This window comes from Mustelus asterias, chromosome 18 (genome assembly GCF_964213995.1).
Source record: "Mustelus asterias chromosome 18, sMusAst1.hap1.1, whole genome shotgun sequence".
NCBI classification, from domain to species: Eukaryota; Metazoa; Chordata; class Chondrichthyes; order Carcharhiniformes; family Triakidae; genus Mustelus; species Mustelus asterias.
Genome location: NC_135818.1, coordinates 58230158 through 58473224, shown reverse-complemented (window position 1 = coordinate 58473224; position 243067 = coordinate 58230158). Strand labels below are relative to the sequence as shown.

At 41.1% G+C, this 243067-nt stretch overlaps 1 protein-coding gene across 2 annotated transcripts; it reads right to left on the bottom strand.

Annotated features, from left to right (window-relative positions):
• Positions 1-4651: 4651 nt before the first annotated feature.
• cdc42bpb (CDC42 binding protein kinase beta (DMPK-like)) lies at positions 4652-185774 on the bottom strand. 2 transcript variants are annotated; one of them, XM_078234073.1, is made up of 37 exons: positions 184992-185774; positions 104440-104531; positions 81258-81341; positions 78168-78263; positions 77805-77953; positions 70758-70851; positions 69428-69628; positions 68405-68653; positions 66262-66341; positions 63950-64116; positions 62312-62431; positions 56086-56219; positions 54556-54798; positions 49679-49789; positions 48774-49018; positions 47080-47185; positions 45303-45427; positions 45057-45162; positions 44108-44256; positions 40473-40570; positions 40261-40340; positions 33034-33132; positions 30125-30199; positions 29411-29516; positions 28999-29135; positions 28212-28351; positions 21418-21499; positions 20576-20792; positions 20411-20473; positions 19588-20184; positions 12759-12856; positions 12563-12647; positions 10920-11040; positions 10688-10805; positions 9361-9469; positions 5984-6045; positions 4652-5846 (listed from the first exon to the last, which is right to left on the bottom strand). In XM_078234073.1, exons 1-37 carry the CDS (start codon positions 185164-185166, stop codon positions 5715-5717), a joined length of 5145 nt encoding a protein of 1714 aa, XP_078090199.1. In that variant the 5' UTR covers positions 185167-185774; the 3' UTR covers positions 4652-5714. The 2 variants fall into 2 exon arrangements, with proteins under 2 accessions (XP_078090199.1, XP_078090200.1); XM_078234074.1 differs by having other exon boundaries at positions 4652-5843.
• Between the last annotated feature and the right edge of the window lie 57293 nt (positions 185775-243067).

The window sequence follows — 243067 nt, the reverse complement described above, 5'->3', positions numbered from 1 at the left end:
AACTATTTTAAACATGTCTGGTTGGCAGCTAAAAATAAGAGTTATTTATGCAATAATTTTGATGGGTTGCTCTGAATTGGTGACACAGAAACTCATAACATAAGGCACAAAAAACAGTGGACTTTTTTAACTTTAGATTTTTATCCTTTAAGCTAACAACGGGTGTAGTCTCTCAAATAATGAATGCATACATTTCTTCCTGTGGGAGCATGTGTCTTTTGCTGTTTGGATCAGGCCTGTGAAATACTTAATCCAGTTTTATATTACATGTCTCGGCAGAACGCAGTCTCACACTTTGTTAAAACCATACTACATATAAATTTATCTTCAATATCGAGGACATTTGTGGCTTTTGTTTTGCAAGTCACTGGCATGGTGCTAATTTAGAACTTCTTCTAAAAGCAAGTTTCAAGTTTATTTATTAGTGTCACAAGTAGGCTTACATTAACACTGCAACAAAGTTACTGTGAAAATCCCCTAGTTGCCACACTCCGGCGCCTGTTCGGGTACACGGAGGCCAATGCACCTAAACCAATGTGTCTTACGGACTGCAGGAGGAAACTAGAGCACCCAGAGGAAACCCACACAAACATGGGGAGAACGTAAAGACTTCGCACAGATAGTGACCCAAGCTGGGAATTGAACCAGGGTCCCTGGCGCTGTGAGGCAGCAGTGCTAACCACTGTGCCACCATGCGATTTCGTGAGACCTCGTGAGATTTTCTGCTCCTGTCGTCAATCCCACCTGATGAAAATGTGAGTGGAAAATCCCCCTCATTAAATGCACGGTTATATTGCAATATTTAACCTTAATCATACACTGGGGTAGGTTTTCACTTTTACTACTTGAGTGTTCAACGGTGCTTGAGCAAAACTCAAAAAGGAAAATCAAAGGGAGATATTTACATGTCCTTCATGAACCCACCAGGTGTTCCTTCCAAAAATGTGATTAGGTGAATTAGATAAATCTTATTTGATTTAATTGTCACATGCATTAATATAGTGAAAAGTATTGTTTATTGCACGCTATACAAAGCATACCGTACACAGAGGAGGAAACAAAAGAGTGCAGAATGTCGTGTTAGTCATAGCTAGGGTGCAGAGAAAGATCAACTTAATGCGAGGTAGGTCCATTCAAAAGTCTGATGGCAGCAGGGAAGCTGTTTTTGAGTCGGTTGGTACGTGATCTCAGACTTTTGTATCTTTTTCCCAAGGTAAGAAGGTGGAAGAGAGAATGTCCGGGGTCCTTAATTATGCATGGGGTCCTTGATTGTGATGGGTGTATGATCCTTCCTGCTAGTTTTTCCTACCTGCATTCTGCCCACGGGATGCTGAATGTCCAGGTGGTTAAAAAAAAACCTTACTGTCAGCTAAGCAAAGACATTTGGAGAAGACAGAGGAGTACCGTTCTGTAGTGATGCTTGTAGTGGCGCTATGGATGCTTATCTCTGCTTCCCAGCAGCAGGATGTGCCATCAGCTGCTTCTTCCATGGCCACTTGGCATTCTGCAAAGCTATGTGTGCACAGAACTATTATTCCCCACATGTCAGAAGCTATCAATTTGGTGGTATTGGGCATCACATAACCTGATGTGATACCAGGATCTGAAATTTGGGGAATGTCTCCACAGGCAGCATCTGCTTTGGGTACTCAAAACAAAAAGGTCCAGGCAGCTGGATTGCACGCAAGGTAATTGTTTGGAATGTTTATCCATTGCAAAGTGCTTGGTAGTACTCTGGAATGATTTTGGAAGCTTTTTGGTGAGTTTTTGAATTTACCAGAGAATGTTGCCTCTTCTCACAGGAATGGCAGAGGTGTAGGTGGCCCACATTCACAAAGAGGCTGACCAAGTACAGGTGCAGTGGTGGGAGTACCCAGTCTGAAGCATGACAGGGAATTCCAGATAGTCAGTGGTGAAGGCAAGCTCTGTACCATATCCTTAAGTTGGAGCTGGGGCCCCTCTATGCTCCCTGACAATAGCAGGAGGCTGTCTGCAGGCCAGCTAATGCACCCAACATCTGAGTGTTTGTTTTCAGTTCAGACACCATAGTGCTTTCTCAGCGAGAGGTCTTTATTGAACTGATTGTAAAATGGCAGCTTATAGAGTGCCTCAAGGGCGAGGTCATATGCTTACAGAAAGCCAGATAGGACATGTAGTAATATTGTATTTCAAAACCCAAATGTCCCCTTTACATAAACGAAAGATCCAAACATCACCCTTTCCGAACGAACAAAACCCATTGCAGGCATGACTCTGAGTCACCCACTATACACCCATTGTTCTAATGCATTGACAACTGCTTGTTCTACTGGTCTGTCTCTGCCCTTGCATCGCATACATAGTTGTTAAATCGTGCAGGTCTCTCAATAGAATGCATGTGTTGTCATTAGGGAATAGCCATTCCCTGGTTCATTCTCCATGCCTTGACCAGAGTTGACCTGCTGGTTCGAATTTGAAACAGAAGTTTAGCAGTTAATGGTTAACTGCTCTCTGATGCATTCTCCATGGCAACACCTTAGCCAATCAGAGTCCACTTGCCAACCAGTGTTCGTGTCTCATGCCAGTATAAACTATTGTTCACTTTACTGTTGGCTTATCTTGTGATAGTATATCTCTTTTTTCAGCAAAACCAGAGTAAATGTCATATTCTTGTTAGTTCATTGGAGGCTTGCTGAAATGGATTTTACCATTCTAATGAAGTTTAACAGTAAGAAATGTGAATAGTTGCATCTGATGCAGATGACAACATCTAAAATATATCAACGGTTTTCTTTAAAGAATGGTAAAGATTGTGCTATTTCTAAAAGTGAACACACTTTTAGAAACCCCTCTCAAATTTAGCAAACTTTCAAAATGTCAGCTAAAATGTCACTAATTTAAGATTCCACCTCTGTCGAGACATATAAATGCAGATTGCCTAAACCACATTGTCCAGTGACAGCATCTGCTTTCTAATCATACTTATTCAGTTCTCAGGCTTTTCTGTGCTACCAACTTTTTAAACTATTTTTAATCTTACCCAAGTTCTCTTATCACTTTCCCCCGCAGCCCTTTACTGTGATATTAGTGGCAGCTCCTTCTTTTGTGAAGTACCTCAGCCATGCCCTCTGTTTTCCACAAGAAAATTCATTTTTCATCCCTACTCGGATCCACCCTTCCTATTCTCCAAGTTCATAAAATACTTGTTTGCTTTTGTTACTGCCCCTCATCTTCTCACTCTTTTGCCCTTATTTCTTGTCAGCTCGATTCTTTATTATGTGACATTAAACCCTGTTTTCAGTTTTATTTTGCATAGATTCAAGAGCACCGAAGGAGTCCATTTGCCGTTTTATGCCTGGGCTGAATCTTTTAAAGAATTTTCCAATTTAATCCTCAGACCCAGTTTATTCCTCGTAAATAGTTCATTCCTCCTCATCTGGAAGTGTAACAATTTGGGAGAGGAGGGCGGTTGGGGGACCTCATCAGGAATCATTACAAATTGGAGGATCTCATCTGGGGACCAGTCGTAACACTATCCATATTAAATTGCAAGTCAAGTTTCAACCCAGTCCCTGTCCTCCTGAGGACTGTGACTACCCTGCTCACAATTTGTTATAGTCATGCTTTGCAGCCTCTGCAAACTTCAAAATCATCATGCCTAAACCCAAGTTCTAGTTATTTATATATAAGGAAGCAACAGCCCAAACATTGATTGCAGGGGACCTGCATACAGTATACAGCATACAGTATACGGCTTTTAGTCAGAAAAACACCCATTTACCACTACTCTGCCTCCTATCTCTTAACCAAATACCATGTTATCACTCTCCAATTAATACCATGTGATTCTATTTTCGGATTGTGTGTTTTATTCAAATGCCCATTTGGAGATAATGGACTTTTATCTCCATGTTTGTAGTCATGCAGGGAATTTTAGCTGTGTGTGCCCTTTCTCATCTCCTTGTACGATTATGGTTCAGCTTGTACCCTACCCATCTCCCTCCTTAAATACCTCGCATTGCTTATTTACTATTTTACCTGAAAACTAATCTTTCTTTCTAGTGCTTCATTCTGGTTCTATGGACATTGGCTCTCACCCTGTTTAGGTGCAACCGACCTAACCATATACAGGCTTCTATTGCCCAGAACTGGCACTAACATCTGACCAATCTGAAGATTTCCTTACAGTGCCACTTCTTATGCCATGTATCAACCTACTTATCGAAGCTGCTAAAGTGGCCAAGAATTTCAGACGAATGCGACAACGTTCCTTTGACATTTTGGGATCTTTGTTCATGTAAACACAGACTATTAAACAGTTTGGTACCTCCCTCTTATGCTTTATTGACAAGTCAATTCTCAATATTTTGTCAAAGCACAATTCCATAATTACAAAGAGTGGTTAGCTGATTTTAAAACTACCCACTTTCACAAATTAACATAAAAAAAAGTTTCACCAGTTGTGTTAGGCTCCACAGCGAGCCCTTTTAAGTAAATGAAAGAAGTTTGATTAGTTGCTTAATGTGGCACGTCACAATTACCATCCACTCGGTCAGGGATCTGGGTGACTAAAACATGCAATGCTCTTTGCAGTGATCTTGAATAGGGAAATCATACTGCATCAGTATGAATAGTAAATTGTCACAAATACAGCACGGAAGGCACACAGGTGTGATGACAAAATTGATATACTGGCTGTGATGTATAAGCCTTTAATGCAATATGGACACAATTGAATGAGTAATAATGTTATCATACACTGAACATGAGTTATATATACATTGACACACGCGCACACATTAACTGCATCCACCAGGAGCACATCATCTGGGTCCATATCAAAATTTACAAGACTGCTGTGGATATTTTGTTTGTAAAGAACATAACTAGAACAACATGTTTCCAAGGAATGTTTTTTCATGCAAAGACTGATTTTGAAAAAGATCAAATTAATGCAGCTTCCTTTCATCCCAGAGTCCATTGCCTTATATCTATGCTACCTCTTGATCAGCAATTAGGACACTCACACTTTGTTGAGTCTTTTACAATAATTGTATATTTGAAGCTGGTCCAAGTCTGGCATTTCCCAGCATTAATATTTCTGCATTGGGTCCATAGACATTGATAAACATGGATATTGTCTCTCACTACAATACAGCACAAAGAAAGGACATCTACTTCAAAGGTTAAAAACAGTAATACAAAAAGCAACTAAAATTCTTATTCACAGTATTATTTACTAGTGTCATGTATACCCTGAAGAAAACATTTTTTTCTTTTTTTATATATAAACTAAGATGCACAAACAGGAACAGTACATGGACAATTTTTTTTTTCACCATTTTACCAACTATGTTAGAAATTCGGAAGGAAAGTTTGGTGTGAAGAGGGTGTGGGCCTCACAATCCCAAATTTATTTGGCTGTTAAAGGCTGCAACTTAACATCAACACTGCACAAAACCATAATCACCAAAGAATATGAGTGACACTTAGTCAGTCACTGAATTGGCTGACAGTCAAAATTAAGCTGGAATTGTTCATAAAAGGAGCCTGAATACATAATTTAATGTGCAATCAGCAAGAATTAACAGAAAAAAAAATTGTTCTCCATTCTTGGCACTTTCTTGGAGCAATTCATCAAAAATCCATTTTTTGAGAGGAAAAGAATCTCAGAAAATGGAGAATCCTATTGTTGTGTGGCTTTATGTGCTGTAAAGTGTCACTGGAGGGATCAGTCATGCATCACATGTGGAATGGTCCAAACCATCCAGTGTAAGTTGGTTCCTGTGAGGAGAGTTTGGGCTCGGTGGGCTGCTTGGGTTTGAGCTGTTTGAAGGTGTTGAATGCCTGGTTGAATCAGAGTCCTGCTGATTGACAAAGAAGGGTAAGCATATTAGTTTATGTTTGCTGCTAACTTACATTAAGGAAAGATGATCAAATACTGATTATTTCTACTTTCCATTTCATATTTACTATATCCAAATAATTAGATGTAACGGCTTACCTCTCTCTCAAGATCTTGGTCAGGATCAGAGATATTACGTGCTGTCGTAACAGCCTCCCCACCTGAGAAATAGTACATCATATGTCAGTACTTTGGCATATTAAAAAGAACTGTATTTCTAGGTACCATATTTAAGAATCACACATGATTAGTTCTCTGTAGTCATCAGGAAGTAATGAAATAATTAAAAGCAAAGATTAAAAATATCCAAATGATAATAAAATAAATGGCAGCCAATAGTTCTGAGCATTATAAACTTTGCCTAGTCAATCTCAGGCTTTGATGAGTGACGTCTCAGATTGGTAGCAATACTCTATGATGTAAAGTGTCTGGACTTCAAAAAGCCTCGGCAAAAAGATAAGTCAGTGGATTTCAAGGACATGGGCAGGCAATAGTGATTGATGAAAAGGTGACAAAAAGGCAATTGTGAGGAGAGTGAGGTTAATTGAGGCTAACGTATGGAGTTAAGATGCACCAAGGGTCTATGCTTGGAACCTTCCTGGAGTTAATCTAAATAAACGACCAAGGTTTCTGTTTCAAAACAAAGTGATTAAAACTGCAAATTGTATCAAGCTAGGGAGAATTATGGATCCAGAAGAAGCAGCCTCAATCATATAAAGGAAGCTTCACAATCTACAAAACTTGGCTGATCAGCGGCAAATAAAGTTCAATAATTTCACATCAGAACTAAAACGAGGTGGTACAGGTACACAGAATGAAATAGAATTTGTCAAGGATTAAGTTGAAAGAAACATCGGGGTATCACTTTGCATTAATGAAACTAAGTGGCAATCAACAAAATAACACACTGTTGGACTGTTACTTACAAAACAGTTGAGATAAAGCTCCAGAAGCTACATTAAAGCTGTACAAACTCTGGTGTGCATCATTTATAGTTCTGTCATTATCCAGATGCTTTAGGCAGTGAAGAGCAATGGAGGGTGATCTCATGTGCTTACAGGGATGAGCTGGAGGAACTTATAAGCTAAGGCTCTTTCAATATTGGAAAAAAAACCTCAGAGGAACCATTACAGCTACTTAATTGATTAAAATTGGTAAAAGAGTAGGACAATAAGTTATAGGTTCAAGGTAATCAACAGCTGGAAACAGGGTGCCAGGTCGGTGTCTAATGTCCTGAAAACGAAATGCCATTATGAAAAAAATATTCAGGACGGAAATCCCTTTTTAAAATCTGAATGCATCTTGTTCTTCCTCTCAAATTGAGGAAGGCATACAATGTTGCACTGAGAATGTTTTATCAGAAAAAAATAAAAAACATTGGTTAATGCTGCTCCAGTGCTAGACAGACTTGGCTGCCAATGATGGAGCGAAGGGAAAGGGGGATGCACATCAGGCTAGGGTCAGAGTCAGGGTTTGGGTTAGGGCATAGGGTTGAAAATAGTTAGAGAGTTAAGTAGAGGAAAGATCAAAATGGGATTTAAACATGAGGATGAAAGCAGCTATTATTTTCTTATATGTTAATATTTATTAATACTATTATTTTGAATTAATTATTGGGCAGTATTAAGCCATTGTTTTCAGTTCCTGCTCCAACCTCTGTTCCTTAGATATTAACTCTATTCCCTCTCTCTGGCAACAGTCTGAGACTATGCCAGCCTGTTTGCAGCCTTTGGGTCACATCTGATCCTGACTTGAGCTTCTGACCTCATACTCATACTATCACCAAAACTACCTGTTTCCAACTTTGTAACATTGCCTGGCTTTGTCCCGTCTCAGCTAATCGGCTGCTGAAATCCTTGTTCATACCATTGCTATCTCGATTTGCAACTATTGCAATGTACTCCTGGCTGGTTTTCCCACATTTTACCTTCTATAAACCTGAGTTTATCCAAAACTCTACTGCCTGTACCTTAACTTGCAGCAAGTTCTGTTCCCCCACCGCCTGTGCTAACTGTTCCATACTGGCTCGCGGTCAAGCAACGTCTCACCCGTGTTTTCAAACTCACTCACGGCCTTGTGCCTCCTGATCACCGTGATCTCTTCCAGCCCCACAACGTTCTGAGATATCTGTACTCTAATTTATGTCTAATATCTGTACTCCTCTAACAAGAGGCATCATTGGGGATGCCTCTTGTGCATCCCCAATGATAACTGCCATGCCTTCTATTGCCTAGGCTCCAAGCTCTGGAATTCCCCTCGCTACCTCGCTTTCCATGAATCTATGAACAAGTTGCTTAAACTCTACCTCCTTGACCAAGCTTTTGCTCATCAGACCTACAGTCTCCTTATGTGGCTTAATGCCAAACTTTGCTTTCCAATGCTCCTGGGAAGTGCATTGGGACTTCTTGTTATATTAAAGGCGCTAATAAATAAGTTATTACTGTATATAAATATTAATGCTAATGGCTTATGTATAGAGCTAAGAAGAGCTATCCAGGCACCCACTTTAGCAGATACATTTGCTTAGCATTTATGTGGAATGGTTGCATTCTCTATGATGAGCCTGCACTCTCTGGAGTTTTGATGAATTAGAGGTGAACGCATATAAGATTCTGAGAGGGATCAAAAGGATATATTTTGAGAGCCCTTTCCCCTGGCTGGAAAGTCTAACACTGGGGATACAGTCCCAGGATAAGGGGTCAACTATTTCAGCTTGGTTCGCTGACCTACAGTGGTTTCCTGTGTTGCTTCCCTAGACTTTAAAGTTCTCATCCTCGTTTTCAAACTTCTCAGTGGCCTTGTCCCTGCCCCCATCGCTTTAACCTTCCACAGCTCCACAATCCTCAAGAGATTTCTGGACTCCAATTCTGGTTCCTTGCGCATCCTGTATTTTAATTCCTCCTCCATTGGCAACCGTGCTTCAAATGCTAAAGACCCACGGTCTAGAATTCCCTACCTAACCCTCTTCGCTTCTCTACCTCTTTTTTCCTTATCTACGATGCTCTTTAAAACTTTGTGGTTGCCCTAATGTCCTGATATACGGTTTAACTTTTTTGATAATCCTCTTGTTTCATTGCATTAAAGCTACTATAAAAATGCAAGTTGCCATTGTTCTTGAAGATAGAGATGCCAAATGCATTTTCCCTGTGTTCCGATGAATAATCTATTCCAAGCACAATACCCTTCCCCACATACAAATGTGCATTCAGGAGATATAGAGCTGGGGAGGAGTTATTTTTAAAAAGAGAACTATACAACTTAAAATAACTTACCATGCAGTTGTAACCAGTAATTTGTTATCTTACTGTTATTGTGAAAATAGATTTCCATATATGGCTGTTTCTATTAGCAAACTTGTACAATCATCTAGAACACCATTTAAAGACTTTTGTTTCTTTATCATGCGGCTAGCAGTACCCATGGACATACAAGCATGCTTAAAGGACCACAAAATTACACAAAGCAAATGTCATTACCTGATGCTGTACGTGTAATGTACTGTTTGCTTCGCTGTTGTCTTGAAAGATTGGACTGGGAAGCACGTTTTTCTCTTAACTGCTCTTCCTGTGACACTGGTGACACGCTCTGCAGCAACAAGAGAAATGTTACATTTGTTTTCCTTTTTCAAGAAATGCTCAGTAATTCTTTAAACGTTTGAGTTGAAGATGATTTTCTTTTGAGGGTATAATCAGTTGCACTTTGGGATAGCTATTCCTACCCTGGCTGAGAAAGAGGAAGAGGGACAGGAAGAGAAAGAGAGCAGAGGGAAGCCTTGCAGTGAGGAATGATCATTCTGGAGATAGACTTCAGCAGGGAGTGGGCTCATGTGATAGATGTGCTCAAAGTTGGTTGGAGGAGATATCTGGGCATGGTGTCGAGAGGCTGAGGGGGAAGGAAACTCATTCTGCTAAGTCAACAAAAGGAAACAGACTAGTTAATTATTTCAGGAAAGAAACATCAAAGAAGCTTTTGTGCAATACTACAATGCCCACAACCATTTAAAACATACCATTTTATATTTCAGAAATTGAAGTCTGATTATAAAAAAAACCCTATCCCATAAAAACAATTATACCGAATTCCAACTTTCATAGTGGCTATTTTAGAATGATAAGGATTTGAAAATTGCAATAGTGTTAGCTTGCTGTCTGTTCAATGTTCGAAAAACTACAAAGATTTTGTGGATACCCTAGAATGTTACGGAACTGTGAAATAACTTAAAAAGAATTGAACTATCAGAACGTTTATTGGGCCTTTCAAGTATAATTGGTGCCTTTTAAATGACCTCACAACAGATGTTTTCCCAAGCATTTTTCTGTAGTTACGTGCACGACTTGATAAATTACATAGTGCCAGTGAGGTTCTTGATTTAACAAGTTATGCTTCCATTGCAGTGCAAAGCTTACAGTGAAGAGATGTTCTCTAAATAAAACGAATGATGCACATAAGAAATTAATGCTGAAAGAAAACTAGGAAGTACAAACACGAGTGAGCTCAGTTACATACAGGCTTAAGAGTTTCGAATGTGTGATATTGTTTACATAAATAAAGCTGGAGATCTTTCTGAACACTTCATCTTCAATTGCTCTTGGAAATTTGTTTATGAGACTTAAGGTTCATTCCAATTCCCCAGAATATTTCACCTATGTTGTAAAAGTATGGATTAAGCAAATAACCCACTTAGTTAGCCAATTTACAAAATAATTTTGGCACCTTGCCTTGCATTATTTCTTATGTTAAGTTTGTATTCTAACAAAATTGGACAGAAATATTGTAGTTTCATTTTTTGTTTCCCATATTTACCAGTGGAAGATCCATAAGCACTTGCATGCCATCTCCTGGTCCCATGTGAGCCACATGGTTAAAGTTTGTTGGATTTGATATCAATTTTGACCGCATCTCAGGATCTCTCAGCATTTCCCTGGTATGAAAACAAAGATCATACATGCAAATCAGAAATTCTGAAATTGCTCATGAAAATAGCTCAATATCTCTTAAACAACATGCATCGTTAGTACGTTGCTCAAGGTCCTACCGTCTTTGTTGTAACCTTTCCTCTTCGGGTATCTTAAAAGCAAACCGCTTTTTGCTGCGGGTTCTGAGCATCTGCTTTCTGCTGTTGTCTGAAGTGTCTGGCACACTCAAATCATCCCCCTCTGCAAATAATGTTTGAAATGAATGCACATCAGAAAGCCAAATCGCATCAGACAATAAAGGCATAAGATTTCTATACCTCATGAGGAATTATAGCCAAGATGTTAAAGGACATGGCTGAATTAATCCTCACAGTCTCAGTTTATGATAGTGTGGTGGCATAGCAATATTACAAGCGATACAAAGATTTTCTCTCCATTGATAAAGAGTTCTGACCGACCTTTCATGAGCCCAAGAGAACAATAACTCTCAAGTGTAAGAAAACTGTAAGGCCTTTTCATATGAATGAACAAGTATCTGGGACATAATTAACTGGAGAAAGTGAATTACGTTGCCATCGAGATACTCTTAGTTATTCAACAGCAAATGGGTCCCATAAATCTTTTCTTCTGTTGTCTTCAGTCAATAGTAACTGGTGCTTGAATAGGGTAACAGGATACCACTGGTAGCTATCCAGAATTTTGGCCATGTGACGTTTCAGGTGCAAATCCAGGCAATCTCTACCTTGTCTTCACACAATATTCTCATGTGTTTTTTCCATCAGGGATCATAGTATAGGAGTGGGAGCCTTGGCTGATCTTTCTCTTGCCTAATTCAGGAACACGAACTGTAATGTCCCCACAACTGTCCCAGTGAGATAATTTAGATCAGCACAGACTGTAGACTAAACCTGAACTTTTGTGCCCTTTATAACTCAGTACTGTGCTGTGTCGCAAATTTACCTTAGCTTCTTTAAGATTGTGTTCACCTTTTAAAAAATAATTCCTGAAAAACGCAGCACAACATATTGCACACAGCATTAAGTGTTGCTTCCAATGTGTGATTTCTGGCTTCCAGAATTGCAAAAATAAATTCTCTGACAATCAGAATGTTTGTAATTCTCAACAAAGCATAACTGGAATAAAGTGACGTAAATGCTGGATACTATTTAGCAAAATAGCTATAATTCGACATAATTGTGGTATGTCAATGAAATGATTTAAAAGGCTGGAAGGGAATAGCCTCGAGTGCGCATCTTATTAAAGCCGGATAAACATTTAGACATTTTGTCAAGCAAAATATTTATTTGGGCGCCAAAAAAAGTGTCCTCTAAATATGACTAAGAAAAATAAGAGTTAAGCCAATGTTTCTGAGGGTGATCTCTGCATTTAGTGCATCATTTAAAATGAAAAGACAAACAATGCAATTAAACTTCCTACACTTTCACCTAAAGGTGCATGTCCAAACTTTCACCTAAAGGTGCATGTCCAAACACAAATCCCCGACAAAAACTATCCCTTGTTCAACATCACTCCTTTACTCTCAGTTGCATCTGACTGAAGACAAGTGAAATTTCAAGCTGATCTGAACAGGTAAGGTGTAGAAGTGTGTGGGACTAACTGCGCTATAACATCTAAAAATGAGAGACAAGATGGCGAATATTCGCCTTTCCAAGCAGAGTCTCAAAGCAAAGGTCCATTTCTCTAATACACAAAAGATACGACATGTACTCAAATACATTCATATCAAACTAATGAAACAAACCTGAGTAGTTACTCTTGAAATATATTAACCGTGGAGGTTCTGAGTTGAGTTGGTTTAGTGTACCATCAGCATTTAGCGGTCGAATCTGGTTTAAAACATAAATTTCAATTTGAATATTATAGTATGTGAAACATATATATAAAAAATTAAAAAGAGACCTTTGCATCAAACTGAACTCTGTGATCATCTACAGTACCTTCCTAAGAGGAATTGTTTGGACCCACTCCATTGTGTTCACATCAAAGATGTCCACACCATACTCACTGTATACTGTTAGATAAGAAGAGGTGTAACCTAGCATAGATGTAAAAAGCAATTAGTTAAATTCAGTAAAAGTTGCAGGTCTGCAGTTTTCACAAATTTGTTTCATTATTTCCAGTGCAATTCACGCAAAACCAGTGCAAAAGACCGAGAAATTGTAATTGGATTCACAAATTCCATCCAATGCGAATCCAGCTTCCACAATCTCTTACACTGCTTTAAACAAAAATTCATGTTGAAAGCCAGCTTTACTTTCAAACTGGTCAAGCCCCAAATTCAATGAATCCATTGTTGATTTCCTTTGTTGGTTTCCTCCCCTTTTGAGATCTTCAAAGGGATTCTTAAAATTAAGCTGCTTTTTTTTAATAAGCAAGACACCAGTAAACATTTTAAGTTTTTATAAAAGCTTGCTGAGAAACTGACTGCTGTTTACCAATGCAACTGGTGAATAGCTCTGCATAATTTTTTTGAAGTCATTTTCAGTGATTTAAAATAGAGTTACTCGCAGGTGGTAACCAAGCACTTTAATAAGAATAATTATTTTTTGTAACAAACCCATTTTCAGCTGTATGAATAAAACTGCATCAGGCCCCCAACTCTTGAACTTATCAAGGAATATTTTTAAATGCAAAATTTTAAGTAGTTCTAAAACACTGGGCTCAATTGGAATAGTTTATGGAAGATTTGACATTTGGCAATATGGAAATGAGTTTGAGGACGACACTTGAGCAAACGAAGCACGCTTCCCATAGATTTGAGACAACCGGTGTCTGAATTGCCGATTCAGCCTCAAGTGAAAATTCTTAGTCCTGATGTCCAAAATTAAGGGCAACAAAAATTTCTGTTGAAAATGAATTCCCTTCTTTGCTATGCCAATGTGCTCCTCGCCCTTCCTCACAGGGATAAGGGTCTACAGACACGGTGTCACCTCCAGTACATAGCAGTCACTTGGGCCTCTTTGAAGCAATCCCCATAGTGACAACTGCACACATACAGCAAATTGCAAGGATCTTCACGGATTGGCATTGGAAAAACAGGCCAAGAGAGATTAACGTGGATGAGCAAAATCTTGGTCACAGCCTTTTGTTTTATATTTTAAAAAATCTTTATTAATTATTTTTTAAAGTTCAAAGTTCATTTATTAGTGTCACAAGTAGGCTTACATGATCACTGCAACATAGTTACTGTGAAAATCTAGTCGCCACACTCCAGCGCCTGTTCGGGTACACTGAGGGAGAATGGCCAATGCACCTAACCAGCACTTCTTTTGGAGTGTGGGGAGAAACCGGAGAAACCCCATGCAGACACGAGCAGAATGTGCAGACTCCACACAGACAGGGACCCAGACAGCCGGGAATCGAACCCGGGTCCCTGGTGCTGAGAGGCAGCAGTGCTAACCACTATGCCACCGTGGAGCCAAAGACTCTGTTGCCAATGTTAGGTGAAGTGATGCTCAAGAGACCAGAGTCAAAGCAGTTGACTGCTTAAAAGGCATAAAGGCCTGCTGGAGATCTTGAGATAGAATGTTACGAGAGATCACCATATGACCAATACAAGAGTCAATGCTAAGAAAACTTCAATTTCTTGGAAAAGGTTTAATTAAAAAAGCATATCTTTATGATGTATTAAAACTCTAAATATTGAAGATATAGAGTCTCTGTGATATCAAAAGCTCTTGTTTAACCAACTTTAAGCTTATTAGAAAATAGAATATGTTTATTGAAATGGTGCCGAGCATTTGGAATGTACCCGATGAAGATCAAGGAGATGGGGAGAATACAATGAGTTGGACTCTTGCCTGCACTTGTCACTACACTCCAGCTGGTTTGGAGTGACATTGGTCAAGGCTTGGAAACAGGTAATCCAACCAGTTACTGCTGTGCAGGGCTGGAAGACCAAGGCAAAGTGAAAGGAGATTTATACTAACAAAATTCCAGGTTTCTTCATGTGGTGCAAGCAAGCAGCTGTGAATATACTTCCTGTGTACATTCCCCAGGTGGATAAAAACAGCTTTAAATAACCGTATTCATATGTACAGAGGGTGGGATTTTCCAGTCTCGCCTGCTGCCGGGATTGTCCAGTCCTGCCAAAAGTCAATGACTGGGCCACTGAAACTCCCACAACAGATAGGAAAATCCTGGCCATGGTTTTGCTTGCTTAGTCCTACAGAAGATTGTAGCAGATAGAATTTGAGCCATCTCTTTACTAGAGCAATCCAATGCTAATTCTATTGCCTCCAGTGTGCCAGCTTAGCCTTCAGTCAACTGAAGGAAAGAGTATTTAGGACCAAGATCTCAAACCTGAGACTAAGGTCATGTTTCACTGGGCAGCAGTGATCCCTTCACTCCTATATCCTTCAGCGATTCGGACAAAGGCATGAACCTCAAAACATTGGGGAAGTACCCCCAGTGGTGCCTTTGCAAGAGCCTACAAATCTAGTACCAAGAAAGATGGCCTAACTGCAGCATCCTTTCCCAAGCATCGAGGCACTAATCACTCAGACTCAGCTCCGCTGAGTAGAACATGCCATTCATATGCCTGACACTAGATTCCTGAAGTAACTATTCTACTCAGAACTCGGTCATGACAGGAGAGTTCCAAAAGGACAACAGAAATGCTTTGGGGATGTCCTCAAAGCATCCCTGAAGGGATCAATTATACTCATGGGAGATTCTAGCTGGTGGCCATCAAAAATGGGGAAGCCATGTTCAGAAAAGCACTGAGCGTATTTAAAGACTTTGTGGGAATTTGCAAAGGTGACGTTGAGGAATTGGAGGGAGTGCTCAAACATCCAAACAAACTATTCAACCCTTCAAAGCACCACCTGCCCTGCTTGTGGAAGTAGGTATTGGACTTACCAGCCGTTTCAGAACCTTCAAATTGGACTGGAAGAAAACATACTCGATCCTAAGGAACTACCCGAGAAGGAGACTCTGAAACAGATGGCAGGTTCTGAACTCCGCAAAAGTGCAGTTAAATCGGGATAATCTAGAAGTTGCTGCCAGCGATTTCATACTTCCCTAATAGGGTGCATGCTGTTGAAGTCCTGCCAGTTTAAAATCAATGATAGACAAAAAAAACTGCTCTTATATGCTTAGTTACGCTGTAAAATAAAACCCCTGAAAAAAGTAACATCTTGTTGAATGAGGCGTAGCTGGGCTTTTAATGGCATAACAAGTTCATAATTACTGCTTAATCTTCTCACTGCCATGACAATTTAATTTTATATTTGCGAATTGCCAACACTTCTCCTACATATTTTTAAAGTATTTTTTAAAAAAAATGATTTTTAACTATATTTCTGCTTCGGCCTTAATCTCATGTGCACGGCCCAGACATTATTTTGCTCTCTGCAAAATTGAATTAACAGTGAAGGATTATCAGTGCACTCCTACTTTGCTGGGTGTTAGAATACTTCAAGATGATTTGATTGCTTATCCTGCTTAAAGATATCACTATTGCTGGATGCCTGGAGATCCCCTTGACTTGATTCAAACTAATGACGGAAAGATAAAATCCACGTGACAGAGATTGCTAGATCTTTATGGGCAGCTTTCTTCTAAGTCAGTAGCAAGTGCTGATTCTTTTCCACTAACTGCAAAATACACTTTGATTTAATTGGGAAGGTGCTTTTAATTTAATTAGACCACATGTTTCTTTCCCATGTGAGTGTGCCCTATAAGGGATACTTGTTTTGTAGATTTTAGTTTAGTAACAACCCAGTGTCACTCTTATTGGCCCATCAAAATAGGTCCTATTTAGTACTGAGGATAGCAGAAGATGGTTTCTGGTTAGCACATTTCACCATCTGCTGCCTCACAGTGCCAGGGATCCGGGTTCGATTCCTGATTTGGGTCACTGTCTGTGCAGAGTCTGCACGTTCTCCCCATGTCTGCGTGGGTTTCCTCCGGGTGCTCCGGTTTTCTCCCACAGTCCAAAAGGCGTGCTTGTTAGATGCACTGGCTGTGCTAAATTCTCCCTCGGTGTATTTGAACAGGAGTGTGGCGACTAGGGGATTATCACATGGTTAGATGTTTGTCAGTATAGGCACATTCAGTTTAGGTTCCAGCAGGGTCATTCAGCTCCTGACCACATTAAAGGCCTGGTTCAAACATGGACAGAAGAACTGAACTCTAGGGGTGAGACAGGTGTGACTGCCCTTGACATCAAGGCAGCATTTGACCGAGCGTGGCATCAAGGAGCTCTAGCAAAACTGGATTCAATGGAGGGGGGGGGGGGGGGGGTCAATCACCTCAGCGCAAGGTCATCTATGCATAAGTTCTTCAGGTAGTGCCCCAGGCCTAACCATTTTCAGCTGTTTCAGCAATGACCTTCCTTCATTATAAGGTCAGAAGTGGGGACGTTTGCTGATGACTGCAATGTTCAGCACCATTCATGGCTCCTCAGATATTGAAGCAGCCCATGACCAAAGGCAGCAAGACCTGGACAATTTTCAGGCTTGGGCTGACAAGTGGCAAGTAACATTTGCACCACACAAGTGGCGGGTAATGACCATCTCCAACAGGAGAAAATCCAACCATCGCTTCTCGATGTTCAATGACATTATCACTGCTGAATCCTTCCCTGGGGGTTACCACTGACCAGAAACTAAACAGGGCTAAACATATAAATACTGTCGCTACAAGAACAGGTCAAAGGCTGGGAATTCTGCGGTGAGTAACTCACCTCTTGACTCCTCAAAACCTGTCCACCATCTACAAGAAACAAGTCAGGAGTGTGATGGAATAGTCTCCCCTTGTCTGGATGAGTGCAGCTCCAACAACACAAGAATCTTGACACCACCCCGGACAAAACAGCCTGCTTAATTGACACTCCATTCACAAACATTCACTCCCTCCACCACTGACACAAAGTTGCAGCCGTGTACACCACCTACTAGAATTCACCAAAGCTCCTTAGACAGTACCTTCTAAATCCATGACCTCTACCAGCTAAGGTCAAGAGCAGCAGACACACCACCTGCAAGTTCCCCTCCAAGCCTCACACCATCTTGACTTGAAAATATATCACTGTTCCTTCACTATCACTGGATCAAAATACTGGAACTCTCTCCATAAGAGCACCTTGGGTGCACCTACATCACATGGACTTTAGCGGTTCAAGAAGGCCACTCACCACATTTGCTAGGGCAATTAGGGATGGGCAATAAATGCTGGTCTATCCAGTGATGCCCAAATCCCACGAATGAAAAAACTAAAATATTCATAAGCAATGTCTAGTACTGTTGAACCTGAGAGAATGTCTAAGGTAGATATCCAACATCTATTGGAGAGTTTCACTGTAATAGTTCAAAGGATTTCAAAGGTAACATCCCTTTTTGAAATTCTGTTACTGTAATTCTTATGCTAACAGTGAAAGCTGAAGATCTCATGGGGAAATTATTCCGCAAGGAGAAGAAACCAGCCTCAGTGCAAGAAGTCTATTGATAATTCCAGAGCAGTTCAACATATGTATTAAAAAGAACTTTAGCTAAGTACTGAAGGGCACATATTTTTGTTCTTTAAAAATCAGAAGAAGAAAATCTCTTCAAAATTTAATGGATAAATAATCTGCTTGCTGCATTCTAAATCACGCAGACCAGGAAAGTTTAAGTTTAACCTCTAGTCTGAATTAACTTCTCAACCAGTGTGGTTACAATTCACCTTATTGGTCTGGACCTTTAGCAGCAGAGAAGGTAGCCATCGAAGACAATCACCCCAATTTCCACTATGTTCACTATCAATGAACTCTGCTCACAAATGTATACTTGGGTTTTTGGGGAGAACATGCTAAGGCTGATCCACTAATCCACCATCCTGACTTGAAACGATAATCACTGTTCCTTCATTGCTGTTGGGTCAAAATCTTAAAACTTCTGCCCTCACAGCACTGTGGGTGTACCCATACCACATGGACAGCAATGTCTCAAGAAGCTGGCTCACCATCACGTTCTCGAGGGCAATGAGGGATGGGCAATAAATGCTGGCCTTGCTAGCAGTGCTTGCTCTCCACGAATAAAAAAAAGTACCAAAGGAAAGGGAGAAATAAAATTGTCAGAATGTCAACGGAAAAATACTTTCTAAAGTCAATCATATTTCCTGGTGCCCTTTGATGTTTAAAGTTATTGGGATGGTGAAACTTGCTGTTTGAGGGGTGCACTAGGTATCTGCATTGCAGTGCAACATTGCTCCAAAAGTCTGGGATAAATGTTTACTCTTTAAAAAAAAACAGCCATCAAAGCTCCAATCCAGAACTTGGAGTAAAGCATATTTTTTACATTTTATATCTGGAGAGACTAAGTTAAATGTTCATTTCTGAATTGGAGCTTTGATGGCTGCTTAATTGACAACTTACTTACTAAAGCCTTCTGTTTCAAACAGTTACTCAGCTAACTGAAAAACCTGAATCAGTTATTTATTATGATATCCTGGATATTAAATAACCATTGTTTTAGCACAAAAGATTTTGTCTGGCATTTGAAATTACTTTACACCTACCCTTTTAACCAGAAGACACTAAAAAACGGCAAAGTTTTTGAAATGTAAATTCCACAATGTTAGTTGAATTGAAAATTCAAATGTAAAACCCAAGAATGCTTAGGTATTTAGGAACAATTTTGGAGATGACGCAGAAGTAATGCATTTAAGGGCTTCTTAGAATTGGCATCTTAATAATAAAGGGAGAAACGTTTTGAATAAACAGAAAAACACAAAAAAGCTCAATGCTACGACAAATGATGCACAGAACAAAAAATATGTACATACCGCAGGCAACAGGAACTGCAGGCCACATCAGCTCTTGCATTCGTGACCTCCTCCCTTGCAAGTCCACATATACACCAACATGGCTAAAGCAGAGCAAGTACTCTTTATTGCTAAGTGGCACAGCACAAAGAGCATCAAAAGGCTGCTGTGAGAGAAATGCAAGCGATGAGTCCATTAGGTTAACGAGGTTTATGGAAGGTCCATCTCCCTGGACATTAAGCAGTGAAAATCCAGAAGGATAGCCAACACAAAGTCTTTCCTCAAAGACCGCCATCCATTGCACATTGCCCAGGGCCTGAATTTCATTGAATTTCTTGTAGTAAGGTTTAGTTCGGCTAATTTCATAGCACAAGACTTGCCGTTTCACTGCCACAAAAAGAGCGCTCACAATACCCTGCCGCAAAGATCCAGAAACCATGGTCTGGCAGCCTTTTGTTTCAGCGAGTTTAATATCAAAGGTGGTCTCAGGTCCATCAAAAGCAGCCCATGGATAAAAATGAACATGTCGGTTTCGACCACAAATAAGGACAATGAGATTTTCTTTGGGAATAAGCTCAATCTGGTAGACTTTTTTACAGTCAGCTGCTCGAACAATCACTGCAACCAAGAGAAGATTTATTATATACACTGAAAATTTCCTGTATTCAATATTTATAATAGATGTAATTAAGGTACATTTTTGACCACGTTAAGTCTTCAAACCTTTCCACATTCAGTAAAGTGAGCCAAGTTTACAAAAATCAATTCCTACTCGGACATTTTTGAAAATTATATTTAGTTGCAATTTGAATGGAAAAAGATAGATCGATATTTGGTAGCTTACTATCTCGTGTTAACTCTACAGCAAATAGTCCTTCCTCTGTGCCCAGAGCTATACGCTCACGATCTAGGAAAATCACAAAAAGTGAGGTTTGATTTTGCAAAAGTAATCTGTGAAAACTGGTATTAAAATTTACACTCCCTTGAGGAAAACATCAGCTGGCCTTACCTATAACAGCAGCAGATAAACTTGTTTTAATATAAGGCAGTGTACTATCATAAGCTTCTTGTGGAATATATACAACTCTGTTTCTAAGTTTATTTTTTTGTAGAATATTCTGCAATCCTTCTAGGATTCCAACCCATTTCCTTTTCTCACTTTCACTTTCTGTCAGGATGAGGAGTGAGCAGGTCTTTGACGGCGAGGAGAGGAGCAAAGTTGTCACCTGCAGAATAACATTTGATATAATTAGATTCGTCTCAACTATACAAATGCAATAATCATCCTTTCTTGGTGCAAAGTAAATCAGTCTGATTTTGCATTCATCCACACATCGTAGCCTCTAATAGCTTCTACCTTATTTCTGCAGCGTAATGATACATTGGAATGCGGTGCCACTCAGCTTTTTCAAAGATTCTCATGAACATGAAGAAGGTCAGTGTTAGAGAACAGAGTCATCTTGAATCAGAATTCTAGCATTAAAGCAGGACAAAAATCCCATCGACCAACAAAACAATATACTTCATGACCTTTCTGACAGAGCCTGCCAGTTTAGGGACAATCTGTTGAAATATACACTGACTTATCAAATTCATTTCACATAGGAATCTTAAGAGATGCCAGGCAAAGGAGACTTTCCTCCCTATCATCTGGGAGTGGATTTGAACCCAGATTCCATTGCTCCTTTTTCAAAGCATAAAATCAGTACACACATTAAACGCTACCAAGCATTACTGAAACTTTTCATATTTTATATATTCCAATGAGGTCAAATTTCAATATAGACACTGCCAGAGAAGATACTCAAGACCTACATAATTAAAGTTCATTATTGTGAGATTAATTCTAACCTTGAAAATGCAAGGAATATCCTTCCGCGTGGCATGAATTACATCAGATGCAAATACTGAACTCACAGAAAAGGCTTCATCTCTGCAGATAAAAGTTTAACAGCAATAGTCACAACATAGTTTAGACTTGACTGAAACATCATATCAAATGAAGCTTGGAGGACAAAAACACATACATTTTACCAAAGGGATATACTCTTCTTACCAGCTTCCCAAAACTCTGCAAAGCTGAATCCTACACAACCCTTCCCAAGCACAGTTAGCTATTTATTGTCCCTTGACAACAGAGTAGACGGTAGAAATAAAATGGTGGATGGAGCATGGTTTAGAAACAAACAGATCTTATCATTAGAAGCCACATGATCCCATTAAAAAAAAATCTAAACTATTTAAAAAGGTAATTCCAAATTTAAAAAATTGCTTCTGATTCAGCTAAATGAAAGACTATGGTTTTCTCTTATCATCCACTATAACTTTAGATGGTGATTTCTGGAAATCCCAAAGAACTGGCATTTTTTGGGGAAGGAATTCATTTGATGAAATGATTCACATACTGAATTTGACAAAACTATTCAAGATAAAATAAATTGGGAGTAATTTATAATCAAGATTATTCTATTAATTTGAATGGTGCACACGGACTCGATCCACAGCATGCATTTGGGAACATAAATTATGATCAAAATCAAAACAATTCCTACATACCACATAAAATTTCAGACAGGATAATTAAGACAGAATTAATATGCTGAAATTACTTAATTAGAGTGAGCCGTGTGGGAAAGGGGCCAGCTGCTGGGAACCCGCACTTAGGAAAACCATAGCAGGTTTCAAAGATAGTTGAATGGTTGATCATTTTCAGGCAAGGAGAACATTGCAGGGATAGGGAGAGGAGAGGAAGGGGAGGTGATCAGATGTCAAGTCTCTAGTTTTCTGTCTAAGCAACAGCATTCCAGGGTAGAGCTCAGACACAGAGGCTGAGGACTAGAGTGAAGTTCAATGTTAACTAGCAGGGATCTGGTAGTTAACTGAAGTGAGAGGAACTCACTAACAGAAATAGGTAAAGTATTTTGCTACTTTCCGAGTTATGGGAAGTATTATAGAATAGAATTAAATTTGCTATAAATTTTGTTTGCATACTATATGCAAAATAGATCAGTTTGTTTACAATTGGTCTCATCTCATTCGAGGAACAGTTTCCTTTTACAAGACAGGAAAAACACATAGGCCGTGCAAAATTTCAGTATCCAGTTTACACAATGCGGATTTCATAGTCAGGACATGATGGTCGCATTATTGCATGTCTGAATATTGAACAGATTTAGGAACTAGATATAGTTTTAAATAAGGTACATTTGCACTTGTGGGTGTTAGGAACAAGATATAGCTTTTAAATTTGAACTTATATTGTTATATTTGTGTTTTAAGAAAAGTGAAATCTAGGTTTGGTTTCATTTTAGAGGGTTTTTTTTTTAGATGGAGCTGGAAAGTCTCCAGGCTCTGTTTGTATTCATAAATTTTTAATGAGGTTGCATGACTCTCGAAGTGAAGAGATGGGTTACTAAGGGGCTAGTAGTTTAAGGAAGTTAAAACAAACACAAGGAGAAAAACTGTGCTGTTGCTGAGCAACAGAGGATCAGAGCAAGGATCCACACAGAGACAGGGAGAGACACGAAAAGCAGTTTTGGTTTCAGTTGGATATACCATAAAGTGAAGACTCTCTTTAATGGAAAATCATATACAAGACTGCTGAAAAAATTAGTTTAAGTAACTCATATGTGTTGCTCTAAAGTTAAAGTAAGAGTGCATTTAGAGCAAGTTTTTTGGATCTCAAGGAAGGTACTAATTGTGGAAGGACTTCCAGTGAGTGTTCAGAAGTCTTGTGGCAGAGTAAAGGGCAGAAGGGTAAAGTACAAGGGAGGTCTCCAGAGGTGTCTCAAAATAGGAAGGGCTTGGTGACAGGTGTGAGAGGGGAGGGGAGTGGACAGTTAGAAGAAGGGTCACCTGTGGTTGTCCCACTCCAAAACAGGTACATTGTTTTAGATAGTGTGGAGGAGTGTGCCTCTCCAGGGGTAAGACACAGTGACCAGGTCACTGGCACACAGTCAGGCTCTGTGGCCCGGAAAGGGAAGAGAGGGGTTAGGAGAGCGATAGTGGTGGGGGATGCGTCAGTTAGAGGGACAGACAGGCGATTCTGTGGGGGCGAACGGGACTCCAGGATGGTAGTCTGCCTACCTGGTGCTGGGGTCACGGATGTCTCCGAGCGGATAGGAGGCATTTTAAAAGGGGAAGATAAAGAAACGGATGTCATTATACACATTGGTGGAAATGACGTAGATAGGAAGAGTAGGGGGGTCCTAAGAGAGCAATTCAGGGAGTTGGGAAATAGGTTAAAAAGTAGGGTCACTAGGGTGGCCATCTCTGGGCTGCTCCCAATGCCTCGTGCCAGTGAGGATAAGAATAGGGAGTTGGTTCAAATGAATGCCTGGCTAAAGGACTGGTCCAGGAGGGAGGGCTTTATTTTCATAGACCAATGGGAGGTTTTCAGGAGAGGATGGCACCTGTACAAGAGGGAGGGGTCACAACTAAGTTGGAAGGGCACAAATATCCTGGCTGGGAGCTTTGCTAATGCAGTTCGGGGGGGTTTAAACTAGTATGGCAGGGGGGTGGGGATCAAACTATTAGGTCTATAAGTGTGGTGGCTGGGGACGAGCTTGGGGCTGGGACAAGGCTGGCAAAGAAGAAGAGCACTCTGGGGGAGGACGACCTCACTGAGCCTGGGGGTCTGGAGTGCTTATACTTCAATGCAAGGAGCGTAGCAGGTAAAACAGACGAACTTGGGGCCTTAATGCGCACGAGGAATTTGGATGTGGTTGCGGTGACAGAGACTTGGTTGAAAGAGGGACAGGACTGGCAGCTGAATATTCCAGGGTACAAGTGTTTTAGGCGAGACAGAGGAGGGGCCAAAAGAGGTGGGGGGGTAGCGGTATTGGTTGGAGAGCATATTACAGCGGTGCAGAGGGAGGACAATTCGGAGGAGTCGTGTAGCGAGTCACTCTGGGTGGAGCTTAGAAACAGGAAAGGCGCAGTCACTATGTTGGGGGTGTACTACAGGCCCCTCAACAGCCCAAGGGAAGTGGAAGAATGGATATGTCAGGAGATACTGGATAGGTGCAGGAAATATAGGGTTGTTGTAGTGGGAGACTTCAATTTCCCTGGTATAGACTGGAAATCGCTGAGGGCAGGGACTCTGGATGGTGAGGCATTTGTAAAATGTGTACAGGAGGGTTCGTTGGAACAATATGTGGACAGCCCAACTAGAGAGGGGGCTATACTGGACCTGGTGCTGGGGAATGAGCCCGGTCAGGTCTTCAAAGTTTTGGTTGGGGAACATGTGGCAAATAGTGACCACAATTCTGTTAGCTTTAGGATAGTGATGGAAAAGGATGAGTGGTGTCCCAAGGGTAAGGTGTTGGATTGGGGGAAGGCTAACTTTATTGGGATCAGGCAGAAATTGGCAGCTCTTGATTGGGAGAGGCTGTTTGAGGGTAAATCCACATCTGGTATGTGGCAGTCTTTTAAGGAACGGTTGTTAGGGCTACAGGACAAGCATGTGCCTGTAAAAAAGAAGGATAGGAAGGGTAGGATTAGAGAACCGTGGATAACCAGGGAAATTGAGGGACTGGTCAAAAGGAAAAGAGAGGCGTATGTTAGGTCCAAGCAGCTAAAAACGGAGGGAGCTCTGGAGGAGTATAATGAAAGTAGGAAAATACTCAAACGGGGAATTAGAAGAGCAAAAAGGGGTCACGAAATGTTCTTGGCAGACAGGATTAAGGAGAATCCCAAGGCATTTTATTCATACGTTAGGAACAAAAGGGTTGTTAGGGAAAAAATTGGACCTCTCCGGGACAAAAGTGGGGACTTATGCTTGGAGCCTAAAGAGGTAGGGGAGATCCTAAATGAATACTTTGCGTCGGTATTCACTAAGGAGAGGGATGTGTTGACTGGGCGTGTCTCGGAGGGGAGTGTTGAACCGTTGGAGAAAATCTCCATTACAAAGGAGGAAGTGTTAGGTTTGTTAGAGAATATAAAGACTGACAAATCCCCAGGGCCTGATGGAATCTATCCAAGGCTGCTCAGGGAGACGAGAGGTGAAATCGTTAGGCCTCTGACGCAAATCTTTGTCTCGTCACTGGACGCAGGTGAGGTCCCAGAGGATTGGAGGATAGCCAATGTGGTCCCGTTATTTAAGAAGGGTAGGAAGGATAACCCGGGTAATTATAGGCCGGTGAGCTTGACGTCCGTGGTGGGGAAGTTGTTGGAGAAGATTCTTAAAGATAGGATGTATGCGCATTTAGAAAGGAATAAACTCATTAACGATAGTCAACATGGTTTTGTGAGAGGGAGGTCATGCCTCACGAACCTGGTGGTGTTTTTTGAAGAAGTGACCAAAATGGTTGACGAAGGAAGGGCCGTGGATGTTGTCTATATGGACTTTAGTAAAGCATTTGACAAAGTCCCTCATGGTAGGCTAGTGAAAAAGGTTGGATCCCATGGGATAAAGGGGGAGGTGGCTAGATGGGTGGAGAACTGGCTTGGTCATAGAAGACAGAGGGTGGTAGTGGAAGGGTCTTTTTCCGGCTGGAGGCCTGTGACTAGTGGTGTACCGCAGGGCTCTGTATTGGGACCTCTGCTGTTTGTGATTTATATAAATGATCTGGAAGAAGGAGTAACTGGGGTGATCAGTAAGTTTGCGGACGACACAAAACTGGCAGGACTTGCAGATAGTGAGGAACATTGTCAGAGGCTACAGAAGGATATAGATAGGCTGGAAATTTGGGCAAGGAAATGGCAGATGGAGTTCAATCCTGATAAATGCGAAGTGATGCATTTTGGTGGGAATAATGTAGGGAGGAGCTACACGATAAATGGAAGAACCATAAAGGGTGTAGAGACGCAGAGGGACCTGGGTGTGCAAGTCCACAGATCTTTGAAGGTGACGTCACAGGTGGAGAAGGTGGTGAAGAAGGCATATGGCATGCTTGCCTTTATAGGACGGGGCATAGAGTATAAAAGTTGGGGTCTGATGTTGCAGATGTATAGAACGTTGGTTCGGCCGCATTTGGAATACTGCGTCCAGTTCTGGTCGCCACACTACCAGAAGGACGTGGAGGCTTTGGAGAGAGTACAGAGGAGGTTTACCAGGATGTTGCCTGGTATGGAGGGGCTTGGTTATGAGGAGAGATTGGGGAAACTGGGGTTATTCTCCTTGGAAAGACGGAGGATGAGGGGAGACTTAATAGAGGTGTATAAAATTATGAAAGGCATAGATAAGGTGAACGGTGGGAAGCTTTTCCCCGGGTCGGTGGTGACGTTCACGAGGGGTCATAGGTTCAAGGTGAAGGGGGGGAGGTTTAACAGAGATATCAGAAGGACATATTTCACACAGAGGGTCGTGGGGGCCTGGAATGTGTTGCCGGGCAAGGTGGTGGAGGCGGACACACTGGGAACGTTTAAGACTTATCTAGACAGCTATATGAACGGAGTGGGAATGGAGGGATACAAAAGAGTGGTCTAGTTTGGACCAGGGAGCGGCGCGGGCTAATTGTTCCTGGTTTCTCGTTTCAAGGCTTCATTCTATGATCATCTTGCTGGTGCCAGTACAGAGTGAGACTGCGGATAGTTGGGAACCTGTCTCGGGGGCAGGGAATTCATATGGTGTTCGTGGAAGTGGAAATGACTAGGGTTGGGAAGCATTTTCCGATCGGGGCCATTGTGATCTCCTGGACTCGTTTCGAGCGCCTCAGGGGGTCGGAGAGGAATTTCCCAGATTTTTTTTCCCCATATTGGCCCTGGGGTTTTTCACTCTGGGTTTTCGCCTCTCCCTGGAGATCACATGGTCTGGAATGGGGGGGTGGGGGTAAGTTAATAGGTTGTAATGAACAAAGCATCGTAGCTGTGAGGGACAGCTCGGTGGATAGGATATTGGTATGTAGATAGGCTGGAAAATTGGGCGGGGATCCTGGATTCAGGATTCAATCCTGGACCGGGGAGCGGCGCGGCTTGGAGGGCCGAAGGGCCTGTTCCTGTGCTGTATTGTTCTTTGTTCTTTGGAAAATAAAGCTTTTTGCAACTGAATCTGCTCCACCCTTGGTGTGAAACTAGTGGCACTTCTTCACTGGAGTGTTGGGTCTGTTTGAATCAATTTTTTTTCTTGGTGTCTGTGTTGAAATGTTTCCAACCTTTTTGTTGCCTTGTGTAATATAGTTAATGTTTCTTTAGTAAATGTCTTATCTTTTTGTTAAAAAGTCAACACTAGACTCCTGTGAATCTGCTCAGTAAGTACCGTCCACAGTGTCAAAAAAAACCCAAAGAAAGATCTGTTAAGCCAGGTTCCCTTCTGGGATCTGACTTGTCCAACATCAGCTGGAATCATAGCAAACAGTAAGGACAGAGGAGGTAAGGGATTGGACTTCTGCCTGCAACATTGCAAAGTGATGTACAACCCAAGAGAATATTGGAGTAGATCTGACCTTTTAATGCTTAAATTTATACAGCAATGGAAAACTACAATTGCGGAGTCATTTCTAGATTCATCCCAATTAAGAGAGTCAAGAAAAACCTTTATGGTCAGGTTACAGAACTGTCAAGCAACTACCTAAAAATTAATGGATGGATAACATTGGAATTCAGTTTTTCCATGACTTCTTTGGATGAGGAGGGGGGAAATCAAAATACTAATGATCTACTTTTTATCCATTAATGTCTTACTATTCCTAAATCTGAAAACCTACCTCAAATCCAGCACCAGGCTCGCAACAACTCCAGGCTGCATAGATTTGCCTTCAGCCACGTCATATAGAAAAAGTTTACAATCACAAACCACTGCATATGCTCTTTGCCAACCTTTCTTCACCCCAGTGGGCTTAGGAACCTAAAGCATACCATTAAAGGGAATAAATAAATAGAATTAAAAATTGTTAAATCATCACAAAACGCCTACAAGAACTTTTGCACAAGTCCATTTCTCAATTATATTTTGAACTTTTATATGGTCAATTGTCTTTTCTAATTAATTTCATTTTGCAGCTTTTCATTATCTTCCTATTCTGTTATTCAGAAAACTAAATTTTATAGATATATTAGTTATACATTTGTAGAAACAGTATACAATATTAATAATTAAATCCCCCAAATGTGCTTTAACGGCAGGCGAAACCCAAGCAGTTACAGTGAGCACTGGAAAGCTATCTGAATGCTGGTTACTTAATCACATCTAGTATTCATAGATCATGGAGGACAGTGATGTGGTGATTGGACAATGTTAAATCAGATTTGCATTTTAACTGCAAACTACTAGGAGTAAGCAGCACTATGCTACTGATTAAATTAAGATGGAGCACCTTTTCATAGTGACAACTATGTTTATCAGGGCAATAATCAACTATCAACTCTAGGTTTAAGTGCAGAGTTAATCCTACCAATTTGCTAATATTGAATTATACACTGAATTTGCATGCGTATCAAGCTTTGTAACCTTTGCCATAGGTTCCAGATCTTATCCAAAAATGATTTCCATACCTTTACATAGCCTTTGTAAGCTGTTCCTATTCCCCTCTGAACATCTATCCCAAGTGGTCTCTTTGCTTGCTCAGATGGAAGAGGGCATACTTGAGGGGCACTGTCTTTGCATAAAACGTGGCATATGAATGAGCACACTATGGAATAGGAAATGATATTTAGAGGGAGACATATAATAGAAAAGCACATTAGGTTTTATTGCAATATTAATAAAATTGGAAACTTGAACAGATACTTAGATATTGTCAAATGGCGGCACAATTTGTTATTCAATTACGTTACCAACATTTTGTTGAAACAAAAACATAGGTGCAAACTTAGTTTTAAAAAGTTAATTTACATATTATCACCATCCAATATTAAATTTCAAGATCAAAATTATTAGAACAGGCAATGCTAGTGAATCACTCACCATCGCAGGCATATCCCTGTCGTACTAAGCCCACCATCAGAGATGTACAATGGCTACACTGTGTAGGGCTCGAGAAATTTCTGATACTGACCTGATGGGCTTTAGGCTGAGGATTTAAAGAGAAAAGTATAAAAGTGGACTTAATAAACTGACAGAGCTGTTTCTTCGATTAAAAAACTGTTTATATCTTTACTGGCTCAAGGACCAATTCCACCTCCCGGAAACACCTGTCAAATACATGGTCAGAGACGCAGCTCTGGGATCGGGTTCATTAGCCACTCAAGGAGCCACAGAACCCATGACCAACCAGTGAAATGGAGTTTCTTAGGTGGACAATCATTCTCGTTAGCGAGTGATTGCCAAAGATGATATCGTTACTGATTAAGTGAACTCATTCAATTTTTGGGTTGGTTTGGTAGAGAGGAATATGGGTCAAATGCAGGTAATTGGGACTAGTTTAATGGTTAAAAACTGGGCGGCATGGACAAGTTGGGCCGAAGGACCTATTTCCATGCTGTAAACCTCTGACTCTATAAACTGAATTCCAAAGCCATTATGTAGTTTTACTTTATTAACAAATATTTTACAAAAATTCTGAAATAAATTAAACTTGGCTCAAGTTTTATCCACTTGACCAAATGGAGGTGAGATTTGAGTTTCTAGATTAACCAACATCTTTTCCTAATAACTCCAGAAGTATGTAAAAAGAAATACCTTAGGCAAAGGAGTAGGCTGTACAAATATAGGAGATGTAGCAGCAGGAGCAGTTTGCTGGGGTGTTATTGGCTCCTGGAATTTACAAAAAAGCAAACATTACATTGCAGTAAACTCAAGCTCATGATTTCAACACCAGTGATAGAGTAAGAATCAACTTTTCTGTTTGCTTTTTAAAAAATGTTAGTCAAAGTTACTGAAGAATTTGGACATTGAGGTTATCACATATAACTTTATGCTAGAATTATATTAGAGTCAGTTCAAGCAGCTTGGAAAACCGTATCTTTGAGTGTTCAATATACAGCATATGCCGATAGTGATACATAGTACCAGGTGGTGGGATGCTTAATTCTCAAGGCACAAGAGGACCAATAACCTTATAATAGTCCAATCAAGGAGTCTGTTTCAAGTTACAAATACTCAAGAACTATCCATAATGTACTACATAATGTCTGATGTTTTAATAAAGGGCAAATTCAATGTTTAATCTGTTGTAATCTTAACTGTAGCATTTCTTTGCTACATGACCTTACTTAAGCTTTCTGGTGATAAATCAGTATACCCGATGCCAAAAAATGGCACAACTGGCAATACCTTACAAGGCCATTGTAATTACTGTGAAGTTACTGCACACATACTAAGAGCTCATTCTCCTTGTTGGTTTTCAGAGATCCTCCAGTATAGAGCAACACACAAACAGTAACATTTCATAAAGCTACATCTCCCAAATTTTATACATGAAAATATCCAATATGTACATAATTCCAAAAATCTGTATCAATATATTAAAAGTCTTGCATATGTTTACAATCAGTCATTTTCCCCACCATAAATGCTGAAGTCAATAAGTTAGTGTCTATCTAAACTTGTCATGCTGCAATTACACCTGCCTGCCAGTGGGGGTACTGCAGCACCACAATTACAGCAAGGCAAGTTTATAATCATAATTAGATCTCATGGCTTCAAGAATGGCAAGGTCGAGTGGGTTCTGGTGGCCCAGAGACTGGTGGAAATAACATGTTCACAGACCACGCCACATCAGCTCACTTCCTTCCCCCTTTCCCTGAATAATGCCCTCCAAAATTTAGTGGGCAGAGAAATTGCAGGTGTTAGCATTGTGCTACGCAGACCCAAAGGCTTCAGTTCGGTTTCCTATCCATGCTTAGTTAGCTAGGTAGCAGTTGGGGTACCATAACATGGCTCAATACCACCGGGCTAGGAATGTGCAAGTAATAACAGGTCCAGTTTCCTACTTGATCACCTTTGATGCAAGGTGTACCTATGCAGATGTTAGGTGGGAAGAGGATGTAAGTGGAGTACAATTCTCTCCATAGTGAAACTATCATTGACCTAGGTTCATAAATGAAATTTGGCTGAAGCTATAGACAGGAAGACTCAGAATATTGAAAAAAGCATTTAATTGGGTTGGAAAAGGCATAGGAAATTACTTTCTTGGGAGAATATTATGCTTCATAAACTGACTTAACAGTATATGCTAAATTAAATTCTTTGGCATAAAGGTTTCTATCATATCGCTGAAGAGAGAGACATATTGCCAAAGGTTTCAGTCTTGCACACATCAGGATAAAGCAAATCTGTATTCATTGAGCTTTTGAACTTATCAACTTGCACAGCTGAGTTCAGTTTTAATGACACCATATATGCCTAAATAGTTGGAGTAGTCATGTGATCCCTCTAGACTCAGGTAACATTTTCACTGGTTTCCATGAGAAATGCTTTTTTGATGGAAAGAGGCCTAACCTACTCAGTGCATTTTTCTGAGATGTAGGTATGTTTGTGATTTTTAAATGTGCAGCTGCATACAAGGATTTCCAAACACACCTTACTACACGCCATCCTGCGCTCAAATTCATTTTTGATGTGGAGCAGTCTAATGTGCTCGCTTTCCTCGACGTGCTAATTTAGTAATCTGTTCACAGGTTCTCCAGCACCATCTATTGTAAGCCCACTTTCTTGGGATTCCTACAGGTCCATACATTACGAAATTGGTCCCATCAGCAACCTTGTAACTAGGGCCGAAGCAGTTTGTTCAACCTTGCTAGCTTGAGGCAGAAGCAGAGTACATCAAAGCCATCCTGCTGTACAATGGCTATCCTGATCAGATCATTGTTCGCTGTGTGTTATGCTAACTTGCAAATGGGCCAAAGGCCACATTTTTGTACCTGAAAAGTGCCCAATCTGCCCGGAAAGGCAAAGTATCTCAGCAGTAGCAAACCATTTCACACCACTACTATGGAGTGGCAATGAAAATAGTGTTTTCCAATAATAGGACGCTATCATCCATCCAACAAGACAGTCTGCGTACCACAATTGAGCAATGTCGTATACGAATGTCAATGTAGGTGCAAGATATGAAGGCTATACACCCCATGATAGAATCAAATAACATGCTCCTCCACTGGTTGTAATAGGCACCATACTCAAGCAGCTCATGCTTGCAAAATCTCAATACAAAATGTCTTCTGTTAGATGTGATTCTGTGATTGGGCAGCACTTACTGAACAATCCTGAGTGCACCAATCACTACACCAACCACCAATTTAAGATAATCAGACAAGCTCGTAATATGGCTCATTTTCACATTCTAGAAGAGAGACATACCCTCATACGCAGGGACCCATTCTCTGTAAATAGAAGAAACATATTCAAGCTTTGCAGCATTTCTGAATCAACAGGAAGCTTGGGAAGCCTATTGTTCCCCATTGTTTTCTCAATGGCAATGCCTCAGACAATCAGACTTGACTTGCCAATCAATTTTCTCTTGCAGCACAAATTGTTGTGTGTTTACCATAATGAGTGTAAGTCGAAAAGCTTTGGGAACATGTCTCTTCTCATGTATACACAAGTTTCGTACTAACAAGCAACTGACGGTTTCTATCAGTACTTACGTCCCTCCGGTCCAAATTACTAGAAACTGATGGTGATGGAGAATGGGAAGATGCTTCTGGTTTTAGGCCTCCTATGTCAGACTCACTAATAGAACCACTCTGTAGAAAATAAGAAACAATATTAAACAAAACTTTGCACAAGAATCACTTGAAATATCCATTTGATATTGTAGTAGGTTGCAGCCTTGTTACAAATTGTCGTTTTGATGTGTGCAGCTATGGTTTTAATATTGACTATAGTAAAAGCTTATGGTGTTTTCCTTGTGGAATTTATAACAATTACCAAGAATAATGATGGCTGCAGATCTAGTTATCAGTTTAGGCAGTGGTGAGGAAAGGAGCAGTTGTTTTATGCAGAAACTGTGGTGTGAAAGTATTATTTCCTGGGATGGCGAGACTGATGTACGAGGAGAGATTGATTCGGTTAGGATTTTATTTGCTAGAGTTTAGAAGAATGACAGGGGGGGGGATCTCATAGAAACCTATAAAATTCGAACAGGACTATACAGGGTAGATGCAGGAAGAATGATCCCAATGGTAGGAGAGTTCAGAACCGGGGTCACAATCTAAGAGTACAGGGTAAACCATTTAGGACCGAGATGAGGAGAAATTTCTTTAGGCAGAAAGTGGTGAGCCTGTCCCTGTGGAATTCTCTTTCAGATAAAAGGTACAATATTAAAGGCAAAGTCAACAACAAACAGTTTAAATCACTAGGTTTATATTAAATGAAAATATACAAAACATTTACTTTCTGTAGGGCTTCTCCATGTTGGGGAAAGTGATGGCACTGAAGAGAGGGAAGGGTGCTGGACCTCTGACAATACATGGAAGCTTCATCCTGCTCATGTTTCATGTGGAATCTTGCTCATGTGGAATCTTGCTCATGTGGAATTCTCTACCACAGAAAGCAGCTGAAGCCAAAACATTGTATGTTTTCAAGGAGTTAATTGTGGCTCTTGGGGTTAAAGGGATCAAAGGATATGGGGAGGCGGGGGGAGGAAGCGGGAATAGGTTACTGAGTTGGATGATCAGCTATGATCATGAGTGGCAGAGCAGGCTCAAAGGGCCGAATGACCTACTCCTGCTCCTATTTTCTAAGTTTCTATGAAACATTTAGGAGGCCAATTCAATTGGAACTACTTCTGTGTTTTACAGTATTACTCAAAATGTCAGATTTATTGAATAAAATGCATGAATAAAACACTGCAGGATCTTAGAACTTTGAAAAATTCCTCATAAAAAAGGCCGAATCAGAATTTATATTTCAGTTGTAAAAATTGTATTTCCCAAAAAAGGGAAAACTTTCATACCGCAGTGGCATAATAACTGACAGCAGTGAAGGGCAAAAATATAGCTAACATAAAAGTCTCATCTAGCATCATGATGTTGTGCTTTATTCCAAATAATGATTTTTAATCCACCAACTGGAAATATGAATTGAACGTTAAAACATATTTTAAAACACAGACTAAAGTGACTGGAATTCACAGCCAAAATGTCTACTTCATTTCCATTACATTCCACATTGCAACCCTTTTGAGATGGACATGGCATGCTTGCAAAAGCTAATCAAAGACAATGACCTTAGAGAAATGTGAACGAACCATATTTTCTAATCTGGAAATATGCCTGCAACAAAGTCAAAGGCATAATATCCAGATACTCAACTAGACGGAGACAAATCATCAAACTCAATATCTTAGCAATAGACCCTAGCTAAGAGGGGGAGCAGCGCTCCGAAAGCTAGTGGCTTTTGCTACCAAATAAACCTGTTGGACTTTAACCTGGTGTTGTGAGACTTCTTACTCAGTCAAAGAAAACAGAGGATAGCAGTGGAAGGGTGCGTTTCTGAATGGAGGGCTGAGACAAGTGGCGTTCCTCAGGTATCAGTGCTGGGACCTTTGCTGTTTGTAATATATATATAAAAATGATTTGGAGGAAAATGTAACCCCCTACCCTTCCGGGGACCATATCCCTCTATTCCCATCCTATTCATGTATTTGTCAAGATGCCCCTTAAAAGTCACTACCGTATCCACTTCCACTACCTTCCCCGGCAACGAGTTCCAGGCACCCACCACCCTCTGTGTAAAAAATTTGCCTCGTACATCTCCTTTAAACCTTGCCCCTCGCACCTTAAACCTGTGCCCCCTAGTAATTGACTCTTCCACCCTGGGAAAAAACTTCTGACTATCCACTCTGTCTATGCCTCTCATTATCTTGTAGACTTCGATCAGGTCGCCTCTCAACCTCTGTCATTCCAGTGAGAACAAACCAAGTTTCTCCACCCTCTCCTCATAGCTGAGAAGTTTGGAGGGCCGTAGAGCCTGTACCTGTGCTGTAATTTTCTTTGTAAAACAAAAGTTAAACTTCTTTTATGTGCTAAACTCAAGAAAACCTCTCCTACTGGTTCTTTTACAATCACATATGCAACCAGTTAAGTACATACTGAATTGGCTAGTATATCCTTTAAAAACATTTGCTGTGTTCAAATAAAGAAAGGGAAAAGGGGGAGCCTTTTGACTCTTTCTGAATGGGTTTTAACACTAGCAAGAATAGAAAGTGTATTTTATCAGCAGCAATATGTTCAGCTTATGCACTATAAACATTGGATTGAAGATGCAGACATTGGCCTCTTTCCCCTTCCATTGATTCACCTGCTCCGTACATCATCCCTGGTTAATGGGGTAGGTACACTGAAATTGATTGTAACAGGAAAATAATAATCAAAGGCAATTCTTCAATTTTCCCAGCCTCGCTATGTGGGAATATACCTGCCAGCATTTCCCAACTCATGCAGGTTGATACTTTAGTACAGTATTACAGGAATGCTGCACTCTTAAAGGTGCCTTTCTCAGATGAAACATTAAACTGCGATCCCTTCTTTTCTCCCAGGTAGACATAAAACATCCCATGGCACTACTTTGAAGATTGCAGCCGAGATATCTCAATGTCTTGGTGTCAATCACTAAAAGCAGATTACCTAGTCATCATCACGTTGCTGTTTGTGGGAGCTTACTGCATGCATTTTGGCTGCCATGTTTCTTACATAACAACAGTGATACATTCAAAAGGACTTCATTGGCTGGAAAACACTCTGGGTTGTCTCAAGTTCACAAAGGCACTGTTTCAGTGCTGCTCCCCTCTGTAACAACGTGAGCTGGCATTTAGACCGAAAGGACGAGAACGCTGTGGTAATTTATGTTCCTTTTTGTCATTCTACCTTTGCTATGATGCCAAAAATAAAGAAAGGTTTACAATTATATAGCACTTTCAGAATGTCCCAAAGCATTTCTGGCAATGATGTACTTTTGATGTGCAGTATTCACTGGTGCAATTTGTATGTCTCAATGAGTCTAATTGAGCACAAGATCTGGGCTGAAATTCCAGTGCAGCAGTGTGCGAGTTTTGCACTAAGAGGAGCAAAAGCTTGGATGAGAAATTAAACTGAGGTCTTGGTCATTTACATTCAAATGTAGCAAAGTCACTTACTCAACTTCTATCTACATTTTGAGTAATTCCTTTCTTTCAAATCAAAATATAGTTCGAATCTGTAATAGTATGCAACAAAGAGTTGCAATCCAGTTTTGATTCTTCTAATGAAACAAATTTTGTTGCTTGTAAGTTATACAAGCAACGAAGTGGGATAAATTACCTCAAGTGTCTTCAGTATGCAGTTTCCTCTTAGCAGGGACTAATATAATGCACTCAAGAGCAACTGTGCAACTATTGAAGTATGTAATAAAATTGATATCTCATCAAGCCACTTGCCTCCAATCTGAACAATATAACCAACAATATCATTCTTCTCTTGTTCTCTCTGAACATATCACTTTCACTGGCATAGTACAGACATAATAGCTGCTCCTTGATTTCTGACATTTGCAAACACTTGCTGGAAAAAATCAGGGCACTGCAGTTTGACTTGCCCAAAATTTTATTTCCTCGCCACGCAGGAGCAATTAATTCCCTCATGACAACCTGCCTGAGACAGAGGACTGCAGGGAATCACATGCAAATTGAAAGTCATGATAAACTAGATCCTACCAAATGATAAAACTTTGCTTTAACACTTGGTTCACTCTTTGTTACAAAATAAACTACTATGGCATTAGAGGCAAAACAGTTTAACAATCACATTTGCTGTATATGCAGCAATTGGATCTTGAATTATCTGATGCTTTGTTTCAATTGCTATACCAAATTTATGTTACTGCATTAAAAAAAAATCTACAATTAAGCCCACTCATGTAGGCATATCAGGGTTGGTATAGCATTGTGTTATCTAGAATTGGCGGACTGTTATAGCATCATAGAGGTATGCAGCTCAGAAAAAGGCCCTTCGGCCTATTGTGTCTGTGCCAGTCAAAGACAAACCACTCAAACAACATGAACTATAATGCAGTGAGAACACTTCAGCTGCACATCAGTGCAAGGCTAACTCACTCATACCAACATGTAGCTGTTCAGTCTCCTATAAAAAGTTGAACAAAGTGTAAATACAGAACTGTATACAGAATTGCACATGCCCTATGGCACTCAGCAGCTTGAGGCAACTTCAGCAACCATTAGCTACAGCCTTTGAAATTCCGCCAGTGTAGAAGAAGCAGCTTATTCTTAAATTATTTTCTTCTTCCTACTTACTTTATTTTTCCTGGAGACTCACGCTAAGCATGACATTCTCAATGGAGGCAGCCTTCTGGTATAATACCCAAACTAGATCTAATTTCTAAATACGAACACCATGTATCAAAAGGTTATTTGTTGGAATTATGACAGCTAAAACTTTTCCTTTATTGACCTGATGTTCATACAAGCAGACATTGGTATGGCTCTGTGCATTGTAAGAGAGAAAGTGCGATCAAGAGCAGGAAACCAGTGTTTCCTGATGTTTCTCCTCCTTAGCTTAGCAAATGGAGACCGCTATGGCACATTCATTTTCAATATGTTTTTGAGTCAGGTCAGTGCGGAGTAGAGATGGTGCATGGTTCTTTGAATAAATTGGTGACAATATTTCGTTATTCATTTAACCATTTGGCCAATCTCATACGGTAAACTTTACTGGCACACAAATAAAAGACAAGGTAATACTTAACAAAATGAACAATAACTACTATCTAATGTTCAAATTCACTAATTACAATTATATTTATTACTTAGTTTGTCAAAAATCCACAGGAAACACATACTTATTCTTAGCTGTTGCTCAGCAATTTGCAATTATAAAGTTAATGAACTGACAGTGAAAATGCTCACTAAGTTTTGTTGAACTCTAAAACCAATTTAATGTTAAAAGGAAGTAACAATGAAGGGGAAAAAAAGAAACAGATTCAAGGCAGGATGATTTTGAAGCAACATTTTTTTTACACCCTAGTATAGAATTGTGTCATTGCACACATTCACATTTTAAGTATTCATCTTTTAAAAGCTTTACATTATACAGTTCAGAACTGATACCAAAGACAGGACACAGCCACAGATATACAAGTAACCTCCCACCCCAAGCAATCTAATTGCATGACTGAGTTCTTCTGCTCTCTGTTGTTTGGCTATGGGACTTTGGCTTTTGCTTTTTGTAAATGTTGTATTTAAGTCTAGTTCATTAGAGGGCAAGCTTTAATATTGCGCACAAAGCACTTTCGTCGAAGAAATATGTTAAAATGAGGATGCGGCACATTTATCTTAAGGGATCTTCTAACAGAAGGAGTGGTACTGCTTCAATCATAATTTATTCTTAAACCTTCACCTATAACTGACTGAAGGAAGGATGCTGTCAGGTATGGTAAAAGATTTCCTTACATGTCTGTTCTTTATAAAGCAGGGCTTGATGGAAGATATCAAAGATTGAAAAGAGTAGGCAGCAAAACAAGAAGAATCATTGAAAGAGTACATTAAAACAATATTTTAGACAGGAGTCAACTGCACATCACTTAAGTTTCTGCAAATCCCAATACTCTAGGATGCAGATTAATTATCTGTACACTAAACGTCAAAATAGTTCTGGAGTTCAAATAAGTACCTGTGAAGCCCTTGCTGGAATCAGAAAATAGGAATTGATGGCTAAGTATTAACAAAGTTTGACCTTTACTGGATAAAACAGCCAAATAACACTGAATCTTTGCTTCAAATATATTATAATTTAATTGTTTAGATGAATTGAAACCATTAAGCACAATGACTGAACATCATTTCAAGTAATTTGTCCAATTTTATTTGAACTCCGTCTACAATTAATTGGCATTGCAATGAGACACAAACCTTTTCAAAAATGCCAACCTACATACTTAGTAGGCTGTTGAATTGCGTTATAATTTAGGCAAAGGATAATTCTATATTTTTTCAAGTACAATCACAATGGTAACTGCAGCTTGAAGTCATTGGGAAAAATGACTGTTTGAGTACTTTTTTTGAGTACTAATTTTCAAAGATTAGCAATAGTAATAGTAAGTACAGAAAGTTTCACGGAAAGCTACAGCAGAAATAATTAGGATGGAATAAGGAAGCAGAGTGAGTTCAGAGGGTCAGATTATGCAAGTGCCAACAAGTTAGGGTGACAAAGCACGCACAGAAACTTACTTCTTCCCAAAATGCTAGGAGAGATGATGTAGACGAAGAAGAAACAGAGCCCTTTGTGCAACAGATATGAGAAAAATACACTTAGTGAATTCCCTTTTGCAAATTCAAAAGTATTAATCAGGACACCATCTCTCACAAAGAGATTGCTGTATTTGGGCATAACCAATTTTGATCAAAAGAAGACCTTTATTTCATTTTTTAAAATGACAAATGTTTTAAAGGTTCTTGAAAGATGTCTGGAATTACCATATGCAATGTGACAAAGTGTACAAGTAGTTTAATTTGTTTTTAAAGTTCTAAAGATTATTAAGGACCACAGCTTGAAGAATGGAGTGTGGACTGAATCAACTGATTACAAAAATCAGCAAGTACACTTTTTTCTGGGCAACTAACCAGCATTTCCTGACTGAATCGTGCTGCTTTTCAACATATTTGACTTTTCTCTAACAACTGTGGCAATTTGCTGCAAAAGATTGCAAAATATATTCCGTGTAGATGTGGCAAGACTCTCTACTCCATGCAAATCCATTTTTCTGTCCTATTCTATACAAGATATCCAAAAATATCTACCCTGCTCAATTAAAACATATTAACCACCACAGATAAAATACTCCTAGGAGTTTGAATTTATCACTGTATAATGAGCACTTACTTTAAATCCCAAGTCATGTGGAATTGGAGAGGTGTTAAAGTAGTCAAAAATGGAATCCTGAAAATCTGGAAGTTTGAGACCTTGAAAAAGAGCAAGAACACAAAAAATTGCTTCCTTTAAAAATAAAGCTAACCATACAGATGTTTGAAAAAGCAGGGCTTTTGTATTTACAGCTCATAGTAAAGCTGTTGCATGCGGCAGATATCACTAACCTTTTTCTGTTCTGTTCCTGCTTTCCTCTAATTCTTTCTTTAAATTCTGTATCTCTTCTACAAATTGCTGATTCTTGGCATCTGCCTCCTTCAGTTTACTAAAATAAAAGGTTCATGATAGAGACAGAATGCAGAACACCAAGATGAATTCAAATCGACATAAAAGTTTCCAAGAAATTTGCCAAAGATTTTAACATTCAATATTTAACAGTATTTGCCAGTTACAAAAATCAAATGGAGATCTTGCATTTATATAGTGCCTTATTACAATCCAATGCGCTGCATAAGCAAAGAATTGTTGCCCTTTGTAAGGGCAAATGCAGCAACCAATTTCAAAGCAGCAGGAATCCACAAACTCAATAGAATTACAATCACCAGGGAAGTGGTATTGAGCAAATTGTTGGGGCTGTGGCTGAAGAATCCCCAGTTCTGGGTGGACTTCACCCAAAGGTCTTGAAAGAAGCGACTAATGCGATAGTTGGTGCATTGGTTTTAATTTTCCAAAGTTCCTTGGATTCGGGGAAGGTTCCGTTAAATTAGAAAGTAGCAAATGTAACCTCTTTATTCAAAAAGGGAGGGAGACAGAAAGCAAGAAACTACAGGCCAGCTAGCCTAACATCCGTCATAGGAAAAAGATTAGAAGCTATTATTAAAGATGTTTTGGCAGGCCACTTGGAAAAATTCATGGCAATCAGGCAGAGTCAACATGGCTTTGCATAAAGGAAATTAGGTTCTTTAAAAGAATTGCACGTGCTGCAGTTAAAGGGGAACCGGTGGATATACAGTACTCACATTTCCAGGACACATTTGATAAGGTACCACATCAAAGGTTATCACAATAATAAAAGCTCAAGGTGTAGGGGGTAACAATCTGGCATGGATTGAAGATTGGCTAGCTAACAGGAAACAGTTGGCATTAATGGGTCTTTTTCTGGTTTGCAGGGTGTGGCGAGTGGTGTGCCACAGAGGCCTCAACGTTTTACAATTTATATAAATTACTTAGATGAGAGCACTGAAGCTATTGTTGCTAAATTTGCTGATGACAAAGATAGGTAGGAAAATAAATTGTGAAGAGGATGCAAGGAATCTTACAAAGGGACATAGATATGTTAAGTGAGTGGGCAAAGATCTGGCATACGGAGCACAATGTGGGCAAACGCAAAATTCTCCATTTTGGCAGGAGGAATAACAAGAAGCTTATTATCTAAATGGTGAGAGATTACAGCTCTGAGATGTAGAGGGATCTGGGTGTCCGAGTGCCTGAATCACAAAAGGCTAGTACACAGATCCAGCAAGTAATTAGGAAAGCCAATCGAATGTTATCATTTATTCTGAGGGGAATTGACTACAAAAGTAGGTAAGTTATGCTTCAGTTGTACAGGATATTGGTGAGGCCACACAGAGTATTGTGTACAGTGTTGGTCTCCTTATTTAAGGAAGGATGTAAACACGTGAGAACATTTCAGAGAAGGTTTACCAAGCAGGTTGTCTTATGAAGAAATGTTGGAGAGGTTAGACTTGTATCCATTGGAATTAAGAGTAAGAGATGACTTGATGAAAATTTTTTAAAGCCTGAGGGGTATTAACAGGATGGATGTGGAGAGGATGTTTCCTCTTGTCAGAGGATCTAGAACAGGGGTCACTGTTTAAAAATAAGGGGTCACTCATCCAAGACAGAGATAAGGAGAATTTGTTTCTCTGAGGGTCGTGTGCTTGGAACACACTTCTTCAAAAGGCCATGGCCATGAAGCAGAGTCTTGCAATATTTTTAAGACAGAGTTATGTAGATTTCTGACTAACAAGGAGGTGAAAGGTTATCGGGATAGGCAAGTGTGTAGGGGTTAGGTTACAATCAGATCAGCCATTATCTACTTGAATGGTGGAACAAGCTCAAGTGGTGAGTGGCTTACTCCTGCTCCTAATTTGCATGTTCGTATGGCATAAACAGCCAGTTAATTTGACATTGGTTGTGCTGATTCACTTGAAGGGCAGCACCACTGCCAATGCAACATTCCCTCGCAGTGCCATGAAGTTCCAGTCTCTTCAAATCTAAATAATTTGATTTACGCCTCTTGGCTGTTTACTTTCCAATTGGTCAAATTTAGTTAACTTTAGTTCGCTTTAATTAACTTGGTTAAATTTCGGAAACAGTTATGCTTTTGGTACTTTTATAAAATGTTTAGAATGAATTTTTAAAAAAGTAGGCCAGACAGTCCCTCAAGTTTGAACCAGCATTTAATTAGATCTTGGCCAATGCACCTATCGCTCTGGGAAACCCATGGCGAGGGTGCACCATTGGCAGGACTGGAAGATCACAAGGTTTGCCGGTACCAGTCATGGAGAGGTGACTATTTGGCCCACTGCACTTGTTCCATTCGAATTCTAAATTGGAACTGAGAATCCCAAAGTATTCCCACTAATTTTCCTCTCCTCTGTAACTTCCTCCATTTTAAATGCTTTATCGCTCTTTTAAAACTGCAACTGTCTCTGCCACAATGTTTTCAACATCTCCATGTAAAGAAATTCATTTTAACCTCTCTCCTCAATCTCAGGTGACAATCTCCAATCAAAAATCCCTAATTACTGACTCCTCAAGTCAGAGTAAACCACCGCTCCCCATTCACCCCATCAAACCCTTCATAATCTTAAATATGTCTATTAAATTTCCTCTCAACTCCCTGCTCCAATGGAAATGATCTCAGTATGTCAAACTTATTTTCATAACAGCAATTTCTCATCTCTGGCATCATCGCGACAAGTCTGCTATATGCTCTGTAACTAATTTCCTTTCTAAAATGGGCAGACAGCACTCTTAACTGTGACCTAGCCATTACTTTGTATGCATCTCAGAACGGTTCACAGGGTAGATGCTGATAGCTTGTTTCCCTTGGCTGGAAAGTCTAGAAGTAGGAGATATTGGATAAAAGCTTGGCTATTTAGAATTGATTAGTGAAAAAATCTCTTCAAAGAGTTGCGAATTATTGGAATTCTCAACCCCAGAGGGCTATAAGTGCTTTGTCCTTGAGCATACTCAAGATCAAGATTTTTGTATCATCAGAGCACTGAGGCACATACAAATAGGGTGGGAAAGTGTGGTTGAGATCATCAGTCATGATCTAACCGAATGATGGCGCTGGCAAAAAGGGCTGTACGGTCTATTCCTGTTTCTATTTTAAAATAAAGTTCCATATATCCCATCAAAATAGCAGAAACATAATCATTTCAAGCCAAAAGCTGAAAATTTAGCTAAGTTGACTCTTCAAAAAGTGCAATGAAAAATTAGAGTGAAAAAATTTTAAAGCGTGTAAAAATTCAAATTGAAAGCCAAATAAATAGTTACAGGGAAAGCCTGCAAGATTTTGGAGCTGCGTTTATTAATTCTTTTGATTTATGGAGACTAGAAGAATGAATGGTTAAAGATAATGGGCAGGGTTTTCCAGCCATGTTTGTCCCGAAACTGGAAAATCCCGCCCAAGGTCAACAGATTCCGTTGAGTGGGATGGGAAAATTCTGCCCGGTATCTGTAGAGGCCTAGTCAATTCAGTGAGCAAAGCCATGGGAAATGAACAGCAGTGCTACTGAACAGATGCACCAATGTCCAGAATCAGTAACTAGTTTAATAATGGAAGTCATACCTCTCAAATGCCATGTTAGTAGCTTTCACTCTACTTAGCTCTTCCTGTACCAATTGCTTAGCACGTATTTCTGCTTCAAGGGCTGACTGTAGTTCTAACCTAGCTGACATATCCAACTTTGCGCTGCGTCTCACTTTCCACAGTGGATCCTGGAAAAGAATAACAAGACATAAGAAATTAACATATCAGTTTGTCTGGAAAATATTAATAATTTGGTAGATTTACCAGTCCAGCAAGGATGAGGAAGGTGAATTAACTTGTCTTTGAAACATCCTATATTAATAATGATCTCTACTGATAGCAATTAATGATGCTAATTTGGCTTCTCGTATTATAAAGTCCAGTAAATTCCAGGTGGCATCATCACCAATCACTTCTTAAATTCAATGAGAATGGTATATATATATACACACACACACATATATTATAAATATATGTATGTTATAAATGAATTCTACAAGGGGCATTGACAGTGAGGCTCTCCAACAGTTAAATGGCAATAGGCTTTTGTATTTTGCTGAATTGGGGTTACTATTCTAATAATGCACAAACAAGATCAAAGCACATTTTCCTCAAGTTGGAGATGGCTGGAAACTAGAATAATATGCCACCTTTCCAGAAATATTTTATGTTGCCATGTATTTGTATCATTATATAGGATTAGAGATTTAACAGTTAACTTTAATAGCATATCGCAATATATCGATATTTCAAAAAATTTTGATCAAGCATATCTACACATTAATTACAGGTAAAATGTTACCAGAAAAGCACATTTGTTATTTCATTTCGTGAGATTATTCACCTATAAATGGTGCTGCTTACAAGACTGTAAATGAATATTTCCAATATGAATTACGCTCATTAATATGCTCTAAACTAATATTCTTCCTTCAGCAAAAACAAAGTAAAAGATGATTAGGATTCAAGTAAACTATTACAATCATACCAGTGTTCTTGAACCTAGACTAGAATTGCGCAGTGATTCAAGTTCTTCTGTCATCTTGGATGCCAGAGCCTGTAAGTATCCTCTTGCGTCCTTCTCATCACTCACCCTAACAAAAAAAAAGTCTCCTTGTTACATAATGATTAATAATAACTACAGAAAGAATACACGATAACCTACAGAAACTGGAAGAAAGACAGTCTCGTAGCAATGAAACAGTTCTATTTTTAAACAGATACCAATACATACCACTGTATAATCTCTGCAATTTGAGCTTCCCAGTGAGCCACTGATTCTTTTCTGGCTGCGAGGTCTTGCAATTCATCTTCAAGTCGCCTGTTCTGTGTTGTAAGCTTGTCCACAAACGTACACATCTGAAAAACAAAACTTGTAATTTTTAAACTGTGAATGCACAAATATTTTCCAAGTGAATAGCTTATGAATGCTTTATGCGCACATATAGGATTTTTATAGTAAACATGCATTGAAGCAAGCATTATCTAATTCCAGCAAACACTCAATTATCATAGGAGCCTAAAAACTAAATGAGATTAAATGCTTAATGATCTGCTAGTCAATATGAGCTTGTTACAAGTCAGGCTATATTTTTTGAAAATATATAAATGCCTCAACCTGTCATTTTCTAAATTCCATGCATGGACATCTCCCAGCAGATATTAATGAACAACAATCGGGGGGGGGGGGGGGGGGGGGGGGAAGGAAAAAGGAGTTATCCACCTGAAATGTTGGGTAGAATTTAGTTCCTGGGATGGGCATCCCCCCACACTGGCTGGGGAACCACTGGAAGTCCTGTGCCACTTCTATCTGGGAGGCCAATGCTGTTTACTTGCAATTAACTGGCCGGTGTCAGGCATCACATCGAGTTAAGTCTCCAGTAGGGCGTTAATCCTAACCCCAAGAGCTGTTGGCCAAGTAGAAGCTGGCATCTCTCCATTGCCTGCAGTGCCATTGGGTGCAATGGCTGCTGCGGTTAATGTTCTGAGGTCTTCATCAGGGATAACTGCTGGATCTCTGGAGACAGACGAGTTGCAGGGAGGGTGTCACTGGCAAGGGCGTGGGATGGGGGTGTGGGGTGGGGGGGTCAGATGCAAGAGCAGGAAAATGACTTTCAGCAGCCCCTCACCTCACAGACATGCCCACCTGATCCCCCCTCCCTCACCATGCCCCCCCAGCAGGTTCCATTAAATTTTGCCCAATAACTATTTCTCTCTGCAAAGATTCTGCCAGACTTGCTGAGCATTTCCACCATTTTCTGTACTTAGTTTAGGCCCAGTTACTGCGCTGGCTGAAATGAACAATCCCATTCTTTATCATTAATTATACTAACAAAAAAGTAGTCACTAAAAGTAGAACTTAAAAAAGTAGTATTTTGTTTTAAATCCTTTGTAAACATGTTCAGCTAAATAGTTTACACAACAGTGTTAGCACCATATGAAAGGAGAAGACTGCAACTGTATGATTTAATAGAATTGTCAGTTATTACAGGTAACTTGTATATCCAGTACACACTGTATATAGTATGAACAGAACAATATTTGTTTTATCTGGGATTTTGAAATTCTACAATTGCGTAGGAAAAGTTAATTGATCTTAATTGGATTAGATCATATCTTCTGAATAATTCCTCAACATCAGCCCTATCTTTGCACTGCTATAACATTTTTCGAAGTTGTAGCTACAAATCCAGATGTCATCAACTGACCCTGCCAGGCAATAAAAATGGGTCAGCAGCAATGGGTAGTGCAGAGTAACCGATCAACTTACTGACACTTTTTGATGTACTTATTTCATAACAACAAATGGCTAGGTGCCTATCCAGAATGAATTCCTATCCAAACCCGGTCTTAGAAATGTATCTGATCGTACTTCACATCAAAAATGAATGCATGGATAATTACATACATTTTTGACATGAACACTTACCTGAATAAAACTTAAAACAGCACAATTCATGGATACAAGAGTGATAATATTGCTGAAATACACATCGAATGAAGTGACTTACTCGATCGTTCTCAACTGAAAATTTCTTGTTCTCTTCGATAAGCATGTTTCGCTCACATTCATACTTCTTTTTTAGCTCACCCAGAGTCTCTTCCATTTCATTGTGCCTATGCGCAAGATAGATAGATATATTCAGCATTTTTGTTAAATAGTCCTATTAATTGGCAATTCATTTGTCCAATTATACATCATGTGGGTCTTTTTTGCTGCAGCATTAGTCTCCATCTTATATAGATAATGATCCACAAGAGGCAGTTACAGCCAAAATCGAAACCTAGAGCTAAATGTGTAAGGTTCTTACTTGTTTGAACTATATACAAAGGTTCAGATAGAAGACAGATGAATCAGTCACAGCTTCACTACTTATTTTATAGTACAATTTTTGCATATATTGAGCATTATGGTAAAATGTGTACAGCTTATGGTTCAAAATATGTAATGATGTAATTGCAGCAATGCAGTTTTTTGTAATGTTAAAAGCAATTGCTCTTAATACTTGGCAGAAATATTAAGCAATTGAATTCTTCAAAAAAATCATGTTCATGGATGGATTAAGAATGAAATATATCTGAAGGCTGTAAACTTAACCCAAAACATTTGCAGACTCAATAGCTAATATCTCTTATTACACCACATTTGTTTTTGTTCAGTAGATTTTTGAATATTGCCAAACTAAGAATGGTTTACTGGAAGTTAGAGTCAATTGGGTTTGAACTTTGATATCAAAAGATCAATTTTGCTGCTATTTGGTGAAAAATAGCAAATTAACAGAAAACTTCTTCACAATTACAGCTTCAAATTTTAAAATAACATTGTTGACTGAATTAATTGAAGGACTCAATAAATGTTCCATGCTTTTGCATCAAAATATGGGACAAGAAGCAATATTTCCAAGTTTTCTTAATATACCTGAACATTGCAAGCCAAGATTTCATACAAGTACACAATGCACTGTATTTACACAGTACACAGTATTTAGTCTGACCTCCTTTAGAACTATAGAATGTACTTAGTATGCAACAAGAATACAAAAATATTGAAAATAAAGAACAAATAAGAGCAATATGCATGCATTAAACATATGTCCCAGTATTTTGCTGTTGTTTGGAGGTCAGCATATTCATTTGGATATGGAAACTAAATAAGTGAGGGCAAATATCATAGAATAGAAACCCTACAGTGCAGAAGGAGACTATGCTAGTTAAAAGCAGAGTTGTATAAATGTATGGAAGCAACCATCAAAAGAAGTCAAATGACGCCATGATCAACCAGAACACACACTACTCTCAACTACTTATTAAAATAAGGCCATGCCTACAGATCAGTTATTTCCTCCTCATTCCTGGTCTCTCCAATTGTGCTAAGGTCCTACCACTCCCCAGAAAGATTCTCCCTTCTTTGCCGTGGAAAAGCATCTAATCTGTGTTCTTGCCCATAATGAAATAAGAGATTGGAAGTACATCAATGTGGATTTAAATGGCCCATCATTTCATGGTACAGTACTTTACTGTTCTACCAAGAGCAGCCTTATCAAGGCAGTTTTCTAAGTGAGCTCTTCCCCTATTCTCCAGAAAACCGTTTCTCAAGCGTCACACATTATTTCCGCAATTGTTGTACTTGTATTTAAAACAACTAATAAGACAAGTAGAGTTCTTAGTAATTAACTAAGTTAAGTGCCTTTCTTTGGCTATTTACCTGTCTCTCTTGGCTTTCTCCAATTTGTCCTTTAGTATCATGACGTCCTTTTGGAGAGCTAAATGTTGGGCATCTGAATCATGGAGCTCCTTTTTAAGGTTCTTAATTTCTGTGCTGTGAGCAGCTTCACACCTCATCAGTTCCTCCTCGTAGAAAACCAGTTTCTTCTCCAGTTCTGCTTTCATCTTGGAGAGTTCTTGTTGATGCTGCAAACTGGACCCAGCAGCCCGACCTCCTTGCTTTAGCTAAGCGTGGGGGGGGAGAAAACAGTTGAAACTACTTTTCACATACAAAAATCCTTTCGTCTGGTGCCTCATCTCTAACACACCTCCTCTGGCCAAATTTGGTTGGAATATCCTACTCTGGGACAATGTCCCAGTATTTTGCTGTTGTTTGGAGGTCAGCATATTCATTTGGATATGGAAACTAAATAAGTGAGGGCAAATATCATAGAATCATAGAATAGAAACCCTACAGTGCAGAAGGAGGCCATTCGGCCCATCGAGTCTGCACCGACCACAATCCCACCCAGGCCCTACCCCCACATATTTACCCACTAATCCCTCTAACCTACGCATCTCAGGACTATAAGGGGCAATTTTTAACCTGGCCAATCAACCGAACCCGCACATCTTTGGACTGTGGGAGGAAACCGGAGCACCCGGAGGAAACCCACGCAGACACGAGGAGAATGTGCAAACTCCACACAGACAGTGACCCGAGCCGAGAATCGAACCCAGGACCCTGGAGCTGTGAAGCAGCAGTGCTGCCGTGCCGCCCTAATATAGTCTTTAATTAATTTAGGAGTGTGGTTTTGTTTTATATTTACCCTCTAATTCACCTATATTTTACCTTTAAATAAAAACATGATTTAGTTTTGAAAAGTAGTTTCAATATATTCTGACCTTCAATGATTCCACTTCACTTTCCAGTTGTTTGGAATATGTTTCGCTGTGTTCTCGAAGCTTCCTCTCCTTTGATGCTTCAGCGATCGAGTCTTCCAACTGGGCTTCCAGCTAGGAAGAAAAGGAAATACTCATTGCAAACCTGTCCATACACTCCATTTCATATTTCCCACCACAAAATTGATGCACAATCCTTTTGGCAGGCATTATAATCGATTACTTACTACGATGTTTCAGAAACAGAATCAAAATCATTTTTTAAACCAAATGAGAAAATGCTGGAAAATCTCAGCAGGTCTGGCAGCATCTGTACGGAGAGAAAAGAGCTGATGTTTCGAGTCCAGGTGATCCTTTGTGGCACAGCTTTGAAAAAGGGTCATCTGGACTCGAAACATCAGCTCTTTTCTCTCCTTACAGATGCTGCCAGACCTGCTGAGATTTTCCAGCATTTTCTCTTTTGGTTTCAGATTCCAGTATCCGCAGTAATTTGCTTTTATCCATTTTTAAAAACAGCCTTGGATTAAACAAATAATTAAGAATTGTTTATTCCACAAACTCTCTTTTACAGCTTTGGGAGATTATGAAATGATCTTGGAGGTAAAAAAAATCTGAAGTGGTACAAATAGGTTTGAGTGCTCAAACAATTTTAAAAGGTTGAAAACAATGTAGCGAAGAGCTTTATGCTGCATTTTACAATAGAATTTAAACACTGCAGTTCTATCCTCGGTAAAATTACTCAGATTCGAAATGCTTTTGCCATTTACCAAGTGACAAGATTGCATTGTCTTAATGAAGTTAAATACAGCTCACTACAATTCAGATTACGAGTTAAAATTAAGGCAATAAAATGTCACCTTCAATAAGTGGTGAGACTCAAATTGCTAAGTATTTAAAACAAGAGTAATATTTTAACAAACTTGGATTAAAATCAAAGCAGAGCACAAGAACACAAGATGTAGGAGTAGTACATAGCCTGCTTTGCCATTCAATATGATCATGGCTGAACTTGGGTTTCGACTTTATTTTCCTTTCCGCTCCCCCTAATTCACCGAGGGGCCAAAAATCTGTCTTTCACAGCCTTAAATGTTTTCAATGATGGAGCATCAACAACCCTCTGGATAGAGAGTTTGAGTGAAGTAGTTTCTCCTCATCCCAGTCTGAAACAATTGGCCGCTTATCCTAAAACTGTGTTCCCCCCCCCACCGCCCCCCCGGCCTTGTTTAAGACACACTAACCAGTGGAAACAGTCTCTGAGCGTCTCCCCATCAAATCCCCTCAGAATTTTGTAGCTTTCAACGAGTTCTCCTCTCAATCTTCTGAATATTAGAGAATATAAGCCCAACTTACTTAGCCTTTCATCATAGAACAACATCTTCATCCCAGGCACCAATCTAGTGAACTTCTATGATATCGCCTCCAATGCAAGTATATATCCTTTTCTAACCGAAACTGCACACAGTATGCCAGATATGGTCTCACCAAAATCCTTTACAACTGTAGAAAGACCTCTTTATTCTTGTGCTCCAATTCGCTTGCACTAAAAGCCAACATGCCACGTGCCTTCCTAATTGCTAGCTGTGCCTGAATGTTAACTTTCTGCTTTCCTTGTTACAAGCACAACTAAGTCTCTTTGAACATCAACATTTACAAGTTTCATACCTTTTAAAAAATATTCTGCTTTTCTATTTTTACGAACAAAGTGAATAACTTAACACTCCCTACATTGAAATCCATCTGCTATTTCGTTGCCCTATCACTTAACCTATCCATATCTCTTTGCAACTTCTCACGTCATAGAATCATAGAAATCATAGAAACCCTACAGTACAGAAAGAGGCCATTCGGCCCATCGAGTCTGCACCGATCACAATCCCACCCAGGTCCTACCCCCATATATTTTACCCACTAATCCCTCTAACCTACGCATCTCAGGACACTAAGGGGCAATTTTAGCATGGCCAATCAACCTAACCCGCACATCTTTGGACTGTGGGAGGAAACCGGAGCACCCGGAGGAAACCCACGCAGACACAAGGAGAATGTGCAAACTCCACACAGACAGTGACCCAAGCTGGGAATCGAACCCAGGTCCCTGGAGCTGTGAAGCAGCAGTGCTAACCACTGTGCTACCGTGCCGCCCGATTGCTTATCTTCCCACCTACCTTGGTATCATCAGCAACTTTCATACATTGCTCTCTAATCTCTTCACCCAAGTCACTAATATAGAATGCAGATAGCTAAGGCCCCAGCTCGAATTATTGCAGCAGTCCAGTACTCACTGCTTGGCAACCTGAAAAAGTAGCAGTGTCCTAGGGTAAACTATCTTTAGCTGCTTATCAAGGACCTTCCCTCTATCATAAGGTGAGAAGTTGGGACTATCGCTGATGACTGCACAACGTTAATCACTATTTATAACTCCTCAAATCCTTAAGCAGTCCATGTCCAAATCTAGCAAGACCTGGAAGATATCTAGGGTTGGCCTGACAAATGGCAAGTAACATTCGCGCAACACAAGTGCCAGGCAATGAGTGCAGCTCCATCAACACTGAAAAGGCTCAACACCATCCAAGACAAAGCAGCCACTTGATTAGTACCCCTTTCACAAACATTCACTCCCTCCACGACCAACTAACAGCGGCAGCAGTGTGTACCATCTGCAAACACACTGCAGGAACTCATCAAAGCTCCTTCCAAACTCGTGGCCACTAGCATCTAGAAAGCAAGGGCAGAGATACCCAAGAGCAACACCACTTGGAGGTTATTCTCCAAGTCACTCACCATCCTGACTTGAAAATATATCGCCATTCCTTCAATGTCACTGGGTCAAAACCTCCCTAACAGCACTGTAGGTGTACCTGCACCCCAGGGATTGCAGCAGTTCAAGGCAGTTCACCACCACCTTCTCAAGGTCAACTAGGGGTGGGCAATAAATGCTGACCTAGCCAGCGATGTCCACATCCAGTAAAAGAAAAGAAAAGAACCAATTTTGTGATCGATGAAGTTCAAATGAATAATTAAGACTAGATACTTTGCAAGGTAAAGTATACTCCGAAAGGTAACATTATTTTGTGTTCTGGGACTACTGAGGGCAATGGTATTGCTGTCTTTCTGCTCGTCCGTCCACTCTCAAACTCAGAACAGCAGATCCATCAACATAAATATGAAAAACATTATACCATAAAAATGACAACAATTTCCACTAGGACGTGCACCATTGAATTATGCTTTGAGATTAAATTGCAAAAGCTCAAACAACTTGATGCCTGGTTATTTATTTATTAAGACTATCTAGTAGAGCATTCGGTAATTTTTCAAGTGATTAAGCTGTGGCCCACTACAGTATGATTTAATATTTGAATATTTAAATGTTAGTACTTAAAAGCAGCATGGTGCAGAGACTAATAAAGAAGTAATAGCTAGACAAATTAGATTTAGCCAGAATACTGTTTACTTGCAAAACTCTCATAATTGGAGAGAACTAAACAAACAATAATGATCTTGTGTAAATCAAACTCATCGTTACATTAGCTTCCTCTCAATGATGCTGCCATATACATTGCCTTCCCGTAACAGTTCTTTTGTACTGGAGTATATTGATCACATGAGAGCTTGGTCAGAATTTAATTGATCTTTTGTAAATTTACGGGCCAGGATTTTACAGCCCCTCCCCGCCGGTGGGCCATTGATGTTTGTTTGAAGTAAATGGCAATTTAAATGGCCCATTGTATCTGCCAGGGGGAGACATGCCAGACAGAGCCATGAAAGCCTGGTCATGGTCTTGCTTTCCATTGGTCATTACTGTTTGAATTCTAATTCTCGGAAGGGATAATGGTGTGGAAGATATCCGGAAACACTGAGGGACACACATCAACTGTTGTCCTTAACATTATAAAATGAAGCTAGAAGAATTGGGAAAAATGCATTTATAATTTCTTCAGAAATATATCCAACTATTCAACTGAATTGAAGTTAAGAGGCCATCATTTGTGTTTGTCGATGAATGCAGGTGTGCAATGAAAATAGCTATGGTATCTGGAATCAAGATTGCAGTGATTTAAATTTTGAAAATCTTTTTTCCACAGTAACAATTTTTTTTAGATAAGCTTGCTTACTATCGCCTTCAATTGTAATGTTTGTCTGATAAGGAGCACTTAAGTGAACAGTTCAATGTTTTTCTCTGTTTCAGTGCTCTGATGTGGCACATGAAGATAGAAAAGAGAAAAAAAGATCTAAAGCTCAATAGTATAACACAGATACAATGTGACTAAGTGAAGCAATAGTCAAATGGAAAAGAACAGTCTGAGGAACTGCAGCAAGAAAGATAGTATATTTGAATGAGAAACTGAGGGTCTGATCTCTTTCTACTTCCATCCAGTCAAACATCTCCAACACCCTCACATAATTAGTTCTGCTGTGTTCAGTTCTTTGATATGGCACCAAAACAAAGTCGATTTCTTCCAGGATGAAGAAGCATGCACTAAATGCTTTGCACGCTTGCCAAAAGCCAATGTTAAGAATTCAAATTGTCAAACAGTTGAGGAAAGCTATGTTTGACAAGTTGAAAAACAAATCAATTTACAAATGACAATTGGCAACAGGCTCATTATTCTATCCCTTTCATTGTTCCTCCATCTACTGTGCTCCTTTTGCTTTTTTTTAATACTTTTGGTGCTTTTTCCTAGCCCATGAACTGTTTTGTCCTTTTAGGACTTATTTATTTGAATGAGAGATCAAGAAATAGTTTCTGACAAGTGTCAAATTAATACATAGGATCACTACTTGTAATGCAGAGATCAGTATTTTCTTAACATTTAAGTACTCAGGTCTAACGTAAAGTGGAACTATGAATATATTCTTTTAGTTTGTTGGTGACTTACCTCCTTTCTGGTCCTCTCTGCTTTCCTGATTTCTTGACGCATTGTGTCAATCTTCTGCATAGCCACTTCCAACTCTTCCTCTTTGTCACGAAGATGTCGGGATAACTTTTGTTTCTGTGAGCGCAACTCTGCCATCCGTTCGTTGAGTTCAGAGAACTCCTGCATTGCAATTTTCCTCTGCTGATGTGCATCCTTTAATTCCTTGGTTTGGGATTTTTGTCTTTCAAGGGTTTCAACAAGTTGCTATCAAATTTATGGGTCAGAAAGACATCACATTAATACTAAAAATAAATTTGCAGAATTTAAGAATTTGCTACAACTTAAGTGGTATTAAACTACAGATTCCAATTTCAAACTGGCACCTGTCAAACTGAATGAAGCTCAGTGACAAAACAGCACTATGCATGCTCCAGTCCCATATGTGGTTAATTTTTAATATTAGAAAAATGTAGGCAAAAAAATATTCTCTCATGTTAGTCTTCTCGAGATCAAGATTTCTCAAACTTTGAGCTGTGGAACCTCTAGTGACCTTCCAAGAGCATCAGGGAACCCCAAGCATTCTCACTGTCAATACTCCTCTTTTGCCACAAAATATGTGGGAGCGCAGAAATCAAATGTAAACAAGTATTTTCTAGCTAGATCTATGCATATATTAGGAATTAGGAAGAGGCACACAGACACACGCCTCCTACACACAAACACGCCACCCACTTCTCCAGTTTTCTTGTAATTTGTTTTCTTTACATTCTTTCCACTAGTTGGTGACCTATAGACTACACTGAGCAATGTAGTTGCACCTTTTTTGTTCCTTAGCTCAAGCCAAATAGATTCTGTCCTTGATCCTTCTGGGATATCCTTTCTCAAGCACTGCAATGCTCTCCTCAATCAATATCGTCATCCCTCCCATTTTTCGTCTTTTCCTGAACACCTTGTATCCAGGAATATTTAACACTCAATCCTGCCCTTCTTTGAGCCTGATGATAGGTTAGCTGGCCTACAGATCTACGCTTTCTCAATGCAGATGTGTGTTGGATTGCTACTGCTTTGTGTTAATGTCACCATTCGCCTGGATGTTCCTGCTTAACTCCCATGTTAAGCCTGTGAGGTTAAGGCGAGGAGCAGGAAATCTTGGGAGGAGGATTCGAGGTCTCATTGTTTCCGATAACAAAATTTTGCATAATGTCACATTTTCTGGGAACTAAACATCGACGTTAAGCACTGGCTTCCAGACATTAAAATTAACATTATAATTTGCATATCTGAAATGTTACACATTAACAAGTTCTGACTAACTTGCTGCATATTTCAAGCAATTTATATATTTTATGACACTAAGGATTTGCATAGTTTATGATGCCATAGGAATACATTTAACATTGCAGTAATGTTGTTCCATTGCCCGATTTCTTGAGCTAGTGATACGCCAATAATGAATTTTAAAAACACTTCAGATTACAATAATGCTCCTTTTTAATCACAGCCAACCAAGGCTTGTTTGCAATAATCAAAATACGAATTTTACTTGTGTACCTTGTGATTTTCTTCCTTTTCTTGTTTAAGTGCTTTAATCTGTTTTTCAAGTGCTTTAACTTTGTTTGTAGTTTCCTCAAAGTCCTGGCGGAGCGACACTGCATTTTCAAGTTGATGTTCCAACCGGTCAGATTCTAAAAACAATGCATAAAAGCCAAAAGTCTATAACTGAAATGTACTTTTGAACTGGCAGTTAAAAGAGTATTCAAAGCCTTTTTGATCACTTCTGTCTGTAGTGTCATCACAATAGCTGAATATTACAAATTCATACATCTTGTTTTCCAGAGTTCAGTGCAGAAATAAGCAATGGCATTTCTCTGGGCAGATATGTTAACAATGACACTACTTTGATTTGATTTATTATCACATGTATTAGTTTACAGTGAAAAGTATTGTTTCTTGCACGCTATACAGACAAAGCATACCGTTCATAGAGAAGGAAAGGAGAGGGTGCAAAATGTAGAGTTACAGTCATAGCTAGGGTGCAGAGATGGTACGTGATCTCAGAGTTTTGTATCTTTTTCCCGATGGAAGAAGGTGGAAGAGAGAATGTCCGGGGTGTGCGGGGTCCTTGATTATGCTGGCTGCTTTTCCGAGGCAGCGGGAAGGGTAGAAGGGAAGACAGAGTCAATAGATGGGAGACTGGTTTGCGTGATGGACTGGGCTCCATTCATAACCTTTTGTAGTTAAATCTACTTTGTAATCATATCATGCACACCTCATGAAAATTAATTTTATTGTTCTATCAAAGTTTATCAGCATTGTATTCAAAATATTGATCAAGTTAGAAAAAGTGCATCAGATTCAAGTACAGAGTCCTATGAATCTTTAATGAAGTCTGCCTCAGTACCATTCTATTTTTAAGCAATCACAAACTAATTAAGATACCTGTGAGGAGCAAAAGATGTGAACGTTACTGTTCTTGGCAATTTTACAAATGGGACTCCAAACCAGCTTTGACATATGGCCACATTTGAGTTTAAAGAATTAATCAATTTGCAGTTGACCTGTCACATCATTTCAAAAGATATTAATTCCTTAGCATGTGCAGAAGCATATATGGTGAGACGATAAGGTTAACTTTGATCAAAAACTCTCCAGATTTACACAAATATTTGGCACGCTTTGTCGATGCACCTCATGTTCTAAAGATATCTATCTGTCCAATGAAAACTGTGCTTGGTGTTAGAAAAAGGTAATAGCAAAAAGTATTTCAGTACCGGGATTTCTAGGAAGGTGGAATTTTTAGACACTTTAAATAAAAGTGGGCGGCACAGTGGTTAGCACTGCTGCCTCACAGCGCCAGGGATCCGGGTTCAATTCCTCGGGTCACTGTCTGTGTGGAGTTTGCACGTTCTCCCTGTGTCTGCCTGGGTTTCCTCTGGGTGCTCCGATTTCCTCTCACAATCCAAAGATGTGCCGGTTAGGTTGATTGGCCATGCTAAATTAACCCTAGTGTCAGGGGGATTAGTGGGGTAAATATGAGGGGTTATGAGAATAGGGCCTGGGTGGGATTGTGGTCGGCGCAGACTCGATGGGCTGAATGGCCGCCTCCTGCATTATAGGGATGCTATGATTCGTATTAATAACAATCTCTAAAGGGTCAAATATCATAGAAACCATGGAATTCTTACAGTGCAAAAGGAGGTCATTCAGCCCATGTAAATCTGCACCAACTCACCGAAAAAGCATCTTACCCAGTCCCACCCCGCTGCCCTATCCCAGTGACCCAGCGCATTTACCATGGTTAATCCACCCAACTAACCTACACGTCTTTGGACACTAATAAGTAAGTTAGCATGGCCAATCCATCAAACCCACACATCTTTGGACTGAGAGAGAAAACTGGAGTACCCGGAGGAAACCCACGCAGGCACTGGGAGAATGCACAAACTCCACACATACAGTCACCCAAGGTTGGAATCAAACCTGGGTCCCTGGCGTTGTGAGGCATCAGTGTGTGCGCCTCTCAGATTCTTCCAGGAAGCATAAATCTTCTTAACTGGATATTATAGGCACAAGGGATTCAGATATATTAGATGACACTAACTCAAAAAGAGTAGAAGGCCCAGTTTTCTAATGCTCCTTTAATGCACCAGCTCTTGGAAGTACTGGTCTCTGGAATTTTTATTGACAAGGTGTGCCATAGCTACTAAACAAAGAATCCATGAACTTGATTTGAAATGCATGTTGTACTCAATACAAAAACTTAATTTATACTTCTAGTTCAAGTAGTTTACTCAGAATAAGAGCAAGGGACAGTATGGGAATCAGTAAACTGTGTTTTCTTTAACTAAATTTTGATACAACAGCCATGTTTAACATAGGGGTGGAGTATAGATGATCAAAAATGATGGTGAGAGCCATAGCCTGCATGGAGCTTTTCTATGAAAGATATGGTGTTACTATGTCAGACAGACAAAAAGGACTACCCAAGCAGGGTGCTGGTGAGGACAGAACCCATGTTTGAGGAAACAAGGATTGTGAAGAGTTAAAGACCATGGAATAACCAGAAGATACTTTTGCAACAGAAATTGATTATGCTCAAAGGGTTGAGTGAAGGAGACTTTCTTCAAAAAGACAGAAAGATTCACCCTAACAAAGCAGGGAGATCCTGTAAGAGTCAGGAAGAGCTTTGGACTTTCTACTCAAGACTACAGGCAGGCAGCTGTTTCAATGAGCATTCATGAGATGCAAATGAATGCAAATTGCATTCATGCCACCGGCCAACAGGAAGGCCAACCCGCCATTGGGAGAATTGCAACATGGTTTTACGCCGGCGGGTTTCTGATAGATTCTCCACTCCTGCCTGCCAGGAGAATTTCACCGTATGAGTCTATGGAGAGAGTGCAGTGTGATGCATAAATGTACTGTGGGGCTTTCGGTTGCTGGCTAAGGTTGCTGTTTAAGTCTGTGTTGACTTCATTGTGTTTGTTACATTAAATGTTGTAATGAGATCCTTTGAGTCTGAAGTTGGGACATTCAAATTTCTTTTTAAAAGCAATTTGCGGGGATTCTAATAAGCTTCATAAATTTAGATGTGGTAGCAAATTCTGCTTTCAGGATCCCTGGAACTTTACCTTCACTGAGCATTTGAAGAGAAATGCCGAAAATTATTGGCTGAGGTCACAACAGGAAGATTATCTTGTTGCCGATCATTTAAGTAAAGCATATGAGCCTCTGGCTCATACATAAAATGTATTTTGTCCTTAGGTCTGTCACTCGTGTGATTAATAGAATAAACTTTAAGTACTCCTTTCCAAAACAAAATACACAGTTTGCTTCCCCTACACCAGTTGTTTCCTTCATGTGTGAACCTGCAACTCCAGTGGGAAAGAGAGATGTACAAGCCTGCTAACCAGGTGCATCCTGAACAATGAGGATCAACCTCATTTCCAGAACATTAGCAAATCTGAAATGTAATTTCAGCCATCTTCCATTTATCACATTTATGCCTTAAAATGGGGTTGAATAGTCCTGAACAAATCTTGAATCTAACTCATTCTTTGATGGGCAAAATTTGTCCGCACAATTGGATATCAAGCCACCTTTTTAGAAAAACATTCCCCAATCTGAAAATTAGTTTCTTGGATTTCAATTGAAGCTCATTTCCTGCACCTGGATGCACAAAGGAATACATGGCAAAGGAAATGGAAAGGCTTTCTCCGTACCTTGGATTTGAGAAAAAAAAAATTGGCAAATAATCCAAAGAAGAAATGAGGAATGTTTCTTTGGTGATGATCTGAAATTCACCGCCTGACAGTATCATGAAATAAGAAATAACAGGAGGTGGTTATTCAGCTCATGGAGCCTGCTCTGCCATTCTGTAAGATCATGACTGATCTGATTGGGGCCCTCAATCCACTTTCCTGCCTCTCCCCCAGAACCTTCGACTTCTTTGTTGATAAATCTGTCTAATTCAGCCTTGAACATATTCAATAACCCAGCCTCTAGCTATTTAGAGGAGAATTCCAAAGGCCAATGATCCTGAGAGATGAAATTCTTCATCGTACTTGAATGGGAGATCCCTCTTTTTTAAAACTGCGTGCCCTAGTTCTCAATTCCCCAAGATGAAACAGCCTCTCAGGATCTGCAGGGTAGATCCTGAGAGGCTGTTTCATCTTGTTGGGGAATCAAGAACTGTCAAGCCCACACAGGATTTTATAGGGTTCAATAAGATTACTCCTCTTTCTTCTAAACGCCAATGAGTACAGGGCCAATCTGCTCAACTTTTCCTCATAAGACAACCCTTTCATCCCAGTAATCAACTCTGTGGATCTTCTCTGAACTGCTATATATACACCCCAAAAAGGAAGGAGACCAAAACTGTACATAGTACCCTACGTGGTCTCACCAATGATCTGTACATTTGTAGCAATATTCCTCTACTTTTATCCTCTATCCCCCTTGCAATATAGGTCAACATTTCATTTGCCATCTGAAATACCTACACGCTGACATTGTGTGATTCAAGTACAAGGACACCCAGATCCCAGTGTACTACAGAATTCTGTAGTTTCTCTCCATTTAAATAATATCCGGCTTTTCTATTCTTTCTACCAAAGTGGACAACCTCACATTTTCCCACATTATACTCCACATCTGCCAAATTTTTGTCCACTTGCTTAACCTATCTATATCGTTTTGCAGACACTTGGTATCCTCCTCGAGTTCTTTCCTATGTATCTTTGTATCGTCAGCAAATTTGGCTGTGACATAGTCAGTTCCATCATCAAAGTCATTAATATGGACCATAAATAGTTGAGGCCCCAGCACTGATCCCTGTGACACTCCACTAGTTAGTCAAGCTGAAAATGATCCACTTACCCCAACACTGTTCTTTGTTAGCCAATCCTCTACCTGTGCCAGTATATCACCCCCAAAACCATGAGTTATCATCTTGTGCGGTAACCTTTCGTTCGGCACTTTATCAAATACCTTTTATCAAATCCGAATTCACCATGTTTGCCGGTTCCCTGCTATTCTGCCACGCTTGTTACACCCTCAAAGACCTTGAATAAATTTGTCAAACACAATTTCCTTTCACAAAACCATGCTGAATCTGCCTGTTTGCATTATCTTCCACATGCTCTGCTACCACCTGAATAATGGATTTCAGCAATTTCCAAAGACAGATGTTAAACTATCTGACTTATATGGGTTTCTTTCTCCCTCCTCCTTAAAGCGCATTTTACATTTGTCTTTCCATTAAAAGGGTGGAAAAAGCAGATTCAATAGCATCAAAAGGAAATTGGAGATATTTGAAAGGGAGCAATGTGCAAGGCTATAAAGGTAAAATGTAAAGTCTTCATAGTCCCAGATGACCATGGACTGAGGGGGAGAGCTGACTGGTGGTGATTTGACCGGAGGATCGCCACACCTCAGGCAAGGGGAAAGACTATGGAGATAATGTAGAGGAGTGGGGCTATTGGATAGTTCCTACAAAGAGCCGGCACAGACATGATAAACTGAATAGGCTGCAAAATTCCAAGTCTGGCTTCCCTGGCTGCAGCTGATGTGAACCAACCTTGGCTTTTACAAATGAAACATAAAGGCTATAGAGAGGATGGCACTTGAAAACCTGGAAATTCATCACCTGAGAAACTAGTTGAGTCATGACCTGAGGCTTACAGATTGAATGATGTGCATGTTAAGTAAAACAGATTCTCCTTCCTTGTGGTTATTAATTTCAATTAGATATTAACAAAAGAGGAATCAAGGCAAATGGCCACTGTCCAAAATGTTGGATACCAAGGTTGAAAAAAAGTCAGAAAAAATGTGGTGGGGTCATCGGAATCAGGTGGTCATTTGGTGAATTCTCAAAGAATACGGCCAACCAGAGATGGCAGCTTTAGGTGTAAGGCTATATAATACTAACTTGCTTAGAAGTTCACAGTGCCTAGTTGAAGACTTTGGAGAGGATCACAATAATGATGAATGGTTATGGAAGTGGCCAAGAGCAAAGTGGAGGAGAAATGTATTATGGACAAGAGGAACAGTTATGCTGAAAACATGGTGATGATCAATGGTTAGAAAAAGACATTCAAGATAATGAATAATTTGAGAGTTGATACTAGCCTCCATCAATTCAGATTTTATTGATTTAATGGCAATAGCCTGATAGGTTAAGCACAATCACCTTTATTAGAGACAGAAGTACAACAAATAAGTCTACAAAGAAAGTTGTGGCATGAGTACAAGAAGCCAAAATATGACAAAAAAGTACCTGCTAACTTTTTTCTGAGTTTCTCCATTTCCTCATTTAATTTCTTGATTTCCTTATCTCTGCTGCCAGTTCCCATTCCACGTGTTGAACTATGAAGTGACTGTACTGCCTGTGCAGATTCTAAAACAAGAGTTCAAATATATAAAACTAAATTAGAAATTATACAGGACTGAAGTCAAATCAGTACAACAACAGCAAGATCTTATATTGATGTAGGGCTTTTAACAGCATGACACATCCCATGATGCTTCACATGAGCATAACAAAAATAAAGTATGACACCAAGTCACAATAGGTCAGATGGCCAAAATGTATCTCAAAGTTGTGGGGCTGGAAGAGGTTATAGAGACTGGGAAGGCAAGGCCATACATAGATTTCAAAACATGTATGGGAATTTTAAAATCAAGACATTGCTTGACCAATGTGTGTCAGGGAGCAGGACTTGCTGCAAGTTGAGAAACTGACAGCAAAGTTTAGACGGCCTTAATGTCAAATCCACGACTTCTACCACCTAGAAGGACAAGGGCAGCAGACGCATGGGAACACTACCACCTGGAAGTTCCCCTCCAAATTGCTCACCATCCTGACTTGGAAACATATCATCGTTCCTTCACCGTCGCTGGGTCAAAATCCTAGGCCTCCCTTCCTAACAGCAACGTGGGCGTATCGGCACTGGATGAACTACAGCAGTTCAAGAAGGCAGCTTCTTGAGAGCAATGAAGGATGAGCAATAAAAAAATGCTGGCTTAGCCAATGTTGCACAATCTCATGAAAAGAATAAAAAATAGTTTATGGAGGGCAAAATGTGGGAGAGCAGCCAAAAGTTCATTGGTGTGGTCGAGTCTAGAGGTAACAAAGGCATGAATAAGAAAGAAGCAGATGAGCGGAGACAGGGGCAAAAGTAGAGTAATGTTCCGGAGGTATAATTAGTGGTCTCAGTGATGGCACAAATATGAGATCAGAAGCTCAGATGTGACCCCAAATTTGCAAACAGACTGGTTTAATCTCAGACCACTGCCAGGGAGGGGGATGCAGTCAGTAGTTAGGGAACGGAATTTGGAACAGGGACCAAAAACAATGGCATCAGTTTTCCCAATTATTTAACTTGAGGAAATTTCTACTCATCCAGTACGCGGTGTCAGAAAACCAATCTTATAATTTAGCAACAATGCAAGAGTTGAGAGAGGTGCTGGTGATGCAGCGCTGGGTGCTGTCAGCGGACATGGGAAAATATTGTGCCTTCAGATGATGTTGCCGAGGGGTAGCATATAGATGAGTAATAGGGAGGGGCCAAGGATAGATCCTTGGGGGTCAGCAAAGGTGCCAGTGCAGTAACAATCTAATAATCTTGATCTTTTAAGACAACTTGTGACTGTTGAAATCTGAATAATAAAAAAAGATAGAAATAAACATATCAAGTAGTACCTGTAAAAAGAAAAGGTAGGTTGATCTTACAAGTGGGCATATCTCTTTAGAACTGATACCTAGCCTTTTGGTTGTGTGTTTTTGGACACATTGGTTTCCAAATCTGATGATGCTTGCAAATCATAAGCACCAACTTGTCTTTTCCCTTTACAGATGCTGACTGATCTGCTGTGTGTTTTCATGCTTATCCTGTTATTTAAATCTTAAACTTACCTTGCAGTTTCCTAGTTAGTTCTAGTTTTTCTTGTTCAAGCCTGTGGATTCGCCTCTCATAAGCCTCTATTTGCAAACTGTTTTCCAAATCTATTCGTACATCTGCATCCCCATCAATTGAACCCGATTGCATAACATGTTTCAAAGAAGTTCTGTCTGATAAAGGACTGAAACAACAAATCACATTACTCATTGTTGCATTCGAAATATCAGATAACTTGATTAAGCATTGACAATTCAATGAACGTAGTCACGCAACCCAGCAAAGGAATAAAGCTCACATTCAATAAACGCTTTTCAAAACCTCAGGTGTTCCAAAATGCTTCATCTTTGAGATATAATCAATGTTGTAACGTAGTGAAATATGGCAAATAATGAATGCGCATAAAGATCCCACAAACAGCACTAAAATAAATGACCAGATTACCTGTCTTACTGATTTGAGTTATGGGATACATGCTATCCAAGGCACTGGGAGAACTTCCTACTCTTTGAATAGTGTTGTGGGATCTTTTGCACCTAGTTGAGGGGGGAGCCAGGGCAATGGTTTAATATTGCATCGGAAAATCAGCATCTCCCACAGTGCAGCAATCCCTCAGTATCACACTGAAGTGTCAGTCTAGGGCGGCATGGATAAGTTGGGCCGAAGGGCCTGTTTCCAGGCTGTAAACCTCTATGACTCTGTGCTCAAACTGCTGGAATACTAGTTTAACGAATGATCTTTTTATTGGAGCAAGAATGCTTTCACTGTGTCATGGGTGACTCTTAGTAGAACGTGTCAAGATCACTCGAAATTAGACAATGAATGTTTGATCAAATCACCATACTGATCAAGCGCTGAATGAAAAAATGTTCAGATCTGATGACTTGGCCAACCTAACACATTCAAAACCACGTCACTCATTTTATTGTGCAGTTTACTACTAGCTGTGAAAAATAATATAATGCACCAGATGCCATTGCACCTTACATTTATTGGACAATAAATGTATTTTCAACAGGTTGAATAACATAGCTGATTCATTTAACTACATGGTTCATTCCAATTTAAAGTTATATTTTAAATAAATGATGGCACTCAATTTGTGTTAAATTACACAAGGACACACCCAACTCAACATATTAAACAAGTGAGCAGCTGAGACAGGCAGACGAGAAAGATTCAGGTTTGATTCCTGGCTTGCTCTCAGTAAGTTGATCAAAGAACACGCTTCTTTGGGCGGCACGGTAGCACAGTGGTTAGCACTGCTGCTTCACAGCTCCAGGGTCCCGGGTTCAATTCCCGGCTCGGGTCACTGTCTGTGTGGAGTTTGCACATTCTCCTCGTGTTTGCGTGGGTTTCCTCCGGGTGCTCCGGTTTCCTCCCACAGTCCAAAGATGTGCGGGTTAGGTTGATTGGCCAGGTTAAAAATTGCCCCTTAGAGTCCTGAGATGCGTAGGTTAGGGATTAGCGGGTAAAATATGTGGGGGTAGGGCCTGGGTGGGATTGTGGTCTGTGCAGACTCGATGGGCCGAATGGCCTCCTTCTGCACTGTAGGGATTCTATGATTAACAAAGAAAAGAACAAAGAACAGTACAGCACAAGAAACAGGCCCTTCGGCCCCCCAAGCCTGTGCCGCGCATTGGTCCAACTAGACCATTCGTTTGTATCCCTCCATTCCCAGAATGCTCATGTGACTATCCAGGTAAGTCTTAAACGATGCCAGCGTGTCTGCTTCCACCACCCTACTTGGCAGCGCATTCCAGGCCCCCACCACTCTGTGTAAAAAAACGTCCCTCTGATATCTGAGTCAAAGGCAAGTTTTTTGGCTCGAGACCTTTGGGTTAGGGGGAAGGAAAATCAGCCAGGTTCCTGCACTGGATCGCACTCCATGCTCAAAGTGCTTTGTGGACATCAAGGAAGGATTGGTCATGCTTACCAATAATCCCCTACCTTGGCCACATGGTCTCACACGTCAAATATGACCTGGGTGAGATATAGGATTGTGTGGAATCCTGAGCCATCAAAAGGTCAATTGCTCAAAAGAAAATTAGTTTTTGTGAACTATCAACTTATATCATTTGATGCGAACTTAAAGCTCTTTAAGGGAACAATTTACACTCGATTAATTAGGACATGCTTATAATAAGGTGCGGTTTGTTTTAATTGTTGAGCATTTTCATAATATTCTGGATGGGAAACAAAGTAAAGACTTCTTAAGCTGTTTTTCAGAAGCTGATATAGTTATGATCCACTTGTTAATAATAGTGGATTGTTTACTACAGTACATGTACTCACACAAAACATTGCAGCATTTTAATAAAGTGTCTACCTGCTGGTGGTAAATGTGAAGCCTACAAATGGCAGATGCAGTCCAGAAAAAGCAGTGTGAGTAGCTGGAGGCACCAATTCCTAGGACAATCAAAACATTAAGTATAAATGGAGGGCTTTAATTCAATAAACTGTGACAATTTAATGATTTAAAATCAACTCTGAACACTAGCCATAAAATAGCAAAGTTAATTAAAATGTAGAAATAAAATAATTGTGCTGTCCACCTCAAAATCATTAGAGCTGTAGAAGTATTTCTGCAAAATAGGACTGCTAGTTCTGGTCAGTTCAAGCACAGATTTGTCCTGATGCTCAGTGGGAGCACACACTGAACCAGCTCGTAATAAACAAAAGTTGGCTAAACCCCTCCATGTCTACTCCTTGTTCTTTGCTAAAATACTTTAGCTGAAGGAAACCCAACTTTAAAGTTTGGAAGATATTGGGAAAGCAGCAAGGTTCATGGAATTCCAATTCCAGAATTCAGTCGGTGGACTTGTTATGGATATGGGTGAGAAAGCTGTCTGATGGATCTTGACTCATCCATCTGAAAAGAACCCATAGATCCAATCTCCCCCTCCTATCACAACACAACTGTTTCTTAAAATGCTTTTTTCTAAAACAATTTTTGCCTCACTGTGTTACTGAGAATTCTATCCTAAGATTGTACTATTCTGTAGTTTTAAATTAGCCTTTGAGGTGTTTCATTCAGTGTCCCCTTGCCCAATTCAAAACTAATGCCAAATAGATTTTTATGCCGAACTGGCAAATTACATTTCAATTATTAACAAATTCTCTCCCAAGGTAAATCAGATTTGACAGTCCCGTTAGTTACACTGCTTCTCTGGTTAAAGAACAAAAACGGGGTGGTACAGTGGTTAGCATTGCTACCCTCACACCTCCAGGAACCAGGGTTCAATTCCAGCCTTGGACCACTGTCTGTGTGGAGTTTGCACATTCTCCCGGAGTCTGCGCGGGTTTCCTCCGGGTGCTCCGGTTTCCTCCCTCAGTCCAAAGACATGGTTAGGTTGATTGGCCATACTCAATTGCCCCTTAGCGTCAGGGAGATTAGCAGGGTAAATGTGCGTGGGGTTACGGGGAAATGGCCTGGATGAGATTGTTTTCGGTGCAGGCTTGATAGGCCAAATGCCTCTTTCTGCATTGTAGGGATTATATTATTCTATGAAGCCCAGTTTTATTGCAAGGTTCAAAGGAAAAGTAGAGTTTTTGATTGGTCAAAATATGGAAGTACTGCTGATTAATCTTCCTTAGAAATTTTAAGGTCATTTTTGATGGGGTGGTTTGGGAGGGTGGGTTGAGAAAGAGTGAACTTCAAATGAGTTACACAATGCTAATGGTTGTGACAAGTGTTGCGTAAAGTAACCAGAAACAATCAAAATTTAATTTAAAAATGATCCATTTCTAATTATTTTGTTCCCAAGTAGCCCTCTATTCTGAATTCCACACAATGTAAATAATGTTGTGTGCTTTACAAACTGGCTTTGCTTCAGGATTGCATTTCTGACCAATTAAAGCAGCATAAATTATTTCAGGAAAACACAAGGATCGTATCTACATACATTAGCGACACCAAGATATTTAAATGTACAATAATCATCCTAAAACTTGAGTTTTTAATAATTCAAATTATATTAGTTGCATCACACATTTTAAGTAACTGGAAACTGTATTAAGTGTTCTGCAGATGGACGTCAATATTTTGAGAAAAATCAATGGAATAACCAGATGTCTAGGAACAAAAACAGTCTAAACTTCCAGATGGTCACAGATTTTAATCCAAAAGCTGCCTGACAACTAAATGAGCTTCCAGTGCTTCCGATTAATTTAGACGGGTCTTGGTCACATCATTAAATAAACCATCTAGCAGTGGTTATGCCAAAGGCCTGTGACTCACCAGACCTTTCTTCCTGCTGCTGGAATTTTGGGAGTAAAACAACATTTGGAAAGGAAGAGGAAGTGAGGGAAAAGTGTTATCATAAGGGTGGTAGTTCTGTCAAATGACACACAAGTATGGCTAAAAATCAAAAAATATGTCTCGTCCATAATCAGATGGTACCACTGGATGTTACACTTTAAGCTGTTCCGTCTTAGGACATTTAGTAATCCACTAAAACTGAAGTACTAACTGGATTTTTGAGAACATCATCATCTACATCAAAGTTTGAAGTGTCTGTTGGACTGCTGACTTCAGGAATGTAAGGTGCTTCAATATTTCTAATATTGTCCCAATCAATCCCTTTGAAAAATGAATGTTTTCTGAAATCTTCCATTCCATTTTTTCCAATGCGATGTTCTCTACTACAGATTAATCGTTGTATCAAGTCCCTGGCTTCATCAGATACATCAGTGATATGAGATGGAAACTGGAATCGTTCCTGTCAAAGATGCAAACTAGATGTTACTGACAATATCATCCAAATAAATACAGGTTAATGGTATCATTTTCATATACAAGACAGAGTTCTAGTTATACAGACGTATTCCCTGAAAAAGAAATGAGCTTAGAAACAAAGTTTTATTCTGCTTTCCTTGAGTATATATTGTTTTCATTACATTTTTGTTATCAGAAAGCTAGATATGTGATTATCAGAACTGGGCACAAGATACAATGAACAACCCTAATGGCATGTTCAAAAAAAAAAATCAATTTTTTACCGCGGCACGGTAGCACAGTGGTTAGCACTGCTGCTTCACAGCTCCAGGGTCCCGGGTTCGATGCTCGGGTCACTGTCTGTGTGGAGTTTGCACATTCTCCTCGTGTCTGCGTGGGTTTCCTCCGGGTGCTCCGGTTTCCTCCCACACTCCAAAGATGTGCGGGTTAGGTTGATTGGCCAGGTTAAAAATTGCCCCTTAGAGTCCTGGGATGTGTAGGTTAGAGGGATTAGCGGGTAAATATGTGGGGGTAGGGCCTGGGTGGGATTGTGGTCGGTGCAGACTCGATGGGCCGAATGGCCTCCTTCTGCACTGTAGGGTTTCTATGATTTCTATGATGTGGTAAGCATATGACCAGCTTGTCATAATGTACTGCATTACAAAGTGATACAAAGTCATCCTCTTTCTATAAAGTGAATGGCTGTGTTTCACTGCAAATAGTTTAATCATTACATAAATTATCTAAAAAACATCAATCTAAAAGAAGTGCGGCTTACTTGGTGATTCATAATTTTCCCATATGTTTCCACAAGTGACTCTGCATAAAATGGTGTTTCTCCAACAAGCATTTCATACATGCACACACCGAGAGACCACCAATCGCATTCTGGTCCATACTTTCCCATTCCATCCTCCATTGCTTGCAAGATTTCTGGAGATATGTAGTCTGGAGTACCCACCGCCACAGAGGATTGCACCTAAAGAGCAAAGACAAAAAAGTACATCTGAAACCTGCATATCCGTGCATGTTTTACTTTAACCAAGAAGATGCAGCAACAAAAGGTTATTGATTTAAACCATTCACATCCAGATATTTAATGAAAGGGTCAACTAGTATATCCCATCTTCACAAATATTATAAAGTGAAATGCATTGACTTTCACTTGTCATTGCAAAGCTATTTTTAATTCATTCTTGGAATGTGAACATTGTTGGCAAGGCCAGCGTTTGTTATCCATCCATAATTGCCCAGGAGAAGGTGATGAGCCACCTTTTTTGAACCTCTGTGGTGCAAGTGCATTCACTGATGTTAGAAAAGGAGCTCTAAGTTTTTGATCCAATGATAGAGTTCCACATCAGGACAGTGAGTGACTTGGTGGGGGACTTGCAGCTGGTGTTTTCCCCAAGTGGCTGCTGCCCATGTCCTTCTGAGTGGTTGAACTCACAGGTTTGGAAGATGCTGTGAAAGTGGCTTGGTTGTTTGCTGCAGCGCATGTGGATGATACGCATGGTTGCAACAGTGCACGGTGGTTGTTTAAGGTGGAGGATGTTTGCACAATTATTATAAAGCATCATTGTGTAACTAAACAAAAAAATTACTGTTCCAGAATCTCTCTCATTCCCTCACCTCATTCTATGCTTATCAAAATCTCAATCAGCTTAGCTTTCTCTAGAGTTACTGGTTTTCATCAGATTAGAAGAGAAATTCTGAACTAAGATTTTACAGAAGCTTTTTAATGATGTTGTTTGGCAGGCATCAGTCATAGGAAATCATGTTTATAACAAGACAGAACAAATTGTTAAGTTTTGAGTTTCAAAATGATTACAACCGGACACTGAAAGAAGTAAACAGATTTAGTTAAGATTACCAAAAAAGAGTGACATTAAAAAAAAATTGGGAAGTTACCAAAACGTTGCAGATGTTTTGTTTGAGAACAAAAAGTTGTTTGTACTCTTCACCAATATAGTAGGCATTGTAATATATTGCATGTCCTGTCATACAAATAACTATTTCCTGAATGTTACTAGGGTACACAGTAAACACTGTTCCAATGTAGCTGTTCTTCAAATACATATCTAGAACATACTTCCAGAAACAGTACTCACAGTGCCATCATTCATTAACTTCAAGCAGGAACCAAAGTCAGCAAGGCGTATATGTCCATTCATGTCCAGCAAAACATTATCAGGTTTTATATCCCTGCAAAATAAAAGTGACCATTACCAATTTTTGAGGGGACAGAAAAGGGAAACTCACGCACAAATAACGATTTTGATTATCAAAGCAAATTACGGCAGACGCTGGAATCCGAAACAAAAACAGAAAATGCTGGTACATCTCAGCAGGTCTGACAGCATTTGTTAACGTTGAGCCTGGATGACCCAATTGGCTCTATTCTCTCTCCACAGATGCTGTCAGACCTGCTGAGATTTTCCAGCATTTTTTTTGTTTTTGTACTTGTATTGATTATTTATCTGAAATCTCCTAGTTTCTTCAGCAAACCATTCCCTATTCGTATGTATAAAAATATATCATTGATATTTATATAATAATCAAGAGAAAGTTAGATATAGATAGAAATAAAAACAGCGTTGTAAAAATGCAACAGGCCTGGCAGCATAGAACCATCGAATCCTACAGAGCAAGAGGCGGCCATTCAGCCCATCAAGTTTGCACCGACCAGGCCCTATCCCCATAACCCCATGCATTTACCCTAGCTGGTCCCCCTGACACTAATTTAGCATGGCCAATCCACCTAACCCGCACCATCTTTAGACTGGGAGGAAACCAGAGCACCCGGAGGAAACCCACGCAGACACGGGGAGAATGTGCAAACTCCACACAGACAGTGACTCAAGCTGGGAATCGAACTAGTGTCCTTGGCGCTAACCCGCTGTGCCATCGTGGAGAGAGAAAACACTTCCAAGTCCAAAGACCCTTTCCATCGATATTAATGCAAGGTTGCTTTGAACAGTATCACCTTACATGTGTTTTCATTGTTTTGTAGTTGCTATGTTTAAATATATTTTTGATTACTGCATGCAATTTTGTAAAAATGCAAGCCTTTAGAGTAATTAGCCATTATTCATAGTATGCTAGCTGGTAAACTTTCTTTAAATCAGTAAGGAAGGGCAGAATACATGTCACAATGAAAGTATATTTTTTTTATTGCTCTGTTCAAGCTTCTCTAGAATTTTTTTTTGTTAAAGGGGCTTCAATCGTCCCAGTTTTTTTACCTCTACCCCTATCCCACTTTCCCTACCACTTGTGTCTCAGTACATTTCCTTAGACAGTGTTTTTCCAGTACCATGACAAAGGGTAGCCTTGCTTCAGGTTCGACAGCAGGTTATATATTCAACTTTTTAAAATTAATTCTTGGGATGTGAGCATAACTGGTAAAGCCAGCATCTGCTGCTCAGCCCTAACTGCCCTCGAGAAGGCAATAAGCCACTTTCCTGAACTGTTGCAGTTTATGTAGTTGGTTACCCCAACCACACCCAGAGCAATCAAAGCAACTCAAGTAGTTCAATTAAATTCAACCCCATAGTTGCACGACAGAAAGGTATTGATGTAGTCCTATCCCTTACATGATTCTGAGCCTCAATGGAGTACTTAAATGATGAAATTTATACATAATTCCTACATTTTTGGCACTAAAGTACTGGTTTGTAATTTTAAGTCAACACTATCCTTCTTTCAATCTCCTGCTCACACTCGTTTTACCTGCTGAATTTGTTTGTCTATGTTTGTTACATGTCTACATTCTGCGGTAGTTCATGTAGGCCTGCCTCCTTGCCCTGCCCCATGTTTACAGAGTGGTGCCTGCCCCTCAACCAAAAATAATCAATTCTCTCTCTCTCTAATGGAGAGAAATGCCCACAGTCCTTTGTGGACTATGGCTATTTAACTTGCATCAAAAAATTCATACAAAGACTAAATAAAGTCACAGTGTGATTCAGCTTTTGGGCCGCAAACTTGTTTCTTAAAAAAGAATTCATTACTATGTAGTATGGGTACATCCATTGTGCTGTTAGGTAGGAAATTGAACTGAGGGCAACTCAAACTGTTGTTGGGTACAGAGCAGAGGTGGGAATTCTGCTTAATTTTTACACCCTCTCCAAACCCAAGATTCTAAACTAGTTGGCTGATCCTTCAACTAATCTCAACTCAAAATAACAAAATTGGTGACCTGAAGTCAACTATGCCAACTGAGATTAGTAGAGATCAGGTATCGAGTTTAGGATCTTCAGGGCCTGTATCAATGCCATACAAACCATTATATTCAATCAGTGAAGTGAGTAGAAAACTTGGTCCTGATTCAGGTTAATTCACAACATTTTTTTTGAATATCTAATTAGACTGTTTCATCAGGCGGGCGGCACGGTGGCATAGTGGTTAGCACTGCCGCTTCACAGTGCCAGGGACCTGGGTTCGATTCCAGCCTTGGCCGACTGTCTGTGTGAAGTTTGCACATTCTCCCCATGGGTTTCCTCTCGATACTCCGGTTTCCTCTCGATACTCCGGTTTCCTTGTACAGTCCAAAGATGTGCAGCTTAGGTGGATTGGCGATGCTAAATTGCCCCTTCTTGTACCAAGATGTGTAGCTTAGGTGGATTAGCCATGGTAAATCAGAGGAAATCTTTGCTGAACCAAAAGCTGCATCTATTCTACGATGTATATAAAGTTAGCATTGATTGGGAGTGAACCATTTTATTCAGAAATCTTCTTATAATTCCCATGAAATCAGCAGGCTCTGAATGAAATAGAAGAGTTTCTGTTTTTTGCCATGGTCTTTTGGAAGAGATGTTATAAATAGCGCGTCACTCATTCACCCAACTGGAACATCTGTGCCAGAAGTAAACCTGGTGGTCAGATCTGTGACATTTTTCTCATGAGGCTTGCTTTTGTAAAACCATTTCTTTTGAAGCCAACGGTTTTAGACCTTAATGATCAATGGTTGCTGGTGTCATTATAGCTTGCTTCTTCTAGCACTTAACAGTAATTGAAAGTTACTTTAGCACCTTTCCCACTACAATAAAAAGGGTGCAAATCACAAGTCCCGTGGAGAGTTTAGCCAAAATCCTAACTAAAACATGCACTCAAGTGCCATTACTGAAAAGGTTGCAGTGCTGCTATAGTATTGCTACTGAAATTAAACTTTTGTTTAATCATCAAATATAAAAAGATTCAATCAGGCGGTTTCTGATACTGAAAACTAAATTTAACTTGAAAACTCTTTAATTCAATTTGCAAGTCTGCAGCAAAGTTGCCAGACGGTCAGAATTGTATAAACAATTAATGCAATGCACTGCATGAAGTTCACAACTATACAGGCACAAATGTTCTTCACATCTGCTACCTTGATGTGTATGGATTGAACTGTTCCCGACGGTCTGAATTCCAAATAAGGCTCCAACAGCAAACATAAAATTACATATAGTAAATTTAAATTGCAGCTAAGTTATTTTTACTTGTCTAAATTGTGGTGAAATAAAATGAGCATCTTATTTTCTTAATCAAAAATGTTATTTTATTTTATGCATAACATTCTGCCACTTACGAAATTCTCATTAGTGCAGTCTTCCATGAAATGTTTGTTTATAAAACTCATACTTTTCTCATTCTGGCTTCTCTTCTATAACCCAGGCCACACATTCCAGTGTTGCATTCTGTATGGTCGGTTTTGTTCCAGACTTAAATTTGTATTGCACAGTACACTTACACAGGTTTACACAGAGCCCGAGAGCACAATGTTTAATACATCATTTCAAAACTCCTTGGTCATTGATGTAAGCTCTGGGGAAGCCTGACACTTAACCACCACACCTAAAAAATGTTTGAGTTAATTTTGCATTCATAATGTACTCATTCTTCCCTTGCATTTTTTCCCACTCTCTCCCTTGATCGAAAGCTATTAAAATTGCTAGGTTCTCTCATTTTGGTGATTGGCCACAGATCTGAAACGTTAACTCTATTTATTTTGCCCGAGATCTGCCAAACATAAGTATTTCCAGCATTTTCTGATTTCAGTTAGATTGTATAGCTGAATACATACAAGTTTATTCTGATCATTTTAGCAGAGGTGAAAATAAAACTTGACAAAGAAGAAAACCCGGATAAAACTGAAACAGAAATTGAACAAAGGGGTTTATACCTTCCACTTCAAAATTGGAATATGGAAAAGGAAAGAGAGCGAATGTTAGGTTATGGTGGTGGGCAGGGCAGGAGAACTTAAATAAGGCAAGCTAAACAAAATGTTTTGTTCTTTTCATGTTTATTCCTGTAGTAATGTCTTTGGTCTAACATTTGGCAGGTTTATCACTGAAATATTATTTTATTCAGCACCACTGTGTGATATGAAATGCCCTGAAACCTGCTGGTAGTCTTAGCTCTTACATCTGAAGCATCGGTGCAGACTTGATGAGCCAAATGGCCTCTTCTGCACTGTTGGGATTTTATGGTTCTAAGTACGGAGCTCCTTTATTGTCCCTACACTGAATTATTTTAAACACTTGGGGGCGGCACAGTGGCAAGCACTGCTACCTCTCAGCGCCAGGGACCCAGGTTCAATTTCAGCCTCGGGTCACTACCTGTGTGGAGTCTGCATATTCTTCCCGTGTCTGCATGGGTTTCCCCCGGGTGCTCTGGTTTCCTCCCACAGTAAGAAGTCTCACAGCACCAGGTTAAAGTCCAACAGGTTTATTTGGTAGCAAATACCATAAGCTTTCGGAGCTTTCTGCTCCTTCGTCAGATGGAGTGGTCTCTGTTCTCCAACAGTGCACAGTGAACAGTGCAACAGTGCACTGTTGGAGAACAGAGACCACTCCATCTGACGAAGGAGCAGCAAGCTCCAAAAGCTTATGGTATTTGCTACCAAATAAACCTGTTGGACTTTAACCTGGTGTTGTGAGACTTCTTACTGTGCTTACCCCAGTCCAACGCCGGCATCTCCACATCATTCCTCCCACAGTCCAAAGATGTGTGGGTTATGTTGATTGGCCATGCTAAATTGCCCTTAGTGTCAGGGGGACTAACAGGGTAAATATGTGGGGTTATTTGAATAGAGCCTGGGTGGGATTGTTGTCGGTACAGACTCGATGGGCTGAAAGAATCTCTGCAGTTCAGAAGGAGGCCAAAGTACTGTGTTTTGTAAGATATCGATTATATACCATATCACAAAATACTGGGAATTATGGTTCAAAATACAGGGTGAAATTGACTTGTGAAGTATGCACATAAATTCTATATCAACATGATTAACTGCCCTACTGATTTAAGAAATTAAAAACAGAGATTCCGGCTGTGAAGCAAAATACTTCCAATGCTGGAAATCTGAAATAAAAATAAACAAAAATGTTAGAAATAACCCACGGGTCATGCCGCATCTTTGGCGAGAGAGAAATACAGTTAACATTTTGGGTCAATGAAGTTCTGACAAAAGACAATCAATCTGAAACGTTAATTGTGTTTCTCTCTCCACAGATGTTACCTGACCTGCTTGAGTACTTCCAGCATTTCCTACTTCTATTCCAGGTTGTGCTGGCCAGTTTTAGTACTGAAGTCAATTAGTGATTGAATGTGAAATCCAGACATTGTAGTTCAATGAATAAACATAATTCTAACCTACAAAGCATCCACTGTTAGATTATGCAGAAAATATTCAAAAGCAAAATGCTGCGAATGCTGGAAATCCGAAAGGAAAACAGAAAATGCTGGAAATGCTCAGCAGGACTGGCCCCAACCGTGCAGAGGGAAACAGGGTTAATGTCTCAAAGTCAATCAACTTTCATTCAAACTGATGAAATGTCTAAGCCTGAAAAGTTAACCCTGTTAACACTTCTGTTAACCAAAGATGTGCGGGTTAGGTTAACTGGCCATGCTAAATTGCCCCTTAGTGTCCTGGGATGTGTAGGTTAGAGGGATTAGCAGGTAAATATGTGGGGATATGGGGGTAGGGCCTGGGTGGGATTGTGGTCGGTGCAGACTCGATGGGCCGAATGGCCTCTTTCTGCACTGTAGGGTTTCTATGATTTCAAAACGATTTCATTGGCAGCAAAGTGCTTTGAGACATCCAGTGATCATGAATGCACTATGCAAGTACAAGCTTTCTTTATACAGATGCTACTTGGTCTGCTGAGCATTTCCAGTATTTTCTGTTTCCATATTAGAAGAAAATAATTGGTAGACAGACACTCAAAAACTTTCATGTGTATTAATTCATTTACACTTCAGTAATATCAGCATAAGGAACTAAAATTACCACTGCTAAATAAATGCATCTAAATAATGTGGTTGAAGTTCAAGGCTTTGTCTTTTAGAATTTCTTTTCTATGGTACTTGGTTAAATTTTGAAGGGTACTGCCCAACAATTCCCAGAATTATGACATTACATAAAAAACATGGTGCATGCGTATAAACGATGTACAATATTGACTAACGGCTAGTAGATAGACACATTCAAAACATCCACAAGCAGACTAGAAATTATCCACAACTGACAACAGTGAGAGAGTCGGACATCAATATTTTATACCATGCATCCCAATGTGAAAAGTGAAAAAATAATAGAATTCGCCCTCCAACAATCAAAGGACTGTGATGATTGCGCTAATCACAAACATGGCAATGAAAAAGGGTTCAGCAGCTGAACCTGGAAGGATAATTGATCAATGACTCTTGCTGGACTTCAGGCAAGAGCACGATTTAGTTAGTTGAAGCCCTGACATTAAATTGCCTGCCAACACTCACGGGCAATGTTCTAACTATGTTAGGGGTTGTGGGTTTTAATTTTTAAAAAGTGGTTTGCACATGTAGATTCAGCTAACAGAATGATTCTAGCAACGTTTTCCTACACAGAATTCAAAGTAAAACAGCAGCCTCTGCAACACCCTAATGCCATCACCATCAAGTCATGTGATCAGCTCTTAAAGCAATCTGCAACGAGTAAAGTATATAACATCACCATCCCGACTCGCACTTGAATGATAGCAACTTGATTGAACGACTGGCAAGGGCATAACACCTGCATAACCATACCCCAGCAAATGGCCAACACCTTTGGGTTTGGTGGGGGGCATGATGCAGAAGGTCAAATAGGCAAAAATCCACATCATCATAGCAGCATAAGATTCACATAAAAAATATACACATACCTGTGTACATAATGTAACTGGTGAATGGAGTCGATAGCTAAAACCATTTCTGCTATGTAAAATTTGGACATTTCTTCTGGAAGCCTGTCTTCGAACTTGCTGAGCAATGTCAGCAGATCCCCACCCACATAGTAGTCCATAACTAAGTACTGAAAATACACAAAAATGCACCTAATAAGACAGTACACATGTTCTACCTTTAAATATATTTGGTTAATCAAACCAATCACAAGTAAATGATTATCACTTTAAAAAAAAACCCTGGTTTAACAACTTGAGATACTATTTTCTCTGGAGTAAACAACTATGTTATCTTTTTGTTTCGTTGGGTAACTTCAGAAATTCAAGTGAAAGCGGACTTACCAAGTAGTTATCATCTTGGAAGGCATAGTGTAGTGTAGTAATCCACTGGCAATCACCATTCACCAGAACATTCCTTTCTTCGCGAAAGCAAGCGGTCTATGCATAAGGAAGTGTTTCATAAGCCTGATTATGTATATTTAGTTAGATTGTATTATTTCCTACATTACTTCGCAGGTTTGGCTTGCACTCGATCAAACTGGACCCCTGGTATGACCACTGACAAGCAACCAAAGGGATTAGTAAACTGAAAAAAAAACTTTTGCCCACAATTAATGCTTCACAGTTTAAAAATCATTTAAGATCAAAGCCTCATTTTGAGTCATTTTCAAAATTTCATGCATCTTGAATACATCATGCTTCCTTCCAGTGTGATTATTTTTTGAATATATTTGTTAGCGAATGAGATACGACCTGACTTACATCAGCCTGGCAAGAAATGGCATATATTCAAACTAAAACAGTGGCTTCATTGTACCACTAATACCAGGCAGATGGAAATTGCCACTCAATACCACTGAAACTAATGTTTCAGAATAGTAATACAATTAAAATTCTGCCACTAGTTTACTTTGCAATTATTTTATATTTAAAAGCTGCCTAAAGATGAGGATGCACTGCTGGATCTTTTAAGGCAGATGCTACACGCGTTGTAAATGAAACCCAAATAAGGAATGAAGTGAAGTTGATAATTTGAGAAAAAATCCAATTCTGTGGAAACATGTGCTTGCATGTGAATGAGTCTTTGGAGTGCAAGGCTAACAGGTTGAGGATCTACCAGTAAAGGAGAGATCGATCTCTGGCGAGATCTGTGACTTCAGAGTTGCGCCGCCTCTCAAGTTCATTCGGCAATCTCATGGACGTGGAGAGTGGGCTCAAAATGACAACCCTTAAATCTGCATCATGGCTCAATTTTGATCTAAAAGTAGCAAACTAGTAAGCTCCTGAAATTTTGCACTTCTAAATATTTATATTATTTGAAAAACATTTTAAAATCTGACAGAATTCAATCACTGCCCAACTACCTTTAATGATGGTGGAAATCTGCACAATGAATTTCACCAGCACCATCTCTAGCACAGTGTATTCTGAAGATATCATCTTTCCTAACCACAAATGAATTTAAATGTAGATGTAAATTTTACTGACTGTGACATTAAAGACAACCCAAAATCTTGCCTAGTGAAAGTGTGCCCCAGAATTCCCTATTAGTGCCTGTCTGCAATCTATTTTCAACACTGATGCTCAGCTAAAAAGTGTTTTCCTAACTGGACTAAACTTAGTTTGCGACCAGCTCTGGCTAGCAGGATTTACTCTGCATCAAATTACCAAGTGCCCATCCACACGCAGATTGAAGTACTAAAATAGGAGTGACAGTAGCCCCCCAATTTCCCCAACCAGTAAGTGACAGGAACATGTTGGAGCACATACCCAATTAACTTTCTGTCATGCTCTTCCCAGCTCTAAAGATCTGCCAATGGCAGATGGAAATCGTAGGCCACTGAGTATTAATTTTAGAGGATATTTCACGATATTGGCCCGAAAGTCTGGTAGGCTACTACGGGAAAAGGCAGACGTTTGCCAGTCTTGGGTGATTAAATTAAGGACTGCATGGCTCAATTTATATCTTGTAAAAATGCTGCATTTGCAAGCAGATTTTATGAAAAGAACTGTGAATACAAATCATGTGGCATAAAGTGTTACTTCTTCACCAAGATGGGCTTACTGTAGAGTTACTGACACTTCTGAACAGCAGATGCCTTGAAGTAATTGTCGCATTTCATTTTAGAAAAGGTAGGTTCATTCTTACATCATCGATATTTTTGTATTTTCTTTCCTCCATAAAATCTTTAACGCGTGTGTGACTGGATGACAAGTCACATCCAGCCCGTACTAAAGCTACGGAACGTCATAATGTTTCCTTTCTAACAGATCAGCACAATGGTCAGTTTAAAGAAAACATTTATTTCCCCACTGCTTTTACATGGTTTATACAATCCCCCTGTAATAATAAAATACAAAAATATATACTCTGGTCCCTAATGTGTGTAATTGATACTTTACACAGTTCCAATGATTCATATTGTGACTGTAATCCTTCCAGCTTAAATCAAGCTCCTGCACCTAAATAAACTGGCTTGCTCATTACAATCAGATAAAAAATATCAGAACAGCTACAAAAATTGTAGATGTTTATCTTGTTTCAAGTTCTCGTATATAATGATAGTTAGGAGGTGTAACCACAAACTGGTTTAAGCAAAAAAAATCATTTATTTTGAAAAGCCATTGTGCTGAGGAAATGAAAATTAGATCCAATTGAGCACCTAACAACATAAAATAAACTCCTACAAACTATTTACCAGCTAAATTTCTCGTTAAGTTTCTTTTTCTTTCTTAAAAGATCAGAAGGAGAAATCATATCATGTCAACATTATATGGTTCAACTATGAGTTTCAACCATGATCCATTTTCACTGCAATCTCAAAGCCTTATTTGCGGAAGGATATATTGGTCTTGGAGGGAGTACAGAGAAGGTTCACCAGGTTAGCTTATGAGGAGAGATTGAGTAGGTTGGGCCTGTACTCGTTGGGAATTTAGAAGGCTGAGGGGAGATCTTATAGAGACATATAAGATAATGAAGGGGCTAGACAGGGTAGAGGCAGAGAGATACTTTCCACTTAGAAAGGAAACAAGAACTAGAGGACACAGCCTCAAAATAAGGGGGAGTCAGTTTAGAACAGAGTTGAGGAGGAACAACTTCTCTCAGAGGGTAGTGAATCTCTGGAATTCTCTGCCCATTGAAGCAGTGGAGGCTACCTCGTTAAATATGTTTAAGTCACAGGTAGATAGATTTCTGATCAATAAGGGAATTAAGGGTTATGGGGAGCGGGCGGGTAAGTGGAACTAAACCACTATCAGATCAGCCATGATCTTATTGAATGGCGGGGCAGGCTCGAGGGGCTAGATGGCCTACTCCTGCTCCTATTTCTTATGTTCTTATAATTTGCCACATCCATCTGCAAGGCGATTCATCCCAAAATATAAAATCTGATGACCAGCATACACTGAAATCTACATTAAACCCATTCTTACCTCAGCACGTTTCAGCATCTCCCATTTATTGAGTATTTTCATAGCATAAACACGTTCAGTGTTCTTCATTTTCACTACTGCAACCTAACGAACAAAATTGAGAGATTTACACAAATTTTATAACAGCTTACAAATTATCGGTCTAATCAAAACTAATAAAGACAGAATCCATGTTTAATTTCTTCTTGCTATTTGCTCTAAGCAACTCACGCTCACATGCATTTCTAAAAATTAACAGATTTATGATTAATTTCGTAGAATTAAAGAATAATGCAGCACAGAATTCGGTCTGTCATGTCTGTGTTGGCTCTTTCAAACAGCAATCCAATTACTCCTATGTGCTGGTTCGGAGTAATTTTTTTTCCTTCAGTATTTATCCAATACTCTTTTGAAACTTAGTACTGAATCTATTTCCATTACCCTATCAGACAATGCACACCAAATCCAAACCACACATTATGTAAAAGATGTCTTTCCTCATGTTGCTCTGTCAATCATCATAAGTCTGTGCTCTCTGGTTATCAACTCTTTAAGCATAGAGAAGTAAAGTCTATCTTGTCATTCTGTATATGAATTAAATTGTCTTTACTGCTCTTCAGTGCCCCACTAATGTTTTCACTGGAAGGTTTCAGCCTGGGAATGGTCTTAATATATTTGTCCAGAACTGATCTTTAACTAACTGAAATTAGATTGTGCACCTTGAGATTGTGTATTTTAACCAACTTTTTCAAGATGCCTCATTGGCATTTAGTCAGCAAACAACTGGAATATTTTTCACCAACTTCTCGCAGTTTGTGTTCATTTGTGTTTCCAAATTACTTGCAGAAAGATTAGGAAGACAAATTTGAAAAGCTTTATTCAGATAAAGTTGACTGTGTTGGCAGAGAACTTGCATAAAAATGACAGTCTATAAAGATTACCAGCCTGAACTCATTAAAACAAAACAAATTAAGTTAAATCTTGAAGCAAATAAAAATGTCTAATTATCCATTATCAATTGTTTTGCTGAAGTTGGAAATGTAAACATTCTAAATACTAACAGCTGAGAGACAGAATGTGAAAGAGAAACAATAAGATGCAAGACTCCATATCAGGAGACGATGTATTTAATCTTTGATATTTAAGGAACCAATAGAACATAGAATCATAGAATTCCTGCACTGCAGGAGGACAGTTGGCCCACCAAGTTTGTACCAACTCTCTGACAATGCATCTTTACCCAGGTCCTCTCCCCCACCCTATCCCCTTAACCTCACACATTTACCATGGCTAATCCATCCAACCTACACATCTTTGGACACGAAGAGGCAATTTAGCATGGCCAATCCACCTAATCTGCACATCTTTCGACTGAGAGGGGAAGCCGAAGCATCCACAGGAAACCCACACAGACATGGGGAGAATGTGCGAACTCCACATGAGCAGTCATCCAAGATTGGAATCGAACCCGGGTCCCTGGAGCTGCGAGGTTGCAGTGTTAACCGCTCTGCCGTCCAAAACAACATTGAAGATTCCTCTCTCACCCTCACCCACCCCTGTCCATAAGGACAATGTTACCTCCCTTTCCCAAATTCTGACCAATGTCAGGAATCCACCAGTGAGTCAAACCAGGTTCACTTTCCATCAGGACTGCTAAACCCCAAGTTCCCAACGCACAGCAATTCTAAGCTACAGGGCGACTTCAAGATGTCAAATTCCAACATCCTCACTGTATGATGAAACTGCGTCAGCTGCAACAAAACCCCAGTTCTCCTTCTGAGTACTGCTAAACACTAGACAATACTTTCCTCTCAACCACTGCATCTTATATACCAACTTGTGTTGCGTTGTTAGCTTTAAAATAGTAAGCTAGAAAAAGGTCACTTTCAGTTATCACAGAATAATTAATAGTGCTGAGGAATTTAATCAAAGTACCCACTGAAGGAAACTGATTAAAAATATTAATTTAATCACTAAATCAGTGGTCTTGATGTCAAGCTTAAATATGCATTAAATGCACCCGGTGTTATAGAATGGAAAAGGCAGGAGAATGGGGATGAGAAAAATATCAGCCATGATTGAATGGCGGAGCAGACTCGATGGGCCAAGTGGCCTAATTCAGCTCCCATGTCATATGGTCTTACAGAATGGTGTTGCCTTACAATGTCACAGAACCACTCCTGACTATTTATTAAAATTGCTGAGGGGTTCACAGCATCCCAAGCTATTGTAGTTAGTTCTATTTCAGGATTTATCAATGGGAAAATCCATTTTAAACATGTCAACATTTCCATGCAGTAGCCATTATGCCTGAAGTTGCTCCTGTTGATGGCCCTTAACTGTACTAGCAAACAAAACCCTGTAATTTAACATGAGTTCTATCACTTGCCAGCTCAATTACAAAGCTGCTAGATTGAATTCCAGAAATCCATCAGTCCTTATCTGGCTGCAGTCAAATCTTTCTCAAAGTGGAGCAGTGTAATAAAATGTAAATACTTGAAATTCATTTTCTTCTTTGCTAAGAGTAAGGCTCCTAGCCGCTTGAGCTGGAACAAACTACATAGTAATAAGAGGCCTGCTGAAGAGAAGTCCACTAGCGTCCATAATTACTCCTCATTCACCATTCTGAAAATCCATCTCCGCTTCTTCCACTATGCAGTTTCACAGTTTTGTCCAATATCCCTCCCCACCCCCTGCGGTTTTTTTGCAAAAATATACTTTATTCATAAAATATCTGCAAGAGACATTACAAAATATTTCAAATTGTCAGAACAAGAAAGTGCAATGATATTCACATTTTCTCCAGAGATCAAGATTCACTTTAGAACAAAGAACAATACAGCACAGGAACAGGCCCTTCGGCCCTCCAAGCCTGTGCCGCTCATGTGCCCACTAGACCATTCTTTTGTATCCCTCTATTCCCAGTCTGTTCATGTGGTTATCTAGATAAGTCTTAAACGATCCCAGCGTGTCCGCCTCAATCACCTTGCTTGGCAGTGCATTCCAGGCCCCCACCACCCTCTGTGTAAAATACGTCCCCTGACATCTGTGTTGAACCTTGCCCCCCTCACCTTGAACCCATGACCCCTTGTGTTCGTCACCTCCGACCTGGGAAAAAGCTTCCCACTGTTCACTCTATGCCCTTCATAATTTTATACACCTCTATTAGGTCGCCCCTCATCCTCTGTCTTTCCAGGGAGAACAACCCCAGTTTACCTAATCTCTCCTCAGAGCTAAGACCCTCCATACCAGGCAACATCCTGGTAAACCTTCTTTGTACTCTCTCCAAAGCCTCCACGTCCTTCTGGTAGTGTGGCGACCAGAACAGGACGCAGTATTCCAAATGTGGTCTAACCATCGTTCTATACAGCTGCAACATCATATGCCAACTTTTATATTCTATGCCCCGTCCAATAAAGGCAAGCATGCCATATGCCTTCTTCCCCTTCTTTGGGGCGTTTCAATTCAGTAACGAGAACATCACAAACATATCAATATTTTTGTTACGGAGAATACAATTCTGTTCAAACTATATACATGGGTCATGTTGCATTCTGAGGTGCTTCAATACAGTTACGTACTATTAGGATTAAGCACACAGTTCGAGGGGTTTTACATGGTTCAAAGCCCCTCTGTGTACATTGGCTGAGAGGCCTTGCACAGTGGCCTTTTCCCATTGTACCTTGGCAGTGGCTGCCCCAAGCTTGAGTGCACCCCTCAGCACGTAGTCCTGGACCTTGGAATGTGCCAGTCTGCAACACTCGGTCAAGGACAGTTCTTTGCACTGGAAAACCAACAGGTTTTGGGCAGACCAAGGAGCGTCTTTCACCGAGTTGATGATCCTCCAGCAGCAGTTGATGTTTGTCTCAGTGTGTGTCCCTGGGAACAGCCCACAGAGCACAAAGTCCTGTGTCATAGAGTTGCTCGGGATGAATACCACTGTATCCCTCTCAGACCATTTTTGCAAAGGAACATTACAGGGCTGTGGTACTGCTTTAACATGCTGACATGACAGTTGCTTTTCTTTCCTATAGTCTGGGGTGTCGATTAGATAGTCCACCTCCCCAATTCTCTTTGCTACTCTGTATGGGCGACTGAACCGGGCTTTCAGAGGGTCACCCTGTATCAGTGGGAGCACGAACACACAATCTCCTGGTCAAAGGGTTCAAGCCTTGAAACGCTTGTCTGTTAGCTTTTTCATAGCTGTTTGGGAGGTTTTTATGTGCTCCTGAGTCACATCGCAGGCTCCTGTGAGCTGCTCACGAAATGGATATGATATTGTCCAACACGGCAAGCTCTTTCTTCTACTCTAAACATTTATCTTTGATTAGTTGCAAAGGACGCCTCACTTATTACCCATAAGCTAACTCAAAAGGGGTAAACCTGCTTAACTCAGGAGTCGTGGTGGAAAACAGAATAAAATCCAGACCTTTATCCTAGTCATGGGGGTACATGTGACAGGATGCCTCAAGTAACGTTCTAAAGCTCCTTACAAATGTGGATGATATGTTGAGGACTTCCTGGAATACTTTAAACAAGGTTTAAGCCCTGATTCGACTGGATCTCAGTGGGCATCTGATAATTGTGTTAATCCCTCCACCACTAACTTAGCAGAGATGGTTCCCAGGGGAATGGCCTCTGGGAATTTGGTAGCCACATCAATAGTAATAAGAATATAGGGTTTTGTTTTCATCAGTGGTCTTGCTCAATCCACCAACAGCTTTGGTTCTCCAAATGCAGGTAGGGGAAGCATAGGTGCAGGTTTAATTGCAGGCTGCGGTTTCCCCACTACCCGACAGGTGTGGCAAGATTTTCAGAATCTCACATCTTTGTGGAGAGGTGTGGCTAATAAAAATGCTGGTTTACGGGGGCTTCAGCTTTTCATACACTGACACATCCAGTCATTGGGATTTCATGGGCTAGCCTCAATATTTCCCCATCAGTATCTTGGCAGCATCACTATCTGGTGGATCACTGTCCACTCCTCATGTGCATGTCTGTGAGGGGGCTTTCCACTTCAGCCTGAGTGAAGGCAGTATGTGCCAGGCCAGCTTGTTGAGCCACAACCAAGGAAGACCTACTCATTACATCCTTAGGGTCTTCCAAGCTCCCCAAAAAAGTTCTGGATAACTAGATGGTTGGGGTCATCTGTCTACAGTGCTGGTTTGGCCACCTCTGACATGACTTATTGGCAGTAAGAGTTTTAACAACACCAGGTTAAAGTCCAACAGGTTTATTTGGTAACAAATGCCATTAGCTTTCGGAGCGCTGCTCCTTCGTCAGATGGAGTGGATATCTGCTCTCAAACAGGGCACAGAGACACAAAATCAAGTTACAGAATACTGATTAGAATGCCAAGCCAGCCAACCAGGTCTTAAAGATACAGACAATGTGAGTGGAGGGAGCATTAAGCACAGGTTAACCTGTACCAAATAAACCTGTTGGACTTTAACCTGGTGTTGTTAAAACTCTTACTGTGTTTACCCCAGTCCAACGCTGGCATCTCCATATCATGGCTTATTAGGCCATAGACCGGGTTACCCACAGTCAAGGAAAATGGCAAGGATTTTCTCCTGCTTTTTATGTGCCCCAATAAATCCTACAGACTTTCCCTCTAACCTCCAAAAATCAGCACAAACGTGATCAGCCTGAAGGGAATTGGAACACACAGGCATCCAAGCCTCGCTCCTTTTCTTGCCTGAGGTGGGGTTTCTGTGTTTCCAGCCATCCTCTCTCTCCCATTGGTGCTCAGCTTCCTAGCATTCTCCCACGTCCTAAGCATTTCAGGTTGCTGAGGATGAATAGGTAAGGGTTTCTTTTGGGCTGAGGACTTGTGCACAAGCTCATAATCATTAGTCAGAGTTGCTGCCTGACTGGCCCTTGCCACATTCTGTTCTTCTATGTGTGTGTTTTTAGGGAGAGGGTGTGCATTTTTGAACTCGGCACAGTGGGGTAGCATGGTGGCACAGTGGTTAGCACTGTTGCCTCAGTGTCAGGGACCCAGGTTCAATTCCCGACTTGGGTCACTGTCTGTGCGGAGTCTGCACGTTTTCCCCATGTTTGCATGGGTTTCCTCCTACAGTCGGAAAGATGGGCTGATTAGGTGCATTGGCCATATTAAATTCTCCCTCAGTGTACCTGAACAGGGGCCAGAGATTTTCCACAGTGACTTCACTGCAGTGTTAATGTAAGCCCACTTGTGGCATTAATAAATAAACTTTAAACTCTGAGGAGCATTATTTCTTGAAGGTTTGGATTCATAGCCTCACCCCTAAGTGCTCATACCCACCAATCAAATGAGAGCAGTTTAAGTCATTCTAATTTGATGTTTGTCTGGTCCTGCTGTTTTTGGAGGGTACGGAATTTCTAACGGTATGCCTCCGCACCAGCTTGCACACACTTAAAATAGCCTTCTTTGCTACCCTGTAGTTTGCAAAACTCTTATAAGGCACCAGGGAGTAAACTTTGTGAGCCCTACCTGATAGTTTACTTTGCAGTCGCAGGGTCCAGCTTTCCACTGGCCAACTTACTTGCTGAGTAATTCTCTCAAAAGATGAAGATTTCAACCTCCTCTTCATCAAACTCGGGGATTAAATGGGCAAATTTGAATAACTCAGCACATCAGAATGAGCTCGGGGTACCTTCAGTGGGCGCACGAGACCTGTCCCTATGCAGTTCACTTATTCTCATCTCTATTTCATGCTGTTTTCTTTGGAAGATTTGTTCCCTTTCCCTTCTCCTTTTTATTTTGGAATTCTAACTGCAGCCATCTCTGTTTTAGCTGTAATCATGCTGAAGCTAAGCTGTCTGTTCCACTTTCTCCAGGTAAGCAATCTAATTGTGTGGCCAGTAGTTTTACAATTTCAGCTTTCCTGGCTTTTGAATGCATCTGTAACTCCACCTCTTTAGCTACACTTTTTAACTCAAAGGTTTGAAACTTTAAATTATTGAAAGTAATTTCCATCTGTTCTAGAAAGACACTGGCTTCAAATGTGGTCATTTTGCACTTTAGTATGGTAAACCCAAGAAATCCTGCAGCAGTTCTTTCTTTTTAAAACAAATTTGCTTTAAGGGAACAGGGGTTTTCACGAATTTAGCGAGGATGTGCTTTGTCAGTACTGCAGGAGTCCCACTATGTACACTTTCAAATGATAAAGAATTGACCAGACAGGTTATTTGAGCTTAAACAAAGAACAATATAGGTTCATTGACCCTAATTCCCGAATTAAAACTAGACAAATTGCAACCATCGTTCATACACACACATCCCCTGGGCCCATACACACTAGTCCAATTGGTAGAACAAGAGGATAAGTGAGAAGATAAACAATCAAATAAATATACAGTTAACTGTCCTTTGGCTAGTCTCGATGCAGTGATTCTACATTGTGTTCAGTTGTCTTCCTGAGTGTAATTGTATGGAGCAGATTTCCACATTTCATTCCCAAAAGATCTTGGTTCGCAATAGATTTCTCTCCTCAGGGTGGTTACTTTGCAAATCCTGCAACTACACTTTAGAAAGTGCGAGAGAGAGAGAAACAGCTTCCTTGCAGCTTTTCAGTGTAGAATTCTGATATCTTCTTGTATCCTCTGGTTGGGGGAACAGTACTGCTGGCTGTAAATTCCAGAGATAGTCTTCGTTTCGTAGAACAGGTAATTGCATTTTGATGTCTCATCGAATATGAAAGTCAACCATTGCCTTAACAGGATTCCAATTTGTTTCTTTTTAAAATTGAGCCCGAAGATTTAAGAAAAAAGCACTTGCATGAACTGCAAAACACTAAAATCTACTAAGAGAACTTTTATGAATACTGTACCTTGATTTTTATCTTTCTACTGTTGTTAGAAATCATTTTTGGTGAACTTTTTTCTATAATGTTGTTAAATATTATCTTTCTTTGCATCTCAATGGTGTCTCTTGTGATCCTTACCTTTCAAAATCTTTTATAAATTTCTTCTGATTGGTAGAGACATGGTTCTTTATATTGTAAAATAAAAAAGGAAACCATTTACGTAAATATGCTAGTGAACTGTCAGTTACCAAAATTATTTTCACGCTACTGCCATTATTTGTTTTGGATCCTGTAGTGATTTAACATCCAGAGATAAATATTTATTTCCAATAGCAGAAGCTACCACCTCAAAGAAAAAACTTAATGTAACTTAACATAACTGAATGTGTTATCACCTTTGTAAATTAAGACAATTTGTTCTCAAGCCTCAATAACTAACATCAAAAGAAATAAATGGCAATTTGGGCTGCCACGTTCTGTTTTTCTACAGAACCCCAGGCGATATGCTATGTTATACAGAGTAATACATAATGCATTATTGCACTGCTACGATTATGTCCCTCTATGGCTGCAAAGTCTAACTCAGGTTGCCCAATACATTAATCACGAGCCAAATGTGGCTGCTCAGGAGTTCAGATGTGGCAAATTGCACACTTGATTAATTCATTGAAAAACAGGAGGCACCAATGTCAGGCATATGATCTCAATACTCATTTTGCACAGCCCATGCACGTGCACTTTGCCTTTTTGTAGGATTGTTGGTGAAATAGTCAACACAACAGCAGTGCCCAAATACTTTTGATTGTTTCATGCACTTTACTTCCTTGGTTACTTACTAATGATCTGCTACAAATGTGCAATAATTTTACCCATATAGCCCCATCATAATTCCAGTGAATCGGCACTCCCTCCAAAACCAATACACAAGAACACAGGAATTAGGAGCAGGAAGCGGTAATCTGATCCCTCAAGCTTGCTCCACCATTCAATAAGATCATGGCTGATTGAACTGTGGCGTCAACTCCACTTTCCTGTCTGTCACCAATAACCCTTCTGATCAAACATCTATTTAACTCAACTTTGGCTACATTTGATGACCTCGCCTCCTCTGATCTCTAGGGAAGAGAGTCCAACAGACTAATGACCGTCAGAGAAAATTTCTCCTCATCTCAGTCTTAAATGGGAGACTCCTGTTATAGACAGGAGGGAGTTTAATTTTAACTGCCCATGAGTAAACAGAAAAGTGTTTTGATTTGTATTTTTGTAAATAGCTACAGGGAAACGATCACAGAGAAAATATGATTTTTTTCAAATTAATCCAGACTCAAAGTCTAATGGTGTATTCTTTCACAGAGTTGGTAGGCTGAACACTGATGGTGGATAATTCACATTTCTGGTAGAGATGACTTCCACTATGGGATAGGCATGTAGAGATAAATTAGTCTTGTAGGTGCTGGCACAGAAGTTCAGATGATCCAGTAAAAACAATGGAGGTGCGGAACCAGGTATTCAAACCTGGACAGAGCCCTTTTTTGGGAACTGCTTCTTGCTCGGTGGAAAATGGTTGTGAACTTTGCAGCTTCAGCAAGACAGGGTAACTGGTTCTTCCAGCCTCGAGCATCAGATGATATGACTTCTCCATTTTGATTTGGGCAAAGAATGTATATTCCTTTGTCTGCATTTATGAGATGGATTATGTTTCAACCATTAATAATTTCTAAAGAGGTTTCAGGGTCCTATGCCCTCGCAAACTAGTCGTCTTTGCTGCTTCGGCCTAGCCTTAGAAATGCAAATAATGTTTGTACGATTGTCTTGGAATTTGGTCTCTGCAGTCACAGGGGCCATTAGCACCTCTTCAGAGATAATGAAGTGTCAACTTCTCTGAATGCTGGAACCTTCCTTTTGTTTGAATCATAGCTTTAATCATTTTAAAGCCTTTGTCCTGTTTTTATGATTTTATAAATCAGCCATGATGATATATCATACATATTATACAAGAAAATGTTTTAAAGTGTGTCCCCTCATTGTAGATTGCTTCACAAGTGGAAACATCCTCTCAGCTTCCAACCTGTTCAGTCCCCTCAGGTTCTTATATGTTTCAATAAGATCACCTCTCATTCTTCTAAGCTCCCATGATACAGGCCCAACCTACTCAACCTTTCCTCATAAGACAGACTCTTCAAAGTCAATCAAGTGAACCTTCTCTGAACTCCTTCTAATGCAATTGTATCTCTCCTTAAGGAAGGAGATCAAAACTGTACACAATACTCTAGATGTGGTCTTGCTAAGGCCCTGTACAGCTGTAGCAATACTACCCAACTCTACCAACATGCCACTTGCTTTCGCTGCATTCTAACATTTTGTGATTCATGTACCAGGACTTCACGGTCCCTCTGTACCGTAGCGTTCTTCAGTCTCTCTCCATCTGAATAATATACTGCTTTCCTATTCCTCCTGCCGAAGTGAATTAGTTCAGATTTTTGCCCACTTCCTCAACCAACTCAATCCCTTTGTAAATTCTATGCTCTCTTGACAAATGACTTTCCTATCTTTGTATCAGCAAATTTAGCAACCGTACATTTGGTCCCTTCATCCAAGTCATTGTTACAGGTTGTAAGTAATTGAGGCCCAGCATTGCTCCCTGCCTCATTCCACTAGTTACAGGTTGCCGATGCAAAAATGACCAATCTTCCCCGATTCTCTGTTTCCTAATAACTATGATGTGGAGATGTCAGAGTTGGACTGGGGTAAGCACAGTAAGAAGTCTCACAACACCAGGTTAAAGTCCAACAGGTTTATTTGGCAGCACAAGCTTCCGGAGTCTTGCTCCTTCATCGAGTGAGTGAGGAGTTGTGTTCACAAACAGGGCATATACAGACACACACTCAATTTACAAGATAATGGTTGGAATACTTGCATTCCAACCATTATCTTGTAAATTGAGTGCGTGTCTGTATGTGCCCTGTTTGTGAACACAACTCCTCACTCACTTGAAGAAGGAGCGAGACTCCAGAAGCTTGTGCTGCCAAATAAACCTGTTGGACTTTAACCTGGTGTTGTGAGACTTCTTACTGCCTTAATAGCTAGCCAATCTTCTATCCATATGAATCATTACTTCCTCCATGGGTTCTTATCTTGTGGAGTCAAATTTAATGTGGCACCTTATCCAATAATTTTGGAAATCCAAGTACACCACACCTATAGGTTCCCTTTGATCCACCTTGCTTATTACTTCCTCAAATACCTCTAGTAAAGAATTCTCACATTTTTCCTATGAAAAGTTAGGCCAACTGGTCTCTAATTTTCTTCTTTATGTCTCTTTTCTTTCTTGAATAGAGTGGTGAGATTTTGGAAAAGTCCAAACCACTGGGACTTTTCCAGAATCTTGGGAACTTTGGAAGATCACAACCAATGCAACTACTATCTCTGCAGCCAGTTCTTTTAAGACCCTAGGATGAAAGCCACCAGGCTCAGGAAACTTGCCTTTAGTTCAAATAGTTTTCCCAGTACTTTTTCTTTGTGATTGTCTTAAATTCTTCCCTCCCTCTTACCTCGATTTTCAACTATTCTTGAGATTTTTTTTGTGTCTTCTATAGTGAAGACAGATTTAAAAAGTCAGTTTAGTTCAAGGAAGGTACAGAGAAATGCAAAGAGCCACTATTACACCACCTATTTTAAGGCCCAGAAATAAATACACACAAATACAAACAAAATTCAGCTCATTGGCAATCTCCCTAGCAAACATTTGGAATTATCTTATATTTGTCTACCACTCAGAAAATTAAATAATTTAGTCCTGAATCTTGAGAGTTTTATTTGTAATTCCATTATGAAATGTGCACGAGGACAAGCATTTTACAATTAAAAGTGAGCATTGTGTACTAAACATAAGCTGCACAAACAATTTACACAAAATTATGGACATTGTGGATACAATGCCTGAAAGCTGCTCTGCTGCTCATGAAGTTGAGACTGGGCCTCAAGAGAGGGCGTGAACTAGAACATAGCATAGGTACAAGACAACTATACTGCCATTGTGTAAAACAATACATGACACAGAGTACCTAAAGGGCAAAGTCTTAATGGTAATTTCCGCAAAGGAAGCACATTTTAAAAAACATTTAATCAATCTGTGACTGAATCGGTGGTCAACCAAGCTAATGCAGTCCCAAACTCATTTGGTGAACGGGAGCAGGAAGGAACAGCCAAGCACTTTCAGACATTCAGTTCCCTCTTCTGTTGACAACAGCTGGCCACATTTAGGAAGCCTGTCTGATAGAAAGAGCTCTGAGCCCAGAGGAAGTGCGTGTCCAGGGGTGTTCCTTCTGTACATAGAAACACTTAACTCCTTGAATTGTTGCAAGAACTTAACCTCAAAGAGAATTACTGTATACATCAACAGTCATCTGCTTTTACTGAAGCCAAATATGAACATACAGCTGACGCACAGTGGATTACTCATCATCCACTGATATTAACTTAGTTCCTGTACATGGTCACACCTTGTTAGCTGCAAAAAAGATATAAAATTGCTTACTGTGCCTGCAACTCCCTTCAGTGTGTGACCCCACCTTGTTTGTACAATAAGAGTTTAATAAATTTGAGTGTAGAATCTACCATGAAGCTTCTCCCAAGCAAGCAAAACTTGCATTTGTGTAGCACCTCTTACGTCTTTAGGACTACCCATAAAGCTCAACTAACTTTTAAAATGAGAGTCACTGTTGTGTGGGCAAGCATGGCACAAAATTTGTATACAGCAAACTGAAACGAGATAAATGACCAATTAACCAGTTATGGTGGTCTGATTGAGGAAAGAGTTTGATCTGAACGGTTAAGAACTCCCTTGCTTCTTTTTAAATAGTATCATAGGATCTTTTACGTCCATCTGAACACGCGGACTGCCTCTTTTCAATATCTCTTCCGAAAGACTACATTATCTGTCATTGCAGCCGCTCTCCCAAGCCGGATGTTTGATATGCTACTGGCCTACAGGATTATTAAAAAAGCCAATACCCATGAGCAAACAAATAGATGCACTTTTAGAGTCTTTTTAATGTTCTAATTCTATTTGGAATTTCTTCTGCGCACACATATAAACAAGCTAGTTTCTATTTTGCTACACAAGCCTCAAGGTGCATTATATGGTCATGATGTCATTGCTCAAATGGGTCCATATCTCAAACACACACATTCATGCATTTGCGCTGTGTCACGTCCTCAGGCAGCTCCAAACCACTTTTCAACCAGTAAGTTAATTTTGAAGTCAGTCACTTGTGCGTAAACAAATGTTGCAGACATTTTGGATACAGCAAAGTCCCACACACAGCAAATTAATAAATAAATGGACCAGTTAATAATTTGTTTTTATCTAACTAAAGGATTTGGGACATGGCTGATGTGTCATTTATTCTCCAACTGTTCTTGAGGTGGTGCTGTGGTGAGCCACCTTCTAGAATATAACCAAGTGGCTTGCTTGGCCATTTCAGAGGGCAGTTGAGCCTTTGTTGTGCATCTGAAAGCACACACAGGTCAAACTGGGTATAGACACAGATGTCCTCCCCTAAAGGACATTAGTGAACCAGATGGGTTTTTATGACAATCTATTATTGATACCAGCTTTTTTAATTCAAGATCTTATTTAATTGCAATTAAAATCTACAGCTGCCATGCTATTTGAACTCATCAATCTTTACCTTCTCTCCAATACTCAATTTAAAGCAACTTTAAACTCCCCAAATGCAAGATCCATTTTAATAGCCTAAGGTGCACCCGCCATGTTATTCCAATTAGATTAATTTTCAGCCAGGGACCGAGCTTTCTAAGTCTCTGGAAATCCTTTCAGCCTACACTATAGGTGTTTTTAATGTTGTACATAATACCTCAACAATGCCACCAATTCCTAAATGGGTTTCACAAAAGTTAGCTTGGCAGGTTTGAAGACCCGCTTGCTGCACAAGGACAGCACATTAGGAGCAGGCAGCACCAGCATCATAAAACTAGTTTTAATAAAGTATATTATCAATTAAACACTACGAGGCCTGCATAGCTTGAACGTGCAGTTTGAACCTTCCTTCTCTGCTTGCCCCTCGTCCTTCTGAAGACCAGTTATGAATCAGCAACAACTTGTGACTACTGCGAGCCAGTAGGCAAGCCGTTGGGTCATTGACATAGTTTCCATTACTATATTTCAGGAGCTTGAACCACAAATCATCCTTTAAACTTGTAAGAGCAGCAGTACATAGGCAGCATTTCTCACTTTACTGGCATAAACGTGTAAACCACAAAATGCATTTCAGGAAACCACATTTGGTCACCATTTCCTTTCACTGAAAATATCCTCTTCCTGACAGCATCCTGTAAGCATTCTCACCCTCGGTAGTGATTAATAATAATCTATTTAGTCTGCTGAAGTCTTAAAGTTTTTGTGACCACCACTGAAGTCTGAGGCAGTTAAAGGATCAAATAAATTATTAACATTGTTCAAGGCTTTGCAATGTGTATCTATTGAGCACAAGAGCAATACATGTCTGAGAAGATAATTGAATGCATTATAACTTAAATTTCCAGTGTGTCAATTATTCTATATTGGGTCAAATAGATCAGTTTTACTACTCTTCTAAATGTCCCTGATGATCAATACATGACAATTATATTTTAGATTTATCCTGTTGTGCACAGTACAATACATGGTTCGTACCATGATTTTTTAAAAAATGCAGCTTTATAATATTTGCATTAATGATAGCAATGCAATTACCTTAAACATCAAGATGTCATCACCTTAAGTCTCACCACGAATCAAATTGAAATTTTAAAGTTGAACATGTAAAAATACTTCAAATGCCAACTTTGAAAAAAAAACTAGATTAAAGATAATATGATCCAAATGTTTGAAAGCAGGAGATATGGTAAGGTGTAGGTTCAAACATTACTTCAATGCTTTTCACGCAAGCTTAGTTAATACCTCGTCTGGATTCAATTTTTCCAGTGTTCTCATTGTTCTCACCTGATCCCCATAGTCCAAAAGCTCCAACTTGTTCAAAAGCCTGGCCTTCAATAAGACCTATTTTCCATCACTTCTACCCTCACTAAACAACAACAACCTATATTGATTTCATGCCCCCAACACATCTTCAATTACCACTATAGCTTTGTACCCACAAACCCTATTTTCTGCCATCTTCCCCAATGCCTTTACACAACGCTGATTTTACAGTGCAGAAAGAGACCATTCAGTCTAACAGGTCTATTTTGACTATCATGTTCCCCATAAGCCTCCTCCCACTTTTTTAAAATCGGACTTTATCAGCATGTTCCTTTATTCTTTCTCCTCTTCATCATGTACTTTTCTAGCTTTTCCCTAACTGCAGGTATGTCAGTCACCTCAACTACTCGTTAGTTCTAACATTCTAACCACTCACTGGATAAAGAAGTTTTTCTCAATTTGTGACTGCATTTGTTGTAGATATGGCCCTAGTTCTGGACTCCCTTCAAATGAAAACATTTTTCCTACTTTTGTTATGATCCCAGTTAATGTTATTGCTGGATGAGAAGGTCCCAGAATAGCCATGAGCTTTCAAACTGTCACACAATCCTTCAGGGATCCAGCCACTATTGGTTCACAGGCTATAGGTAGAGATCGCCAACGTTATGACTACTTCAGATCTCTGGCTTCTCACCAGCCAACTCCACCAGACCTGTACTTTTCAGCTCTGTCCTTAACTTCAATAAACATGATCCTGTTCAAGTTTCACCATTCCTTTAACTTGAGTTTCATGGGGTCTTCTCCTTTCATTCCCTGATTTCTAGAACTACCAGTCCTGTAATTTATCTGGGACTTGCTTTCTTGCTCATTGCTCCATTCTTCTGCTTCTGGCAGAGCTGAGAGAGCTGTTCTACCTCTAGCTTCCTGGATCTTTCTGCTATTGGTTCAGTGAAACTAAAAACAAGATATTTTCCCTAAAGGTGGGCCTTGGTTGCTAAGCAACAGCTTGTCCTTTCTCCAAGTTCTTTACTTTGTATGCCATAAACTCTCTAAGCACAATAGAGACACAGTATGAAATGAAACCAAAATCCCCATACATGCAAAGATCTTTGTTTAACATGAGTATAACTGAAGTTTCAACACTTTCTTACACTAAACTAAACTCACTTAAATCTGTAACTTATTTTTAATATCTACCAATACAAATATATAGTTTACTTAAAACATCACCTTCCTGACACTACCTTATCAAACCCTTCATAAAACTAAAGGCCTCAATCAGGTCTCCTCCACCTTTTCTTGTAACGTTCTCATGTCTGCATGGGTTACCTACCTCAGTACAAAGATGTGCAGGTTAGATGGATTGGTCGTGCTAAATTGCCCCTTAGTGTTCAAAAATGTGTAGGTTAGGAGGATTAGCGGGGTAAATATATGGGGTTACGGAGAAAGAGCTTGGGTGGGATGCTCTGTCGGAGAGTCGGTACAGACTCAATGGGCCGAATGGCCACCTTCTGCACTACAGGGATTCTATAATGTTTATAAATTTATAAGTTAACCAGTTTTAATAGGCTTCAGGTACTACATGAATCTATGTCAAAATTTGTTGTTGCTGTCACATTGCCATTTTTGAAGGCAAGAGAATCCTGAATGGAGAAAGGGTAAACCCCATAGCTTTAGAAATTTGAAGATTTTCTGTTTATTCTTCTGTGAAGACCACCAAAAAATAGCATAGCATAAAAGCCAGTGGAGCTTTAAGGCTGTGGGCATTTAAAAATTAATATTGAAAACAGTATAAAACAGGACAGAATACCTACCATTAGGAGAGACTTAACATCTGTAATTCCCGATCATCTCATTCCACAGCCTTTAGTCCTATGCTCCTATGGCTTTGGCCTTTTCAACAGCTTTCCACCTTTACTCCACTATTAGTTGCAGATGTGTTAGTGAGATAATCGCTGCTCTGAAACTTCGCCCCTTAACCCTTCTGTCTTTTAAATTCTTTTTCCAATAACCATTCGAAAAGCAATCTTTTCAACCAAGTTCTTGATTATCTCTAATTTAGCACTAAAAATAATCCTTTGCATATTTAAAAGTGGTAACCTGATACAGTTTTATTAATAAAGCTGATAATGAGTTTATCATAAAAAATAAGCCCTATTAATCAGTGTCTAGTCCATGACCTGCAGGTAACCAATACCAAATAATAGAAAATGATTTTTAAAAAATCTATATATAGCTATTTACTGGTTTCATCTGTGTGTGGTAGACAGTTTATTAGCTAGTTAAATATTTATTCATTAAAAGCTATTAAAGGGGTCCTATTCGCGCCCTGGCACCTGAAAGTACAATTTTAAAAATATTCTTAAAGTCATGCAACTGGTCCAATTAGCATAAAGTCACCTTGGCGATTCACTTTTTTTGGCGGGGTGGGGGGCAGGGAGGGGGAAAAAGTGGATAGAGCTGGCTCTTGATGTGATTCTTTTTTTTTAACATTAGTGCTAAAGGTTGTGGAAATTCGATTTACACTGGACGTAATTTGGGTGTGAAATTTCTGGATCTTTGATGCTTGGTTTGCCCAATTTAGAGAGCAAACTCTGCCGTAAAGGTCAGTGCAACCTAGCTGAAACTCTACTCCAACAGGTCTAACAAGCCTAAAATTAAAGCAAAATCCTGTGGATGCTGGAGATCTGAAATAAAGACAAAGTACTGAAAAAACTCAGCCACTCTGGCAGCATCTATGGAGAGAGAAACAGAGTTAGCAGTTCTAGCCCAGTACGATGACTCTTCAGAACTACTGCCAGACCGGCTACACTTTTCCAGCACTTGCGGTTTTTATATTTAACAAGCCTCCCCAGCAATATTCCTATAAAGAATTTAGAGAATTTCTGCTCAAGAGGAATTAGGGATGGGCAATAAATGCTGGCTTTGCCAGTCACTGTCACATCTCAAACACACATCTTTACAGTACTCAATGTAAAAATCCCTAAATGAAGGAATCAAAAATCCTACAATCTGTAAAATTTAGTTCTTTGTGTGTTATATTGTGCTGAAAATCTTCAATAATGCCTGCCAGAATGGCAATATTCACCTCAAAATTGCACATTTTCCCAAACCTGGTTTCATTTCAAAATGTTGGCCACCCTCCGTTGATATCCGTTTTTAAAGAAAGTTACTAAATAACTGACCATAAATCATGAATCGATAATCCAATCTCAGGGTTTAAAGCATTTTATGAAGCGCAATGGGAACAGTTTCTCTCCAGCTACTCTATCTACATCCCTCATGATTTTGAGCGCATCAAAAGTCCTCTCAAACTTTACTCTAAAACAACCAGGGCTTCTCCATTGACCCACATAACTGAAGTACCTCATCTCTTGAGCTATTCCCCCCTCTAAATTGTTTCTGCACCCTCGCCAATCCCTTCACATCTTTCCTCAAGTGCAGTACCCAGAATCGGACAAAATACTCAAGTTGAGGCCAAACTGGTGTTTTCTTAAGGCTCATCACAGCTTCCTTCCTTTGTACCTTTTGTCTCTTTATAAACCCAGGACTCCAATAACGATGTTAGTGCAGCCAGCAATGTTGGAAATTTGCAGCCTTCTTCCTCGAGAGAATTAGAATGGTGTTTTATAAAATGACAAAGGTTCATCAATGAAATTTTTGCTAAAACAAATCTGGACTCATCCTCCTCATATATGCATTTTGACGATTAATATTGTTCTTCTGCTTAACTAAGTACTGAGCTTAAATTATTTTTTGCTGCAGCTTTACTTAATTACTGAGTCTTCAAAGGCCAGGATCCCATTGCCAGCAAGACTGTACCCAACATTTTAGCTCAGGACCTGGTGCCCTTCCCTGTCCACTATGCGTAGAGGTATAGTAAGAGTGGATCCACTGCAGCCCCTAACCCAATGCTGCAGTCAGTTACACAGCTCTTCCATCACATCTTGTGCAAACCACATCTGTGCATCCGCTTGCTGGCACTTACTCACATCCTATTCAACGTTAAAAGTCCTCACCACACCCAGTTACATAGAGAAACAAAGCAGTTTTTTTCAATGTTTCAAAGAACAAAGAAAATTACAGCACAGGAACAGGCCCTTCGGCCCGCCAAGCCTGCACCGATCATGCTGCCCGATTGAACTAAAAACCCCTGCTCTTCCGGGGACCATACCCCTCTATTCCTATCCTATTCATGTATTTGTCAAGACTCCCCTTAAAAGTCACCATCATAAATTCCTTCAGAGTTCTAAAATTTAATCTCCTATTAGATCAATAGCTCTGCAAGTTTTGCAGTTTTAAGATTTACTGAAGCATATTAATTAGACACAGACAAAGTAGGTCTGATAATTACAAGCCTCAGTGGCCTGTGTATAAACACAGGAGAAAAGTAACTGGCTGACTTTGGTATGTGAGCAATTTGAAACTTAAAGGGGGAAAAATAAAATATAAAAACAGGATAGACTAATTTTCTTACACTTGCTAAGACACCAATTTTATGGATTTACCACTTTTTTAGGGCAATCTGTTTAGTTATACCAGAAATGAATAGAAAACTGGAGAACTAATGGATTGAAGTGATAAGAGGTACTAATCAAGTTCATTTCTTAATCAAGATTTGTATGTAAAATAAATGAATTGCAGGATGGTAGTTCTAAGAAGAATTGTTGAGATAAAAATGATTTAACTTGCACGACAGGTAACTTGTTCCATTCAATAAATTTTTGTCCTGTTGCTCTGTTTTCCCTCCATCCAAATGCTTGTTTTCTTTATCCTACTTCACTCTCTGGATATTTTATTTTCACTTTCTACTTTGCTGCACCTTTTACAGCATGGCTGACTTTCCTTTCATTTTATAAATCCTTGCCTTTTCCATGCTGAATTCTGCCAAAATTTCTAGTACTACTTCCTCATCAACAGTTATCCTCTAATTGTTATATCTCCTCCTTTTGTAACCTCTGTGGCCAACCACAAACTTCTGCAAAAAACAAAGGTTTTCATCAATTCTAATCAGCTACTTCATTTCTTTAACAACTTTCCCTTTTTATGTGTACAATAAATTCCATTAATACTTATTTACCTGACAGTCACTTGTCATAACCTCTATTGATCTTTTTCACCTCTTTTTTTGTTGTGTGATGAGCTCGAGCTTCAGGGTTTGGACTCAGCAACACCAAAAGGAGTGGCACTATAATTCCAACTCAGGATGGTGAGAGACTTGGGGGGGAAATTTGGAGGTGGTGCTTTCCCTGTGCATCTGCAGATCTAGTCCTTATAGATAGTAGAGCTGCTGCAGTACATCTTGCAGAAGAAATTGACTAAAATGTACAGAGGAAGAAGCACTTCAGTTACGTGGAGAGACTGGAGAAGTTGAGGTTGTTCACCTTAACCATCTCTGCTCTCAGAGGAGATTTAAAGATGTGACTCAGGTGATTTTTGTTCAAACCGCAGCAAGTTGTTGCAACCTTGATTGCATCTCCTGAAAGATGGATGATGATTCAATAATAACATTCAGAAGAGAATGGAATAAATGATTGAAGGGAAAAATGTTTACAGGGCTACTGGGAAATGGGACTAACTGAGTAGTTCTTCCAAGAACGGAACTGACATGTTGGGCCAAATGGTCTCCTTCACCTATGATTCCTCTTCCATCTCTTGTTTAGCAGTCTATAATATTCTCCCAAGAGCAACAGATCCCTTCTGATTCTTTAAGTCTACCTATATTCAGTTTTGTACCACATGTATGTAATCCGTACATTCTGCTGCTGTAATGAAATCTCATGAGAAACGCTGTCACTCCTCCACCCCTTTACAATGCCTCCAAGCATTATATAATCAAGAATGGCCTAAACTGTCTATTTATGATATTATAACCCCTAATTACAAGTTTAATTTAATCTATCTCATTCATAATACTTTTAATTAAGTACAACTCAAATTTACCTGCATGACAATCTTATTTATTTTAATCCCTTCTGTAACTTTTCTACAATCTTCCCGTACCTTCTACTTTCTCCTTCTTTCTCCCCTCTGCCACATTAGTTTATAGTTATTGCCAAAGCACTAGTTATTCTCGTGGAAATGACATTGATCAGAGCTTTGGTCAGCAGAAACCTATAGAGACCTTTCCTGATACAGAGTGGGTCCCATTGTATAAGAAATCAGAGCTCTTTCATTCCGACACCATCTCTCCAACCACATATGTAATTGCATCACCATTACCAAACTGTCTCGCCTGTTAACTATAGCAGTACTCCTGTCATTACTGTCCTTGCTCTTTCATCACTGCATGTTTTGGTACAATCCCAATTCTATTTCCAGAATTACAACTTCTGTTGCTTCCCATCACTCTTTTAAACAAGATAACCTGGCAGGCAATCTATTGTTTGGAAATCTTAGTGGTACCATTGTAACAGGGATTCCACACTAATTATCCACTTGATAATTCAACACTCTTGAGGAAATCTCTGTACTGCCTTTGTGGATGTTCGCTCACTTTTTTCTTTGCTAACCACTGTAATGAGACCAGGTCAAAAAAGATTTACTAACTTCCACAAGGAAGAAGTGAGTTCATCAAGGGGAGGGTTGGAGGTGGAAGAGAAAGGCCTCTATTTGAAAAAAAAGCAACAACCCATCCCTGATAAGGGGTCTTAAATGGGTGCATATATTATTTCTGAGGAGTGGACAGCCCCTTCCTCAGATAACCGGCAGGCACTGGGTTTTCTGGCAGAATGGAGCAAGCAGGCACTTAAGATGAGGCCATGTCAATGAGATTCCAATCCTACATAATACAGAATGAGCAGTTCTGGGTAGCCTTGAGTGGAAACATCGCCAGCCTAATTGTTAGGGTCACAACTCAAGCTTTATAAAGGTCCATACAATCTTAACTTACACAACTGGTTGAGCAGCACTGTAGGAACCAGCCAATGTATAACTAATCACAGCGGCTGTTAATTAATTAAAATATTACTAGCTCCAATCAACCAAGAGGTATTGCACTAAGTAAGTCAGTAAATTCTTAACAGCAAACAGAAATCAAATAAATTAAAGGCACTGTGCAGCACAAATTGCAGTACCGTGCCCTAATCTCATCTGGCGAAACTAAACTCCACATTCACTGTTCTTTCGCACTTGTAATCATATCCTGAAAAGTTTTTGGATGTATTTCTTTCTATACACAGTCGTATACAATTTTAGACCATTCAAGCCATTTTGATAAAGCAGTTAGCATTGGTCAACATTTTTAAGTTACACCCGGAAAATATTAAAGTAATTGTGACTCTTTGTACAGTGACAGCTCCCTATTAAAGCTGATTGAGTACCAATGTGGTTATGTGACAGAATTTCCTGCACACCCGGTGTTTGTGCTGGTATCACATTCTTACTTTCAACCCCTTTACTCACTGCAACTACACAGCGTTATATGCCAGTAAAAAAGTTGATCTGTCCCTTGTCATAACAATGCCTATTAAGGAAGTGTCTAACAAATTGCGGAATGCAACCTGTTGATTCTCAGACAGGCTTTTAGTCCTCCACCTCTGTTCAGGAAATAAGAATTACATTAGAGGATATTGAACTTAAGCCAGTTCTGCTTAACAATGGTTCTTGTCCAAGTCCCAATCAAATAAATTGGGATTGAAAAGTTTTACCTCCAAAAATATTTTTTTTTTTTACTCGTCTGTTCTCTTATTACATTTTAAATGTTGAAATTTCAACAATGTTTTGGATTTCAACAATTATCCAATCTAGTAAATTAGGTTTGAAAATGAATTCACTTCCAGTACAGTTTAACCAAGCTAGCATGGTCAAAAACTGTATCAATATACTACTTTTTTGGAAGTGGAGATGCCGGTTTTGGACTGGGGTAGGCACAGTAAGAAGTCTCACGGAAGTTTAACCTGGTTAAAATCCAACAGGTTTATTTGGCATCACGAGCTTGCGGAGCACTGCTCCTTCATCATCTGAAAGCTCGATTCCAAATAAACCTGTTGGACTTTAACCGGGTGTTGAGAAAGAGAATTGGACATTGGGAGGTCACGTATCACATATACTGGTAATTCTGTGGAAGTAGTGTTGCAAAACGATAACTCATGCAACCTTCTTGAAATCTACAATCTGGCCCAGAGAATAGTGCTGTCAAGTGGATACAATAAATTTATTAAACTTGTTGAGAATTGATGGTAAGAGTCTGCCTCGAAAGAGGGGATTAAGTATGTAGAAATACAATGAAAAGGTTAAGTGCCCAAACCACTATAGAGAGCATATTTTGATGATAAGAATCAATATTCCAAACTGCACATAATATTCAACTCAACTCAAAAGGCAACGGCTGCATATCATTGCCAAAGGAAGGTGATTTGCAAAACATTTTGGAATTTTAAGAAGTGTTTCATTAGTGTAAGAGATTATTTGTTTGACTGCTCACCTCACCAAATGCTCCTCTGCCAATGACTTTCAACATTTCAAAGTCATCTCGGTGTAGTCTCAGTTCCTTTACAGTGGAGGTGAACGGTTTCGCTGTAAAGTTCAAAAATGTTGGAATTAGGGAGGTTATATACATTTGAACATTTGTTTTAAATTATGACTTTCACTGGAACGTTAGAAAATTAGGCCAAAAATTTGCACAATTCCAAGTATTATTCTCTGCAAAAACAAAGCACTTTAGATATTTTAAATAATCAGACCGCCACATTTCAAGATTATGAAATTAGCTGTAGCTCATCTTAAAGGGAAAAAAATGCAAGACAATGGGAAAAAGGTAGGAGACAGGGAGTAGCTAAAATGATCGTTGTAGAAAGCCAGCAGCGGCTTGACAGGCTGAATGGCCATCTGTAAGGATTTTACAATTCTACTTTATTGCCCAGGTTTTCATGCTCGAGGCAGGAATTATGAGTCAGCCTATTTCCTGAAGTTGTGATCCTGCCGCCTGCCCAGCAGGACCCATTCACGCTGTTTTCATGTGGGGTGATGGAGACAGGCTGGAGTCAGGGCCACCGCCTTTGCAGGCAGACAAAAAAAGTTGATCTGTCCACAGACACTGGAGATCAAGACGTAGAATCTGTCTCAGACTTTGAAATGTTGAAATAATGAAATGCAAAGGGAAAGAAATCCCTTGTGGGAGTAATCTATAGGTTCCCTAATAGTGGTTCCATAGTAGGATACAGTATAAACCAGGATATACTGCGGGCTTGTAAGAAAGGTACAACAATAATCATGGGTGATTTTAACATCCATATAGACTGGATTAATCAAATTGGCAAGGGTAGTCTCGAGGAAGAGTTCATAGAATGAATTAGAGAATGTTTCTTGGAACAATATGTTGTCAAACCAACCAGGGAGCAGGCTATTTTGGATTTAATATTTGTGAAACGAGGTGGGATCAATTAATGATCTTGTACTAAAGGATCCTTGGGGGAAGAATGATCATTGCATGCTTGAATTTCATATTCAGCGAGTCCCACACTAGTGTTCTGATGTTAAGCCAAGCTAATTACATAGGCATGAGGACAGACTTGGCCCTAATGGACTGGGCAAAAAGGCTAAAAGGTGGGACTGTTGATGAGCAGTGGCAGTTGTTTGAGAAGATATTCAATTCCTCCCAACTAAAAGACATTCCAGAGAAGAAGAAAGACTGTAAGAAGAGAAAATAACATCCATGGCTAAGCAAGAAAGTTAAAGGCAACATAAAGACAAAAATTAAGGCATACCATATTGCAAAGGTCAGTGGCAAGCTGGAGGATTGAGAAACTTTTAAAGAGCAGTAGAGGGTCACTAAAGACCAACAAAAGGTTACAGAGGGGAAGGTCCAAAATGCCCATACTCACAATGGAGTAGCCAAAAGTATGCATACTGCGTGCAGGCTTGCTACTAATACCTTATCTTGGGACCATAATAATCCCACATGACAGAATGGTTGCATTTGGGTCCCATCCAATTTTTAAATCCTTCCTACCTTCATTCCAACACAGACATCCAACACAGACAGAAGCATGAAAATCCAGCCCTATGCTTCTATAACTAGTAGCATGAATGTTAAAATTCCGCAAATGCTTTCACGGCTTTAAAAGGCAGTATTTATGAATGGACCAATGTTCAACAGATATTACCAAACAATTATGACAAACTTAAACAAATTAAATTTTTTAAAATTCCAAACCCAATTTTATATACTTATCAAAAAAACACTGATCATAGATGAACATTCTTTTCAATGAAAATGTTTAGACATAAATCAATGGAATGTGTTTTTGAAGCTATAATTGCTCATTTGTGTTTGCGCATGTACCTTGTTGAAAGTGAGGGAAAAATGGCAAGAGGTGAAAGAGAGGACAGCATGGTGACAGAGTGGTTAGCATGGCTGCCTCACAGTGCCAGGAACCCGGGTTCAATTCCAGCCTCGGGTGACCGTCTGTGTGGAGTTTGCACGTTCCCCCCGTGTGGGTTTCCTCCAGGTGCTCCAGTTTCCTCCCACTCTCCAAAGATGCGCAAGTTAGGTTGATTGGCCATGGTAAATTGCCCCTTAGGGATTAGCAGGGTAAATACGTCTGGTTATGGGGATAGAGCCTAAGTTGGACTGTTGTCAGTGCAGGCTCGCTGGGCCTCCTTCTGCACTGTAAGGATTCTATGATTCTATGAGGAAAAGTTCAGAGGAAGAGTCTGTACTGTGGCAGTCTCACAAACTCCACCGCAAATAGTTCCAGAGAGTCGTTCGGAGGAGTTGCGCTTATTCAGTTTGCTATTTACTAAAAATGATTTTAGTCATTCAATTTGCATCATGCAAATTATTAAGGAACTGTGTGCTTCAAGTATATAAAAGGTAAAGTCGCCATAATCCCAGATGACCAAAGGCTGCTCTGCCCTTTGAGGGGGAAAAGCTGACTGGTGGTGATTTAACCTGAGTGCCACCAGACCTCAGGCGAGGGGCAAGGTTGAGAAGTGGACCTTCGTGAATAACCTCAGCCGGTACAGGAATTGAACCCACGCTGTTCTGCGTCACTAATCAGCAGTCCAGCCTACTGAGTTAAACTGAACCTGCTTCAAGTATACACACGAGTACACAGACAGCATAATTAAAAACGCATTTGCATCATGCCACTCAACCTTGGGATGTACAATTAAGTATTTTTGAGGTGTGATCACTGTTTTAGTATAGGAAATGCAGCAGCCAATGTGTCACAGGAAGATCCCACAAACAATATGATAATGATCAGATAAGCTGCTTTTAGTGCAATTGGTAGAAAAATATTGGCCAGAATACCTGCTCTCTTCGAAACAGTGTCATGGCATCCTTTACATCCACCTAGGAGAGCAGATGGAGCCTTAGTTTATCATAATTTAGCAACAGAAAATCTGTACAAATGCTATTTGAAAGTTCATACCTTTTAAAAATGTGAACAGGCATGGCAAACTACATGGTGCAAAAGAAAACACTAATATGTAAACTAGATATTTTAATTGGGCATTCTATTTGTATGTTATGACTAAATGTGCTTAGAGTTTTGCAATACAAGTAAAAGTAGATGTCACTGTATCAATGAACCAGAACAGATATAGCAAGCTGTTGTACTAAGACCACAACATAAAGGTCAATTGCACAACTTCCAATTAATGTATTAGCTGTTAACATTGTGCAATATTAGCTGAGGTGGCAAAGCAGATACAGAACTATCTATGCAATGGTGGCAATGCATATCATTAAAATGCTGCAGCAACTCAACCATAAAACAATACTTCATTCTAAAATGCCACACCTGTTCTACTTTATGCCAGAAAGCTGAATAACTAAACAAACCAACATTCTGCCTCCAGAGGTTCTGAGGCCAACCATAAAAATTGGTTTTCACTAGTGACTCAAAGCAGAGCTTTCTTTCCCTGTGACAATACCAATACAAGTCAATAATAATTGTATTTTCTGGCCACAGGAAGGTGTAATGATGCAAGTCTTGTTATTACTTAGCCCAAAGCCTGAATGTTGTCCAGGTATTGCAGCATGCACACCCAGACTGCTTCAATATCTGAGGAGTTATGAATGGCACTGAACACTGTAATCAGCAGCGATCAGCACCACTTCTAACCTTATGATGGAGGGAAGGACATTGGTGAAGCAACTGGAGATAACTAGGCCTAAGGCACTATCACAAGGAATTCCTCAAAGTCTTGGAGTTGAGATGATCGGCTTCCAACAAGCGTAACAATCTTCCTTTGTGCTAGGTATGTCACCGACCCATGCAGAGTTTTCCTCCTCAATTCACATAGACTTGAATTTTGCTAGGACTCTTTAATATTACATTGTCAAGTGTTACCTTGATGTCAAGGGCATTCACTCTCACTTCACCTCTGGAATTTAGATCCTATGTCCATGTTTGGACAAGAACTTTACGCTGAGGTCTGGTGCTGAATGGCCCTGGTGGAACCCAAACTGAGCATCGCTGAACAGGTTGTTACTGACTAAGGGCCATTTGATAGCACTGTTGACAACATCTTTCATCACTCTATTGATGACAGAGTAAACGTCACAACAATTGGTAATGGTTGGTTTGGATTTGTCCTGCTTTTTGTGGACTGGCCATACCCAGGTCAATTTTCTACATTGCTGGATAGATGCCTGTGCTGTAACATTATAAGACAGCAAAGAGTATAACTAGTTTCGAAGCACGTGTCTTCAAAACTACAGCTGGAATGTTGTCAGTACCCACTGCTATATCTAGTCTCCTTCAGCTGTTTCTTGATATCACAGGAAGTGACCAAAGATATGATGGTGGAGCTCTCAGGAGGTAGAGGTGCACCATGCACTCAGTACTTCTGGCTGAAAATGTCTGCAAAAGCTTCAGCCTTTTTGCATTGATGTGCTGGGCTCCCCCAACATTGTGGAAAGATCAAATCACATTCTCACAGTTCACCTTATAGAAAAACTGAAGTTGAACCAAAACAATATCTAGTGCAGATCCAAACATCGAGGAACACAAATTTCATCTATTTTATTGGTGGCATGCTTTTGTGGCCTTAGTTTGATTTTCATTGGCCAGTCGCTTAAATGGTTCCACAAAATTGGCTTTCCTTTTGTGACCCTAAACCTGTGAGTTCATTTAGCACATACGTGAATTTACATTTGTGCTCTTCTCATCACACGCTGTGCAATGGAGTAATACAACCTAATCTTCTGCTACCCAGCTATACAGTTTCTCAGTTGGAAGATGTAGAATATTACGGAATGGGAACAACACGCGCATGAGACTTGTATATTTATCACACATTGAAAAGTGATGATCTGCTCCAATAAGGATTTGTACACGGCATAAAGATAACCTTAGGCAGTGAAAGAAAAAATAATAAATCGACAGGGAAGTTTTAAGTGACCATAGACTCAAGTGGTCTAAAGCAATGGCCCAGATTTTGTACCAAGAGTTATGGGGAGGCTAATACCATTCACTCACTATCATTGAGTAAATCAGACAGCAGTATCTGGCATCCATACATGCACAAACACGGAAATATAGATATTACTGTCCAAGGCACATGCTCCTCATTCACAAGCTTTGCTGCACTAGTTTCTGGCCAAGAGGGTAAGAGGTTATGGTATTTATCCAGTAAACACCAGAAAAACAGTTAGCATGTCCATTTAAGTGAGTATGTTTGCAATATCCTGGCCATTATAATCATGCGCCATGAAAATAACAAACGGGCACTCAAAACCACTGCTTACCTCAGATCATATCATGGTATGAAACAGAAAAATGTGAGGCAGGAACAAAAAACATTTCACTGAAAGTTGGCTACTTGCTTTGTTTTTACAAAGAGATTTCAGCAAACCTTTGAAAAATATGTTGTATTTCCATTTATTCGTACAAGACTTGAAATGTATGGTGACAGATATTTAGTAATGTCATCAGAGGATTACTTTTTCATCAATGTTATTGCAATTGTACTGCGAGCAAAATTCATTGGGACAAGTACTGGGGTACATTGACAACAAAACTGTTCATAAGTAAAGCACGCTCACAGGCAGACTTCAGCGGCAATTAATATTGGGAGCATCGAGGCAAGAGCACCCAATTTTATCTTGTGTTAATAGGATTCTGTGTTTAGAGGTTGTTCAGCACTAATTACGTCTTGTATATTGCCCAAAACTTAGTTATACCTCATTCAAAAAGGCATTTTCAATGGTTTTGCAGCAAGCATACCACGTTCAAAAGTTGAAGTTAAAATCAATTCTCTGATTGTGTTCACTGCATCTGTGAAGACTATATCAATGCACCCTGTGGAGGAGGAAGGTATCACTGGTAGCAACTTCAGGATTTCTGCATTTAATTGCACATGTATGGACGCAAGAAATTGCTGTCAGTTTTGCACAGCATGAAGGCCAACACTGACAGTTTCACAGTCATTACAACTGTAAATTCCAAGACAAAGTCTTTAGGAGGATGTCATGTTTTTGCACCTAAGCTTCAGAGCGACAACACAAATAGCAGAGATCGACTTTAAAAAAACCAATCTTGGTATTTCTTTACAAAAATGTATCAACAGCTCAGTATTTAAAGAATAAGAGCCAAACAGCTTGCTTGAAGAATGGATTATTTACAACCTAAGAAAACCCTGTTTCTTGGCTTGCACTGCTGAAAGTAAACAACATACTTCACTAAAAACACATTATCAGTATTGTAGGTCTGAAGCTGCTGCCAAACAATGAGAAAAGTTAAAATGGCATAGGAAGAAGGGGAAAGTGAATTGATAGATGTTCAGAATGACAAATACAAAGCAAAGTTTATAGAAAGTCCATCGGTGACAATGACTTTCTTGAAGGGAACATCTAAAAGTTAATTATCTTGCTGACCATCTTGGCCTTGGCTGTACTCATACCATTTAAAAAAATACTTAGTTATTTCATTTTTATTTTCTACGCGAATAAAAACACCACAATTTGTTACAAGTCTGATTGGATCCTCACTGGCCTAGCTCAATATAGAACTCTGCTCCTACTTCCAGTGAAAACACTTCTTATTCATTCATGGGATCTGGGGCGGCACGGTAGCACAGTGGTTAGCACTGCTGCTTCACAGCTCCAGGGATCTGGGTTCGATTCCCGGCTTGGGTCACTGTCTGTGTGGAGTTTGCACATTCTCCTCGTGTCTGCGTGGGTTTCCTGCAGGTGCTCCGGTTTCCTCCCACAGTCCAAAGATGTGCGGGTTAGGTTGATTGGCCAGGTTTAAAAAAATTGCCCCTTAGAGTCCTGAGATGCGGAGGTTAGAGGGATTAGTGGGTAAATATGCGGGGGTAGGGTGGGTATGTGGGGGGGATTGTGGTCGGTGCAGACTCGATGGGCCGAATGGCCTCCTTCTGCACTGTAGGGTTTCTATGATTCTATGGGCCTCACTGGCTAGACCACCATTCGTTATCCATTCTTAATACCCTCAAAGAGGTGCTGGTGAGCTGCTTTCTTGAACCACTGCAGTCCATGTAGTGTAGATAGAATCACAGTACTGTTATGGAGGGGTTTCCAGGATTTTGACCCAGTGAGAGTGAAAGAACAGCGATATATTTCCAAGTCAGAATGGTAAAGGGTTCAGAGTGAACTGCCAGGTGGTGATGTTCCAATGAGACTGTTGCCTTTGTTCTTCTAGATGGTAGCAGTTGTGGGTTTGAAAGATACTCACTATGGAGCCTCAGTGTGCTCCTGCAGTGCATTTTTAAATGGTACACACTGTTTGTCAATAGTGAAGGGAGTGAATGTTTCTGGAACTGCACTCATCCATCCCACTGCGTCCCACTCCAAGCAAGTGGAGAGTATTCCATCACACTTGTGATCTGTGCTTTGTAGATGGTGGACAGGCTTTGGGGATTGCTAGCCTCTGATCAGCTACTGCAGTCACACTATTTACATGGCCAGTCCAGTTCAGTTTCTGGTCAATAGTAACCCCCAGGATGTTGATGGCAGGGGATTCAGTGATGAGAATGCTATTGACTGTCAAGGAGCAATAGTTAGATTTTGTTCTGTTGGAGATGGTCATTACCCAGCATTTTTGTGGTACAAATATTACTCGCCACTCTCAACCTGGATATTGTCCAAATCTTGCTGCATTTAGAAATGGACTGCTTAATATCTGATATACTGAATTTTATCCCACTGTTGGCATTTAATATTTTGAACAAGGAGTTAGCACTGTTGCCTCTCAACACCAGAGACCCAGGTTCGATTCCTCGCTTGGGTTACTGTCTGCGCGGAGTTTGCACATTCTCCCCACGTCTGCGTGGGCTTCCTCCGGGTGCTCCAGTTTCCTCAGTCCGAAAGACGTGCTGGTTAGGTGCATTGGCCATGCTAAATTCGCCCTCAGTGTACCTGAACAGGCGCCAGAGTATGGTGACTAGGGGATTTTCACAGTAACTTCATTGCAGTGTTAATGTAAGCCTACTTGTGATACTAATATATAAACTTTAGAAGTGCAAACTGTAGTAAGGTGGATAGTGGAATTAGATGTAGTTACATGGCAGAGGTAGTGTTTAAAGTAAAATTTGTTTGTTCATTTATTTACTTACACTTCAATGAAGTTACTGTGAAATTCCCCTAGTCACCACACTCCAGCGCTTATTCGGGTCAATGCACCTAACCAGCACGTCTTTCAGAATGTGGGAGGAAACCGGAACCCCCGGAGGAAACCCACGCAGATACGGGGAGAACGTGCAAATTCCACACAGACAGTGACCCAATCCAGGAATGGAACCCGGGTCCCTGACACTGTGAGGCAGCAGTGCTAACCACTATTCCGCCCCTGTTTATTAGTCTGTTTGTCTGTGAACAACATCTCTCAAAAACTAATGGTCAGATTTCAACATAACTTGGTACACAGATTAGGGTATGGCCTAATAATTAGCTTTGGGCAAGGATGAAGGTCTGGATCCTGGAATTTTTTAAAGAATCGGTAAACACTGAAAGATAGAGTGAATGGACATTTTTAAAGAATGCTGTGGGCTGTTTTAACTAGAATACTGATTGTTTTAGAATGTTTTGGATTGTTTGGATTGTCTCAGCTGCTGTGGTGGAATTTGCACAGCAGTCAAAGTATGAGCAGGGTTTTCAAAGCAAGTTGGTGGATGTGGATTGGCGTGAAGCACAAGATGGAATCTCTTAATAAAACAATTTATTTTTCAGCTTTGTAGTTACAGGGCATCAACCAGGCAGGGAAAAGTCTCAAGGTAGAGCTGTGTAATTGTAATAACGCTGAGGTAATACAATGTGGCAGAGGAAGCGCTCAGAAAACCCTCTTCACTTATTAATGCTGTGTCAATCAAAACATTTTTTAAAAGCTGCATAAATATCAGGTTAAAACAAGACTGAGGGTTCATAATGGCAATTATAGGTAGGGATAATTTAATCTTGTGTGGAACCCGATGCTTCTCAAGCTTCTGTACTATGAAAAACCCAGTGCACCTATCAAATCAGTCAAGGAAAAATACATATCTTAACGGCAGCATTAATATGTTTGTAGAAGTGGTGCAAAAGTTTCAACAGCGATCACCACTGCGTGAGGTTTACCACACGTGTACTCCTACACTACGTTTTCAGTCTCCTTGATAATAGGTTGAATGAAATCACAAACTGCTTATTGCCCAATTAACTATGCAGTAAAACATTGGAGAAAAAAAGAACATGGAATAAAAGAGTAAAAAAGTTAAGAGCTTTTTAAAAAAAATAATATTGGCTTTTCTTAGTTCAGAATCTACTTTCTTGTTTGACCTTCAAGAAACAATTTGCTAAAAGCCTATAAATCATGAAAAAGAGGTGTGATCTTAACTAATCATGACAGGGTTACGACTCCCGCAGTTGTAAACCTTCATGAAAAATTTGCACCATTCCAAATAAATTCTGGTGAGTTGAACATGAATGGGGATATGCCAATCAATAGTTGTTGCAGTCTCACCTTCAACATACAAAACACAGAGGACAAAAAGACCAATGCATGATTCAAGATCTTTCTAACTTCAAAATGTGGAGATGCCAGCGTTGGACTTGGGTGGGCACAGTAAGAAGTCTCACAGCACCAGGTTACGGTCCAACAGGTTTACTTGGAATCACGAGCCGTCGGAGCGCTGCAGCTTCATCCACTCTTGATCAATTGGGCCAGTGGGTTGACGAATGGCAGATGGAGTTTAATTTAGACAAATGCGAGGTGATGCATTTTGATAGATTGAACTAGGGCAGGACTTACTCAGTTAATGGTAGGGCGTTGGGCAGAGTTACAGAACAAAGAGATCTAGGAGTACATGTTCATAGCTCCTTGAAAGTGGAGTCATAGGTGGACAGAGTGGTGAAGAAGGCATTCAGCATGCTTGGTTTCATCGGTCAGAACATTGAATACAGGAGTTGGGACGTCTTGTTGAAGTTGTACCAGACATTGGTACAGCCACACTTGGAATACTGAGTGCAATTCTGGTCACCCTATTATAGAAATGATATTATTAAACTAGAGAGAGTGCAGAAAAGATTTACTAGGATGCTACCAGGACTTGATGGATTGAGTTATGAGGATAGGCTGAATAGACAGGGACTTTTCTCTCTGGAGCGTAGGAGGCTGAGGGGTGACCTTATAGAGGTCTATAAAAGAATGAGGGGCATAGACAAGGTAGATAGTCAATATCTTTTCCCAAAGGTAGGGGAGTCTAAAACTAGAGGGCATAGGGTTAAGGTGAGAAGGGAGAGATACAAGAGTGTCCAGAGGGGCAATTTTTTCACACAGAGGTTGGGGAGTGTCTGGAACAAGCTTCCAGTGGTAGTAGTAGAGGTGGGTACAATTTTATCTTTCAAAAAGCATTTAGATAGTTACATGGGTACGATGGGTATAGAGGGATATGGGCCAAATGCAGGCAATTGGGATTAGTTTAGGGGTTTTAAAAAAAAAGGGCGGCATGGACAAGTTGGACCGAAGGGCCTGTTTCCATGCTGTAAACCTCTATGACACTCACCTGATGAAGGAGCAGCGCTCCGAAAGCTCGTGATTCCAAATAAACCTGTTGGACTTTAACCTGGTGTTGAGAGACTTCTTACTGTTTCTAACTTCAGAAACTGGAACTATTATTTGCTACCAGAACACATTATACAGTATGGTCTCTTTTGATGCAAAGTACTTGCGTTCTCTGCAGGACCAACATAGGAAACAAATTTATGTACTTATATGTCGGCATCCTTCCAAGAGCGTATGATGATGGACATGTAGCAAATCCATGGGGGATGAATTAGCTTCATTTGGTGCATTTTTACTGATTGCTGAAGAGATCAATCCATCAGAGGCAGTTCTGCCATCAGTGGTTTATATGAAGTGATTATCAAGTGTAATTGTGGGTTGTTCGTTGCACTGTCAGTGCTTGTTGCCAAGCTGCTGTAACGATGGATCATCATGGTGGCATAAGCCATGATATCACCTACTGGTGATATCAGTCTTAAAACTTGCCACTATTGCTAAGCGTGTTGATAAAAATAAAAAGATTTTTGACTTCACTTTCAATTACAGGCTTCCCTAGTCAGTGGTTAGCACTGCTGCCTCACAGCGCCAGGGACCCAGGTTCGATTCCAGCCTTGGCTGACTGACTATGTGGAGTTTGCACATTCTCCCTGTGTGTGCGTGGGTTTCCCCCAGGTGCTCCGGTTTCCTCCACATTCCAAAGATGTGCAGATTAAGTTGATTGGCCATGCGAAGTTGCCCCCGAGTGTTGGGGGATCAACAGGGTAAATATGAGTTACGGGGGGATAGGACCTGGATGGGATTGTTATGTTACGTTCATTTATTTATCAGTCACGAGTAGGTGTACATTAACACTGCAATTAAGTTACTGTGAAAATCCCCAGGTCGCCACACTCCGGCGCCTAATCGGATATACTGAGGGAGAATTTAGCATGGCCAGTGCACCTAACCAGCCGTCTTTCGGACTATAGGAGGAAACCGGAGCACCCGGCAGAAACCCACACAGACATGGGAAGAACGTGCAAATTCCACACAGACAGTGACCCAAGCTGGGAATCAAACCTGGGTCCCTGGCGCTGAGAGGGAGCGGTGCTAACCACTGTGCCGCCGTATTGTCAGTACAGGCTCGATGGGCCAAATGGCTTTCTTCTGCACTGTCGAGATTCTATGAAATTACTTTCTACCTATTCTTTCCTCTCCAATTCAAGCTTGCTTCCAACAATATGCTCACATTGTTAGGTGCACCACATTAGCAATATAGGGTGACCTTTCTAACCTCACAACAAATCTCTCCATATTTAGGTTTCCCAAATTACCATTACATTTTTACATCTTATCTCTCTCTGGTTAAATGGATAAATCGATCTCCTTTTCAACTTGGAATACTGCGTACAGTTCTGGTCACCCTATTATAGAAAGGATATTATTAAACTAGAAAGAGTGCAGAAAAGATTTACTAGGATGCTACCGCGACTTGATGGTTTGGGCTGGCTATAAGGAGGGGCTGGATAGACTGGAACTTTTTTCTCTGGAGCGTAGGATGCTGAGGGGTGCTGTTATAGAGGTCCATAAAATAATGAGGGGCACAGATCAGTTAGATAGTCAATATCTTTTCCCAAAAGTAGGGGAGTCTAAAACTAGAGGGCATAGGTTTAAGCTGAGGGGAGAGATACAAAAGTGTCCAGAGGGGCAATTTTTTTCACACAGAGGGTGGTGTGTGTCTGGAACAAGCTGTCAGAGGTAGTAGTAAAGGCGGGTACAATTTTGTCTTTTAAAAAGCATTTAGATAGTTACATGGATAAGATGGGTATAGAGGGATAAGGACCAAATGCGGGCAATTGGGATTAGCTGAGGGGTTTAAAAAAAAAGGCAGCATGGACAAGTTGGGCCGAAGGGCCTGTTTCCATGCTGTAAACCTCTGACTCTATGACTCTATAACTCCTCCCTCAACAGGGCTCACTAAAGTTCCAAAATACGTGCAATGATTTAACATCCTTTATTGGCAGAGGAGGAAACCAACTTGTTCCAAATTTTTGCCCTCTGCCATTTCGGACTACTTTTCCCGCATAGTTCCCACGTATACAAAACATATTCATATCAAAGGATATGAATCAATGAAAACACAATTGAATTATTTTTACGCCAATTTTTGAGGTGCTCCATATAAGGTCCAATTAGTTTAATTGTGGCATGCTGCCATTACTATGTTAATCACTGGTTCCTGTTTCTTGGTAGCAGCCACATATAGATTATTCTCCTGTCATATTTGACCCATAGTTAATCACAGCTCACTGCTTTCACCTCATTCAATCTGAGAACTCATAATAAAGGCAAGCATTGCGATTTTGGAAGTGAGACAATACAAATAATTAATTTACTCTTTATGGTGTGAAAAAAGTGTTATTTTTAATCACAATCAAAATATTCTGTGATAACCTGTAACTAAAACCACCTAGCCTCGTTGACTAACTTTCCTTAGCAAATGGGAAATATTTGAAATAATATGGCTGCAACATGTTTTGGTGGACAGGGGATCTAAAGCAAATTTTGTTACATTATGTGGAACCTGCAAAAAGCCAACTGAGGGAACACAGATATTGGGAAAAAAGTGTTATAATGACACAATCTCAAGACAGCCCACAGAGCTGGCATACAGTTGCTTCAGCAGGGCCATCTATAACTCAGCCACCAGAACCATTCTGTGGGGATACCGCCCAGTGTTTATACCTTACCTGAGAAAGGAGTCTGCCTCCTTACTCCAACAACATGCGTTCTCCAGTGACCCAGATGTGGCAGACCATCTGATTAAATTGCTGGATTGTGCTCGCCAAGCCAGATGGAAAGAGGCAACAAGCTTCACCTGCACAAGCCGCAAGTGTTGGAGAGTCCTACGCCACCTCGGAACAACCCAGCGACCATTAACACCAAGTTACCCATCTGCAAATGTCAAACAGTGAGCAGTCTCCTTCACATAGGAAAGGCACCACTGGGGAAAAAAGTGAAGCAGCAAACCTGGAACAAGTGGGGATCCTTCCATCGGCAGCATGCCTCCAAATCTTGCCCTGGACCCTTCACCACCCTGGAGTTGTTTCAAGTATTACATCAAGCTGGGCACTGCTGCTGGTTATGGCAACATCATTCCAGAGTTCCAAAAGCACCTTGGCGCCTGAGCCCACTCATGGTTGGTCCAATTCTTTACAAGGGTCACATGAGGTATGATGCCAAAATCTCGGCACATACGAGTTAATGACCTCCCAAAACCAGGCAAAGATTCAAAATTACCACCAATTTACCGGGTAATATCCCCGCTATCCATATGCTGCAAAGCAGTAGAGCACGTAACCAACAGCAAATTGAGCCTGACAGTGAGAACGTGCACCAAGCAGGCGTGCAACAAGGAAGAAGCACAGGCAATCAAGTTCTCATATTGACCACTTGCACAGGAATCGCAAAACAGGAAACAAACAAATGGAAGTGAGACAATACAAATAATTAATTTACTCTTTATGGTGAAAAAAAAGTGTTATCTTTAATCACGTCAATCAAAATATTCTGTGATAATCTGTAACTAAAACCACCTAGGGACCTGCCTTAGCCCCAGCCCTGTTCAACTTGTACAGCAGCAACCTACCCCCAATCCGTTTCCAGGAGCTTATCTAGGTAGATGATGTGGGATACAAGCTCAGACCTCTCCTGAGCTGGATGGCACACTACACAATGATATTACAAAGTTGGCCAATTACTGCGAGACAAGATCCCAAAACAGAGCACCTTCGCAATGCTGGCACCAAGAGGGAACTGATTGATTCTGGATAGATGACTGAAGCAACCCTGATTATCTAGGGCATCACTCTTGACAGAACTCTCACGTACAGACAGTACCTCTTCATGATTGCAGAGAAAATTACAACTCGCAATAAGCTCCTCAGCAAACTTGCTGGTACCTCATGGGGATCACAGGCCTAGACCATTAGGACTTCTGCTCTTGCCATCATGTACTCAACTGCAGAATACTGCGTCCTGTATGGAACCAATCTGCCAACTTAATGCAGATCATCACAGGTACTCTTCGACCAACTCACCTCCCTTGGGTCCCAGACCTGAGCAACATTTACCCTGCATCACCATCACCCACTCCCTCCCGCATCCACCTACTGCTACCCACATGGTTAAACATCCACATTGAAGAGTAATAGCTGAGGACCTATGGCAGGATTAGCAGGAGAAAATATCCAACAGAAATCATTGTCTCATCTAGACCCCATTGCTCATCCACCTCGCCTTGACCTCCCATGGCAACAATGAGCTTTTTTAAACAGTTTCTAGACTGGCCAGGCTCTGTACAAACACCTAGACTTTCCAGGCTGCAGCTGTGGCACAGTCCAAACAGTTACTCACATTGTTCAGGTGTGCCACTGGCTAAACTTGAAGGTGGTCTTAAAGAACTCCATTTTATCACTGACTAAGCACATTCTAAATAAATAAGTCTACTATATTTCCAGTGGACACAAAACGGATGAAAATAGTTGTGAAATGCAGTAGAAACATTACTTTAATGAATTAGAACTCTTACTATTAAAGTTCCATTCAAGTATGCATTTGCTTTTAAAATCAATTCAAAATCAGTGCAAAGAGTGAGCAATCAATATTTAAGTGCCATTATGAGATTGGCATTTTTCTCTCAAATCAACCCCCCCCAGAACAACAGTAACTGTCCCAAGAGCTGTCACTAAATATATAAAGTTTATTATTAGTGTCACAAGTAGGCTTACATTAACACTGCAATGAAGTTACTGTGAAAATCCCCTAGTCGCCACATTCCGGTGCCTGTTTGGGTACACTGCGGGAGAATTTAGCATGGCCAATGCACCTAACCAGCACGTCTTTCGGACTGTGGGAGGAAACTAGAGCACCCAGAGGAAACACACACAGAATGTGCAGACTCCACACAGACAGTGACCCAAGTCAGGAATCGAACCTGGGTCCCGGACGGTGAGGCAGCAGTGCTAACCGCCGTGCCGCCCTGTATACACATCCTAAATAAGAAAATAAATGAGTATTAATCTACATGCCCGGCATAAGCATAGGATAACAAGAGTAACTGTCCCCGCGGCACAGTGGCTAGCACTGCTGCCTCTCAGCACCAGAGACCCGGATTCAATTCCAGCCTCGGGTCACTGTCTGTGTGGAGTTTGCATATTCCCTCCGTGTCTGCGTGGGTTTCCTCCGGGTGCTTCGGATTCCTCCCACAGTGCAAAAATGTGCAGGTTAAGTTGATTGGGCATGATAAATTGACCCTGCTGCCAAGGGACTAGCAGGGTAAATATGTGGGGTATAGGGCCTGGGTGGGATTGTGGTCGATACAGACTCGATGTGCCGAATGGCCTCCTTCTGCACTGTAGGGATTCTATGATATTGCATGACTTGTAGAGAGTTGCAGAGTTTTATTTCAATCGAGTGGTTTTAATAACATCCTAAACCATAAGTGCACAGCTGGGGCAGCTGGAGAATTTTAACAAATTGAAGACTGAATTGTTGCCCTAACCTCACTTCCAGCTACTTGTTGTTTTACAAGATAGTGTACAGTTCTTTAGAGATGCCCTGGAAGTATAACTAATTTTATTAAATAAAAACAAGCTATAAATCCATTATTAATAGGTGGCCTTAGCAATAATGCAGAGCCTGTTGTGCAGTTCCTCCTGACATCAAATATGTGACTATGATTTACATTTGGCTATATTTACAAGTTTCATAAAATCATTGTACACTTAACTTTTCTCAACAATTTTCATTTTTTAAACAGTTTTTGTTACTGAAATGCCTCGTTTTTAAAAAAACTCTAAACACTACATTTTCCTCTTTCCATTGTTTCAAATACTGCACGTTTTTCTAAGTTATTAAAGGGGGAATTAATCTGCCTCTTTTGTCTTTTTCTCCATTTTGTTCTTAGAGTAGACTGACCTACATTGAGGCCGCACAAATAGCTCACCAGAAGCAATGGACTGTAGCCTAAAAATTCCTCACCCTTCACTATGGAGAAACAGCCTGACCTCCATTCACTCCCAAACCCACCCCACAACGGAACAGCAGCATTAAAGTTGCATCTGCTGCTGCCTCCAATATTTGCACATATGGATTATTTCAGGCTGATTTTGTACAGTCAGCTAAATTTACCTAGCGAACCACAAGTCTCGTTCTTTGTACTGTTGCGATTCCCCCTTGGTGGACGGCAATATTGATAGCGGCATCTGCAGTTTAGCAAACTCAAAGGTGAATTATAATTTCCGACTAAATTCATGTTTACAACATAGATATACGCACAATTTTCCTGCAGGGCTGGAGTTTAAAAGTCATGACTGTGACAAGAAACACCACCAAAATCTCACTCAAGGTTTAATTTAACAATGCGATTACTCCAACAGAAATTATACAGAAAAAATTTATAAAGAATTATATGAATAATTTCACCCCAAAATAAATCCTGTCTCACCTGACCCTCAGACTCAAGTTTGCGATTTAAATTGTATTTTCAAATGGTTCCCAATGCAGGGTAAATGTCCTGGGGAATTTTGCACTTCTGGGCAATTGTCAAACTAACCTTACCTGTGAACCTCCACAGGGGATTTCCCAAATTTCTATAATTAATCTCGGCTTTTGTTTAATTAACTCGTATCTTTGGGGTACCCCCAATACAATGCCCTGGAGCTTGAAGTTATGGCCCAATATCTAAATAAGTTTTTCTTTCCATCTAAAAGAATAAGCACTTGTATTGTGCCACAACCTGATGACTAAAGTCCCTACACTTTATTTAAACCAAAAATCACATTTTGTGTAAACGTTGCTTCACCCAGTGCATATGTCACTGTAATGAACATTGGTCTGTTGTGGCTGCAGAGGCTGATCTGAGTGATGATCCTTTCCGCAGTTGGCACAGGTGAATAGCACTGGCCCAAGCACAGTTGATGTTCTTTTCATTCTATTTTCTGCAACCTGGTCACTTTTTTTTGTCCTCTGCTTTTTCCACGCCCTTCCCAACTGCTCGTCTCCAGACACTCCAGTCAGCAGTGAGGATTTCCCATGCATTGACTTTGATCACTGTCAACTTGGAGTCGCAGTTGCAGACACCCACGACTCGCAGATGTGGGTCTGGCACCGATAACAAGCTCGAAGTCTAGGTTAACATATATCAAGAGGAAGAGTCCTTACACCGACACCTGGGAAACCCCACTATAAATCTTTCTCCAGTTTGAAAACTGCTCACCATGACCCGCTCTCTCCTGTCATTTAGCCAACTTTGTATTTTTTCAAAAACATATTTTGCCCTTAACAAAGGTCAAATCTTGGCTTTCTTTAATTAACCCGCACTTACCCATGACTATTAAACTCGTCACAAATCATCGTTTTTAAAAGCTACCTCACCATCAAGGAAATATTGACTGGCTTGTTGTTGCTGGGCTGATCCTTACACTCTGTAGAATGTGTGTGTAATATTTGCAATTCTCCAGTGCTCTGGCATCACCCCTGTATTGAAGGATGATTGGAAAATTATGGCCAGTGCCTTTGCACTTCATTGGGTCCTGGTGACTTATCAGCTTTGTGGACAGTCAGCCCATCAAATACGTCCTCCTCATCAATTTCAAATTAATCAAGTGTCTCAACTACTTTCTCTTTCACCATGATTTAACATCCTCCTTGGTAAAGACAGATATAAAGTACTCAGTCAGTATCTCAGGTTTGCCTCCTGTCTCCATGTGCAAACCCCCTTTTGGGTTCATAATCAACCCCACTTCTCCTTTTACCATCCTTATACTATTTATAAGCCTTCCAGAAGGATTCCTTATGTTAGCTGCCAGTCTCTTCTCATGCTCTCTCATTGTTTCCCTTATTTGTGTTCTCATTTTACCTCTGAACCTTCATTATTGCGACCGATTTTCAATTGTATTATCCACCTGACATCTACAATAAGCACCCTTTTCTGCTTGATCTTATTCTCCATCTCTTTTGCAATCTAGGGAGTGCTGGATTTCTTTGTCCCATCCTTCTCCTCAAGGGAATGTGCTAATTTTATTGTAATAAAAAGGCTTTGAGTGAAAAGGTTGGGGCTAGATACACAATCAATCACTTCCCTGGTCTAACAATTTAAGGGTTAATGACAAAAGTACATGGTTTTATGTTTTCTGCTTTTGACCACGTTCTTCTTTGGACTTTAGTTCTCCCTAGGTTGGAAAACAAACAGCAACCAAATATTGTAGGGCAATAAAGTTTGTTTCCTAGCACCATGGGACACTCCTTTAAAGACAAATATTTATAACCAATCTATTTACCATACGAAAACTAAATGACACACTGGCATGTAATGAGGAACTAAACTGGGCAGAAATGGGTGTGTTAATGACACAAAGACCAATGTTCCTTTAAACACTTAAGAGGAAACAGTTCTTGTTTAATGCTAGAAATATCGGCAAAGATATACAAGTCATCGATCCAAATCAGGATCAGCCTGGTCTAGTAAACCATTCATAGCTAGTTTACAATTCATGAAAAGAACTGAACTTGCAGAACAATGTTTATAAGAATCAGCTACTGTCCAATAGATGGAAATCACGAGTTAATAAGAATTTCAAAATTCTGAGCACTATGATGATCAGCCTGAAATTGTACACTAATATTCCTTTATTGATCCTTAACAATAATGACTAGACCTGAAGAAAGTACTTCACTGGCTGCTAGATCTTTGGGACATTCAATAGTCACGAAAACCTTTTTTCCCCCCATTCTTTCATGGGTTGTGAGCATTGCAGGCCAACATTTGTTACTCATCCCTCACTGCCCTCGAGAAGATGGTGGTGAGCCACCTCTTGAACTCTACTTCATCTAGTATAGGTACACCTGCAGTGCTGTTCGGAAGATGGAGTTAGACCCAGCGACAGTGATGGCAGGAAGATTTATTTTCCTGTCAGAACAAAATGCACCTTGGAACGGAACTTGCAGATAAGGGTGTTCCCATCAATCTGCTGCCCCTGTCCTTCTATGTGATAGAGGTCACAGATTTTTAACATGTTGTCAATGGAGCCTTGGTGAGTTGCTGCAGTGCATCTTATTGATGGTACACACTGCTGCTACTGTTCGTTGGTGATGGAGGGAATATATGTTTAAGGTGATGGATGGAGTGCCAATCAAGTGGACTGCTTTGTCCTAGACTGTGTTACGTTTCTTGAGGGTTTTGGAGCCGCAATCAACATTTCACACTCTCATCTTGTACTTTGTAAATGGTGGCTAGACTTAGGGAGTCAGGTGGTGAGTGACTCTGCCAAGTTCCCAGCTTCTGGCCTTCTCTTGTAGCCACGCTATTTATATGGCTAGCTCAGTTCAGTTTCTGATCAATGGTAACCCCCAGGATGTTGATTGTAGGGAATTTAGCGATGGTAATACCATTGAAAGTCGAGATGGCTGGTTAGATTCTCTTTTGTTGGTGATGGTCATTGTCTAGTACTTGTGTGACATGAATATTACTTGCCACTTATCAGCCCAAGCCTGAATGTTGCCTTGGTTGTGTAGCTTTAGAACATAGATGGTGTCTGAGGAGTTCCGAATGGTGTTGAACACTGTGCCATGATCAGCAAACATCCCCACTTCTAATATTATAATGGAGGGAAAATCACTGATGTTGCAATTGAAGATGGTTGGGCCTAAGATAATAACCTAAGGAACTCCTGCAACAGTCTACTGGGACTGCGGTGATTGCCCTCCAACAACCACATCTTTTGTGCTAAGTATGACTCCAATCAGTGCAGAGGTCTCACTCAGTCCCACTGACCTAAATTTTGCTAAGGTCCCTTGATGCTATTCTCAGTCAAATGCTGCCTTGTTGTCAAGGGCAGTCACTTTCACCTGATCTCTTTTGGGTTCAGTACTCTTATCCATGCTTGGACCAAGGCTGTAATGAGGACAGGCGCTGAATGACCCTGAATGAGCATCAAAAACTGATCAATTAAGAGGTTATTACTGTGTAAGAGCTGTTTTGCTGCACTGTTAAGGACACCTTCTATTACTTTGTTGATCATTGAGAGTAGGCTGATGGGCAGGAATTGGGCAGACTGTTTTTGTCCTGCTTTTTGTGGAGATTACACATCTGGGCATCTTTCCACATTGTTGAGTAGATGCCAGTATCATAACTGTACTAGAACAGTATGGTTAAGGGTGCAGCTAGTTCTGGAGCACAAATCTTTAGTACTATTACCGAGATGTTAGCAGCACTCGTAGTCTTTGTAGTCTCAGGTGCCTTCAGCCATTTTCTTTACATCACATGAGGCAAATTGAACTGGCTAAAAACTTGCACCAGCCATGTTGGGGACCTCAGGCCAAGATAGATCATTCACTCAACATTTCAGGCTGAATATGGTTGCAAAAACTTCAGTCTTGTCTTTTGCATTCATGCTCTTGTTGTTCCCCATCATCAAGGGTGGGGCCATTTGTGCAGTCTCCTCCTCTCGTTAATTGTTTAATTGTCCATCACCATTCAAGACTGGATGTGGCAGGACTGTAGAGCTTAGATCGAATTCAATGATTGTGGAAGCATCTCTTCTCTATAATGCCTATGTTGCGACTTCTATCATAAATATCTAATTTTAAGGTTCATTTGTCTTAGGAATAAAACTTTTAGTTTGGGAAATAGATTTTTAAATGCACGATAAATGGAAAAACCTGGGTTTGGGAAACTGGTAAACACCCCTAGGATAAATTACAATTCAAAGGATGGCCTATGTTTACTGAAAGGGGTTGGAGTTAATGGTGGACCTCTCTTAGCTTCCTAATAGAGCCAGTGAATCTGGTAAGCTTGCAGCTGTCCCCATAAATTATTCCTGATTCCAGAATCAGAGATGTTTTGAAGGTACAGTTAATTAATTTGGATCATCCCAGACATGCCACGTCACTATGGGAGTAGATTGCAGGGAGGTTGTGTTTTGTTTTTTTACTGAGAGATTTCTCATAAAAAGGCACTTGAGGTCAGCCTGAAAGCAGCTTTCAGACAAGCAAAGAGAGAGAGGCAAAGAGAGAGAGAGAGGGGGAGGCAAAGAAAGAGAGAGAGAGAGGCGCAGAGAGAAACTGCCGGGAGTGATAGACCATTAGCAGAGGCCTATCAGAAAAAAGAGATGGTTAGTGACTCCCCATCAGAAAACGAGCTGGAGTGAGGCCAATGCTTGGAGTGGGGAGTCCAGGTGAAGTGCTTCTTTGGAGAGGTGCCCACCGGAAACAGGTATAGCTATTTATTTTGCGTTAACAGCATCTTCCTTGACGAACTATATGAATCATTTTACTGCTTGGTCCAATGTCATCTGTACAATTTACCATGGCTTTCGTAATACACGTCACTGTATCTGTTTCAGAGTAAATAATATATTCCGCTTTTAAAATTCAAAGGAAACAACATAAGGCATTAAAAATACATATTATACAAATTTTAGAATCAATAGTTTATCTTTTCCCCTTGGTTTATGAATTTTATGGTGTAATGTTTTAAATGATGACAAACTGAGCTAGTCAAGAAACATTGTTTTTCTTAAAATTCCTTTTCATGTTGTAAAATGTAATGGTATTTTCCAGAAACTTTGTACATAAAGTCAAAAAATACTTTATGATAATGTTAATGTTAAGAATGCTCATTTTTTTCCTGTTCAGTTCTTAGTCTGGTTCCTTCAGAATTGAGTTCTGCTGTGTTTCATCTAATGGAGCAGGATGCCCCCAGCTCCTGATGACAAACAGGAATAAATGTGAGTTATATCATGGAATTCTATGCAACATCCAAAGTACACGGTGACATTCAGTCTGACATGGGAGCCACGCAGAAAAACTGAGCTGCAAGTGGAAGGTTGGGAGGATAAGGACTTTTCTATATAAAAAAATTAAATATTGTCACAAGTATGAGACTTGCATCTCTCAGGAAATATGGATGATGTTTAAATTGCTGGTTGGACAATAACACTTCAGCAGATTTGCTTTTTTTTAAAAAAACAATATTAGGAAAATACATTCAAACTTAGGCTGTGGCAGAACCTTAGTAAGCTCCGGAAACTGCACTGCATGCCCCCAACAATCAATGAACAATGCCATGCAAGATTTACTGGTACGTCAGTAATGAATAGTTTTATAATATCAACATGTTGCAACAGCATCTGGATTGTTTATTTAATATCAAAAGTCAGATTCTAAGCATCTGTTCTTTCCTTTAAGCAAAAATATTCTTATTCCCTCTGTCTTGGATTTTTTGAGATGCACGGTTGTACAAAAATTCGAAACCTGATGATTTTTAGAGGGGGAGCTGCTGAAATGTACAAGATTTACCTGCATCAACCTTACAAAAAGATGCCTTCACACAGCCATGTTAATGCTTCGATTGCCCCTGGGTAAATGACACAAAGTGGGAGCTGAACAAGAAATGAAGGATATAGTTCAGAAATTAAAAAAATCCAAAGAAAAAGTCGGCTCACATGGCATGCTAGTTTAAAATTTGATGTATATGCATTTCTATGGAGATAAAATCTGCAAGTCTCTCACATTTTTGCAGGAAGATGAAGACAGAACCGACTAGCACCTACATTTAATTTGAATACTGAAGCAAAATGAATCGTTAAACTTCACAGCAATTTGATAAAACAAGCAACTTTTTGAAAGATGATCAAAATAATACATAGGTCAATGAATTCAGAGCAAAAGTGAATTGACATTAATAGAGGTTTCATAAATTTAACCAGCTCTGGTAAAGCCGCCAATACATCTTTACTGCCTTTCAAAACTTCAACATGAAGTGGTGGTGGCAGGAGGCGTAGACAGTAAGGAAAAGGAATACAACCTTCTGTGGGATGGGACTGATTTAACCGCTGGACAGCCAATAGCACCGGCATATGTACAATCTACAGGATGCATTGTATCAACAAGCCTCCTTCCCTTTCAGTCCACACATTGACCTGGATAACAGCAGGTAAAACCACTGGAAAAACCAAAGGCAAATTTGGTAAAAATGGGTGCCAACCCAAAGGCGATATTAGGAAGGTTGTTGCAGCCAGGGAAACTTCGAGATAGGGACAGATGAGGCCATGAGGCAATTCAAACACAAAGGTAAGAATGTTAATGCAATGCACACTTAATCTGTAGACACAGACATCAGATTTCAAATCCTAAATTATCCAAAGTATTAGTCAAATTTAGCAAAAATGTAAAGGGTTGAGGGAAAGGAATAATTATAGAACATAGAAAGAACATAGAAAAAAACTACAGCACAAACAGGCCCTTCGGCCCACAAGTTGCGCCGGTCATGTCCCTACCTACCTAGGCCTATATATAGGCTTACCTATAACCCTCAATCCTATTAAGTCCCATGTACTCATCCAAAAGTCTCTTAAAAGACCCTATCGAGTTTGCTTCCACCACCATTGATGGCAGCCGATTCCACTCACCCACCACCCTCTGAGGGAAAAACCTACCCCTGGCATCTCCTCTGTACCTACTCCCCAGCACCTTAAACCCGTGTCCTCTCGTAGCAGCCATTTCAGCCCTGGGAAAAAGGCTCTGAGAATCCACCCGATCTATACCTCTCAACATCTTGTACACCTCTATCAGGTCACTCTCATCCTTCGTCTTTCCAAGGAGAAAAGACCGAGCTCCCTCAACCTATCCTCATAAGGCATGCCACCCAATTCAGGCAACATCCTTGTAAATCTTCTCTGCACCCTTTCAATAATTTCTACATCCTTCCTGTAATGAGGCGACCAGAACTGAGCACAGTACTCTAAGTGGGGTCTGACGAGGGTCTTGTAAAGCTGCATCATTATCTCCCGACTCCTAAACTCAATCCCTCGATTGATGAAGGCCAGCACACCATACGCCTTCTTAATCACCTCCTCTACCTGCGAGGCCGATTTAAGAGTCCTATGGACCCGGACCCCAAGGTCCTTCTGATCCTCTACACTGCTAAGAGTCTTACCCTTGATATTATACTCCTTCATCCCATTTGACCTGCCAAAATGTACCACTACACATTTATCCAGATTGAAGTCCATCTGCCACTTCTCTGCCCAGTCTTGCATCCTATCTATTTCACGCTGCAGCTTCTGACATCCCTCTAAACTATCCACAACACCACCAACCTTCGTGTCATTGGCAAACTTACCAACCCATCCTTCCACTTCCTCATCCAGGTCACAAAAAAATCACAAAGAGCAAGGGTCCCAGAACAGATCCCTGGGGCACTCCACTGGTGACCGACCTCCATTCAGAAAAAGACCCATCTACAACCACTCTCTGCCTTCTGCAGGCAAGCCAGTTCTGGATCCACAAGGCAACAGCCCCTTGGATCCCATGCCCTCTCACCTTCTCGAGAAGTCTTGCATGGGGGACCTTATCGAACGCCTTGCTGAAGTCCATGTAAACCACATCTACCGCTTTTCCTTCGTCAATGTGTTTAGTCACATTTTCAAAGAACTCCACCAGGCTCGTAAGGCCTGATTTGCCTTTGACAAAGCCGTGCTGACTACTTTTGAGCATACTAAACTTCTCTAAATGTTCATAAATCCTGTCCCTCAGGACCGTCTCCATCAACTTACCAACCACTGAGGTTAGACTCACCGGTCAGTAATTTCCTGGGCTATCCCTATTCCCTTTCTTGAATATAGGAACCACATCCGCAATCCTCCGGAACCTCTCCCGTCTCCATCGACGACGCAAAGATCATCGCCAGAGGCTCTGCAATCTCTTCCCTCGCCTCCCACAGTAACCTGGGGTACATCCCATCCAGTCCCAGCGACTTATCTATCTTGATGCTATTCAAAATTTCCAACACATCCTCTTTCTTAATGTCGACAAACTCAATCTTCTCAGTCCGCCGCAATCCTGTAGTCCAACCACCCAGGTCTTTTTCCACTGTGAATACCGAGGTAAAGTATTCATTAAGCACCTCTGCTATTTCTTCCGGTTCCGTACAGACGTTCTCACCGTCACATTTTATAGGTCCTATTCCTTCACATCTCATCCTTGTACTCTTCACATATTTATAGAACGCCTTAGGGTTCTCCTTAATCTTACCTGCCAGGGCCTTCTCGTGACCCCTTCTTGAGTCCCTTCCTACAAGCTGTATACTCATCTAGATCCCCATCATCGCCTAGCTCTCTGAACCTATTGTACGCTTTCCTTTTGACTAGGTTCAGCACAGCTTTCATGCACCATGGTTCCCGTAACCTACCAAAACTCCCCTGTCTCATCGGAACGTTGTCATGTAGAACTCCAGACAAACATTCCTTGAAAATCTGCCACTTTACTTCGGTACTTTCCCTCGAGAATACCTCCTTCCAATTTACGCCTCTAATCTCCGGCCTGATGGCTTCATATTTCCCCTTACTCCAGATAAACACTTTCCTAGCTTGCCTGATCCTATCTCTTTCCAAAGTTAGCATAAAAGAGATAGAGTTATGATCACTATCCCCAAGATGCTCCCCCACAGAGATCCGACACCTGTCCAGGCTCATTAGCCAGTACCAGATCGAGTACAGCCTCTCCTCTTGTAGGTTTATCCACGTGCTGTATCTTAAGTATTGTCACACAAATAAATCTGCATCTGTGGTTACTTAAACGTGTTCTAGATTTGTGGTTAAACCTGCCTGTAACTCATCTGTTTCTGGTACTTGTTATATAATTAAAAGTGGAATAAGCATGACAGCTGGATACAAAACCTTAGCCATTACATGCATCAAAACTAACATATGGTAAGATAAATACCTGATTTTAGACCTTACAAATTTCAGCTACAGAAAAAGAAACATTTTTTCTAAAAAGCATTTTGACTGTTCATCAGCTATGACAGTTAGAAGTCAGACTATTTTTCATTAGAGGAAGCTGACATAGGGATATTCCACCAAGACATACTGATCCACCTGTGTTCCAATGTAAAAGTGAGATTGGGAAGTTTGGTGTACACAGGATGTATGCAAAATAATGCAGCAAATTCCCTAGTAAGCCAACAACAATTTACATTTTTGTAATACTCATGAAATAAAGAGATAAAGGTATTTTACATTAAGGTGGATAACAAAGTTGACAATAAGTGGGGGAAGCCATGAGAAGATTAAAAAACACAAATGAACAGGAGGATCTCAAAGAGATTATGGAGGTGGGGGGGGAGGAGGAGGCTGTGGAGGTAATAACTTAAATCTTAAAGTTGTTTCTCCCGATTCACAAAAAAATAGCTTGAGTGTGCAGGTCAGGTCTCAAACCATTGGGTTTTGAGTGACATGAACTTTTAATGAATGACAGGAACAAGTAGGCCAGCATCGAAAGTGTCATGGAAGTTCAACAATTAGGTAATACAATTCAAGTACTTAACTGCGGCAGCAGTGATGGGAATATAGTTTGAATTCTGATCTACTCTAATACTGGATAGATGCTAATCCTATGCTTAGAGTGTACAACTATTTTACTCCAGTTATTTCATTTTTAAAAATTTAATTAAGGGCTCAATCATTGGCATGAATTTTTAATTTCCATTAAACTATTATAAGTCAAAAGAGCATTTGGTAATGTTTTGAAATATTGAAATTTCAAGTACACCTTTAAAACAACCATGTGACGTGTTAAAACTAAAGAGTTGTTAACTCAACTTGATTAAATTATTTGATCAAATAATGAGGGGTGATAAGGATGTGGTTGACCTATATATGACATTCAAAAGGCATTTGACAAAGTACCACATGATAGACCTGTATGCAAATTTAAAGTCCATGGGATTAAGGGAGAAATACAAAATCAGATAAGAAATGGAAAGGAGAGAGTAGCGGTGAATGGATTTTTTCCAGACTGGGGGAAATATACAATGATGTACCTCAGGGATTGTTATTAAAACCATTGCTCCTTTTGATAGATATTAATGACTTGGACTCGGGTACACAGAGCACAATTTCAAAGGCTGCAGCTGGCACAAAACTTGGAAACATAGTTAAAAGAAGAATTGAAGCAGATTTCAAGGCTACAGAAGGACATAGGTGAAATTGGAAGAGTTTTGGGCAGATGAAATTTAACGCAGAGACGCATAAAGTGATGCATTTCAGAAGAATTAGGAAAAGCAATACAAGCTATTTGGTACAATTTTTAATGGAGAACGCAGACCTGGAGGTGTACACACACAAGTCTTTTGAGGGTAGAAGGTAAAAATAATTATAATGTTAAGAAAACAATTCAAGATCCTGGACTTTATAAAATTGAGGCATAGAGTACAAAAGGAGGCACGTTATTCTTTGGACCTCAACTGGAATAGTGTACAATGTCAGCCACCACATTTTAGGAAGGATTTCGGACAGGATGCAGAGGAGATTTATTAAAATGATACCAGGGTGAGGCACTTCAGTTATATTGAGAGATTAGAGAAGCTGGCATCATTCAAACCATGAAGGGTTTGATAAGAATAAATTGAGGGGCATTGTTTTCACTGACAGGAGAGTCAATAACAAGACGACACAGATTTAAGATCGTCAAGAGAACCATGAAAAGATAGAGTGGTTGGGGTGCAACTCTTTCCAACAGCTGGCCTAGGCATGATGGGCCAAATATCCTCTCTCTATTCTGTATTATTCCATAATTCCACTGATATAATACAGATTGTTGTCTAACAAGAACTGACCCGAGGGAGTCTTGTTAAAAGTAATACAGTTCGAACAAAAGGTAAAGGTTGAGCAATTAAATCATATCACTCCATTGAAAAAAGATTGGGAACAGGAGTTTATCATCAGGCAATATGTTATAAAGCCTCGCCTTCTGCTGATGAGTCATTAACAGGCAGAAAGATATTTCTATTTTAAATTGTTTGCTTACTTTATTTTCTAATATTCTAAATTTGATTTGCCTTTTACAAGCCCAGACCAGACACTTTTGAAATTTATCAAAAAGCAGTGCTTATTTTTTTTTTTTAAAAGGGTGGGGGAAGGGACAAGTCCCTTCTCACGTCAACTGCACATTTCACAACATTCCTTTCTCATTAGAAGATTATCAGGCATTTCACTGCCTGTGTCTCAACTTGTTTACTCATTACATGTTATAACTATTTTCTTGAATCTTGTTCACAATTCTGGCGCAGAAACCACTGAAGCGATTATATTTTGAAGCAATTAACTGCATTCTCCATGGGCAGAACACAAAATAAGAGATCTAGCTGGAATTCACTATTTCACAGCGTGTTTGAAAACAATATCTGAAGAGTCGACAGGAAGTCTTAATTTCAGGTTTTTTTAAAAAAGTAAAAAAGTGGAATTTAAAGTAGACTTTGACCAAAGAACAGTGCTACTGCTAAACAAGGAAAAAGCATAGAAGCATCTGTCCTTGGGATACTAAGGAAATCGGATTATGACAATACTCAACACAACTTCCAGCATGACTGTCATTTTTTTAAACTTTGAAAGTGTAAAAACATCCCAAGATACTTTACAGGAGCATTATCAAATAAAATTTGACATCTAGCCAAAGATAGGTTTTAAGGAGTGCCTTAAACGAGGAAAGGAATGGGGGCAGGGGGAGAGATTTAGGGAAGGAATTTCAGACATTAAGGCCTAGGCAGCTAAAGGCAATGGAGGAGGATTTAAAATTGGAATTGGAATTGCATTAGAGGGAAGAATGGAGGAGCAGCGATCTTTTAGGATTGTACGGGCAGAAGAGGTTAGAAATAGGAAGCAGTGAGGCCATGAAGTGACTTGAAAACAAGTGTGACAATATTGAAATTGAAACATTGCCAGACAGAGTCCATGTAGGTCATTGGACATAGGGGTGATGGGTGAATGGGGCATGGTGCAAATTAGGAGACAGACAGCAGAGGTTCAGAAGAACTCAAGTTTATGGAGGGTAGAAAACTGGAGGTCAGTCAGGAAAGTGTTGCAACAGTCAAGGCTGAAGACAATAAGGGCATAGAGAAAGATTTTAGTAGATGGTAACCTAAAGCAGGGCAGAGTTGGGTGATGTGACAGAGGTAAAGTGTGCAGTCTCGGTGATAGAACAGCTGTGTGGTCAAAGCTCATCTCAGCATTAAATATGACAGCAAGGTTGTAAATAAGCTGGGTGAGCCTCAGACACAGTTACCAGGGAGACAGATGGCGTTAGTGGAAGCAGGCAGCTAAGACCATGGCTTTGGTCTTTCCAATATTTATTTGAAGGAAATTTCAGCTCATCAAGTACTCGATGCTGGACAAGCAACCTGACAAAGCGGAGACAGTGGAAGAGTCAAGAGAGGTGGTGAGGATATTGCCAGTATAGGTATCTGAATGTTTTCAGATAACTGCAATAAGAAACCGCTTGTAGATGTGAAACAGGAGGTGCCAAGAATGGATCCAAGCACAAACAGACCTCCTAGCACCACCTGACTCAATTTTTGAACAGGGAAATTAGATAAATGTACTTTAAAAGTAACAGTTCAATATGCAAGACAAAGTCATTGCAAGTCATTATCATTCTATTAACTCTGTTTAACAAGATGAAAGACAAGCCTTTTGCAGTCATTTCAATATTATCCAACACATAAATACAAGCAACAGAACGAACTGACAGGTTTAAAGCAAGAAAAACTGAATTTACTCCCAGAATAAAAAGGAAGATTTATTGCATTAAGTAGAAAGCCTCAAAATAAAATTGTTTTTTTTAAGATGCAAGTTAGTATGAAAGTGCTCAGTGCAAGGGAACAATAAAGGAGGCTCTCCAATAAGTCTTAAATGACAAGAATACAAATGCATATTGCTGTTTCATAATTCTTAAAAGTAATTATGGATCATCCTAGTGGCATTAGGCCAAATAATCTAACCAGTCTTTCATAACATCACAGCATTTAAAAAATGTCTGAATCAGAAAGTTTGCAAGCTGTATAAATCTTAATAGCTTATCTTGGCAGAAATGCTGCAACTTCAAAGAATACAAGTTTATCGCACCAAAAATTGCTGTCATACTGACGGATTGTAGCATTTTCTGGAAGATCAGCTCTGACAAAGTCATCCAGACTTGAAACGTTGACTCTGTTCTCTCTCCACAGATGCTGTCTGACCTGCTGCGATTTTCCAGCATTTTCAGTTTTTGTTTCAGATTCCAGCATCCGCAGTATTTTGCTTTTAAAATATTATGTTACTTCTTAAATCAAGTAGATGGGGAAAAAGCTACATTTTCTCTATGTTTGGAAAAAAGTACAAGAAGATAATTTGTTGTCCAGTACTTCCCTGGAGTGGAGAAGCTACAACATCTTTTCCGGAGCCTTCAACATGTCATCGATGAAAACGAACATCTCGCCAAGGCCATCCCCACACCCCACTACTTGCCTTCAAACAACCGCGCAACCTCAAACAGACCATTGTACGCAGCAAACTACCCAGCCTTCAGGAGAACAGTGACCACGATACCACACAACCCTGCCACAGCAACCTCTGCAAGACGTGCCAGATCATCGACACGGATACCATCATCTCATGGGAGAATACCATTCACCAGGTACACAATACATACTCTTGCGACTCGGCCAACATTGTCTACCTGATACGCTGCAGGAAAGGATGTCCCGAGGCACGGTACATTGGCGAGACCATGCAGGCGCTACGACAACGGATGAATGGACATCACTCGACAATCACCAGGCAGGAATGTCTCCTTCCTGTCGGGGAACACTTCAGCAGTCAAGGGCATTCAGCCTCTGATCTTCGGTAAGCGTTTTCCAAGGCGGCTTTCACGACAAACGACAACGTAGAATCGCTGAGCAGAAACGGATAGCCAAGTTCCACACACGAGGACAGCCTCAACCGAGATCTTGAGTTCATGTCACACTATCTGTAACTCACACGACTTGCCTGGGCTTGCAAAATCTCACTAACTGTCCTGGCTGGAGACAATACACATCTCTTTAACCTGTGCTTAACCCTCTCTCCGCTCACATTGTCTGCACCTGTAAAGACTTGATTACCTGTTAAGACTTGCAATCCAACCATGATCTTGTAATTGAGTTTGTGTCTATATATGCCCCGTTTGTGAAACAAATCCTGCACTCACCTGATGAAGGAGTGGTGCTCCGAAAGCTCGTGCTACCAAATAAACCTGTTGGACTTTTACCTGGTGTTGTGAGACTACTTACTGTGCCTACCCCAGTCCAACGCCGGCAACTCCACATCATTCATGGGCAAGCAACCCTCCTCACTCCAAACCCAAGGGCAAGGAGATAAGATAAGCAGTGGTACGGCTATATTTCACCATCCCAACATTTCCTTCCTTTGTGAAGAAAAACCTAAACTGTTTGCTTAATATCTCAAATATCAAAACAATTGCTAATGGGATCTCAGCCAAGCCTGTGCCCCAGCATCCCCACAGAATTTCTGACTGAAACCACATCTTATAACAACATTTTTGCTTACCATAAAACACAAGGCATGTTTACTGGCTCAATACAGTTCTCTTCTCTCCTACAAATTGTGTAAAATGACTTGATTTACATAATTTTGAATTTGTGGAGTTTGAGTTACTGTGGATGCTGGCAAAATCCACACTCAAATTTCCAACAAATTAACATGACCTCCTATGATGTCCAGTGGCATGGGAGTGCTCTCACCTGGTTCCAGTCTTAGTTATCTAATCATTCTGTTGTCTCCCAAGAATCTTTGGCCTCCTTGTATTTCTCATTCATATGCTGCTCCTCAGCAACAACATCCAAAAGCACAGCATTAGTTTTCACATGTACGCCAACAACACACAGCTCTACCTCACCGCCACCTCTCTCGATTTGTCCACTGTTGCTAAATGATCAGATTGCTTATCTGACATCCAGTACTGGAAGAACATAAATTTCCTTTCATTGAATATTGGGAAGACTGAAGCCTTTGTCTTTGGGCCCTGCTCCAAATGCTGTTCCTTAGTTATCGACTCCATCCCTCTCCCTGGCAACAGTCCGTTCACAACTTTAGTGTCACATTTGACCCCCGAGATGAATTTCTGATCTGGAGATTGTCTATTTCCACCTTTGTAACATTTCCCGACTTTGTCTTAGTCTCAGCTCAGCTTCAGCTGAAACCCTCATTCACAGCTTTGTTATCTCTAGACTCGACTATTCCAATGGACTCCCACATTCTACTCTGAGTAACTTAAGGTCATCCAAAACTCTGTTGCCTGTATCTTAACTCACGCCAACTCCCATTCCACTAACACCACTGTGCTCGCTGACCTACACTGGCTCCTAGTCAACTGACATCTTGATTTTAAAATTTTCATTCTAGTTTTCAAATCCCTCCATGGTCTTACCCTTCCCTATCTCCTCCAACCCAACAACCCTCTGAGGTACCTGCACTCCTCGAATTCTAGTCCCTTAAGCATCCCCAATGTTAATCGCTCCACAACTGTCTAGGCCTAAACTCTGGAATACACACCCGTACATCTTTGCCGCGACCTCACTTCCCTCCTGGAAACATACATCTGGCCTAATCTCTCATGTAGCTCTGTATCACACTTTGTTTTAGAATGCTTCTGTGAAGCACCTTGGGATGTTTTAATATGGTAAAGGAGGTATATAAATATTTGTTGCTGTTTCAGCGCAGTACAAAAATGGCAAGGTGTGGAACAAAGGCTTATTAAACTTGTGAAATAAGTAAACTTACTTTTATCATCAAAAGGAAATTGCTTAAAAGATTTTATCCCAGAGCAAATGGACAAATTCAATATTCAGACCTACTTGGCAAAATAACTCTCACAACTAAAAATGGCCCAGTTAACCTTATCGTACACAGATTAATCTTCACTTCATCTCTTTTGAACTTTCAGTTGTCACAATATGGCAACTCTTGACTTTCACAGAACATTTGAACAATTTGTTTTCAAGTAAAAAGTATAAGCTAGGAACAGAGAATGATGTGACAATATCTAATCTCTAATATCTTGGGGTAATTATGTTCTGTCCACCACAATTCTATTTATCCTTAGTGCAAAGGCAACAAGGTTTGCATCAAAACTACAAAAACAAAGTACTGTGGATGTTGGAAATCTGGAATAGAAACTGCTCGAAACACTCAGCATCTGTGGTGAGAGAAACAGAGTTAGTGTTTCAAGTCCGAGTGATGAAAGGTCATGGAACGCTAACTCTGTTTCCCTCTCCACAGATGCTGCTAGATTTATATTGCACAAAAGCCAAATTAAAGCAGTTTTTAAGGACTCAACTAATTCCAAAGTGAAACAAAGCAAAACATGTACCCTGCAGCACCAAGTGTTTCTAGAAAAGCACGATAGAGATGGAGGCCATTTGGTCCATCAAACCTGCACTAGATCTTTCAAACAGCAATCCAGTTAGGTCCACTCCTCTGTCATTTTCTTACCACAAGCATTTATCCAGTTTCCCTTTGAAGGTGACTATTGCATCATTACCCACCACTCTAAGTTGTGCATTCCAAAGGGTGGCACGGTGCTAGCACTGCTGCCTCACAGCACCAGGTACCTGGGTTTGATTCCAGTCTTGGGTGACTGTGCTGAGCTTGCACATTCTCTGTGTCTGGGTGGGTTTCCTCCAGGTGCTCCGGTTTCCTCCCACAGTTGCGCAGGTTAGGTTGACTGGCTGTGCTCAATTGCCCCTTAGTGTCAGGGGTACTAACAGGGCAAATACATGGGGTTACATGGATAGGCCCTGGGTGGGATTGTTGTTGCTGCAGGCTCAATGGGCCAAATGGCCTCTCTCTACACTGAATTCTTCTATTCTATGAAATTCGAACCACTTGTTCCTTTAAAAGTTTTTTCGATACGTCATTCTGAAAAACCTCATGTGCCATATGGTTAAAATGGACAACAACAAAAAATCCCATGCTCTGCATGTGTATTTTCACGTTGAGTGAAGATTCCCAATTTTGGCTATATTTGCAAGGTTCACAGGTAAGTTACAACTATAAAATGGGTCCTAAAATGGGAGGCGGTTCAGTACATCAATGCAACAAGCTTGCACGCAGTTAAAGAAAATCACTGAAATCGTTATAATTGCTCCACCATTTTTAAATTCTTTAGAAAAACACCACAAGTGTAACATATGTCAACATTTACTTGACACCTACTTCTAATATTTCTCACTTCCATTCATTTACATTGGTTCTGCAAACTTAACATTTCCCCTTTATATGCAATGATTACCTATCAACAAAAAGCCCAAGCAGTTTTTTTGACTAATAGCTCTATTGAATACTGAAACCAATTACAAGATTTCCAGCTCCACAACATTTGTTTCCTCGTTTAAAATTAAAATTAGCTAAAAATTCCATCAAATTCTTATCTGAGAAAGCAAGAAAGGACACTAGATGCCTTTGTAAACACAAGTTGTGAGTCATCTGTGCTTCTAGCCCATCCAACAAGAACAAGGGAATGTGCCTTACCTTTTCCTTTCCCTCCCCCTTCCCTACTACAGTCCAAGTTGCGACTATTTCAATGACTCTCAAACTATCTCGTTAATTTGTACCCATATAATTTAAGAGAATAATTCAATGCTAGAGAGCTAATGATTCAAATATAATTAAACTTTAAACTAGGCCAAACAATTGAAGCCTAGCTTTCTGGTGTAGCATCAAGCTACGCCTCCTTCGCAAACTTTATCCATTTCACAATGCAGGGTTTATTTAATACTGAGTCACAGAGTACACAACTGGCGTCATATTTGGAAGTGTACTGAAGACAACACCATCCACTATAGTGCATAGTGGATAAAAACCTCCAAGTTAATTTTCCTTTACCAGTAGTTGTATTTTAGTCTTCAGACCCTGTGCCTTTCATGCAAGTAATCATATTTTATGATCAAAGCACAGAAAACAGATTAAATAAATAAAAGATCAAAGCTTTGATGTTGCTAAGACTTGGTTCGTTTGCTGGCACAAAATCAAATTATACAGCTGTCAGTTCAGTCTTGTTTATTACAGGAGAACAATAAAGTGTCATTCAACTCGAACAACAAAAAAGTATTATTTGTATTCCATATAAAAATGGGAATTCAACCCAATTTAAGTTACAGCTACAAAGAAATGTGAATTTTGGAAAATACTATAAAATGTATTCCAAACACTAATGATTTTGCAGAATCGCTCTATGAACAGAGATGCTGATAAGAGGGGGATGAAAAGTAACAACTTTTAACAACAAAGTCGATTGGACTAGTATTACAAATACCTTCATAAATCAAGCAGATGCATTTATCCATTTACAATAAATTCTGTTTGCCTAATCGTGGGTGAGGGCTTTACACACGTTAAAACTAAAATAGATTTTGCATGCTGAACTGTTGCACCACTTAGTTGTACAAAGTGGGGCACTGAATTAAATAGCCGCAAGTTAAAGATTTGTTTCAAAGTTCTTATCCAGCCAAAATCTCATTACAGCTGAATTTTCTCCATCTGGCTTTAAAAGGTATCCAAAATTTAATTTTACAATTGGTACCCAAAGTTAAGACCTCCCGAACGATTAACAAATTATCATTTTGCTGGGTAACTGGATTAATGTTTACTACTGGAAAACAAATGTGAAACCAAAACTGAATTGGAAAATCTGAAGCTTACCAAAGATAGAGATAAAAAGTGCTGTGGAACAGTCTTTGCAGGCTGTATTCTTAACTACCATAAAATTGGTACCTGATTAAGAGTTTTAATTTTTACAATTATATTAATGACAGGCTCAACAGGAAGCAAGCACCACTTGCCAAAAGACCTCTCCCAAGTGTATTCCTGTGTTGTTTTCATTTCCACCGTGTCTCTGAGATTCTGTCTCCTTATCTTTGCAGCTTCAGTTAAGTTTCTATTTCAAGCCCTTTCCCACCCTTTCCTTCCACATCACAACAAAAGAGGGTACACTACAGCAGCATTAACTGTCCTACAATTCACCAGCAAAAAGTCAATTTCCCTTCAATATCTCTGGGAGTCCAACATACCTAACTTTCTTCTGACACTGTTAGCAAGCACCTAACTACTAAGAATAGGTGACTTCAGTAGCAGAGTGGCAGAGAGGTAAATTAACATTTGAGTACAGTTGAAAAAATAGGTGGGGGATGGGACAGAGACGAGAACCAATAACTACACCAGTCACAGAGAGGGCACTGATCACAGGGTCATTTTGAATGGTTTCCCTCATCCATAACAAAGCATTGCACAGACAGTCCATTCATTGCAGCAGCAAATTGTTTATTAAATATATCCAAATTTTTCCCTCCACTCTGTTCACAAGTCCTTTCCAAATATGGATCATTCTCAAGTGAATAACTTGCTGATAATTATTACTAAAGTCACTAGGAAAGTACCAGTTGGAAGGTATAGCTCTTTATCCTTTTTACACTCAGGATTTACCTTTGAATGCCTCAATGCAATCATCTTGCAGACATTTCTTTCCAGGCTGAAATACGCAACTCTCACCAGTCTTTCCTTACAACTCAGACCGTTGACACCAAGAAGCAATTTTGCACTTTCTAGCCCAGAAGTTGTTTTCAGAAATAATCACTAAGGCAATGCTAACAAGCTGAAGATACAACAAAAATGAAATTAAAACAGCAAATGTAAGGAAAACAAGAGCATTCAGTCCCTGGAGCCAGTTCCATAAAGCATGGCCTGCAACTCAACTCCAAATCCCCCTAAGAAAAATCTATCCATCTTGTCCTCAAACCACAATTGATACAGCATCCAGTCATGAAGGAGCAAGTTCCAGATTTGCAGTGGCCTGTGTATGTGGGAACAAATGCTTCCAAAGTTCACTCCCAATTGTCTTAGTGCTAATGTTATTATGCCACCTTGTTTTAGATAGTCTCTGTGGCTATCTTATATTCCTTAATCATTTTAAACACCTTGGTTAGATCATTCCTTGACCTCCTAAATGCAAGGGAATACAAACAATGTTTATGTATCTTGCCCTCTGAATTTACCTCTCAAGGTCAGCCATCATTCTGATAAATCTATGCTCTATTCTGTCCAAAGTGAATATATTTTTCTTGCAGTTCAATGCCCAAAAGAGAGTTTGGACTGTAGGTGGAATCTGACTATGACTCTATATAATTGAAGAATAATTTCCTTACTTTGGTATTCCAACTCTGAGGTAGAGGGAAGAATTGCATTAGTCCTCCTGATTTTTTTCTCGTGATTTATACACACGGGCAACAAAATCTTTATGCTGCTTTACAGATGTGAGTCTCTCACCATTATGAGGAGGAGAAAAATACACCAGGCTGTATATTGACAGAGATTTTACAATCCCTTCCAAGACACATACAGACACGCAAAAATGTGTGGGTTAGGTCGATTGGCCATTGCTAAATTGCTCCCTAGTGTTAGGGGGATGTCAGGGGGATTAGCAGGGTAAATGTGGGGTTACGGGGATAGGGCCCGGGTGGGGTTGTTGTTGGTGCAGACTTGATGGGCTGAATGGCCTCCTTCTGCACTGTAGGTATTCTATGATCCTATGTCGCAAGTGAAAAAATAGGTGTAGCGAAGATCTGATGTTATTAACGTCAGTGTTCAGACGAGTGATTTCACTGGGCCCAGAAAAATCATGGCACTTTTTCCTGAAGCCTGCATTGAACTTCATTAGAATAGATAAATTCATTAAATTGATCAAAACCAGAAGAATCAAGTGGAAATGAGATTGGAGTTAATAACAAAAACAGAAATTGCTGGAAAATCCAGCAAGTCTGATAGCATCCGAGAGAACAGAGCTAATTTTTTGAGTCTGGATGACCCTTCGTCAGAGCGTCCAACATCCGCAGTAATTTGCTTTAATCTTGGCGTTAATAAAATGAGAATTAGCAAGTTTAATGATATGATTAAAAAGGGGATGAGAGAAACTGCAAATATGGGATATTTAAAATGAATATAAGTAATAATAAAGTCTTCACATCCGAAAGAGAAAAGATGTTGACAGTTCTGGTGGAAACTCAATCAGAACTGAAGATCAAAGAGAAGTAAACCCCCCTATGCAGCTCACTAAAACAAAGAGAGACAAGCCTTTACCTACATTTCTGCATTTTGTTCTGATTGGCCCTATAAAGATGATCGCTTTTTACCTTCCTTTCTAGCACTGAGGGAGGGTTTCTACCCAGAGGGTATTGCTGAGCTCCACACAAATGTATGCAGAGAAAACAGTTTACTCCCTGTGTCAAGACTGTATTTTCCGTGAAAGGAAAGGCAACCCTTTTCAGTTGGCAGAAAAGATGTACAGCACGGGAAGCATCTAATGCTAAGATGCTTCCATTGTAATAAAAGATTCCGTACGGACCCGAATTGTACATTACACCAACATATTGGCAACCATCCAGGTACCTCATTTTCAGCTTTGGTGTGATGTTTGGAGTACAACAGCAGAAGGAGCAAAGAAACCTTTGAAGGAGGAAACACGCAAGCACAATCTAACGAACATGGGTCAGCCCTGGAATGCACTTAATAAAGTGTAAATACTCCTACAATGCTTCACTAAATGGAATCTGTCTCACACTCGGCAACCAGTGTCAATTTGAGAATCCTGTGTTGCTGATGGAATATTCAGTGCTGTTTACTTATTCCAACTAAAAAGAAACTCAACATGCAACGTAATCTGAAGTTGCACATAAACGTTGAAAACTTTTCCATCTTAGAAACCAAGGGACGCGAGTTTGAAAGATATAGGCTGAAACTTTCCAGCCATTCAAGCCGGCGGGATCTTCCACTTACGGTGCGTCTCCACCGTGGGCGACAGGTGCATTTAATGGGAAACCCCATTGACAATGGCGGGATCAGAAGATCCTGTTGGCAGCCAGTGGTGGGCCACCTTCGCCACCGTGAAATACACAGCGGGTTGGGTGGAAAATCCTGCCCATAAAAGCAATTAATCCTAAATGAGTAATGGCCAGGATTTTAAATATAATTTATCAATGGTTGTATCAAAGCACTAAACATTAAATAAGGCATAAAACTGAAAGTGCTGGAAATACTCAGTCGGTCTGGCAGCATCTGTGGAGAGAGAGTTCATGCTTTGAGTTGAGTCTGACTCTTCTTCAGAATTGAAGAAATATAGAAATGCAATGGGTTAATGGAGTGTACATATTAGAGGTGGTACTGGAAGTCTTACAGCGCATCAAGGTAAATAAATCCCCGGGACCTGAAGAAGTGTATTCCAGGAAATTGTGGGAGGCTAGGGAGGAAATTGTGGGTCCCCGAGCTGAGATATTTGAATCATTGATAGTCACAGGTGAGGTGCCTGAAGATTGGAGAGCGGCAAATGTTGTGCCTTTGTTTAAAAAGGGCTGCAGGGAAAAGCCTGGGAACTACAGGCCAGTGAGCCTCACATCTGTGGTAGGTAAATTGTTGGAAGGTATTTTGAAGACAGGATCTACAGGCATTTAGAGATGCAAGGACTGATTAGGGACAGTCAGCATGGCTTTGTGAGTCTCACAAATTTAATTTTTGAAGGGGTAACCAAGAAGGTAGATGAGGGCAGTGCAGTTGATGTTGTCTACATGGACTTTAGCAAGGCCTTTGACAAGGTACCGCACGGTAGGTTGTTGCATAAGGTTAAATCTCACGGGATTCAGGGTGAGGTATCTAAATGGATACAAAATTGGCTTCTAGAAGGGTAGTTGTAGAGAGTTGCTTTTCAAACTGGAGGCCTGTGACCAGCGGTGTGCCTCAGGGATCAGTGCTGGGTCCACTGTTATGTCATTTATATTAATAATTTGGATGAGAATATAGGAGGCATGGTTAGTAAGTTTACAGATGACACCAAGATTGGTGGCATAGTGGACAGTGAAGAAAGTTATCTCCAATTGCAGCGGGATCTTGATCAATTGGGCCAATGGGCTGACGAATGCAGATGGAGCTTAATTTCGACAAATGCGAGGTGATGCATTTTGATAGATTGAACCAGGGCCTACTCAGTTAATGGTAGGGGAGAGTTACAGAACAAAGAGATCTAGGGGTACAGGTCCATAGCTCCTTGAAAGTGGAGTCACAGGTGGACAGAGTGGTGAAGAAGATATTCAACATGCTTGGCTTCATCGGTCAGAACATTGAATACAGGAGTTGGGACGTCTTGTTGAAGTTGTTCTATGTTCTATTTGATCTTGGTTTCAGATAAAGCTCGGCACAACATCGTGGGCCGAAGGGCCTGTTCTGTGCTGTACTGTTCTATGTTCTTGTACAAGACATTGGTAAGGCCACACTTGGAATTGTGCGTGCAATTCTGGTCACCCTATTATAGAAAGGATATTATTAAACTAGAAAGAGTGCAGAAAAGATTTACTAGGATGCTACCGGGACTTGATGGATTGAGTTATAAGGAGAGGCTGGGACTTTTTTCTCTGGAGCGTAGGATGCTGAAGGGCGATCTTATAGAAGTCTATAAAATAATGAGGGACATAGATCAGCTAGATAGTCAATATCTTTTCCCAAAGATAGGGGAGTCTAAAACTAGAGGGCATAGGTTTAAGGCGAGAGAGGAGATATACAAAAGTGTCCAGCGGGGCAATTTTTTCACAGAGGGTGGTGAGTGTCTGGAACAAGCTGCCAGAGGTAGTAGTAGAGGCGGGTACAATTTTGTCTTTTAAAAGCATTTAGATAGTTCATGGGTATAGAGGGATATGGGCCAAATGCGGGCAATTGGGGTTAGCTTAGGGGTTTTTTTTTTAAAAAGGGCAGCATGGACAAGTTGGGCCGAAGGGCCTGTTTCCATGCTGTAAACCTCTATGACTCTATATCCCTTTGAAACAGGGGAGGGGAGGAAGAACAAAAGGGAACTCTGAGAAATGACAGAGGGCGGGAGAAACAAAGCATATGACCAGAGAAAGTGCAAACGGCAGAATAATGAATAGCTCTGTCCAAAAGAAAACCCTGGCTCAGACTACCACACGTCGAAAAAAGAACCAAAATAGGGAACCGAGCAAGGCCTGAAATTGTTGAATTCAGTGTTGAGTCCAGAAGGCTGTCAAGTGCCTAATCGGAAAATGAGGTGCTGTTCCTTGAGCTAACACGAGCCGCTGTTTCATGACCTGCCTTTTGTGAGGTCACAAGGTTCAGAAAGGTCATGGGAAATCCCACTTACTTTAAGTTGTAGGGTAATGCAAATTTGTAATTTGGGCAAGCATTTTTTTTTAATTAAACAGAATCACAAGGCAAGAATCTTTCATGGTGTTAGAACTTCTGTTGTGGCAGTTTAACTGGAAATTCTTTTGCACTGTTCAATGCTTGTAAGTAAACAGCATACAAGCAAGAATTCAATAATTTAATCCCTTAGGAGTAAATTGCTATAACAGAATGACAGAATTGTAGTTCTAACCAGTGATTCGTCATTCAGCAAGATCAATCTCAACCAAGCAGGCTGTCAAATTGAGTTGTGAAGTGGAAGTGAACCATTTCACTTGCAAAATTTAAGGACAAGTAAAAATCTGGAGGGGAATAAACACCCACACACATTTCCTAGCAGAGGCTTTGAGCAAGCAATTGTGTAGCATTGATGGGGGCTTGAAAATAGAAAAACCCAAGAAAATAGTTGCAACATAAGAGGTGATAAAATTAAAACAGGATCTCACAATTACTGAAAACGGCCACGATAATGCCCATACACAAACAAAAGTTTTCTAGATTAATGCACATAATGGTTAGCCAGACCAAACTGAGCACTATGAAGTTCTGATAGAATTTCTTTCACATTGTCAGTCAATTTAAACACACTTCACTTCTAAAATCCTTCTTTTCCTGCCCCTGATATGCTCAAAGCCCAATTTAAACTAGTTCACCAATTAGATGATATATTTTTACCATTGTTCTGTGACCAAAAGAGGAAAAAAAAAAATTACGCACTACTTTCACATTTTCTAAACTGCAACACGCTCCTAAACTTTGAACTAAAATCTTCTAACCAGCACAAGCAATGTAATTTCGAAGATGTCCACAAATTCCAACCAAAGTCACCTTCTGCATTGTAGGGATTCTATGAAGTCTTGTCAAATTTCCTTATACCTAAAGAATATATCCAAAATGAATGGATTGAAAAAATACTTATTGTTATTGCAACAGTGGAGAAGTTGCCACGTCTCTAAACCATGAGCTACACTCAAAGGCACGCCCCACATTTCCAGAACTGTGCTGCACTGGCATGCATGAGAAGTTTAGTGAGCAAGATTGGCATAGATACAGAGATATGAGAGAATTAAATTTCACTGATTCATATTTTATTACCCGCCATTTCGGTACGGCACGGTAGCACAGTGGATAGCACTGCTGCTTCACAGCTCCAGGGTCCCGGGTTCGATTCCCGGCTCGGGTCACTGTCTGTGTGGAGTTTGCACATTCTCCTCGTGTCTGCGTGGGTTTCCTCCGGGTGCTCCGGTTTCTTCCCACAGTCCAAAGATGTGCGGGTTAGGTTGATTGGCCAGGTTAAAAATTGCCCCTTAGAGTCCATAGATGCATAGGTTAGCGGGATTAGTGGGTTAATATGTGGGGGTAGGGCCTGGGTGGGATTGTGGTCGGTGCAGACTCGATGGGCTGAATGGCCTCCTTCTGCACTGTAGGGTTTCTATGATTTCTATGATTTAGAAAAACTATCCAATAGATACGGGGACAGAATTAAGAAAGACACGGATGTCGGAAGCAAGTTGGGTAAGGTACATGAAATTGATAGCAAAACTGGGGCCAGATATAGCAAGATCACTTAGGAGCAAGCTGGAGCTAAAGGAACCTCAGTAGGGAGATCTAAGTTTTAGACTGTCAATTTATGATATATTCATAAAGAAAGGTGGACTTTTGATCAACTCTTTAATCGCTATTGAGTAGGTTAAAAATCTGCCTGCGAACAGCACTAACCACAAGTTAATGTTCAGTTTTTTAAAAATTCTGCATCAATTTCTCTCTGCTGTGGAGATGCCAGCATTGGACTGGGGTAAACACAGTATGAAGTTTAACAACACCAGGTTAAAGTCCAACAGGTTTATTTGGTAGCAAAAGCCACACAAGCTTTCGGAGCCTTGGGCTTAAGGCTCCAAAAGCTTGTGTGGCTTTTGCTACCAAATAAACCTGTTGGGGCTTTAACCTGGTGTTGTTAAACTTCTTACTCAATTTCTCTCTGCCAGGGCTCTGGGCCTCCATTTCTAAAATTTGATCTGCTCCTGTGGGATTTTATTACCTGCCTTTTTTACTTTGCTCACTATGCAGTCTGCTGTCAATAAGCTTAGTCAGCCTCATACTATACTGTATGCATAGAATGGTTACAGCAGAGGAGGACATTCAGCACCTCAAGCCACATCAGTCTCTGCAATAGCAATTTAGCTAGTCCCACTCCTCCATCCTTACTTAGTAACCCAGCAAATGTTTTCTCTTTGGGTGCTTAGCCAATTCCCTTTTAAAAGCCAGGACTGAAATTGCCTCCATCACATCTTCAGGCAGTGCATTCCAGATCCTAAGCACTTCCTGCATAAAAAAGGTCTTGCCACATTGGGGCGGCACGGTGGCACAGTGGTTAGCACTGCTGCCTCACAGCACCAGGGACCCGATTCAATTCCAACTTCAGCTCACTGTCTGTGTGGAGTTTGCACATTCTCCCCGTGTCAGTGTGGGTTTCCTCCGGGTGCTCCGGTTTCCTCCCACAGTCTAAAGATGTGCGGGTTAGGTGCATTGGCCATGATAAATTGACCCTAGTGTCGGGGGATTAGCAGGGTAAATATGAGGGGTTGTGGGAAAAAGGGCCTGGGTGGGATTGTGGTCAGTGCAAACTCGATGGGCCGAATAGCCTCCTTCTGCACTGTAGGGATTCTATGACTTCTATGTCACCTTAAACTGGTGTCCTCTGGTTCTCGACCCTTCACCAGAAGGCTCTCTCCATCTACCTGGTCTAGCCCCCTCATGATTTTGAGCACCTCTATCGAATCTCCTCTCAAGCATTTATTTTCCAAGTAGAAAAACCCCAGCTTCTCCAATATAACTGTGCAACAGATTGCTGCCACCGCTCTCCATAGATGCTGCCTGACCTGATGAGTATTTCCAGGATTTTCTGTTTTTATTTCAGATTTCCAGCAGCCACAATATTCTGCTTTTCAAGGGAGGAGGAATTGCTGGATCTGGTTCTGGAAAATGAGGTGGATCAAGTGTCAGGAAACATTTAAGAAAGAGTGATCATATCATACGGTTGTTACCCGTGGAAAAGGACAAGGAGCAATCAAATATAAAAATATCTACAGTGGTCAGTTTCAGTGGGTTGAGAATGAATCTGTCCTGGATAAACTAAAATGAATGAATGGCAAGCAAAATTCCAACAGACCAATGGGCTGTCTTTAAAGAGATGGATTGGGTATGTCCGGGTACATTCCCACGAGGATGAAAGGTAGGGCAAGCCAAGCTAGACTTCCCTGGATAAAGAAAGAGATAGCAAGATGAAGTAGAAAAAGCATACATACAGGGCAGATGAAAGGTAGATAACATAATTGAGAATATAGAAAGTTCAGAGGAGAAGAAAGAAATGAGATAGGAAGAAGAAAAAAAAAAGAGTGTAAGAAAAGAATAGCAGCTAACATGTTAAGAAATTCAGAAGTCTTATTAATAGTAAAAGGATTGGAAGAGGACAAGTACGGCAATTGGGGACCAAAAAAATGATCTACACATGGGGGCAGAGGGCTAGCCTGGGGTTCTGAGCACTTTGCATCTGTCTTTATCAAGGAAGATGCTGTAGAAATGACAGTGAATGAGAAGGCACCTGAAATACTGGATGGGCTACAAATTGATGAACTGGAGGTACTAGAAACTCAGGACCAGTTGAGATGCATCCAACGAAGCTGAGGTAAGCCAATGTGGAAATTGAGGAGCTGCTCCATAATCATTCAATCCTCCTTAAAGATGGCAGTGAGAACACAATCATTGCATGATTTTATTTTTAAACTAAGAGGGTGTATAGCGAGAGAGGGTGTTAAGGCATCAAAAGCTCCAAAGGAGCAGACTAAAGTCCAGGTACAAAGTCCAATGTTAGTTATGTGGGAGGTCTGTAAGAGAAAAGTTAAGAGTTTTTCTTTAAGCTGTCAGTTACAGTTAGCTCAATTGAGGTCTTTGGAATAGGAGTAGACCATTTAGCCAGTTGAGCCTTATCCGCCATTTAATATAATGGCTGATCCGACATTTCAGTAACTTTCATATCCACGATCCCCATAATCCTTTACATATTTATGTTGTATATACTGATGTTTATGTATCAAGAGAATTGTTCAAAATCCTTGAAAATAATTAGGTTTGCGTTATCTGCAAATCTTGAATAGTTAAAAATTAAATTAAACCATCTGATTGATAACTTTGTCTACCTGGTTAGTAAATGGAACTGTTTTTTGATTGATGAAACTATCTCCCTGATTAAATGTAAAGCAATCAGCATTGCAATTTAATGCACACAAGGCCTGAGAGATTCAATGCTACTAATGTTAGATGTAATAATTTTAATCACATATGATCTGCTTTTTCCAAAAAGGGTAAAGACATATGCTGAAAAAAAACATCCTAACAGACAAAGCTTCACAACTTTATTAAACCATGTAACTGTGAATTGGCATTTTGTGTGTTAGATTTACCGTTGCATAAAATCAAGTTTCATCAACTGAGGTTGTCAGAAGCAGACTGCCTGAAGCAGGGTGATGATTTTTAACGCATGTGATAAATTTATAAACAATACTGCAAGAATATATGTAGAAAAGGTTTAAAAATGTTCCCTTAACATTGTAAAAGGTAGGACTAAAAATGCAGCCTTATTCCTCTTTCTATTGAAAGATGCATCAAAAATCTAGCTGATAATGATGATTCCATTTTAAAAATATAAAATTTTGCTTGCAACTGCTGTAAACATGTTGTCTGAACCTCATTCAATAACTTAGCTTACTGTTACTGTTACAAGGAGTACACAGTGATAAAGGCCATTATATCTCCAGTGGGTGATGGATACATGAAGATGGCTTTAATCAAAGTCATTTTATGAAAATGATATGCACCAAAAAATAATAACTTAAAATTAAATTTGCCATGTTACAATCTAGAATACACATGTAGACTTTTGTTAACGCTGTAGTTAGGCGAGCAAGCTTGACTGAAACTATGGGGTCTGTTCCTACCTGTTTGTTGAGGCTGGCTCACACGCCAATGTAAAATGTGCCATATTCAAGCAGGCCAATTGAGCGTGATCAAACATAGCATGTAATACAGGTACAAGTTTCTCACAGCAGCACAGACCTGTCATCCAACAGATCCTTCGTAGTTCAGACAAATTGCTTGCACAGGCTAACTTGAGGCAGTTAGGCATATATGCAAGGCATTTCTAGACTTCCTGTTCGAGTATGCTTGGAATTGGAGATGATCAATATAATCCCCGAAGCACACGCATGGAAATGAATGTAAACAAATCTCAAACCTTAGCTTAAAATAAAAGCAAAATACTGCGGATGCTGGAATCTGAAAGAAAAACAGGAAATGATGAAAAATCTCAGCAGGTTCTACAGCATCTGTGGAGCGAGAGCATTTCGAGTCTGAATGACCCTTCATCGAGAGTCGTTAAGATTCGAAACATTAACTGTTCTCTCTCCACAGATGCTGTCAGACCTGCTGAGATTTTCCAGCATTTTCTGTCAAACCTTAGCTTTCATTTCTTTCAAAAATTAAGGCTATAAATTTTTTTTAAAAATCAATGAAAACTTGATGATTGTTGTCTTTTGCAGTAGAAACAAGAAGAATGTAAAATAAACATAACTAAAACACAACATTTCTAGTTAGTATTCTTTATCATTCATAATGGGTCCAGAAAAGATGTTCTTGTCTGGCTATAAAACCAAACTATTTAAATTTATGTGTAATATGCACCTTAACTTTTAGGCAAATCTTCAGGAGAAAATGTACATTATATCTGGAACATTACAGTAATTAGATGGTGTTAACTTAGAACTCCATATTCAGTAATTTAGCCTACAAAATACTGAAAGGGATCTAATTTCATGGTAATGCTACTCCAGGCACACCAAAAGAGAACACAGTACACTATTGCTTTTGTTAGTACATTAGATGTTAATTTACCAAACCAGTCAGGAGGCAGTGTTTGAGTCTGCAAAAAAAAAGTCACACTCCATTTTTTTTTAAAAATCAATGTTATTACAGTTGGATATTACTTTGATGGGAATGTTTTACATGTGTATATGTGTCTGAAATGTAGCCATTTGAATTTATGCCAAACTGGGGAAAAAGTCTGATTTTTTTACCTGCCAGTTCACATTTAAAAAAAAGAAATGAGACTGGAGGGCAGACAAACATCCATTCAACGTACAACTTGTACACAATATTTTACAGCTGTTCCCAATAGATAGGTTATAAATTAAAACAAAAATAAATTGCATATGTGAAGTTCTGTACACAGTTGTAAAAGTCGCATTCATTACAATGGCTCCGAATGCAAAAATTCCTAATTTGACTACAGATTTCATAAGATAAGCACATTTCTGAATCCCAACTACGTTCATTTACTGAAGACAAATTTTCTGTCAGTCATCCATTTGAAAGAAAAAAAAATTGACTATATTCCATGCAAGATGTCCAGGAGACTGGTTATCAAGTTGATGTTAAGTATATTCACTGGGCAGGTCTGCAACACCAATTTTAATAACTGGAGCAATGAGTGTTCCAAATACAAATCATTCCCTGCACGGCTTTAAAGATGACATAAGCAGTTAACAAAAAAAATTCAAAAACACTTCTATTATTAGACTAATTTCAATGCCAAAAAAGCCAGCACACAGCTTTTCCTCTTGTCTAGAGTACCCCAAAGTCCCCATCCTTAATCACCTCCTCTTCCTGTGTTTAAGTATATTTACATGCCACCTCCCAATGATATCATCTTCAGGCACTGGACAAGTTTCAAATAATGCACACATATGCAAACAGAATCACAAATACGTGCAAAAACATAAACATGAAGACACAAAAAAGGGGAAGCCTCCAATTTCTAGCAGTACTGGACTTGTACGTGGTGCTACAGACCCCATCATTTAGACCATCCTTGTTTAGCCCAGGCGTCAACCATCTATCACTACCACAGGCATCAATTGTGAAGGCCCTGCTTAACTTCAGTATTAACTGGAGTGGAATTTACAAAATATCTCTCCAAAATACCAACAGATTTTAACTCACCTGATCATGATCTGTGGCAGAAGATAAAATATCCCCAGCGCTGATTTGTGTGCCTCCATCAGGATAGATTTGATTTATTGTCACATGTATTATACAGTATTGTTTCTTGTGTGCTATACAGACAAAACATACCGTTTATAGAGAAGGAAACGAGAGAGTGCAGAACATAGTACTACAGTCATAGCCAGGGTTTAGAGAAAGATCAACTTAATGCAAGGTAGGTCCATCCAAAAGTCTGATGGCAGCAGGGAAGAAGCTGTTCTTGAGTTGGTTGGTATGTGACCTCAGACTTTTGTATCTTTTTCCCCCGATGGAAGGTGGAGGAAGAGAGAATGCCCAGGGTGCGTGGGGTCCTTAATTATGCTGGCTGCTTTGCCAAGACAGCGGAAAGTGTGGACCGAGTCAAGAATCATAGAAACCCTACAGTACAGAAAGAGGCCATTCGGCCCATCGAGTCTGCACCGACCACAATCCCACCCAGGCCCTACCCCCACATCCCTACATATTTTACCCACTAATCCCTCTAACCTACGCATCTCAGGACACTAAAGGCAATTTAAGCATGGCCAATCAACCTAACCCGCACATCTTTGGACTGTGGGAGGAAACCGGAGCACCCGGAGGAAACCCACGCAGACACGTGGAGAATGTGCAAACTCCACACAGACAGTGACCCAAGCCAAGAATCGAACCCAGGTCCCTGGAGCTGTGAAGCAGCAGTGCTAACCACTGTGCTACCGCGCCGCCCTGGATGGGAGGCTGGTTTGCGTGATGGATTGGGCTACATTCACGACCTTTTGTAGTTCCTTGCATCTTCGGCAGAGCAGGAGCCATACCAAGCTGTGATACAACCAGAAAGATGCTTTCTATGGTGCATTTGCAAAAGTTGGTGAGAGCTGTAGCTGACATGCCAAATTTCCTTAGTCTTCTGAGAAAGTAGAGGCGTTGGTGGGCTTTCTTAACTATATTGTCAGCATGGGGGGCCAGGCAGGTTGTTGGTGATCTGGACACCTAACAACTTGAAGCTTTCGACCATTGATGTTCTCCACTACACTTCCTGAAGTAGATGACAATCTTCTTCATTTTGTTGACATTGAGGGAGAGATTATTGTCGTCACATCAATTCACCAGATTCTCTATCTCATTTCTGTACACCGTCTCGCATTGTTGGAGATATGACCCACTACAGTGATGTCGTCAGCACACTTGAAAATTGGAAGGGAATCTGGCCACACGTGTATAAGGAGTATAGTAGGGGGCTGAGAACAGGGCCTTTTGGGGCACCGATATTGAGGATGATCGTGACTATAGTTGCCATTTCCCCACCTTTGGCACTCTGGGTATACCAACACCACATGGACTGCTATGGTTCAAGACAGCAACTCATCACCACCTTCTCAACAGCAATTAGGGATGCTGCTCGTGCCAGCAATGTTCACATTCCATGAATAATAAGGTTCCAACCTGATGAAACCACAACACAGGACAACATACAGGCTAAACAGTGGAAGCAGCATGCTGTAGATCAGGCCAAATGTGGACCCCAAAGCCTCTCTATGCAGCCCTGAGCCTGCTTTCAAAATGTCGATCAAATAGGCAAGTTGGAGCAAACATTTCTGCTCAAGGGTAATTATAGAGGGCAATAAATGCTAGCTTTGCCAGTGACACTCACATCCCATGACCAAATAAGTTACAACGAACACCACGTAAAGGAAAAATCACAAGCTCAGAAGTGGTGGGAACTCGACTTAACTGAATTTGGTAGGGCTCCAGCTAATACTGTGTGACAGCCTGTTCCTCGCTTTGTCCCTCAGTTTGTTTAATTTAGTTTAAAAGAAAGGCAGTTCATAAAGCTGAAACACCAAGAGCTACCAATAGTCTCCCCTCATTTAAGGATCCTGGCACACAGGCTGCATAAACCTATAATTTGATCATCATGATTTTCGTCAGGTAGAATTACATTTCCTGATGCCATCTCTCAAAGTGACCTTGCACCTCCCATAGTGATTCAGCTGACTGGAATATTTCTCCATTGAGAACAACTATACCATTCTTCCCCTCCTAAGAAAGTAACCTCCTTCCTGCCAACTGGGTGGGGTGGGACGCTGTGGGCTAGTCGTACAGCTGCCAACAGACAACTGTGCAATCAGCCCACAGCATCCCACCCACTCACCCATGAGCCAAAATAAAGACATTCACTCTCCCACACACAACTCCACTTAGATACGTTGAGAACTTTTGTCTCCTTTAACCTTCTGGGTTTTCTCGGATTGTTTCTCACTTCCATTACCTTTGGAAAAGTAATGTTACGAAATCATGTTTGTACTTTACTGAGTGACATCCGAGTCTGGTTTAGAAATATTGAAGGATCTATTATTTTCTGCTTATATAAATGCAAATCTTTCTTTTGTGCGAATTCTCCTATTGGGAGAATTCTACCCTTTAGTCCCCTGGAGACTTCTCAGTACAAGCAATGTCAAAAGTAAATTCCGTTCCTTCTCATTATTTGATTCTCCTCCTATGCATTACTGAATATCACTTCTTGCATAAGGATTAAGATTAAATGTCATTAAGTTAAAGTTTATTTATTAGTGTCACAAGTAGGCTTACATGAACATTGCAATGAAGTTACTGTGAAAATCCCCTAGTCTCTACACTCCAGCACGTGTTCGGGTACACTGAGGGAGAATTTAGCATGGCCAATGCACCCTAACCAGCACATCTTTTGGGCTGAGAGGGGAAACCAGAGCACCTGGAAGAAACCCACGCAGACATGGACAGAACGTGCAAACTCCGCACAGACAGTGACCCAAGCTGGGAATTGAACCCAGGTAGGTCCCTGACGCTGTGAGGCAGCAGTACTAACCACTGTGCCACCCCAATATAACAGTCAATAATAAATCCAATAAGAAAAAACTTTTTTTAGAGACAAGAAAATTAGAGCATATTTCACATTGGAATTGAAACAAATAGTAAAAACACATTTGAGTAGATAGATAAGTACATGAGGGAGAAAGGAATAGAAGAAAATAAAATAAGGCGAGGAGGGTTTGAATGGAACATAAGCTAGCCAAAGCTAAATGGGCTGTTTTAGCGCTGTGCATTCTACGTAACAGCAGATTTTTTTTAAAAATACATACTTTGGGCAAGTTAAACAAGTTTACATTGATAATTTTCTTAATTTGAACCAGTCAACCATCATGTACAAGAAGCCCAGTGTTACAGGATCAGGAAACTTTTCCACATTGCAAGGAATAAGCTCAAATCTTCATACAAAAATAAATGTAGAGCAGGTAGTGCAGAATTTTCGGGAGTTGGTAGTAATTCAAGGTTTAGAATACTGTATCATGAGTTTTCATGGCTTAGTACATAAATACCAAACCTAGTGTTGTACTGAGCCACATGACCAAGCTGGTTCTAGTTTGAGTTGTGGTCGGTATCATTTGTCCTTTAATTGCAAAACCCGTCTATAAAGTCCTAAAAACTACAAAGACTGAAAAAGTAAGAGACAAAACAAAATAGATCAGTGAGTAGTGATCAGGTGATGCCAAACTTCAGCACCTCCTCACTATTCACTAACCATGAATGCAAAATGTGTATCTGGATGGGAGGCAAGGACAGAACAATTCTGAATTGTGCCGCTCACCAGTGTCAAATCATCTGTTTACAGTCACTGCCTTCATCGGGCTCACACGGTAAAGTAACATTTGGGCAAGGTACTAGAAGATGGGAATTAGGGAAGACATGAGGAGTTTGGAATTGAGTAACATCTACGTCATGTTATCTTCCATTCTTTGCTAAATCAGAAAAACTTTTGTTAGTTTTCGTTCATAATTTAGCCTCATCCATCAAAGCTGTAATTCCCCCCCTTCAAATCTTTTGGATTAAAAAACCTAATAACGCAATCGAAAAATGTGATAAAATCTTTCCCAAGAGCTATATCATCCATCTGCAGCAGCTATCGATTGATTGCTCAAGTCAATAAACCATCCAAGATTTCTAACAGATACACAGCTCTGGAGAAACAGCATAACAGATAAAGGAATTTCAACAAGTCAACACTGGCTATCCCCCCCGAGAATGAAACAAATACATGTTAGAACGCACATGGCATTGTGCAAAACTGGTACTTAACTTCTCATATCTTACTTTAAGAATGCACAGTTCTGTTGAGCATTCAGCTGAGGAAGAATATTCAGTCATCTTAACATTACAGAAAATTGTGTTGCTCCTTCACTTTCATTCAAGAGGAACAAAGAACAATACAGCACAGGAACAGGCCCTTCGGCCCTCCAAGCCCGTGCCGCTCCCTGGTCCAAACTAGACCATTCTTTTGTATCCCTCCATTCCCACTCCGTTCATGTGGCTATCTAGATAAGGCTTAAACATTCCCAGTGTGTCTGCCTCCACTACCTTGCCCGGCAGCACATTCCAGGCCCCCACCACCCTCTGTGTAAAATACATCCTTCTGATATCCGTGTTAAACCTCCCCCCCCCCTTCACCTTGAACCTATGACCCCTCGTGAACGTCACCACCGACCTGGGAAAAAGCTTCCCACCATTCACCCTATCTATGCCTTTCATAATTTTATACACCTCTATTAGGTCACCCCTCATCCTCCGTCTTTCCAGTGAGAACAACCCCAGTTTACCCAATCTCTCCTCATAACTAAACCCTTCCATACCAGGCAACATCCTGGTAAACCTCCTCTGCACTCTCTCGCTAAAGCCTCCATGTCCTTCTGGTAGTGTGGCGACCAGAACTGGGCGCAGTATTCTAAATGCGGCCGAACCAACGTTCTATACAACTGCAACATCAGACCCCAACTTTTATACTCTCTGCCCCATCCTATAAAGGCAAGCATGCCATATGCCTTATTCACTACCTTCTCCACCTGTGACGTCACCTTCAAGGATCTGTGGACTTGCACACCCAGGTCCCTCTGCGTATCTACACCCTTCATGGTTCTGCCAATTATCGTATAGCTTTCCCCCTACGTTAGTTCTACCAAAATGCATCACTTCGCATTTATCCGGATTGAACTCCATCTACCATTTCTTTGCCCAAATTTCCAGCCTATCTATATCCTTCTGTAGCCTCTGACAATGTTCCTCACTATCTGCAAGTCCAGCCATTTTCGTGTCGTCCGCAAACTTACTGATCACCCCAGTTACACCTTCTTCCAGATCGTTTATATAAATCACAAACAGCAGAGGTCCCAATACAGAGCCCTGCGGAACACCACTAGTCACAGGCATCCAGCCGGAAAAAGACCCTTCCACTACCACCCTCTGTCTTCTGTGAACAAGTTTAACAACACCTGGTTAAAGTCCAACAGGGTTATTTGGTAGTAAAAGCCACACAAGCTTTCGGAGCTCCAAGCCCCTTCTTCACCTGAAGAAGGGGTTTGGAGCTCCGAAAGCTTGTGTGGCTTTTACTACCAAATAACCCTGTTGGACTTTAACCTGGTGTTGTTAAACTTCTTACTGTGTTTACCCCAGTCCAACGCCGGCATCTCCACAGTCTGTGAACAAGCCAGTTCTCCACCCATCTAGCCACCTTCCCCTTTATCCCATGAGATCCAACCTTTTGCACCAACCTACCATGAGGGACTTTGTCAAACGCTTTACTAAAGTCCATATAGACGACATCCACGACCCTTCCCTCGTCAACCATTCTAGTCACTTCTTCAAAAAACTCCACCAGGTTAGTGAGGCAGGACCTCCCTCTCACAAAACCATGCTGACTATCGTTAATGAGTTTATTCCTTTCTAAATGCGCATACATCCTATCTCTAAGAATCCTCTCCAACAACTTCCCGACCACTCAACTTCCCGACTCTCAACCTACATAAATTTACTGGTAAAATGACACGGTAAGAATGTTAAAAAACAGTTTGCGTCTTATGTGGCCTGTAGCTTTTCCCACTTTCCCTAGCCAAGGTAAAGATGAAAAGATAAACCAAAAATGTATGAGAGACTGATTAATACCAGAAAGAGATATTGCTTTATGAGGGGCCTCTCAGGTTCCACTAAAAAATGTTTAACCTCCAGCCTGTCTCGGAGGTCAGTAAGCATGTACAATCCAAGCATTCGTCTCTAAACTTTTCATAAATGTCCAGTGCACAAAAATTCCTATTCCAGTTTACAGTTGAGCGTACCTGCTCCCAAAAAAACCAATCTGAAATGGAAATAAATTCAATACTACTTGTAACTAAATATTACTATTGCTCAGCTCATTCCCGAATAATAAGCCCACAGTGCATTATTTCCAAGACACAAAACAATAAAGAACTAAACAGAACTGCACACATCCCATATACTGTTGTTGCACTGTACCTGATGCTCCTGCAGTGGCAACATCTGAACTGCAGGCCTGTGGGGGGGGGGCGGGGGTAGGGAAGAGGAGACTTTGGTTACAGGACTCTGCACGTGCATGTTTAAACCCATTTTTGTGATACTGCATTCCAGCTTTCTGACTGCAGCAACACTTTTACCACCTGAAAAATAGTTCAATTATCTTATTGCCTTCCGAATCAGTAGTAGAAAAGCACTGAAAAAAGGCAGATAGAAGAGAGGCTTCACAAAATTAATAGCAAAACTAACAAAGCAAGGCCAAATTGGTGAGCCTGATGAGGATGCAGGAGTAGTGAATTGTATTGAACTATTTGCAATTATGCTAAAAAAGGTACAATAGCTGCCATTACATGCATTATATAAGGTAACGGTTCTTGCAAGCTTATCTTCTAACAGCTATAATGCTCTATGACCTTTGACATAAGATGTTATATAGTCAAATGGCACCGTTCTTCAACCTTCTTCTGAATACATAATTAAACATGGAGTTTTTGAGCGATCACTTATGAAAAAATGGACCACACACCAAGATTTGATAAACATTTTCACAGAGCTCACTCTTCCGGAAAAGGATTGAAATTAATTTGCTTAACAGTAACTACTTTCTTTTTAAATGAAAAACTGGTTTTCTAATCCTAGAAAGAGCTATTCACCCATGTGTCAGTTTTATGCTGTTTCAAAAGTTAAGACAAGATGTACTATTGTTTATTTTATTTCCTATAAATTTAATGCACCATATACACAAAAACATTGCATAATCCACCATATTCAAAATACAGCAGTAATGCTGGAGATTTTTATGTTCGTCATATCCAACACCAATTAAGTGTGCAACATAAGAGTAAAAAATTGCAAGTGAAGGGGAATGAGATACTAAAGCTTAGAGAAAGATTAAAAGGTAATTTTCACAAGGCACTCCCTTTCCTTAAAAATTCTAACCACTATTTCAAAATTGACATTCCAAGGCTATGACAAAATTGTGGGATTATTTTTAAGTAGAAGAGAAAGCAGTTACTTTAATCTACAAACAGCATTATTGCAATGGAATAGTTTAGAACCTTTATTTGAATGCCAACTTAAATAAAAACAATTTAAATTGAAAATATTTTTTTTTAAATTGTTCAGAGGGACTAAAATTAAGCTTAGACACACTCAGAAACCTAGAGTGTTTTGGGCTTTCTCTGATCTCCAAAAGTCACAGCCCACCTAATTCCAAAGGATGACTGACATTCTCTGTTTAACCAGCATCGGCAATGAGAGCAAAGCAAGTCATTCTGCAGCTAAATTTAAGATGGAACCACAATTCTTGTAAACTTTAATGAGGACTTTAAAAACAGTACCAACTGTAAGATTATTTTGGTGCATGCCCAACTTTGCATGTGGATCAAATAATATTGCTAACTCTCATGTAAGTGTGCATATTTATCAAATACTCTCCAGATATCATTAAATGATAGCTTGCCTTGCTGATGACGCCTTTAACAAAACAGTTAACTTCCCAACTGACAAGGCAAGCAGTGATGACCCCAATGCAGGCAGAATTAGGCATTTTATTTCTGACACTGGGAATAATTGTCAAGAAAGAATTTTCTCAACTAAAAATATTTTAGTTTATTGTTTTTGCAGTTACATCCAAAACCTGATACTTGTGAACTCAGTAAACCAAATCCACATAGGCCAAAGAAAATGGATAGGGCTGGTTTACTTTAATCTCTACTATAAAACGAGGCAGCCACTCTTCATTTACATCCCGTGAACAAAAAATGAAATTCCCCATATGAGTTTATCAAGCTGAACATGCTTAAAAACGGTGCGTTTTGCCTTCACAAAGTCTTTCATAATTTTATGCACCTATATGCTTCTTGTTCTGTCGCATCCCTGCTCTATTTTGCTAACTTTCACATCTGAAATTTTCCAAGGAACCTTATTGTTTAAAAAGCATTTTCACCATATTTGAACCACAGAAAAGCTATGGTGCAGAAAGATGCATTCAGCCCATCATGCCTGCGCCGGCCAAAAGGAGAGAAAAAAAAATTGGCTACTCATTTTAATCCCACTTTCCAGCACCTGGTCTGTAGCCTGCTGGTTACAGCACTTCAGATACAGATTCAGGTAACTTTTAAATAAAACAACCAAAATACTGCGGATGCTGGAATCTGAAACAAGAGGAGGATGCTGGAAAAACTCAGCAGGTCTGGCAGCATCTGTGAGGAGACGGAGACAAAGCAGAGTTAACACTGCGAGTCTGTTTGGCTCTTCGTCAGGACTAAAGAGGAGATAATGTGTTCGATTTTAAAGTGTAGCTGTAAGAGATTGCAACAATGTAAGTAGCAACTTTAAAAACAAAGGCAGATGGCTGTGTGCGTGTGTATGTGGGATGCACTGAGGAAATATACTTATGGGATATTTTAAAAGCGGGGTTCAAGATGGAGGAGAGGGGTCACAATCTAAAGCTGCCGAGCTCAGCGCCAGGTCCCGAGGGTTGCAAACATGCCCAACCGGAGGATGAGATGTTGGTCCTCCAGCTTGGGCTGGGTTTCACTGGAGCATTGCAGCAGGCCAAGGATGGATATGTGGGCACGAAAGCAAGGTGCTGAGTTTAAATGGCAAGCAACAGGGAGGCTGGGGTCATGCTCACAGGCTGAACAAAGGTGTTCCGCAAAGCGGTCGCCCAGTCTGCATTTAGTTTCCCCAAAAGGAGTCCGCATTGGGAGAAGTGAATACAATAAACCAAATTAAGGAAGCGCAAATGAAATGCTCTGTTCAGTTCCAGGTACCGCATTTGAGGAAGAATGTGAAGGCATTGGAGAAAGTACAGAGGAAGTTCACAAGAATGATTCCAGGGTAAAGAACTGTAGCTGTTGTGATGATACAGTGCCTTTAAGAAATGCAGTTATATCATGTTTCTTGTGAGGGGTATTTTAAAATTCAGCTCTATTTTACAAGATGCCGATTTGTCTGGAAAAAAACATATAGCTCTATGATGAGAATGCAGGATAATAACTAATTTTAGTTTGTCTAAACATAGTTTATGCATTTGTGTTTACTTAGGTTACCCTTGAGGTCAAAGTAGAGTTTTGATTAGGTTGATTGACAGATAAATGGAAGGAGCTAAGCTTGCAAGAAAGATAGAGAACTAAACAGTCAGTTCCTACCTGGTTCTCAAAGAAGCAAACTCTCCAGAAGTGCTCTGAGAACTCTAGGACTGACAACTTACAAAATACATAAGCCTGTATTTGCTAACTGATTTTGAAGGGGGGTTTTAAATCTCGAAGAGGAATATTGCTTGAATTGGAAGTCATACGTTAGCAGTTAAGAATTGTATCTCGTCATGTTTAAGCATTGTCCAAATGTTAACTGTTGAGCTAATTTATTTGTTATAGTTAAACTGTGTTGTTAAATCAAGGCTGTTTTGAGAAAAGCTTCCCAGTTTGTCAGTAGATCCACGCCTGGAGTGAAACATCATATCCTCACATTAATGCCAAAAATAGCAAATAGTTGGGGTCCAGTCTCACTTAATATACTTTGGGGTTTCTGATCCGTCCCCTGAACTAAAAGGGTGTTTACCCATCACCCCCATTCACACTGATGTACATTAGCTACTGGTCTGGCAACACCTACTCTGCAATGTTCTCTTCCTTGTTTTCAAAATCTTCCATGGACTCGTCCCCCCTTATCTTTGTAACCTCCTACAACCCTCCAAAGATCTGTGTGTTACTTCATTTCTGGCCACAGAAAATTTCTGTTCATCCCCTATTTTCATTGTTCCACCACAAGTGGTCATGTCTTTGCTGCCTAGGCCCTAAGCTCTGTAATTTCTTCTCTGAATCTCACTGCCTCTCTCACCTTCTTTAAAACACCATAAAATCTAGGTCTTTGGCAAAGCTGTTGATATCTGTCCTAGTATTTCCTTATGTAGCTTGTGTCAAATTTTGGTTTGCAAATCACTCCTGTGAAGCACCTTGGAGGATGTTCAACAATGCCAAAACTGCTATATAAATGTTAGATGTTGTTGTTGAAGCCTACATTAACTTTTATAAGTCAGTTATCTCCAACATTAATGGCACAGGGTTTAAACAAAAAAATAAATTAGATAGGCCAACATATATGGATCAAAATTAAAAGAAGTTGTATCTACAGTATTATAATCCTTTGAATTAGTGTTTGACTGCTAAAGGATATACTAATTATCAGACATGAAGAAACACTTGGCATTTTTTACTTGTGGGATAAAAAACAACTTTCAATGCTTTTTTTTATATAAAAGGCCTGATTACAGAAAAATCTTAAAGAAAAAAATACACACACCCTTATCCTTGCTAAGACATTTCCCAAAGAGGTGTGGTGGTTGTGGGCAGTAAATTATATTTATTGTCCAATGCCAGTAAACTAACATTGTTTTTTTTGCCAACACACACCCAGTTCATGCAGAACTTCCTTAGCAGTTAAGTCTCAAATTAAAGGTCAGTGAAAGTCAAGTTCCTGCTTTCGGCAATGATCAGATAGCTGTTTTTTTTCCCCACAAAGCATGTGACTATCACCCAGCCAACCTTAAATCAGTTAGTTGTAGGATGTTTATTGTAAGGCAGCTGTTTGTGCTGTATTAAATGTGAAACCATATTCAGAGGCCAAGTACAACTTTCCCAATTTCAAGTATTTCAATATTAAATATTAAAAATATAACAATAATTTACTGATTAAGAACGCGAGAATCTATCCACATTGAATTTTAACCTTTCAATATCGTCATCTGTCCCAACAGTCGGTCACTGAATACAAAGCTTTTTAAGATTACAATTCTTAATGCTATCAAGTTAATGTTTCCCCATTTCAGTAATGTGCTGTTAAATGACAAAGTACTGACAGGTAAACTGTATTTTAAATTTACTTTTAATCATGTACAAAACTGCCATAAGATCCTAATTGAGGAGGTGGGGATCAAAACTATTCCTGACATTCCATTTTCAATACTTGGCACAAGTTACAGGACAGAAGATATTTGTAAAGTATGTCCACACCTAAGAGAAACTAAAGTATCGCAGAATTCAAGCAATTCAATATTCAGTTTATGAATAATTTCTCCAATCTGTTGGAATTCATCTTACTACTTTAGTACTTTACGTAAATAAACAATTGAAAATAATCAACGGATATCAAGTCTGATAACATCACATTAGAAATGAGTGTCCCCAATCAAATTCTTCAGCAATTTCAGCAAGGGTCAGTATTAAGTACATGCAAAAGTTCTTTAGATATCTCTAGGTAAGGCTAAGTTCACAATATCCTAATGCCACTTGATCTCTCTAGCAGGTGTTAGGAAGCCTTAAATCATTCCATTTATAGATCTAATAAGTTACATTTGCTCTCAAAATCAGCACTTTGTGAGCTTTCCTTTCTCTACAGCGATTAGATCAGTCTATCTTCTTCCTGATCATAAATGTAAGTGCCAGAAAGCAAAAGAAGACAACACAGACTTCAAAGGCAAATCCAATTTGCCGGAAGTCTTCAAAAATTGCACCCATCTCATTGCTGTTACCCAAGAACTGAATTTCCTGCTGTTATTAAACTGATACCAGAATGGAAAGAGTTCATTTTCTTTCTCATTCCATTAAGAACAACAACTTTCCAAAAGCTAGAACATTAATTACTGGTTGCAAAATCCCACCTTCTTCCATATTGGAACTGTAAAATGAAAAAAAATGTAAGAACTCAGTTTGTCGTTTATAATTTTTATATTTCATTCCAATGATGAAAATTTGCTGGCACTGATTATTCAACGTCAGAATCAAGAACTCCCTGCAGATGTACACTATCTGGATTTATACTACCACTAAAACCTTCTAATTTGAAACTTTACTTAATATTGTGAACAAAGAACTCCAAGATGAAGGGAAAGCCATCTCATGCAGTTAAACGTGGGGAGGGAAATGAAATTGAACTGTCCAACATACTATAGTGACATTCTTCAAAACTATCCTCAAATGTCAAAAGTTACTTGTCAGAAAGAAAATATTGATCAGATAACATTAATGAAAAAACAAAGTATTGCAGATGCTGGAAATCTGAAATCATAGAAAAAGAAAATGATGGGAATGCTCAACAGGTCAGACAGAATCTGTGGAAAGTGAAACAGAGTTTTGTCTCAAGTCAATTACCTTTCGTCAATACTCCTGACTTTCTGAATATTTCCAGCATTTTTTATTTTAAGAATATATTAAATCAGACAACTCCTAGCATTATTAGCTTCTCTAGTCGTGAAACAATTAGATAAACCCCAACTACTGAAAAATAATCCAGATTCACTGATGCCTTGAGATAACATCTGAATAGATAACATCACATTAAACTATCCCTCTGAAACTTAAAACTTCATACAAATGTGCGTATATATGAATTAGGAGCAGCCCACACGGCCCCTCAGACCTGCACCAACATTCAATAACAGCATGGCTAATCTTATTGTAACCTTCACTTCACTGGGTTACTCCAATTCAAGCTCACGGAGAGTTGGAGCCTATCCCGACACTGGGTGTTAGGCGGAGTACACCCAGGACGGACACACACACTGTAATGTCCTAATTACGTACGGGGCTGTGTCCTTCAACAGAAAAAGTCTTGGTTTGCACACGTAGATTCAAATAAACACACGTTTTATTGAAGAACTGCTCTTTGTTCTCTATCAAGTACAAAACCATATGTAAAATAGCAGTCTGTGCACACATCCTAATGACATAACCATCAAATGTGATCAGCTTGCAACCTGCAACCCTTTTAAAATATATAACATCCCTCCCCTTTTATTTCTGTGATCATGACAACAAATGACTACAATGCTATACATAGACCAGTAAGACACAGTACTATGCATCATTAATCATTATGCACAATCAATAAGAAAGTCAATCAGGGAGAAATCTATTCCTCTTTGGTTGTATATGGTGTTCTGGAACTTTGCTGTCCCTGACTCTAGAAGTGAGATTTGGAACTTCAGTAGACACTTCCTTGAAACTAATTCTGTATCATTCTCAGTTGCTTTAATAGCAGAGGTACAATCATCAGGCAACTCAGATTCAACTAAGTCTTCCATAATAGCATTCACAACACTAGGGACTAAATAAATTGGTACTTCTGGAGATGATTCCGAGAAGCCATTTCAAGGTAACAACTGGTCAGCATGGCATTGATAAAATAATTCACCTTTGGTTTCAAATTGTACCTGTTTTTGCTAAAACTATGGCTGGCACCCATTTCTCACTCGTGGCATAATTACCTGCTAACACATGAGCTCCTTGTTGAAACAAGCATTGTTTTGCCTCACTTGTCATCTAGCAACTTGAGCTTGCTGTTGATGCCCTACTATCTCTGAAGTTTCTGCAGGTAATAATAAATCAAACATAGTTCTCAACTTTCTATTTTAAGAGTAGTAATGTAGGTGAACTTTGGGTAGTTGCACGAGTCATGTTTAGTGTTTCAAGAAGTTGCTAAAAAACTATTCACATGGCTCGATAACAAACCTTGTGCCTTTGAAGCTTTTAAAGAATATTTCAAGGATTGTACAAATCTTTCAGTTAATCCATTGATTGATGAATGATATGGTGTAGATTTTATATGCTGAATACAATTTACATTGAGATAATGTTCAAAACACTTGTAAACTGTGAACCATTATCGCTAACAGTTTAGCGATAATGGTTCACAGTTAACAGTTCCAGTTTACCAAACCTTGCAAAAAGTGTTGTCAAGTTTTTCAATGGTTTGTTCAGATGCAGTAGATCTCATGGTAACAGCTTCTGGCCATTTTGAGTATGCAATTATGACCAAGGTCATATAACCCTCAAATAGACCAGCAAAGTCTACATGCAATCATTGTCATGGAATTTAGGCCATTCCCAAAGATGTAAAGGAGACAACAGTGGTGTATTCCTTATTCATGCACTGGACTGACACTCTCCCACCTTTTCTTCAATCTGAGCATCCAGAACTGCCCACAAAAAATAACCATATACTAATTTCTTCATCCAGACTATACCAGGATGTCCTTCAAGAACTCTTCCATGCAGACTAGGAGAAATGATCACTCAGATTGCCCACAATAGACACCCACCTTGGACGGTCAACTCAAGCTTCCTTGACATATATTGTTTCAAATCAGGATACAGGCAATGTGTTCCAGCTATTGTTCCTTTCAATACCATATCAATCACCTTCCCCACCATTTCTGGTATGTCGCTGAACTTGAGAAGCTGTCACAGGCAAATGATCTACGAGCGAAAAGTAAAGAATATTAGCAAAACTAGTAGGTGGTATCTGCTCAATAGGTAAAGGTAAGCATGATAATGCATCAGCATTAGCATGGCACTCTGACGATAGCAGCTAAAGACGGTATGGCTTTATGTGGCCCAAAAATAGTAATTAAGGGTCAATGATCAGTCAATAATGTGAAATGATAAAATGTTATATGCCAAAAATTATACTTGATGCTTCTTCTTCTAGCTGAGCATACTAAGATTCAGCACTAATCAGAGTACGCAAGCTATTGGTCGTTCTTCTCTTGAAGGCATAACTTGTGAAACTACTGCCCCTACTCCATAAGGCGAAGCATCGCTAGCAAGAAGTAATAGAACATAGAAAGCCACAGCACAAACAGGCCCTTCGGCCCACAAGTTGCGCCGATCATATCCCAACCTCGAGGCCTATCTATAGCCCTCAATCCCATTAAATCCCATGTACTCATCCAGAAGTCTCTTAAAAGACCCCAACGAGTTTGCCTCCACCACCACCGACGTCAGCCGATTCCACTCACCCACCACCCTCTGAATGAAAATCTTACCCCTGACATCTCCTCTGTACCTACCCCCCAGCACCTTAAACCTGTGTCCTCTCGTAGCAACCATTTCAGCCCTTGGAAATAGCCTCTGAGAGTCTACCCTATCCAGACCTCTCAACATCTTGTAAACCTCTATCAGGTCACCTCTCATCCTTCGTCTCTCCAGGGAGAAGAGACCAAGCTCCCTCAACCTATCCTCATAAGGCATGCCCCCCAATCCAGGCAACATCCTTGTAAATCTCCTCTGCACCCTCTCAATGGCCTCAACATCTTTCCTGTAATGAGGTGACCAGAACTGCGCGCAGTACTCCAAGTGGGGTCTAACCAGGGTCCTATAAAGCTGCAGCATTATCTCCCGACTCCTAAACTCAATCCCTCGATTAATGAAGGCTAGTACGCCGTACGCCTTCTTGACCGCATCCTCCACCTGCAAGGCCGATTTAAGAGTCCTATGGACCCGGACCCCAAGGTCCTTCTGATCCTCTACACTGCTAAGAATGGTACCCTTCATATTATACTGCTGCTTCATCCCATTGGATCTGCCAAAATGGATCACTACACACTTATCCGGGTTGAAGTCCATCTGCCACTTCTCCGCCCAGTCTTGCATTCTATCTATGTCTCGCTGCAACTTCTGACATCCCTCCAAACTATCCACAACACCACCTACCTTGGTGTCGTCAGCAAACCTACCAACCCATCCCTCCACTTCCTCATCCAGGTCATTTATGAAAATGACAAACAGCAAGGGTCCCAGAACAGATCCCTGGGGCACTCCACTGGTCACTGACCTCCATGCAGAGAAAGACCCCTCCACAGCCACTCTCTGCCTTCTGCAGGCAAGCCAGTTCTGGATCCACAAGGCAACAGCCCCTTGGATCCCATGCCCTCTCACTTTCTCAAGAAGTCTTGCATGGGGGACCTTATCGAACGCCTTGCTGAAGTCCATATAGACCACATCCACCGCTCTTCCTTCGTCAATGTGTTTGGTCACATTTTCAAAGAACTCAACCAGGCTCGTAAGGCACGACCTGCCCTTGACAAAGCCGTGCTGACTACTTTTGATCATACTAAACTTCTCTAGATGATCATAAATCCTGTCTCTCAGGATCCTCTCCATCAACTTACCAACCACTGAGGTTAGACTCACCGGTCGGTAATTTCCCGGGCTGTCCCTGTTCCCTTTCTTGAATATAGGGACCACATCTGCAATCCTCCAATCCTCCGGAACCTCTCCCGTCTCCATCGACGATGCAAAGATCATCGCCAAAGGCTCCGCAATCTCCTCCCTCGCCTCCCACAGTAACCTGGGGTACATCCCATCCGGTCCCAGCGACTTACCAACCTTGATGCCATTCAATAGTTCCAACACATCCTCTTTCTTTATGTCCACATGCTCGATCCTTTCTGTAGTTTCAAATTAAAATGAACCAATACCTCAACTATATTCATCTGTAAATATGCTTGTGAAAGATCAATCTTGCTGAAGTTCTGCCCACCTGATAACGCAGCAAATCTTTTATTAGAGGAAGCGGACATTGATCAGCGCACAACACTGGATTTATGGTCGTTTTAAAATCTCCATAAATACAAACTGAACCATCTAGTTTCTTGACAGGTACAATGGGAGTAGCCCAGGCACTCATTGTAACTGGTTCTAACACACCAGTGTTAACAAGTCACACTAATTCTTCTTTGACCTTGACACGAATTGCATATGGTACCATTCTTGCTTTCAAACTTTTTGGTTGACTATTAGGCAAAATCTTGCGTTTCACTTGAACTTCCTTCATTGAGCCAAGAGTCTCTTTGAATACACTCTTGTATTTATCCAGAATGTGCTGTTGATAGTACTCCAGTTAAGCTTTACCCTCTCCAACCATGATATCCCAAATATAGCTGGAAAGTTACCGTGGACCACATGGAGGAGGTTACTTCAGTGTTTGTCCACTCAACCCTACATTGGCCATGATGCAATCTTGTAACAACACAATCTCTTCCGTGTATGTCCTTAAAATCAAATCAGCCGGTTTTAAAGGAAGATGTTTCAGCTTTTCTTGGTATGTAGTCTCAGGAATTAAAGATACAGCAGCAACAGTATCAACCTCCATCCTAATAGGTTGTCCACTTAACTCCGGAATCACCCAGAATCTATGTAATCCTGTATGGATAAGATGTTCGGTTGGAGATCTTCATCATATTTCTGGATATTCTCTTCTTTGCAGTCATAATTCTTTTCTTCCATGTTGTAACTTGTTTTTGTAGAATGCAACCTGCTCTTCTTCTTGGAGGCATCCAGATTCTTCTTCTGAATATTCTTCTCAAGGAAAGCTGGTCTAGCCCAACACGCTTTTGCAATAATTGCCATTTTGTCACAATTCTTGCATTGACCACCCTTGCTCCAGTATTCATTCACTGAATGGCCCACTTTGGTACATCTGTGACATGCTTGTTATTGTTTTGACTTCTTATGGCCAGTTCCTAACTTGTGGATCCTAATTCCTGCACCAAATTGGGAAGCCTCTTTAGTAGCCTGTCCCATTGACACTGTGATTTCTGCTGCTGTTTTTAAAGTCAAAGCATGTTCAGTAAGCAATCTTCTTTGAATAGCCTCAATTTAGAGACCACAAACTAGATAATTGCGAAGAGAATCTTCTAATGACTCATCAACCTCTCAACGCTGTGCCAGCCTTTTTTAAGGATGCCACAAACTGAGCACGGTTTTCACCTTCCACTTGATTCCTTCGGTGGAACCTGAACTGCTCCGCAATGTTCAAAGGCTTTGGAGAGTAATGCTCTTCAAGGATCTTTATCAAGTCATTGCAAGTTTTGGTTTCTGGCGTTGCTGGATGAACCAAATTCTGTACCAAGTTGAAGGTTTTACTTCCAATTCTACTGATAAAAACTGGTACGAGCAACTCTTTTGCAATTTTATTCACTTGAACAAAGTACTGAAACCACTCTGCATAGGAACACCATGATTCATTTTCTTTATTGAAAGACCCATGGAGCCTAATTGACTCTTGCAGGCACTAGCGACTCAAGACTGCTCAATATCTTTTATGCTGCCTTCCCAAAACTCCCCTTTTTACTCTGGAGACCATTGACAATCTATTTTTTTTCAAATGACCCCTGCTGTACAGCAAAGCATTTCTTCTTTTCAAATGCACAAGATACTGCCTGGAATCTCACTCTTCTTTCGCTGGTCAGAAAAACCCCTCTTCTAAAAACACACAGAGAGCTTTTTCTTACTCGAGTCTTCCTGGCACTACTTTAATCCTGTTTTTGCCTTTCCCCAGCTTCGAATATTGGAAGTGTGAGGACCCACAATTTTTTCTCTTAGGATCTTTACTCGATGAAACAAAAGCCCAATTCATCGCTAATTTTCTTTCTGTAATGTCCTAACTATGTTAGGAGTTGTGGGTTTTAACAGAAAAAAAGACATGGTTTGCACAAGTAGATTCGTACAACCACACAACAGGTTTTATTGAAGAGCTATTCTTCGCTCTGCACCAAAATACAAAACTGAAAGTAAAACAGCAGCTTGAGTACACACCCTAATGACGTCACCATCAAATCATGCGATCAGCTCTTGAAGCAACCATTTAAAATATATAACACACACTCCCACTGTGCCACCCATCTGATTGTAACCTCATCTCCATAATTCCACCTACCCACGATAACCTTTCACTCCCTTGCTTATCAAGAATCCATCTACCTCTGCCTTATAAATATTCAAAGATTCTTCTTCCACTGCCTTTTAAGAGAGCTTCAAAGGCTCTCAATGCTCATCTTAAATTTCTCTTCATTTCACTCTTAAATTGGTGACCCCTTATTTTTAAACAGTGACCCCCCTAGTTTTGGATTCTCCCACAAAAGGAAATATCCTTTCCAAATCCACCGTGAAGGCCACTCAGGATTTTGTATGTTTCAGTCAAATCACCTCTTATTCCTCTAAGCTCTAGCAAGATACATGCTTAGTCCATCCAGCCTTTCCTCATAAAACAAGTCATCCATTCCAAATATTAGTCTAGTAAACCTTCTTGAACTGCTTCCAGTGCATTTATATCTTTCCTTTAAGGAGACCAGTACTCTATTACTAAAGCATAACCTCCCTAATATTGTATTCAATTCCTCTCACAAAATAATAATAACATTCTATTAGCTTTGCTAATTGCTTGCTGTACTTGCATACTAACCTCTTGTGATGCATGCTCAAGGATATCCAGATCTCTCCAATCTCTCACCATTTACATCAGATACTTTATTTGTCCTGTCAAAATGGACACTTTCTCACATTTGACCCCATTTTCCTGATCTTTGCCTGCTCATTTAAACCTACCTATGTCCTCTTCACAACTTATTTTCCTAACTATTGATTTGGAAATATTCAGCAGGTCTGACAGCAATGGTAGAGAGAAAGAGAGTTAGTGTTCCAGGTTGATAACTGTTCAAAATGCAATTTTATGTGATAATGATAAGATAATCTGCTCTCATGATGTTTATTGATGGATAAATATTGACCAGAACACCTGGGATAATTCTTCTACTTTTCTCTGAAACAATCTCGGGGACCTTTTACAAGGATATCCAGATCTCTCTGCAATCACTAGTTATATAGCTTGAATCACAAGAATCATAAATATGCAAATACAGCAAGCAACTAGCAAAGCTAACATTATTATTTTGAGAGGAATTGAATACAAGATTAGGGAGGTTATGCTTTAGTAATAGAGGATACTTGTCTCCTTTATTTAAGGAAAGATGTAAATGCACTGGAAGCAGTTCAAGAAGGTTTACTAGACTAATATCTAGAATGGATTACTTGTTTTATGAGGAAAGGCTGGACAGACTAAGCATGTATCTGCTAGTGTTTAGAAGAATAAGAGGTGATTTGATTGAAACATACAAAATCCTGAGTGGCCTTGACAGGGTGGACGTGGAAAGGATATTTCCTTTTGTGGGAGAATCTGGAACTAGGGGGTCACCCAAGAGGGTACATAGGGGTGTTGGAGTTCAGCTAAAAGATGGCATTCCCTCAGTACTGCACTGGGCATGGTAGCCTCGATTACAGGGCTTGAAATCTGGTTGGGGACTTGAATCTACACCTTTGAGAATCAGAGGAGTGCTCCCCACTGAGCCAGAGCTAACATCATTGACTCAATTTAGCCATAGTCCACATAAGACCATAAACATTTCTCTCCATTAGAGAAATCACAATTGTGGGATAAGATGAGGGGGCCTCCACGAACTACCACAGCCGGCACGGGAATTGATCCTGTGATGTTGGCATCATTCTACATCACACTCTAGCCATCTAGTCAATTGAGCTAACTGACACCTCACCTCCATTTCCATCTCCCAATCCCCTTTAACATCCTGTATTTTTCTCCAGCCTCTTTTTCTCTTGCATATCAGTTTGAGATCTGCTCAAAATGCTTTTGGCAGTGGACATCTTAGTCCAATCTGTCTGGGTCACAGGGGCATGTCTGAAACTCCTGCTTGAGCTCCTGATCTTAATAACTCTGAACATTTGCTGCGTTAACTGGCCTGTGCACATTTGGGGTACAAAGTATTTATGACAGGCACGGGCCATATGGTGCAATTGATCCATGCCGGTGTTTATGGCCTGCATTAGCCTCTTCCCAATCCTACTTCATCTCGCTCCCCTCACCATATCCTTCTATTCCTTCCTCCTCCATGTTCATCCAGCTTCCCCCTTAAAGGGGTCAATGATATTCACGTCGACCACACTCTTATGGCAGCGCGTTCCACATTCTCACCGCTCTCTGGGGAAAGAAGTTTCTCCTGAATTCCCCTTACTGGATTTATCAGAGACAATCTTATATTGATGGCCCCCTCGTTCTGGTCTCATCCGCAACTAGAATCATCTCTACGTTGCTACACACAAGCAAACCCTTTCCTAATCTTAGGGGTAACCAAACTGCTGGGGCTTTGACAGTGTTATCAGGTTGAATTTAAATTTGGCTGGTGACCCAGGAGAGTGAGAAGCAAGATCGAGACAAAAGGGAGTGTTGCTTGCAGATTTGACACTCCACTCCGGCTACCATTTAGCCCAGAGTGCACATATCAGCTTCAGAGAAATAGAAACATAATGCGTGAGAATAGTTGCTAAAATATTCAATTTCTGTTTTTCTTTTAAAATGAAATCTTAATTTTGAACAGAATCTGTCGATGCACCTTTTCTGCTCCCTCTGGCAACGTACAGTTAATAATGGAGCAGACATAGCTGTTGCCATAGTGATGTTATTGGCTGCTGGACACAAGGTTAATAATTTTTCAAACACCAGAAAAACCTGAAATTTTTATTTTTGAAAAGATAAAGATTGGAGGGGAGTGGGGAAAGAGCAGGAGTGTGACTAATTGATAGCTCTTCCAAAGAGTCGGCACAGACACGATGGACTGAATGGCTTTCTTCTCTGCTGTATCTTTGTATGTATTCCACCTTTGTAACAGAAAATTTAACAACCATACCTTTGGACTCTTTATCAAGTCGTTTATATAAATTGTAAAAAGGCTGAGGCCCTAGCACTGATTCCTGTGACACACCGCATGTTACATCTTGCCAACCTGAAAATGACCCATTTATACGTACTGTTTCCTGTTAGCTAGCCAATCTTCTATCCATGCCAATGTGTTACCCCCGAGAAAATAAGCTTTTAGCCTTCATAGGATAGTTACTCACAGCACAAGACAAAACACATTACGTACACCGTAACACTAAACTCACCAAGTACTATTTATGAGCTGCAGTATAAATGAACACAAAATATACTGCAGCACAGGCTGGCTTGGGTTCATTTTTTAAAAGTTAATTGCTAAACATAAATAATCATGCTATTGCATTTGCAGCATTGGATTTACTTCATAATCATTACACACAAGTCCGAGCAAAACTGACAATTAGGTTCAAAAAAAAGTCCCAGCCATCAGATGGCAACATCACAGCCTCAAACTGCACTGTCGAAGTTGCTCAGTGCCAATTCCTTGGCCCAAGCATTGTCAACTATTTCATTGACAACCTTCCCTGCCATAAGTTCACGCATGGAGCTCAACTCTGAAGAGGCTTGTGTCAGCCTAGATCAGGGCCTGGAAAACTTCCAGGCTTTAGCTGACAAGAAGCAGGTAACACCAACTACAGACAAGTGGTAAGTAATTTTGAACAAAAGAAAGCTAATCATGCCCTTCTAGCTTTCAACACCATCAACCTGAAGCTTAACTGAACTCATAATATCAACACCATGGCTGCACGAGCAGAGCAGGTGGCACTGCCTACTCTATGATAAGCAGCTCACTTCCAGAATCTCCTACACAAGCTTCAAGGCTCAATTCAGCTGTGCAATGAAACACTCACCATCCAACTGGATGGGGGAAACCCCCACAAACATCACTCAAGTCATGTGACACAATCCAAGACACAAATTAATTTCCATCTTCCCAATCACCAGTCTACTGTGGCTAGAGGATGCCATCCAACAAACTCTCCTTTGCTACTTTTTTGTCAAGAAAGGCAACTCAATGTGGTGCAAATACCATCACCTCGAAGTTCTCCAAGTCTCCCACTGACTCGCACAGTCACTGATCCTATATCATTAACTGGTCAATATCCTGGAATTCCCTACCATTATTGAAACACACCACCACCAATATTCACAATAGTCACCCATATCCCAAGAACAACTTTTTAATCAGTATATTATTGCAATATCTGAAATACTACATTAATTTATAAAAATGCTAAGGAAACTTAAAAATGACTTGACCTCATTCAAACCAATCCACCGGTCATAGATGCTTCTGTTCATGACAATACTGGCAAAGTGGCTACTACATAAACCTTGTGGAGACAAACTTTGTGTTCAATCTGAGGACCAACCTTTGTATGGCACTATCAGCGTGCTAAATGGGATAGACTCAGAACAGAACAAAACTAGACATGCATGTCATCAGCAGCAGCAGAATTGTAGTCAACCGCAGTCTGTAACCTCATGCTTGACATAGCTTTCATTCTGATCAAGTCAGGAAACCAATGTGGTTCATGAGTGGTGGAGCAGCATCAAGCATACACAAAACTAAGGTGCCAATCTGGTGATGTCAAACAACAATCATCTTCAGCCTGAAATGCTGAGTGGCTGAATCATCTCAGCTTCTTCCTGAAGTCCCCAAGATCACAGATACCAGTCTTGAGGCACTTTGATTCACTCTACACAATACTAATAAATAGCTGAAGGTAGTGAATACAACAAAGACTATGAGCCCTAATGACATCCCAGCTGCAGTACTTAAGATATGCATCCCAGAATTAGTCACGCTCTTAGCCAAGCTGTACCAGTACAGCTACAACACTGCATTCACCTAATATTGTGGAACATTATCCCATGTATGGCCTGTCCATAAAGCAGAACAAATCAAATCTGATCAATTACAACCCCTTCAGTCTTCTCTGAATCATAGAATCATAGAAACCCTACAGTGCAGAAGGAGGCCATTCGGCCCATCGAGTCTGCACCGACCACAATCCCACCCAGGCCCTACCCCCACATCCCTACATATTTTACCCACTAATCCCTCTAACCTACGCATCTCAGGACACTAAAGGCAATTTAAGCATGGCCAATCAACCTAACCCGCACATCTTTGGACTGTGGGAGGAAACCGGAGCACCCGGAGGAAACCCACGCAGACACGTGGAGAATGTGCAAACTCCACACAGACAGTGACCCAAGCCAAGAATCGAACCCAGGTCCCTGGAGCTGTGAAGTAACTGTGCAACTCTTCAGATACTGAGGCAGTCCATATGCTTTTAGAGCAAGTCCTGAACAACATTCAGGCTTGGGAAGTAGCAAGTAGCATTTGTGCCACTTAAGTGCCAGACAACGATCATTTAGAGATAGTCCAAACATCTCCCCTTGACATCTTATATCATTACCATCCATGAATTTCCCCATCATCAACTTTCTGGGGGTTACAACTGATCAGATACCGAACTGGAGCAGCCTTATAAATGCTGAGGCTATGAGAGCAGGTCACGAGCTGGGAATTCTGGAAGGAGTAACTCAACTCCCAACACAGTCCCCGACACGCACAAACCTTGCACTGTGGTAGCAATGTGCACTATTAACTAGATACAATGTGCCTAAGCTTGAGGTGCATCTTGCAAACCTGCAATCTCTACCACTGAGAATGGCAAGGGCAGCAGATGCTGACTTGGAACTATACTGCTGTTCCTTCATTGTAGCTGGGTCTAAACCCTGGAACTCCCTTCCTAAAAAGCAGTGTGGATATGCTCACACCACATGGACTGCAGCAGTTCAAGACAGCAGCTCTTCATCACCTTCTTGAGGGGCAATTAGGGATAGAAATAAATGCTAGCCTTGGCAGTGATGCTCACATCCCAAGAATGAATTTTTTAAAAGTTTGCTGAATCATCAGAGTGAAATCCTGCAGGCACTCTCAGCCTATGTATGGTGATGAGGTTCCAAGAGCTTGTTCGCTTGCATGCATGACATGAATCTAGGAAGGAACAGTTTTCAAATCCAACTGAGCAGCTTTTGATCTCTGGGCATAATATGTGCAATCTTTATTCAATGATGTGTAATAAATGTTAATGGCTACATATAAAGTATGATGCGATCTGCCTACTTATTTCATGCTTTGTGTGGAAGGCACAGGGTAAAGCTTTGACTGATAATTTGATAGTTTTAGTTTGGCATGTCAGTTTGACTGAAATATGTCAACCGTAAACAAAAGAGTGCTTTCTGGAACCTACTATTATAATGGGTAGTTAAATTACTTTCCAAGTATTTGAAGGCAGATTTTAAATTAAATATTCATTGCATTAATTCCTTTCATAAAAGCGGGGCCTTTAAGTATGCTACAGCGGCCAAAGAGAAAATAAAATACCTGTATCCACCGCCTAAATGATTACCTTTCATCCTGCAGCTGCCACTCACTTCCTAGTGTCCTACAAATCAGTATAATATTTAGATAGATCCTACAAGGTAAACAGCAGTTAAGAGGCGATGTGCTTTTCTTACTTTCTGCATAGTCCATCAAAAATTGATCCATTGCACTGCATCTCAAAACAAAATATAATTAGCTACAGGCTCAAATTGAGAAACAGTCATTAGGCTTTGTTTGGTACTAATTTGACAATTCAATAGAATTTGTGAATTATGTTTGTTGAACCATCCCATGCAAGTTTCTTGCTTTTACTATAAAACATGCATATTGTAACTTGAATTCCAATTACATTTGAACATTTGAGAAAGGCAACTTGGTCATAATCACGGTTCAATCAATTAAAACAAAAACAATTGCTGGAATTATAGGCACTGTTAATCTGACATCCACCCATTACTGTCTCTTGTTCTAAAATGGGGCAAAATTGGTAAATCGTTGCAAGTTAAGCGGAAAGAGGTATCTATCATCTAGTATCCACTCAAAGGTTTCTGCAGAAATGCTGTAAAACATCAATTTGTGGGAGAGTTGCAATTACAAATTGAAGCAACTATAGACTATTACATAAACAGGATATCATTTATGATCACTGTTCACCCCTTCAGGATATCTGGTCTTATTAGATTATAGTGCAGATATTATGTTGGATAAGGAACTAGTTAGACCTCATAAAAAGAGAGGTTATCAATAATAGGATAGGGGACGCTCAAATGGAATTCCTAAGTCCTATTACTGGGACCACTACTGACCATCATTTGCTTTGATGATTTGGAGGCGACATTATTGGAACAATTTGTAATTTCACCAACGACAATAAGGTTAGTAATTTGAGCAAAATCAATAGGTTGCGGGCTAATTTAGCTAAGTAAGCTGATTAGAATTTAGTGTAGCAGATGTCTATAATGTGACAAATGCAGTTGGAGCTGGGAAACCACAGGCGTGCTTGTACCATGCAGGAGTACTCAGAAAAGGTAACAGATCAAGAGCTGGTGATAGGATGTGATAACTCAGGAAAAGGGACACAAGTAGCGTGTGATGTGACTATAGGAAAGCAAATGCATTTTAAGAAGTTGTTTGACTGAGACCATGGATCATAAAACAAACTGCATTATAATTATACAAAGGTTTGGTATTTCTCATTTTGGAGCATTATGTCTACTTTTGGTCCCTGCACATTAGCAAATAATATCACATTGCTGGAGAAGACCAAAATTATATTGCATTTTTGAGCTTTAGTTCATCAGGGAGTAAATTACTGCAGATGTTGGAATCTGAAAATAAAAAAGAAACTTCTGGTACAAGCACGGTGGTGGCACAGAAGCATTTCTGCCTCTCAGCGCCAGGGACCCCGGTTCGATTCCCGGTTTGGGTCACTGTCTGTGTGGAGTCTGCACGCTCTCCCCGTATCTGCATGGGTTTCCTTTGGGTGCTCCGGTTTCCTCCCACAGTTCAAAAGACATGCTGTTTAGGTGTACTGACCATGCTAAATTCTCCCTCAGTGTACCCGAACAGGCGCCGGAATGTGGCGGCTAGGGGATTTTCACAGTAACTTTGTTGCAGTGTCAATGTAAGCCTATTTGTGACACTAATAAATAAACTTAAACTTAAGCTCATCAACCAGAAATGTTAACCTCATGTTCCTCTCCATAGTTTCACGAGTTAGGGCTATTTAATTATAGAAATGCAAGATTAAAGGAAATATGATTAATGCTTTTAAAACGTTGGAGGAATTGAATACAGTTAGGTTGAATGGGGTATTTGATTGTGGATAGCAACAAAAGGAATATTGGCTATGCATAAGGTCTCTTTAGCCCTCTACAACTGCCAAAACGTGCAGTGGGTATGGATTCTTTCCTGTCTTTTAAAAGAGAAATGACAAATCCGTGAGCAAACATGGCATTTCTAGTTACAGCGGGTAGGTTGCTAGTTAGCTGGGATTAATTGGAGTTACAGACTGACACGGTCTCCAGGAGCCTTGCTTGATTACCTTAGGGAATCACAAAGGAGTTTTTTTTCTCAATGGGATGCAGGTCTTTCTGCTTTATTTGCTTCTCCCAGGCCTTTGCATGGTTGGGGTGGGTCAACAGTGTACGTGATTGCACCATGTCTGGTTGGGTGGTTTTTTCCCATCCTTTTTACACATTTGCATGTTGCTCATTGGCTGATGTAGATGGAACATTTAGGTTAAAGACAACTATTTAGCTGCAACTAAAAGAATAGGATGAGATTTTCAAATCAAAATATTGTTCAAAACTTCCAAATGTAAACAAATTTGTGGTCCTATTAATGTCCAAAACACATCACAAACAGTAGCACACAAAATAATATTAAGTAGCAACTGTGCAGCATTTGCCATCAGTTCCTTTGTACTCAATTTCTTCAAGTACCAATCATGCTAGTCTGGTGTTAATGTATATGTTCCTTACGAGAGACAATAATAGGGTGGACATGAACAAAACTATATTTAAGGTTAAAGCAACCTATTGTTATTTTCTGAACTGGAAACTGAATGTCACAGGGATCTACTCCAGTGTTTGTGACAAAGGTCCTACTCGTACAAAAATTCAGCTACTTATTTGCCAAATTAGCGATCCAAATTACAAAATACTATTTCAAATTAGAAAACTGCGATAGCAAAAACATTGCAGACAGTGTTGCTAAAATGAAAATCACATGGATAAACAATCCTCAATTATCTGATCTGTTTGAAATATTCTTAACGTATATAAACTTTTGCAACATACATGGCTCTCTGCATTCCCAACATGCTCAATTCAAAGCCCATTTTACACAAATTCAAAATACATAAACTGCTCATAATGCTTGCAGTTTTGATAAAAAGGCCTTTTAAAAAACAGCAGCTGGCATTTTTCGAACAACCCCAGTAATTATGGCACAAACTAATCAACATTGAATCCACCTCTTCAACCACCTCTAATATGTAGCAAGTATCACTAATCGAACCTTTCAAAATATGTTGGAGGATCTTCTATTGGGGGCTTATTTGAAATCAGGTTTTTTTTATTGGAGTTTTTAAATTCAAATATGACTGATCTTTTTTAAAAGTTACAAGTTTTGTTTGTTGAGAAACAACTACAATGACAGAATTGGGAACAATGGAACAGATGTCAGCCAGACAAAACCCTCTCAATACATCACAAAAGCATTTCAACTGTAAATGACTCCAGATTACTATGATTAAAATTTAATTTCATCCCTCAATTTCAAAATTTGAGTTGGCATTCTGCAAGTAGAAAATATTTCAAACAGACGACTGATGAATAAACCATTCCACCACAAGATCACAAACATTGTACAATGAAGTAATTAAGTCAGCTACAGTGTAAATAGCTTTAACTGTCAGTAGGTGACTGAAGTTTTTCTATCTTTCAGGCAAAAACCTTGGCGAACAAAGAAATTCAATGAACTTCTAACATGTAGAAACTTAAAACAGCACAGAGACTACCATTCAGCCCATCATGCTCTTTACCAGAGTTATCCAAAATGAATCCCTTTGCCTGCCCTCTCACCACAGCCCTCAAACTTCCACAACAAATAAACAGCCAGTTTTTCTTTAAAAACAATGAACTCTACTTAATTATCCCCCATGATGGATCAGTACGTGCACCAACAACATTTGATGTAAAAACATTGCTCCTATGCTCTCTTCTTGTTCTAATTATAATTAATTACAACTCATCGATCGTTTCCCAGCCAAGGAAATAATAATTTGTTATCCATAAGAGCACAAAAAATAGGAGTAAATCAAATGGCCCCCTCAAGCCTGCTCTGCCTTTCAGTATGATCATGGTTGATCATTAGCCTCAATGTATCAAAAGTGCTGAACCTCGAATAAACCTTCCATGACTTATCTGATTCAGTGGAGATAGCCCCAGGATAGCAAATGCTTCTTTGCCTCGTCAAACCTCCCACCTTTTCTGCTGTCATCAACAAACTCTGATACTGTGATCTCTACGTGCAAGCTCAGATCATCTATTTGCACCAAAAACAAAAGTGGACTCTGTTAACATTCTGAGGTACACCACTTCCAAACCTTGTCTAGTTCAAGCAATGCCTAGTCTTCAGTGGTCAATCTCCTTCTGGTGTCCCCTAATCAGATGGTGGAAATCCCACTTACACATAAACAGGGTTCCCGTTGAAGTTGCAACAGTGCACCAGGAGAAGCCCTGGGAGATTCCACACTTTATTTCTTGTCCAAACAACTTGCTTCGCAAAGAGCCTTTTCAGAAGCACCTTCTTGAATGCATTCTGAAAATCCATGTATACCACACCTACTACATACCCTTTATTGATCCAGTTGCTTCTTCAAAATCACTTGCATTTAACTAAATATTAAAACTATATTTTAATTGAATTGTCAAGATTAATGGATGAATGAACCATAATATTTTGGCATGGCGCGCACTGTCTATGGGTCCAGTTAGCACAGAAATAAAAACATATATAAAAATCACATTCAGTCTGCATAAATCAACAGTGTAGATCAGGGGTTCCCAAACTTTTTTCACTGGGCCGCACTTTCGGAATAAAAATTTGCTCGTGCTACACCGAATTTTTAATTGACAAGAAATACATTTTTAAAAAAACAACTCCTTGCAGTGCTTGATTCATAACATAGAACACAACTACTTTATAATATGATCATGGGACATCGCCCTCAGCATCACTTGATGCTCTTGCTCTCACTGTGGAAAAATATCTATCCATGTTTAAATGTTTCTTTGATTGTCCTTGAATCTCCCGCCACACTTGCCATCCTCTCTCGCCGCACCAGTGTGGCGCGCCGCACCCTTTGGGAACCACTGGTGTACGTAGTGACAAATCTCTTTACAAATAAATCTAACCTCTATAGTACAGTTAATAAGCCAGCTATACAATTCATGTGCTGCAGTCAAAGAGGGAGCCCCAAAAGAGAGGTTTCGTAAGGGCCGCAAAGAGACATTTATTCACACGTAGGGTTTTATTTTTATTCTGAGAGCTGTCCCAATATTGCTTTTTCAGAGGCTTCATAAAAAGAAAAGCCCTCATCTAGGATCCCCGCAAAATTTCATACAAGTACCTGCAAAGGTGTTCCAATATGACTGAGGAGATGACTACAGCTGCATTATTAAAGGTAGATTTTTAATATAAACTTATTCCATTAATAGTACTCTGTATTTAAGTGTGTACGTATACTCAGTTTTAGATGGCCCATACTACTTTGACAGTTATCAATATGAATAAGCCAAAGTATAGTTCTAAAAAAAGAGCAACCATCAGTTTGGTTGATTATTCAGTACATTAACAGATGTATTGCAATGTTTAACATTACAGTTAAGTGACAATGCAAAGTAAGACATGGTGAAGGCTCCTTTCAAGCTGTTCAAAAAATTAGTAATCTGCATGGTTGAATACAACAAGAAAAAGATAGGGTTCAAGGAATACATTGATCCAGAAACTATAGATGTAATATTAAAAAGCAAAACTGATTTTACTTTAAAATCTTGACCAACTTCAGTTTAAATTAAAATAATGTAGTTCTGTACACTTAGAAAGCATGTTGGAAATGGATTTTAAAGCTTTCCAGTGATCGGTCATGTTCATATTTCTAAACGAAAAAAAGAGTAGCAATACGAAGCCCCATTCACAACAACCTAGCTGATTTATGCATACATGCACACAAAACAATGTAGAATATATATTCTAAATCAATCTATTTCTGATCAATAGAAATTTAGAACTGTTAAGATTCAGGAATTATATGTCTGAAAATGGTTCAATTACATGTTAAAAGACAGAGTATATGGAATTAGCAGCATGGATTACAACAAATCCCCAAACTATAACAGACATTGCTAGCACCACCCAATGATGTCAGATCTCAAATAATACGGAAGATGCCTTTCCAGAAATTGAACTGTGCAAGTTGTCACACTGCTACCTTTTAAAGTGTGTGTCCTTTTTATGCCAAGTAAAAAGTGAACACAATGGCTCACCATTCAGTTGCCAATCGCATTACTAAGGTCAATAAAATAGGCCAGGAAGTGAATCCTCTTAGTTTGTGAACATATTACAGAACATTAGCCATTTAATTATAAACTAGACTGAATAAAACTGTTACTACATTGCTGTAATAACATTATGCCTGTTTCCCAGCAAGCTAATCTCTAGAAATAGCACATTAAGAATTGATAAACTGGTGGTAGAAGAAACAGAACAGAGCTTTTATTCCCATCACATGTCTACCTACTGACTTGAAATTGTGAAATATGTACAATGAAGTACTCGTTAATAAAAAGCTAACAAATGGGCTGCAACAAGCAGCAGTGGATTAAACTGCTGCTGGTCCTTGTTTGTTATAAAGAAAGCTACTGAGCAAAAAAAAGGAGTCAGGCAGATGTCTGCCTGAACATGTTGTGGAAGAGATTAATTGTCTCTCACTCCAAAATTTTTTTTGTCCAAGTCTGGACATTTTTTTTTTGCAATCATGTTTTAGAAATTCGTAACATTTCAAAGCATTAAAATCTGAGTTATTTATTAATCGAGAATTTTGATGAACGGTCAGCAAGTATGGAAATGGTTCATTTTTTTTCGGTGCTTAATGGAAAATGCAGTGAGGTTTAACCCAACCTGTTCCACAAAAGTAAACAAAACAGTTCTTTCTTGAATCTGGGCGCAGTTCAAAAGAGTGGGATCACTTTAAGGCTTCGCTTACCCCATTCCAGGAATTCAGCAATGTATTTTTCCCGTCGGATAGGCGAGCTGCTACATTCGTTGTATAAACAGATTAAAATATCCAACAAAGTCTCCACACTCATGGAACTTGCGTTCATCCGAGGTCCGTTCAGGAGCAACTGCTCCAACTTCTTCAGGCGAACCTTGGCTGACATTTTATCCCCCTCAAGTTTATCTTTTCCTCTCTCTTTCTTTTCCACTCTGTTCCTTTCGACCCCTCCAAAAGGATCCTCCTCAAAAAAAAGGGGCGACCACTGAGCCGCGTCCAGTTGCCCGAAGGAGATCAAAGCGGTGATTTATTTCACATTAAAAGAGGCAGGAGCTGACATTTTCACGGTTGAAGTTGAGAAAGGCAGAGGAATGGAAAGCTCAGGCCCAGCTGCTGAGGAGATTTCCTCCCGGCACCAAACCCCGCCGCACTCGCTGGGAGCTAGTGGTCCTGGAGCCCGGGCCCGTGGAGCCAGCTCGCCCGCTCAGCCGGCCCTCCTCATCTCCCGGCCCCGCCGCCGCTGCTGCTGCCTGCGCGGCTGCTGCTGCTGCTCGGTGTGGAGCCGGCGGCGCTCATGCCGGCCTCTTGCCCGCCTGCCTGCTGTCCCCGCTGCTGCTGCTGCTTGGCCCGGGCTGTGGCCACTGGGCTCCGGCTCTCAGTCTCTCCCTGACGGAAACCCGGGCGGGGGCCGCGGCGCTCAGTCTCTGTCCCTCAGCCACGGACACTCGGCTGCACCGACTCTCCAGCTCCACAAAGACACCCACCGGAAACACCGCGACGTCACCTGATTGACAGCCCATCCCCATGGCAACCGCCAGGAACCTGGAGCACGAGCGAATGGGAATGTGTCCCCTTGGAGCATTGGGAATGGGAATGTTTCCCCTGGAGCAATAGGAATGTGTTCCTGGAGCAATGGGAATGTTCCCCTGGAGCAATGGGAATGTGTCCCCTTGGAGCAGTGGGAATATGTCCCCTTGGAGCAATGGAAATGTGTCCCCATGCAGCAATAGAAATGGGAATGTGTCCTCTTGGAGCAATGGAAATGGGATTGTGTCCCCTTGTGTAATTGGAATGTGTCTCCTTCAAGCAAGGGGTATACGTCCCTGAACCAATGGGAATGTGTTCCCTTGGAGCAATGTGTATATCTTCCCACTGGAGCAATGGGAATATGCCACCTTGAAGGAATGGGAATGTGTCCCTGGAGCAATAGGAATGTGTCCCCCTTGAAGCAATGGGAATGTGTCCCCCTGGAGTAATGGGAATGTTTCCCTGGAGTAATGGGAATGTATCCCTGGAGCAATGGGAATGTGTTCCCCTTGAAGCAATGGGAATGTGTCCCTGGAGCAATGGGAATGTGTCCCTGGAGCAATAGGAATGTGTCCCTGGAGCAATGGGAATGTGTCCCTGGAGCAATGGGAATGTGTCCCCCTGGAGCAATGGGAATGGGAATGTGTTTCCCGGACCAATGGGAATGTGTCCCTGGAGCAATGGGAATGTGTCCCCAGAGCAATGGGAATGTGTCCCTGGAGCAATGGGAATGTGTCCCCAGAGCAATGGGAATGTGTCCCCAGAGCAATGGGAATGTGTCCCTGGAGCAATGGGAATGTGTCCCTGGAGCAATGGGAATGTGTCCCTGGAGCAATGGGAATGGGAATGTGTCCCTGGAGCAATGGGAATGTGTCCCTGGAGCAATGGGAATGTGTCCCTGGAGCAATGGGAATGTGTCCCTGGAGTAATGGGAATGTGTCCCTGGAGCAATGGGAATGTGTCCCTGGAGCAATAGGAATGTGTCCCTGGAGTAATGGGAATGTGTCCCTGGAGCAATGGGAATGTGTCCCCAGAGCAATGGGAATGTGTCCCTGGAGCAATGGGAATGGGAATGTGTCCCCAGAGCAATGGGAATGTGTCCCCAGAGCAATGGGAATGTGTCCCTGGAGCAATAGGAATGTGTCCCTGGAGCAATGGGAATGTGTCCCCAGAGCAATGGGAATGTGTCCCTGGAGCAATGGGAATGTGTCCCTGGAGCAATGGGAATGGGAATGTGTCCCCAGAGCAATGGGAATGGGAATGTGTCCCTGGAGCAATGGGAATGTGTCCCTGGAGCAATGGGAATGTGTCCCTGGAGCAATGGGAATGGGAATGTGTCCCTGGAGCAATGGGAATGTGTCCCTGGAGCAATGGGAATGTAATTCCACGAGACAGTCTGCGCCTGTAACTCGCCAATCTTATTGACCACACTTTGTGCATTCACATAACTACATTGTAACACCGATTTAGACATTATTATGTTGTCTGTTACTTTGACCCCACCTAATAATATACTATTCCCTATTCTGGTGCTATCTGAATCTCCCAGTCTTTTATGCACTTTGGTAGCATGAGTCAAATCAAATCAGGGCAGTGTTTATAACGGTGAAAGGTCATCGATCTGTTCCTCCCTTCATAGATGCTGCCTGATGTGCTGAGTATTTCCAGCAATTTCTGTTTTCGTTTCAATTTCATGCTCGCACATTTAGCGCAATCAGCACACGCTGGTGTATTTTATCTCTAAAATGTAAACGTCTCTCATTTCAATAGTTGCAGATCATGTACAGCTAATACTCAGTGGTTACAGTACTGACAACAACAATTACATGTTCATTCAAATATATATTTTTCCATATTAAATTGAACAGGTCTAATCCTGACCCCTCCCTAGGAAACAAGCAGCTGCACAAACCCCTAGGTTCTGTGCCAAGCCCGTTTGTCTGAGAAAATGGTTAGGCAATCTGCTACCTAACCTCCACATACTATTCCTTAACTAACCTATAGAAAAGGAACAGTGGAAAGTAGGCTCCAAAGTTGGCTCAGTGGCAGGAAGCAGAGTGTCAATGTGTGTATTTTGACTAGAAGGCTGCTTCCAGGGGAGTTCCACCAGCACTAACACAACTTCCCTTTCATAAAACTGTGTTGACTCCACTGATTACCTTGAATTTATCCACGTGCCCTGCTATAACCTCTTTAATAATAGCTTCTAACATTTTCCCTACAACAAATGTTAATCTAACTGGCCTAACTTCTTTCTGTCTCCCACTCTTTTTGAATAAATGAGTTACATTTGCTATTTTCTAATCTAATGGAACTTTTCCCGGATCTAGTAAATTTTGTAAAATTAAAACCAACATGGCAGTGGGAAGAAAGGAGCTCAAAGCATCCCTGAAGAGATCCCTGCCGACTCCTGGGAGTTTCTGGCTTGTGACCAACCAAAATGGAGAAAGTACATTTGGGGAGATATTGAACACATCAGGAGACTTTGTCAGAAACATGCAGAGGTGAAGTCAAAGGGGTTGGAAACAGCACACAAACCTCCAGACAACTCATCTATCCAACCTGCCAAGCACCACCTGCCATGAATGTGGCAGAGTCTGCAGATCATGCATTGGACTTACCAGCCATCCCAGAACCCATCGAATCACAGCAAAAACAAGTCACCTTCGCCCTCAAGAGACTGCCTAAGTCAAATAATTGTGATTAACCTTATTTTCTATATGACATTTTTGTAATCATTGAATTGCAAACTCCATGACTTCTTATCTCTACAAAAATTCAGGGAACTAAAAACACGTTTGTGAACACAAGCATTTGAAATACTGTTATAAGGTGTGGTAGTTTGAAAAAATGAACAGAAGCTACATAAATGAATGATAGTATGCTTGGCACCTCAATGTGTGGTGCCACAACATGAGAGGATATGCACTTGTAATGTTTGACACAATGAGAGTGGGAGACAACTGGAGAGATGGTTACTACACTATACTCCTTTATCTCAGTTTCAGCACAGAAATAGCATAGTATCAGGATAAGACTAACTTTCCCAGGATGAACATCTTAATACATGCACCTTAGACGGCTCATTATCACATCAAAACATTTGAAAGCACCGACTTCCAGGCCTTTCTAAAGATATTGCTAAAGTATAGATGACAATGGCAAAATTCTTATCCCGTGTCATAAAGCAAAATCCCTGATATTTTTATAAATTTAGGTAGACAGGGTAATTTTGATCTTAAAAACTGCTTCAACTAGTTTCAGCTACAAAGAGTTTACTTATCTCAATATAGGGGAGTAACCAATGTACAAAATTATTATTGTATCCATAGTTTCCAATAAGTGGCGACTTACTCTTGCTGCTACTGAAAACACAGTCATAAGTTTAAGAAGCTAAGAAAGAATCTGTTCAGTACTTCTGGAGAAATGGTCGTCATTTGAGGTTAAGTGGTGAATGTGGTAGGAAGGGGTAAAGTGCAACAGATTATGAATATCTTTACCATTTAATGAGGAGGGTCAGATTTTCAGAAATAGATCTAGATGATTTAAGAACCTTGCTACTTGATTAGAAGTATAAATCTTGTGAGCGGCTAAGCATATGTGTTAACCATTTTATGACTTGCATTAGTGCAGGGTGGGAGATCAAATACTTTCTGCCATTTGTGGGATAAACGTTGCAGTGAATCCCACACGACAAGACTTTCCTGCAGAACCATGGAATCCACTTCCCCCATGCAAATGACCACAAAGACAAAATAAGGGCTGGAGTCAGAGATACAACTCTAGGATGGGCAGAAGTTCCCTTTCCCTCTCAAGAGATGTAACAAGTGGCAGAAAGTTTGGAAATCTAGATTTCTATCTTTTCTTTTTAATTTATTCATTCACGGGAAGTGGACATTGCTGGCAAGGCCAGCATTTGTTGCCCTTCCCTAATTACCCTTGATCTAAGCGGCTTACCAAACCATTCTGATGTAAAGTCGGCAATCTGTAAAGTTAACCCTACCGACCTCTCTCCGCAGATGCTGCCTGACCTGCAGAGTGTTTCCAGCAATTTTAATTTTAATTTCAGATTTTAGCATCTGCAGAATTTTGCTTTCAGTTATTCTTTCACAAAACTAAAACGTTCTAGTTCATAATTTTTTATTGTCATTCATGGGATGCAGATGTTGCTGGCTGGAACAGCACTTAATTCCAATCACTTGAGAAGGTGGTTCTGAGCTATCTTCTTGAACTGCTGCATCCCATGTGGTGTGGGTACGTCCACAGTGCTGTTAGGAAGGGAGTTCCAGGATTTTGACTCAGCAAAGGTGAAGGAACAGCAATGTACTTCCAGGACAGAATGGTGTGTGGCCTAGAGGAGAACTTGCAGGTGATGGTGTTATCAAGCGTCTGCAGCCTTTGTACTTCTAGGTGGTAGAGATCGCAGGTTTGGAAAGTGCTGCTGAAGCAGCCTTTGTGATTTGTAAAGCCTTCATGACTTTAATTATAACTTCAAACTATACGAGCATGCCAGACAGCATTTAGAACAAATCATAAACACTAATTTATCGTGTTGTGGGAAGATTACATGCTAATCAAACTCATCTACAGACATTCATTAAGAGCCATTGAAATACTCATGGCCTGCATCCTACTGATGTCAGCCACAAAGCATGCATACCTCACATAATTTTGTAATTTGCATGAGATATCTTTCATTACTGGATAGAATGGAGATTATTCTCGCAGCTATAATAATGGCAAATCTTTTAGAGTTTGGGATGGAGATCTCCTTGGCAGGAGCAAGAATCAATGTTTAATATTAACACTGCGCACATCATGTAAAAAACATTTGAGTGTCAGCCATGGCTCAGCGGGTAGCACTTCTACCTTTGGCCTACAAGGTCCACACGAGGAACTTAAGTATATAAACTAGACTCATGTTCCACTGCAGCATGAAACATATCCTGTGTTAAAAATCCCGATGATGTTAAATGCAGAGGAATCCCAAAACCAGAAGGGTAACTTGGAACATCGGTTCTTAGTAGTGTATTTTTCCAATTTGTTATAATGTGAGAAAAGATATGCAAACCAAGGAGGAACAGTAGAGTCTTGTTGTGATCAATTAATAAAGAATATTTCTTAACATAAAAGAAAACATATGACAAGAAGGACTATAATACACTGCAACAGTACACTTAACTCTACTGATAGCTATACACACACCACCTCATAAAATTACCTCATGTTTCCAACTACCTATGTTCCCTGAACTCTGAGAAACGACCCATTTTTCCCCAAGCAATGTTTAATATTATATAACTCTATCAGCTAAATCCAGCAGATAATTACCAGCCACAGGTTATTTGTCCATGTTTGTGAAAACGGTCGTCATGATTCAGGTAAATCAACAATGTTTTTAATGGAGGAGACCATGTATGTCAGAAATTTTGGAAGGGGCTCAAGTTGTGTCACAGGAATTTTTAAATCAAAAACAGGACCTTTGGCTTATGAAGTGGACGTACAAGGGAAAATCATCCAGAAACATATAAACCATTTACAAGGACGACAGCTGTCCCAGCAGCCAGTATTGCCACCTGAAATCATGCTGCTAGCAGGAAACATTGTTGACTATCCAAGCAGTGAAGTACCAAGTCAGCCTGTGATAAGTTTGTCGTCCCCATGGAAACGGATGAAGCTGAGTTACCAGTACCTGAGGAGATGCCTGGTATAGGGGTTTCTGCAGAAAGTTGTAAGAAGGCACATGACCCAGAGGCAGGGTGAGTCTAGAGATGGAAAGAGATGGATAAAGACTTAGTAAAGCATCAGCTCCCTACCTGTATTCTCTACTGTATATATGTATATAGCTTTGAGTTGTTAAGACTTGCTGTTAATACAATCAAGACTACAAAGCCTATTTTATGATGCCTGAAACAGAACATTTCATGGTAACAGCACCTGGATCAGACCCCTCATCCTCACAAGAATGCAGAAAAGACTAAGAAAAAGGACAAATCCAACTCACCAGATTGGTTTGGACCAACTCAAGGGCCAAATCCAACAAGCCATTTGGCAACCTTGACAATAAATTTTCACATTTCCCGATATAAGACTTAAATTAAAAAATGATAGAAATCCCAGATTTATGCTTTCTTTTACAAGTTTGCAAGTTTGATAATCTTGCAAATCATGTTGTCCTGATGCAAGACATTGATGAATCCACAACCAGCCTCGGTGAACTGCTAACAGCCTTTGATGAATATTTTAATCTTCCAATTAAGGACAGTTCAGAGTTTTAAAAAAGGCATAAGAAACTCCCAGCAAAATGATGGTAAGGCAAAAGACAACACCTAAACAAACCACGTGAGGATGTCAGAGAGACATGGAACTTTCCAGAAGCCCTAATGATATATCACTATGGGAAGCCTGAGGCAGAAATCCCAAATGATTTCCTTATCAAATACATGGACACTTCTTCAGAACTGCATCAGTGGCTGCTAATGAAAGACAAAGTTCTGAACCAGATGGACCAAAAAAAAGCAAAGAATCACTCAGAAAATATTCTCTTCAAATCCGAGTTGTCTGAACTCAATCTCAAGTACATTCAGGCACAATAGCAGACAAGGAAGGCACTCACAGAGCTCATTGCTTTGAAGGACTCTTTTACAAACCAGTCGGTGCTCCTGGAAAAACACAAGGATTTAGAATAATGATGAAAGCTACTTCAGAAAAATAGCATTAGAGCTATCAGCAATGACAAAGCTATACACCGATACGCAGAATCAGAAAACAAGAGTTGAACAAGAAAACAAATCATTGAAAGAGCAGCGAATTGTCCTCCAAAATCAGATTTAAAAACAATCCAATACCCTTTGGCAACATGACAGAATGAAGAATACCATGTGCAGCAGAATGGCAGAACAGCAGAACAAACTCAATGAGACTCTGCTAAATTAGTCAAGACAAAGTACTTGAGCTTTGCAACAAAAAGGAAAACCTCTTGAAGGACCTTTTCATGATACAAGGCTCCCTCAGGTCCAAGTTTGTCTCTCAGGAACATTAACAGCGAGACACATAAATTTAATGTCACTCTGAATGAACTGACGACTCAGTTTTCAGAGAAGACTCAGGAATGTTCACTGTTCCAGGAGGAAGCAGTTGCACATTTGGAAGGAACTTTGGAAAAACAAAGTTTATATAAAGAGATGAAAATCCAGAACATACATTGGTGAATAAAGATAGAAGTTCACATTATAGAGTGTGAGGTCTGTCGAAAACAATTCACAGAAGCACAATTACAGAATGTGACCTTGAAAAGTAGCACAGAGGAATTATACTCTGCCAAGGAAAAACTGATCAGTGGAGATACAACATGGAGTAGCAAACAGATCTTTAAACGATTATGCTTTGTCTGGAATCATTTTATGTCTCTTCTGAGCAGGGATCTCTGCATAGCCCTAGATCTCCTCAAGATGGCAGAAGATGTCAAGACTACCACTGTCATTAGCCGGCCAAAACAGCATGGTCCTTAGTCCTCAAAACACTAAAGAGTATTCAGCCTCAGGTTTCTCCTGCCATCTTTCTTCCTATTTTGTGGCGGTGGTTTGTCATCATTCCAGATCCTGCAAAGTCCCCAGTGGTCAGACCAACCTACTGCAAGCAAGATTACTATTGCACCTCCAGTGCCAGGTATATCAGAGAAGGATCTGAGTCTGAGGGACCTCTACCTCCATTTACCATGATGGTAGAGTTGATAGGCACACTACCCACTGTACACACTTCCAGCCAATGTTCAAGAACCACAAGGGATGTTGGAACCTTGTGTCACCATTAACAACAAAACACAGAGATAAGCCTGCTACTCAACTTTTTCTTGCCACAGGCGTGCTCTTCCTCAGAGAGCTTGCCGATGGCCCAAATGGGAAAAAGAAGAAGAAAAGTCACCGCCAAGTTGATGAATGCAATTTTCACCCAGCCTGCAAGAACCAATCAAGGGTAACAACAATCATGTGCCATCATACCAGGCAGACCAATCAAATGTGGCTTAACATCAAACAATGGAAGAAATGAATGAAACCATACCCAGATGTCAGTTTAACCTTCAAACCAACAACAACAACCAGACCCACTCTCTTGATAACACAGTGAACGAGGTGTGGAAAGGTTAGAAATCCTCCAGCGCACCTGAACCTTTAACATCAAGGACTTGAAGGGGGGAGATGGGGTGTGTAGAATGTTGTTCATGTTCATATTGTAATAGCAATAATGTTATAATAGCTTTAAAGTTGTAACAATAAGGTAAACACACAAGTGTTACAACAATATAAGACTCAAAATAAACTAAAGTAACTACATCCATGAGATAAAAACTGGGGGGTGGCGGGGGGGAGGGGTTGGCATTGGGAAGATGTGGTAGTAGGGTCTGGTACATACAGTGTTAATGTGGGTCTGTGTACAGTACCACCCACACAGTGATGTAAGAAGGCATATGACCCAGAGTCAGGGTCAGTCTAAAGATGGACAGAGACATATAGAGACCTAGGATTGAGTCAGATCCATACCTCTACCCTTCACTATATGTCTGTACGTGGTTATGAGTTGTTAATAAAGACTTGATGTTAATATACTCGACTATATATATACTATAATAGACTATGAAGCCTACCTCATGGTTTCCAGAGTAGCGTTCTTTAGCTCTTCTTCTATCCCAGCCACCTAAAACTAAAGCTTATTTATTAGTCACAAGTAGGCTTACATTAACACTGCAATGAAATTACTGTGAAAGTCCCCCAGTCGCCACACTCCGGCACCTGTTCAGGTACACTGAGGGAGAATTTAGCATGGCCAATGCACCCAACCAACATGTCTTTTGGACTGTGGGAGGAAACCGGAGCACCCAGAGGAAACCCATGCAGACACAGAGAGAACGTGCAAACTCCACACAGGCAGTGATCCAAGCCGGGAATCGAACGTGGGGTCCCTGGTGCTGTGAGGCAGCGGTGCTAACCACTGTGCCACCGTGCTGCCCACCTGCCACACAATTGGGATGGGCTGAACACAATTTCCACATTTGCTTATGAAGACAGAAAATGCTGGAAACTGTCTGCAGGTCAGGCAAGGTCCGTGACGTCACAAACAAAGTTAACATTTCAGGTTGATGACCTTTCCTCAGAACTGGAAAAAAAAGAGATGTAATAGGTTTTAAGGAAGAGAAGGGGTGGAAAGAAGAAATAGGAAGATCCATGGTAGGCTGGAAGGCAGGAAAGGTTAAATTAACAAGAGATGATGGTATAAGAAACAAGCTGGAAGAACAGCACCTTAACGTTTGATTAGAATTTCACAGCCTTCCAGACTCAACATTGAGTTCAAATAATTCATATTGTAAACGTTGTCCCAATTTCCTCAGACAACAGCTGGTGGTGATGATTCTGCTATATTTTGGGTTCCTACAACATGAGAAGAATCTCAACACCATATATTGCTATATTAAAAAATTAATTTCCTGCTGAATTAAAAATGATGGCTGCTACGAGTCACCTGGCTACAGAGTTGGCCCTTTGTCTGAGAACTACCACCAGGCATTTCAAGAAGTATTTTCTCAGTTTCTGGAGTCTCACCCATTGTTTTACAGGACACTTGTAATCACAAAAGACAAGGAGACTTGTCCTTCAGAACTTGCGATGACGACAGAGCTTCTAACAGATACATATCACATCTGGGACTGACCAGGCCCATTTCAAAAGGGATGTTATTTGAATTTGATAAGCTCACCTTGATCATAGAGTGAGTAGGTCTGCCTAGACAATGAATTCCCAAACACTAGACCCGCAGCATAGATGGTATCTCTTTCAACAACTAATGGCTGGGACATTATCAGCCCTGATATCAAAGTCAATTCCAGACAATGGATAAACATCCCTTTTGAAACCATTGCAGAGAATTAATGCCTCGTGACCATTTTGAAATTTCAATATAATTTTAGGAACTGTTTTAACATTCAACTGGTGAGCCAACAAGAAGTAGCCCCCTCCAAGCAGAACAATGGCTCGTACCTTGAAGCCTGTTTCTGCTGGAAGATTTCATACCAATACCTACAGAGCTGACCCAGCCCCTGTGTACTTACTTCATCTTGCGGTCAGCACTAACTGAAAATTGAATACTAAAGCCGGAATTTTACTGCCTTGCCCGCCCCAGAACCAGGGTGGGCGAAGTTTGCAGAACGGCATTCTCTTTTGGCCTCGAGTGGGATCTTATGAGCCTCGGGCGGGTGAGGCGGTAAAATTCCAGCACACAACTCCAGCCTTCAGCCAGCTGAACTCAAACCCCTCCACATGAAAGAATTCCTCATTGGCCTTCAGACTTTGGACTCTGGAAATCACATGATCATATTCGTTTCAGTGGTTCTTGTATCGTAAAACCCCTTTTCTCAATCCACCCCACCCCACTTTGTGAGTGTGTGTATTTGGAGTGGGACATTGCAAACACACCTTCCCCAGTGTTGTGAATTAAAAATAAACTAACCTTCTGAGTTAATCCTAATTTGAGTTTGCTGTGGATTATTAATAAACTGGATCACAAAAAATTAGGAATTAGGAAAACACACCACCACATTTTATTAAAAATTCAAAATGCATCTCCTGCTTACAGACAGGTGGTAAGAAGAAATCAGTGCAGTTTGTCTGTCTCTGGCATGACTATAATATATGTCTATTTGCGTCTCCTCGACAGTCTTCTCTTTTGCTTTATCTGTCCCATTACCATCCTCCTTTGTTAATGGTTGGTTGATTATGTTGTTAAGGGATGATGGACATTGTTTGATTAAGAACTGAGCACACAAATAAAGAAAAGCAAGTGGTGGGTGTTGCAGGGACTGGATTGCATAATAAGCTCGAGGAATGTTATTTCAATTTAATTTGATATGGTTTTGATTTTTTTTGTTACAATTCCCTTATTAGGGGCTGTTCATTAGTTAATTTGCTCATTTGTTTAATTGTTCTATTTGACACGGTATAAAGAGAGTCAACAGGGACATTGAGTGGGTAGATAGGAGACAAAGATTTGCAATGCTGCATCCTGTGAACTAATTTGCTCTCAAAGGAAAATTCTTGCCTCTGTCTTATTTCGTGCTCCTGGCATCGATCCATTGAACCACTTCCAGATTGTAACATCAACACCTTTAAAAATGTAATCTCACCTGCTTCCCACACTATTGCAGGTCTTTCCTTTTCACCTCCCTGCCTTTCCCTACTTCAACTTGTTACAACTCTTAACTTCTGATTCTGATCAAAGACTGTCAGCCTGTAGCGTTTACTTCACTTCTCTCTGCACAGTTGCTGCTTCACCTGCAAGAAACACAGCTAACTTTTCAGATGTGTGGCCTTTCATCAGAACTGGGACATTTAACAGGATTCGAGCAAGAGAAAGGGGAGAGGTTAGGAAGAAGAGCAAAAGAGAAGAATTGTGATAGGATGGAGGACTGGAGAGATTAAATCATAGAATCCTACAGTGCAGAAGAAGGCCATTCGAGTCTGCACCGACCACAATCCCACCCAGGCCCTATCCCCATAACCCATGCACTTAACCTAGCTAGTCCCCCTGACACTAGGGTCAATTTAGCATGCCCAATTCACCTAACCTGCACATCTTTGGACGTGGGAGGAAACCAGAGCACCCAGAGGCAACCCATGCAGCTGGAAATCGAACCCGGGTCCCTGGCGCTGTGAGGCAGCAGTGCTAACCACTGTGCCACTGCACCAAAATGAAAATGAAATGAAAAAGGTATCATGTCGCAAGGTCAAATGGAGTGGTAATGGGACAGGAAAAGTGACAAAATGTGCCCATAGAATTGCTAAATGCCAGTACCCTGACTAGCTGTCATCCAAATATAATGTAAAGTTTCCCAATCTTCCAACCTTCCACTGGCCTTTGCAATATGGTATGCCTTAGTTTTTGTCTTTATGTTGTCTCTAACTTCCTTGCTTAGCCATGAACATTTCTTCTTCTTCTTACAGTCTTTCTTCCTCTCTGGAATATATTTTAGTTGGGAGGAATTGAATATCTCCTTAGACAACTGCCACCGTTTATCAACTGTCCTACCTTTTAGCCTCCTACCCAGTCCACTAGGGCCAAGTCTGTCCTCCTGTCTATGTAATTACCTTTGTTTATCTCCAGAAGGTGAGTTCCGTTTCTCACCTTCAAACTGAATTTTGAATTTCATTATGATCATTCTTCTCTATAGGATCCTTAACTATTAGGCCATTAATTAATCCCTACTCATTACACAATACCAAATCCAGAATAGCCTGCTCCCTGGTTGGTTCCACGACATATTGCTCCAAGGAACAATCTCTAATACATTAAATGAACTCTCCCTTGAGGCTACCCTTGCAAATTTGATTAATCCAGTCTATGTGCATATTAAAATCACCCCTGATTATTGCCGTATCTTTCTTACAAACCTTCAGTACTTCCTGGTTTATACTGTGCCCCACTGCAGAACTATTTGTTGGGGACCTATAGATTACTGGCACCAGGGACTTTTTTCCTTTGCTATTTCTTATTTCTACCAAGACTGATTTCACATCTTTATCTCCGGTGTTTATATAATTTCTCACTATAGCATTGACCATTTCCTTTATTAGCAATGCTACACCACCTCTTTTTCCTTACTGTCTATCCTTCCGAAATACTGAGTACTCTTGGATATTCAATTCCCAGACCTGGTCTCCTTGTAACCATGTCTCAGTGATCGCCACCACATTATACCCCTTTGTCTCCATTTGTGCTGTTAACTCACTAATTTTGTTCCGAATGTTTCATGTATTCAGACACAAAGGGGGCGAGCCAGCCAAAAAGATCTAAGTACCAAACGAGCGTGAAAATGGGAAAAATTTGGGACTTTTTATGGGCGACTTAAAAACCAAATCTTACCTGACTCTGGCAAAAAAAAAATGAGGCCAAACCAGCCTGCAGGGAGAACGGGTGGGGCCTAACTCACCTGAAAGCAATTGCGAATGCTCAGATCTGTGTTCACAGGTCATTCTCTGCCTCCCCTTAGCTGTAACCGGCCTTCTGGCAGAATTCCACCCCTGCTCACTACTGCTGGGCTCCGCAATTGATTGCTACCCCCGCCCAAATTGATTGCCACCTCCCCCCCCCCCCCACCCCCTCCCAATACTGTGGGGCTCTGCAGTCGATCGCCCCACTCCCACACAGGCCGATCGTGGCCAAAATCTCCACCACCCCCCCACGCAAGGACCGGCCAATTGCCAGTTGCAGAGTGTGCAGCGGTCCTCTTACCCAATTGCTGGAGCAGAGTGCACAGCGCATCCCCTCCCGCCAATTGCTGGAGCAGATTCCTGCCCAGGATCGGCTGGACCCTGTCAGGCCCTCCCCCCTCAGGCCCTGCCCCCTCAAGCCCCCCCCCCCCCCCCCCTTTGGCACTGCCTGGTGGACACTGCCTAAAGGGCAGCTCCCCTCTGCCCCTGACCTCCCAGGGGGGCCTCAATTGCCTCCGGTCCTCCTGGTGAGGCCATCACATCTTCATTTAAATATTGAGATCAGCCTCACGCCCTTTTCAGGTATCCAGATATCCGGTACCGGTAATATCGTGAGAGGTGAGAAATCGGGTGCAAATCTCAGCTCTCTCACGATCTTATCGGCTTGCCCCACCCATCAGCCGGCAGGTGAGATAGTAAGATTGCCCCCATTGCCTTTAAGTTTGTTCCATTGTCAAGCTTCCCAACTCTTGTATAGTTCCCTGTTGCTAAATGACGTTCACACGTTCTGTCCCTTCCTTTTATTCTTTTGGTAACAATCCGCCTCATCACTAACCTGCACTCCTATCATCTTTAATTTTGATGTTCTAATTTTTCATGCAACTGGACCCTCCCTCCCCTCTATTTAGTGACTCCTTGTACCACGGTGGTCAGTTTGCTCATCCTCCATTCAGTCCCCACTCTCATCCACACAGGTAGCAAGAATTTTTAACCTATTGGACAAGGACAAGGGCTGAGGCTCCTGCAACCCTACCTTCTGGGTCTCTCTGCCTGGCTCACTCACAGCCACCCCCTCCTGTCCCTGACCACTGGCCGAACTCAAGGTAGTTAATCTAAGGGGTGTGACTGCCCTCTGAAACATAGTATCCAGGTATCAAGTCAGGACTATTTCTCAACAGTCATCTTGGCCATTGCAGCTAAAAGTCACCACAGTGAGTAGCACTTACAGTATTTTGATATTCAGCATTTTGGTATGAAGATTGAGGTTATCTATGGAGAAGAACAAGGAGAAATCCAGATCAGATACATCTGAGGAAATTGACTAAAGTAAGGGTAGAAATTGCAGAGGCACTGGCAATAACCTTCCAATCCTCCTTAGATACAGCTGTATTGCCGGAAGACTGGGGAATTGCAAATGTCGCATGCTTATTCAAAAGAGGGTATAAGGATAAATGCAAAAGAATAGGTCTCAGGGAGGCAAGAAAGTTTTTAGAAACAATTATCCGGGACAAATGTAACAGTTGGACAAATGTGAATGAATTAAGGAAAGTTAACATGTATTTGTGAGAGGGAATTAGTGTTCAGCTAACTTCATTGAGATTTGAATGAGGTAACAGGGAAGGTCGATGAGGGCAACGTGGTTGATGTGGCAAGGTATAATTCAAATGGAAGTATTTGAAAATAAATCTGCTTATTGAGCTGTACAAATTTTATAAGATTACACAGCTCCCTCATTATATTGAAGCTCACTGAGGCATTCTAATTTCTGATGGTTAGGTCATATCACAAGTTGATCTTACAACTGAGGAATACATTCGGATTCATGGTCAGTTCCATTTATTTGAACATTTTTCATTTCCCATTTCAAAATAAGATGATTTAAATTGTCTTTTCATCTCTGCAGTCTGGGTTTCAAACCGGGCAGATGAGAATGTGTATTTTCCGGTGGCATTCGCCTATAATGCAAAACTATTCAAAAAATCGGCATTAATTGACTATCTGAATCAGAGGGTGGGATTTTCCAGCCCCAATGCTGGAAAATCCCACCTTTGCATGGTCTGTGTTCCGCCCGCTACAATTCCTGTGGCAGGCGGGACGGGAAAATTCCGCCCAAAGTGTATGTTATAAGTAGAAAAACACAGTACAGTAATGGGTGCTTTTCTGAAGTTCAGGTTAGTTGGGGATAAAGTAAAAGGGACTGTCATCTCCTTCTGATGTTGCACCATCTTTCCTCACACCCATGCTTACTCGCCTTGTACTTTTGTCTAGTGTTTGGCGTTTCATGTATAAGGACTGTTGTACCTCTTCAGTATTTCTCAGTAAGAGGTCTTTATTGAACTGATCGTAAGATGTCTGCCTCCAGAGGCAACCGCATGGCATAGTCACATGACTACAGCAAGGCAGACATGTAAAACAGATTGGCTACATTTCAATACCAAAACACTTGGCATCACATTGCTGCCCTCTTACAAACTATTATCAAGATGGACTGTAGAGGGGATTAGACTATTACTTGAGGTGCTGCAGTCATTCCTGGGTAGCACAAACACATTGACAAGGGTCGAACCTTTAAATAGATATTGAGATCATTGCTATGCAAATCCCAGCCTCTGGCAGGCATAGCTTCACCTATACACTTACCTCTATTCATCAAGATAAAATTCTTGCTTCATTTGTAAAATTTAAAGTCTTTCTTAATCTTATTTTTTGTCCCTTAAGAATTTCTGTTTCCTTTAAGACCCAAGCAGTCACCTGGCTTCCCCTCCCTATACATTTTCACATCCCAGAGATGCCTCTTGGAGTGCTTGTATTTTTTTATTTTTCCAAAGATTGTGGGCATTACTGGATGGACCAACATTTGTTGCACTTCTCTAATTGCCCTTTAGAAAGTGGTGATGAATTGCCTTCTTGGACCACTGCAGTGCATGTGCTGTAGGTGCACCCACAATGCTGTTAGAAAGCGGGTTCCAGAATTTTGATTCTGCAACAGTGAAGGAACTGTGATATATTTCCAAATTAGGATGGTGTGAGGCTTGAAGGAGAACTTGCAGGTGGGTGTTTTCCCAAGCATCTACTGCCCTTGTCCTTCTAGGTTGTAGAAGTCATGGTTTGGTAGTTGTTGAAGGAGTCTTGGTAGGTTACTGCAATGCATCTTGAAGATAGTATACACTGCTGCTATTGTGCATCAGTGGTGCAGGGAGTGAATGTTCAAGGTGATGGATGAGGTTCCAGTCAAGCAGGCTGCTTTGTTTTGGATGGTGTCAAACTTCTTGAGCTGCAGTCGCCCAGGCAAGTGGAGAGTATTCCATCAGACTCCCAACTTGTGCCTTGTAGATGGTGGACAGTCTTTGGGGAGTCAGGAGGTGAATTACATGCCACATGACTCCTAGCCTCTGACCTACTTTTATAGCCATTGTATTTATATGTCTGGTCCAATTCCATTTCTGGTCAATGGTAACCCCCAGGATGTTAATAATGGCAGCTTCAGCAATGATAATATCATTGAATGTAAAGGGGAGATGGTTCAATAGAATCCCGATGGTGCAGAAGGAGGCCATTTGGCCCATCGAGTCTGCACCAACACGGGGCCGGATGGGATCTATCCCAGGTTACTGCAGAAGGCAAGGAGAGAAATAGCTGGGGCCTTAACAGATATCTTCATGTCCTCTTTGACCACAGGCGAGGTTCCAGAGGACTGGAGAATAGTCAATGTTGTTCCCTTGTTCAAGAAAGGAAGCAGGGATGATCCAACAAATTATAGACCGGTGAGCCTGACATCAGTGGTGGGGAAGCTTTTGGAGAAGATACTGAGGGACAGGATATATGGACATTTGGAGGAAAATGAACTAGTTAGTGACAGGCAGCATGGTTTTGTACGGGGAAGGTCATGTCTCACCAACTTGATTGAGTTTTTTGAAGAGGTGACAAAGAAAATTGATGAGGGGAGGGCTGTGGATGCAATTTATATGGACTTTAGTAAGGCGTTTGACAAGGTCCCACATGGTAGACTGGTACAAAAACTAAAATCACATGGGATTCGGGGTGGGCTGGCTAGATGGATACAGAACTGGCTTGGTTATAGAAGACAGAGTAGCGGTGGAAGGGTGTTTTTCAGAATAGAGATCTGTAGTTAGTGGTGTTCAACAGGGATCAGTGCTGGGACCTCTGTTTGTAGTATATACAAATTATCTGGAAGAAAATACGGATGGACTGATTAGTAAGTTTGCGGACACAAAGTTTGGCGGAGTTGCTGATAGTGCCGAGGATTGTCAGAGGATACAACAGGATATAGATAGATTGGAGACTTAGGCACAAAAATGGCAGATGGAGTTTAATCTGGACAAATGCGAGGTGATGCATTTTGGAGGATCAAATTTAGGTATGAATTATATTGGCAGAACCCTGAGGAACATTAACATACAGAGGGATCTGGGTGTGCAGGTCCACAGTTCCCTAAAAGTGGCCAAGTGATTAAGAAGGCAAATGGCATGTTTGCCTTCATCGGCTGGGGCATTGAGTACAGGAGTTGGAAAATCATGTTGCAGCTACATAAAATCTTGGTTAGGCCGCATTTGGTGTACTGCGTGCAGCTCTGGTCACCACACTATCAGAGGATGCGGAAGCTTGGAGAGAGTGCAAAGAAGGTTCACCAGGATGTTGCCTGGTCTCAAAGGTTTTGGCTAGGAGGAGAGGTTGAATAAACTAGGATTGTTTTCATTGGAAAGATAGAGGCTGAGGGGAGACCTGATAGAGGTCTACAAAATTATGAGAGCCATAGACAGGGTGGATAGTCAGGGTTTTTTTCCCAGGGTAGAAGTGTCAATTACAAGGGGGCACAGGTTCAAGGTTGGAGGGGGAAAATTGAAGGGAAATGGGCGGGGGAGGTTTTTCACGCAGAGAGTGGTAGGTGCCTGGATAGCGTTGCCAGAGGATGATGTGGAAGCAGGCACATTAGTAACATTTAAGAGGCATCTGGATGGGTACATGAATAGGGGGGAAATAGAGGGATACGGACTGAGTAAGGGCAGAAGGTTTATTTTTAGTTAGGGCAGCATGATCGGCACAGGCTTGGAGGGCTGAAGGGTCTGTTCCTGTGCTGTACTTTTCTTTGTTCTTTTGACTCTCCAAAAGACCATCTTACCCAGACCCAACACCACATCCCCCCATCCCCATTACCCTCGCGCATTTACCAAGGCCAATCCACCCAACCTACACATCTTTGGACACTAAGTGGCAATTTAGCATGGCCAATCCACCTAACCTGCACATCTTTGGACATTAAGGGGCAATTTAGCATGGCCAATCCACCTAACCTGCACATCTTTGGACATTAAGGGGCAATTTAGCATGGCCAATCCACCTAACCTACACATCTTTGGACATTAAGGGGCAATTTAGCATGGCCAATCCACCTAACCTACACATCTTTAGACATTAAGGGGCAATTTAGCATGGCCAATCCACCTAACCTGCACATTTCTGGTTCAATTCTCTTTTGTTGGAGATGGTCATTGCTTGGCACTTGTGTGGCGTGAATGTTATGTGTTATTTATGCCGAAGAGGAAGATTGGATTCTGAAGGCACCATCCCTGGTGTTCTGCTGCTGATAGAGTTTTATATAGTACACGTTATTGTAAGTATTTTAAAGTTTATTTTTCTTTAGTTAAACCCTTTGGTTATATTCCTTTAAATTTACCGTTGAGCTTCCCTTGTAATGAAATCTCCTCGAATTCCACTATAATTGATTTTTATGTTGGCTATTTTGCAAAGATATTCTTGTAATTCATAGTTAAACTCCTCGGAGAATTTAAAATTGATCTTACCTAAAAGAATACATTTCCAGATATGTAATTCTAAATGTTAAAGAATAGGGGGAAAAATCTCATTTCTGTAAATGTGTTTACACAGTTCACCCAAAAGTGTTGTCTGCGTTCAACCAGTTTAACCACCTTTCACTTATTTACCACAGAATTCTTTTTATTAACTGAGAGGCAAAAGGCTGACAGCCTCCAGACCATCAGTCCACTCCCCATTTATGAGGCATTGATATTGTATGAAAACCAATTCTCCTATGATTCTCTGGCCACCAGAACAGCAAGAAATCTCCAGCATCAGACAGCTGAGAACTAATCCTCAGGCAAATTCCTCTCTCATTTTAATTGCCACATCCCAATCAGAGGCTGCAAGTCGTGACAGGTTTGTGCTTCAAGTCAACAATGAAGGATGGCTTGGTTTTGGTAACTCTGAAAGCAAGAGATGCAACAGGGGAAAAAGTTGTCTTATTTATTGAATTCTAAATTTGTCTAATCAATTTTTGCCCAGAGGAATGAAAAATGGATGGAGTATATAATCAAGAATTTACTTATTACCCTGAGCTCGAAAGGACATGCTCAGTGTATATAGAGAGTAACTTATATCACTGTGAATATAAATTGAAATTTTGCTATTTGTACACAAGAGCAATGTTAGTGAGACACTCAAGGACCAGAGTAAGTAACATGTATGACAGAGAACACATTAGGCCTCTTCCTATATAGACTGAAGATGGGGGATTAGGACATTACAAATACTGATCCCAGGCATTCAATAGACTAGAGGGTAGAAATCCAGTGGAGTTCAATTGGTCATGATAATGAGTGGCTGAGCTATATATTGCAAGGAAGTTCTTGGTTCAATCCCTGGTTGGTGCTGAGTGCACTAATCTCACTCAGGCTGGAAGTAAGGATCCTACAATTAACCTGAGCATTTCTGGGTTAAAAGGGAGAAAGTAAAGTAAAGTTAAAGTTTATTTATCACGCAATGAAGTTACTGTGAAATTCCCTGAGCCGCCACAGTCCGGCGCCTGTTCGGGTCAATGCACCTAACCAGCACATCATTCAAAACGTGAGAGGAAACCGGAGGAAACTCATGCAGACACGGGGAGAATGTGTAAAGTCCACACAGACAGTGACCTAAGCTGGGAATTGAACCCGGGTCCCCGGTACTGTGAAGCAGCAGTGCTAACCACTGTGCCACCATGCCACCCATAGGATAAGAGGACACAGGTTCAGGGTGTGAAAGACAAATTTTGGATGAATATCAGGAAGTACATATTTACAGATAATGCCAGCAGTGCTTTATCTCTCTTTTGTCCTTGCAGGAGAGAGGAACGCTGAAGGTGGAATTTCACCAGCTAGCCCTGCGTATCAATGGGCAGAGTGAGCCGGTAAAATCATGCGAGAGCTGAGAAACCAGGATATGCCTGAATTCTCGGGCTCTCTTGCGATTTTATGAGTGCTGGATTTCCTGCACGGGCAGCCTCTTGCCAGAAATGGGCAAGAAGCTGAATAATTTGTTTAATTATGTTAAAATTCTAATTTGCATGCGATTAGTGAGCCCGGCACTCAATCATCCAGGCTCACTTGCCTTTATGGCCTCTCCGGTTCTCTCCAGCAGGGAAAACACCTGTTCCCCATTAATGGGAAACAGTCATTTTGGCTTTGCAGGTGGAACTGGAGGCCATTGAGGCCCCCCAGGGAAACCGAGGGCAAGGGGGGGGGGGTGCCCTGTGGGCAGGGCCACCCTGACAGTGCCAGCCTGGCACCTTGGCACTGCCAGTCTGGCTCCTGGGCACTGCCAATCTGGCACCTGAGCAATGCCAACTGGGCACCTTGCAGGGGCAGGGTCTATGGAGGATGGGGTCTATGGGGTGGCCCATATGACCCTATGGCCTGAAGGGGAAGTGTCATGAAGGGGCAGGGCATCCAAGGCTGGGGCATGAATGGGTGGCCCAATCGGGGGTGGGGGGGGTGGGGGGGAAGAGTGGGCTCGCTCTGCAATGCGATCAGAGGAGGGAGTGGGGTCCCACTGCCACTTTGCAACGGGATCGGATGGGGGGGGCGCGATCTATCTGGGTGGCGGGGGTTAGGTACCCATACTTTGGGGGGCCACGATCGGCCACAGGCCCTCACAATTGTAGGTGGGTGGGGGGAGCTGGTGAGACTGCCTGCAGTAGCAGGGGCCCAACAGCTCTGTCTGTCAGACCCTTGCTGCTGCTATTGAGCATGTGCAGAATCAAAGATCTGCACATGTACAGTAGCCCCCCCTACAGGTTGGCTGGTGAATTAAGCCCAGTTTACTGCCTGCAGCAACTAGAAACAGTCTAGCCCATTTTTTCAATGACTAAGTGGATAAGATTGGGCATGGAAACTCGGCCAAAAAATGGATCAGAAACTCTCCCATTTTCATGCTAGCTGGACACTGAGGGCTGTATTTTACCATTTTAATTCTAAGTGTTGGGCGGACTTGAAACTGAGAGTGTTTCAGATCCGACTTTGAGACCCGTTCTCAGGCGCCCCCATACGCACTCTGCCTGCAAAAGTATCAGTGAGTCCGAATCGTGCTGCACAAGCCTGCGGGTGGGGCTTAACCTGCCCGAAATCCTGCAGCTCCGATTGGCGTCTCCAACTGCGCATGCGCAGAAAAAAATGATAGAATGCTGCTCCCCTGCCACATCCCTCCCGGGCCGGATAATGCCTCCCCCTGACCCCCACAGACATTGCCTCACCCCCACAACATTATTCTCCTACACCCTCCGCCATCCAAACCGATCGCGGGCCCCTCCCCCCTTCCCCCCCATCGATCTCAGGCAGAGTGGCAGTGGACCCCCCTTTCCCCTCACTGATCACAGGCAGAATGGCAGCGAACCCACCCTTCCCACTCACTGATCACAGGCAGAGTGGCAGTGGACCCCCCTGCCCCCTCACTGATCACATGCAGAATGGCAGCGAACCCCCCTTTCCCACTCACTGATCACAGGCAGAATGGCAGCAAACCCACCCTTCCCACTCACTGATCACAGGCAGAGTGGCAGTGGACCCCCTGCCCCCTCACTGATCACATGCAGAATGGCAGCGAACCCCCCTTTCCCACTCACTGATCACAGGCAGAATGGCAGCGAACCCCCTTTCCCACTCACTGATCACAGGCAGAGTGGCAGCGGACTCCCCCTTCCCACCCCCACCGATCTCAAGCAGAGAGCAGTACACCCACCTCCCCTCCCCCCTCATCAACCTCAAGCAGGGAGCTGTTGGACGCTCGGCACTTACCTCCTCACTAACTGGAGCGCCCGAATCAGACTTTTGTAGAGCATGTCTGTTTCATGCTGAATCTGGATGGGCAAACGCGGTGGTAAACGGGGAAGTGCCAATAAAGTTGGGTATGCAGACCATTAAGTCAATTTAAATGCATGCAAATGCATTGAAATGGCCATCGTGCCCGTTTCGGGCGTGGACCCGATCGCGGCCATTTTCAGGCCTTGGTAAAGGGGGAACCGGCTCTGAGGCAGGAGCAGATCACACTACTCACCTCACGCTCGACTTTACCAAGTTCTCGCGCCCGAAAATAGGCGCAACTTGATGGTAAAATCGGGCCCTTAGCATCAATCTCATTAAATTGCATCCTAATTTTAAGGAGCGGATTCTCACTGAAGGAGGAGGGAGCTTGCGATTGTTACTGCCATGAAGGAGGGAGGAAGGTGGCCCCACAGGACCAAGTCAGGGAATGGGATGGACATCTCTGGAGGGGAGGGTGAAAAGATATTGATATCGAAGGGATGGAGTGCACTCATCCCTGACAGTATATCAAAGATGTGGAGATGCCGGCATTGGACTGGGGTGAACACAGTAAGAGTTTTAACAATACCGGGTTAAAGTCCAACAGGTTTATTTGGTAGCAAATACCATTAGCTTTCGGAGCACTGCTCCTTCGTCAGATGGAGTGGAAACATGTTTGTAGAAACTTGATGTGTGTGTCGATATGTGCGATCCATTTCCACTTCATCTGACGAAGGAGCAGCGCTCCGAAAGCTAATGGTATTTGCTACCAAATAAACCTGTTGGACTTTAACCGGGTGTTGTTAAAAACTCTTACAGTATATCAAAGATGCAGCTGTATTGGGAAGCCTCAGCACTGCAGAGACTGCTGCTGTCAAAGTCCAGTTCTCGTGTCTCTTTTTTTTTTGTGTATCCTATACGTTTGTCGTAGAGAGGGAATGCCACAGGAGATTGCTGTTATATGTCCCCTCCCAAGATTCAGCTTAATGTGTAAAAGGTGATTTCATTTTCTGCTCCATGAAGGGTAAAATTGGATATCCCACAGGATGTTACTTGCTTCCATCCATTTGATCACTCCGCACTTAAGCCAAGATGCAAAGCCACAAATCAATATTAGTACATGACTACAGAATAAGAAGAAACAGGAGTTAAAATATAGAAATAAGTTAAACGTGAACTAATAGCGAATTCATGCCCTGGCAATTTAAGAGGTCACACGGGGTCTAGAAGACCAGTGTTCTCCGTGCAATTTATCTGGATGGAATTTTTAATTAGGCTGACATGCAAGATAAAACAAAAGTTAAGCAAGCTGAATTTTATCTCTATGTTGTTTTTAAAATCAACAGTATAGTATTCACCCAGCTCTGGTAAAAATTCTCATTTAGATCTAATTTTCTTTACAGTATGAATCTGATATTCACCTCTGAGCTGCACTGACTCCAGCCAATCTATCACAACAATGTGGCACGGCATGTCAAAGGATTTAGAATCATTGAATAATGCAACACAGGAGGAGGCCATTCATCCCATTGCTCTGTTGAAGAACAATCCAGGTAGCCCCAAGTCTCGCTCTTTCCCTACATGCTTGCAATTCTCTCTCCTTCAAGTATTTATCTAATTCTCCCTCGAAGGCTATTGAATCTGTATCAGCCACCTTATCAGGTATATATTCAGGTAAGTATCGGGACGACGCGGTGGCACAGTGGTTAGTGCGGCTGCCTCTCAGCGCCAGGGACCCAGATTCGATTCACAGCTTGGGTCACTGTCTGTGCAGAGTTTGTGCATTCTCCCCGTATCTGCGTGGGTTTCCTCCAGGTGTTCTGGTTTCCTCCCACAGTCTGAAATACGTGCTGGTTAGGTGCATTGGCAATGCTAAATTCTCCCTCAGTGTACCCAAACAGGTGCCGGAGTGTGACAACTAAGGGATTTTCACAGTAACTTCATTGCCGTGTTAATGTAAGCTTACTTGCGACACTGATAAATAAACTTTAATATTCCAAATCTGAATCACTTGTTTCTTAAAAGAATGAAGTGTTTGCAATTCATTTGCTTCCGCTGGGACCTCCATTCAGGAAGAAAGTCATAGAATCATAGAAAGTACAATAATGTCGTAAAAGATTGGCCTTAGAAATTCTCTTTTTGTACATTTTTTGATATATTCAGACACTTAAATGATGTTTAATCACGCTTGAGAGTTTTGACAAATTGTGGGATCTTGGAAGTTGAATTAAATAGTTGTTTGAACATTGATGTGTTTTTTTTTGGTTAAGCTCATCTCCCATTATCATCAGCTTCCATTAAAATTAATGAGCAGCTGGTTAGCCATTCAACAGCTGAGCAGAGTGACACATCTAATAGCATAATAACACATCATATTGATCATTCCCACGGGGATTCTGCTCTAATAATTAATAGTAAAAATATATTTTATGATATATTTTGAATATGGTATGATTAGAATGTTTCCTCCTCATTGAAAATGACTAGTTCTCAGCACCTTCAATGATAACACTGGGAATGAAGGGAGCAGGAGCTGAGAAGAAATCTCCTGGATTTAGTATTGCATTTATTTCAGATGATCCACTTTTTATATGCAAAATTTAAGCCAAAACATGTTCAAAAAATAAGAACGTTGGAGTGAATGGCATTAAAAACCATGGCTTAACTGTAAGGTTCCCTTTTATTGTTAACTATTATGAAAGCAAATATGCAGTTAATTTTAATTTTCTAATATTAGCAAGGATGTCACCAGGCTGCCCCAGTTGAGCTGCTGTAATTATGCTGCCGGTGTACCCTACTATATAAATCTATGAGATCTATTTCTGTAAAAAGAATGATGATTTCATTGCAATATGATTCTTAAACAGATTGAAATTTATCATTTGATACATGCACAAATGTAATACTGAACCCATATTACGCATTTACTCATCAAAATCAATATTCATCAATTATTTTTTTAATCTTCTGAATCCCGACTATATACTGCGCTTCTGTCTTACAAATGTTGAACAATAGCAGGGATGGTTGGGAGGGAGGGGAGGACATGGGGGCTGGAACTGGGGGGTGGTGGGGAGGAAGGGGAATTCGATTTCAGTTCGATATGTACACGAAGCTGATGACTTGGTCACATCACTTGTCCAAAGTTAGTGTCAAGAATGCCCAAATCACGTTGGGGATTGACTTCATTTTAGTAGACTTGGTAAGCCAGAAGCACCAAATGTGTGACCTACTGCTACTTTCCAGTTGTGAGAGGATTGGGTCCCACCAGATCAGGGCTTGAGATGGAGAAACTAATCCAAAAGGGGCTGAAGCTTAGACCGGGTAGTGGTCCACAGTGTGGTTAAACAGCTAAGTGCAATGCGTCTGTTCTTCCCAGACCCAATTGCACCAACACCATCAGGGTATATTGAGAGGATATAATGGGTTTAGACTAGTGTCTGGACTCTTTATTATGGGAGTTCTTGCATTTCAGAGGGATTTGGTGAAAGGTCAAAGTATGTGTCATGTTGACATGCAGTGAAACCAAGGAGATAAAGATCCATTTGGAAGTAGCCACTTTATAAAGGGAGCCACTCAGTCATCTCAAAGGTCCTCCTCCTTATTACCTTCGACCATCCTCACAAATCTCCACTGGATCCTTGTGCCCAGAGAATTAAATAAATATTCTTTTCTCACCTTCAAACTCCTCCATAGTTTTGACTTTCCCTAACTCTGTGCTTTCCTCCCGCTTTGTCTTCTTGTTGCTGTGACTCTGGCCAACGATTCAAATGTTCCCAGGTCTGTGGAATTCCTCGCTCGGTCTCTCTGCCTAGCCACCTACATGCCGGCTTCCTAAAGCTGATGCATTTATCTCCTTTTGCCGCCTTCTAACCTTTGCCCCATTTTACCCTCCCGCTATCCACCACTTAGTAAAGCGCTCCGAGTGCCAGAAATGTAAATCATTATTGACTTTCATGTATTAAACACATTTTAATAAGCTGAATAATTCATATCTAGGAGTGGTTTTTTTTTGCATTTGACTAATGTGTTGCTCTGAGTGCTAACACACTAATGCTAAGCTCTGTTAAAGTCATAACACATTTAACGTAGTCTTTATCATTCACAGATTGTAATTGAACTAAAGAAAAAAAATCACTGTATAAAAATTCGAAAGAATGTAAATGTGCATGTAAAGTATTGTGTGACTAGAACAAGCAGGAGGCAAAATTGTAAAACACTTCCCAGAAAGTCAATCGAGGGAGATTAGCTGAACAATACTTTGCTGAAACTGAACAAGTGCAGAATGTTATCAAATAAGAGCAGCTAATAAAAGGTTCTGACTCCTCTCCACTCAGTAAAGTGGGTAATGACATTTGGAATGCCGATGTTCCAAACCAGCATTTGCATCTTGACCTTCATGGGTTGATATTTAGATTTATTGCAAGACAACTATATGGGATTTTGCATCTTACGTTGAATTATTCACAACAATTTTCCAAGACTATCCTTCCCTGATTTTCTCAGGTTAAAAAAAAATGCTTTTCACAGGAAACTTTAGGAATTTTTAAATTGGGTAGATTTGACCAATGGTTAGAGTTAGTCAACTGGCAGTAGAATAATTTATGTTCATCCTTTCCCTGACAAAATGTTTGCTGAATACAATCACTAGGTCTAAAAAAAAAGTTTGTAGAATTTTTGATTTCTTCTGATTTCAACGCAAAAACTGGCAAAACTTCAAGCTTCGACTTTGCGGAGGTTTCAAGTTGTTGAAGATAATGTTACATTTCTCTGCACATCTTGTACATAATGTACGCTGTGCTGCCATCCAAATGAATGTTTTCATAAAAGCGCTTACGTCGGTAAGCATTTAGCACTCGAGTAGTGTAGTGGGTTATATTCATTTCCTTTCATTTCTGGCACCTAGATTTGAACCCAGGCCAACTTCCAACTTTGTTGGAAAGACATTTCCCTCTGCAATGGGTGCAAACACCTTAAGCATAGGTAATCTGAGTGCTGGTCTTTGCCAACATTGTCTCTTGGCAGAAACTGCTCAAAATTATTTTACTGATTGAAAGTGAATGAAAACATCAGTGAGGGTGTGGTGATTATCCCTTTAACGGCAACACAGCAGAAGGAGGGTCAGCTGACTTGAGGGAGCAATTGGCACTGCGAGTGGGTAACCACTCCGGGAAGTGGAGTCCTCTCTTAAGCTTCCACTCCGGGAAGTGGAGTCCTCTCTTAAGCCGAAGACAATCTGAAGACATGTAGAAGACATGTAGGGATTGGGGCAGACGAGGGGCTGCTGGCCTCTGTACAGTTTTTCCATGTTCATGAATACCTATTGCGTTCCTGACCAAGTCTGTGAGCATGCATCATTACAGAAGGTCAGAAAGCTTTGGAGGAAAATGGAAAATGCCATAATGGTGTAGTGTAGGAAGCTTAGGTGTATTAAAGGGGTAGAATAGAGAATGTTTATCTTGTGTACGGATAGTTTGTAATTGAGACCAACTGCAGAAAGAAATCAAAAACCTATTATGCAGAGGTGACCTTCACTCCAAGTACACTTTTTATTCACACTAACAAACTTAATTGCAATTTCGAATGAATATTTCACTTGCACCTTGGTAATTTAGGATATTTGGCAACCGGCATAAATAATGTTCTTCTCATTAAAAACTAATATTTCAATTGTATCTGGAGGAAATGAAGCCGAGAATTGACACAGTATAGCACGATCAGAGATGAAGAGCTGTTGGTGGAGTAATGAAAAGTGACAACAAACCACTGAAAAACTTTGCAACAACAAGAAAGCAGAGTAACAAACAATAATAGACAGATGGCTGAACATATCTGTAAGGGAGCAATTACTTCTGATTTTCAGTCTATCAAAACCAGACAGTCTGGGTAGTTGATGAAAATTATTTCTTTTAGCTCTAATTTAGGATATGCTGAAAATGTCTAACAAGAAATTTTATGTTGTCAAAATTTAACCAGAGATAACTTCTCAGTTTCTAGAGAAAACTCCTGAAAAGTAGAGATTCTGTTCATAAAGACTGTATGCTGCATACACACACTCACCTGATGAAGGAGCGGCACTCTGAAAGCTTGTGATTCCAAATAAACCTGTTGGACTTTAACCTGTGTTGTGAGACTTCTTACTGTACACACCTTGACACTGCTCACAATGCCAACTCTGTTAGATCCTTTTGTTACAATTGCTGAGTCAAAATCCTGGAACTTCCTCCCTCACAGCACTGTGGACGTATCCACATACACCACACGGACTGCAGGGATTCAACACAACGGCTCACCACCACCTTCCCAAGGGCAATTAGGAATGGGCAATAAATGCTGGCCTAGCCTGTGACAACTACATCCTGTGAACACATTTTAACAAAGCAAACTGAACTCTGAGAGTAGATGGGTGTTAGGTCAGACAGAAGCTGAGAAGGAGGTTTGTGAAGAAAAGTCTCTGATGGACTCTAGGAAGCTCCACTTGCATTGAGTTCATTGGTGTTAATGTGATTAGTTCACTAAAAGAGTGGGTAGCAAAACCATAATAGGTTCATTGAAAGTAATGTATCATCAAGAACAGTCCCCATCATTTATGAAGTCTGCTCACTGCACACGAAAGAGTCCCTGGGTAGATTTAACAGCATTGTGTGCAGCACGGTGGCACAGTGGTTAGCACTGCTGCCTCACTGTGCCAGGGACCCAGGTTCAATTCCTGGCTTGGGTCACTGTCTGTGCAGAGTCTGCATGTTCTCCCTGTGTCTGCTTGGGTTTCCTCCGGGTGCTCCAGTTTCCATCCACAGTCCGAAAGACGTGCTGGTTAGGTGCATTGGCCATGCTAAATTCTCCCTCAGTGTTACCCGACCAGGCGCCGGAGTGTAGCAACCAGGGGAATTTCACAGTAACTTCATTGCAGTGTTAATGAAATGTGACACTAATAAATAAATAAATAAATAAAAACTGCATTATCTGCTTCTTGAAGATGCAGTGACAGATTCCAGTCTGCTTATCTAGGGCTGATCTGAACTCTTTTCTAGATCCAGTGTATCATCTGTTAGAATGACCAAGAAAGAGGGGAAAGAGGAGGGAAATAAACAACTGATTGAATTCCAATTCCATTCCTGTTGTTACACCTTGATCAGAGCTGGCACAGTGGTTAACACTGCTGCCTCACAACGCCAGGGACCCAGGTTCAATTCTGACCTCAGGCGACTGTCTGTGCGGCGTTTGCACATTCTCCCCATGTCTGGGTTTCCTCCGGATGCTCCGGTTTTCTCCCACACTCCAAAGATAGAATCATAGAATCCCTACAGTGCAGAAGGAGGCCAATCAGCCCATCGAGTCTGCACAATCCCAGCCAGGCCCTATTCCCGTAACCCCACATATTTACCCTGCTAATCCCCTTGACACTAGGGTCAATTCAGCATGGCCAATCAACCTAACCCGCACATCTTTGGACTGTGGGAGGAAACCAGAGCACCCGGAGGAAACCCACGCAGACACGGGGGGAAGGTCCAGACTCTGCACAGACAATGGCCTGAGGCTGGAATAGAACCTGGGTCCCTGGCGCTATGAGGCTAACCACTGTATCACTGTGCCACCCGATGTGCAGGTTAGGTGGATTGGCCATACTAAACCGACCCTTAGTGTCTCAAGGTGTGTAGGTTAGGGGGATTAGCAGGGTAAATATGTGGGGTTACGGGAAAGGGCCTGAGTGGGATCCTTTGTCAGAGAGTCAGTGCAGACACGATGGGCGGAATGGCCTCCTTCTGCACAGTAGGGATTCTATGATTCTAATTAACTAACTGAAGAAGTGGTCAGGCAGCACTGTGTCTCTGATCTGCTATTTTGAACAGACACAGAATGGATGAGCATCGTCCGCACCTGCTGTTAACCAGACACAAACTGCTCAAAATAATCAGAGCACTTAACATGTTATAAGCAGTGGCTTTTTATTTGATGGCAATGGCACTGATAAATGCTTTACATCATTTGCCTGTAGCAGGTGACTGCCCATGGTAAGCATGGACAGTATAAGATGTGGAGACGATTACTCAATTGAAAGTGGGTCAATGTGCAAAAATAGGGACAAAACTGACATAGACCCATCAATCTTACTTGGAGCCTGTGGAACGAATGAACTTAGAGAATATCCGTGCTATAATAGACCAGCCATCATGGGTTCACAATATGGATGTTAGAGGCGAGATTTTTTAACTCATTTAAAACCCATCCACTTACACAGAGTTGAAATCAGGCTTTTACAAGCACCTAGGATCTGCATGTTCAGTATGAACCACTGAGATTGAGAAGCCTCCACACAGTCTTGGACAGTGGCTTACACATCTGCCTCTTTCTATAGAGATTTACCTGGCTGCCAAGCCCACTTCAGCTCAAGGGGCAAGGATTTACTCTCCAATCAGATTCTTCACTGATTATTTTACATTTTTTAATCCCGCACAGTTACCTCTGTCAGATATAAATGAACTCCACCCTCCCATGACATAATAAGGATAAGGTTAAAAATTTGTTACCTTCAAAGCAAGCGATGAAAATATGAATCAGTGAAAGGAAATTGGCTGTGTTTGCTCTGTACACAATGTGAGGAGATGCAGAGGGTCGAGAGCGCCACCTGCTGATGTGAGATAGGGCTACGGTGGACCTTGCTCAGATTCACATTGGGAATTCTAGTCAAGTGCCATCGAGTGGCATCAGGAGGGAAACACAGCCAGTAAATCTAATAAGTGGATGTGGTCATTTTCACAGTGCCCACAGGAAACACTTCAATAGATGTTATCCTGAATCGAAGTTGGGTGGAACCTGTTTGAGGTTTTGTACAATAAGTTATTGGGTAACGTAATTGAAATAAACAGCAAAACTGGCCTGAGAAGATTTCAGCATGTGTTTCAAGAGCCAGAAGGGGTATTCACCGAAAACTTCACCTAAGAATACTGAGTGCTGTGTTATTTTACCTTGCTGGACACTTTATATGTGTCACTGGTAGAAAGGGTGTGCTTGGGCATTGGGGCGGCACGGTGGCACAGTGGTTAGCACTGCTGCCTCACAGCCATGATGTGGAGATGCCGGCGTTGGACTGGGGTAAGCACAGTAAGAAGTTTCACAACACCAGGTTAAAGTCCAATTTAAAGTTGGACTTTAACCTGGTGTTGTGAGACTTCTTACTGTGCCTCACAGCGCCAGGGTCCCAGGTTCAATCCCTGGCCTGGGTCACTGTTTGTGCGGAGTTTGCACGTCCTCCCCGTGTCTGCATGGGTTGCCTCTGGATGCTCCGGTTTCCTCCGAAAGACATGCTGGTGAGATGCATTGGCCGCGTTAAATTCTCCCTCAGTGTACCCAAACAGGCACCGGGATGTGGCGACTAGGGGATTTTCACAGTAACTTGCAGTGTTAATATAAGCCTACTTGTGACACTAATAAATAAATGAACATCTTGCTAGGGCCCCTCTTGCTCTGCAGGAGGAATGGAAGAAGGAGATGAAGCCAGATACAGCAGCATTAGCTGCTAAAGGAGAGATAGTTTCTCCTGTGAAGTAAAGGTATCAGGGAATATGGAGCAATGGCAGGTAAGCGGAGTAATAGAATTGTGGAACAATCTTTAGGAGCTGAGTATCATACTCCTGTGGCCATGTCCTTACATTCTGAAAATATAGAAATAATCTTACAAATGAAGGAAAGATGAAAGTGACAATTCATCAATGGAAACATGGTGAATTACCAGGTCTGTCTCTACTCCAACCAGGAGATCTGCCCACTCTGCTTCATTCTGACACATGTACAGTAACATTCAAACAGCTCACTTCATTATTCCAAAAATAAATTTCTACATTGAAGTTTTTGTCATCTCTTTTATAATATCCCATTGTATGATTTTACAAGGGGTCATGCCAATTAGATTAAAGCTTCTTTTGCATTAATGGTTTGCAATCAAATCCATACATTTCAAATGCAGAAAAGTCAGATCCCCAGTTCAAATAATGTTTCTTTTGTCAGTGATAACTTTGCAACTACAGTCGATAATTGGATCATATTATGAATCTTCTGAGAAGCTGCAATCACTGTAGGATTGCCACACTGCTCCTGCTCCTTCTTGCACCTGAGCTCCACATTTCTCAACCAGACCTCCAAACTGGGCTGCCTCAGAAATGTGGAGCGTACCTGTTCTTGGAGTCCTCCTTTGTAGTGTAGGAGTATCAGTGGAATCCAAGCCCCTTTTTTATGACACTAACTGCTATACTCCAGTAATCTTAAAGCTCACAAAGTCACTCTGAGAAGCTAGGAGAAAACGGTAGGGGAAGGGGTGGCAGGTAAGTGGGTGGAGGGATAGGGTGGCAGGTAAGTGGATAGGAAGTAAGATGGCAGGTTAGTGGGTAGGAGGGTGACAGGTAAGTGGGTAGAATGGTAAGTACGTGGGTTGGGGGTAGGGTGGCAGGTAAATGGGTTGGGGGTAGAGTGGCAGGTGTGGGTAGAGTGACGAGTAAATGTGTCAGGGTAAGGTGGCAGGTGGGTGGGTCAGGGGGCTGAGTGGCAGGTAAGTGGTTGAGTGGTCGGGTGAGTCATGGGGTGGGAGGATAGGGAATACTTGAGGGGGGTAGTTGGGCAGTCGGCAGGGTGTTTCGTGGGTTGGGGCTGTACTTGGGCGGTCGGGGGTACTCAAGGAATTCCTATGTAGTCAGTGTGTCTGGAACTCCAAGAGGACGCCAGCGCATCTTGGGAAGGGGAGGGGGGGAGCGAGGTGGGGGGTGGGGTGTGGGGGGTACCTCCAGGGTACAACCATCTGGAGATCAGAGATTCCGGGCCACTGTTGCAATCTTTTGAAGTGTCTAAGCATTTAGTACATAAGCAGTAGTATAGGCTGCCATCATGTGGCACCTTGTATTCTGACAGCTTTTCTATTCAATTGAATTGTTAGCACTGCCCCTGTGTCCTAAAGCAAAAGGAGAGCTGCTGGGGCATCAGTGTGATGTGCTGTCCTATGTGTTAGTTTTAAATTAACCATTAATGTCCCACCTAGCAGCAGAATGTTTTGATTTAGTGAAATAATTTCCGGATAGTTTTGTCAGACACCAAGTCAGTAAATACTAAGCTGATGAGCTGAGCAATGACTGGATGCAGCCCTTTGATTTCTTCCACCTCTTTGAGGTTTTCACCAGGAGAGTTGGTGGATCTGCCGCATTGCTCCTGAACACTTTCTGCAGTGTCATCTTGATAGTCATCCTGGATCGGCATTGTACTGCAAACGCTCAGAATTGTCAGATATTCAGGTCGAGCCAAGATTTAACTGCATCTCTGGTTGGACTGAGTGTATAAAGTTGAATGCTACATGAAGATGCCTGTTTTTATAAACATCCGCATATTGATGTGAATAAAAGAAAATCAACCCTCACTTTTACATACAGAAATAACCATTGTGATAAATGTCAGGAGACAATATAAATAACTTTCGGAAGGGGGAGTCAGCCCCCCAAAGATGGGGGTTTGGTTCAGTTGGGAACTTAAAAGGCAAAAAATCTGAAAACAGAAACGCAACCCATGTCAAACTCAGCCACTTCTGGTTTCAGTGGAGGCTGGACGATGGACAGTAAACAAATCTACTTTTAGGGTATGGTCTGGTCATTTAAATATTTAAAGAGTCTGCAAGTCTTTATTTTCACTATGATTATATTCTTAATCAAGGATGGTAAGTTTGCCAAAATCTGAGAAAACCTGACAGGTAAAAAGAGGCAGGAAGGGATAAATCCATGAAGTGCTTATGCAGCACTGCTTGTGGACCGAGAGGTGCAGGAGTGTTTCCACTTGGTCAGTTAATCCCACCAGTGAACCATTGCAGCCTGCCTGCCTACTACCATTAACTCCAGGAGCACCATCTTTCCCCACCCTACCACGATTGGATTCCCCCCGTCCCCCCCTCCTCCTCCTCCTCCCCCACAACCAGAACACCCACCATGATTGGAACCTGCCTCTTGCCATCAGAGCACCTCTCGGAGATCAGAGGAATCCCTCCCCAGAATGATTGGAACACCCATCCCATTATCCGTCCTTTCCCTTCCTGGACTTCCATCCTCTCAGTCCAGCTAGGTTGCAGCAATTGCAGCAAGCATTTAAACATATCCTGTGACTAAAATCGGCGGGACATTTGGGAAACATGTGCTTCACAGCACCTTCGTAAGGAATGTGTCATAGAAATCATAGAAATCATAGAAACCCTACAGTGCAGAAGGAGGCCATTCGGCCCATCGAGTCTGCACCGACCACAATCCCACCCAGGCCCTACCCCCACATATTTACCCGCTAATCCCTCTAACCAACATATCTCAGGGGCAATTTTAACCTGGCCAATCAACCTAACCCGCACATCTTTGGACTGTGGGAGGAAACCGGAGCACCCGGAGGAAACCCACGCAGACACAGGAGAATGTGCAAACTCCACACAGACAGTGACCCGAGCCGGGAATCGAACCCGGGACCCTGGAGCTGTGAAGCAGCAGTGCTAGCCACTGTGCTACCGTGCCGCCCTTTGATGTTAAAACCGTGTCTTTGAGCTAAAATCCAGGACATTGACACTTACAGGAACAAGGACACATCGTTGTATTTAACTGGGATTCCTTGGCTATTGGCATTTATGTAGCACCATTCCTGACCTCAGGATGTCCCAAAAGCACTTTACAACCAATGAAGTCCATTTGAAGTGTAGTCACTGTTGTGAAGTAGGAAACATAGCAGGCAATTTGCACACAGAAAACTTCCACGAACAGCAATGTGATAATGACCAGATAATGGGCAGGGTTTTCCACTCCCCCCCCAACACCCCCCACCCCCCCGCAGCATGTGCTGCGGTGGCGGAGACGGCCAGCCATTGGCTGCCAGCAGGATCTTCCAGTCCCTCCGCTGTCAATGGGGTTTCCCGTCGTTCACACCTTGCACTGCTAAGGAACCCGCAATGGGGGCAGTCACCGCCAGTGGGACCGGAAGATCCCGCCGGCAGGAACGGCTGGAAAATCCCACCCATTGTGATGTTGATTGAAGGATAAATATTGGTCAGGGCACCAGGATAACTCCCATCCCTATTCTTCTTTTAAACAGTGCTATGGGATCTTCCACCTCCAAATTTGGGAACAGACAGGATTTCGATTTATTGCCTCAGCTGAAAGATGGCCCCTTCGATAGTGCAGCAATCTCTCATTTCACCAGAGTGTCAGCATTGAGTCTCTGGTTCAGGACTTGAACTACCAACTTTCTGACTCAGAGCTCAGACTGGCACCAACTAAGCTCCGGGTGATATTGGCAGCCCAGTTTCAGCCCAGCCTGTCTGGCGGCGTCAGGGCACACAGCTGGTTAAAACAAAGGTCATGCATTCCATTCTACATTCCTCCAATCTTTGTGACCATTCCAACTGCTGGGTAAATGGCAGCTGGACACAAGAAGGTGGTGGTGACCTCATTAAAATATTGATTAGTTGGTTCAAGTGGCATCATTCAGAACTGGACAGGGTCTTGACTGTAGTGAGACCCATTGCCAGAACCCTTACTGAAAGTCAATGCTTAGCAGGAGCCAGCCACAAGAGGCCCACAGATGTCATTATTTAAAATAGTTTCCTGAGGAGCAGGACTTCTCCTCCAGGCCTCAGAAGGAAACTTTGGACCTCCCCTGCTGCAGGCTTCCCTCCCCCAAACTGGGATTGACTCAAACAAACCCCCAGCCCTTGCATCCACTGACTTAATACTGACCATTTCCTTGTGCCCCATTAGTGGTCTCCTGCCACTTTAAACCCTGCCTCAGTCCCTCAGCCTTATAGTGATTTAAGCAGAAGTCTAAGTTCAATCAATCGAACGGTTTTGGGTGTTAAACTCAGACGTTTTGCTTCCAGCCTTCGTCCTTCTATGGTACAGTTTCCAGTTAAAATTAAGACTTTTATGTGTATATGAGCTCTAGGCCACTTCATATTACAGCCACATGAGGAGGGATACAAGTATGACTCTCCTATCATACCACATCAAGTCTGATCATAACAGGTTTTTTTATGAATTTAGAAGGAAAAGGAATTTTCTCAATGCCTGTGTTTAATTACTTGTGTAATGATGACTAAGATGGGGCAGCACGGTGGCACAGTGGTTAGCACTGCTGCCTCACAGCTCCAGGACCCAGGTTCGATTCCCGGCTTGGGTCACTGTCTGTGTGGAGTCTGCACGTTTTCCCCGTGTCTGCGTGGGTTTCCTCCGGGGTGCTCCAGTTTCCTCCCACAGTCCAAAGGTGTATAGGTTAGGTGAATTGGCCATGCTAAATTCTCTCTCAATGTACCCGAACAGACACCGGAGTGTGGCTACCAGGGGATTTTCACTGTAACTTCAGTGCAGTGTTAATGTAAGCCTACATGTGATACTAATAAATAAACTTAAGAAACGAGTCTGGCAGGCTTTCTTGAGATTTAAAGCAAAAATGGGTTAGTTGTTATTGAGCTAAAAAGGACATTCAGGTAAAGAATAAATATTTATTGTGCTTCTCAAACTTTCACAACTCACATTCAAACAAACACAAGCATGCAAAGTTTGCAAGTTATACGGAAGGTACAGTGGTTATTTTCTAAGCCAAACTAAAGTTCATTGCCGAAAGATAAAAAAACATGAAAGTTCACTGCTCATGCGTCATTGACAAAGTCACTGTGGCTGGGACAGAAAGTTTTACAAGCTCCTATAGATCCCAGGAGTTGAATTGAAGTCCATATAATTGCAGTTGTCAGAGAGACAATTTATTTTTAATCTGTAGTCCGTCTCTTCCAGAAGTTGATGAGTTTTACACCTGGAGTTCCTTTTGATGGAAAATTCACTGGGTGGGATTCTCCGGCCACGTTCGCCCCAAAACCGGACAATCCTGCCTGAGGTCAATGGACCTTTGCTTGATCCGGCCCCCACCCGCTATGATTCCCGTGGCAGGTGGGACGGGAGAATTCACCCCACTATTTCTGTACTATCTTTTTAAATTGTAAGAGATAGGCTTTAATTTGAGAGAGTAGAGAAGAGAGGACCTTACAGCTTCATTGGCAGCTTTTCACGACTACTGAGTGCCTCTGTCTTTAGCAGCTTGCGTTAAAGAGATTGCATATCACCTCTCTCTCCCTTTCATGATTTCAGAAGGGAGCTGTTAATCTGATGTCTCAACTGGCGGTTACTTTAGTTTCATGGCCGATTGGGGGTGAGGGGGCAGGGGAGGCTGAGTATGTTGGGTCTGTATTGTCCCAGCCATTAACCCCCTTAATGAGTCATTACCCACCTTAATGAGATAGGAAGACATGGTTCCATATAACTATTATTCTAGCTGATCTTTGGTCTCTTTTGGAGAGGGCTTCAAATACAAATGCTCTGTCCAGTAAATCTGAGTTAATCCCTTTGAAACGGTGCTTGATATTCTCTGGTGCAATGATCCACAGAAGGATGTTTTGGTATGTCCGAATTGCAATTTACAGTAGAACTTTCCAGCAGCTGGTCAATTTGCTAACTTGTGATGGTCACCTTTAGTCAATATCTTTTCGTGCCTGTAAAAAGCTCTTTTTAAACAGTTCAGTATAAGTTCAGTCAGCTGGTGAAATTACAGATGAATATCATTCATTGACAAGTCACATCATCATGACATGTACAGGAACATAGGAACGGGAATAGATTATATAATTCCTCCACCCTGTTCCACTAATGTTTGGTGACCTAACTCCATATATCCACAGTTGGGTTGACAAAAATCCATCAATCTCAGATTTAAAATTAATCATCGATCTATTATCAATTACCATTGACAGAAGAAAGTTCCAACTTCTACCATTCTTTGCAGCTAGAAGCATTTCCTTATTTTACTCCTGGCTCTCATGTTTAGTCTCTGTCATCGAGTCTTAGACATTCCAATCCACTGAAATAGTTTCTCTCTATCTGGTTTCAGTGTTCCCTTTGACATCTTGAAAATTTGGATCAAATCACCTTTAAACTTTTACATTCCAGGGAATGTAACCCCAGTTTGTATAATTTCTTCTTGTAGTTTAACCCTTGGAGTTCCGGTATCATTCCTGTAAATTTAAACTACGTTTCCTCTAAGACTAATATATCCTTCTTAAGGTGTGGTGCCCGGAACTGTTCACAGTACTCCAGGTGTGGTCTACCCAAGGTTTTGTACATCTGTAGCATGACTTCCATCCCTTTATATTCTATCCCTCTGGATTTAACAATTTCTGCTCCATCAACCTTTTCGGTCATTTTCTGTGCATGCTCATGACATTTTAACAATCAACATACCTTTGGACCTCTTTGGATCTCCACTATTTCTAGTTTTTTTGCCAATTAGAAAATATCCTGCTCTATACTTCTAGGTCCCAAGTGAATTATTTCATGTTTGCCTACATTGAAATCCATTCACCTATTCCCTTAATCTGTTAATGTTATTTTGTAATTCATGATTCCATTTACCTTGGTTACAATGCCTTTTATCTTTGTGTCATCAGGAAATTTGGATATATTGGCATCATGTTCCTCATTGAGTTTAAGATTTTATGGAATGCTCCAGCAAATTATAAAATATTAATGTTATCTATGTTATTGTATTGCCCAGTAAAGGCATATTATCAACTTTCAACCAATACATGTAAAAATTAGACACAAACAAGTTTGGTTGGCTGCCACAAATCAAATGACTTTTAGCATTTGGACCATAAACAGTATCGAGTCTCTGGCTAATACCTAATTAAATATGGACACAGGTGAGGGTATCTAACAGCCTTTGTAGACTTCACTTGTTTAAGGATGGGCCAACAGCTAAAGACTATGGAGTTTCCGGACTGCTTTACTTCATGCTTCATGCTGGATAAAGGGGAAGATCAAAACCTAGTGACCACTATCAATTTCCTATTGTATCCAACTAGACTGGACGAGCCTCAGATGTGTTACCCCAGCAGCCATGTGATCAAAGCTGGGTTCTCATATTGTACCTTTATTACCCCAGGACCCATCAGAGTCATCAGAACCATTAGACATCAGCCAGCCTGAGAAACAGACCCTGAAAATCATCAAGCTGCTGAAGTACTTAATCTGTTCCAACTTCAAAGTTCACCTGAGAATCAACCTCCCAGATATTAAACTATAAGAAAACTCAGTAACTTGCTGTGAACCCTTCACTTAATACGACTTTCACTTCAACTTTAAATCATCAAATCCATTCAAAAACCACAGGCCTGCCATGTGGGAGACCTGAAGTTGTAAATTAGAGACTGGATTAAGTGTAATCGGTGAAAGTGCACTATCTTTATCTGCGTCAAGGGCAGGATTTTCCGGCCACGAGTCTGTGTGTGTGTGTCCACGAGTCTGTGTGTGTGTGTGTGTGTGTGTGTGTGTGTGTGTGTGTGTGTGTGTGTGTGTGTGTGTGTGTGTGTGTGTGTGTGTGTGTGTGTGTGTGTGTGAAATTAGAGATTCAAACGGCTTGGGACAATCTCATGCATACTTACTCCCTGTGACCCCAATTCCCTTTCACAAGGCTTAAAAGACTCACCTATATGTGGGCCAGCTGCATTCCATCACCCACTGCACACACTGGCAAAACTGATGAGCTGACCAGGCACGGCCTAATCCAACACTAACAGCTCATTGAGGGAATAAGGATGTAGATGAGATCCAACAAGATAGTTAGAATTGAAAGATTGACGAACAGCAGTGTGTGTGTGCATAACATTGCCTTCATTCAGGGTTAGTGTGTGAGAATAAATAACCTTCTTCATTTTAAACTCATGAAAGTTTGCTGCCAAATTATCAGCACAGTGGTACAGTGGTTAGCACTGCTACCTCACAGCGCCAGGCATCTGGGTTCAATTCCAGCCTTGGGTCACTGTTTGTGTGGAGTCTGCACATTCACCCCGTGTCTGCGTGGGTTTCCTCCAAGTGCTCCGGTTTCCTCCCACAGTTCGAAAGACGTGCTGGTTAGGTGCATTGGCCGTGCTAAATTCTCCCTCAGTGTACCCAAACAGGCACTGGAGTGTGGTGACCATAAGACCATAAGACATAGGAGCAGAATTAGGTCACTCGGCCCATCGAGTCAGAGACTAGGGGATTTTCACAGTAACTTCACTGCAGTGCCAATATAAGCCTACTTGTCACAATAAATAAATAAACTTTAAAATTATTTCATTGGAATACATCTTCCAAGGTTGAGAAAAGACTCCTCTTTCCATGTAAAACACACTGATTGCAGGTAGTAAGAGGGCAGATACATTCCCTGGAATTCTACCGCTTCGCCTGCCATGGAATCGGAGTGGGGGGCGGGGGGTGGGGGGGGGGGGGGGGGGGATGCGAACAACGGAAATGTCCATTGACCTTGGGCGGGAATTTCCAGTCTCGCTTGAGCAAGGCCGTAAAATCCCACCCATTCTGTCTGTGAAATGATATTAAATACCAGGGAGGAAGGAGCCCATTTTAAAACTGTCATCTAATCTCAAGATTGCAGTGACTTTGGTTGTGGTTTATAACGTTACATGAACATAAATTATAGTTATGCTGACAGTTACTCTTCAGCTCAGGTGATCAGCATGTTATGGACGTAGCAGGGTTGAAAGTCCAGCCACCCTGCTTTAACGGATGTGTTTACTCAAAATGACAGAACTTGGGGGTTGCCAGCTCTTGACGTTACATTGGAGATACTTGCATATTCTGTTGGAGGCAAGGCATGGCCAAAAGGCCAAAAACTTATAAAACGAGGTGAGGCACAACCCTACATCAGAAGTTGCCGCTTTCTCAGCCCACATTGTGACTTTGTGTTTTATTAATTTTAAATAATTACAGTGCGTGTGTGAAAGAGTCAAAATAAATACCACACTCAAAGGATGACTGAAAGGACTGTTCTATGTTTGTCTGCATTTCCCTTAGAATCCCTTAGTGTAAATTAAGGACAGTGTTATGTGTGGAGGATATAAGTTGACAAAGGGGCCAAAGGAGCAGTAGAAGAGTCTGGCAACAAAATCACATTCAGTTTAACTGCTCATTAATCCAATACCGCGGTTCAGATTTAGTCAATTATAGATGCATTTCAAAGATAATTATGCAGATTTATGTGCTGAAATCAACATGAAATCTCTGCTCATGTGAAGGTGGAGGTGGCAGCACTAAACAGAGGAGACCATGTGTGAAAGTCGCTGCATAATGTGGAGGTGCATTCTGCCGGGAGAGAGAGATCCATGCAGTCTTTGTGCCCCCATCATCCATCCCCCTAGGAGGAGAAGGAATGGCCCAGAGGGAGGAAGGACAAGGCATCCGTGGGTCCACTGTAACAACAGTAGGAGCACACTGGAGAAGGGTGCAGAGAACTGTGTTAACAGCTGCCATGTGATAAAGGGCCTATCCCCAGGAGGGAGTCTACAATACACGGCTGAACTATCTCCAGATATCCCAACAGCAGCGTCAGTTCACACTGAGGTTCTTCAGATAGGCTTCTTCAATGCCACTGGCCTTGAAGATTGCCATGCCCCTCAACTTCTACATCTCTGGGTCTTTACCAAGATCCACTGGAGATAAATGTGGGGTCTCTAAAGCTGGGGCCTAGTCATGCATCAAGGATGTGTTCCTTGTTCAACAGGGCCAGGCCTCAACACATAAATCTCTGAATGCCTCCAATGAGGATGATGTGCAGGAGGCTGCTGAGGAAGCAATACCAGATGAGGAACCCCTTGTCCAGAGAGAATGGGAAACTAGAGATTCACACGGCTTGGGACAATCTCATGCATACTTGCTTCCTGTGACCTCAATTCTCTTTCACAAGGTTTAAAAGACTCACCTATATGTTGGCCAGCTGCTATTTCCTTCATCTTGCATTTCCATCACCCACTGCACACACTGGCAAAACTGATGAGCTGACCAGGCACGGACTAATCCAACACTAGCAGCTCATTAAGGGAATAAGGATTTAGATGAGATCCAACAAGATAGTTAGAATTGAAAGATTGATGAACAGCAGTGACAGCAACATATATTGATTTGCATGAAATTATAAAGCCTTTATCAGGTCCAAACTCTAAATGCCTGTGACCTCCAAGTACATCTAGGTGCTTTTCTTGGCTTGTTTATGAGTATTCCTATGAGGTTCCACCCCTTTGCTTGCAAGCTGAGGTGGAGGTAGGCTGCTGACCTGGCTGTCCAATGACCTGGGATGGTCTTGGCAGCTGCCGGGAAGGCCTCAGCATGCTGCGAGGCTCTTCCACTGGTACAAGAGCCTCCTCCGTGGTCACGGCACTGGGATCACTGGCAGAGAGGCTCTTCCTCCCTTTCAAGGCACACATCCTGATTGCCTGACTTAGATAAACAGCAGGTGGAGACATCAGGCAACTTATCCATCCCCTGCCTTCCCAATGCTATGTAAAATTCTCATCCCTGTTTTGATGGCCTTGGCCCTCCCTAACTCTATACATTGCTCCAACTCCCCAAGAATTCTAGGGCCCTAATTCTGGCCTTTTGTCCATTCCCAATTATAATTGCGCCACAATTGGTGAATGTATCTTCAGTTTGCCCAGCTCCAAACTCTGGAATTTCCTCTCTGTGCTCGTCCACCTCTCAACTTTGCTTTCCTCCTTTAAGACACTTCCCTCTTTGACCAGGGTTTTGTCATCTGTCCTAATATTTCCTTATGTGGTTCAGTCTCACACATGTTTTAGAATGCTCCTGTGAAGCACTTTGGGACATTTCATTATGTTAAGGGTGCTATAAAAATTCAGGTTATTGTTATTGCTGCATAGATTCATGAACAGGGCAATGGCATATAGGTTTACATGCATTTCCAGCAGCCAATTACTAGCCTGTGGGATGCCCAATCACTCCATGGAGGAAGCACCCGCTTGAGACATAGCAACACTCATGGGACTGGACTTTATAGACCCCTGAATTGGATTTTCAGGGGGGATGGGCCTGTAAAATATCATGGGTACCATGCCCACCACTTACCCGCCAATCTCTGATCCCTCCAAAATTTGACCAGTGGTGGAGGTGCTGTCAGGTGTCTTGCTCACACCCATGGACCAATTGAGGTCCTTAGGTTGCCAATTAACACCAGTTAAGAGCCTTAGCCTGCCTCTGGTGGGACTTGAAGAGTGGTGGGAGACAGCCAGGCCAAGCATCCATCCTGGAAACGTTTACTATATCGGCTGGTGGTTGGCAATAAAGGAACCTCCTTAAAAGGCCCTTTTGGGCCATTAGTGCCCCCACTCTCTCCACAACCCCCTCCTCCCAGCTCATCCTCCCTGGTTCTCCTTCCCCCAGCCTATCCAACCCAGTCCCCCACTGCCCTCTGTGCCCAGTGCCCCAATGATAACACCAGTTCGAGTGTCTCCTCTTCTTCCACATTCAGAATACTAAGGTTTGGGAGGTCTCCACCTTTTTAGCCTCTCTTATTGTTGAGGGCCTGTTTCCCCTGGAAACTGAAGGGGGACATTATTAGTCTCCTCACGAAGGCTAGCACAACACTAATGCAGTTGGCAGCCGTAGTAGGACATTGGATATAGTTTGGTGAGTCTGAAGAAGTAGGTTATACGTAGGTTATTGATATTTAAAACTATTTGCAAACAAATGGTAAAGTGTACAAGCGAGGAGCTGTCTCCATGGGTGTGGGTCATGTGCTCTCTTACATCACGGTGTGGGCGGTACTATATTCTGTCCCACATTAACTCTATATGTACCACACCCTTATACTACACCTCCCCTAAGTCTTTATCCAATGTATTTGAGATTATAAATTACCTTAGTTTACCTTACCAATAATTTACCTTATGTTTTACATTGTTATTACTACCATACATTTACGTTGTCATTACTACATTATCACTACCCCATCTCCGCTTTCAAGTCTCTGAATTCAAAATATCTGGTGGTCTGGAGACCTTTTAATCCTTCCATATCTCGTTCGCATTACTGTCGGAGGAGTGGTGGTCTCTGCCATTATTGGTTTCTGTTAGTTGGTTTGAAAGTAATTCTGGTTCTGGGTATCTTTTCATTCTTTTCTTCTGTTTTTTTGCAGCACGGTGGCACAGTGGTTAGCACTGCTGCCTCACAGCGCCAAGGACCCAGGTTTAATTCTGGCCTCGGGTCACTGTCTGTGTGAATTTGCACCTTCTCCCCATGTCTGCATGGGTTTCATCCGGATGCTCCAGTTACCTCCCACAGTCTAAAGATATGCAGGTTAGGTTAATTGGCCGTGCTAAAATTGCTTCTTAGTATCAGGAAGATTAGCAGGGTGAATACGTGGGGTTATGGAGATAGGGCCTGGGTGGAGTTGTGGTCGGAGCAGATTTGATGGGCCAAATGGCCTCCTTCTGCACTGTAGGGATTCTATGAACCACTCAGGGTCAGTCCGGCTGTTGCGCTGATTAGTGATTGGTACTCTAACTCATTTCTTGTGGATTGGATGAACATTGTGCTTGTCTCCTTGATGTTTCTTTTGCTTCTTCCATCATCTTGTGGGTCATGTCGATGTCCTCCATGGTGGAGGATAAGCACTCCTGTCGCTAGAGTAAGTTTAATGATACACTCATCTCTGCATTTCCCTTTTGGCAATGGACAACTGTAACCAGGTTCCAACATTGTTTGTGGCTTTGGCATGTGGGCTGGGAGCTGCAGTATTGTGTTTGGTGTTTGCAGTATTGACCTTTCACCAGGTGTGTTATCGGTCGTCTGCTGCTTCATCAGCAATGGTTCTTTGTCCAATAGGACTGTTACTCTGGCTCCTGTGTCTAATTTAAATGTGCTAAATGGCTATTGATTGAGATGTCCATATTTTAAAATGAGGAACCAAGATCTTTGACCGCGCCCAAGAATCTTGGCTGTTGATCTTCTGGGCTTGCAGTCTGGACCTTGAGGGTAGTCTTTGAGTTTTCTGTGTGTTTCAGCGTGTTTGCCTTGCACAGTTTTCCGTAATATCCAATCCTGTTGAACTGAAAGCATTGGGCTATATTGCAGGACAATGATCTCGCCTGTCGGGGCGCTTTGCTACACAGCAACAGCATAGTCGCTCTGCTGGTTGGTTTGGGTATTCTTTTCCCTGACTGTGTCTTTGCAGCTTAGCCAGCTGAACTGTGGGTTCGTCTCTGCACCATGGTTTATTTTCTCCCATTAAAATGATTCTGCGCTGCGCATGGAGTTCTGACTGCCTAACTATCCCGATTGCCTTTTCCAGGTTTAGATCTTCCTTTGCTCACATGAGGACCGAGAGTGCATCATCTGCTACTCCTACCACTATTCTGTTTCCAATGAGTTCAGATTTTAACTCTCCATATTCACAACATTCAGCCATCCCATACAGATCATTGATAAATGAATCAACAGGTTCTCCTGGCTGCTGTACTTGCTTGTTAAGTTTAGCTCTTTTGTGTAGTTTATTGCTTCTTAGAAGGAAATAAACATCAAATGATTTTAGTCTTCAAGTTTAGCAGATGATTGATTCCCTGTCTTTCAGTAAAGTTATCCACAATTGGGCCTACCGAGTAAAGTGGTGTGTTAACCTGCTTTGCTTCTGACATTTTGGACGGAATTTTCCCGTCCCGCCTGCCACGGAAATCATAGTGGGTGGGGGCGGAACATGCAAAGGTCCGTTGACCTCGGGTGGGAATTTCCGGTCTTGGAGTGAGCGCAGCCGGAAAATCCCACCCTTCTGAGACTAGAACTAGGGGGCATGGCCTCAAAATAAGGGGGAGCAGATTTAGGACTGAGTTGAGGAGGAACTTATTCATCCAAAGGGCTGTGAATCTGTGGAATTCCCTGCCCAGTGAAGCAGTTGAGGCTACCTCACTGAATGTTTTTAAGGCAAGGATAAATAGATTTTTGAACAGTAAAGGATTTAAGGGTTATGGTGAGCGGGCAGGTCAGTGGAGCTGAGTCCAAGAGAAGATCGGCCATGATCTTATTGAATGGCGGAGCAGGCTTGAGGGGCCAGATGGCCTACTCCTGCTCCTAGTTCTTATGTTATGTTTGTCTCAACCTGAAGTGATGCTGTATTTGAGGAATGTTTCCTCCAAAATCTCCAGTTATGTGATTAATCTGGGCCTTGGATTAGTCTGACACTTATGGAATAAAATAAGGGACAGTTCGATGGGCGGGGAAGGTGCTAGTGCCCCTGACAGTGGATGGGGTGGGAGAGGGGTGGGGTGGGGGGGTTGGTGTGCGGTGATCCATAAATAAGGGACACAGTACAAAGAGTCAAAATAAGGGGCAAACCCTTAAAATTTGGAACAGTTGGTCATCCTGGTTTAGTTTTAGTTTGTGTGGGGGGGGGGGGGGGGGGGGGGGGGGGTAACAAAGCTGAAAGCGGATTCTGTAGAAATGATTGTAAATGAGAAGCTGCAATAAACACAATAACCTGCTCTCAGGTTACTTCTGGGTTCAAAAAAAAATTTGTTGAGAAATGGCAAGGTCCAAAACATAGAGGATTCTCTCAATTCCTATCAGGAAATAGGAACAATAGTGTTCCATGTTTCAAGCACATCCCAGCTTCATTGAAAACCTGACCTTTGGTGGCAAGCCGCAGAACCAGATGTACAACTTCCTTGCAAGCCATAAATACTTCTAATAACAACGACGCAGATATCCCTCAGGGAAGAATTCCCACAACACCGTTTCCTGTTTTGACCAACAGTCTGGTACACGTGATGAAGAGCAATACTCTCTGTGTTGATATCACTCGCAGCAGAATAGTAAACTCTCTACCTGAAGGATAAATAGCAACTTAATCATTTCAAAGGCATAGGGTGAACTGGACAGCTCATGGACAAATGGTGAATTATCTTTGTTGCTCAGAAAGCCAGGACAATACTTGTAGAAGATGATTGATCATGGAAATATATCCTCACCTTTATTACACAACAGGTACAAACGCTCTACAAGCACGAACATTCAGGTACCTTAAAATTTACATTTGAATTCACAGATAAGGCAGCATTAATGGAGGCATTGGGGGCCCACTGTAATTGGAAAGCCAGCAAGAACACCACATTGCCTCTTTTAGGGAAGACTCGCCATATTAAGTTCCACCCAGGTTCTTAACTGGATGTGATGGGCCTTGCCCAGGATCATTGACTCTGGATGCGATAGTCAATCAGAGGCTGGCATTGACCTACAGCACCACCAGAAGGCGCTGGCTGCTGCTGGAACAATGCCCCTCCAGGGTCTAGTATCATTGCTGGATCCTAGACCACAGGTTAGAGATGGAGGGAGGGGAGTCCACAGCAAAGGCTGGAGTGGAGAGATTTCTCAGTGCACCCACTCTTCCTGATGCCAGGTTCCTCAGTCAGGCACTGAGTGCCTTTAAATGAGGGACTACCCTTGTGGAGTTTGCAAGCTACTCCACAGGGATTTGCTTGTCATGCTCCCTGCATGGCGAGCACACCCACCTCCCACACCCACCGCCATCCATCGGGCAATTAACCTATGCCTGGGACCTTCTCAAACTCTGATTTAAAGTTGGATGGTTCTGATTCTCTTACCAGAATAGTTACCCAAGAAGAATTAGAGGGAACAAGAACAGTTCTAACTCCTGCTAATGAGATTACTGACACCCCAATTCCCCACTGAACCGCTCCCACTATCCGCCCAACAGCCCCTAATTAACTTCCTGATCTCTGACTACCACCCACTCACTGGCTAAACCCTGAATCTCCTGACCATCTGACTGCACCCTGACCCCCAACTACCACCTGAATCCCCCCCTGCCTCCAGCTAACTATACCCTCACTCACTGAATCCACTGAACCCCGAAACCATCTGATTACCTGCTCAACCCTGACCCCTGGACTACCCCATTCTTTGACAACCTTGATTCTCCGACTACCTCACTCAACACCCCAACCACCTCATCCACTATCCCGACCACCCTATCCCCTGGCCCTGACCACCCCCTGACTAATCCTGACCCACCTTAACCCTTCACTTAGCCCCTCTCCTAGCTTATCAAAGTGGCATTTAAACAAAGGAGCAATTAAACATACTGAAATATGGCAGCTGCTGTTGCAGAAAAGGGGCCCAGTTTTGTGTCCCCGATTCTTCGACACTGCAGGGAGGTCTCTCAGAGCAACTATACTGTTAGAATGTAACCAGTGACAAATTTGTTTTGGATGTAATGTGACCAATCGGAACAGGATGTAAGGGTCAGCTGACCCAGTAAAACATGGAACCAATCACAGAGTGATGTAATAGTCAGCTGACCAACTGATTTACGATAAATGAGGAACTATGGAGAATTGTGGGCAACTTGGAGTGGCCAGGGCGAGGCCTCAAGTTTGGAGTAATGATCTTTCTTTATTAAATCCTTTCTTTGATTTATAAGTTGGAGTAAGTTTTGTTGTTGTTTCATTCGCCTGCATTTTGAAGAACTCCTTCTAAAGAAATATGCACTTCCTGTTTCTCAGCAGGCCCCGATTGGGGGACAGGATGAGAAATGTGAAGATCCAGTCTAAGATAGGAAAATAGGAAGGGAGTGGCAATCAGACAGTGATTGCCACTCCAGGGAAGATTCGGCCTAAAGTTACTCATAATGTGATGAATAAAGATGGAACACATAGAAATCAATGATTTGTCCTTTGGCAACACAATACGTCTGCCCACACTCACCTCAAGACCGGAGAACCCCGCCCGAGGTCAATGGACCTTTACATGCTCCGCCCCACACCACCGACAACTCCCGTGGTGGGCAGGATGGGAGAATTCTGGTAAACATCTCCAAATCTTTCTGTTTGCTCAGCAACTATCTATGGGTCTGGACTTCTGTCAGTTGTGTTCCACTGTACTTTACTGTTACGTCATTTATTCTAGAAATTCTTCCTTGCAACTTTACATTTTGACAGCTCACGATCAAAGGATCTAAATTCCAAAATTATATTGTGCCTCTCTTCTCTTAGGCACTGTTGCCGTAAATTGTATCCTAGGCTGAATGGTTAATGTTACATTATGCTCAGATTTGGGTTGGAATTCCTGTGCGGAATGTTCTGGGCCTGTCTTCCGGAAGCTTCTTTCACACTCACATTGTGCAGCAATCCTCACAGGAAACAGCGGAGAGAATTATCATAGAAACCACACCCTCTCTTTATGACACCTGCTACTGTATTCTGGTAAGCAGCAAATTTTAAGGTCACAAAGCCACTTTTGGAATCTACAGAGTGAAGGTAAGTGTGTAAGGTAAGTGGGTGTGGGGGTAGGGTGACAGCTGGGTGGGTGAGGGTAGGGCGGTAGGTAAGTGTGTATAAGTCGATAGAGTGACAGGTGGGTGGATGAGCAGGTAGGGCGGCAATGGATGAGGCATAGGGTGCACGGGGCGATTTTGAGGGGGTAGTTAGGTCAGAAGCCATTGGGGGATCGGGGGTTTATTTAGCTGGTCGGGGGTAGCCAAGTTGGGGGAATAGTCAGATGGGGGTAGTTGGGGGGATCAGGGATTATTGAGCATTGGGGTAGTTGGGGATTCAGAGTGGAAGGAATACAAGGGATCAGTAGTATAGTTACCCAGGAATTAGAATTTGGTATAATCCTTCCAACTTTTCCTGGGTAACTATTCAGATAGGTGGGTCCGATCCATCCGGTGGGTCCGACTGTAACTCAGGCTTGGAGAATTTTTTGAAGTGTTCCAGACGAAAGGGAATTGCCCTATGGAAGTCCAAACTTCCTGGGCAATTCCTGCTTAGTCGGAGCATTGGGACATCCAAGGGGTTCCCTTGGTGCATCTTGCGATGTACCTCCATGGTACGACCATTCGGAAATTAGAGTCTTAATATCACTCATAAAACATTGAATGTGAGCTGTGAGATTGCCTACAAAGTTTAATTATATCATTTTAAACTTTGAATATATGTTTGCCATCAGAAGCTTAGGTCACAAATTCACTGGAATTTCCGGGGCGGGCGATGCTCCCAGAACAGAATTCTCCATTGGCCTCGGATAGGATTTTACGAGCCTCGCCCGAGCGAAGTCGTAAAATCCCAATCATTAACTTTCAGTTCAGAAGTTGACCTTGCCACAAGAACACACACATTGAGTGGAATTTTAATCGTGTATGCAGTTTCTAACGGGAAGTGGCACCCAACTCTGTACTTGCTGGTTCCCACACCATTACAATTAAAATGTAAAGTCCCGGTGACGTGCACGAGAGAAATATGCAATCACGCGGTGGGGGAAGATTTTCAGTGCTGAAACTGTGATAACCCCCAAGACTTGCATGAGGAATCACTGATTGACCTCCCTGTAGGGCTCATTGAATACGAGCTCCCGGGGGATTGGTAGCTAATTCACCAGGTCGTATACTGAGCCCTGTATATAAAGCAGGCCCCTGAGTGGGCCCATTATTGCATTGTCCTGGTTGGGACCTGTTCGTGTTCACCACAGGCTTGTGATTTTGCTTTCCTTTACTTTGTGCAATAAAGCACTGTTCCTTTCCAGCTGACTCCTGGAGTTGTTATAGAAATGCACCATCAGCTGATAATGCAGCAGGTACAGGCGGGCTATAAAAGAGCCCCTTGGACAAACAGGGAGGCTGTGTACCTTCCTGCTCAACTCCATGCACAAAGGTGGCTTGATGTTTTAAATTTAACTTGTAAATATTTCACATTACATTGATTTCACTTTATTCATGTGTGCATTATCATTATTTGTTGAGACTAATTTAGTCAGAGAGCTAAGTGTACTGCTGTTGCCCATGGTTGGCACAAATTGATAGTTGCATGGGAGTTAGTGATGTTGTGTTTTTCTGTTCACTTTTTATTGATTCATGTTACTGTCCAGTGTTGTACTGGCCACTCTGTGGGACTTAATCTCTGTATCTCAACCTAGTGTTGGGAAATCCAAATTTTGCCTCCCGTCTAATTCAAGCACCCTGCATGCCACATTTCTTGCTTTTGCAGGCTCCCTAAAATCCCCTTGATTATTTGTGTCAGTGCAAATAATGATCTATGTCTTAATGTTATACTTCCCCTTTTGATTTTTGCCTGTGTGTGATTTTCATATCTGAATTATTACTGAAGGTGTATGTCAGATCAATATGTACTTTTCCACTCTTTGCTATTGAGCAGTGCCGGGATTGAGTAGCAGTAACCATAGGGCATTTAAAGGAAGCTATGTAAAGAATCAGAGCAACACAAACAATGATGGGCCGGAAAAGACTCTCTGATCCTGCAGATGCTCAGCTTACTGCAAAAGAATGGTGAAAAGCTGCAGTTTGAGGAAAAGAGTGAACTATAAAAATATAAAGAGATAGCAGTAAAGTGATATCCAATCTTGAGCAAATCCTGTCTGTGTTTAGAACACAGTAAGAAGTTTAACAACACCAGGTTAAAGTCCAACAGGTTTATTTGGTAGCAAAAGCCACAAGCTTTCGGAGCCTTAAGCCCCTTCTTCAGGTGAGTGGGAATTCTGTTCACAAACAGGGCATATAAAGACACAAACTCAATTTACAGAATAATGGTTGGAATGCGAATACTTACAGCTAATCAAGCCTTTAAGATACAAACAATGTGAGTGGAGAGAGCATTAAGACAGGTTAAAGAGATGTGTATTGTCTCCAGACATGACAGCCAGTGAGACTCTGCAGGTCCAGGCAAGCTGTGGGGATTACAGATAGTGTGACATGAACCCAATATCCCGGTTGAGGCTGTCCTCATGTGTGCGGAACTTGGCTATCAGTTTCTGCTCAGCGACTCTGCGCTGTCGTGTGCCTTGGAGAACGCTTACCCGAATATCAGAGGCCAAATGCCCGTGACTGCTGAAGTGCTCCCCAACAGGAAGAGAACAGTCTTGTCTGGTGATTGTCGAGCGGTGTTCATTCATCCGTTGTCGCAGCGTCTGCTGTGTTTAGACATTGTGTTTAGAACGCCATTCTTCATTCATAGTTTGGTGGAAAATATTATTTTGTTACCGTGTGCAGAATAGATTTCACTTATGTTCTGTTGTTTCAGTATCTTCCAAAGTTACACCCCATTGTCTTCCTGATTGCTTACTCGTATAAGATCATAGATCAAAAGATATAGGAGGAGAATTAGGCCATTCGGCCCATTGAGTGTGCTCATGGCTGATAAGTTTCTCAAACCCATTATCCCACCTTTTCCCCATAACCTTTGATCCCCTTACCAATCAAGAACCTCCCTATCTCTGTCTTAACTACACTCAATGACCTGACTTCTACAGCCTTCTGTGGCAATGAATTCCATAGATTCACCATCCTCTGGTTGAAGAAATTCCTCCTCATCTCGGTTCTAAAGAGTTGTCCCTTAACTCTGAGGCTGTGCCCTCAGATTCTAGTCTCTTCTACTGATGGAAACATCTTCCCCATCTTCTCTATCCAGGCCTTTCACTATTCTGTAAGTTTCAGTCTGATCCCCCCTCATCCATCTAAACTCCATCGAGTACTGACCCAGAGTTCTGAAACGCTCCTCACACATCAAGTTTTTCATTCCCGGGATCATTCTTGTAAACCTCTTCTGGACCCTCTGAAAGGCCAGCACATGCTTCCTTAGATACAGGGCCCAAATTTGCTCACAAGACTTCAAATGGTCTGACCAGAGCCTTATAAAGCCTCAGCAGTACATTCCTGCTTTTGTATTCTAGTCCTCTCGAAATAAATGCTAACATTGCATTTGCCTTCCTAACTACCAACTCAACATGCAAGTTAACCTTAAGAGAATCCTGAACCAGGACTCCCCAAGGTATGTCCACCCTTTAATGTGGAACCCATACTGGGAGCGCTGATACAACACCACCTGGACAATGCAACACTCTGCACCTTACACCTGATCAGATTTCATGATAGCCAACAAAACTGATATAAAGATTGTTTAAAAGACACTTTGAAAGATAGAACATAGAAAACTACAGCACAATACAGGCCCTTCAGCCCACAAAGTTGTGCCGAACATGTCCCTACCTTAGTGATTACTAGGCTTACCTATAACCCTCTATCTTACTAAGTTCCATGTACTTATCTAAAAGTCTCTTAAAAGACCCTGTCGAATCCGCCTCCACCACCATTGCTGGCAGCCCATTCCACGCACCCACCACCCTCTGAGTGAAAAACTTACCCCTGACATCTCCTCTGTACCTACTCCCCAGCACCTTAAACCTGTGTCCTCTTGTGGCAACCATTTCAGCCCTAGGAAAAAGCCTCTGACTGTCCACTCGATCAATACCTCTCAACATCTTATACACCTCTATCAGGTCACCCCTCATCCTTCGTCTCTCCAAGGAGAAAAGGCCGAGCTCACTCAACCTATCCTCATAAGGCATGCCCCCCAACCCAGGCAACATCCTTGTAAATCTCTGCACCCTTTCTATGGCTTCCACATCCTTCCTGTAATGAGGCAACCAGAACTGAGCACAGTACTCCAAGTGTGGTCTGATCAGGGTCTTATATAGCTGCAACATTATCTCACGACCCCTAAACTCAATTCCTCGATTGATGAAGGCCAGTGCACCATACGCCTTCTTAACCACAGCCTCAACCTGCACAGCTGCTTTGCGCGTCCTATGAACTCGGACCCCAAGATCCTTCTGATCTTCCACTCTGCCAAGAGTCCTACCATTAATATTATATTCCGCCATCCTATTTGACCTGCCAAAATGAACTACCTCACACTTAACTGGCTTAAACTCCATCTGCCACTTCTCCGCCCAGTCTTGCATCCTATCAATGTCTTGCTGCAACTTCTGACATTCCTCCACACTATCCACAACGCCTCCGACCCTTGTGTCATCAGCAAACTTACCAACCCATCCCTCCACTTCCTCATTCAGGTCATTTATAAAAATCACAAAGAGTAAGGGTCCCAGAACAGATCCCTGGGGCACTCCACTGGTGACCGTCCTCCATTCAGAATATGACCCATCTATAACCACTCTTTGCCTTCTGTGGGCAAGCCAGTTCTGGATCCACAAAGCAATGTCCCCTTGGATCCCATGCCCCCTCACTTTCTCAATATACTTTCTCCCCCCTTGCATGGGGCACCTTATCAAATGCCTTGCTGAAGTCCATATATACTACATCTACTGCTCTTCCTTCATCAATGTATTTAGTCACATCCTCAAAAAATTCAACCAGGCTCGTAAGGCATGATCTGCCTTTGACAAAGCCATGCTGACTATTCTTAATCATATTATACCTCTCCAAATGTTCATAAATCCTGCCTCTCAGGATCTTCTCCATCAACTTACCAACCACTGACGTTAGACTCACTGGTCTATAATTTCCAGGGCTATCTCTACTCCCTTTCTTGAATAAAGGAACAACATCCGCAATCCTCCAATCCTCCAGAACCTCTCCCGTTTCCATTGATGATGCAAAGATCATCGCCAGAGGCTCAGCAATCTCCTCCCTCGCCTCCCACAGTAGCCTGGGGTACATCTCATCCGGTCCCGGCGACTTATCTAACTTGATGCTTTTCAAAAGCTCCAACACATCCTCTTTCTTAATATCTACATGCTCAAACTTTTCAGTCCGCTGCAAGTCTGCACTACAACCACCAAGATCCTTTTCCATAGTGAATACTGAAGTAAAGTATTCATTAAGTACCTCTGCTATTTCTTCCGATTGTCAAATTGACTTCCTCACATGGAAACAACTTGCTTAAGATAAGAAAGTGTGGTGAAAAACTAACCATGAAGGTATCTCCTTCTCTGCAGATGCTGAATATAAGCTTTGGCGGAGGAAGTCTCAAATCAAGTTCCCAACCTGCTGTATCTGGGATCCATCCTTCAATCAGTGGGAACTCATTTCAAACAAAAATTGGTCTCATCAGTCACCAAAGAACTCACAGCAAAAAGTTTGAACGATATTCTGGCTGTCTTCTTCCGTGTTGAAGGACAAGCAATGATAATGACAATGACTACATGTAGCTTAGTACCACAGTAGTGAGACAAGCAGACTAGAGAGTGGGCCAAAGTCAGCAACACTTGGCATGCTACAGTAAGCCTTCTCACTCGTGCTAAGATAGGAATAAAATAGCCCACATTCCGGCTCCTTGTTACTTCTCAAGTTGGTTCAGTTGATAGCACTCGGCTAAGAGTTAAAAGGATGTAGGTTCAAGAACTGCCTAAGTCTTCAGCACAAAGTTCTGGCTGACACATGAGTATTGTACTGAGGACATGTTGCATCGTCGGAAGTTCTATCTTTCAGATGAGATAGGTGGATGTGAAATAACCGGCAGGGCTATTTGAAAAGGATGAAGTTCTTGGTATGAAGGCCAATATGCTTCTTTTAACCAATATCACCAAAAGCAGATGAACTGGTTACATTTCATTAACTGTGGATGGAGCTTTGCTGTATGTAGGTTAGTTTCTGAATTAACTTACACGACAATAGCTACACTTCAAAAACAGTTTATTGGCTAAGGAGCACTTTGAATATCCCGAGAGATGCGATAAGGTGCCTTATGTCTTCTTTTAACTATCTAATGATTCTTGTTGGGGAAGTACACCTGTTTAAACATAGGGTTGGGGTACCATCAGATTTGGCTGTAAGATTCAGGCAAACATAAGAAGAACACTGGCTGCACATGTGAAACCTTATCACAAGTGAGTCAGTGAAATAATCAAACTCATATTTACATATCAACATATCCCAGTGAAACATCTCAAACTGCTTCTCCCAGTGAATTACATTTTGCAGTTCACTGATTTTTCTCAAACAGGAAAATGTGCCGACCATTCTGCAGTAGCAGCTTTCCACAAGTAGGAGTGAATTAATTTTTTAAAAATTCATTCGTGGGACGTGGGTATCGTCTCCTGGCCAGCATTTATTACTCATCCCTAGTTGCCCTTCCTTGGAGGGCAGTTGAGAGTCAACCACATTGCTGTGGCTCTGGAGTCACATGTAGGCCAGACCGGGTAAGGAGGGCAGATTTCCTTCCCGAAAGGACATTAGTGACCCAGATGGGGTTTTCCTGACAATCGACAATGGTTTCATGGTCATCAGTAGATTCTTAATTCCAGATATTTTTTATTGAATTCAAATTCCACCATCTGCCGTGGCGGGATTCGATCCTGGGTCCCCCAGAACATTAGTTGAGTTTTTGGATTAATAGTCTAGCAATAGTACCACTAGGCCATCACCTCCCCTGAAAAATAACCAGTTTGACTGTTTTAGGTGGCATTGCACTGATCGAGGGAAGACAACATGAGAAGTTACTGTTCTTTTTGAACGGTGCCTTAGGATCTTCAATATTATCTGAACATGCAGACAGGGCCCCAGTGCATAGGCCAGCATGACGAACAATGCAGCATTACCCGGTTCTGCACTGAAATGTCATCCTGGATTGTGCACTTAAATTCAAACATACAATCGACTAATGCCGGGATGAAAGTGGTACAGACAGAGTGTGGTTGCACAATGTTGGGAGGGCTGTGTTCTTTCACACATGAGGATAATATCTGATTTTCATATTTCTGATTGATCCTACAGGCAATGATGATAATAACTCATTAATGAAAGGACTGATTTACATGATCCAAGCAAACAGCTGCACCAATGTGAAATGGTGGTCTTGAGGACAAAATGATTAATGAGAAAACTCTCACTACTTTGTTGTGGTCCCTTTCATATTTACTGAAACAAAGAAGTTGCAATATTTGTCTCCAGTTGCAATTATAATATTCCAGTCAGATGGTTCAAAAGCCCAAATTTTATTCAAGTCCAGAAAGTGAAAAACAATTGAACTAAATTAAATAAAAGGGGCAGCTCCCTAAAGAGGAACCGCCAAAACAAAAACAAATCACAAATGAAACATTAAACCAAGAGGTGATTACAAGGGTCAATAATACACTCCAATCTCTGTGGTGTCCAAAGTGCTTGGAAGGCCTCAGTGGTGCGCATGGACACAGCATGCTCCCTCTCCAGGGACATCCGGCCCCAAATGGAACCACGATAGCGAGGCAGGCAGATCAGATGACTGCCTGGTTCACCTCCCAATGCTTATAATTAAGCCAATTAAATTAAATTAATTCAGGGACAAAGCAAGAAGGGCAGTCCCTTAAAGGGGAGCCACCTGAAATAAAAACAAAGCCCAAATGAAACTTAAAACTTTAAACCAAAAGGTGACTACTTAAACTCAATTTATCATTTACACAGTTTAAAGAGAGCATTGTCAGGTTATCCCCTTTTTAAAGGGATATTGTGGACTGTTTTAGAGAGTTTGAAGTTTATTTATTAGTCTCACAAGGAG

Coding starts and splice junctions, on each gene's coding strand:
- cdc42bpb (XM_078234073.1), bottom strand. CDS start 185,166: ATGTCAGCCAAGGTTCGCCTGAAGAAGTTGGAGCAGTTGCTCCTGAAC. Junction 49,790..54,555: donor CAGAGAGGACCAGAAAGGAG/GTAAGTCACCAA, acceptor TTTTCTTCCTAG/CTGGAAGCCCAGTTGGAAGA. Junction 44,257..45,056: donor GTCTAGGTTCAAGAACACTG/GTATGATTGTAA, acceptor ATTCTTTTCCAG/GATCCACTGTGGAAAGTGAG.